Source organism: Lagenorhynchus albirostris, chromosome 9 (assembly GCF_949774975.1).
Source record: "Lagenorhynchus albirostris chromosome 9, mLagAlb1.1, whole genome shotgun sequence".
NCBI classification, from domain to species: Eukaryota; Metazoa; Chordata; class Mammalia; order Artiodactyla; family Delphinidae; genus Lagenorhynchus; species Lagenorhynchus albirostris.
Genome location: NC_083103.1, coordinates 98265952 through 98513964, shown reverse-complemented (window position 1 = coordinate 98513964; position 248013 = coordinate 98265952). Strand labels below are relative to the sequence as shown.

The following is a 248013-nucleotide window of genomic DNA, read 5'->3' as shown; positions in this document are numbered from 1 at the left end:
TCGCAGGTCACACTGGCTTTTCCAAAGTTGTAATGCAAGGAAAGACAGGGCACCGAGCGGGAGGAGATATTTGCAACACATACTGCTAGGAAACGTGAAGAACAAGTTAGGAAGGCAAATGATCCAGTTAAAGAATGGGCAAATGACTTGAACAGGAATATCCCAAAAGAAACCCAGTGGCCAATAACTGTCTGTTGTTGATTGAAAAGGTGCTTAATTCGTTAATAATCAGAAGCGGATAAATTAAGACCACCGTGGATATAGCTCCATACTCACCAGTTGGGCATGCGTTAAAATATCTGACAGCTCCCAGGGTTGGAGAGGAGGGAGAGCAAAGACACCCCCCCCCCATATACTGCAGACGGGAGTGTGAGGCCTTGCAGACACTTTGGAAAATGGCTTGACATTAGCTAGAATGTGTACACCCTATGGTTCAGCAATTTCACCTTTAGGTATTTACCCCACAGCTGTGTGTGCTTCTGGGCACCCGAACTGGAAATAACTGAAATGTCCATCAACAATAGAATAGTTAATTAAACTGTAGTATTCCGTATACTGACCTACTATACAATAGTGAAAATGAATGAAACACAGCTGTGTGCAATGATACAGAGGCAACTTAAAAATATATTGATAATATTGAGTTTAAAAAAACCAAATAATTTTGTATATAAATATTTATAAAGGCAAAATTAAACTGTATTATGTTTATGGATGCATACTTAGTAAAGAAAACTATGAAAACAAAACCAAAGTAGTGATTCTCATAAAGTTAGGATTGTGGTCAGTTCTGATGGGCAGGGCAGGGTGGGGATTTTTAGGGAAGAGTGCCTTTGAGATTGTATTTCCTGACTTTTAATGCTGGTTACATAGATATTCATTTTATAACAATTCATTAAGCTATACATTTATGTACGTGTAGAATATTACACTATTTTAAAAATCTTCAAAGAAGTGTAAAGAAAGGAAGGGTTGGGAATTATATTCATATTAACACAGCATTAAAACCACAAATAGATTTGAATAACTGACTTCAGAGAGGGAGGAATTCTTCAATATCGGTTGCCTCATTAATGATAGGAAACACAGAGAATTGGAAAAATCTTGAGTACTCAGTTTTACCATTTTTTATTCTGCTTTTTATTAGAGTTAGATTTTTTTTTGACAAGGGAATTAAAACCTTTATTATGGGGCTTCCCTGGTGGCGCAGTGGTTGAGAGTCCGCCTGCCGTTGCAGGGGACACGGGTTCGTTCCCCGGTCCAGGAAGATCTCACATGCCACGGAGCGAGCCATGGCCGCTGAGCCTGTGCGCCCGGAGCCTGTGCTCCACAGTGGGAGAGGCCACAGCAGTGAGAGGCCCGCGTACCGCAAAAGAAAAAACAAAAAAAACACAAACCTTTATTGTGGTAAAATAATTGAACCCTACAACATTGCTTGCTTTATTTGATTTGATTATGACTCAGGGATGCATGACTGATTCAAGCTACATCCTAGTTTTGTTTCATATGCTTGTGGTTGATGCTATTATTTTTAAAAATATCTTTTTGCTGTCACCTTTGACTTTTGGTTCAACATTGATTTATTAATTTACTGGTCAAATTTCATTATAAAAACTTAACGTAATTTTCTTCCACCTTCCCTTATTTTATTGAAATAAATATAGTTGGAATTGACTTAAGAGGCCTCTGACTGATTTGGAAATAACTTTTTTTATTAGTGGCATTTTTTCTTTAATTAATTAATTTTTTAATTGAAGTATATTTGATTTACAATGTTGTGTTAGTTTCAGGCGTACAGCAAAGTGATTCAGTTGTGTATATATGTATGTACCTACATACATATGTATATATATATGTATTCTTTTCCAGATTTTTTTCCCATATAGGTTATTACCAAATATTGAGTATAGTTTCCTGTGCTACACAGTAGGTCCTTGTTGTTGATCTATTTTATATATAGTAGAGTGTATATGTTACTCCTAAACTCCTAATTTATCCCTCCCCACCACCATTCCCCTTTGGTAACCATAAGTTTGTTTTCTTTTTTCTTTTTTTTTTCTTTTGGCCACACCACATGGCTTGTGGGATCTTAGTTCCCCGATCAGGCATTAAACCCCGGCCCTGGCAGTGAAAACACCAAGTCCTAACCACTGGACCCCCAGGGAATTCCCCATAAATTTGTTTTCTAAGTCTGTGAGTCTATTTCTGTTTTGTAAATAAGTTCATTAGTGTCATTTTTTTAGATTCCATGTATAAGTGATATCATATGATATTTGTCTTTCTCTGTCTGACTTACTTCACTTAGTATGATAATCTCTAGGCCCATCCATGTTGCTGCAAATGGCATTAATTCATTCTTTTTTGTGGTTGAGTAATGTTCCATTGTATATATGTACCACATATTCTTTTTTGTGTGTGTGTTTGTGTGTTACGCGGGCCTCTCACTGTTGTGGCCTCTCCCGTTGCAGAGCACAGGCTCCAGACGCGCAGGCTCAGCGGCCATGGCTCACGGGCCCAGCCGCTCCGCGGCATGTGGGATCTGCCCAGACCGGGGCACGAACCCGTGTCCCCTGCATCGGCAGGCGGACTCTCAACCACTGCGCCACCAGGGAAGCCCTACCACATCTTCTTTATCCATTTCTCTGTGATGGACATTTTGGTTGCTTCCATGTCTTGGCCATTGTAAATAGCCTTTGAGATCGTATTTCGTGACTTTTAATGCTGGTTACATAGATATTCATTTTATTATAATTCATTAAGCTATACATTTATGTATGTGTAGGATATTACACTATTAAAAAATCTTCAAAGAAGAGTAAAGGAAGGAATGGTTGGGAATTATGTTCATATTAACACAGCATTGAAACCACAAATAGATTTGAGTTACTGTATTCAAAGAGGCAAGAATTCTTCAATACCAGTTGTCTCATTAATGACAGGAAACGTGGAGCATTGGAAAATATCTTTAGTACTCAGTTTTACCATTTTTAAAACAATGAGTAACAGGTTTTTGTTTGTTCGTTTGTTGGTTTGTTTTGGCTGCGTTGGATCTTCGTTGCTGCGCGTGGGCTTTCTCTAGTTGTGGCGAGCGGGGGCTACTCTTCGTTGTGGTGTGTGGGCTTCTGACTGGGGTGGCTTCTCTTGTTGCAGAGCCGGGCTCTAGGCATGCGGGCTTCAGTAGTTGTAGCGTACGGGCTTAGTTGCTCTGCGGCATGTAGGATCTTCCCGGACCAGGGCTCAAACCCGTGTCCCCTGCATTGGCAGGCGGATTCTTAACCACTGCGCCACCAGGGAAGTCCAATTTTACCATTTTTTATTCTGCTTTTTATTAGAGTTAGATTTTTAAAAAAACTTTTTTGACGGCAGGGACCTTGTGAGTATACAACAGGACCTCAGTGTTACTTGAAGAAATGAAAGCAAGGTTGCTGAAAGCGTTGATGTTATTCTGTCCAGCATATTATACAGTTAACATCAGAGCAACTGCAAACAAACTCCACGCAGAAGGATTTACTCCTCATAGCAGCTAACAGGATATGTTATATAATCAGAGCTAAGTCATTCACACCTTTTGACTGTCTCATTACTGGTCTGTGGAAATCGTTGCTATGGTTCTTCAGACTCTTCAAGCATTTTCTGCATTATCCAGAAAAGAGTTTATTCTGCTTGTCTGAAAATGAGTGGTTCGTATGAGTCAGGAATCCACCAGTCCAGCAGCTACTTGCAGAGACTAGTCACGCACAGAGGATGGAATACCCTGAACTTGATTTTCCTCCTTCCTCTTCTGGAATGGCTGTCCTGATTATTCTTACTCAGAGTCACTAAAGGCTGGAATAATAAACACAGGTGGCAGTCAGGGTCCAATCAGGAGACAGAAGCCACAGCAGTTTTTGTTTGTTTGTTTTTGCGGTACACGGGCCTCTCACTGTTGTGGCCTCTCCCGTTGCGGAGCACAGGCTCCGGACGCGCAGGCTCAGCGGCCATGGCTCACGGGCCCAGCCGCTCCGCGGCATGTGGGATCTTCCCGGACCGGGGCGCGAACCCGTGTCCCCTGCATCGGCAGGCGGACTCTCAACCACTGCGCCACCAGGGAAGCCCAACAGTTATTTTAATGGAAATAATTTAATATGAAGATTTATTGACTGAAAAGTAGCAAAGGGAGCCCAGGTATCCTGGGAATAGTAGCTACAGGAAACAATTACCCGCCCCCCTATTTCTGGGGGAACACAGGGAAGAATTTGTAACGATCAACATTTAGAAGCTGGAAGAAAGGGGCCAGTGCTGGGACGAGGAGGAAATTCCAAGCTGATGAGTGCTGGTGTCTTTAAGAGGTGTGATGAAGCTGGTTCTGGGAGCACTGGGAAAACTGGCGCCAACTGCTGCTACTGAAACAGGCTGAGCTGCGGGGGTGAAGAAATATGTCAGGACGACTCTGAGAGGAAAAAGCAGGGGAGGAACAGTCCCTTTTCCTTTTCAAGCTGTGTAGTGTCCCTCTACCGCCCCCTACTGGCAGAGCCTAACAAGGAGTGACTGGCCAAGGAGAAATGAGGTTTGCAGAAGTTGCCCCCGTAGGACAGCAGAGTGCATGAGTGCGTTCGAAGCGGAGAGACAGTGGTTTAATAAGCAGCACAGAGATACACTGTTCTGCAGAATTCTTAAGGATTATAGGGTGCATGCATATGAACAAAATAAAGCTGTAAAGTGCATTATTATTATGGTAATAATGATGATAATTTACATATGATTAACAACTTCCCGGGGTTGCAAAGTGCTTTTGCATATGTCATCTGTTCAGAATCAAACTGGCAATCTGGTGCTGAACTAACTAAAACACAAAGAAGAATGAGAAAAACACGTCAAAAAATGATCAAAATAGTAATAGGGTAGTTCTCAACCCAGGGTGGTTCTGTCCACCAGAGAACATTTGCCAATGTCTGGAGACATTTTCTATTGTCATGACTTAGGGGAGTGCTACTGGCATCTAGTGGGTAAAGGCCAGGGACGCTGTTAAACATCCCACAATACACAGGACTGCCTCCACAACAAAAAATTATCCAGTTAAAAATGTCAGTAGTGCTGAGGTTGACAAACCCTGCGCTAGAGTAACAGCCCTTGGCCTGTGGCCACAAGGCACCCAAGTGCATGATTCTGTCTTTGTACCGACACATGCATGGCACTGACTTATCATTAGCTGTTAATGGTTCTGTCATCTCCTCACTATACTATAAGAGAGACCAAGGACTAGTTGTGCCCATGACACCTAATAGATGCTCAGTATACATTGAGGAAAAGCCACAATGCCTTACACTTCAGCACTTGAATGGAGAGTAGATAAGTATAGCCCGTCAGGTCTTTTTCTAGAGATATGCTCATATGTGGCACATAACTAGGATGATTAAATAACTTATTATTAAAATCCAGAATACATTCAAGAATTTTAAAAAAGATGCTATTAATAAATAAAATAAGACAATAGGTATGGCCTGAAATTGTCTTGGATAGCGGGAAAGTGTGGTTACTCTCTATAACTCTAACAAGTTGAAATGTCTGGTTCCTTCACTTATATGTTAAATTAGGAGCAGTAAATTAGGAATGAGGAGAGAAGGGCACTCTGAGGACAGAAAGAAAGGACAGTACCAGCAAGTAAAGGAACAGAAATAACATAAGAGATGTTCAAAAGGACCCAGAGCCACCTGGGGTCCTTTGGTGTAGGCAAGAAGCAACCACATAGCTGAAAACCCTGTGTGAGAATCACGGTATTAGAGCAAGCATGATTAATTTTCATAATGATTAATTTAAAAAAACTCATAAAATAGATCAGTTTAATAAATACTAGAAAGGTAAAAGTCAGGTAATATATTTTACAAAGATTTTTATCCAAAATATTAAAATGTTTAAAATTTCAAGGGATAAGCTCTCAATAATCCAGAAAAATGTACTTATTTAGCATAACCAATCTTGAGAATTTTAGAGGACTGAAGCTGTGTAAATGCAGTTCAACAGGGAGATGTGCAGGGCACACTAACGCTGTTCTAGGAGAACTAGTCGAGTGCTGGGCGAGCCTGGAGGGAGGGAGGGGAGTTCTGCCTGCTGGGATCAGAAGCTTTAGGAACAAGATGATCCCATATAATGGCTCTTATGAATACAAATTAACAAATAATCAACGATTGCCTTTCTTCTTCTGTTTTGATTCCTTGGTTTTCTTTTCTAAAAATAATTTTAAAACGTTTGTATTATGGCAATTTAAGAACATACAACAGTAGAGAGAAAGGTAGCCCTTGTCTAGCTTCAAAAATGATCAATCTGTGAGCAATCTTGTTTCTACACATACTGTTCTCTACTCTGACCAAATTATTTAAAAGTAAATCCCAGCTGTTATGAGGTTTCATCTGTAAGCATGTAGGGATGTCTCTTTTATTTTTTTAAAATATTTATTTATTTTGGCTGCGCCCGGTCTCAGTTGCAGCACGCGGGATCTTTGTTGCGGCACGCGGGCTTCTTAGTTGCAGCATGCGGACTCCTTAGTTGCGGCATGCATGTGGGATCTAGCTCCCTGACCAGGGATCTAACCCGGGGCCCCTGCATTGGGAGCGTGGAGTCTTACCCACTGCACCACCAGGGAAGTTCCCTAAGAGACAATTTTTAAATAATTGCAATAGCATTGTCATATCTGAAATAAAATTCACAACGACTCCTTAATATCATTTAATACTGAGTCAGTGTTCAGACTTCCCAGGCTGTCTTCTAGGTGTCTTTTTATAACTGGTGGGTTTGAATCAGGATCCAAACAAATTCTACAGTGATTTTTTAAAATAACAACTTTATTGAGATACAATTCACATACCACACAATTCACCCCTTTAAAGCGCACAATGCAGTAGTTTTTAGTATATTTATAGAGCTGTGCAATCATCACAACTAATTCCAGAACATCTCTCCCAAAGCAGTCACTCCTCATTCCCTGCCATTTTCTCAGCCCTTGGCAACTTTCTATCTCTATGGATTTGCACGTAAATGGAACCATACAATATGTGTTTATGTGTGTGTTTCTGGCTTTTTCCACATGGCATACTGTTTTCAAGGTTCATCCATGTTGTAGCATGTGTCAGTACTTCATTCCCTCTTTTTTGCTAAATAATATTTCCTGTATGAACATACTATATTTTATTTACCCATTCAACCATTGATAGCCATTTTTGTTGTTTCCACCTTTTCACTATTATGAATAATGCTGCTGTGAACATTCATGTACAGTTTTTATGTGGACAGTTCTTTCTTTTTTTCCTATTCCCTTAGGCAGTTTTTTTTTTCCTTCCAGCTTTATTGAGATATAACTGACATATACAGCAGTATAGGAGTTTAAGGTGTACAGCTTAATGATTTGACTTACATATATCATGAAATGATGACCACAGTAAGTTTAGTGAATACCCATCATCTCATATAAAGTTAAGGAAAGAGAAAAAGTTTTCTTTTCCTTGTGATGAGAACTCTTAGGACTTAATTTATTAACAACTTTCATATAGTAGTGTTAATTTTATTTATCATATTGTATATTACATCCCTAGTACTTATTTATCTTATTACTGGAAGTTTGTACCTTTTGACCACCTTCATCTAATCCTGCCTCCCTCCACCCCTTGCCTCTGATAACCACGAATCTGATCTCTTTTTCCATGAGTTTGTGTATTTGTTTTTGAAGTATAATTGACCTACAACACTGTTAGTTCCTGTTACACAACATAGTGATTTAATATTTCCATACATTTCAAAGTGATCGCCATGATAAGTCTAGTTACCATTGTGGAAGTTTGTTTTCAGTTCTCCTGGGTATATACCTAGGAGTGGAATTGCTGGAGCATACGGAAGCTCTCTGTTGAACTTTTGAGGAACTTCCAGACTGTTTTCCAAAGTGACTGAGACATTTTACATTCCTACCAGTAATCTATGGGGGTTCCAATTTCTCTATGTCCTTTCCAAAATTTACTATTGTCTGTCTTTTTTTGTGATAGCCATCCTTGTGGGTGTGAAGTTCTATCTCATTGCAGGTTTGATTTGCATTTTCCTGATGACTAATGATGTTGAGCATCTTTTCACGCACTTGTGGCTATTTTTGTTGCGCAGTGATTTTTCAAAATATTGCAAATGTATTTTAAATTTCAGATTAAAGAGTTGGTAGCTGAGCAGTCTCCAAAACTGATTTGTCTTTGAAAAATTCCTTGCTTTCTGGTATAAAATGTTTCAGGCTCATCTTATACGTTTCTTGCCCCAACCTGGATTTAGCCATTTCTTCAAGGAGCTTTGGGTAGTTTTAGTTAAATGTTATTTAGAGACCACAATCTGGGCACTGAGGATGCTTATTGCTACTGGAATGGTAATTGTCTCCAGGTCATTTCAGTGGGAAAAGCTAGAAAATACTTTTTTATTTATTTTTTCAAGAGAAAAATACATTATAAGTGCATGCTTTTGTTTTCAATTCAAATTTAAGAATACAGGGTTTTAACTTATTTGATTTTACATTTATATCTCTTTCTCTTGTGCTGAAAATCGTGGTTTCAATGATATTAACATAATTAATTATGCACTTTATCCTACACAGTATATACTATGCTTTCAAAGTGGCTGTCCTGGTGTGGTAACTAACAATATGACTACTGAAACCAGTTTAAGATTTGTTTGCAGTTCTTTTTGTCATTAGGATATATCCTGTTGGTGTACACAGTCAAATGTATATTTTAAAGTAAACTGAACTAATTCATCTCTGTGTGGCATTTTTTAAAAAAGAAATTAATTTTTACTTTTGATTTAATTTTTAAGTGATTATGTAAATCACATAGTTCCAAAGTCAAAACTATAAAGTCAGGTACATTTTGAGAAGTCTAACTTCTAACTGCATCCCCTCCACTCAGTTCCCTCTCAGCTCATATAAGCAATAATTTTTATTAGTTTTAGCTTAGCTTTCCTTTAAAAAAAAAGATATTTATTTATTGTTTATTTATTTGTAACCCACCCCTTTTCTCAGATTAAAGGAATCTGTGTACTCTCTTCTGCACTTTGCTTTTTTTTTTTTTCACTCAATAACATATCCTGGAGACCACCCTGTAGACATATGTAATGAGCTTTCTCATCACTCCTTTTCATGGTTGTATAATACCCCACCGTGTGCCCAACCAGCCCCTTATTGATAGATACTTGAATTGTTATAGATGTGCTGCAATGAATAGCTGTGACATTGTGATAAGAAATATGTATATTTATGGTCTTCATTATGGTTCCTGGCACAGAACTCCTAAAACCCTTGTAATTGCCTAAGGAATAAGAGTGATAGGAGCAGCATTTATTATAATATTTGGGTTGTGTCCTGGGTTCCCGACACAAGAGCTTATAAAACCCTTTTATAGTTTCTTGAGTGACAGGAGTCAGGGGAGCCTCTTCTGTTGTTCATTATAAGCCTCTTTCAATCATCCTTGAGTTTATGCTAATGAGGTGACTCTTGGTTGGGCCCTTAGATATCTTCAGGATATGAGGGCTGGTTACCAGAGGCACCATCCCTGTGATCAGAGGGTTGGCACTTTCAGCCCAACCCCCCCAGCCTCAGGAGAGGGTAGAGGAGCTGGGTATTGAGCTAATCACCAACACTCAATGACTTACTCAATCATGCCTCCATAGTGGAACTTCCATAAAATCCCCTAAATGATGGCGTTCACTGAGCTTCTGGGTTGGTGAACACAGCCATGTGCCAGGAGGGCGGCACAGCCCAACTCCATGGGGACTGAAGCTTCTGTGCTTGGGACTCTTCCAGACCTTGCCCTATGTGCCTCTCTATCTGGCTGTTCCTTTGCATCATTTATAGCATCCTTTATAATAAACCAGCAATAGTAAAGTGTTTCCCTGAGTTCTGTGAGCCACTCTAGCAAATTAATTGAACCTGAGGAGGGGGTCATGGGAACCTCCAATTTGCAGTTAAATCAGACACAAGTTGTGGGTAACCTAGGGACCTACTACCTGTGATTGGCATCTGAAGTGGGAGCAGTCTTGAGGGACTGAGCCCTTAAGCTGTGGAATCTATGCTAAGACCAGGTAGTTAGTGTCAGAAGTGAATTGCATTCCAGGACACCCAGTTGGTGTCTAGAGAGTTGGAGAATTGGTTGGTGTGGGGAAAAACTTCACACGTTTGTTGTCAGAAGTCTTGTGAGTAAAAAACTGTTCATAATGTCAAATTATAATTTTTCCATTTACCTTTGGGTTAGATTCCTAAAAGTGGGATTGCTGGCTTAAAAGGTAAGTACCAATGTTATTTTGTTAGATGTTGACAAATTCCCCTTCATAGAGGCTCCCACCAGCAACATAAGAGAGTGCTTGTTTCCCTACAGCCTAGCCAACAAAGTGTATTGTGAAGTGCTTGGATTTTTGCCAATATGATCGATAAGAAATAGAATTTTAGAGCAGTTTTAATTTTGCATTTCCTTGTTACATATTTCTTATGTGTTTAAGAAAAATTTGCCTTTTTTTTCCTTGCTGCTTTTTGGTGGCATAGTATTGATTTTTTTCTTCTTAGTTTTTAGAAGCTTTTTATATTTAGGAATTTTACCATTTGTGATCTTAGTTGCAAATATTTTTTTCCCAGCTTGTCATTTGTTATTTATTTATTTTTTTGCCACAAGAGGCATTTATTTTTATGCAGTCAAATTTATCAATCTTCTTCCCTCTTATTTTTGAATTTTGAGTCACGATAAGGGAAGTTTATCCCACTCCCAAGTTATAGAACAGTTAACCGATTTTTTTTCCTGGTATTTCTATGGTTTCATTTGTATATTTAAACCTTGCATCTATTTGAATTTCATTTTTGGTTTATGATGTGTTTATCAAGTTTTGCCTTTTTCGATACGGCTGCCCAATTAGTAAAATGTTGACCTTTTCCAACTGATTTGAGATACCATCTTTATCACATATAAAATTTTTATTTTATTACATCAGTATTAAAACATATGCTTCTAATTGCTACTGATTTTATTTTGAGATGAGGTGATAGAGTTCATTACAAGTCTTCAGTCTGACTGGGTCTTTCTGTGAGTCATTCTTCAGTAGCAGCCCCTTTCTGCCTTATTAGCTTTAAAGTTAAAAATCTGTTTATCCAGTTATCGGGATGTTCTCAGTAAGTAGACCCAGACTCAGGGGTCCCTATGCCATTGTCTAAAACTAGTGCAAAGAGAAAACAATGAATCTAAGGTGGAGGAGAAAAACATAAACATTTGTTAGGTACTTATCACATGTCTAATGCTGGACTAGACACTTGCCTGTATTCTCTTATCTCATTTAGTCCTCACACTAATTCTGTGTGGTGGGAATTGTTATCCTCATTATACAGATGAGGAACCTGAAGATACAGGAAGTTATTCTATGACCAATACCAGCTAAACACAATTTAGGAATAAGGAATTAGGGAAAAGCAAAAGAAAGAGAGCATCCCCTGTTTTAAAGAGTAATATTTAGGGAATTCCCTGGCGGTCCAGTCTCAATGCTGAGGACCTGGGTTCGATCCCTGGTCAGGGAATTAAGATCTCACAAGCCGCGGCACAGCCAAAATAATAAGAATAATAATAAAGAGTAATATTTAGTTATTGTCTCTAGCAAAGGGGGTAACTTAATTTGAAAATTTCATCTGGACATCTGAGACTTAGTCTCCCTCAAACCACTTTGGAAGGCACAGATTTTAGTATTTTTCTAATGGGACACAATTTTTATTTCACAAATTAGGGCCTGGTTCAAAAGAGGCATCCTGTCTTAATTAAAAATTGTGACCCATTGTTTCAGGGGATTGCAAAAGGCCTGGCAGAATTATTTTTTATGATAAATGTCACTTCAAGGTGCTCTCACAAAGTTTAGTCTCTCTACAATTAGGCAAGATCGCTTTTTAAAAAATAAACTGTGAGGGCTTCCCTGGTGGTGCAGTGGTTGAGAGTCCGCCTGCCGATGCAGGGGGACGCGGGTTCGTGCCCCGGTCCGGGAAGATCCCACATGCCGCGGAGCGGCTGGGCCCGTGAGCCATGGCCGCTGAGCCTGCGCGTCCGGAGCCTGTGCTCCACAACGAGAGAGGCCACAAGAGTGAGAGGCCCGCGTACCGCAAAAAAATTTTAAAAAATAAATAAATAAATAAACTGTGAGGCATTTGGGGAGAATATAAGAAGTTGTTGTTGCCTTAGTTTTGGTTTGTTTCTGTCTGAAAATAAGATGTAGAGCAGAAAAGGTAGGGGAAAATTAGCATATTTGAACAGGTCTAGAGTAGTGCTCTATGATGACAAATTTGCGCATTACAGGAAGGAAAAGCGCTTCTCTCTTAGAAGGTGTAACACTGTAAAAATAGAACTGCATTTCATCTAGATCAAAACCCCATTATAAATGTAGCAAATTACCATGACTTCAGCCAGGGGAAGTAACAGGAGATTATGTTGTTGGGTTACATTAGTGACCTCATGAATGATCAGCAGTTCAAACCATCCTCTTCCTCTGTGGGGAGACTCTCTACTTGATGTGTGCTTAGTCTGTTGGCTAGTATGACTTTTCTCTCTGTTCTTTTTACCTAATGAGAGATGCTTGGAGCCAGAGAATTTTGGTTTGGTTTTTCTTGAGTCATTTGAGAGGAAGTAAAATAAGTATCTTTCTGACTTCATCTCCAAAAGGTAAAACTAAGAAGGATCATTAAATAGAGATTTCTTGGTTATTCTTTAACTCCATCTTCCAATGAGCAGAAAGAAGTAAGCGTGGAACGCTCTCTTAAGTTATATGTAAGGAATGAGACAAGATCCTACTTTGGTCTCTTTAGGAGGCAGGAGCCCAGGGTTCTAATCCTGTCTCACTAATCAGCTGTGTGGACTTTGATAGCTGACAAACCCTCTCTGGGCCTCCGTTCCCTTTCTGAAATACAAAAGAATTGCTCAAAATCAGTGTTTCCCAAATTGTGTTTGTTAGAACAATAATATTCCATAAAACAACTGTGTTGTAGTTTAAAAGGTGCTCCATTTAGAAGCTAGAAATAATTTAAAACCCAATTCACCCAGCTTACATAACAACATAGGGATCTTTACCTCACTTAACAAGGAGTTCTGAAATACTCAGCAGCTTAACAAAGTCATCAAGGATTAGTTGTACTCTGTCTCTTTACTATTGCATCCTCGCCACATTAGCTACGATTCCTTGTTGGGGAGAAAATAGCTGTGGCAGTTCTAAGCATCACTTCTTGTTATGGCAACATTATAGGGGGGGCAAGATGTTTTCATTCTGAGTGTCTCTTTTTATCATTAAGAGAAATCTTTCCCAGAAGCCCTGTAGGGACTTCCCCTCCTGTCTCAATGGCCAGCATTATTATTTTTTATTAATTTTTTCAAGTATAGTTGATTTACAATGTTATGTTAATTTCTGCTGTACAGCAAAGTGAATCAGTTATACATATATATATATGCATTCTTTTTCATATTCTTTTCCATTATGGTTTATCACAGGATATTGGGTATAGTTCCCAGTGCTATACAGGAGGACCTTATTGTTTATACATTTTGTATATAGTAGTTTGCATCTGCTGATCCCAAACTCCCAATCCATCCCTCCCCCACTCCCCTCCCCCTTGGCAACCACAAGTCTGTTCTCTATGTCTGTGAGTCTGTGTCTGTTTTGTAGATAAGTTCATTTGTATCATATTTTATATTCCACATATAAGTGATATCATATGGTATTTGTCTTTCTCTTTCTGACTTGTTTCACTTAGTATGATAATCTCTAGGTCCATCCATGTAGCTGCAAATGGCATTATTTCATTTTTTATGGCTGAATAGTATTCCATTGTATATATATACCACATCTTCTTTATCTCAATGGCCAGCATTGTTTTATGTGCCTGAGCTGAAACTGACCACTGGCAAGGGGAGTGGAACCATGGCTGATTCAAACCAATCATGATTCTTCTTTATGGCTGGGGGGGAGGCCTGCCTCCCCTGAAGCACAGGACTACACAGTGGGGGGTGGATACTAGAACAAAATCACAGATCTACTAGAAAGGAGGAAGCCATTGACCAATGGTCATTGGGTGGGCAACCATCACAAATTGCTTTCTGTGGTTAAGTGAGTTTGATCTTCGCTGGGTTAAACAAAGCCAAACAGATTCCTTTATAAGAAGACTTTTCAGAGCCTTTACTGTGCTAATGTGCATCATCTCTATGAGGGAGATATAATGTTCAACCTTTTCCAAACTTATTTGACCCCAGAAAACTTTTTTTTTTTTTCACGGAGCATCCATTAACATTTCTAGGTCACCAGTGTTCCTCAAAATTTTAGGAAATGCTTGAGATGAACTCAGAGATCCCTCCTAATGATCATATTCTATGGTTATCTATAAAACTAGATTCAGATTTGTTGAGATGCAAGAAATCTATACATATAGCTACTGTATTGGTTAGGGTTTCTGCAGCAAACAGGTGATACATTCACACTGGGCAATTTGAGATTTAATAAGTGAACTCCTTCCAAAGCTTTGGGGGAACCACAGAAGACAGTACAGGATCCCTCTAGGCTTGATGAAGTGAGGGAAGCAAGTAGATTCCCTAACTAGAGACAGAGAGAATTGCCTGATGGGAGATGTGACCTCCAGTCGGGGGACCCAGTCAGTTCCTAGCCATCTTGCACACACATCCTCTGCTGGCCTTCCGGGAATCCACATTCCCCAGCTGGAAGCCAGAGAGAGGGCAAGGCAGCCTGCTGATGTTTCCGAAGTGGCAATGTTCCAGGGCACCCGGCAGGTAGGAAAGGGGGGAGAGTGAGGAGGGGCAATTGAAAGATAATGAGCACAGCTACCCAACATCTCATTTTTTCCTAAATGTCCCCCTGGAGTCACCCTAGTATAACGGTTGGAGGGGCATAGCATTGAAGCCAGACAGACCCAGATCAGCATCTGGGCTCTCTCCTTACCTGGTTAAACGCTCTCGGTAGTCTCCTAAGCCATTTTGTAGCGTTTAGAGCAGCTCTTTTGTGTCAAATGTGCATTATAATACCTACTTTGCAAGAATGTTATGTTGATTAAATTAGATTACCTATATAAAGTGGCTCCTAATAGGTCCTTTCAAATGTCGTTTTTCTTTTACCTGTCTTCCCTCTGCTATTGGCCAAATATACATTGAGAAACTACCATAGGCTGGGCACCATGAACGTTGACAATTTTTTGTCCACAGAATGCGTTTGGCCTGTGGATTGGGGTGTAGTTCTACATCAAGTAGGACTAGATGACTCATAAGGTCCTTCTACCTCCAGGAAAATATAATATTTCTAAATATTGTTTCTAATTCAGCTTTAATGATAATATTTCAACTTCAGCTATGTTTTGAAAAATTTTGATTTGTGCTACGTCAGGGCACCCAAACCTGTTGGAATCACCTAGGGAGCTTTAAAAAAAAAAATACAGATTCCAAAGCTCTGCCTTTAGGTCTGCTGAGACCAATCTTTCAGGGCAAACCTGGGAATCCCTGTTTTTGAAATCCTCTGACAATCTGACAATCAGGTAAGTTTGCTTACCTCTGTTTCACACGGTGTCAATACTATAATGTTGGCATATTCATTTGCCTCTTGAGTAAAAGGCCTTGGAACAGTGGAACCAGTTGCAGTGAACATCCTTGGGGAGGATTAACCTGCAAACAGAGATTCAGAGTAGCACAATACAGCAGTGTGGTTTGATCGACCACGGCAAGCACCATCGCTGAAGCAAAAGTGTTTTTCCTCTGGGTTGTTTTCAGTTTAATAGCTTGGTGAACGATTTGTCTGAGCTGCTACAAAACTATAAATGACATGCCTCATCTTGATGTCTTTGTACATTAAAAATCTCTTAGAAATCAGGACATCTGGCTCATTTCCCCTCTTCTAACTCCACCACTTCCCTTCTCTTCCAGAACAATTCAGTCCTGAAGTCATTAGGCGGGGTCTAACAAAGTAGGCATCCACAGGGGGGGCTGGTGGAGGAGATGTGGAAGCCCAGAGAGGGGTGTCTGAGCCCCAGCCCTATGAGGTGGCAGTGTCCCTAGAAGGGCTGCCCAGCATGAAGGGTCTGAGCCTGAGCGGGTGAGGAGGGTTACCATCCAGCACTAAGTGTGTGGCCAGTGCTTCCAGACAGTGGGGGGGTCAGAGCCCATGCTTGGTGAGTAGAGCATCCACAAGGAGAGGTGGGGGGCACAGAGTTGGGAGTCAGAACTCGAGCATGAAGAGAAGGACATCCTCAAGGAGAACAGGATAGTAGCAGAGATGGGAGATGCTCACATACAGGGGATTGAGCAAATCAGTGAATATGTTAAGGATAATGAAAGCTGGATTTCCCAGAAAAGGTAGTTACAAGTACAGAAAGGGGGAAAACTAGAATAAACACATGGTTTTCAATAGATAAATTTAAATATATCCATACATGGACATATATATATACACTTGTATGTATGCATTCTCATATATTCCCTGGCTCTGTCTACTGAGATAACTTGAAAACAATGATGCCCCCAAAGCAATGAGTACACCTATTCCCTGGATTTTGGATTCTAAATACCATTTTCCACTAAAAGGAACAAGGGATCCTTAGAGAAATGGCTGATTATAAGGCTGGGGCAGAAAAAGTTTTAGATGAACCTGGAATCTTTTGTACCAGAAAGCAAGCAAGTTCTCGAAGCTTGAGGACAAGAAGGACACAAAAGCCTGTTTCCACAGTTTGATCATCAAATTAGCAGCTGATTAATTTGACAGTAACAGAGTATAACCCAGTGACTAACATAGGATAGTAACAGATTGTAGCCTGTTTAATAACAGAGGAAACCATGAGTCCATAAAGGTATCAATCAATAAGTAACTTGAAAGTTTGATGAGGAACAGGATATTTACACAGTTTTGAAGCATCTCCCCACAAAATATTGACTTAGAAAGCAGAAAAGAGTAAGTTTACAATGGAGAAGTTTGGCAGACAGCACCTTCATCAAATGATCAAGGTGGATATCATCAATAACGGGACTGATAAAATGCAATGTGACAAACAAAACATCCCTGACGTGATAGTCCTGTCAAAGTTGCATATCCTGAATCCAACCATGAGGAACCATCAGACAAAGCCAAACTGAGGGACGGTCTACAAGATAACTAGCCTGTAATCTTCAAAAATGTCCAGCTCGTGAAAGGGAAGGCACTGTAGGCCAAACTGAATAGGATGAAAATGAGACATGTGATTCTGAACTGGATCCCCTGGGAGGTTTGGGACAATCGGAGATAGATGGATGAAGTCTGAGGTCTGCAGTACAAAAAGTCAATGTTAATTTCCTGATTTTGGGGGTTGCGCTGTGGTTATAGAAGTGGGTGTCCTTGTTTGGAGGAAATACACACTAAAGCATTTGTGGGGTGACAGGACATCATGTCAACTTACAGTGGTTTAGAGGGAAAAGTGTTTCGTTCTATCCTTATGCCTTTCAGTAATTTTGTGATTGTTAAAAAAAAATGGTATCATGAGAAAAAAATCAGCCTGGCTGGATCTGGCCCCTGTAACAAATTACAAACTCATAATTTTTATGTGTGTGGTAGAGCAATGGGGGTGGGGCAGGTGGTATTATTTTAGAATTAGTTTATTCAGGTCCAAAGAATGAGAAATGTCATAAATGTTGGGGGGGAAAAAGACATGTCGCATGTCACTTTCACACGTGAAAGTGAAGGGAGGAAGTACGACTTGGAACAACCACTAGAAACACAAATACATATTCTGCTCTTTATTAAATAATTTTTAAAAAGCATCTATTAGGTCAGTAATCGGGAAATTCAACTCACTGTTTTCTTTTGTACGTGTTTTTGTAATGAAGTGTCCTGGTAAAAACATTGTCTACCAGGTCAACTCTTGTGATTTAGCGAGACAATTAGAAGAAAATGGAAACTTTGGGTCTGCCTTGAACTAGCACTTGTGTCTTGGGGCATCAGTCTTGGGACCTTCATGCTTATCTGACTCACTCATTGTTTTGCATCACTTCTCCCAGACAGGGAATGGGCTGGTTACAGCTTCTTAAAGTGCATCTTGAAAGTAAGCTCCTAGGATTAGAGACCTTCTTTGGGTCCTTTTCATCCCGAAGTTCTTTTTTTGGAAACCAGAAAGAAAGACAAAAAAATATTTTAAAAAATAGTTCCACTAGAGCCCAGCATCTAATATCTCCTGTTCCCTTTACAGTAAGATGTTAGCTGGTCACATTGACCCTGATCCCAAAGTTTAGTAGAATTCTCCTGCTCTGAAGTAGTATCAGGCATAATAGGTTCTTTCTCTTCTTTTCTTTTTCTTTTTTTTTTTTAACTACAAAGCTTTATGTCCATGGGTTAGTCCTCGTTTGTTGCTCTGAGTCCGGGGCAGATTACACTTGGAGGACACCATCTTGCATTGCACTCACAGTACTTTTTTTTTGTTTTTCATGTGATGGTAATTATGCTCCTTCCCACCGGCTGCTCCGCTGAGGTGATGATTGAGGCTGCCCTGAAATCCTATTTCCTGTTGCAATGAGCGCTACACGATGCTCTCTGGTATATGAGTGAGCTCTCCTTTGAATTTTGAAGGTTGTGCCTTTTCCTTCGTCTTTGTTTTTGCCTCTGAGTACAGCTGTGTGATGTAGTTCATGCAGCTTTTAGAGCGGGAAGCTGAAAGAAAAACGTAGCGAACACGAACATTTAGTTTGAACAACATTGCACCCGTTTATTTGAAACACGTGGACTGCACGTGGTATTTGTAGGTCCAAATGTTAATGTGTTAAAAAAATCGAACCTGAAATTCACTGATGTGTATACATGGTCTTGAACGCCCTGTTATAGTCTAATTTTTAAAATGTCTTCTTATGTAAACTATATGCTCATAAACCTGAAATAAAATATATAGACATCTCTGCTATCAAATAACATATGTATCGCTGGACAAAAAAATACATTGCCTTTAGCATAATTTCATACTGAAAGTAAGAGGGCTTGTGGGAAAAAGAGGATTGGGGCGACCCACTGAAAGCCTATGCAACTCTGTACACGGAGTCTGGAAACAGCTCCAGAAGGTAGCTTTTAAGTGAGCAAAAACAATAGAGTTGAAATGCTGGATCTGAGGGTGCTGAGGGAAGGAGGATGGAAGTGGGGGTCAGAGCCCAGGATAAAGTGCAACTTCCCACAGCTGTGGCAAGCCAGGGAGTCGGGGTGGGGGCAGACCTTTCTGGGGAGGGAGTCCTGAGTGCAGGTGCTCCTTTTGTTTTTTTAATTGTTTTTTAAATTTTATTGAAGCATAGTTGATTTACAATGTTGTGCTCATTTCTTCTGTATAGATACTCACTTTAAACTTTCTTAAAGGTGAATTACAAGGGCTTCTTCTTGTTCAGTAGCTGAGCTGAGGGCTTTTCTTTTCCTGCTAAAGGTTATAATTCTCCCACTCTTCTGTTGCCCTTGCCTGGGAGCATCGGCGTAGGAAACAACCCCAATTACACGTTATACTGACGTCATTCTCCCCCTGCCAGTCGTGGGAGGAGATGGATGTTATAGAAACACACGTTGTGCTACGACAGCCTGTATGCAGCTGACCCACACCCAGGTCTCGCACAGACCTCTCACTTGTGCCCCTCTTCCTGCTACTACAGCTAGTCTTTCTTTCCGTTTCACACCCTGCTAGGTCAAAACCAGAAAAAAAGCCAGAGGTGTTGTAAAAGAAATGCTTCTTACAAAGCCTCTATAAAACCAATAGGAACTAGTGGCAAAGCTCACTGCATTTTCTTGCAACTTTTGGCAGGTGGAATAAGTTCATTTGCATGGAGGAAAAACAGTGGTTGGAAGGTGTAAGATTCTTGTTTTGCTATATTCCTAGCTTCTTTCTACTGGATCTTTGTCAAGAGTACACACACACACACACACACACACACACACACACACACACACACACACACGGAGTCTCCTTTTAGACTCTTCTTTTCATAGTTTGCTTGAAGAATTGCACTGAAGTCATCCAAAAGACCTGAAACATTTCTGCTTGAATTAGTTAAGCCTTATATTCATTTATTCAATACAGATTTCTCCAGTACTCCATCTGCGCCAAGCCCCAGGCTAGGATCTGGGGGTCCACATAGAGTAGATCCAGTTACTCACCACCTGGAGGTGTACTGTGGTAGCTAAATTAACACACCAAACCTGAGAGTCTGGCGTGGGAAGTGCTTCACTGTAAAGGTGTATATAGGATACTGCGGCACACAGGAGGGTTCTACCTGTGTGTGACAGCGAGAACTCAGGGATGGCTTCCCAAAGGGGCATACCTCCAGCTACCTGAACTTAACTGCTACTTTTTGTTTTTTAAGAAGTATTTCCTCAAGTTCTACAAGATGATTTATGTGATTTGCTTTTTCTTGTGCTAAAAATCAAACTTTGAATTTTATTCTCCTCATTAAAGGCAACAAGTTAACCTCATTTTTCAAATCTCAGGTCACATAGTTGACTTACTTTGGCTGTTATTCTCTTGGGATGATGTTTCTTCATTATTTGACCTCGATCTGTAACTTTCTAGAGTGTGCTCTGAAATTTCATTTTCTGCAGGAAGAGAAAATGGTTATTGAATTCTGGTGCACAGAGCATCATCTGTATTCAGAGCTGTACGTTTTGAGTAAGAGCATACCTGTTTTTATACCATAGTGGGCTTATCGCTCCCTCCCCCATACCTCATGTCCTCATTCGTTCAACAAATCATTTTTTATTCTCTACTATGATTCCTGCAGGCACTGTGCCAGGCAGTATAAGAGCTGCGGAAGTCAAATGACCACAGCTTAGAATCAAGTACTGTCTTTTGGGAAGAAACAATTCCAGTAGCCCTTAAAGAGGTATGGGGGTGAAGTATCAACGGGAGATTTCGAAACAATAGTATGGCATTTGCCTATTGTGCAGATACAGCTGGAAAGCCAGACCCTGTGTTTAGGTATATTTATGATGAAAATGTTAGTGCATCTGAATATCTCGAGACATTGATATTAAACTAGGAGAAGTGGTACTTTTAAGAGGGTCATAGCCGTTCAAAGATGTAGTATTTTGCCATGGGACATCATGATTTCTCTGTTACTAGAGGTTTTCAAGCCGTATGTGGCTAAATCAGCAGTGTCCAAGATCACCAGAATGCAAGTCACGCGTGTAATTTAAAAGTTTCTAGTGGTAAAAAAGTAAAAAGAGTAAAAAGAAGCAGGTGAAATGAATATGTTTTATTTCACTAGTAGATTCAATATAGTATTATTAGATGTATTCTTGTGTGTGTGTGTGTGTGTGTGTGTACTGAGCCTTCAAAGTTGGGTGTGTGTTTTATCCTTACAGCACCTCTCAAGAGCAACTAGCCACAGTTCATATGCTGACTAGCCATATTGTGGCTACTGTATTGAACAGCCCAGGTCTAAGTAACCACTCAGAATTAAAGAGGGAATTTAATCCTGGCACACATTTAGGGAATGAATACAGCACATGGTTATTCTGGGTAACTTCTAAGGTCCCTTCTGTTTCTGATATGCGTTGAGTCTGTATTTTAGTAGATATCTTCCATGCTAGCTAAGTAATTTTGTTTTTGTTTCCAATGAAATAAACTTTTAAATCAGAATGCTTAGGGAAAATTACTAACGTATGGTTGACGGAGGCTGAGTGCATTCTTACAGTGTAAGAATGGAACCCAAAACAGTCTATTATAGTCAACCTTTGATTGACCATTCCTAGAATAGGAGCTCCTTAAGAGCAGGGACTTGGTCTGTCTTGTTGGCAGATGTGTTCCCAGTGCCTGGAAGAGTGCCTGGTACACAGCAGGTGCTCAATGAATGCTTATTGAATGAATGAATGAATGAATGAATATGCTATTTGCTGTCTTTTTGTGAGTAGAAGCCTCCACAGTTTAATGCCAATTCCTGGAGCTACTCTGGTTTCTCTTGGTCGTGCACTCTGTAACTATAGTTCCTGGAGAATCACATCCTGTGTTTACTGCAAAACAAACGGTTGCTTATTTGAATGACAACACTCATCAAATAGATAGTACAGCATTGAATGGAAAAGCTTTAATTGACAGAATTTCCCTTTGGGCTGGCCAATTGTTTGAGCATCTTGTAGCCTCCGTCAGGTTCTCTGCCCACTCACCTTTTTTCCATATGACGTGTGCTTTCCGAATCTTCATGATGAAGAGCTGGACGATGATGAAGAGAATGAAAATGAGGAAGGAGACGAGGCTCAGTAGCAGGATGCCGCTCTTCCTCCTCGTCAGTCCCACAAACTGACGATTCGCTTCTAGAAGGAAAATGAAAGGATTTTAGACAGTTCAGCGGCTTGTTTTTTTTCTTTTTTTTTTTTTGTCACTGAGGAATATACACAGTATTTGCAAAATATAGTAGAGGCTGATACACAGCTGAGAGGAAGAGACGACAGAGAGCTTTACCCTGAAAGTAGAGAGATTCGTGTCATTTATTCTCTGAAAACAAGCAAGCAGGGATACAAACAGACAAAGCAATTGTGCGGGATGATTTGAAAAAGGTTTTTAAGTTACATAGATATCGAGCTAGTTATTTTTCATTTCTAGTGGAAACGTGAGAATATTAAATTATAGTCAGGGGATTCAAATTAGATGTAAGGAATGAGTTTTCAGCAAAGTGTAGTTAAGTAGCAAGAGAGATCGTTAAGGAGTTTGTGAAACTATGCAAACAAAATGAAATTTCATTAATCTTGGCTAGGTTAAATGCGGTCCTCCATGAAGGCATCTGGAGATAAACCAGATGAGCTCTTAAAGATCCTTCTAGAATTCTGATTCTACGGGCTCTAATTTCGCTAAATGTCATTCACGGTCCCTGTCATCTCAACCAACAAGCCATTGAGGAGTGTCAGCTACGCGTAGAACATTGTGCTTAGAGCTGCATAAGGCACAGTCCCTATGTTTTCGGGAGAGTTGTCTATATATGCAAACAAACAAGTTAATAGAAACAAACAGAATTAAGATATCTGTGCCAAATTCTAGACCCACGTGTGTTAATATAATGACGTGTTCAGGGATTCTGAGGCAGGAGTGGTGCCTGAGTTGGTCAGGAAAGTGTTCGGTGAGTATCTTGGCCTTGAAGGAGGGGTAAGGAGAGGAGTGATGCGGACTTTTCCTTTCATCAGGGCAGTTAGGGTAAACAAGGGCATGGCAATCAAAATGGGATGAAGTTTTCAGAGAAAAATGTGTATTCTGGTCAGGACCTTATAGAGACAAGACTGCAGAGGTAGGTGGTAGAGAGCACCTTATGGAGGGTTGAGGGCTCACATTCCGTGCTGTGGACTGTGAACCATAGCAGTTTTCTGAACATAGGTGTGAAGAGTGCAAAGGGATGTTTTGATAGTAGGTGCTGAAAATGCACAGCAAGGGGAGAAACTAAAGTTACAATACTTCCAGCAGGACACGATGAGGCTCTGCCTCGGGGACGCGGCAGTGATAGTGGACAAAATACCTAAAAGAGAAGACTCCAAAGTCCTTGGGAACCTATTGATTTTATGTGTGTGGGTGGGTGTCCACACACACACACACACACACACACACACACACACATGCACAAGAGTGAAGGATGTCACCAAGGTTTGGGGCCTATGTGATGCTTTGGACAAGCTGATCTTGTGGGAAAAAGTGCTGTTCAATTTTTAGACATGTTGAGTTTGAGGAGATGACCGAAAATTCAGCCAGAGATGTGTGGGAAATGGAATGAAACAGGGACTAATGCTCTGGAGAATGTTCTGGAAATGCAGGTATGGAAATCTTCTGCCTGGTGGCAACAGAAACAATCTTGGGAATGGAAAAACTCTTTAAGCATTAAGGCAATAACCAAGGATGGAGAAGTAAAATCAAATCTACATAGAAGAAGTCAGAAGAGGAAGGGACATGAGCTAACGGACATGAGGAGGAGTGGTTAGCAAAAGTAACAGGACCAGGCAGAGTATGTCAAGGAAGCCAGAGAGACAACTGAGTAAAGGGACAGGGAGTGACTGACCAATAGAAAGGTCAAAAATAATGAGGACTGAAAAAGGCTATTGGATGTATTGATTAAGAGGTTAAAACATCAAGTGTTTATGCTAAATAAATGAGTGGTGGGAACACTTACCAGTGGCCAAGTGAGAGACTTGAGTGGTTTGTTCTTCCTCTTCCTTGTCAATCTCTGAGGTACTAGAATCTTCCATTACTGCAACTAAGGTGAAAGTAAGACATGATATATACATATGACTATGTATGTGCCGTGTAGTGTGTATATATGCACAGAGTCATCCCTAAGCAGCTTTGGAAACCAAATTAAGTGATCCTCATTAAAAAAAACAACAATGAGGTCATTAGTTCATACTGACTTCTTCCAAAAATAGTTGCAAATGGTCAGGATCAGTTTGCCTTTTTTTAAGGTAAATGTTTATTGAACACTACTCTGTGCCAGGCCTTAGACTGACCATTTGGTATATATTCCTTCTCACTACAGCTCTGAGCAAACGGAGGTTTTGAAGAGTTAAGTAAATTGTCTAAAGTCCTACAGCAAATAAGTGGCAGAGCCAGTGCTGAGACTCAGAACCCCAAATTTCAGCCAGTGTTTTATGCTTCCTTCCTGAATCAGGCCTTCCAGTTGAGACAGTTTTAGGTGCTTCAGGATAGCAAGTGAACACTGAAGAATGTCATCCCAAGCCTGATGGATAGAAAACCCGTAGCCCGAAATGCACAGAGCAATGATTTTTATGTTGAAAGTCAGCTCAGTTGTCATTCAAACCTATGCTTGCTTCCCCCTTAGAAGTGGGATGTACTATGATGATTTTTGCTAGGTAAGAGAAATTATAAAAATGAGATCGTTTTTTCCGATTTTGTTGTTTATCTTCCCTTTTCTTTTTTTATTTTCCTCTGCCGTCTCCTGGTCTTTAGCCCATTGCACAGCGCCACGATGTGGACCCCAAGGGGAATGAAACCACCCCTTCTATTGAAAATGGGTATTATTAACAGTAATAAAATTGTAGAAATTGAAAGCTGAAAGGAATTTTAGAAGCCATATTTCTTAAATCTTAAATGAAAAAGAAGAGGAGAAAATTGAGTTATTCAGTAGCGGTGTAAACCAATTTAAAGACAACTAGATTCTAAACATGTTTAAAAATATTGGATTATTAAAGCAAATGAGGTGGTAGTTCCACTTCATAATATTTTCCGTTTCCATCGCCCTGCAGAAAACGTATGTATGTATGTGTGGTACATATGTACTTATCAGTGTTTAAAGAACCTAAACATTTACTTTTCAGAATTATTCACAATAAACATTTTAAAAATGTGATCTCCTACTCAGAACTATGAACATGATGGCGATATGAAAGCACTTCTCCCACCACATGGCATTTTTATAGAGACACTATTTGAAACAGAAAGGGGACATATAGGAATTTATGCCTTTCTGGATGAGGCCTGTCTTGCTCAAAGCACCATGACAACGGCATGCATGCATTCATTCATTCATCCATTCATTCATTCACACTGCATTTTGTGAGTATCTGCTATTGCCAGATGCTATGCTAGGTAAAATACAAAGATAAGTTAAATATATGATCATTGCCCAGAGCTAACCATCTAGTGCTTTACTGTCTAAAAAAGCTGGTATTATAATCCAGGTGTTCTAAATTCTCCATTTATAGTTCAATCCTGTTATCAAAAACTATCTGAGTTCTTGACAACCAAGTAAGTGGTGAGCCTTCAAGGCTGATTTTGTTATTCAATGACAAACACCAAAACTCCAGATTCTGCTTTTTGCTCTTTGTTGTTACCATGTCTTTATTTTGCGTTTGGTCTGTTCTAGATGGAAAAACAAGTCTCCTATAAATGAATTCAGCATTGCCTTTTACCACAGAGGAATTCAAATGTCACAATTGTGTGTGTGTGTGTGTGTGTGTGTGTGTGTGAGAGAGAGAGAGAGAGAGAGAGAGAGAACTTACAAGGTGTTAGTTACCCTGAAGCCCATCCCACTAACTGATAGGGTGCTTCTCCAGGTCACCATAAAGCTGGAGTTAGTTGCAAGGGGTCCTCTATGGTCTTATTACAAATTAAAAGAAAAAAATGAAAACTTAGAATTGGAAAAGTGACCTTCCCAAAGAGGCATAATTTTTTTTTTTTAAGTTTTAATGTTTTTCGATACTTACCGGTACTAGTGGACTGCTGAGGGTCTTGAGAGGATGGAGAGCTTGTCTCCAGGGCAGCTGAAACTGTCTCTTGATCGGTAACTAGAAAAGGGGAAAAACAAAATTCTGCAACTACAGAGAGCAATTTTACCCACATTGTGCTCAGTACAATAGGTTGGAGAACGTATCTGGCTGCTACCTGTTTGTGGAGGTTCTGCAGCAACCTCAGAATTGTGTGTTCTCCAGCTCTTGCTCTGGTGTTTGAATCTGTGTCCCATTGATTTCCATCTGCTAAGCTGCCTGGCTTATAAGTGCAGCGGGCTGGACCTCCATGGAGTGGTGCCTTCGGCAGTGGTGGGCAAAGACTATTCGCCACCTTTATCTGTATCCATCTGCCTATCAATCCCTCTGTCTATCTATCCAAGCACATATCTACCTGCTTATTTATTAGGTGGCTTTGCAGACAGTCTCAGACTGGGTTGAATTCCAGTGCCGCTCCTTGCCTGCTGCTGAGTGAGTCTGGACAAGGTTCCTAATCTCTCATATGCTCAGTTTTCTCTTACCTGTAAAATGGAGATACTAACACATGTACCTCTTGGAGTTTTTTGGTGAGAATAAATGATTTCATTCGAATAACATGTTTAGCACAACACCTGGCTATTTATTAAGCACAATGCATACTACATGCTATTGTATGATATAAAACAATGTTTAGGAATGTTTCCAGAGGTTCAACTTAGCATAGATTTGACCAGTCAATGAACAGGCCTGTAACCACGGAGTTTATAAAAATGGTGCCTATTAATTTACAAATATTGATACTGATATGTAATATCTTTATGGAATCTACAAGTGTTTCTCAGCCTTTTATTTAATCAAAGAATTTTCTGTGGTTTTGAAAATTATTTTCTTAATCAAACAGTAAAGTTTTTTGAAAACTATAAATATGCCTGAATCACGTGCCAAGGGCTCTGAGAAAAGAAGAACCACTTAGGAAACACTAGAGAAATAGTAAGATAGATGATAAGTAAGCTCCGTGGCCACAAGGAAGCCGGAGAAACCTGAAGAAAGAGTAGAGCTGCTGGCAATGAAGAGAAGGAAAAGCTTGAAGGCAAGTCAAACAAGTGCTGGAAGCAAATTATAAGATGAGCATAATTATAAGATGGCAACTACTGGGGACATGCAGAATAAAATTTGTCAATCATGACTAAGATCTAGAATAATGTATACTATGTGAATTCAGATAACCATATAGTTATGTACAAAACAGGTTATATATATTATATGCACTACATATATTATACACATTGTATATATTGTGTATATGCCATAGTGTATATATACAATTGTGCATATATGTACAATAGTCTGTGTATGTGTGTGTATATATATATACACACACACACATACACACACACTGGAGTTTGTATTTGATTTATCCTCTATTTAGCAAAACTGCTAAATAGATTCATTTAGACTGAATGTTGTTTTGATTAAGTGGATACTGGTACATGATGATTTATCTCCCTGGTTGGTTAGAATGTTATAGACCTCTGCTATCCAATATGGTATCCACCAGCTATACTGATTATTTAAATTTAAATTAATAACAAGTAATTTTAAAAATGTACTTCCTCAGTTGCACTAGCCACATTTCAAGTTAGAGTTTTGGAAAACCTGTATCCACCACTGTGAACTTGACAGTTTCCAAATATTTAGGCTTCTGATGAGATTAGTGATGATATTAATGGATGTGATTTTGTTACTGAAATGTGCCAACATTTGAAAGATTTGTATCAATCAATGAATCAGTATTCTCCTAATGACCAAGGCATGATGTTAGGAATAGTGCCTGGATCATTTAAATAGCAAATTTGTTCGATGGATTTTAATGTAACAAGAGTATGAAAAGTTCATTGACATGGTTCTAGAGTCCACAGAGCAGCTAACCTTAAAGAAACTACCTCTTGTCGAGTTTTAGTGTAGCGTTGAAGAAGCGTATCCACAATTATCTGAAAAGGCTATTCAAATACTTTTCCCTTTTCCAACTTGGTGTGAGGCTTAATATTTTTATATAGTTTAAGCAAAACAACATATTACAAGAGCTTGAATGCAGAAGTCATGAGAACCTATTTCTATTAAACCAGATAGTAAAAAGATTTTTAGGGCTTCCCTGGTGGCGCAGTGGTTGAGAGTCCGCCTGCCGATGCAGGGGACACAGGTTCGAGCCCTGGTCTGGGAGGATCCCACATGCCGCGGAGCAACTAGGCCCGTGAGCCATGGCCACTGAGCCTGCGCGTCCGGAGCCTGTGCTCCGCAACGGGAGAGGCCACGATAGTGAGAGGTCCGCGCACTGCGATGAAGAGTGGTCCCTGCTCGCCACAACTAGAGAAAGCCCTCGCACAGAAATGAAGACCCAACACAGCAAAAATAAATAAACTAATAAACTCCTACCCCTAACATCTTCTTTAAAAAAAAAAAAAAGATTTAAAAAATGTAAAACAGTGCCATTTTTCTATTTTTTGGCATTGCAAAATATATTTTTTCCCATAAAAATACGCCATTTCTCTTTATATGAAGTAGGTTAATTCTTTTAAAAATAAATAAGTAAACATTGTTCCTACCATGCAGAGTGTGGAGATGAGAGGGTCAGAATCCTTATTGTAAATGTGTTTCTGAGCATCCTCAGCTAGCAAACTTTTACTTGTCGGATTTCGAGCATCTGTTGGTCAATGTAGGAGATATAGTCAAAGAGAAATATTCGTAGGCAGTTGGAAGCACCAACAGGTGATCCTGGTCTTGTTCTGTGAACACTTACTGGGGATCTGGCAGTGGTGCTAAATAATTGACAATCAGATCATAAATAAAAGTCAGGTTTTAGCCTGTTATTATTAGAAATATTTTATGGCTATGATTTTTAGTTCTATAGAACTATGGCCATCAAGGAGGGGAAACTGATTTCCCCTTCAGCAGTAATTTTTGTAGATGGCTTGTACAATTGCTGACAAGTAAAAATATGCTTTTTTGATATTGTTGATTCTTTTATTTAAAATCCGAAAGTCTTTCAGAAGTATTTAGATAAATAAGCCTCATTTTCTCTTTGGCGACCCTCTCACATTCCCCACATGCTCCCTTGCACTGATGGGGGTGGAGGCTGGGGACCGGAATGAATGACAAAGAGGAAGGAGGGACTTCCCTGGTGTTCCGGTGGTTAAGACTCCGCCTTCCAATGCAGGGGGTGCAGGTTCAATCCCTGGTCTGGGAGCTAAGATCCCACATGCCTCACAGCCAAAAAACCAAAACATAAAACAGAAACAATATTGTAACAAATTCAATAAAGACTAAAAATGGTCCACAGTAAAAAAAAAAAAATTTTTTAAAAACCCCAAAAACAAAGAGGTAGGAATATTTGTGTCAGGTTACAGTACAGTCTGGTCTGTGGGTACTTGAGTCTTCTAAACCCAGCTTCCTCAAGACCTGCCTTTGGTTTGATGAGAAAGTGAACGGTGGCGAGCACAGGGTAGTGAGCGAGGAGCTGTTAGCCACAGCGCCAGCGCCCACAGGGCAGCGTGACAGTTTTCCCACAGAGAGGTTCTTGTTAACAAGTGCCTTTCCTCATTGGTTAGTTCATTTGATAAAGAGCTTTTTCAACAAATGCACTGTCACCCAACAGCTTCCTCCTTCACTGGTGTGAGTGAATTCTTATCCTCCAGGAATCTCTTTTCTCACTGAGAAGAACTTTTATAAAGTAATGAAGGTCTGGCTCTTATTAATGATAGATGTGTGATTCATGCTTCTTTTCTTTTTTTTAAAGATTTTTTTGATGTGGACCATTTTTAAAGTCTTTACTGAATTTGCTTCTGTTTTATGTTTTGGTTTTCTGGCCGTGAGGCATGTGGGATTTCAGGTCCCCGACCAGGAATCGAGCCCGCGCCCCCTGCATTGGAAGGCGAAGTCTTAACCACGGGACCGCCAGGGAAGTTCCCATGCTGCTTCTTATAGGATACTTCTTGGCTCAAAAAGTTTTATATAGTTTTTAAATTACTTCTTAAACTTTAGGTGAAGGAATCAGAGAAGAGGGATTCTGCAAATGAAGGCAACTCCTCTTCACATTTAATGTTTGATGTTTTTTTCTTTTTATTATTCTTATTTTTTGGTGCTCTGCTCAGAATATTAACATGGGTAAACTGAAATCTCCAAAACGGTTGTAACAAAATAAATCTAAAGCATAATCATGACTTAATGTGACTACGTGAGTGTTATAGTAACATAAAATGATATTGACAAGTTTAGATTTATTTCAGTTAGTATTGTCTCCTTTTGGGTTAAGTACAGAGAGGTAGTATGCTTCACATGATCTCTCCAAACACATGACTGCAATAAAACTATTTAAGGTCAAGCGATGCCAGCTGTCATGATCAAAAAGCGACCATGACAGTGTTTGCATATGGCACTCTGCTAGGCTTTCTGTACAACGGGGGTTCCCCTCAGTGTTGGAACCGTTGCAACCCTGTTGGTTGGCGGGAGACATTTCAATCATTAAAGGAATTTGCTATTAAAGAAAGCTTTGTTGACCTGAGCTCACTCTGAAGGACTTTCCCTAACCCATTTAATTTTGTTTGATAGTGTAATATAAAGGTAAATTTAAAATAATTAAAGACAGTCTTTGGTGGTTCTTACCCAAATCTTCAAACCGGTAAGGGGCTACCAGTTTTCTTCCTTGCAGGCCTTTGTGTCGGATGATGCAGCTCACTGTTGAGTTTTTGCCATATGTGTGGACTCTGAGTGTGCTGGTGCTATTACACTTCTTCCCATCAGTTTCATATTCATGGTGGGTTTCACCTATGGAGCAATTGAAAGAGGCGTGTGAGGTTGTGGCTGTTTAATGCTGTTGGACGTGTTTGCGTCTCTGAGAGACCAATGGCCTTGACATCTTGGCAAACCTGTTAGACTTCTAACCTCACTCTAACTTCCCCCAGCTGCCTGGGACGTGCTTGACCCTAGTTCCAAAGAGAAGCAGATGAACAAGAGTGGATAAGTTTCTATAAACCCTGCACTACTGGAAAAAAAAAAAATCCAAAGCTTATCATGTTTACACGGGAAAAGCCTAATGTTGTGAAACACAAAGACCCAAGACCTTCCTCAAGTTGAATGAATAAGGCAAATTAAAGGAGAGGTCCAGAATTGGCACTGGACTGAATCTATGGTTACATAAAATCGAATGGAATGTCTGTTGAAATGTAAACAAACTAGAAATAGTTCCCAAGCACCACAGTTGGTTTTCCTGCTTCAGTTAAAAGGCTCAAAGCTTAGATTCTCTGTTACCAAAATATTTTTGTCTGTCGTGGGCAGTATGACATAGTACTCCACGGTATAAGCAAGTTCATATATGTTCCAATTACATGTATTATGTTAAATGTATTTTTATTTATTTATTTTTGGCTGCGTTGGGTCTTTGTTGATGCATGCAGGCTTTCTCTAGATGCGGCGAGCGGGGGCTACTCTTGGTTACAGTGCGCTTCTCTTGCTGCAGAGCACGGGCTCTAGGGCGTGCAGGCTTCAGTAGTTGTGGCTCGCGGGCTCTAGAGCACAGCCTCAGTAGTTGTGGCGCACGGGCTTAGTTGCTCCGCGGCACGTGGGATCTTCCCAGACCAGGGCTCGAACCCATGTCCCCAGCACTGGCAGGTGGATTCTTAACCACTGCGCCACCACGGAAGTCCCTGTTAAATCGTATTTTTAGTTTTATGCCTGCTACAAAGTTTATGCTCAGAGGTAATAGCTATATTGTACCTTTTATTTTATGAAATGTTAGGACGCCATAATAACTATTCCATTTTAGGTTTCTACCTTGTTTTAAACTAAAACATGTAACCGTGTTATTTGTGTAGAGGCTTTCAAGAGTAAGGCATGGTATCGATTGGTTAGTAAGGATAATTTGTCTTGAAACAACTGATGAAATATTGAATGGTGGCCCCTTCTGCCACCAGAGGGTGCCAGAACCTTGAAGAATTCCTCAGGCACTAAACGGGGGAAAACAAAGGAGGAACGAGAGCCATTTCTTCACTTACCTTGGATCTCCATGTCATCCCCTAAGAGCCAGGTTATCCGTGGAGGGGGCTTACTTCTCACAGTGGAGCATTTCAGTAGGACATGTTCTCCATTTTGCATTCTAACGGAAACTTCCAAGGTTGGCTTGACAGGAGTTGCTAGAAGAAAATTGATGTTTCTTTTCTTAATTAGCTGGTCTGTAGATATCAGCAAAGCACAGAGCCTAATTATCTGCAGGGATCATTGCAGGGGATGGGGTCTAAATAATAGGCGTATTTTTTTACTTGACCTTTCTCAGAATATAGTTAAAGGGCTTTTAGGTACTTGGAAAGCTACTCTGGCTGTAATCAGAATGTTTGTCGCCCAGTGTGTGATTAGTCTCCAGAAATTCCCAGGCAGACTTTGTTACAACAGTAATTATTAAACGTTATATATGAATGTATTTGGCTGGTAGAACACTAAGTGAGGAATAGAGGCTTGAATTCTAGTCCTGTCTCTGTCACCAGCTATTGTAAGTGCTTGGGTAAATCCCACAACTTCTTGGTCTATCAGTTTCCTTGTCTGTGACATGACTGGTTTATGGTCTCGTTGTTTCAGGTCTAAACTTTCATGAGTCTAGGACTCACCTCAACAAACGTTACCTCTGTCCCCTCCTAACATCAAAGATGCATTTCTCTTTTAAAGGGCCCACCGGCCCTTTTTCTTTCTACTCCTGTCTTGGAAATCCTTTTCAGTTAGGCTTACTTCTTCCTCTCCCCTGGTCCAGAACTGCACTCTTTCATGTTGATTTACTCATTCATCCGCCATTGAGACATTATGAGGTCAGTTCCAAGTATGCACTAGATGCCTTAGATGCTAGCAATGCAAATAAGGAAAAGGTAAGGCCCGCCAAGGAGCTATAGGCTGGCGATGGGCTCAGCCCCTAACCTGTTAATTGAAAGGCCAAGTGCTAAGTGCAATGATAGCGGTAGGCATGGGGTGTTATGAGAGCTCAGCAGGGCACACAGTCAGTCTGAGCCCGAGTGGTATTTGGGGTGGCCAGTAAGGTGGGGAGAAGGTGATCCCTAAGCTGAGTCACATTGGTTCTCAAAACCCCTAGGGAGGGCTTCCCTGGTGGCGCAGTGGTTGGGAGTCCGCCTGCCGATGCAGGGCACGCGGGTTTGTGCCCCGGTCCGGGAGGATCCCACATGCCGCGGAGCGGCTGGGCCCGTGAGCCGTGGCCGCTGGGCCTGCGCGTCCGGAGCCTGTGCTCCGCAACGGGAGAGGCCACAACAGTGAGAGGCCCGCGTACCGCAAAAAAAACAAAAAACAAAAACAAAAAAACCCTAGGGAGCCACTCCTTCCTAGAGACTTAGTCAACATGCCTTTACTTTACGGCAGGTAACACACTAATAATTCAAGAAGAGAAGCCTAAGAAATTCTTTGTGTGACATGTAGGTTTATGTTATTTAGAGAGCAATAAAAAGCAATGTTTTTAATTGATCTGTTCTGCCGTGAAAAGCAAAAAGGTAAAGATAGTGAGACTTACGCTGAACACAGCTGACCATCTGCAGAACTGAGCAAGTTCCAGCCCATCGGGAGCTGTCCCTTCCTATCCATGCCTCCCAATCCCACACCCACCCACCCGCAGCAGAAGAGAGGAACTTGTTTTGTAGAGGATGTGAGCTGATTGTCCAGTGCAGTTACATCTGAACTCATGCCATCTTAGGATGTGCTGTCAGAAGTTTCTGCTTGATGTCTGTATGTGTTTTGTGCCTTCCTAAACTAGTGTGCAAGCTCCTTGTGGGCAGACATTGTGCCTAATTCATCTTTGATTCTCTGCAGACTAGCACAGCGTCTGACACAGAGTTGCGGCTCATCCAGTACTAGTTTTCTTTCCTTTTAGTTCCCTGCAGAGAAAATTTAGTTGATGCCAAAGACAGATTTCACAAATTCACATTTTAGTCTGGGGCTTGCCACTCAAAATGCTGTTTTCCTTTCAAAAGATGGCAAAGGCGCCCAGGAAATGCCTTGCTCTAGGCAACATTTTTTAACTAAAATATTAAGTTTTAAAATGATGTATCACGTTCCTAAGTATATTGTTCCCAGGCTGGGTTTACTGGCATTCGGACACCTACCTAACACGATCACTTTCACTTCCTTTGTTCTCACGGAGCTGCCGTAATGCAGACACTTGTACACGCCTTCATCTTGCTGTGTTACATTCAGCACGCTGATGGAGAGCTGATTGGAGGAGTAATGAAGAAGCTGGTATTTGGAATTTTTTAAACCTGTACAAGAGGGGAAAAGAGCTATTATGAGGAGAGAGATCAGATGAATGCAGACTCTCGGTGGATTGATTATTCACAGAAATAGCTTTTGATTTTCACACTTTAAAGGAACAAATGTCCCATCTTCAACTGAGCTGCTTTCCAAATTCTGGTGTTGCCAGCTGGAGGCCTTGAATAGTTCGAAGTTAGTTTAGGAAATGAAATATTTTGATTCTAGGATCTGTGAAATAAGCAATTTGCTTTATTTGTGCTTGTAGGAAATTAAGAGCCCTGTGCTGGCAAAGGGTTCAGGTTGCAGGAGGATATTAAATATTTTTTTTTTTTACGTTGCGGAAAACGCCCCACTAGGATTTATGTCTTTGAAATCTGATTCATTTGTGATTGTCTTGTCACAGTGTATGTGAAGAATGGAAAATAAATGCACTGATATTCATTGCTCCAGCTAGGTGCTTGTTATTTTTAATTTTTAAAAGTTCATTATTATTTGAAGTGTCCCAAAGATGACGACTTAGTCCTTCCAAATGTTTAAGGAATCGCCAAAACAAACAAACAAACCCCAACATAAAATCCCCCACAGCTCCAGAAAGTTCTAGCCAATAGCAAGGGTTCCTTTTGATTCTACCTTGACCTGGGATTTCCATCTCAGGTCAAAGGTCGCTTAGCAAATCAGAGGCTCCTTAAATGAATGGTTTTATTTGCTTCTTTTTTCTAATGTGAAGATTTATAATGTGAACAAGCCTAAAATAGTTAAATTGTGAATGGCTGACCAAGGAAGGTTGTTTCTCATCTGGAATAATTGTTGTGTGTCCTGGGACACGGATGTTACCTGAGCTGGAATTCAGGTGTTCTCAGTCTCAGCACTGTGGACGTTTGAGTCCATAATTCTTTGTTGGGAGGGGAGACTACACTGTGCATTATGAGATGTTTAGCAGCATCCCTACTCACTAGAGTCCAGATCCCCTTGCCTCTCCCTAGTTATAACAACCAAAGCTATCTCCAGACATTGCCAAATGTCCCCCAGAGGGCAAAAAGTACCCTTGGTTGAGAACCACCAAGCTAGGTCAAGGCATCCTGTTGCAGAAATTTGAGAACGTCCATCTTCTCCCAGTTTACCCAAAACAAAGCAACGGAAAGCATTATTTAACAGAATTCTCTCTACTTAAATTTTCCTCTCAGAACTTTTAACAGTTAATATCTACTTATTCTATCGGAATCTAGTTGATTTAGCTTAAAATAATATAGTTATTTTACATTGAACCTGTCAATATTTAATAACATTTTCAAAGCACATCAAATTTTTTTTAGAGGCTCTGCTTTTATAAAGCAGAATGAAATTTGCTGTGTTGGAGACTTTTCCAAACATTTGACAGTTAGGAGTATTAAATGGAGATATAAGATGGTCTCATAAAGGGGAGGGTTTCATAAAATCCTGCCCAAAGAGCTGAACTAAATAGACTATAATAGACTATTAAAAAAAAGTAACGACATGAGGTGACAGATCCTAGCTAAACTTATTGTGGTATCATTTTCCAATGTATACATACATCAAATCATTATGTTGTACACGTTAAACTAATACAATGTTGTATGTCGATTATATCTTACTAAAATTGGGGAAAAAAAGAGTCCTCTTCCATCTCAGGCATCTAAGACTCAATGTGTATTTCTGAGAGAGGAAGATTGCCCTCCTTTTCAAAGTAATACGTCCTGTCAATTCCTATCGCCTAGTGATCTAAAGGTTTTGTTAAGACCAACGAGAGAAGGGGAGCCATCTGGAAGGGGCTTTGAGATGTGGCTTTGGATTGCTCAGATGGAAAACAAAGCAGCTGGCTCCAGATGCGGGGTGATGTGTTTGCTGCCTGAGGACCAAGGGCCCCCAGTCTGTCAGTCTGCTACCCGTCTGTCATCATGCTGTTGGTGGTTTCCATGGTCGCTGAGAGTCAAAAAGTGACATGGGGGTGAGGTGGGTTGATGGAAACGTACACTGTCATTTGAGCCCCCTTTAACCAACCATTTTGGTGGGGTTTCCATTTCAGACTTCCTGTCAGTAAAAGCAGCCACGTGTGAAATAATAAGCTTCTGGGTGCTATTTACATGTCACAGTGGGCAGAGCCAAGCCCACCGTTTGGGTGACTCACGGCCGCTTTCTGTCCCACCAACCTGTCTGTCTGGAAAATCCCTCAGGTTGAGGCCTGGCGGTGATTTACTTTTCCTTCACTTACCGGAATGCTCACTGAAGAAAATGGTGAAGCCCGATGGGGCCAGCCACTGCAGGGAGGTGGTCTCCACCTGAGAAATGACACACTTTAGAGTGAGTGTCTGGCCTTCCTCCACGGTGACGGTTTCCATGTGGTTGGTCTGAAAGGCCTCTGCAGAGGAAGAGAATTGGGGACAGTCAGGCTGCCACGGGCCACACCACTCCCAAGCTGAGGCAGGGTTTAGACCCAGTGCAACCTCATTCATCATTCGGTCATTTACTACACATTTCTTAGAGAAACAAAACGTAAGTCAGCATCAAAAAATGCGAGGAAGGGAGGGAACGCAGTGTGCAGGGGCAGTAAAGATGTCTCTCGAAAGAGATCTGAATGAAGGGGTGCGTTTTGATGGGAAGACAGTTGAATGTCTATTAGGCATTTGCCCTGCCATATGCTGGGAATTGTGTCTTCCATGTTACCAATATTTAACATAACTTTCAAACTAACCCTCTAGAGGAAGAATTATTTTGCTCACTTGATGATGAGGGAGTAGAGGCTTAAGGTCATAGAGGTCCTGGGGCTGGCATCTGTGCCCACGTGTGCAGGCTTACAAGCCCATGCTCACGTAACTAGGTCAGACTACCTAAGTGATGAGATCCCGGAAAACACAGCCTTTCTGGACTCTGTTTATAAAACAGGCGACTTGTGTCTTCAAGTACAAATTGGGGGTCTTGGATTCTAAGAAAGAATGTTATTTCCCATCTGGCTCTTACGAATTATGGAGCTGCCCATCACGGTGAGTAGGTACGCCCCACCCGCAGAAGGGCTTCTCCACCAGAGGGAAGATGTTCTCAGATCTCTTCCGATTTAATATTCCACAGCAGCGCTTTCCCCAGGCAAACGTGAGAGTCTAATTTCCCCAAATGACAAACCCCAGAGAATGAGAAACAATTGGTTCTAAGCAGCTACAAAGTTATCCTCCCAAAAAAGAAACTGATAGAAAAATAAATTGGCTTTACTGCCGATTTGGCACATTTATTGCCATTTGTTATTTCTTCAAGTTTTAAATTTTAAAAAAATTTTTTTCCTGAGGACGAGACAATTCTTATCAGTGAAAGTACCAAACACTTCCGTAAACAGAAGAATACTGTGAGGTTATAAAATATGAACAGCAAATGCAATGAGTTTTACTGCATCATCTTAAACCTTAAAAAAAAAAGAAATAAAAAAAGAGAAGCAAGAAGGGAGTTTATTTCCTTGTGATAAATTTCAAATATTAGGAAAAGCGCTTTGGAGAGCTCTGGGAATTAACTGGTGCAGACTTTTTAGTTTGTTCCATTCCTCCGTCATTAATTTCAACCTAGCCTCTGGCAGTAAGAGCCCAGAATTACTGTATTGTATTCATATTGACTTCCATGGGAAAACAGTTTGTTTGAGTCCAAAGGGGAAACCACTCATATCGTCAGCCAATACTGTGATGAACAACAAGGAATCAATAAAAAGAGATTATTTTCAAAAAAGCATTGAGTCATAGGCCAGAATCCTGCTTAGGCAGGTCGTTTGGAAATATTCTCATCTATAAAATCAACCTATAATTGAGTAATAAGGCTAATATTGGTAGAGATGCTTTGAAATGACAGTGGAGTTTCTTCCAAGGTTAAGCGGCTTTTGAACCAAGAATTTGAATCTAGACCTAACTTGCATCGCTTTGTTCCATCATGATTTTTACTTTACTCTCTAGTTCTCGTGCACTGTCTTGCTTCCCACAAACAGACTGAAGTTTCCAGAGGGCAATAACTATGTTTTTTATTTCTCCAAAATTCATTCCTTACAGAAACTATCACAGTGTGAGCTTGGAAAGTAATGGTTTAATGCCAGCTTTCATGATGACACTATAATTGAGCAGGCAATGGATAGATATCTATGCTCTCCTATTGTTAGTAAGAATACTGAGAGGCAGGAGGGAAGTTACTATATAAATAAATGATAGAATAAAAACTAGTGTTAAGCAACATCCCCTGATTTCATCCTTCGGGCCAGAAATTGACACTGAGAAGTTTTGCCCATGTTCTTACCTTTGGTAAAATGATTGTCTAGACAGGAAGCCCACATCTGGGGAGAAGGGAGTGGCGAGAGTTGTCTGCTGCCTGTTTATGAATAAATGTTTCCCATTTTAAAGGTGTATATATCATCCTTGTCTTTTTCTTGGGATGCGTGCTTATGAATTAAATAATGTCATTTGATTCTCACAGTGTCTTAAAAATTGTCCTAAAAGGTAGTATGGCTTTTTAGCATATGCTAAAGAAGTTTATCTCCCGAGATGAGTGTTTGCTCTTGCCTTTGAGAGTTCAGGATCAGGCTACTGACCACAAGAATAGGTGCCTGAGTTCCAGATGGAAAGGGCTGTGTTTGAGGCATAGAACACTGTCGTTTCCTCTACTCTTGGCTCCTAGCCTTGCTTTTGGCTTTATAAGCCTAATTATCTTGCAGTGCTGTCATGTAGACCCCGTGTTTGATTCAGAGACAGGAAATCCTTGTAGAAAGGAAGACTAGCCCGGTGAGAAGCCACTGAGCCATATTGCTTCAGTGGTAGTGCTTAAAATATTGTCTAATGTGTCTAAGTCACGTCAAAGGGTAGAAGAGGGGCGCATGGGTACCTAAGTTTTGATGACACGTCTTCTAAGAAAAAAGTTCCCCATGACCCTTTTGTTGTCATTGAAAACTACAGTGGAACTCGTCTTTAGAATCTTTCTTCACCTAAGTTTAGAGCCAAACTTTCACCTTCTTTGTCAGAGGGATGGGGTGAGGGGTATCTTCTTTGCTCACCACTTCCTCCCCTACAGGTTCTAAAGACATGTATATCCTTATTCACCCTTAGGCTTTCTAGTGTAGACCCTGAGTGCCCTGTGCCTACTTGCTAGTTCTCCCTGTCTGGGCTTCAGACTTCTCACCCATAGACAAGCCCGACGTGACTCCCAAATGCTGGACATACAGAGCTTGAGAATGAATCGCTGTGATGTCTCTCCTGGAAGGTCACCACTCACTGCTGGTACGTCATGTTTACTGAGTGGATTATTGACTGCTGGGCTTGGTCGTTATCTCCACGACTGGGTTTATCCATCCATGCATAGCCATGTGTTACGAGGCCGCTAGTTAAGTCTGGAGCTATAGACTGTGACTGTGTGACTGGTTTATACAGGGAAAGGGAACATGTGACCTTCACCATCGTCTCCAACCCCCACCGTGTGAACCAGTTGTCCTATGAGTGGAATCGCTTCGCGCCGAAGTACGCGTGACCGACCCTTAAGCTGAAGGGCAAGCAGCAGTCACAGCTACCTACCAAAGCACCCGTAGATAAAACCTGTGCAGTTCCTAAGAGTCCTTGGTTTTTCCGAAGGTTTGGAGAGTTGCAGTGTGTCCACCCTACTCTAGGTCATCATGGCAGACTGAAGAAAGAGTGAGATATTCTTTCTTTTTCTTAGTAGCCCAATTATTGCATGCAATAACTTTTAAAACTCCAGAAGAGAGCCAGTCTGTCCTGCAGGGACCCCGAATTCAACATGTCCACTTGGAATTCATCATTTGTACTGTCCCTTGTGCTGCACACACACCAAACACAGACACACCACCTGCTCGGTTCTGGTAGTTCCCTGTACCCCTCGGTGTCATCCCAAGCCATTGCATGCCAGGTATCTGAAAGGCACCCCAGCGTCTTCCCGCTCCAAAACATTCTCTTTAATCAATTCATTCCTCTTTTTTTCACTACTCTCACTGCCTCCATTGTTTCTTTCTTGGACCATTGCAATAACCTCCTTCTAGCCTCTACTCCCTCTAATTTATCATCCTCGTCTGCTTCAGAATTACAGTTAAAATGTATAAATTTGATCGTTTGATTCCTTCATTAGAATATTTGCTACGGCTCCCACTGCCTGTAGGAATCAGGTCAAAATTCCAGATAACTTGACTCCCATCTTTTCCTCCAGTCTCATTTGCCGATATTCCCTTCCAGACGCTCCATGCAAATGGCTACTTGCTGTTTCCAGAAAGTTCCAGGCTCAAGAAGATACTTTGCCTTTGTCCATGCTGTTCTCAGCCTGGAATGCCTTTCTTAGCTCCTTCAAGGCTCAAGTCAAATGACACCACATTTGTCAAAGCTGCCCAAGCAGCCTTTAGCCTCTCCCTCCCCTCAGTAACCTCCTCTCTCCTCCAGGTCCCCAAAGGCTTCCATTAAACTTCTCTTACGGCACTTCACACATTACCTTTTTGGTTACAAGTATGTCTCTGTGGATAGACTACAGACTCCTCATACAAAAGTTGTTTGCTAGTCATTCATTTTATATTCCCAGGGCCTAACGCAAAGTAACATTTTAAGTATTTGTTCAATCAATGGCTAATCATGAGTAAATGTATATACTCAGTAATAAATATTTTAATAGGAAGCTCATTTGGTTATGTTAAATAATAAAGATGAGCTAGGTTAAAACCAGAGACACACAGTGAGTTAATTCTCAAACCAGAGCTGTATTTGCTTGGCTCTATGAGGTTAGCAGGCAAAATATGCTTCGATTCAGATCATTACAAAAAGGCATTATTATTATTCTTTAGATAGATTTGATAGAGAAAATTACGAGTGTGCCAATGAATCAGACTTGCTCAAAATCAAATGATTCCCAGTATAGCTTTAAAAAATCCATCTCAACAACATGTCAGTGAATAGATGACTCTTTCTGGGTCAAAGGAAGTATCAGGAGGACGCTACTCAACTTGCAGCTGTTCTTTGTTTCCTGCGTCCTACTCTCCACTAAACAACCGGAAGAGAGGGTGCAAATGGGTGGCTTCTCATCATCTGCAATATAGGTAAATGGGAAGAATTTGAAAAATTCTCCATTCTTACTGTGTGTCACCTACCCTAGGGGCTGCCAGTAGGAGCCTTGAAAAGAGGGCAGGCTCCAAGATTATGGGACTTTTATTTTTGCGGAGGGGGCTGTAAGTTTTTGGCACCCATAGAAGTTGTGCAGGGGAAGAAGGTATAGTGATCTTCCCATAATTCAGTTAGCTAAAAGCAGCTGGTAATTTATGTTGCCCAAACTGCTAATTTGCTGCCTTTTTGCTGATAAAAAAGCAACATGGTCAACTCCTTTCCCGTTTGGGACTCTGATGGGCATGAATGAGCTTAGGATAGAGTGGGCAGTTGGTTCCCAAATACCATTGAGCCTAGACGCCCTCTGGCTGGCCCTTTGGATGAGGGTTCAGTTTGGGATTTTTCAAGAATGAATCTTCCAAATTGTGTAAATTATAGCTTTCAAATTTTTGATCCACATTAAGAAACACATTTTCAATCACAACCCAATACACACACACACACTGAAAACTTTCATGAGATAATACTTTTACTGTGTGCTTTGCCGATATTTACACTGTCATTTACTAGCTGTGAAAACTTGGGCAGGTTGTCTAATTTCTTGTAACCTCAGTTTTATCATATGTAAATTAGGGATATGAGTACCTCCCTCAGTATTTTTGCTAGGATAAATGAAATAACAAAGTACTCAGCACTGTGCACGATACAATAAATATACTTCTCCCCTTTCTTTAGAAATAGTATTTGAATAATTTATATCCTAAAAGACTTATCTCAGGTTTACCTTAGGACATGATTATTGCAGTTTTTTATTTAAAACATTATTTCTGTGAGCTATTTTTATAAGGGAATAACTCGAGTGCTGAAAAAGTGAAGGTCAGTTAAAGGCTTTAAACTTTGGAATAATTGAAAGCATTCTAATTTTAGCCATCTAAATGTACTTTTTCTGAAGGTATTAGCTCTTCTTCAAGACACTTATTGAAGACACTATTATTTATTACAAAAATTGAATCTTTATTAAGTGCCTCAGGATGAAGGGACCAAAACAGAGGGCACTAATTGAAGTGTATAAGATAGGAAATTGAAGTACTATGTAAAAGAGGACATCTAGTTTTTAAAAATACTATTCTTCAGATGCAGTTCTGTGGTGAATGAAGATTTAGAAGGACAGCTGCTTTACTTAGAACACAACAATACATCCAATTTTGGAAACAAACATTCGAAAGCAAGCAACACTGTATATGTGTAAGTTTCTTTGCTAGAAAATGGTACAAGTTGCAATCAGAGATTCAGGGACAATACAGCCTGCCCCCACTTTTGGGTAGGAATAATTTGACCTGTGCTAAAAAGGTAACTGTGTCTTTCTTTAATGTTCAAAACACTACGTTAGAATTAAGCATCAAAAAATCACATTTGAAAATTAAAATGAAATGTAAAGTATAACTGACTCAAAAAATAAGCACAAATTTTCACGGGGATCCTTATGATCTGAACGAATTAAGAGTTATATAGCGCTTTGCCACTTTCAAAGTACTTTCACATTTGAAATTTGATCCTTATAACAATCTAGAGTTTGGTAGATCAAACATTGTTATCATCTTCATTTCAAGATGTGGAAACTGTTTCAGAGAAATTAAATTATTTGGCTAAGGCTTATACAACAAGGAAGTTTTTAAAACTCCCAAACAGATGCCCTTTCAACTGGTATACCCTTAAAAGAGCCCATAAGCTTGTTACACTTTGCCATAACACAGATTCCACAGAGACACACACTACAATGACCCTTTCTAGACCCTGTAGCCACTGAACAAGAGATTCAGTAAATCCAGTAACATCCCTCAGATATGTGATTTCGGCGTGGCGTGGAAAGTGGCAGATTTACCTGAGCTGCTTCTGCAGTTGGTCCTCCGTGAGAGCAGTTGACTGACTGGTAGATAGATGTGCCCAAACATTAGGTCAACTGAACATCAAAAAACATGAGCTCTAAGTCCTTACCTTGTAAGGGGAACCAAGCCAGCAAGCTGCAAAGCCTCCACCACATATTGTGCTATCCTGCTGTCACGCTCTGTCAACTTCCTCTGGATTCTGAAATAAATAGAGCAGACTGGTTTCTTTTGAAAGGGGGAGGCAGTGGCTCTGTGACCTCATGTGTCTCACCTCCTCCATCCGCTCTGGAAGCCCCCGTCTTAGTTAGCTGCCCCCAAAATACCTCCCGGTGGAACATTTAGGGGACCACATGTGTCACCTCGATTGTGGAGAAGGGTGAGTGATGTGTTGGTGGCACAAATCTTTCTATTGCACGTGGGTAGTCCTGGTAAGTCAACTAGTGGCAGGGCTTTTGGGGAGAGGAGGGAGTGCAAGAGATATTAAAATGTTCCTGTGTAGTGACGTCACCTTGTTTTCACTTGTCTAGTTTATTAAACAATTAAAATGAGGCAATTTTTGCTGAACCCTTGTGAATATATTTCTAACTCTGGAAACAATTTCTAATGGTTGTCAGGGGGCAAAGTTCACTAGATCACAGATTTACTCATTTAAAAAACCTGTGTATCCATCCACCCACCCATCTACCCATCTGTCATTCATCCAGCATCCATCTCTTTATTTATCTAGCCATCTAGTGTGCACCGCTCTAAGATATGATCAGATGTGAAAGATAAAGCCTTGTGTTTAAAGAGAATATGATCTTAGTGGGGGTGAGAGTATGCAAATGAACAGTTTTTTGTATTTACTTCTCATTTACTGGACAAATTGAGATAGACTTTATTTCATTTTTCTGGGGACACACAGCAAAATACAGGTAGACTTATGTTTAGAAAACAGAGGTTGGTCTGCAATGTTTAGAAAATTGTAAAGGAAATAATATTTACTGGTTCTAATTGAAATTAGCATTAGTACTCTTAAATGTGTTGATAGTTTGGGTAGGGAACATTATATCCATCAAAAATGTCTTTCAAATATTTTAGCTATTTTAACAGGTAGAAAGAGAGTAAAAAACTGAGAGAAATATTGTTTCCTTGTAGAGTTTAGCAGGATATAGTGTCCTCTTTCTCAAATTGAGGTTATAAATGCCTTGGGCCCCCAGCTAAAAAGCAGCAGATGGGTAGGATCTGCTCCAGATTGATTAAATGAGAATCTCACTGGAATGAGGAGCTACTGGTATGTCTAACAAGGTCTCCAGGTATCAGAAGGCAAATGTGAGCAGCACTGATGGTGAGGGTTTTCTGGCATTGAAACCGTGAGATGTGAGAGGTAGCCCTGTCTCTGCCACCGGCTGGTGTGGCTGTAGGGCCATAGAAGGTTCTCCATAAATGCTTCTTGAATATATCGATATGTATGGGAGCAGGGCATCAGTAGGTTGCATCGTACCATTTTTCAAAATAGAGAATTGAGGAGTTTGGTTGAGATGACACAGTGAGTGAGTGGCGGAACTGAGAATACAAACCAAGACTTCTGAGTATTTGGTCTGATTTCTCTCTTCTTCCCCATAAGATTCCCTCTAGGGACTTCAAGTTTTTATATTTAAGGCTCCAAGGCTGTCTAAGCATTTGATTTTCCTGCTAACGTCTTGTCCTTGCTTTAGAGTGACACTTGATCTGTCTGTACCCCCTTAAGAAAACCCAAGGAAAGTGCATATAAGGTGTCTCTGGGCCTCCCTTGGAAGGTGTGAACTAGCCTGTGGCTTGTTAATAGTTTCCCACGTTTGTTTTCACCTAGAAGAATACTGTTCCTTATAGAATTTTCTAATACTTCCTGTCAAAGCACATGAGGAAAAGGCTGTACTTTTCCTCTTGACACAGTGGTGTCAGATATGCCCTCATAAAGCCAGAAACATGTCTGGACTTAATTACTGGTTGATTTTTCAGATCTTGAGCTTATCATCTAGGTTGAATGTATGAGGAGGTTAAAAAAAAAATCACTTTGACAAGAAACAAAGGTAGAAGTGTCATCTTGGGAGTTTTCATTTTAAGCCAGTGGGAAAAAAATCTTGGACCCGGTCTGAACTAAATTCAGGTAGGGCCTGGAGAAGGGTCACTTTGCTTCTCTCTTTTCCAATAGTGGTTTTCTGTAATTTTCTATTTGGTAAAAATGTGGAGAAACAGGTGGAAGTAACAGAATGAATACAAGACTCAGGTGACCAGAGAATAAAACGTTCTGAGACTGACCTAAATTTACAGTGTAGTTTGTCCCAGATCTACTGAATTAATGTGGTTTTAATGCAATATCTGTGAACCAAATGGTCTTTTGAGAATGGATTTGCATGAAATTTGCCGAGTGTTCATTTCACTGTAGGCAGGTAGTCTTTCTCATTCTCTTTCAAAAACACAAATCTGATATGTTACTCTTCTGTTCAAAAACCTTTAGTGGTTCCCTTTTGCCTGAAGGTTATAGTGCAAACTCTTTAGCAGATCATTCAAGGCCAGTCACACCCTGGCCCCCATTTCAGCCTCCTTTCCCTCCATTCCCCATACTCATAGAAAATTCTTGTCCTATTTCAAGCATCCAGTACGTCTATATCGTCATGGTTCACACTGGGTTGTAGTTTGTACTGCCCTCTCTACCTAAAATAGCTTTCTCTTTCTGGGGTGATTCTGTTTGTCTTCTGAGGCCCAGATTGATTCGGCACTTCTCAGAGAGGAATAGTAACTAGGGATTAAGAATGTGGACTCTGGAAACAGTCTCTCTGGAATCAAAGCCTCGGTTTTCTCACCTGTGAAATGGGTAGAATGACAGCACCCACTCACATGGTTGATGTGGGAATTAAAGGACAAAGGATGCATAGTAAATACTATACGAGTTAGCTGTTGCTATCCTCTAGCCTCCCAGAAAAAAATTCAGTTCTCCACTTTTCTTTGCCCCCATGATAATTTCTTTGTTTTTATCATACTAGCTGTTGTTCTGATTTCTATTATATTTAGTTGAGTATCCATGTATCTCCCTTGCTAGCCTCTGAGTCCCCGAAAGAAGAGTTTGTTTCTTATTTAGTTTAGTGTTCCTGAAGGCTGGCACAGACCATTCCACAGTACAGTTTATTTTTTATTCTTCTTTTAAAAATTGAAATATGGTTGATTTACAATGTTGTGTTAGTTCCTGGTATACAGCAAAGATATATATATATATATATATGGTACACATATGTATATATGTATACCTTTTCCAGATTCTTTTCCATTATAGGTTGTTACAAGATATTGAGCAGAGTTCCCTGTGCTATACAGTAGGTCCTTGTTGATTATCTTTTTTTTTTTTTTTTTTGCGGTACGCGGGCCTCTCACTGTTGTGGCCTCTCCTGTGGCTCACGGGCCCAGCTGCTCCGCGGCATGTGGGATCTTCCCGGACCGGGGCACGAACCCGTATCCCCTACATCGGCAGGCGGACTCTCAACCACTGCGCCACCAGGGAAGCCCTCTATTTTATATATAGTAGTCTGTATCTGTTAGTCCCAAACCCCTAATTTATCCCTCCCCTCCCTTTCCCCTTTGGTAGCCATAAGCTGATTTTCTATGTCTGTGAATCTATTTGTTTTGTAAATAAGTTCATTTGTATCATTCGTTTAGATTCCATATATAAGTGACATCATGTGATATTTGTCTTTCTCTGTCTGACTTACTTCACTTCGTATGATAATCTCTAGGTTATCTGCTGCAAATGGCATTATTTCATTCTTTTTTTAATCACTGAGTAATATTCCATTGTATGGATATATCATATCTTCTTTACCCATTCATCTGTTGATGAACATTTAGGTCAATTCCAAGTCTTGGCTATTGTAAATAGTGCTGCAATGAACATTGGGTGCATGTATCTTTTTAAATTATGGTTTTCTCCGGATATATGCTCAGGAGTAGGATGGCAGGATAATGTGGTAGTTCTATTTTTAGTTTTTTAAGGAACCTCCCTACTGTTCTCCACAGTGGCTGTATCAATTTACATTCCCACCAACAGTGCAAGAGGGTTCCCTTTTCTCCACACCCTCTCCAGCATTTATTGTTTGTAGAATTTTTGATGATGGCCATTCTGACTGGTGTGAGGTTATACCTCATCATAGTTTTGATGTGAGTTTCCCTAATAATTAGCAATCTTTTTTAAATTTACTGTTTAATTTTTAATTAATTAATTAATTTTATTATTTTTTGGCTGCATTTGGGTCTTCATTGCTGTGCGTGGGTTTTCTCTAGTTGTGGCGAGTGGGGGCTACTCTTCGTTGTGGTGTGCGGGCTTCTCATTGTGGTGGCTTCTTATTGCAGAGCACGGGCTCTAGGCGTGCAGGCTTCAGTGGTTGTGGTACGTGGGCTTAGTTGCTCTGCAGCATGTGGGATCTTCCTGGACCAGGGCTTGAACCTGTGTCTCCTGCATTGGCAGGTGGCTTCGTAATCACTGTGCCACGAGGGAAGCCCCGTAATTAGTGATCTTGAGCATCTTTACATGTGCCTGTTGTCCATCTGTATGTCTTCTTTAAAGAAATGTCTATTTAGGTCTTCTGCCCACGTTTTGACTGGGTTGTTTTTTTGATATTGAACTGTATGAGCTATTTGTATATTTTGGAAAGTAATCCCTTGTCAGTTGCACTGTTTGCAAATATTTTCTCCCATTCCATAGGTTGTCTTTCTTTTGGTTTCCTTTGCTATGCAAAGGAAAAAATTAAGTTTAATTAGGTCCCACTTTTTTTTTTAATTGGGGTATAGTTGTCTTACAATGTTGTGTAAGTTTCTACTGTACAGCGAAGTGGAGTCCCTGTGCTATACAGCAGGTTCTCATTAGTTATCTGTCTTATACATATTAGTGTATATATGTGTATATGTCTATCCCAGTCTCCCAATTCATCCCCCTTGTTTATTTTTGCCTTTATTGCCATTACTCTAAGAGATGGATCCAAAAAATATAGCTGTGATTATGTCAAAGAGTGTTTTGCCTATGTTTTCCTCTAAGATTTTTATAGTATCTGGTCTTACATTTAGGTATTTAACCCATTTTGAGTTGATTTTTGTATATGGTATTAGAGAATGTTCTAGTTTCATTCTTTTACATGTGGCTGTCCAGTTTTCCCAGCACCACTTACTGAAGAGACTGCTTTTTCTCCATTGTATATTCTTGCCTTCTTTGTCATAGATTAATTGACCATAAGTGTGTAGGTTTATTTCTGGGCTTCCTATCCTGTTTCATTGATCCATGCATCTGTTTTTGTGCCAGTACCATACTGTTTTGATTACTATAGCTTTGTTGTTTAGTCTGAAGATCATAGTTATTTTAAAAAATAGCTTTATTTAGATATAATTGACATAATGAATTGTCCATATTTAACATGTACAATTTGATAAATGTTGATATATTTATACACCCATAAAATCATCATTACAATCAAAATGGTGAACTATCCATTGCCGCCTAAAGTTTCTTCCTGCCTACTGTAATCCTCTCCTTCCCTCTTTACCTTCCCTCCTCAGGCAACCACTGATCTACTTTCTGTCACTGTTCTTCCATTTGGCATGATTATTTTGAGGTTCATCTCAAAATAATTTGTCGAGGGTTTATTCCTTTCTATGGCTGGGTAGTAGCACATGATATGAATTTACCACAGTTTGTCTGCCCATTCACCTGTAGATGGACTTCTGGTTGTTTACCATAGGATAGGGTTAAATAATTGTTTATTAAATTGAATCAGCTGTAGCAAAACTTTAAATAAGGGGAACCTGGTGTGTTTCCACATCTGCTTTTTGTGATAATCTCCTAATTCAGAGAAAAAGCTCAAGGTTAGCAAGAGATGTTAAAGTAAATGCCGGTCCTTAGTTGGCACCTGGAGTGTACACTCAGGTGTGATACTCAGATCCTCCGTCCATCCCCCAGAGGCTGGGAGGCTGGGATGTGTCAGCTGGCTCCTTCTCTGAGAATTGCCTTCAGTGGGGAGAATCATTTTGCCCAAGTCACACCTCCTCCATGGGGCCCCTCCATGGGCCCCATTGAGAGGGGCTGAAAGGTCCTGTGCCCTTGCCTCCAGGTGGAGCAGCTCTAAAGGGAAATGGTCCAGCTTCAGAGCTCCCCTTGGGATCAGGATTAGCTGAGACCTTTGTTGCCACAGCACCCCATTTCAGCAACTCTCTCCGCCCCATCTTGCTTCCTTCACAAGTGTTGTCCTGAGAGTGTGGCTATAAACTCCCGCACACAAGTCTCCATCTCAGCATCTGTTTTCCAGGGAAACTGACCCACAACAGCACCTGAGATAGGTTGTCAAATGAGTGAGTGAATGAAAGAATGAATGAATTCTCCATCTGAGATAGAAACACCGCTCTTTTTCTCTGAGCCTAGAAGGATACTTGTCTTACAATTTTTTTCAGAGCATTAAAGATCTTACCTTATTATTATTATTATTATTTATTTATTTATTTTTGGCTGTGTTGGGTCTTCGTTTCTGTGCGAGGGCTTTCTCCAGTTGTGGCGAGCGGGGGCCACTCTTCATCGCGGTGCACAGGCCTCTCACTGTCACGGCCTCTCCTGTTGTGGAGCACAGGCTCCAGACGTGCAAGCTCAGTAGTTGTGGCTCACGGGCCTAGTTGCTCCGCGGCATGTGGGATCTTCCCAGACCAGGGCTCGAACCCGTGTCTCCTGCATTGGCAGGCAGACTCCCAACCACTGCGCCACCAGGGAAGCCCAGATCTTACCTTAAATTGCCCTCTGGGAGATGATGAGTATATCTTATTCACCCATGGATGTGCTATCAACTGGTTGCCAACCTTGAGAAATGTCACAGTAGTCCACTGGGCTCAGAAAGGACAAATGGTCCGTGGGGGAAATGCTGCAAGGCAGGCTCTGAGTGACATGCCCTTGTGGTTTTCATGGTCCTTCCCCCTCTCAACACCCCCACTTCAGCCTGCAGCCCACAGGGGGCTCAGCAGGGGAAGGGAGCAGTTTGTGCCTGCTTAGCAAGTGGAGGAAAAAGGTGAGGTCAGAGCATAGCGGTCAAGGAGTGACCTTCTACCTATTTTCTCATGGAAAAGTGTCTGCTGACCACATTGTATGTGGGAGGTCTCATAGCTGATAGCCCATTTGTCACTTTGATCTGGGTTTCATGAAATCCCCATGGTATGTTTTTGTACTCATAGGAGGTAGCATTTGATGGGGTCGTGGTGTTGGGACAGATTTGAGAGAAATAAACATCATCACCCTGATCAACCTAGGTTGTCAGGAAGAAAAAAAATTCTGAAAAGGAGACTTATCAAGTAGGTGAAAGATGGACTCTTTTAAGGGTCAGAAAGGATAGGGGATTTCCCCATGCAGAAAGAAGCCCCTGGGGTTTTTGTTGCAATGACAAGAGGGGCCTAAACTTTCTTCTTGACCTTTCATGGCTCCTGTGAAGAATCTGTGACCTTTCCCAAAGCCAGGGCCAGAGGTGGCCTGGCCTGCATTTCCCAGCAGATGCAGGATGCCCAGTTCACACCTTGTCGGGATTCTCTGAGCACTGTTGTCGACTTACACAGAGTGGTTGGGGAGTTTGCAAACCAGAGCAGCAGCCTCTGTAACTAGTTATTGATTGAGAAAAGGGCTTCCTAGGAGCAGCAGAGCTTAGCGGGATGAATAAGGGGTGGTGGGGCAGACATACCCGGACTTGTCCACTGGGCCCTGTCACTAGCAGACCTGTCGTCTTGAGAAGAATACTTGTCTCTTGGTATCAGTGTCCTCATCTGTAAAATGGGAAGGATAATGACAGCATAAGGTGACTGGGAGGTATGAATCAAACACATTATCCATCGTGCCCAGCACGGCGGCACATCCAAGATCCTCCGTAAATCTGCAGACCTCAGGGAGCTGGGCTGCATCTTGTCCCCACAGGAACCACAGCAGGTGAGACGTTCCTGGAAAACGAAAGGGCCAGCTCAGCTTTTGTTCTTAAGGCTTCTGCCTACAACCTAATCAAATGGATCATTCTGAAAACAGAACTCAAGTAAGAGCTGATTTCAGAAGGAAATTGTGGTTTGGGGGAAGGTACCGCAGAAAAGCGATCTCCAGCTTCACATCTTAGCTCACAGATCTCCCAGGACAAGTGACTTCCCTTGGTGTCTTCATGTGCAAATGAGGGGGTTGGATGAGAGCAATTGTTTTCCAACTGTGTTCTGAAGAACCCATGTATCCCCCAGGTGCCTCAGGGTTCTTCAGTATTTTCCTTAAAATTTCTTTCAAAAATATTTCAAACTGTTTGTCCAGGCTCTGGAACCAGGCTGACATGGCTGGGATCTTAGCTCCAACAAATCCAGCCATGTGACTTTGGGCAGGTTGTAGAATCTAAGACTCAGCTTCCTCTTTTGTAAATTGGGAATAATAATAGTATCTTTAAAATAGGGTTGTTGAGAAGATTAAAGAGGTTTACGAGATAAGCCCTCACTAAATGCTGGCTGTCATTTTGCCACCTACTGGACATTACCAGCCTCTTCATTTGTTATACAGTAGGAATGGTTTCTGTGCTGGACTCTGGGCTTAGAACAAAATCCAAATGCTTCACCGTGGTCCACAACAGAGGCCGGCAAACTTTTTTGGTAAAGCGCCAGGAAGTAAATATTTCAGGCTTTGAGGGTCTCGTGTCCTCTTGTACTCACCTCTGCCCTTGTATCCAGGAAGCAGCTATAAGCAATATGTCAATGAATGAGCATGGCCATGTGCCAATAAACTTTATTATAATTATAAAACTAAACGTAAAAAAACAAAAAAAACTTTATTATAGAGACTGGAATTTGGATTTCCTATAATTATTGAGTTGTGTCCTGACATAATATTCTTTTTTTTAAAATTGAAGTATAGCTGATTTACAGTGCTGTGACAAGCTCTGCTGTACAGCACAGTGACTCAGTTTTCCACATATAGACACATTCTTTTTTTAACACTCTTTTCCATTATGGTTTATCCCAGGAGACTGGATAGAGTTCCCTGTGCTATACAGTAGGACCTTATTGTTTATCCATTCTAAATGTAATAGTTTGCATCTACCAACCCCAAATTCCCAGTCCATCCCTCTCCCTCCCTTCCTCTCCCTTGGCAACCACAAGTCTGACCTCTATGTCTGTGAGTCTGTTTCTGTTTTGTAGATAGGTTCGTTTGTGCCGTATTTTAGATTCCATATATGTGATACCATATGGTGTTTGTCTTTCTCTTTCTGAGTGACGTCACTTAGTATGATAATCTCTAGTTGCGTCCATGTTGCTGCAAGTGGCAATATTTTGTTTATTTATGGCTGAGTAGTGTTCCATTGTATATAGATATGTACACCACATCTTCTTTATCCACTCATCTGTCGATGGACATTTAGGTTGTTTCCATGTTTTGGCTATTGTGAATAGTGCTAATATGAACATAGGGGTGCTTGTATCTTTTTGCACAATATCCTTTTGATATTTTTCGACCATTTAAAATTGTAAAAACGTCCTTAGCTTGTGGGCTGGACAAACACAGGGCTGTAGGCCAGATTCTGCAGAGCCCTGGTGTACAGGGCCCCGTGTTTCTGGGTCTGCCTTCCTCTCCTGACTCATTTCCCCCCACTTCCTGCCATGCTCATGAAGGTTTAGCCCGCTGACCCCCTTTGTTCTAACCCTTAGCTCCTTCCCACGTGGGGGCTTTTGCACTCATTCTGTCTCCCCAGGAGCCTCCTCATTTAGCTCTTCACCACAACCAGTTTCTACTCAAGCCTCCACTGCTGGCTTCATTGCCACTGCTCAGGTACACCAAAGCTGGCCATCCCACCTCAAGTAGCATCCCCCGCCCTGCATCCCTTCCAAATGTACTATCATATAACCCATTTTCCTCCAAACAACATGGATCAACACCTGTAATTATTTTGTTTACTTGTGGATTCATTGTCTATCTCCAAAATTCATGAAAGCAGGAACCTTGTTTTTTTTTTTGCGGTACGCGGGCCTCTCACCGTTTTGGCCTCCCCCGTTGCGGAGCACAGGCTCCGGACGCGCAGGTCCAGCGGCCATGGCTCACAGGCCCAGCCGCTCCACAGCATGTGGGATCTTCCCGGACCGGGGCACGAACCCGTGTCCCCTGCATCGGCAGGCGGACTCCCAACCACTGCGCCACCAGGGAAGCCCCGGGACCTTGCTTTTTGATTTGCCGCTGTACCTCCACCTGCCACCTGCTAGGAACGTAGCATTCAATCAGTGTTGTAGAATGAAGGACCACCTTAGGATCTTAGTATCTTAATTTCTCTCATACGAGTTAATAATACCTGATCTCCTTACCTTGAAAAATTGTTTTGAGGATCAAATGAGAATGTGCTTTTAAAACTATAAACAATTATACTTGGGGAAGGTCGTAAAATCATTAGGGCAGCCTCTTAGACAAATCACAGAAGTCAACAAACACCCCAACTTTTACCATTCTCCTCTTACTACAGAAGCTAAATTATGGGGCAGATAGTAAAGTGACACCAGTATGAATGAGGCTGTTTTATTCCTTGTCCCTGATATTCCCCATAGACAAGAGGAATGGCTAGGTGAGTGATTTTATCTTGGCCTTAGCAAAAGCCATTTAGTTATCAGCATGTAGTATCTTTTTATTATTAGCATGTAGTATTAGGTATTTTATATTATCCTATTTGATGCTCATAAGCATGCTATAAAAAATCATTATGCACCCATTTTTCCAGGTGAAATGAGTTTAAGGGATCTAGGAAGTAGCTGAGCCAGGATCAGAACATGGCTCTATCTGACTCTGGAATTAGGGGTTCCTCTCTGGTACAATATCAAGTTCCTCTTCAGTGATACAAAGACTTTCTGAATTGTCCCATCAATACAATGACAACCAGCAAGCCACATAAACCTTGGCATCCTTTCATGGTCAGGAGCAAGCCATCTGGGTTTTACATGTTTATTTTGGGCAAAATGACGCATTCTCTTTCTTTCGAAGGAAAACTGCTTTTTGGTCCTCAAACAACTTTTCAAAAAAAAAAAAACCAAACATTTTTGCTTATTTAAGCTTAAACAGATCCAAAGCACAATGATTCGTTTTCTTTGGATGTGCAGGCAGCCTGTACGTATATCACAAAAGGGCAAAATGAGCTTGGGAAACTGTCAAGCACAGAACAGCTGAGAACCAGCCACAAGGCTAACCACAGCTTGGTCTTTTGTCAGATCTGAGCATTAGCTGTTAAGTTTCCTCAGTAAGTAAACCCTGCAAGGGTAGTAGCCAGTTGTGCCAATGAAAATGTGTGTTCATGTTCTCGGTATACATTTGCATACACGGCTTATTTTAAAACATATTAGCTTAACATATCATTACTTCAGAAATGGGGTCTATGGCTTTTAGTAGTGTGGAACCCAGTTTGAACTGGAATTGTCCTCTCTCTGACCCAAATTCTTTCTCTATGCATCATTCGTGGTACACCTCCTCCGGGTGGGTAGTGGTGAGGGATGAAGCCTCGCACGTGGGGCAGAGGAAGCGTTTTGGAGCTCGCTCTTTCATTCCTGGGTGGGTTTTCACCTCTCCAGCCAGGATGGCTCAGAGAGATGCCCAACCAGAAGGGAGCAGAGGCCCACGGTGCTGCCGGAGCCTCCTCTCATTTCCTTGAGCAGCAAGTGCCCCTCTGAGGGAAGGATCCCACTCTTAATGGACATTTATGAAATAATAATGACCACAGCAACGTCTGAGGACATGATAGGAGTCGAGACCACTCAGTGTCATATGAGATCGCTCTGGATCGACTGAGGACACAGTTTCTCTTTATTAAATCATCTAGGAACCACTTAAATGGAGCTGCTCATGGAATGGAATGAATTACAATGCCAGAGCTGTATGGAGAAGAGCACGCAGCCAGGAAAAGCACAGATGCCACAGGTACTTTACAAGGAAGTTGGCGACACAATTAGGTGTGGTTTCCTCTTTTATAATTACAAACCCTTTTCACCAAATAAATATGCCTGAATCACATAGAAAAATGATACATAGCCTTATAAATGAGAAAGAAACCAATACACCTCCCCAAACAGGTTTAAAATGGTCTATGTGTAACCAAAATGCTTCAGGATGGTGTTCCCAATCTTGCGTGGCAATCAAAGAACGAACCAGTACATATTTCCCATTATACATACATATGTATCCTGTACAGAGTCCAAGAATAGTTGAGCAGCTGCAAAAATTCCGATTTCTGTGTGAGTAATGGCAGCTAAATGGTGCGGTGTAAAACATTTGTAAGAACTGATGGTATATTAAGTTCTGACTATTCATCATCATAATTTGAAGCTTACACACACGGAACAAAATAGTCTATGTATTTAAAATCAAGTGATTTCCTCTGCATTTAGAGGCGACTTTTCCCCCTTCCCTTGAATTTCTGTTACAGCTAGTCACTTCCCTAGGAAAATTCAATATGTTGCGGTACGAAAGCAAAGCAAATCCAAAGTGAATCCTATGTTTAAACATGAAAAGCATCTGCCGTCACCTAACAAAATATCCCCCCATCACCTTAGTAAAGTGAATATTCACCCAAAATAGATATTAAGTCGCTCTTTTCCCTTCCCTCCTCCGCCCGATCTCATCCCTCATGGCGAGGCAGCAAGACTGGCGTCTCTGAGTTCTCACACGTGTGCAGGACTACAATTTAAATGCAAATAACCCTGCGCCTCATTATCTGAGAAGTTGGTGCAGACGGGCCAGTTGTGACTGTGCCTGCGAAAGTTAAAGGAGGCTCATCTGTATTCCAACACACGCGTGACTTAGAGTAAATTCAAAAGAGCAATTCATCACTGCTTTCAAATTAGACACCGGAGCGGCAGAGTGCCTAGGTTACGAGGAATACCTCCCTTACCACCCAGGGACGCCTTTCTACAAAGGCAACGAGATAGGAACCTCTCTGCAGTTCTTCAGTCAGTCCCCAGTGACACTAGGTAATTGAAATAAGAGACTTGATTTAATACGGACACAGCTAGTTGAGTGGAAAAGATACATTTATGGTAATGCTAAGCACAACTGAATGACAATCTATAGGCATTCCAAATTCCACTGACAGGAAAATGACCACAGCAGCCTAAAATGCAAGAAAAGGGTCAACAATGATTTACCAAACTGACATCACTCCAGAAGATATTTTTTATTTTTTATTATTTTCATTTTTTGCAAAATTGTCTTTCAAATATAAGGTTACTTTAAAAGAATTCTTTGGTTAAAGTATAATTAAAATAAAAACTAGAGACTCCCCCAAGCCTTTCAATACAGGGTGAAAAATACCCCCCTCTTTCAGCCATCAGATGGCCATTTAATCAGCCATTCAGATTCTATGAATCTAAATGTAATGGAAAACACTGTATTCTGAACTCCTTGCTGGGGTGAAGCAATAAGCTCCCAGCTACCATTGCAGTGATGGAGAGGGAGCCTGGGAAAATGAAACCCCCAGCTTGTGCATTAAAATGTGCCAATTATTCTAGTCCACAAAGGAATAGACGTGGCATTTTAAAATCACTGAAACCAAAGTCTATCTGTGAATAATACTGAGCCATTAGCGGGTTGACGTGGCACACTTGTGCAGGCAGCAGACTGTTTTGGACTTTCAATCCCAGATTAAATCCTTTAGTTAATTTTATCTCAGTTTATTTCAGATAACTTTCAACATTAAAAAAAAAAATTTCCTCTCTACAGGAAACCATTTGCTTCTTCCAATCTGGCATTTCCTTCCTTTCTCCCTTGCTTCCTTCCCCCTCTCCCTCCCTTCTACTTTCCTTCTTTCTCCTAGCCCCCCAAAACATTTAACAAGCAGCAGCCTCAGTTCAAAAGAAACCAGCCCGAACTTCGAGTTGTAATAGCAATTTAGAATCTTTAAATGGATATGAAATCATGTAATACAGTTGTCTCTTCCTTTTATTACACATAGATTCAACACAGTTTCCAAAGAATTTCTCAACTGGAGTCCAAGTTTAGTTTTTTAATTAGGTAAATGTGAAAAGAGAATTTCATGAGAATTCAGATCATTCAGGCCATTTTGATCAACAATCTGGATAAAGCAGAGGAATAAACTCTTTGACTCAAGGTTTTCCACCCTAAATTATTCAGAAGATTATTTCAGATCTTTGCCTTCCTTTGCTCACACAGATGATGGCCTAAGGCTTTGTCCCTATTGGACTAAGGACACTGGACCGTAGCCCAGCTAAACCAATCTATCAGGTCATCAAAGGCTTAAGATCATGGAGAAGGAGAGAGGGATAACCTGTTCTGAACTTTGTTCTATACAAGTACAGACCCTGTCCAGAACACACTGCTACAATTTTCAAGGAAATCGAATATGAGATGTTCGCGCATTATTCTGAGCATTGAAAGTCCATGAAAATTTGTGGAGAATCTAATAAGCATTATAGATCTGATTACAGTGGATTCACCTAATTACAGATAAAAGAATGACTGGCAGTGACACTGCACTGGCCATACTGTGACGTTTCTCTTAAAACCTTTAATATGAGTATTTCCCCCAGTTTAAGATGAAAACTTTTATATTAATCAATCATGTCAGCACAGAGTTATTTCTAGACCCAGAAGCTGGATCAGTGTTTGTGCAATGCTGGAAGAAATCAAGATTTGTTTCTTAAAATATAAAATTCATGACATATTTCTCTAAGTGACTTAAAAAAAAAACTCCACAATAATCCTCTTGCAGATTAACATACATAGCCAGCATCCTTTCACTTCCTCTTCTTTTCAAGGATCATCAAATTCTAGTTTCAAATAGGAGCATAGATTTATTTTTATATCCCATATGTTTTCTCCTTTGGGTTCTGAAGCTTGTTTAATGCTACAATGTATACTGATTTGTTTTACATGAATGTTCTCTTTAAATGGCTGAGATTTCATTTTGCACATATATTCTAGAGTGAACTATACCATGCCAGACCATTGTCTGCTGCCGTCAACAGTCAGCTAGTCACACAATTAACTAGACATTGATACCTGTTTTCGTTTGACTGTCATTTGTTTTTCTTTTAAATAAACTCCCTCTAAATTCAGGAAGCAAGGGTGACGAGATACCACAGGATGTGGCTCTCCCAACTTTCCTTAAGTAGCCCTACCTACCTCTTTTAAATTACCATAGCAAAACAAACAAACAAATAAAAACGACAGCACAAGCAGCAGTGCAGTCGTGACTGTCATCATTTAAGTTAGTTCCCTGACTTCATAATACATCTCTGGATGTAACGGATGCATTTGTGGGTGTTCTGTTATGGTTGACATGTACTGTAAGCGTACAATGACCTGACCCTTGGTATGGTTTGTAACGACGTCCATATTGCACAAGAATGAGCTTCTTGCTGACTCCAAGAATGTATTTCACATACATCTGAAAATGTCAACATCCTTAACCAGTTAACATGGTCTAGACTCTCGGGGCGAAGACGAGCGAATCACCGTGATTCAGAAGTCCTGTGGCTCGTTAGGCTGTGACACGAGGAACTCCTTTGATATATTTGGCAAGTTCGTTGCTCCTACAATTGAATACTTCACACGTTTATCTTATCTTCCTCCTGACTATCCAAAAGTGCTTTTGGAGAGTAAAAATGCTGTCTCCCCATTTCACAGATAGATAGAAGCAAGGGGGGTAGGACAGTAGCACAAAGCTGTAGTCAGCTTTTCTCTAGAGAAAATGTGATGTGGTGGTACCAAGGTGAAGGTTAGAGTCGTCCGGCAGATGGCCTGAGCCAGCAGCACTAGTGTGTGTGTGGGTCATACTGAGGGTAGAAATTGATGGGAGGCCGCATGTTTTCTAATCACCTTAAAAGAATTCTGCAGCTTGGTTTTAACTGGAACATGGAGTTAAAAAGAAAAGAAAAGCCCATCACTGGACTGGCAGCTTGGTGTCCCTCCAGCTGGATTCTCCTGCATCTTTCCTCAGAGTGGGCTGGCAGCTCTCTTTGGGAGGACCCAGGCTCCTTAGCACAGATGGAAGGGAAGAAACATCCTCTGCTGTAGCAGGTGCCCCTGTATAGGAAGACAATTCTTGAAAGCCTTGTTAGCGAGGCAAGAGTCCAGGGAGAATGAATTTTTTTTCCCTGAATCAAGTCTTTCTCTCCTTGACATGGTCTCATCCTAAGAACATTAAAGCCTGAAAGGAAATATGCTAAATTATTCTGAGCTGTCCACTTAGGATGTGGTGCAGCCTTTCCCACTGTTACTAAGTACACAAAAAGACACTCTCCCAAAGCCTTCCTCACGTCTTCTTGTCCGCTCGTGCGGTTATTCTTGCAGCAGGGTCTCTCTCCAGTTGAAGCCCCCAGTTGGTCCATGGGTAAGAGGGAGGATTGGTGGGTCTGTCAGTTGCCAGATTCCAGTTTCTCCTAATTCTTCACAGGAACAAAACCCCAAGTAGGGGATCTGAAGTAAGATAGTAAAGAAAGGGAAAACAGAAAACAGGTTGAGTGCTCTAACGTTTACCTAGACGAAGGAAAATTCAAAGGAATGAATAAGGGCTTTGTAGGCAAGCATCCCCTCCAAAATATTGAAAATGAAATGGATAGAACTGATAAATTAGAAGGAAGAGTATTTACAACACAAGAGGATTCTTCGGAAGGATTCATTACATGGTGAGCGCTTCTAGTGCAATTCTTTATACATAGTTTCTATATAGCACGGGAGGAAAAAAAGGAACTCATGTATAAAGCTAAGGTGCTAGGATTTCATTCCTGATTACAAGTCAAGCTGAAAACGCAGCTCAAACGTTTCTGAAATTATACTTGGACAATGGGAAAGATGAATCAAGTTTTAAGAATTTGTTTTATCCTGCTTTTTCTTGCATTTTTTGGCATGTGTGTCTAACACATTCAGAGCTGAAGCTGTGTGCCCTTCCTAACTTCAGTAGGCATGGCATTTCAAAACGTATTTGTGTGTGTGTCCAGAGTTGCATTTATGAACAAGACAAAAATCTCTGCCCTCAAGCAGCTTACAGACTAATGGGAAGGACAGACACGAAAGTAAGTTTTTAAAAAAATGAGAAGAGAGTTGCCCTCAAGTTTGAACTGGGTTCTCTGGGGATAGTTACGGGAAGCATATAACTCAGCCTGGAGGGAAGCGTATATGGGAGGGTGGCTGATGGGAAGACCTCGTCCACAGGCATGAGAAGGAAGAATCCAGATGTGTTGGTCAGCTTGGTGGGTTTTCTGTCTCGCTGCCTTGTTCCTGGGTTTGCCTTTCAGCCTCATCATTTTGAATCACTGCTTCCTTTGGCCTATCCGCCAGGACCTCTCTTCCAGCTGAGCTATCAGATGCTGTGTTTTGGCCCACAAACCTCCTCCGTATCCGTTCCATGGTCCCACAGGGAAATCCAGACAATTTGCTTATGATTCTTAGCTACTTCTTAAGTTTTAGCTCTTAGAAGCTAGAAGTAGCTCAAACACATCTTTTTTTCTTACCCAAGGCCTGATAAAGCGCCTTAAACAGAGCCCCATTCAATACATCTTGGTTGAATAAACCAATAAATGTACCTTCCCAGCTCCAAAGAACTTCGCTATCAGCCAGCACTGAACCATTCTGAAGCTCCGAGGCCCCACAGGCCCCTGAAATGCAAGCAGGAATTACCTTTCGGACCATTTGTACAAAGTCCTTGGAGTTCTGAGGTGACAGGCCCTGAAGCTGGCAGGTACACGCTTCAAGGGAAGATGCGTGGGCCACAATCAGGATGTTATTTCCTGGGGGCAAAAAAGCAAGGACTGAAAAGACTGTTTCTATAAAGACATATGTAAACCTTGTAATAAGTACTGAAGCCAAGTGTTCCAGGCAGAGGCAAACATTTTCGAGAAGGAGACAATCTGGCCAAAAGCAAGATTTTGAAAATGCTTTGTATTGTTAAGGCAGCCTAATGTCATTAAAAACAAACAAACAAAAACAACAGAAAAACCCAACAACAAACCTACTTTTAATCTTAAAGTAATTAGATTCACAGGAGGTAACAAATACATATTTTACATATTAAATATACGTGTGTATATTTTACATATACTATATACACATATTATATAATATGTATATACATTACACATATACATACATATATATACAATATGTATCTTGCATATATACTATACACACACACACTAGGTAGGTCCCATGCACCCTTCACACAGCCTCTCTGATAGGAACATCTTGCCTAAGGTATACTATCAAAACTAGGAAATGAACACTGGTATAATCCACACAGCCTATTCGGATTTCACCAGCTTTAGCCAAGTCTATCACATGTGGAGCTTTGGGGAACCATCACCTCCAATCAAGGTACAAAACTGTTCTATGTCTACAGGCCTCTCTGCTATTCTAATATATTATAGTTTTTGATGTTGCCATTGTAGAGCTGTGAGCACTTGAGACTTTCTGGTTGATAGAACAAGCTGAGTTTCTTTGCAGTGGGGATGGGTGGTACCACAGGGGTGGTCATGAAGTGAGTGGCTTACAAGGGATAACTGAAAGGCGGGAACCATCCACAATACTGTTGACCAGGGCTGCCCACTGTTAACTTTCTGGTGTATGTAAATCCAGCCTTTGCTCTATGAAGATAAATATTTTAACTTTTAGTGGGGGATGGGAACGTGCAGACTCTCTTATAATCTGCCCTTTTTACTACAAATATTACAGTCCTACACATCATTAAATATTTGAGTTCAATGATTATAAAATTCAGTGGCAGACTTGAGTCGTATAGCACACTGCTCTTGGTTGGTGGTAGTAGTGATGGTAGGTGTATTTGTGTCAGTGTGTTTGTGTGTAGGTGTCCATGCTCCTGGATCAAATTAGAGGCAAAACAGTGTTATGGTAAAGAATTTCTGGAAACTGTAATAGGGAACCTCCTTCAGAGAGTGGAAGATAAATAGCTGAAATGCAGAATTCTGTTATTTCATAGAGTAACTAAGTCTGATGTATTTCCACGGAATATCTACCATTTGAGGTACTCAAGAGAATAGTACAAATTTAACATGAAAGTATAAGAGAGTCTGGAAATATTTTTCTTTCCTACTAAGCAAGTTTGTCAAAGCACGCTGAACCATCTTGAATAGCCAATTAACCATGGTGGAAAAATGATCACAGATTTAACTATGGAGTCCAAAATAATACCTACCTTTACTTTTACATTCACTTATTATTTCCTTTGTTACTTGGAAACTTCTACTGATATAGGTGTCATAGGATTCTGAAATCACTAATTTGCTGACTGGAATGTGAGGTCTGCAATAGAAAAATGAACAAAGGCATCGAAAACATTTTGATCCCAAGACAAAGCAACTGACATTACTCTAAGTTTTAGTTCAAGACCTTTCTAAAGTTCCCATATTTCTGTTTATCCATTTCCCTAGAAAGGATGGAGGCACAGGGAAGAGTATTTCAACTACGTAGAAGTGGGGTCCTGATATGCAGAATGTACAGAAATAAAGGCCATGTGTGCATGGTGTCAAAGTGACCAGCTGAAAAATGAAACTTTCAGTTCAGGCTTCCCTTGCAGGATATCTCATAGCAGTTTGACTAATTTTACTGACAGTCAGTCCCAGGTCACATGAATAAGAGGAAGCCAAGCAGAGGTTAGATCTCTTTATCTATTTAAATCACCAGAGATTTCCCAAGCCTCTAGTAGGCTTGCACACGATAAGCAGCAAGGGTAAGTTTTACTTAATCTTTTTCCAGTTTTATTGGGATTTCATTGATGTATAACATGGTGTAAGTTTAAGGGTATACAAGGTATTGATTTGATACATTTATACATTGCAAAATGATGACCACCATAGTCTTAGCTAACACCTCCATTATGTCACATTTTCTTTTTGGTGGTGCGAACATTGAAGCTTTACTCTCTCATCAACTTTCAAGAATATAATACAGTATTGTTAACTATAATCACGATGCTGTACATTAGATCCCCAGAATGTATTCAGCTTTTAACTGTAAGTTTGTAGCCCTTTGACCAGTCTCTCCCTATTTCCGCCTCCCCACGGTCCCATGGGTGTCCATGCTACTCTACTGTCTGTTTCTCTGAGCTTGGCTTTTTTAGATTCCACATGTAAGTGATATTATGTGGAGATATCTCTCTGAGATCTTGTTTTCATTTCCTTTGGATATACCCCAGAAGTGGGATTGCTGGATCATACGGTAGTTTTATTTTTAATTTTTTGTGGACCCTCCATAGTGTTTCCGTAGTGGTTGTACCCATTTACATTCCCATCAACAGTGCACAAGGATCCCTTTTCTCAACAGAACTACCACATGACCCAGCAATCCCACTACTGGGCCTATAGCCTGAGAAAACCATAATTCAAAAGGAGACATGCGGGCTTCCCTGGTGGTGCAGTGGTTAAGAATCCGCCTGCCAATGCAGGGGACATGGGTTCGAGCCCTGGTCCAGGAAGATCCCACATGCCACGGAGCAACTAAGCCCACGCGCCACAACTACTGAGCCTGTGCTCTAGAGCTTGTGAGCTACAACTACTGAGCCTGCATGCTGCAACTACTGAGCCCGCATCTTGCAACTACTGAAGCCTGTATGCCTAGAGCCCATGCTCTGCAACAAGAGAAGCCACCGCAATGAGAAGCACGTGCACCGTAACCAAGAGTAGCCCCCGCCCGCCGCAACTAGAGAAAGCCTGCACGCAGCAACGAAGACCCAACACAGCCAAGAATAATAAAATAAATTTAAAAAAAGATCCTGCTGTGATTTACGTCAAAGAGTGTTCTGCCGATGTTCTTCTCTAAGAGTTTTATAGTGTCCGGCCTTACATTTAGGTCCTTGATCCATTTTGAGTTTTTGCGCACAATTGACTTCTGTATGTTGATTTTGTATCCTGCAACTTTGCTGAATTTGTTGATTAGTTTTGACAGTTCTAAGATTTTCTGAGTCTTTAAGATTTCCTATATATAAGATCATGTCATCTGCAAACAAAGAGAGTTTCACTTCTTCTCTTCCAATTTGGATGCCTTTTATTTATTTATCTTGCCTAATTGCTCTGGCTAGAACTTCCAGAACTATGTTGAATAGCAGTGGTGAGAGTGGCCGTGCTTGTCTTGTTCCTGATCTTAGAGGAAAAGCTTTCAACCTTTCACCATTGAGTATGATGTGAGCTGTGGGCTTGCCATAAATTGCCTTTATTATGTTTAGATATGTTCCTTCTATACCCAATCTGTTGAACAATTTTTATCATGAAGAGGATGGTGTATATTGTCAAATGCTTTTTCTGCATCTACTGAGATGATCATATAATTTTTATCATCTTTTTTCTAAATAAATACACCACAATAAATGTGGTGTATCACATTTATTTATTTTTTCTAAATAAATACACCACAATAAATGTGGTGTATCACATTTATTGATTTTTGTTATCTTGCACCATCCTTGCAACCCAGGGATGAATCCCACTTGATCATGGTGTATGATCCTTTTGATGTGCTGTGGAATTTGGTTTGCTAATATTTTGTTGAGAATATTGGCCTGTAGTTCTCTTTTCTTGTAGTATTCTTATCTGGCTTTGGTATCAGGGTAATGCTGGTCTCATAAAATGAAATAGGGAGTTGTAAGGATAGGTTTTTAAAGGAGATATTAGGTCCATTGGACTTGTGAGCTAATAACGCTTCACCGGCCTTTCCTTTTCTTTCTTAGTTTGAACACAGACCACATACCTGGCAGTTGGAGAAGTCCAGGGAACGTAAAGATGAAGAAGACCCAATTTCTATGTTTGAGGAGCTCTCTGTGTGTGGTTGGGGTGAGTAAGCTATTGATGTAAATGATAATTATGACACGATGTACAAACGCATATAAGACAATGGTCAAAGCAGGGCCCTCCGATCCTGGTGACCCTGAATGTCTTCAATCCCAGTCACTTCTGTCTTCCACCTTCCCTTGCTATTTAGTTTTCTGGTCTATGAGGTGTTTACCTTGTTTTTTTGAGTACAACTGTGTCATATTTTCTTATTTTGTCTTTCACTGTTGGTATTTAGTGCATGGAGGTGCTAGTGAGTTCTCAAAGTGAATTCTCATGGCATCTGCATCAGAATACATTGCTGCTGCTGCTGCTGCTACTAAGATTTACTGAGAGGTTCCCGTGTGTCAGGCTCTGCGCAAAGCGCCCTACTTGCGTTCTTTGAACATAGCCCACCTAGCAACACTTTTGCAAATTCTGAGTTTATGGATGACAAAACTAAGGCTTAGAAAGGCTACAGCTGACTTGCCTTTGCTTACATCATTAGCAACTCTTAGAGCCCAGATTTGAACCTGTGTCTGAGATTAATACCTAGAAAGTTATCCTTCACCCTGGATGGCTTCTGATAGTGCCCTCCTCAAAGCTGCCCTTCTGTGCACTCGGGTTTACTGTCTGGAGAGGAAGGATGCTGTTCCTTTTGAAGGTAACTTGCCTTCATCTAAATAACATTATCTCTGCAAGCATACTATTTCTCCTAGAAAACCACCTTCTGAATCCTACAACACCCTGGGTGACAGGGAGAAACATGAATCCCCACTCGTTAGGGATGTGCCTCCTTGTTCTGGAGCAAACCCTTTCTTCCCATCCCTACTTCTCATCCAGTTCCATTACCATTTACATCACCTGGCTTCCCAGGACCCCTCCCCCAACACACACACATACACACTGTGACAAAAGGCCTCTTTGGTTCAGGGAGTCACGGCAGGGGTGAAACCACACTGTAATGTACAAGATTTGGGGAAGTGAAGAGTCGGTAGATGCCAGAATCCAGTTCCTCCTGATCAGTTCTTGCCTTGAAGTTGAACCTATGAATGGCTTCCACGTCTGAACGAGCCCCGACGGGGACGGGACAGTCAAAGCTTTCCCACTCTTGTCAGCAGCATCCTGCTTCTGACAGGACCCCTGTACTATTCTGGGACTCAGGTGGGCCTCCAACCACCAACTAGACCTGGCCCCCAGAGCTCTGGGTACACAGGTAGTACCCCTGGGATAGTATTCTCCCGTGTATACTCTCCTCTCCCCAGCCTACTTTGGTCCAGACTATAGAGCAGGCTTCCGCCCTGAGTCCCACACCAAAGTTTGATTTGTTGTCTCTCTCATACTCCAGATCCATGGCTCCCCCATCCCCTTTGCCCTGCCGCCCCCAGTCAGGGTCCTGTTCTGAAGCCTCATGCAGCCGGTGTGTATTTTGTTTTTTCTGTCTTGCTCCTTCCTGCCTAGCTCCACTGGGGCTGCTTTCTACACCCAGCCCCCAGGATGGGTCTTGTTGCCCGTGGCGGACGCTTGGGTATTGGTCACCAGCCTAAATCCACCTTCCAGCCGCTCCTCCCTCCTGTTCAAGGCGACAGGGAGGGATCTATGAGCAGTGCTTGCTTGGCTTATAATACCCTGCCTGTCGGTTCTTGCCCCTCTGCACATCACCACGTTTCTTCAATCATTTGGGCACCACTACCTGCTTCAGAAGCCCTGCTCACTTGATGGAATTAATTTCAGAGTGAATTTGACTCTAGGGGCTGTGCCTCTCACATGCTTGATGGGTGAATTTCACGACTGAGTTATAGAATTAGAGGCTTAATCTCACCACCACCCCAAGCCCCAACACAAAATGGTTGAATAGAACTTTGATTTTTCGTAGAGGAAAAGGAAATCTGGAATATGAACCGTGTCCTGACCCCCAGGTTCCCGGCATTCATCCTTCTGTTCGTACTGCTGGTGGGGTATGTGTCTGTGTGTGGAATGATTCTGGGGACCTTTGTAAATAGCTTGGGAAGAATTGCAGGCTGCACTTAAAGGGGAATCTGAAGGCTAGCTGGCCTGGGTGGGGCTGGGTGGTAGGTGAGGAAAGTCATTTTACCGACGTTGGCAGTAACTTGTTCTCTTTCCAGGGCAGAGGGATGATGGCTGTTGGCATGGGGACAGTCATTTATTGCTGCTTCCCAAGGAACAGAAAAACAGTGGCCATAGAGTAGATAGGACAAAATGTGAATTATTTCAGTAGAGGATCTGATTGATTGATTTAATCTTATTTTTGAGGAATGCTCATTCCTTTAAGGCAAGAAGTAGCACACAGTAATTAACTAATGGGGTTATCTGAGGTCTTATTTGCAGAGCCAAAAATTAGTATGGAAGAAAAGATATTCTCTCCTGCCTTAGCCAGAAACTCACATTGCTTCATCTGAGGTTTGGGTAGGTATTTGAAATGAAAGGTCAAGGGATAGCACAAGGAAGAAAGTTTTGCTTATATTGGTCACTTGTTCCAAACTCTGTTTTAAGAAATGCATTTAATTCCCCACCGTAATGGTTGTGAATATCTGTCCTTCTTCAAAGACATTTTACAAATGTCTGGGTGGATTTTTTTTTTTTTTAGCGCTCAACCTAAAACTTTATTGCACACTGACAAGATAATCAGATATATTTTAAACGCTTAATAGGAACAACTAACAAAAATATTGAAACCAAATACAGGGGTTAGAGAGAAAAATATCATTGCTTACTAAAAATATTTAAAATAAATACTGCTATAAAGAACACAAAAAGCATTTTTTTTTATCATGTCACTAAGAAGCCCGAGTGGATTTTTGATGGTTAATGTAAGTATGTTACAATCTACAAACACTTCTTTCTAATAATAGTCTAATGGAAAAAGCAAAGGACTACTATAAAGCAGATTACACAGTGTTTGGCACACAGAAAATGATCAATAAAGGTTAGTTATTATTATTGTCAGATATGTCCACTACATGTATAACTTTCGGCAGCCCACAGAACTCTCTCACATATGAAAGTGGCTTGCCTCCATCCTGGGGTTATAGCAATAATGAATGAAGATAATTAAAAATGCTTTGAAAACTCGAAAGCGACAATCCAAGGCAAGACACCGTCATTTCCCTTATTTCCCAACAGGCTTCTGAACTGCTTTATCATTAGCTGGTGTGTGCTCCTGGCATGCGAAGTGGTTTTATTATTCACTGAAATCAATGTAGTAAAGTCAGAAAACCCTAGTGCATGTGATGGGAGACATACTCCACACCAATGCCCAATACAAGGGAATGCTGGCTTTCTCCATTTTTTTTTTTTTTTTTAAATCATAGCGTGACTTCCACCAATATGGACAACTGGCTGTGGGCTACATCTGGTCCTTCATCTGCTTAATTAGCCTGGCCTGGTGGAGAAGAGTACTTCCACATTGGCCTCAGGAAACAGCGCTTTCAAAGGGTTACCTGTAGGTTGTATCAACACTCAGGTTGGCTGCAGCTAACTCTGATGGAGGTATCCACGCAGGTAGTGTGTTCCCAGCAACCCATTTTGTCCACTCAAATAAACCAGGCTCTACGCGGATCTTCAAGTGATTTTCTTGTTGTAAACCTTAGAGGGAAAATAAAATGAAGATGAAGGAAGTATTACTATGTTCTCAGTGGAAAAGTAAATTAGAGGCCAAATTGTTACAAAAATGCTCATAAACCTTCTATTCTCTTTCCTAGCAGATGCTATATATAGCTTAAGGAAGTAAAGTAGGCAGGTTTGGACAAGAGTTTTAAATTTCTGTGTTATAAGCACATGAGTTTATTCTGGTCACATCACCAGGATGTATGCTGGCTTTAAATGGTATCTGATTAAAGAAAAAGTCATTATCCATATAATTTATTACAGTTCTGTGACTACTGTAATTCCTCTTTCTAAAGTAAGTTCCAAGATGTTCTTACCAAGAAACTTCAGAAATTCTTAGCATCCACTGTTTTACAATAGCTTACATTATATTTGCGTATCATAGAGATAGTTCATTTTCTCTACTAGAAAATCCAGTGTTGAATATTTACCAATGCCAGTGCACAAGTCCTGTGTTTTGTGATTGTGTAATTGTCCTCAGAGTGGGAACTGTCCCTGTTTAACTCTTTGTATTGCATTTAGCCAACAGTTTTTCCTTGCAAATGTGATAGAGAATGCGTTTGAATACACAGATGCATTCTGGCTTACTTAAGGTTAACGAACAGAAGTCTCAAACGTAGTGTACTTTCCTTGTTGACTCAGCTTTTTCTGGCTTGTCTGTTTGGCATAAGTAAACAGTCAACCCTGTTTCTTCTAGTTTTCCTTCCAGTGAAATGAGAATGGAGATTCCTGTAACACAAGCTTCCACGGATTTTAGGGTAAGAGCTGAATATCTTTATAACAATGGTACGTTTGAACTTCTTCCAATGAACTAAAGAAACAAGGGTGATTAAGATTTACAGACACCTAGGAGCACCGTTCCCTGTTGTAAAGAGGCAAACAGAGCAGAGTGGGAGGAAACAAAGAAAAAAACAAAACAAAAAAGGATCACGCTCTGTAGGCTCTAAATTACTGCCAGAGAACAATATTTTACAAGCCTCTAATTCATCGAAGAGAGCGTTACATTTTCAAGAAAAACATGATTTGTGTATTCTCTTGATCTCACTTCCGCTGCCAGAGTATGATTTGGGGACTTTTGCAAAGTCATCTTCCAAAAGAAAGAATCACTGCTCAACATTTCAAATTCAAAGCTTTCAACCGGCTAATGTCCCCTGAGTAGGATAATTTGTGTCAGGTTGCCTGGAGACGGAGGGATGGGCTAGCTGACCTTTATCCAGTCTCACCTTTCAAGATGTTGTACGCAGTCTGCACACAGCGCAGGGACGGGGAGCAGTAGACGTGGTCAATGATGGTGTTACTCTCTAATAAGGCTTCACCTGCGAAGGAAACCAGAGAAGAATCCATCCGATGATTTACGAAGCCTCAACTTGACTCTCAGTGTCGGAGAGGGTGCCAGACAGACCCTGCAAACCTCTGTTTCCAGGTGGGCGCTCACATAGGGCCAGCAGTTTCAGTCTCATTTTCAACAACTCTCCTGACCAGTGTTTCTGTGAAAGACCAAGGGATACACCCTTCTTGTCTATTTTCTTTCTGTCTCTCTGGTCCTAACAAGCAGTAAAATGCCCGTTTTTCTCTCATGGATAAAGTCTAAATGCCTTAACATGGCGGTCAAAGTCTTCCATGAACTTGTCTGTCTCCATCCCGCCAGCCTTGTCTCCCGCCCTGGTCACAGCTGATGCTCTAGAAACAAGAGGCTTGTTTCCTCTGCACTGTGGACGCTGCTTCTCATGTCTATGACTTGATGTTGATCCTCCCACTGAGATGCTGTCCCACCTTCCTACTAACTTCTACTCTAGTCTCCTCTCATGTCTTCTTTTGTGCTCCCATGATACTTTGTACATAGTTCTATTCTTGAGTAACAAGAATACTCTATATTATTTATCCACTTACAAGCTTCGCCAAGGGTGGGGACTCACGCTTAGGTCCCCAGTACCTAGCATGGTGCCTTGCACAAGGTAAGTGATCAATTGACGTGTGTTAAATGATTGAACGGGACAAGGCTGCTGCTGGCTCTGTGTGGCAGGTATGGACCTAGATCTGCAAAGAACTGAGCATCTTGGAGACTGGTGGGCCTCTCTATTTTCAGCCACTCCTGGGTTGCCTTCTCATCCTTGCGCTAGAAGCTGACCTGTCTGCCGCACCAAGCCTGACCTTGCCCCATCACTGGACCGTCTGCCCCTTGATAGGGATCACACCTTGTTCACTTTGGCAAACCAACGCAGTGCCCTGGACCTAATGGTTACATAATAAATCCCTTTTGAATTGAGGAAATATAGTACTTGTAGGAAAGCCCCAGGCAGCATTCTGGCATTCCCACTGGAGCCAGCCTTTGGAAGAAGTCGCCAGGAAAGGCTGTGTGATCACTCCAGGACACTTACCCACGAGTCTGGCTTGCATACATCCGAACACGGTGATTGGAGCATCTTTCTCGTAATCTCGGAAACCGCCACTCCGCTGAGGTAAGCTATGAGGCATGTTCAGGTTAGTGCGTACGTAGCGACCTGGAAAGAAAAGTCAGGCCAAGGCGATGTGAGTTTCCTATCTCCTTAGGGCTTCCACTGCTGGTCCTGCCAGCCCCTCCACTTCCATTCCTTTTTGGCCACAGAGACTGAACTGAGCTCTCTAGAAAATATTGAAGCTGACCTCCTCCTTTAGTACTGTGTCCTGGAATCCACGCTTCCATTCCGCTGACGGAAGTGACAAGAGATAGTTTTTAAGGGAAAGTAACAACCAGACACTCTAAAGCAGGTAGGATTCTCTGAGGTGCAAGCCTCCCTATCTTAAACATGCCACCCAAATGAAAATGGAACCAAAATGAGCCAGGGTGACTTACTAGAGGGAGGTCTGGTCATGGAATCAAGACACCTGTCTCTGCCTCTAACTTTGCCATGCGGCTGTGGGGCAAGACATCTGCCTTTTTTGGTCCATGGTGTCCCAGTTTATAGAATGGGGGTAAGAACACTTCTCTCTCCCCTAACACTCCAATCTGGAAGGACTTATAATGTAACAGATGACAGGCATTTCATAAGTGACTCCATCTAGATAAAAGTAGCTTGACTCTGCCCCCTAGAGGCCATGATAGGTATGCCAATGCTGAACAGGCCCACCAATTACTGACCTTTGGCGTCGAAGCACTGGGATAGCCAGTACTTCCCAAAAACAACATCCATCCTCTCACCGTGCCGACACACAAAGAGGCATCTCTTCTGAGGGCCAGGCTGGCCGCTGATCCTCAGAGGCTGCAGAGAAAGAAAGGCTATAAGTGGGGACACACACATAGACACGTCTCAGAGCTAGCTGGGTGTCAGGTGAGCTGCGCTCTAGAACGAGTTTCACTAATGTTCGAGCGGGATAAGCCCCTTAACTGCCTCGGATTTCTATAAGATGGGGGTGGTAAGCCTCATGTACTGACCTCGCAAGTTATTTTGAGGCTCAGATGAGAGGCACTGCAGGTGCTTTGCAAAATAAGAAGGGCTATGAAAATGGTTTTATTGTTACTGCTGTGCTGTTGGTAGGATTAGTATCTGGCCAGTACTGAAACACGAAGACCACCTGAGTTACAGCTCAGGGGCAAAACTAGCCAGGATGGAGAGACGGCCATGTAGCGGGACAGCTTCTTCCCCTAACGAGATGCTCCATCAACTTCTTCAGGGAGCGAGGACTTTTATTACCACAAATACATCTGCCACATCTCCACCGTGTGGTGGTCCGAAGGCTACTCCGGCCAGGAGGTCCCGCTTTGCCCATTCTAATCGCAGGTTAGGCTCTGTGGTCTCGCTGCACGCAAGACGGTGTTCCCAGAAGTGGCTCGGGGAGGGCAGTTGCTACCTCTGGGTGATGAAATCGGCAAGTCTAGTCAAAGGCTTGTCCAAACGGCTCTGGTTTCTAGAACTACTGCGTGGATCCTTACAGATGTTTCTATGTTCCTTCTTTCTGATGGAGTCAGCTGTTCCCAGCTTCCTCAGGGCTGCCAGCTCCTACTGGCTTCACATTTGCCAATACAGTACATACACTTTACAAACTCCTCCATTCTGTACCCTTTCTGGCATATATCGGACATACACTGAGCGTTCACTAGGTGCCAGGAACTGTGCTAAGAACCGTATCCTTATTTCCTTTCATCTTCACAATGGCCTGTAAAATAGATTAGATACAGTTGACCCTTGAACAACTTGGGTTTGAACCATGCAGGTCCAACTAATACACAGATTTTTTTCCCCAAAAGTAAATACTACGATAAAATCTGCAGTGTGTTGAATCTGAGGATGCAGACCCGTGGATCCGTAGGAAGCAAACTGGGTAGGTGGAGGGCCAGCTGTAAGTTGCAGGTGGATGTTCCACTGTACGGAGCATCGAGGGTCGGCATTCCTAACCCCCGCGTTGTTCAAGGCTCAACCGCGTCACTACTTTACAGATAACATATCATCCTCTCTGCAGAGCAGCCTTCCTTACCAGCCTAGACCCAGATGCTGGGAGTCACTGTCAGCACCACCCATCTGACTCTTCCTAAGCCTTAAATTTTTATATATCTTTTAGGCTCTTGTGCCCTGAGAGATAGGTAACCCTTTGGGGGCAGCAAGGGCAAGGCCTCATCCTTAGTAAAAAGGTGCTCAGTGAATCCTGAGCAGAGTTGAGGAGGCGGCCCTGCCAGTCAACCTTACCTGGGTGGGCTGGCAGATGACGGTCAGGGGCGTCGTATCCCCCAGGCCCTGGTCCTCATACTGCCGCCTCTCCAGGATGCCATCCCCAAATGAGAGCGCATTGGAAGATGATGTATTTAAGATCGAGTAAGAACTGCAGAGGGAAGACAAGGAAGACGTTTACTGCTTTGGCCAGAAGTCATCAGCACTTCACCCCTGGGCTCAACGGGACTGTGGGAATGAGTAGGAGACACTCCCTGGGGCGGTGCAATGGCTGGGAAAGCTGAGCAGGGGGCATCCCATGCCTGCAGAGGAACATCTTTTTAAAAAATTGCTTATTGAAGTATAATTAACTAACAATATCATATTAGTTTCAAGTGTACGACATAGCGATTTGGTATTTTTATAAGGAACATCCTGTTTTATACTGAAGTCTTGCAGTTAATAAATTAGTGGTAGATGGATTTCTGTACTTGGAACAGATGCGTTCATCCCTGTGGGCAGGGATGGGGCCTGTGATTCTGTGCTTATTAGGATGCCACAGGCGTGGCTGGCACCCAAAGCATGCTGCAGAATAATGAGGTATCAATTTTGTACCATTGTCTCCAGCTCTTTTTCTGGCTCCAAGAAATAAACAATTCCTGTTGCCTTTAATCTTTTCCATGGTGATTTCCATCTGAACTGACAAATAAGAGGGAGGATTTTGACCGTCTCTACCACTTTGCCTGTGGCTCCTAATGGTCAAGGAAACCTTTGCCCATTACCCCCTACTCTACCTCCTTCAGTTTCCAAACCCCTCCCCCATCTCAATCATACCTCCAACAAGATGATTAAATACAGCATTTTTCCAGAGGAGACCATTCTCACCAGATGTGTAGAGCTTTGAGCCAAGAGCTCTCATTTCTGGATGTAACACTGTAACTACAGAAGCCCCAAAAGAGGTCTTGCTGAAAGACAGGCAGCAAATCATGCTGTGTTTAAATTATTTTGATTAGTAAGGCCTCCAAAAAGCTTTATCTAATAAACACTGCAATTCAAATATGGTTGTTAGGCAAATCCAACAGACATCACTGGGCAGCGTCAAGGGAGAGCATTTAAATTTTAGATTTCTTGCTTCTTTACAAATAGGGTAAAGTTCCATATGTATAAAAGAGCACTGAATCTAAAATAGCCATTAGCTTTATGGTTATTTAATTTTTTAATATTTTGGGGTTATTTCTAAGGAAATCTTGTACCATTCACACAGTCTAATAGGCTGGTTGTTTTCCTTTATTTTAAACCGAGACCCTCCCAAACATCACACCGTTAAAGAAAATTCATTTTCACTGTCTGATTCATCACAGCTTCAGCGCCCGAGATGTCTGGATATATGGAATCATCCTGACATCTTACTTGTACATGTTCCCTAATTTCTTTACTTTATTACAGCTGTGAAGACACTGCTAGAATCCCTCCTCTCTCTCCTTCAGCTCAGCCGGCAGCGAGACTGCCAGCCTCCTTCTCTTCTCAACTGTCACTGTCATCAAAGCCCCCGACTCACTGAGGCAGTTTGGGGCTGTCAGTTCCAGTAAGACAATAGTCAGATGCTTCATGTTGAGCGCAGAGTAGGCAGAAAGCTGCACCTGACGCCCGGAACATCTTCTCAAGCATCGGAGAGACACTGGCACCTCCCTAGGACACATCAGGGCTGCGTGTCAGCCGAGAAGGACCGGCCAGCCTACCCCAATTTAGAGGACACGGCAGGACTTTCACCAATTGGTACATATCTGGAGGTACTCAGAACCCGGCAGGGTGCTCTAATAAGGGTGGTAGGAAAATATTTCCTTAGGAGGGACTCGGAAAACTGAGGACAGGGGAGGAAGAGTTGTGAAGGGCTGCTGACCCCAAGTCCCCACTTGTTGGTTGCTTGAATCCCCTCTGCAACTTCCCATCAAGTCGGCCACGTCATGCTTGAGGACCTGTGGCTCTCCCTCCCCCAGGCTACCTGTCATTAGGGGCGAAACAAGGCTGTCTTACAGCAGCTGGGCTCTGCCTCGCTGAGTCATTTCCACTTCTGGGGTTAATTAGGAAAGTACAGTTCTTCTATAGGATCGCTTTTGTGGAAGAGACATTTGATTTGACAAGCATGTAAGAGAGGACTAGAAAAGACAAGTTAGAAAAAGAAAATAACCGTAAAGCTAATTGCTCTTGTAGACTCAGTGCTGTTTTATACACGGCCCTGATCCACATAAAGCTAAGTCCTTTACAGCAGTGTTCACACACGCCTCTACGGGAAAGGCAATTATCATCTCCATCTCATAGATTAGCAAACTGAGGCTCAGAGACGTCATGTTAGTTGGCCAAGGTCACACAGCTGGTGAGTGGGAGAGTCAGGATTTGAATCTAAGACTACTGGAGTAAAAACTCAAATTCTTAATTACAGTGTCCTAACAAACACCTAGTATATTAGTATTTCCCCCACTCTCAGCTGGGTTGGCTGTAGCAGCTGATAGTGAAATTTCAGACATGGTTCCCAGGGAAATAACATCACTAGTAATCTCTCCAAATAAAGGGAGATGACACACAGACCTCCCTGGGATCCATGGACTGAGGTCACTGAGGATCCCCCCCCAATTTCAGCGGAGCTCTAACTTGGGCAAGAGTGGGTTTAGATGCAGAGATCTGAACCGGGTCAGCAGAACTTCTCCCACATACTCTTCCCACAGGGAGCCCTACTTTTAAGAATGTGATCTGGGAGCTGTATATCATCAAATAATCTTTTGATTCTCTGTTTCTTCACATATATTATGCTTTTTTTTTTTTTTTTTTTTTTTACAGGGATAAAACGGTGACTTTGGAAACCCAACTTAGAAACATTTCTGAAAAAGCAAAGGTCTGGGGGGACTTTCCTGGTGGTCCAGTGGCTGAGACTCTGTGCTCCCAATGCAGGGGGGCCCGGGTTCAATCCCCGGTCAGGGAGCTAGATCCCACGTGTCATAACTAAGACCTGGCACAGCCAAATAAATACATAAATATTAAAAAAAAAAAAGTAAAGGTCTCGGGAACACAAGGCAGCTTTGACCTTCCAATTTGTGCCCCCAAATGCTGGATGTTCCTTGGGTGGGGATGGGGAAGGAAGAGGAAGGGTCGCTGGGGAGGCGGTTATGAAGGAAGAAGATATTCCTTCCCATCCCTGGGTTTGTGGTTTACCGGCTTGCTGCTAACCAGGGTAGGGGACCGTCTTTTCTTTTCTTCCTCCAGGCAAAACACTCACTGAAATTGCCTGTCTCTGTTATTACTGTCATAAAAGAGAAGCAGTGTTACACACCATGCAGCTGGTGCTCAGAGCTTCCGGCTCTCAGCCACGTTGGCACATGGCAAGAACAAGAGGGAGGAAAAACAAACCAGCACACACACCCTGGCCAGATGCCCGCGTGCACCAGGGAAGGGCTGGCTTTGAACTCCTCCGATTAAGAAACATAAAAGAGGAACAAAAGGCACCTCTCTCTCAGGACAAAGCTGGTCATGCAGCCCAGGTCACTCTCAACGTGGGACCAGGTTGGTTTGGGGGCAAAGCAGGAGTGAGGGATGGGTGGAACGCTATCACTCTCCAGAAAACTTGGGTGGGGGAGGGGCCGCTTGTCTTTCTAAGGCTCTGGCGGTTGCCCATTGCCACAGAAATGGTCTCTGTCATCTAGGCATTCACATGCCAAGTCTCAGGACTTGCTCGGGGTCACCTCACGGTGAGGGGCGGTTCGGTTTCCTGACCCTTGCAAATCCTTTCACTACTGGTCTGGCTGGCATAGTGGGAACCTGTCCTGCTTCTCTGGGGAGTCAGACCCCTCCGTGCAATGACCCAAGAAAGAGTGGACAGAAGCCCCAAAGCCATAAAGACTCAGTGCTGGGATGACCCACACTGAGGCCAGAAGAGATGGTCCCCCAAGCAGCCTCAGTTTAGTCTCCAGTCAGGAACTCAGACAGATGTTACATCCAATGGGGGCAGGCAGAGCAAAGCAGGGCAAGCCATCTCCCATTCTTCTCATGCCCCAGCTCAGCCCTTCCCTGAAAGTCTGGAACCAATAGGGCTTTCTTCCCCCTCGGACTTCATTTACTGGCACTGCTGCCCTGCCCGTCCAGGATCAAGTCCGTTTCCCTGCCACCTCCTCAAACTCCACAATGTTCTTTGAAAAGCAGCAAAGAACTTAGCATCTGCTCACCCATGAAATATCCAGGTGCTGCACTCGTCAGCCTTGGTGATGTAGTTCTCAGGCAGGAGTCCGGAGCAGCCTGTGGTTAGGGACGTGCCGTAGATCCAGCCCTCGCTGGTGCTGGTCTGCTCCATGGGCGACATGAAGATGAAGTCCCCAGGGACCAGCTCCAGCTCATCGTCGTTCTGCGGGGTGTAGGGGTAGATCACCTGTAACGTCTGAAAAAGGAGGAGAGGGATGCGTGAGGCCCACATCTGACCCATTCTTCTGAGCGCCTCCAGGGCCGGTCTGTGTGCTCTGCTCTAACAGGGCACACGTCCAGAAGCTGACATTGACAGGTGCCCCTGGGGTCTGCAGGCTCTGAGGAGATCTGGATTCAGATCAGAAGGCGTTTCTTCTCTTTTCAGGGTACTGTGAGTATGTGCTGGCGCTCCTGGCTGTCTCCAGACTTTCCTTCAGGCATGTCTTTGCTTCAAAAGATACGGTTTTTAGAAATTCATCTGAAAACCTGTAGGTTCTCCAGTAAACTTCTATACAAACGGGGTTGGACCTAGTTTTCTCTGCTCCGTCTGCCGGGGTAGGTGCCATAATAGACCCTGGAAATGCAACTCACGGGAAGGGAGTCTTCCATGCAGATGTCACCGATGCCCAGATGGAGACTCCCCTAGGAAGGCTTTGGAAATGAAGTGTTCTCCCTTCCATGTAACTCAGCGGCTTAAACAAGACATGGTCCCTGCCTTCAAGAAGCTTTCTTTAGGGCTTCCCTGGTGGTGCAGTGGTTAAGAATCCTCCTGCCAATGCAGGGGGCACGGGTTCGAGCCCTGGTCCAGGAAGATCCCACATGCCGCGGAGCAACTAAGCCCGTGCGCCACAACTACTGAGCCCACGTGCCACAACTACTGAAGCCTGTGCGCCTAGAGCCCCTGTTCTGCAAGAGAAGCCACTGCAGTGAGAAGCCCGCGCACTGCAACGAAGACCCAATGCAGCCAAAAATAAAATAAATAAAATAATTTAAAAAAAAAAGCTTTCTTTAAACCTCCATTTTTAACAAAGGCCTAGAAAGAAAAATATCTTTCGCAGCCATCAGTGTGTCATGTCTGTAACCAGCTTTTGTCAGTGAACAGATGGAGACCACGTGTTCCTTCTTTGGGCTCAGAAAAAGCCCCCAGGGCCAACCTCAGGCTATGCCACTTGGCTGATTTATTCCACTTTTTGCCTCCTTTTCTGGTATATAGAAACATCACAGGCATAGGCATGAAGATACTTTGGAAAACATTTACTCCATTTTTGTTAACAGCAGGAGACCTCAATAGTAAGGAAAATATTTTCTGTGTTTCACGAGGGCTAAGAGGGGCTGTTCTATCCGCTCTTCCTTTGATCTTGAAGCTACCAGTGGCAGGCAAAATATTCTGGTTCCCACGCACAGGTTTTTAACTTTGGCCTCTGTTTTCTCATCTGTCAAATGATACCCGGACTATAAAAGTTAAATGAGACAACCTAAGAGAACTCCTGAGGCCTCTGGTACACAGAAGGAGCATAATTATTTCTATGACCCATGATGGCTGGCTTTCAAGGGGTTACCTTTCCGTCTAGCTGATGCTGACCCCTGAATCCTGTGCTGGGTAGGCTTGTGAGCTCATCAGCTCACTGGGGTCAAGGTGATACATCAGAGTATGTCAATAAAGAATTTCTTTCTGGCAGTTGCTAATGAGAGGAGCCAGTAAAAATATGATTTTCCCCCCAGAGAATGAACACGATAATGTACAGAACTTGGCTACCTGCTCCAGTGGATTTCTGATGTCCCCTTCAGCCCTAGATCTTCTTGCATCCCATCGCCTTCCCACTCCTCTGCCACAGACTCACTCAAACCACGTTTCCACACTAACCAGGAAGGTTTTTTTTTGCTGGGTTGTTAAAAGAGCTTAAAGAAAAAAAATCTTAAATCTATAGGCTAGGTATGTGCTGAGACACCAAAAGGAACATTCCTTTTCCGGGAACAGGGTGGAGAGGGGCACCAAGTCACGGGGAACAAGTCTAAACTCAACTCGGGTTCCTCAGACCCTCAAGTGCAGCATAGTCCTGGCTAACGATGCCTTTGACTTGGCAGAAGTGTCTCTTCTTTGAGAACCTCAAAAATGACTTGGGAGAAGAACTCATTCCTCCTTTCACTTGGGGGCGCTGGGCTAAGTGTTCTAGCTCTAGGCGATCTCCAGGGAGATCGAGGCACAGAAAGGTGCAGAGGGGACATCGTGTCCTGGGCAGAGGGTAGCTGGACAATAAGGAGCTTTGATTTATCGAATAATCAATAAGAAAACCACCAAGGTATTGCGGCAAATCTCAAATTATAACCGGTGCCCAGGTCCCCATAGCCCTTTCCCACTTACCAAAAGCGTGTGCAAAAGTCAGCCCAAGTTTGGGGGATCTCAGCTCACGTGCCTAGTTTTGTCCTATGTGATACTCTTTCATGTTTAGCATCTACTTGTAAGCACTCTTGAGTCTGTCTCAAGTATGTTTTCCCTCCCTTCCTACTTGGGGACTAAGCTCAAAGTTTGCTGACTGACATCTTGGGAAGGGCAGATACAGCCCCAGGTGATGACAGGAACTGACCCTCTTTGCCTCTGAAGCCCTTTTTACTCTCAGTAACAATAACAGCTGTGGCAATTTTGTCGTTGTCGCTATGCCCACTCTGTGCTGGCTCTTACGGTAGGACCTTTCCATATGTCCTCTAGTTCATGCGACAGTCCAGCAAAGTATTGTCGGCATTCTGCACACGAGAGAACTAAGGACTGGATTATTTTCTAGAAGTTGTAAAAGCGAATCTAACCACCGCTAAAGTGAGGGGGCCAGGATTTGAAGCCGTGTGTGCCCAACTCCAGAATTTATGCTTTTTCTGTAACTCTGTCCTTCCTCTAGATTTCTAGTGCTTGACACATAAAACTGGCGTGGCACACTGGGATCGCTAACGTGGAAGAGACGGTGTGAAGTACAAGCAAGCATTTGCAAGCCCACATCAAGTGAGCATCTGAACAGCAGAGGGGTGAGACCCCAGAGGGTTCCAAAGCATCACTTGCTGAGTGTCCTTGCCTAAACCACTGGCCTTCTCCGGACATCCGTCACCTCACTGGACCAGTTAATCAATCCTGCCTCCTGGGCACAGGAGGAGGAGAAAGGCAAGTAGAGGTTTACATATGCAGGAGGGCACAGCTAAAGCCAAATGACCTCGGACGGAGAACTTTATCAGGAGGAACAGTAATAAATGAGCTTTTACAAATAAGAGATAAAAGAGGCCATGTTATTTTTAGAAAATAATTCATGTGGGCGCTAGCTGCCTCTTTCCCTCCATGCCAGATGAGCAGAATGTGGGTCAGGCAGAAAAGCAATTACCCTCTGAGTTAACTGGAGGGCAGTGTTGATTAGAAGATATTCCTCGGAAAATTCCATCGCCACCTTCCTTCTCTTAGAAAGGTGACTTCTCACCGTCCATTGGCATGCCACCCTTGACTTTTTTTTCTCTGCCCTCGGAAGGAATCCAGCCAGCCACACCTCTCTTGTTCTATTTAGCGCTCGTGCTAAGCAAGTCCAGGAGATTTCAGAATTCTGAAGTAAGATTAAGCCCAGTCTCCTTGCTGTGTCTTTACAGAAACTTGCATCAAATGACTTGGAAGGAGGACATGACATTCCCATCAGCAGAGCCAGACAAACCTGTACGTCCCTGATACTCTCGGGCCCCGCGCACAGTCCTGGACCTTTGTCGTGGGTTGGCTCTTCCAAACACTTCCAAAACAACGATGAGGTCGCCTGGCCTAGACCCTGAATTTCTAACTCTTTCTCATATTTAAAAAACACATCTAAAACAGATGTTAAAAGGCTACGTAAACTAACAAAATATCAGTTCTTTTGCTGCTGAAAAACTAGGAAACGATTTATATGTATGTTTCGTAAATGTAGTTAAACTGGATGACAATTGTTGCAAACTCTGTGGTCTTTTTTTAGATGGGCTGCCCGTCTTCATTGGTCAGAACCCCTGGCTTCTGGCTTCAGTTCTGGTCCTAAATTGCTCTTTAGCTTTGGACCAGCCACTGAATCCCTATGTCTCAGCTTCTCCTTCAGGAAAAAAAGGACAATAAGACTCTTCAGAGATGGCACGTGCTTGTCCTGGAAAGCAATGTCAATTCCTTCAAAAGAAGGATGCCAGGACCGTGCCAATCTTTCTGCCTGTCCTGGAATCAGTTGTCCCTCTCAGGTCTCCCACGTGATACACACAAACTCTCACAATATTTGGTCTGTGCTTTCATTTCATATGGACCACATTTTAAAATTCCCTGGTGGTGCAGTGATTAAGAATCTGCCTGCCAATGCAGGGGACATGGGTTCGAGCCCTGCTCCGGGAAGATCCCACATGCTGCAGAGCAACTAAGCCTGTGCGCCACAACTACTGAGCCTGTGCTCTACAGCCCGCAAGCCACAACTACTGAGCCCACACACCACAACTACTGAAGCCCGCGCGCTCTAGGGCCCGTGTGCCGCAACTACTGAGCCCGTACTGCAACTACTGAAGCCTGCGTGCTGCAACGAGAAGCCACTGCAATGAGAAGCCCGCGCACCGCAACGAAGAGTAGACCCTGCTCGCCGCAACTAGAGAAGGTCCACGTGCAGCAACGAAGACCCAACAAAGCCAAAAATAAAATTAAAAAAATAAAATTTTAGTATGTTCCATGGTAACTTGCATGCCACAGATACTCAGCAAATATCCGTTAGCTACGTGTTCAGGGTTTGTTTGGGGTCTTTTTTGTATTGAGGTGTTCTCCTCACCTAAGATCAGGATGGTGTCTTCTACCTGTTAATACTGTGAACTGATAGAATATTTAAAAATGTATCAACATGCTTTTCTATCTATTCTCCCATTTCATTTCTATATCATTCCAGTAAGGTTGGCAGGGCAGACAGAACAATGGGGATATTACACAGCTCAGCCACTTGGGACCCAGAGACAAGAGATGCAAGCTCAAAGCTTCCCAGTGAACCGGCCAGTGCTTGGATGAAATTCCAGGCCAGATGACTCCTGGGCATTACTTCCCTTTGGTGTCCATCTCCCCACAGCAGCAAGTGCTACTGGTGTTGATGGCACCCCGGCACCCCTGGCAGAGTCAGGAGCCCCAGGGAGACATTACCTCGTGGTTAGCAAATCGGATATCCCGGGAGAATATGGTCGCCACCCAGTCGCACCCGAGTTTGACATCAATGTTCTGGGCGAGTTTCTCTAGGGTGGGCAGCTGGCTGGCTTGGAAGTGGTAAGCCAGGGTCACGTGCAGCTGCTTCTTATGAGGCTCCACGTGCACTTCTGGAAGAAGGAAGGAAAGAGGCAGCTGTTGCATCTCGATGGTGAAGACAAGGAAAAACACAGAACGGTGCCCTGATAAATCTGTTTCCCAAATAGCAGAGGACAGAGTCCCTCGGTCAGACAAAACCTGTGTCTCTCCTTCACAGCAGCGGAATAAGAGTGGGGCAGGGGATGAAAACCCACAGTCCGAGAGAGAAAGAGCCACATGTCTGGCTTTTCTGGACCAGCTGAGAGACAATCATTTTGACTGGCGGCTTCTCACAGCAAATCCAGATGAGTGTCACTGGCCCCACCATTCAGATGAGGAAACCGAGACCTAAAGGGATGAGCTAATTTATGTGGAAATAAGGAGCAAATTTTGTCATCATGGGACTCCCCAGGGTATCTTGCCTTCGTTTTGAAATCAAGCCTCTTAGCTTCTGGGTGGTTCTGATGGAGAAATGAGGGGAAAAGATGGATTATTTTCAAAGTTTAAAACAGGGTCTCTCAACATCATTTTGGACCAGATAATTCTTTGTTATGGGGGCTGTCCTGTGCATTACTGGGTGTTTAACTGCAACCCTGGCCCCTACCCACTAGATGCCAGCAGCACCCCCCAAGTTGTAACAACAGAAACCGACTCCAGACCTTGCCAAAGGACCTCTGGGGAGAGAGGGAGCAAAAATCACTCCGATTGAAAACCACAGGTTTAAAGTAGGCAGACTGTTATTCTAAGACACCCTAAAAAGCAAACCAAAAGACACCAGCCTACCTACACAAGGCAAGAGATTTTGTCTTTTGTCCGTCTTTCAGTGAGGGAGATTCACCTACTGTCCAAGCTCAAACACCAAAGAAGATGCAACTAGAGGGAATTTAGGGAATTCCAGAAATTAAGGGGCTTGCTCAAGTCGCACAGAGGTAGAAGAATTGCAGAAGTTGGGGCTGTGGTTTTGAGTACTTTTCTGTTATACCACATGCGTTTCTTTGGTGTAAGCCCCCCAAGGCGAGGGCTCTGTGTCCTGTTCATGGATTATAACCCCCCTATCCCCCAACCCGTGCTCAGCACCCCACGGGCTTTCAGTATTTGTTAAATGAATGAAGACACACGAATGAATCTCCTTAAACCATCAAGGATGGAGGATGACACTTCATCTACTCGCTGACGGAATCTGGGTCTGCCACACGTCTGAATACCATGACACAAGTTCTAGGGCAAAGACCTGATGGCCCGCTTCCCACACCGGGCCACCCAGTTCTCCGAGTCGCCAGCAGGGGGCCGAACCAGGGCCCAGAAGCCAGCCAAGCCCACCGGTTCTTGCAGAGAGGACTCAGATGTCTGGGGAGGAGCTGGCTCGCCCCCTTCCTGGCAGGAAAGCCTGCAAGGGCCCGCCTGCCTTTTGCTCAATATGTACTTTATGAACTGGCCGCGTCCTGGCTGAGACCTGCTTTACTCACTTGCGAATGATTTGGGTTTTGTGGCTACAACATTAGATTTGGTTCTTGTGGGAGTTTTAGTGGTTTTGACAATAGCTACTGTGGGATGAAAAGAGCCATTTCCCTGAGGTGGAGGGATGGGAACAGGAAATAATCTGCCTATGAGGCCATTTCTCTGAAATTTTATGCTCCTGTGAAGGGGGCAGGTTCCACCGAAGTCAGAGAGCAGAGACGAGTCCCTGGGGACGAAGGGGTGGAGGTGGGGCATCTAAGGAGAGCAGGCTCCCAATGCACAGAGGTGACCTAAGGGCCCGGGTTCCTCTGAGAGTAGAGACCTCACTGTGATCCTGTTCAGTGATGCTGGGCCCTCACCACACTCTTCCTAGAGTCCTGAGCCCTATTTGGGGATTTTCTGGTAGAAAAGGCCACTGAGAAATAGGCCCCGAGCTGGGCATGAAAAGAGCAGAGTGGGACACAGGCAGGTGAGGTGGAGGCCAAAGGTCAGGAGCCCAGGGAGCAAAGGGTGGGGCTGGCCAGCTGGGGCCTCTGCCAGCACTGCGTTCAACACTCAGGACCCGGGTGGGCAGCTCACGCCCTCCACTCTGATCAGGGCGATGGCCCACCGGCCCCAGCACCGTGCTCCCTCCTGCCTGCGCTCATGCCACCTGCCCTCCTGCAGGGCCCTATTCCCATCCGACGGATCAGCGTCTTCCCGGGGTGACTGTCCATTCTTCTCTGAAGGGGGCCCCACTCCATCATCCCATGGCGGGATGATGGCCTCTCTTCTCACAGCTCTTATGACACGGTGCCTGGAGAAACCACCTCTTCTTCCCTGTTGTGTTCCTCATGGATAAACACACAGTAGGTGCCCAATAAATACCTGCTGATCGTGATTTCATTCTAAAGGGACCAAAAAGACTCCCCGCCCCCCACCGTCTGTCTGTCTCACGGCAGGCGAGGCCCTTGCGGAGCTGTCTGCACCTGCAGTCACACAGGAAGGCTTTGCAAACTTCTGCCTCCTGTCCCGCCTCGCCGCCGCCCGCCTTTAAGTCAGCACACATCCTGAGCGTCCCTCCAAACTGATTCCTTTGACGGTAAACCTCAGTTGTTAGCTTGAACTGAGACCTCCCATGCAAAGAGCAGGTGACATTGTAAGGGGTGGATAAGGGCCCTTTTGAGGCTTAGGGGCCTGTCTACTGGGCTTCAGCAAGTCGAAAGGTGTTGGCTCAGTGGATTTGATGATTACTGGATGCTAAGTGGTTCCACTCTACTCTCTGTGCTGTATGACCCCCTGAGCAAAGACCTCAGTCCACACGGAGGGGACGGGGAGACCCAGATTAACACCTGCCTGGGATGGGGGTTTGGAGGAGGAAAAGAAGGTTCCTTGGGAATTCCCTGGCGGTCCAGTGGTTAGGACTCCACGCTTTCACTGCCGAGGGCCCGGGATTCGATCCCTGGTCGGGGAACTAAGATCCTGCAAGCAGGGCAGCATGGCCAGAAAAAAAAAAAAACCACACACAGAAAAGTTCCTTATTTCTGAACAGGGAAGAGATGGTGGGGCTGCAAAGGAACACATTTATAGTTCAATGGGAACAGTCATTTATGTACCTTCAACGTGGGTGTCAGGGAGTAGACACTGGACCTGCTCTCAAGGAGGTTAGCAGAACTGTAATTTTTTTTTTTTTTTTTTTTTTGCGGTGTGCGGGCCTCTCACTGTTGTGGCCACTCCCGTTGCGGAGCACAGGCTCCGGACGCGCAGGCTCAGCGGCCATGGCTCACGGGCCCAGCCGCTCTGCGGCATGTGGGATCTTCCCAGACCGGGGCACGAACCCGTGTGCCCTGCATTGGCAGGCAGACTCTCAACCACTGCGCCACCAGGGAAGCCCTGAATATTTTTTAAAGGGGCAAGAGGTGTGGGGTCCTGCAGGAAACGGCTGTGTTCTTGGGCACGTTCTGCCCATTCCTGCAGGACCCTCTACCTCCCGACTCCACCCTCCTCCTCCACAATAATTTCCTGTCCCTTTCCTTCCCGACTTTCCAATTCCCAGGGCCCAGGGCAGGCCTGGCAGCTGGAAGCTCACCGGTTTTGGAGGCAGCCTCCGCAGCAAAGTCGGCGGCAAACTTCTTGAGGACCTCTGCGCTGTCTTCCTTCACGAAGAGGCCGATGAAGTTGGAGGAGGTATAGAGCTCCAGGGGCAGCGGGGCTGAGAACTTACATTTCCAGCGACTGACGGTGGTCTGCAGGGCTTCCCCCAAGGCGTCCACCTTGCTGTCCTCACACTGGCAGGGAAACAAGAGGCTTCGCTCAGAGACAAGGGGAGACGTCTGCCGCTACTCACCTTTGGCATCCTCTGCCCAGAGCTGGAGGCTGCTAACTGAACCGTCATTCCTGTCTGTGAGCAGGGAGAAGACCTGCAGCCTCCCAATTATCTGGAAATGGATTATCCGACCAGTCAATTAAACTGGGGCGACGGACAACCTCTCCCCTCCCTCTCTCCCTGCTCCGATGTGCTCCTCTGAGCCCCGCCAGAATGCAGTAGGGCCGGTCCAGCAGAAAGCAAGCATGAGGGATGTGCCAAGAGAGTGTACAGCACCCCCCGATAAGTCGTTGTGTGTTTTCTACAGTTTTGCATCGTTTGTGCCTCTTCTATTCCACTTACATGATCCAAAGTTGACTCTACCTCCACCCCCATGATACTTGGGAAGAATGAGACTCCAAGAGCTGCAATATCCTCATCCTCCCCCCGCCTCCCCCGGGCACTAGAAGAAACAATGAGAGTGTCTGAAACTCTGAATGCTTTTGAGAAAGAGCCTGGATGACTAAGAGGAAATGATCATCATTTTAATTTTCAGCATGAATGGTAAAAGAGAAGGTGTTAGGAACATATTTTCACCTATAAAAGGTGGAGATGGGGGAGAATATGAATGAGATTCTGGAAAAACAACCCCCAATATTAGAAAAACATATTGTCTTAAAATGCTACCATTCTGCTTCATTGTGACTATAGCTGGACACGTCAATTCTTCTCCATCTCTGCAGAGAACCAAAGTAGATGCAATATGTTTACATTTATTGGAATGAGAGGGATTTGATTCAGTCTCTGCATAAGCTTCATGACGGCGAGAATTCTGGGCTAGGTAACTATGGCAGGGGAAATGCATCCTAGCCATCTCTAGAAAGATCCAGCACGGCACAACCTGTGGATGGTGTGCAGGAGGCTAAGTCTCTCCCCCATCTGTAGACTACGTTTTTCACCCCCAGCTCTCTAATGTCTGCTCTTTCCTCGTGAGAGGGGAGGGAGATGACAGACGGGAGAAGCTAGGTTAGAGAATCCATTCCCCTTGTGGCTACCAGACAAGTGTGTCTCCCAGTGGGTCAGGCTTGTCCCCTGGGTCCTGAGGAGCACACGGTCATCACGATGCCACACCAGACCCAGGGTGCACCTAGGTCTCGGCAGGTGTTAGAAAGAGGACCAGGGTGAGCAGCCGTGGACCTCACTGATTCCTCAAAGGCTCACCCAACTCTGGAGCCCGTGACTGTTTCTACCAACATCCTGAGAGGCTCCCAGCTTTTTTTTTTTTTTTTTTGCGGTTTGCGGGCCTCTCACTGCTGTGGCCTCTCCCGTTGCGGAGCACAGGCTCCGGACGCGCAGGCTCAGCAGCCATGGCTCATGGGCCCAGCCGCTCTGCGGCATGTGGGATCTTCCCGGACCGGGGCACGAACCCGTGTCCCCTGCATCGGCAGGCGGACTCTCAACCACTGCGCCACCCAGGAAGCCCAGCTCCCAGCTTTGACTCCAGTCCCCCGGGGTTGGAGGGATGCAGGTGCCCCGGGGTGGGGGGCTGCGGCTCACCATGAAGAACTGGCAGAGGGTGATGTGAGGGAAGATGTTGTGCGCCTTGTTCTTGCCGCAGATCTGTTTCGACTGCTGCCAGAAGTCGGAAAGCTTCTGCGCTAAGGGGCCGGTGGGGCGGAGGTAGAGGACGTACTCCCGGGGCAGGGGGTCATCCAGGAAGGGGTCACCGACGTGGGAGAACAACCTGCCAGAGAGAGGGGGGCCGAGCACGCCTCACTTGAGAACAATGGAAGCAAAGGGAGAACTGACATCAAGGTCCATCCTGGGCAGCCTCCACCCCACCAAGCACCGCCAGCGGGAGGGTTTTCAGTTTTGTACTTTAAAAATCTACCCCTCGAAGCTCACACTTTGTAACCAACTCTCAGATGCACCAACTTCTCTACTCCTGCCTGTCCTATCGCATGGGCATCCCACGACTCCCTCCTAAGGCCGCTCTCCAGGAAGTGTTTTGGATCAACCCCAAATCCTTTCCCAGGCCATCAGTACTGTTCCAGCCTGGCCTGTCCCTCCAGCTCCGTCTAGGATTAAACGCATGTGCCTCCAAAGATGAGGGAAGCTTGGAGGGTCACCTTGTGGGGTCAGCCCTGGGTAGCGATATCCTGGAAGGTAAGTAAGTAGGATATTTCTAAATCCATTTGCCCGATATCTAGGATGAATCTTTGAGTGGAGGAGGGGGCGGAAAGCATGACAGAGGCTCTGTCTTGGAAATGCTCTGAATTTCTTTGACAGCTCTGAGGAGAGCACACTCTGGGGCCAGGATGGGGGAGGCGAATGGCTCGATGCACAGGCTGGTCACATGGTCTTTGGGATCCTTCCCCTCCCCCCACCACCCCCAAAGGGCCCGTTAGACACAGGCTGCACATCCCTGCTCATCCACATACACTTAGAGTTAATTACATGCTATTTTCTCAATTTATTTATTTCATACCAACCAGTCACATGCTGCCTGAACACTTCTTCCTCCTGTGGATGCCAAGGCTTTTTGTCTGGAAGAAGAAATCAGATTTCTATTGTTAGTATTTTTAGCCTCCTATCAGCTTTTCCCACTGCAGTGGCAAGAGTTGGGTGTGAAGCAGGCACTGTTAAGCCTCCTCAAGGGTGTAGGGGAGACACCTGCAGCAGGGCACCCCCCCCAGGGGTCACAGCAAGGCACAGGGAGGTTAGGACTTGTGATTAATTTCCATGTAATTAGCATTGGATTTGCACGCAGCCTAACAGCCCATGCCATCTATTTTTAGCCATTTCCACATTAGACTTTTATTTTTGCTTCCCTAAAGGTTGTCATGTCTTGCTTTTCCCTCCTTCCCTTTCACCCACTCACTCTTCCTGACCCAGATCCCCTACAGAACATTTTCTCATTCGCAGCCTCCTGGCAAAGTGTGCTAGAAAATGGTGCTTTTTAAAAATTTTTTTAAATTATTTATTTTTTATACAGCAGGCTCTTATTAATCTATTTTATACATATTAGTGTATATATATCAATCCCAATCTCCCAGTTCATCCCACCCCCACCCCCACCCCCCACCACTTTCTATTAAGGCCATTGAGACTTGAGGTTAAATGCCCAGAAGGACAATTGGTCTGCTTTAAATCCAGTGCCTCCTCCCACTTTCCTCCAACTACCACCAGCAGCCTCAGACTGGATCTATCGTCTCCAACAATTTTACAGACATCTTTGGGGACGAGTAGCACTTGGTAAAAGGGGCTGGCTGGAGAAGGGCGGCTATCACTCCCACCGTGGGAGAAACACTCAAAAGTTCTGTGCATGGTGGGGCAGGATCACAGGGTGGCGCTGGCAGCGAGTCACTGCCCTGCTCACGAGCGTACGAGGAGAGCGCTTCTGAAACGTCAGACAGGTCTCCAAAAGCCAAATAGTTCTGGGTTTGTATCCAGCTTTGCTACTTGTCCGTCCGTTCAGGCATTCAAGTTTATGTTTGCTCAGTACATACCTACTGAATTGCTATGACTTTGTCAGCACTGTGCTAGGCTCCAGGAATACACTGAAACACAAGACTTATATGGTCCCTGCCCTCAGGGAGTTTTCAGTTGAGCAGGCGTGAAAATGTCAACTGCACAAATAATTATTACATGGGTGGTCAGTGCAATGAGGGGAGAGCACAGAGAACCTTAAGCACAGAGGATTGGGACACCTGATCTGGGCTGAGCCAAGGGGGAGGGTGGGGTGGGCTGGGTGTGAGGGGCTGTGGTGATGGAATTCACTGAGCACTTCTCCTCTACAGTGAGGAGCCTTGAACAGTGCCTGACTCACTGGAGGTGATCAATAATTGGTTATTCCTATCCCTTTATACTACCCCAATTCAGGGTCCTTGGGAGAGAGAAGAGAGGGCAGGAATTTCTAGTTTAAACTGATGCTCTTCCCAAGCACCCTTTTCCTGACTGTCTGCTGAACCCAACTCCTCCTGCCTTTTCCCGGTACCTCTCTGGAGCAATAAGAACCCATGATGCTGTGACAGTCACAGAGGGTCAGATTGGAAGGGACCTAAGACATCAACTGGGGCCCCAATTTCTTCACTTGACACAGGGGGAAATTCAGGTAAAGGACGACAAGTCACGTGCTTAGGGCAGCCTGGCTGCGGTGAGTGCTGAGTGAAGGGCAGATTCCAGCCTGATTCAAGGCCAGCCTCAGTTGCTCTTTTCCACAGTCCAAAGAGAATCCCTTCTTTTCCCCCACGAAACTCTGAGCACAAATACCAAATGATCAGAATAGAAAAATCTGCACAGCTAAGTAGAACTGCATTCTAGAAGACAAGCCTACTTACAGTAAGATGAGGTTATGAAGAAGGAAGACCTCAGAACCCCTTGGAAGAGAAGCCGGTGCCGAAAAAGCTGGAAACACAGGAAACTCCTTCCCACACCTGCATAAGGTGCTTAATTGTTGCCAAGATGCAAGCCCTGTTTCCTTTACCACTTACTAGATAATCAGAGGTCACCTGTTGTGCTTTTTCCAAATCCTCAAGCCCTGTACCCACAAAAGAACACAAAACATGGTCTTTTAGAGGTTAGAATCTTTGAGGGATTAAGTTCACCCAAAAAAAGACCCATTGTTTCAAAAACAATTGGGAAAAGGAAAGCTCGCTTGCAGTGCGATGTGCTATTTATATAAAGGATCCAATTTTTTTTTTCCTAGGCTCTTCCCCCAAAGAAATATATTTTATCTGAAGTTTAATTTATTTTTCCTTCAGCACTAGGAATGTCCTCTGGAAATGAAAGATCTCATTAAGTTATGGTCCCTGTAACTCAAAAGCCAAGTGTTGGAGAGGATTCAAAGATACAACTGAGAAAGATAATGAAAGGTTTGTGTGACAAGGCCGTGGTGAAAGGCTAAGGAAACACCAGTTCTTTTTTCTGAAGAAGACAAGTCTGAGAGGTCCTCAGGGTTATGGAAGGTTATCATATCTGTTGTAGCTTTCCTAGCGAGGGTCAGCCAAAGTAAAAGAAGCTTTGGCAATAGCACAAGGGGCTCACGTTAGATTCCGGAAAGAACGTCCTGGCAGTAATGTGCTTTAAAGTGGCTTTTTGGTTTTGTTTTGTTTTGGAGAAGTTTCTAGAAAGTAGTTACCGATCTGAAACAGGTGTGTGATTCTCTAGGCAGGAGGCTGTAGGAGGAGTGACAGCACTGCTTCCCTCGGGTCCTGAGCCAGAGGCTGAGCTCTGCTACTCCTTCACCCACCGCCAGGCTGATGGTGGTTTGTGCTGTGTCTGTTCCCAGAACTCTGCCCACAAAACAGACTGAACACAGGCAGTGGCAGAACATCTCGCCGCTCCATCCCACTGAGGAAAGCCTGTTGCCATAGAGTTGCCACCTCCATGGTCCACCGATGGGGTAAATGCCAAGAACAGTGGGGTGTGTGGGGTAGACCCCAAACACCAGGCTGAGCTTGAACAGCTGCTACCCTCAGAGTGACTCAGAAGTCGGCAGAGCCCGCTGGGCAGATAAAGGGGAAATATCCCTTTAAACTCCAAGGAGAGATTCCTGGATCATAGCAGCCATTGAGTTGGGACTTTCATGGTAAGAATCAGAGGGACGTGTGAACTACTGAGATTCTGCTATTACACGAGAGCACAAATTTGACTTCGGACCCTGGTCCTAACCTTCCCAATTATGTCTAGGGTTCATTCTTAGCAGAGTGTGGGGAAAAAAAAAAAAGTGATGCAAACTCTAATGCCTAAGGATGGGGAGGAAGAGCACAAAGCAGATAAAAGCAACGGCTCATCAAAAAACTCAGGCACGCAGCCGTGAGGAAATTAGCCAGATGGGGAGGAACGAGTAGCGCACACTGATAGCCTTGCTTTACTGCGGCTGCGGGGGCTGGGATTCCTGCCACTGTCTGCCCGCAGCTCGGTTGAATTTTGGGTCCGTGGTGGCTCTGGCCCCAGAACTATGGCTCTACCCAACCACGAGGGTCACAGTTTGTGGGAGGCAAAGCAGCATCCTTCCTTCCTCCCTTCCACCCTCCTTCCCTCCTACTTTCTTCCTACCTTTCTCTTTATTTCCTTCTCCTCTCAAGGAACTCCTACCGGGAAACCAAATGGACCAATACACCAAAAATAAAACCAAGAGTTTATTGGGTGTCGCTGTCTCAGCTGAAGTTTGACTGGCTGGAGCCCTTTCAGAGACCATGGTCTCTGGTACCCTCGGCTGGATTCGGGCCTGATGAGTGGATTTGGGCTGGTCCCATGTCCGGGTCCAGCAGGATCCTCACTCCCTCTTCAAAACACACATTCTGAGCCAGACTGGAATTTCCTGCTTAAGTGTCACCCCGGCTGACTTCCTCTGCAGCCACCCTGGTGCTCTGGGTTCCACGGGGGTCTCTGACACTCTCGGTAGTTCAGGTCTTCTCAGCCGAGAACCAGCTGTGTGCTAGGCACTGTGTTATCACCAGCAAGCAAAGAAGAGGGAAGGACGATCCTGGACCTCAAAGAGTTCAGAACGTAGATATACAAGCAGCTTCTTACAAGGCGATACGTTAATGGCCATAAGAGATGGGCCGAGTGTGCTAGGGCTGCTCTGAATAGGGATGCTAACTCAGTAGTGGGGCATTTAGCGGGGCTGAGGTTCTCAAATTGTCCACAAAGCTACCCTAGGTCAGGATACCACAGCAAACTCAGAGGTGCCATGGGACATTGCTAATTTTGGAAGGAAACAAAGCCACCTTCATCATCTGTTGGGCATCCCGTAAGCTACTAGTTCGAGGTAGTTACAATTTCTTTTTTAAAAACTTTTTATATTATATTGGAGTATAGTTGATCAACAATGTTGGGATAGTTTCAGGTGTACAGCAAGGTGATTCAGTTATACATACACACGTGTCATTAGTAAGTAGTTGCAATTCTTTAAGAATGAAATAAAAATATTTTTCTTTCAATTTTGTGTATTATTTTTTCACACGGTCCTTAAATTGTTAGCAGCGACTTATTGAGTTGTTTGGATCTAGCTACTAAATACACAGAACCATTAGGTATTTATGTTGGTCTACAAGCTCTATGTAAAAATTACTCAGACTCTAAGGGTGCTATGAACTGAGAAGGTTGGGAGTCCGTCCGGGAAGAAACAATGATTGATCTGGATCTTCAAAGCAGAGTCAGAGCTGGCTAGAGAAATCCACAGGGAGAGAAGGGCATCTGAAGCGAAGACCACATCAAGAGCTAATATAGGAAGGTGAGAGACAGCACTGTATGGGCGGGGAAGTGAGAATTTGGTGATACTAGAGCAAAAACGGCAAGGCTTGAAGAAGGTAAAAATGAAGCTGGAAAGGGGACAGCTCACAAAGGTCCTTGTGCTATTTTAGGGCTTGGACCTGACTGTTTTATGCAGCGGGGAACAATGAAGGCACGATCAGATTTGCATGTGAGGGTCAGATTCAAGGGAGATAAACTGTATGCTGGAGACTATTTAAAAGACCTTGACAATCGATCAGAAGAGGGACACTGAGTCTTGAACTATAATGAGGGTGGGGATGTTGCCTAAGATGTTTGGGTTGTTGACTGAATGAAGCTTGGAGACGGGTTAGCAATTGTAGCTTGAAGGCCTATGTGGATGGTGCAGACACCCCTGAGTGAGAATGCAGAAACAAGTTTGGGCTGGGGTGGCAATGGGTGATGAGTTCAGTTACTGTCCCCTGGAGAATCTGGGGGTCTGGACTAACGACATCTACACCAAGTATCATTAACAGACTCTGGGTCTGGTTTAGGGTACCATATCCCAAAAGCTTTCTCTGTTAGCTTGACTATGATTCCTTGTCTCTGTTTGGAAGCCAGACACTTCTTTTAGGCTCCCCACTGAATTCCTATTTCCTGTCTAAGGAATACCTTCAGCTCCAAACTTGTTCAATACTGAGGTCAGTAAATACTCAAGCCATCCATGGCTTAAGCAGACAGGTTACCCAGACCCCTAGGTTCTCCACGCTGACTCATCTCTCACTCATAGAGGGGAGTGAATCCCTTACTTTATTGCACTTGACAAAACTCAAATATCTGACACCTGTAGTGAAAAACAACAGGCATTTACATTATATAGTAATGTAAATAGTAATATATTTCCTCAAAATAGTAAGACCTTGATTCAATTAAGTAGAAAACGAATTTGTTGAACTTTCCAGTTACTTGAAGTTGTTCGGTCCTTGGCTTTGGTAGATGCATGCTCGTGGCCTTGGCATCCCATCTGCTCTGTGCATTGGTTCTCTATGACTAAGGACTTATTTGTGCAGGAAAAGAGACAAGGGGTCAAGTAGGTAATCCTCCAAGTGGGTAACGCTCCCTGTGCAACCAAAGTTAAATGGTATCATTCTTTTGTGTAGCTAAGACAATCTCAACTTTTAGAAACATTTGAAGCTAATATAGGATTTTTTAAAAACGTTCACAGCATCCAGGATACCAATTGATAAATTTGCAACATCTAATACTGTGAATTCAATTAAAAGATGACCCAATTAATCAGATATCTCATTCCTTTTCCAGGATCTGCACTAGACCGGGGCCAACAGATAGAATCCGACTACTTCTATTTTTCTTGGTTGGAGAGTCTAGTCCTATAAAGAGGCCACTGGCGCCACGAAGCCAAATTGAGGAATTCTTCTAGAGTGTATCTGCAAAGCAGACGGTGCTTTGTAATGTGGTTTTAGGTGGAAATACAGAGGCTTTTATTGTGCTCCATGAAGAGTTACCTGCTCAGTGCCAGCTTTTTTTTTTTATTAATTAATTTATTTTTGCTGCTGTGCGCGGGCTATCTCTAGTTGCGGTGAGCGGGGGCTACTCATCGCAGCGCGCGGGCTTCTCATTGCAGTGGCTTCTCTTTTGCGGAGCAGGGGCTCTAGGCACGCGGGCTTCAGTAGTTGTGGCACACCACGGGCTCTAGAGCGCAGGCTCAGTAGTTGTGGCGCACGGGCTTAGTTGCTCCGCAGCATGTGGGACCTTCCTGGACCAGGGCTCAAACCGTGTCCCCTGCATTGGCAGGTGGATTCTTAACCACTGCGCCACCAGGGAAGCCCCAGTGCCAGTTTCTTTATGGATGATTTGAGGCCGCTTGAGCCTGCCTGCAGCTGACAGCTATCCTGAGAACAAAGTGCAAACAGGTAACTCTGCATCTCTGTTCTCTAGTAGGAAAAAAATAAGGATAAGGAAGTCCACAATTGAAGGCCTTCTATGTATCAGGCACTTAGACGTTAAGCCTCATGACAAATGGTGAAGCCGGTATTGTGAGGAGCCTCCCTGGATCTGGGTGGCTCTACCCTGACAGGTCAGCTGTCCAGTCACCTCTGTGGTGGTCCCAATCCAGGGGCTGGTTCTGGAGGCAGTGACCAAAGTCTGCATCAGTCAAAGGAGTATATTGAGTAGTCAAAGCATGAGCCTAGGGCTTCCCTGGTGGCGCAGTGGTTGAGAGTCCGCCTGCCGATGCAGGGGACACGGGTTCGTGCCCCGGTCCGGGAAGATCCCACATGCCTCGGAGCGGCTGGGCCCGCGAGCCATGGCCGCTGAGCCTGCGCGTCCGGAGCCTGTGCTCCGCAACGGGAGAGGCCACAGCAGTGAGAGGCCCGCGTACCGCAAAAAAAACCAAAACCAAAGCATGAGCCTAGAACCCTGGGCAGTATCTCAGCCAATGGTCTCCAAACTCCATCCTCTCTGGAAACCCAGGGAGAAGTGGCCCCTAAACCTCTCACTGGGTGTGATCCTGGAGATCTGGGGTGCCTTCCAGGTTGTAATGGGACTTCATGGCAAGAGAGAGTATCCCCCATGAGCAGAGCCCCCATCAGGAGCAGGAGGGTATGAGGATGGGGTGGATGAACACAAAATACAGAGCAGACAGGAGTCCAGGCTCCCCAGTGGCCAGCGATGGGAGATGCTTCTAGAGTAACCAGCGTAACCCCCTGAATTCACATCCTGCAGCCCCCTCACCCATTACTGCCTATTAATCGAGACTTCAGTTTCTGATATGGTTACCCTCTTGGCTACCAGTGGCCAATAAGATCCTTACAGATTTAATCCCACTTTTAATTGATGATCAGAGGCCAAATGAATGTGGGGGAGCGTTTGCGGAGCAGCTAAGAGCTACGCAAGCCAAGGAGGGGGCAGTGGTGCTATTTTAGTAAAAGTTAAATAAAACTAAAGGACAGGCCGAATACTGTTATCCCAGTGGATCCCTGCAGCTAGAACACGGGCGCTGGTTTGCAGCTGCCATTTCCCCGAAGGAAGTCATTTCCCAATTTGGAGGTTTCGTTTTTTCATCTCCAAAGAGGAGGTGATGAAACTGCACACAAGCAGGTTGAGAAAGAGAGATGGGACATTTATAAAGTGTTTTGAGGTCCTCAGAAGTAACTAGAAGTGATAAACTGTGTCTGTGTTGACAAAGGATCTTGAGACCATCCTGTCCGTTCCTCCTTAGGACCAGACAAGGTTGTACTTTCTTCAAGGTTGTATCTTTGAAAGAATCTTTCCTGTTCTTACAGACCTTAAGAAAAGGGGATTCAACAATGTTTCTGTTTTGCTTAATAGCCCTTGTGCTCGGAAAGTCCTTCCAGCTGTGCCCAAACTTATGCCATGTTTTCTGTACCTGGTGGAGTTGGTCACTCTTTCCTATATAACAAAATCATTTATTCTGTCACTTTCACACATGGGATTCTGGCTACTCTTGGTCACCAAGGCCAGTAAGACAGGCTTGCAAAGAGCCTGGGCAGTTCAGTCTAGCAAGTACGTCTCCAAAGTCTTTGCTGGCTCTGGTCTCCTCCCTGTGAAGCTGAAGTGGGGGCAGTGAGAGGCCCATCAATACACAGAAACCCTAATGGCCCGACCCATTTCCTTCGGAGGAAATGAACCTAATGGAGGACGACATATTGATCATAAAGACCCAGTTTCACAATCAGTCTCCTGGCGGTGAACCCTTTCAGTTGGCCGGGGCTAATGGCCTGAGAGCCATGCATCTAACAATCAATGGGATAGAGTAGGCCTGCCAGGGGGCTGGGGATGCTACCACCAAAAGGCCGATCAACGGGAAGAAAAAGCTGTGGGCTTTTATATGAAGCTAATCAGAGATGGAAAAAAAAAAAAAATGCTGAGCTATCTGGGGGCTTAAGAAGGCTTTCCAGTGGAAGAACTTCAACCTGCGGTGAAGCCCTTCTTTCTCTCCTATCACCAAGGCTCTACTTCCCAACCCATAAAGAGCCTATTAGGCCACTCTCCACAGGGGGTGCTTAGCAGGGAAAATGCTGCTTAGGTCCCCTGGTGTTTTTATGTGGTGGGCCCATCGGCCGTGCGGAGAGGCCTTGTTTTGTTCCTGCTAAGAAGGGGCTGGGGCTCTGGCCTCTGCTGTTAAGGAGGAAGCCGTTTGTAATGGGGAAACCAGCCATTAGACCATGGGTGGTGACATAAGAAAATACATTTCTCTTTGCCTCTAAGTCTCCCTGGGATCTAGACAAGTCCTTTCCTCCCCCTAAGACCAATGAGTTTCTGCATGGAGGCACAAGGGAGTGTTTGCCGTGTAAAAGGAGCACATTCTTGGGAGCCCACCTCTTACTAATCGTGGGACTGCGGACAAGTTAATTAATCTGAGGATTCGCTTTCCCAGCCTCTGCCATGGGGCCAACGATACCTACCCTGTAGGATACAATGATGACTAATATCAATAACAGATCAGGTATCTGAAGAGCTCGGCACAGCATCTGGCACATACTAGGTACTTAAAAATAACATCTGGGGCTTCCCTGGTGGCGCAGTGGTTGAGAGTCCGCCTGCCGATGCAGGGGACACAGGTTCGTGCCCCGGTCTGGGGGGATCCCACATGCCGCGGAGCGGCTAGGCCCGTGAGCCATGGCCGCCGAGCCTGCGTGTCCGGAGCCTGTGCTCCGCGACGGGAGAGGCTGCAACAGTGAGAGGCCCGCGTACCGCAAAAAAAAAAAAAAAAAAAACATCTGTACAGATGCCTATGCATATTACCTAACAATCTTTGCAATTTTCCCAGAATAAATGTCTGCAAGTTCCATGCTAATAGGAATATTTCAAGACTGGGCACCAGCTCCCCTCTCTGCTAAAACAATCTCCAACCATCTGGGAAGGTCTTGAGGAGTACATGAGATTTGGGGGAAGAAAGAAAAGCTTTCCAGATAAGGCAGTAACACAAGAAAAGGCACAAAGGGAAAACCAGCCAGTGATGTGTGGCTGTCTGGAGAGCTTCCACTGAGGGGGGACACAGCCCAGATTGTCGGGAGGCAGGCAGGGGAGTTCAGATTCCATCAGGAAGGAAGCTGGGAGTCACTGAGAGGCCCTAAGCAAGGGAGGGACAGAGTTTCCGCTCACTGCAGGAATCCAAGGGGAGGAGGGAGAGCCAGCCCCGATCTGGGTGTCTATGGTTATCAGGCACTGGCGAGACTGGCCAGGGTTCCCTTCCTCCTCTGAGATCCTGTTACTAGTGCTCCCTATGGGGCTCTTTATTCCCCACGCCGCTGCGGAGAAATAATAGCTGAACCACCTCCCAAGGGAATAGGATACAAGTGTTAAACGTTCAATCCATGGGCTTCCCTGGTGGCGCAATGGTTGAGAGTCCGCCTGCTGATGCAGGGGACACGGGTTCGTGCCCCCGTCCGGGAAGATCCCACATGCCGCGGAGCGGCTGGGCTCGTGAGCCATGGCCGCTGAGCCTGCACGTATGGAGCCTGTGCTCCGCAACGGGAGAGGCCACAGCCGTGAGAGGCCCGCGTACCAAAAAAAAAAAAAAAAGTTCAATCCACTGTACATGCTGAACTATTATTATTCCCTGAGAAACAGAGGATCAGAAGCTGCCTGTTTTGCCCGAGGACACACAGCAAATGGGGGACTCAAGGATCCCAGAATCAGACGAAAGGAAATCACGAATGTGGTAGTGCCACTTAGTCCAGTCCCCTGCCTATAAATCTTGCCCAGTAAAAATGGCCAAGATTTATATTTTGATGATTATCTCCTCTCTCCTCTCTGGGACTTTACCATTTCTGCGTACTTTCATACACTTTTCCTCCTCTACGAGAGACCTGAGGATGGAACGCAGGTCTGGGCTCTAACTAGCCGCTCGGTTCAGTTTCACATTAAGGCTTCGGTCTCTGACTCTCTGTCAGTCCAGAAGTTTCTAGGTTATGGGTTCTATAGAAAACCATGGAAATCAGGCACCCCTGGAAGGGCATTGTCTGTTGTGCAGAGTCTCTGCATCCTTGCAGAGGAAAGTCCAGCCGGTTTGGGGGCAAAGGTGTCCACTGCATAAAAGAGCGGCACTGTGGAGGGCGGGAAGGTTAATACAGAGCCACAGGGAGCCCCCAGACGCCTTTCAGGCCAGTGGCCCAATGCGGAAGTGCTCCGAGGTGTGTGGAAGGCAGGAAAGCTCCTGCAGGAAGACACAGGAAGCCGAGAAGTGACTGTGCTCAGGGAGGTAGGACGTGCCGGGGAGAAGGAGGATGGGGCTCAACCGATAAACACGACAGGAGGGCTGAAACTTTGCTCAAGACTTTGATATGATCACTCCTGGGTCCTCCTAACAGCCCCGAGAGGTAGGCAGAGTACCCTTGTTACTGTCATGTCACAGATGAGGAGGAGGGAACAGAGAGGTTCAAATTCTAGTGCAGCTCACACAGCAGCGTGCGGCAGAGGGGTGACCCGGACTCTGACCCGCTTTTTCTTGCCCAGAGCTCTGAGGTACGACTGGGCCCATGAGGTTAATTTTGGCCGCAATGATTGGCAGGTGGGATTTAACGCGCATGGCGGGAACAGCCCCACCCACACCCCACCATAAAGGATCTGGGAGAAACAGATGAAAAGGAGGAATCATTCCAGGTTGCAGAGATTAATTTTTTTCCTTCTCCCATTTCCACCTCCTCCCTCTCCAAGCCACTAGAATCAGCTAAAAATACTTAAACAGGGATGGTTTTTAGTCCTTCAGAAATAGTTTCAGCCCAAATCTTCATAAGAGGCTCTGACTCCCAGCATCTGTGTGTCAGAGAAAAGTACAGACCAAACAGAGCCATTGTCGCCATACACCGTCACCACATACCTCATCAAACAAGTGATTTCTTAGCTAAGAGGTAGTGAATGTTTACTAAAAGCCGGGCAATGTACTAACATTTTAAATAGAAATGATCTCATTCAATCCCTAGCTCTTTTGGGGTAGGTGCCATTGTTTCCCTCACCGAACAGGTAGGAAAAGTGAGGCTTAGAGAGGCTGCAGAATGTGGCCGGGAAGAGGAAGGTGTGGCATTCAAGTGTGTGCTCAGCCGCCAGGCCACACGTCCTCAGAGCAGATGGACGCCAGGACCAGCGCGGCCACTGTTTCTGGATCACAGTGAGGCGAAGTGCAGTGACAATCTTCCATGGGAACTTGCTACAAAACACGACGGCACTGCTTTCTCAATCTGACTCATGACAGTTCATTTGTTTGTTCATTCACTCAAATATTCCTTCACCAGCACGTGTCGTGTCCAGATCTGTTGCCGGACACTATGCTGAGGGCTGTGAATATAAAGATGTTTGGAAACCATGGCTCCTGCCCTTAAGGGAAGTCACCCCATGACCACTTCAACAAGCACATATCAGAAAGAGGAGGAAGCCAACCTTAATGGCACACCTGGTATGTACTGTGCATTTCCAGGTATCAGCTTATGTGATCCTTAAGCCAATTTGGTGGAGTGGGTATTACTGCCTGCATCTTAATACACGATGAAACTGGTGTAGAAAGATTAAGAACACTGTTCAAGACAGTCCTGGGATCAAAACGGGTCTTATTTTCAAACTCATTTCAAACTCATGTTCTTGGCCGGCATCCCTCTTTCCCACCCCACCCCCATGCCTCTCCCTCCACTGAAGGATGGAGGTCAGTTTCCAAAGGAATACATGGATAAACAAAAATAAGCCCTGGATTTGAAGAATTAAGCTGAGGGTCTTCTACCAGGAGGATGGGTTATTATCATGGGATTCTTGGGTGGACCTCTGAAGGAGGATGTGAGGCAGAGGGACACCACTGAGTCTTATGTGTGGCCCAAACTCTACCAGAGCCAATCCCATTCTGCTGCCACTTATTGCAAGAGGTATTTGTGGCTGGAGAGGGTGTGGAATATAGGAAACTCTCCTACACTGTTGGTGGGAATGTAAGTTGGTGCAGCCACTGTGGAAAACAGTAACGGAGGCTCCTCAGAAAACTAAAAATATGATCCAGCAATCCCACTCCTGGGCGTATATCCAGACAAAACTGTAATCCAAAAAGATACATGCACCCCTGTGTTCATGGCAGCACTATTCACAATAGCCAAGATATGGAAACAACTTAAATGTCCATCAACAGATGAATGGATAAAGAAGCTGTGGTACATATACACAATGGAATACTACTCAGCCATAAAAAAGAATGAAATAATGCCATTTGCAGTGACATGGATGCAGCTAGAGATTATCATACTGACTGAAGTAAGTCAGAAAGAGAAAGACAAATACCATATGATATCACTTATATGTGGAATCTAAAATATGACACAAATGAACCTATCTATGAAACAGAAACAGAATCACGGACATAGAGAACAGACTGGTGGTTGCCAAGGGGGAGGGGGCTGGGGGAGGGATGGAGTGGGAAGGTGGGATTAGCAGATGTAAGCTTTCATGTCCAGAATGGATAAACAACAAGGTCCTACTGTATAGCACAGAGAACTCTATCCAATATCCTATGATAAACCATAATGGAAAAGAATGTAAAAAAAAAAAGTATATATATGTATAACTGAATCACGGCTGTACACCAGTAATTAACACAACATTGTAAATCAACTGTACTTTAATAAGAAAAATAAGAATAGGAGATTTAAAAAAAGACACTGAAGTTGTATTAGGGTGATGGATTACGAGTAATCTTTTCTTTTCTAGCAGTTTTTCTTTATTGTTACATTGTTGGTTTAATTTAAAAAGTTAAAGCATAGAATATGAGAAATGCATATATAATCAATTTTATTTTCTCAAAAAAAAAAAAAAGGAGTAATTTACACTAGGGAAAAAAAAGAGGTATTTGTGGAGACCAAAATCCAAGCTGGCAAAAGAACTGGACAGTCTTGGAGTCCACTGTGTGAATGACAACCAGTGTAGTTGAACCCGTGATAGGAAGGGGCAAAAAGAGGCGTCAGTAAGGGCCGCAGGGATTCAGAGCAAAGCGGGGTAGCTAGTTTAGACACCTGCTGCCACTCAGGGCTCAATATAAAGCTTGCCCATCCTATTATTACAGACCATCACCTCCAAGAACACGTACAACCTCCTTACCGTGTACCCTGCACCTTCCGTGGCCTCAGTCCTGTCTGCTCTTCAGCTTCACCCTCAAGCATGCTGTTCCCTGGATCCTGTCTCACACTCCAAACCTTCCTCCTGTGTGTTCCTGTTTCTGCAAGGTCAACCCTACCCTTGGTTACCTGGATGCTTCCTACCTGCACATGGAAGTGGAGTGTTCGTCTCCTCTGGAAGCTATCCCTGACTGGTCTGGGCACCCGGAACATCCCGTACGTGGCTGCACCCCAGCGCCTCCTGCATTATATTTAAATGATCTGTCTTGTGCAATAGACTGTGACCTATATGAAGCTGAGACCATTTCTGACATTCTTCGCAGTCCTAATAAATGATATAGTATTTGGCACAGAGTAGGTGTTAAATAATTTTTTTAAAAAGTGAACTTTATGAAGATGTTAAAGGTCTAGATATGTGGCAGAGTCTACGGTGACACCCTAGTAATCTCTGCCTGCTGGCATTCACTCTGCTGTATAATCCTCTCCCATAGAGTGTAGGTGAGACCCACCAGAATATGAGTCTGGCCAGCCCTATTGCTTCTGTCCAATAGAATATGGCGAAGGTGACGGATGTCACTTCTGTGCTTCCACTGTGATACACATAAGACTCTAAGGGACTCACTGCCCTCCTGGCCTTGAAGAAGCAGCATGTTGTGAACTGGCTATGGGGAGAGTCACATGTCAGGGACATGTCAGTGGCCTCTAAGACCAGACAGTGGCTCCGAGCCAACATCCAGCAGAAAACTGGGGCCCTCAGTCCTACACCAAAAGGAAAGGAATTCTGCCAGCAACCTGAATGAGGTTGGAGGTGGATCCTAGTTGAGCCGCCAGATAACAACACAGCCCGGTCAACAGCTTAATTGCAACCAGACTCTGAACAAAGAACCCAGCTAAGCCCGGACTCCTGGCCTACAGAGACTGGGAGATAATAAATGCGTGTGTTTTAAGTCACTAAGTTTCTAGTGTGGTGTAATAGAAAACGAATGGATGTCCAGCTTTTCAGGAAAGGGAAAAGAGGTAGGAAAGTAACACCAGTGGAGCATTGGCTGGTATAAGCTAGTGAGCCCAACCTCAGCATTAAGCAGGCACCTCAGTATTTGATGCAGGAGATGGGAGGCCTCCATCCCAGAACCAACCGAACCTGGCTAGTCTGAGTCCTTCGCCATGAATACATCCCATCTCATTCCTGCCGCCATTTAAATCTGATTTAGGCTGTTACTTGGCCAAGAGTCATAGGTTGGTACTTAAGGGAGGAGGTAAATGGAGCGGCCAGAACACAGAATCAGAGTCGGACAGAGCGGGGCTGGAACCTGCGGCTGCTCCCGTCAAGATGCGAGACCCTGGGTAAATGGCCTAACCTCCCTGAGCTCAGTCCCCTGGGTAACCGAGGCTGATTTCAGGGCTCTGTTACAGTTATGTGAAATGGCAAGAAGTGGCAAGTTCAAGGTCTACGCTCCCTTCCCAACCCCACCACCCGCTGCCCTCCCTCACTTTCCCTGGCTCTAAGGTTAAGGCCGCTATGGGATTCTCCTGGACCGAACAGGTCTTGGCCGATGCCTGGGAGGTTTACGCTGCAGCTGAAATCCCAGGAAATTCTACCCTGCCTGTTCCAACGCCGTGAGGCTGCTGAGAGATCAGGCCAATTTCCTGAAATGACTTACTGCTTCCCCTTTCACGGGCACTTTCTATATCATAAATGGGACTTGACCAAACACGTTGGGAAGCGAGAGCTGTCCTAACTCCCGTCCCCCAGACCATCACCCCTTTGCCACATCATCCAGTCCCCTGGGCCTTTGCCCCCAGAGCTCAGGGAATCAGGCGACATCCCCTCAGATGGGTAGAAAGCACACTGCCACCCTGGGTGGCCTGGGGGCCCTGAGGAAGCATCAAAGGAGAGCCTGTTTTTTGTTTTTAAATAAATAAGCTCTTGTTTTCCCATTAGACTTCTGAGAGCTTTAAGCCCTTCTACCTCACAAGCCCTCCTCCCTCAATGCCTTAGGAGGGAAGGAAACAGGAAACAGAATGCAATCACTAACTTTATTTTATGGATAGAGAAATACAGCCCATTTGTCCAGTATCCCACAGCCTGGAAAATCTAGATTTATCAGATGTCTACTAATACCCAGGACCATGTCGGGCACCCCTGAGCGTGACAGTGTGTGTGTGTGTGTGTGTGTGTGTGTGTGTGTGTGTGTGTGTGTGTGTGTGTGTGTGTGTGTGTGTGTGTGTGTGTGTGTGTGTGTGTGTGATTTCAGATTCTGCTAACAGTGTACGTATTAAGGTATGATGTTGAGGATGCTCATGGAATCTCACGCCTCTGAGATCAATCCTCTCGTGTTACAGATGAAGAACTAAGACCCGCCCAGGCAAAGGACAAGCACAGGAAGCCAGGTTTCCTAAGTCTCTGGCTCTGCCTTTTTTGCTTAGACCGTGCTGCTCGATTTCCTTTTGATCTAGCCCCACTTCTTTAGCCCCTGGGCAGGTGCTACTTTGCTCAGAGGCCCTGGGACCCCCTTCTTAGGGAGCAGCGCCAGAGGGGACCCCTTGGTTTGCCTCAGGCCTTTCAGCTGCCATCTTGGCAGGGCAGCCCTCCCGCCCAGGGTCCTGCTTCCTTCTTTGACCTCCTCCCCCCACCCCCCGCTGCCCCCGGTCCTACTCCAGCCCTCCACACTGGGGCACTACAGCCTTCGAGAAGAGCTAGAACCGCCCTTGGTGTGAAGGGAGCAGAGTCTGGAGAGCCAGCCGTGCGCCCTTCCCCGAGATGTGGGAACTGGATGCTGGCAATGAGCGGGGTGCCGCGGGGAGAGGGAAAGGAGGAAGCGTCACGGAACAAGCTTATTTAATCCTCAGGGCACGTCTCTGAGGTGTTTTACAAGATGAGGAAGCTGAGGCTTAGAGAGGGAGGCAGCTAGGCTTAGGCTTAAAAACGTGCGAGCGTAAGAATCCAATCCAGTCGCTGGCTCCAGCGAGACGTGGTCCCACATTTCCGAGGCACCAAGAGGACCTGACTCAGCTCCAGGTGGCTCTGCGTGACTTTCAAGGCCAAAAGCGCTTAAGAATCTTCCAAGCAGTTTATTCTTACTGCCTCATTCAAACGTCACCCCCAACTGCAGTGGGCCTCGCTCGACGCCTCTCAGGCCACCGCAAGGTAATCGTGGGCGGAAATGCAGGGCTTCATTCCTTCCGTCCTAATTAACTGACCCTCTTCCTTAACCAGCCCCCCGAGTTGCCCAGCAACACCTGTGCCGTGTGTAACCGGGACAGGGGCGCTGCAGTGTTTTTGGATACAAACGATTTCTCAAATTAGCTCCGAACCCCAGGAAACAAGACAAATTAATCAGTAAGAAAACCAAAGCAGATTATAATTAATTACCTACGTGTGGACCAGGTTTCTCTTTAGCCACGAGGTTTACATAAGTGCATTCTGCTCTGTTCTCTTTTTTCTAAATATAAATCCAGTTTTAGAATCCTAGGGCCTCGAGCCTCAGTTGACAAAGGCTAAGTTGACTCCGTCCCCAGCTCAAAAGAGGATCCTGAGTGAGTCACTTCCCCCTGCCTGCTTCCCCCTGGGTCGATAAGCCTCCCTCTGGGGTGGGAGGGAGAGATAAGAGCTGAGGGCATTATTCTGGAGCAGAGAGCATGCCCTGCTCTGCAGAACCATTTTCATTGACATGGGAGGCTTTCCTGAAGCTGGCTGGGCAAAGTCCCTCCGATGGGGGCAGACCATCACTCCGAGTGGCCACATTCCCTAGCCCGAGCTACCTCCCCGACCCACAACCTGATCCTCACTTTCCCTTAAAAAAAAAAAAGGTATAAAATGTTCAGGCCCTTTCCACAGAAGGCTACAAGTCAAAAGGTCAACTGCTACCTGAGTCTCTTCTATGGATGAGGTGGGAAATTGAAAAGCTGAGTGGGGCAAGGGGCTGCATGTTCCTTGGGCTTGTGTATTAAATTGCATTCGCGGTGCTCTGCAGCATGAGGTGACAGGGGGTAGTAACTTCATTAAATGTGCTTCAGAGCTCTGGGGCTTCACTGAAACTCCTATTCACCATTGGACTGTGAAGGTGGAGGCTAACTTCTCCATTTCATAGAGCAGGGAACTGAGGCTTAGAGAAGAAAAACAACTTCCCTAAGGTCACAGTGAGTGGGTGCAGAGCCAACTTGGAAGCCAGGACTCACAAATCCTTGTCATGTACCCAATCCAGTGCTCCAACCCATGTCTTCTTTCCGCCCCTTTGACTGTCCGTTGTGCATCCCTGGGAAAAGGACTGAGCTGGTGGGACAGCCAGTTCTGGTCCTGGCTCTGTCACTGCGTGACCCTGGGCACGTCCCTAACCTTCCTGGGATCGTAGAAAATGGAAAGGGCTTAGATGGATCTCAAAGTCCCCTTCCAGTTCTGATAGCCTGTGAGTTATATGTCCTGTGGATTCTCTTCCCTTTCATACACCGGGGGAGGGGGGGGAGGAAGTTGGGCTGTTTCTTTCCCCTTAGATGACAATGATGGGTAAAACAGAAGAGCCAGGTGTGGGCTGATCATGAAGAGTGGCCTGCAGGGGAGGGAGGGAGGGAGGGAAGGGTCATGGAGAATCCTCAGTGGGAAACGACAACAGATACCGAAGCAGGAGTCATGCTTACAAAGACCAAAAGAAACGGAAAGTGGCCATTTCAAACTGCAGCCCTCTCTCCAGGTGACAGCCTCAGGCCTCACTGTGCTCCATCCCAGCGGGAAAGGACCGTATTCCCTCTCTCTAAGCCATTCATGCTCTGTCTACCCGCTTCAGCTGCTCTCCCAGATGCCATACAAGTGGGGTTCCTCCAACTATTGTTCTGTGTTCAGTAGATAAGACACAAAGAGAATGATGCTTCAGCAAAATGAGATGCCATTTTTAGCTTGTCAGGAAGACAATTTCCTTGAGGGGAAGAGAGAAGGCTGAAAGGCCCGTCTCCATTTCTGGAGTGGCAGCCACATGCTAGAAGACTAGCCTCCATTATCCCGAGGAAAAGACTTACTTCGTCCTGTAGTTTGCCTTTCTTAGCAATTGGGTGCCAATTTGGAATTCCCCTTCACCATTGTCCATAAAAATATTCCATCCGAACTGTGCTGCCCAATACGCTAGCCGCCAGCCACGTGTAAAATAAAACTAAAAATTCAGTTCCTCCTCACACTGGCCGTATTGAAGGTGCTGGTGGCTACCATGTCGGCCGCACAGATCTGAACATTCTCATCGCCACAGAGTATTCGAGTGCACAGTGAGATGCACTAGAACATAAACTCCCCAAGAGCAGGGACGCGGCCTTGTTCATTCCCAGATCTCAAGTACCCAGTGAAATACCTGACACATACTTGGCACTGCATTTATTGAATGAATTTATTGAATTCGTGGCTAGGCAAGTTAGATAGGGCAGAGAATATGGTAGTACCAGTACAAGGATGCTAGTAATTCAAAATTACACCAAGAAACTCTGATTTCCTCTACTGTTCGTTCTCTAAGAGGCGTCTGAGCCCCCATTGGTGCTTCCCTAGCCTGGGTACTAAGAGGGATATGAAAAACAACAAGGGAATTCTCTGGTGGTCCAGTGGTTAGGATTTCGGGTTTTCACTGCCAGGGGCCCAGGTTTGATCCCTGGTCAGGGAACTAAGATCCTGCAAGCCATACGGTGTGGCCGGAAAAAAACAAAAACAAACAAACAAACAAACACCACCACCACCAAGAGTAGGTCGGTAAATGTATTGGAAGGAGCAGAGCAGAGGACTGGGAAAGAGAAGACCCAGGCTCCAGTCCATATTTCAATCACAGGGGCAAGTGGAGCCCCTTTGAATCTCCCTTGTAACCTGTAAAATGAGAGTAATACTCCTCTCCCCAAGGAGGTGTTTCTATGAACAAAGTGGGAGAACATAACAGAATACTTCGGAAGCTCTAAGGAGTTTGCCTCATTGCCTCGCCCTCAAGTTGCTTTTGAGTCCCGCTGCCATGATCCTTAAGAATATTTTGCCTTATCCAAAGGCTCTCCCTGCCTTGAGATCATAATACTTCAGTCCATCGTGTACACGTCCAAGGAAAGATTTCTGCTGAAATACCACTATTATCATGTCCTGGTGCTCCAAAGACTAAAATGGCTCCCGACTGCCTGTGAGATCAAGACCAATCTCCATCGTCTAATACCTGGTAGGATCACATGCCCCATTTGCTTAGGAAGCTCCTATTTCATGATCGGCAGATAGGCCGTTCCTGAGGTGAGAACCCTTATTCCTGTTACACATGTGCCCCTGCCCCACCTGTGCCTTTGCTTCTCCCACCTCTTCACACTGCATCTGCTCCCTTAGTTCACCCTGTCTGTAACTCCAGCCCCCAAACCCAGGCGCTCTTAGTGCCTCTCCTGTCTTGTACATGATAAGTTCTCCCGCGTGGGCTTGTTCTGATGGTTTCCTGTGTCTCTGCTCCTCCACCACACGGGTCCACACTCAAAGAAGGGAAGTGTTCTTAGGCAGTACTTGGCTCCTTAGGGGAACCTAGGGACGGGGATGGCGTGGTTGGCCCTGTAGGCCTGGGTTCCAATAGGGTCAGATAGATAGGGAACAGGGTAAGCCAAGAAGCTTAGCCTTGAAAAGACAGTCCGACCAGCTTTGTACAGGCAGACTATGCTTTTCCTTCAATGGACTCCATGTTTTAGCGAACACATTGCAAATACCTTATGTTTAGTATGTAATGATAATAAAAATTTCATTTCCCCATGTTGTTATACTTTAGGTTGGTATCATTTCAGCCCAAAGGAACAGAATTTTAGTTAAATGAAGCTTTCCTCCAGAGAGCTGACTCCTTTGGGTTTCAGTAAATGGTCTCACCCTGGATCCAAACCTCTATGACTCCCACTACTCATCTAGAGGCCTCTCACACGGTACAGCAATGACGGATGTGACGTGCAGCCCAGTGACTTTAAGTGGCATTCTAGGGGGAAGCAGAGCCCTGGGATTAGCCAAGATCATCCCGGAAGGTGAGCCCAGGCTCCCAACCCACTGCAGAAGGCCAGGATGCGTGCGGCCCCAGACTGCGTCCTCCTTATAGTAAACACCATCTTCCCTGGGGAGAACAGGGTTACAGCCAAGCAGATATTGCTTGTGTGAGGCCTAAGCCAGCGCCAACAGTTGTGGCTGAGTATAAACAGAATGCCCAATTAAAACACCTAATTATAGGGCAGACTAGAACCAGGAGGGGGGCTCTGTTGGTGGCCCCGAAGCCAGCTGCCAGCCAGGCTGCCGGCTTCTCCCAAATCAGCCACAACCGGTCTCAGACTGGAGTGAACCTCCAAGTGGACACATGCACTGGAGGGCTGGGAGGGCAGAGGGGGGCCCTCCAAGAGGGGAGAAGGCACGCCTTGTTGCTTCTAAGCTCCTAGGGCTGTGGGAGCGTTCTCCCAAGGAGCACCCAGGCAGCTTTCTGGAAGACTATAGGGGGAGATGCCCCTTAGCAGAGGAGAGTTGGGATTTCACTTTTTGGGGACCCAGTTACCTCATCTAAGGAAAGGGATACCTCATTCACAGGATAACTATGAAATAAATGTAGCCAAGGGTAATTTAAAAGCCCTTTGCTCTTGGCGGAGCACTGCAATAGACCATGCGCTTTCCCAAAAAGCCGGAGGCAGGGACATGCTCTGAACAGCAGTGGCCCAAAACCTGGGCGCAAAACAGAGTTCTTCCTGCTGACCTGCGGGCGTTCATCCCTCTTGCCAGGCACCGAAATACTGATGGTCACCCAAATCTACCTCAATCATCACACTGTCAGTGCTTAATATACCGTTTTCAGCGATACTGATGATAAAATAAGTTTCTACGATGTCTTTCCTCCTAGGATTTCAAAGCATGGTTCACAGGTGTCTATGACTCCAACCTTCCTAAGAGGTTGATAACAGGGGTGAACATTTGAATCTTACTGGTGGAGCACGAGGGCTCTGTGTTCCAGTAACTTGCCCCCAGTTCCCCTAGGATGACAGAGGAAGAGCTTGGACTAGGACCTCGAAATGCAAGCATCAAGGTCATCATCTTGAAGCCCGCTAGGTTAAGCCTTCAAAGCACTGCTAGAAGTGGACACTACCAAGTGGAACTGAGGCAGAGTCTAGGTTTCAGCTTTTCTGGGGTCATTTCCCTAGCCTCCTTTGGGGAGAAGCCTTCTTCTGTTTCTTTTACATAATAAAAGGATGGGATGTGGCCCCTCACCTCAGGGAGGGTGATATTGTTAGTCAAGTGTTCTTAGCTCACATAGCACTGGCTGAGAGGAGGTCTCTGTAGCTTTGGGGGTTTAGGTCAAAAGCACACCACCACATTATGTGGGTGTAACTAAGGGTATATTGTGTCCTCAAGGGGAGAAAACACCTCCCTCCTCCCAACCAGCCTGAGCAATATGCCAGAACAGGGGTCCTGCTACTGAACCCCATCAGCAGTGGGCATCGGTGTCAGTAAGCCTGTTCCCTTGGTAGCCCAGACGTTCTTTGACAGAGGGATGGGAGTTGCGCTAACAAACACTGAATACGGGGTCACAGGATCTGGCTTCGAGCTGGGCTCTGCTATCTATTAACTGCGATTCAGGGAAGACTCCTCTGGGCATTGGCATCTCATCTGTAAAACTGGAATGATAACCATTAACGTCACAAAGCTATTGTTAGAGGTAAAGGACAGTGGTCAAACCCATGGCCTCCAGAGACAGAGCTGGATGCGGATCCTGTTGCACCACCCACTAGTTATAGGACTCTTGGGTAACATACTGAATATAGCGAACCCCTAGTTTTCTCATCTGACACTAGAGAAGGGCAATCGTACTTAGAGTGTTGTTTGGAGGTTTTCATTGACATGGTGCCTGGTGCAGTGAGCTCTCAATAAACTCTGCGAGTTAGTATTACAGATAAAAGATGTAACGCACAATGCGACTGCAATCGATTATTTTCTAGGCTTTGGGCAAGTGTTGTCAGTATATGCAGTGCTTTGCATATAGTAACACATAATAAGTATCCGCTCCGTGTAATTATGGCATCCGTATAGCAGCAGCTTCACTCTGGAATTCAGCTCAGAGATTAGTATCATTTGCAATAACGACCTTCCAGGCTGCCAACCCTACAAAGTGGACCAACTAAAGATAGGCAGTGTGATTCAGCTGCCTCTCAGGGGAGGGTTTCTGGTGACAGCGAAAGCCACAAGAGATTCGACCTGAGTAATTTCTGTGTGTCAGCAGAAGGCTCTTCCTCTCCCAGGGAAGATAAACCTAGTGCCATGTGTAGTTTGGGGCACGCACTGTGCAGGGATCACTCTGGGACCTGGAGACCGCAAAGCTGTCCCGGCAGCAAAGACTTTCTCCGTGTAAGAGCAGCCAAAGCTGAGGGCTCTCCCCACCCGCTTCCTCCCACGTGCTCCGTCCCTCACTGACAGCCAAGACACTTGTGAGGTGGCAAATCAGTATTAAGCGCTGGTGTGCGCAAGTGACCCAGGGAATACGACAGGGTGCGGGGCTGCTGTTCCCCGCCTCACTGCCCTCAACCTCCAACATGCAGGGTGGGAGCCCAGAGTTGCCCACGCAGTTTTTTCAGTCTGATGAATTCCATCACTTTCCATCCACTGTGGGAGAGCCCTCTACCTTTCCTTAGTTGCGACAACTTGTTTCTTCAAGCACAAGGGAGGTATTCTTCTGCCCTGCAGGATCCGGGGAATAACTGCACAGACACCCGTTTCCCAGTTCCTGTTAATGGCTAACAGTCCGTGCTTATCACGTGCCACTCCCTGTACTAAGCTCTTTACCTGCATCGGGTCATTCAATCCTCCCAACAGCTAGGTCATCATTATGCCATCTAATCACAGCAATCAGCTCAGGATCACCATCCCCCAGTTAGATAATCGAGGAAACTAAGGCTTAAAGATGCTAAGGAGGTTGCCCAAGGCCCTAGGAGGATCTCCAATTGTAGAGTCAGGAATTTTTTTTCCCTGGCCACGCCGCAAGGCATGCGGGATCCTGATTCCCCAACCAGGGATCCAACGCTTGCCCCCCCCCCCCCCCCCCCCCCGCAGTGAAAGCACGGGGTCTCAACCACTGGACGGCCAGGGAAGTCCCTAGAGTCAGGATTTGCACACAGGCAGTCTGCCTGCCTCCCTCTCCACTCCTGGGCTATAAAGCCCAAGCTTTGGCAGACTCCCTTCATTCTTTCCAGATTGAGTAGCTCTAATATTTTCATTGCGTCTCTATAAAGAAAACCTTCCAACCCCTTAATCACCCCAGTGCCCATCTCTGGAGCTTCTCCAGCCATTAAGAGGTTTTTACCTCTTAACGTGCAAGAGCCAGAACTACCCAACATCACTCCAGGTGCTGACCCTGTAGTTTACAAATAACTTAACAATGTTATCTCATTTTATTCTCGCAGCAGTCCCAGTGGGGACATCGGCAGGTCAGACAATTGTCCAAGGTCACGGAGCCATGGCTCAGCCCAGGACCCACGCCTCCCGTGCTCTTTCCCCCCTCCTGTCTAGCGTTGCTTCTGGGTGTTGGTCTCAGCCTTGTTCCCACAGGACACCCTGTATGTTTGGCGAGAGTATGACATTTCCCAAGTCTTATTGGCTGATGTCACCAGGCCAGCCCCACTCCCTAGGTCATTGTGGGTCCATTCATTCATAATGGACTCCACGCATAAGCTCCTGTTGGGTGATTTCAGAGGTTCTCTTGGCTCCTGGTTTCGCCTTCCCTTCTCCTCCCCAGTTCCCAGTCCATCCTCCACTGAGGCCAGAATAATCTTCCTAAAATACTAACCTGGATCACGCCACTGTCTTACTTAAGATCCTTCAGGGCCATATCCCTGGCCACAGCCCGTGGTGGCTCCCGTCATCCTGGCTGCCTCTCCTGCAGTTACCCTCCCCCCACCATGTTGTCCCTCCCTGTACCCCGCCCCCCACCCTACCCCAAGAAGCCTTGGCTTCAGCCACAGGAGCCCTGCAGTTGCCCCCAACACCCTGAAGCTCTCTCTGCTGAAGCCTTGCCCACTCTGCTCTTTCCAGCGGGATTACCTACACCTCCTCTCTTTTCTGTCTAACGAACTCAGAGGATGACTGTAAGTCTAAGGCAAGATTTCGTATCTCTCGAGTGGAATCCTACTAGAACTTCCTTTCTGAATCACACATCTCCCCTCACGGCCCCTCCCACACTTCACTTCTCCATATCCGCCACTGGACTGGAAACTCCTCGAAACGAGGCTCCCTATCTAACTTTGTGCCTTCCGGATATGGCGCACAGTGAATCCTTGGAATGTGCATTGAATAAGGGAGGAATGAATGAATGAATCCTCTCTTGCCCACCCCGACCCCAGCAGGGCGGCTGTCTTCTGAGGTCTCTCAGCACTTTAGAATATCTTTCTATGAGCACTGCTAGCCTCTATTTCTGTTTCCTTGTATGTCTGTCTCTATTTCCTTCCATGTCTGTTTTCACCACTACATTGGAAATATATTCTTCTTCCTCAGACTCTGAGATATTTCAAGGGTAGGAGGTGCATTTCTGAGCACAAAGCCCAGCACGTAGTAGGAGCTGAATTAATTGAGTGAACCGAGTGACTCCCAGGTCCTCGCTCTTTCCTGCCAACGCTAACCACGGAGGAGCACCGTCTCATACCTCAGGTAACTTCTACCTAAACGCAGTGGCTTGCTTTGCTCACGCCCAAGCCAGGTCTACTTGTCTGCCAGCTGACATCTTGGGGCACGGCTCCTCGCTACCCAAACAGCTCTGTGTCCTCCACAGATGTTTGAGTTTTACTCTGAACTTCCTTTTCTGGATCATTTATAAAAATGTGAAAGAAGCCCAGAATCAGCAAGAGCCATGGTTAAAACTCCATCTCTCTCTCTTTTTTTTTTTTTTTGTGGTACGCGGGCCTCTCACTGTTGTGACCTCTCCCGTTGCGGAGCACAGGCTCCGGACCCGCAGGCCCAGCGGCCATGGCTCACGGGCCCAGCCGCTCCGCGGCATGTGGGATCCTCCCGGACCGGGGCACGAACCCGCGTCCCCTGCATCGGCAGGCGGACTCTCAACCATTGCGCCACCAGGGAAGCCCCAAAGCTCCATCTCTTGCATGAGCCTTGGGTCTTGGTTTGCACTCCTCATCCTGGGCTGACATCTCTTTAGTGTCTATTTTTCATTACATAAAGGTTGGTGAGAAAATATTCATCTAACCACCTGTCTGCCCACCCACCCATCCATGCATCCATCCCACTTGTGTTGAACATCTGAGAAGGACCAGGCCTTGTGCCAGCCTCTGGGAAATTCACTGATAGACAAAACAGAGCTCCTGGCCTCAAGGAGCTCAGTTGGGGCAGAAGACAAACAGGGAACAAATAAGCATAATGCCCTGTGATACACATGCTCCTGAGGTCATTTAAAGCATGCAGGTGGGGGGACTTCCCTGGTGGCGCAGTGGTTAAGAATCCACCTGCCAATGCAGGGCACATTGGTTCGAGCCCTGGTCCGGGAACATCCCACATGCCACGGAGCATCTAAGCCCGTGCGCCACAACTACTGAGCCTATGCTCTAGAGCCCGTGAGCCACAACTACTAACCCCGCGCGCCACAACTACTGAAGCCCGCGCACCTAGAGCCCATGCTCCGCAACAAGAGAAGCCACCGCAATGAGAAACGCACGCACCGCAACGAAGAGTAGCCCCTGCTCGCCGCAGCTAGAGAAAGCCCGCGTGCAGCAACGAAGACCCAACGTAGCCAAAAATAAATAAAATTAAAGCATTTCACCAAGACGGTGAGATTAACTCTGCTGACAGTGGGCAGGATTTGAGCAGAGTCTTGATGGATGGGAGGACTTTTGCCATCCAGACGAGAGAGAAGGAACAGCAGGTGTGATATGGGAAGGAGGGAAGGTACTAGAAGCTCTAAGGAGGGCAACAATGGGGTGGAGGAGGGGCATGGCAGGAAAGAGAAACCTTGTCTGTTTATCTTTTCTCACTAGGGGAGAAGTTTTGTTTCCAAAAGACCGTGGGTCAATTATATTATCTTAGTAAATGAAGAAAAGCATGCCGATTCTGGCCTTTGCTCTGCAGAACTCGGCAAGCCACAGCCTCCTCTAAAAAGCCAAGGAAAGAGCTTTAAAATGAATCCATTCTTTCATCCAACACTACCAGCACCTACCATATTTAATATTTGTATTTGTGGGATGGCAATCGTCTCCCCCCAATGTCTATAAGCTACCTGAGAGCAGAGATTTTGTTATGATCTGCGTGGAATCCCAAGAGCCTCCAGCAATCCCTGGTACATAGTAAACACCTCATAAATATTTGCTTAATGAATTCACTGGACTCCTGCTACCTGCCAGGAACTGAATTAGGTCCTGGAGATAAAGGCATGGACTAGACACATTGCCTGCCCTTTAAGCAAGGTCAATTACATGAGCTAGCTCCTTAGAAAGCCATTTTGGGGTTGGTAAGAAATCATTTCTGTTTTAAAGCTTGAAAAATAAAAAAGACCTTTCTACAAGCTGTGAGATGACCTTTTGGGAGTTCACAGGAAGGGTCTCGGCCACCTGCCCCTGCATGCTTGCAGACACTAATTTTACAGTGCCCCTCCCTTCTGTCGCTGGGGCAGACAGGTGTGCTGGGAGCGCAACAGCGCCTAGTAGACCCCTCCCCACAGGTGTCCGGGCACTGGCAAGCCCTGGGCCTCAGCTGCCTTTTCTAGGCCGTGTGGTACACTCGTGCTCACAAACACACATGCTCACGCTCACAACTCATGCTCATACAGCCACACAATCACACGGTCACATACGATCACACTCTCACACAACACATGCTCCAACAGACACAGGATCACATACAACGCACACTCACACACTTGCCCACACACACATACACCCACTCACACAACACAGCTCCCATATTCACACAGCACACAGTCACACACCCAGTTCTCTTACATGTACACACACACACACACACACACACACACACACACACACACACACACACACACACACACACACAGCCTGAGCCGACAGCACTCACATTTTCCATCTCTTGGTGGTTTCAAAACAGGAAGCCTGAGCGCGGAGGGGAGGTGTGGGTGAGGCGAGCGCTGTGTGAAGGACCCAGGTGCGCGGGCTGGATTCAAAAGGGACGCCTTGCGGGTGCCCGTCCCCTTCAGAGGCACGAGGCCGGGGCTTAGCCAAGACCCTGAGCAGCACCAGGCCTGGCGCCCGGCTGTGGACCGTTCGGCCGGCCAGGGCGGCGACGATGCAGTCACGCAGATCACATGGCATCTCCCCCTCGGCCAGGGGTTTTCTGTGAGGAAGAAGGGAACACCCTCTGCCTTCCTGCCTGCAGACATGGAGCACCCTGTCTTTTGGAAGCCACCTCTTCCCGGAGTCCTCTGGGACTAATTCCTGTGAGCCGTTCTACCTCACCCCTTAGGTCCTCTGCTACCTACTCGGCCGGGCTCCTTTACAAGGGAAATATTCAGTTTTGTGACCTGTCCCCGCCCCTCCCCTCTCCCCCACTCCAAGATGAAACAGACCAGGGACCTGTTTTCTAAGATGAACTCCTTGCAGCACCTTGTATTTCACAGTTTTTCGTTCTCTCTTTTTTTTTGGCCGTTTTATGAGCACACGCAGGATCTTAGTTCCCTGACCAGGGATCGAACCTGTGCCCCCTGCAGTGGAAGCAGGGAGTCTTAACCACTGGACCGCCAGGGAAATCCCTACAGTTTTTCATAACCAGCATCTCCTTCAGTCTTCAAGATGGCTTCATGAAGTGGTGAATACTATACCCATTTTACAGATGAGGAAGCTGAGAGCAAAGAGATAAGTCACTTGTCCCGGGGGCCCAGAAGCAGCCTTTCTGATCTCAATGCTCCATTTTCAGGAATGACTACTCCACCTGTCACCCTGGCTCTGAACGCAGGTGTGTCTGAGATGGACAGTGTGTTAGGACAGCCAGAGCAATGCCTGATGTGAGCAGGGAGAGAAGACGAAGGAGAGGAGTGAAGCTCTGTCACAGGCTGGCGAACATCATGCCCCACCTTTGGCCCTGAAGGCACTCCCTCCCCCCCCCCTTTTTCATACACATAACAAACCACACGCATAGAAATAGATTCTAGCTGGCCTGGTGCCAGGAGCTTGGATAGGTCCATGTATAGACTTCAATTGCCTGAGGCAGTTGGGACTGATTTCCACAATTTACAGAGCAAGATGGAGGGGAAGCCTTAGCGAGATGACATTTCTGGGGATGAATGACACTTCTGGAACTTCGCTTTCTCTCTTTCTCTCTCTGAGAGAAGTGATTAAAAACCGTTTTTCCTTCAGCAATGACCTTGCAAAGGAAATTGGCTTCAGTGCTTTGAAGCTTAGAGGGAGGCCGCACACACAGCCCTTTGTGCTATATTCCTGCCAAAGGATGCTCCGGAGGGTAGAGCAGGATGCCAGCAGCAGGCTGTCCTCCCAAACCAGCCTAAGAGACTCAGATCGAGTGATGATAGCATGTGTGTGGCTGGAAGGAGACAAGAGGGGACGAAAAACGAGACCCGGCTGGATTTTTCCACCAGGCTAGCAGTTCTGTCAGACTGTGCCCTCTGTTTCACAGTCCCTTGCATTGTAGGTTTCATATATTTAACAGCCGGGGCCTATAAAACGGGACATCAGATGTCACAGGAAAAGGATGGGTCAGGCTCAGGGGAAGCCCTGGAATTTCCTTTCCTGGAGATCTCCAGGACTGAAATGAGAGACGCCCATGCTGGGAGAATGTATTGCTCTTCCCTCCTGTCTGGACCACTGTCCAAACCTCTCTCGCTTTCTCCAAGTCCCACCCTTTTCTTAAAAGCCTCTCCTGACCCTTCCAGGCATTCATGCTCCCTGGGGTCAGAGACTCTGACCAACGGAGTCTCACGGACTGACGAGTGAGAAAGCGGATGATGCCTGAGATGACCTTGGATGGTACCCAACACCGGCGCCTGCTGTCCCTGGGTTGTTTTGTGGGGAGTGGGGAGGGGTTTCGCAGGGCTGTACTCCACTGTCAGACCGCAGAGGCTAAATTCCAGCTTGTGTGGGTGGTGGATGCAGCCCGGGTTCCAGGAGAGACCTGGTAGGAGGAGAGGAGGGTCATCCGGGGAGCTGGACTTTGCTCAAGGCTGGTTTCGTTGGTCAGCAGAAGGATCTGGGATGCAGAAGCCACGGGAGGGAAACGGGGCTGCTCGCTCCCAGAGAGGCTCTGACGCAGCCTGGCCACCCAAGTCCAGCAAGTTCATGTTCGTGGGGCCCGGAAGTCATGAGGGCCTCGCGGGAAGGAAGGGGAGTGGCTGGGCTCCTTGCTAGGGGTTTGTGTTCTCCAAGCAGAGACCCTCGGGCCTCAGGATCCAAAGAGGTCAGCACTCCTCCCCGGAGACCGGCAAAGACTGTAAATCTGGAATACTGGATTCCTAATGCAGCTCCTGCCAAGCGGGAAGCTGAGTAGCCACTACACGGACTGACTTAGACCTTAAAGTGAGGGACCTGAAATGAAGCAAATAGGATCTGGAGTTGTGCTCCTTCGGCTGAATTCTGTCACGAGCCCAGATGTTCATTTATTTACTCATTTATTTACAACCAACACAAGTGCGCTATTTCTGTGGTTGATTCATATTTTTACTTGTTTGGGTTTAGTTTTGCTTTTTGAAACACTTCGTGAATATACTGGTAGTAGGTTCAAATCGATAATTCTTAATATTCACTGTTGGGGGTGGGAGGAAACCCAGAACATGAAAGTGTTCTATGAACTGAAAGTAAATTGAACAGATATTTTTTTCTGGGCAAGTTCCTATAGAAATCTGAATCGCATTACAATGTTAGTGCTTACGAGAGCTGGAGGTTAAAGCCAATCTACATTCCTTAATTTTTCACGGAAAATAAATTTCATCATTTTTCAAGTGAAAAGAGTGAGTAACTTAGAAGTACTTTTACATTGTTGGGGTTTACTTTGATGACTGAAAGTGAATCTATGTATCAGTAAGCGTTTTTCAAGTAAGTAAGAATCAAAATCCCTAAGAACAGTTGGTTTTTGTTAGATTTCCTACACTAATCCTCTTGTCTCATTTATACAATTATTATCTCCCACTAAAGCAGGACTTCTGCTAAAAAAAAAGTATCAGGCTTCCCTGGTGGCGGAGTGGTTAAGAATCCGCCTGCCAATGCAGGGGACACGGGTTCGAGCCCTGCTCTGGGAAGACCCCACATGCTGCAGAGCAACTAAGCCCGTGTGCCACAACTACTAAGCCTGCACTCTAGAGCCTGAGAGCCACAACTACTGAGCCCACATGCCACAACTACTGAAGCCCGCGTGCCTAGAGCCCATGCTCCACAACAAGAGAAGCCACCACAATGAGAAGCCCACGCACTGCAATGAAGAGTAGCCCCCGCTCACCACAACTAGAGAGAAAGCCCGCGCGCAGCAACGAAGACCCAATGCAGCCACGAATAAATATTTAAAATTAAAAAATATATATTTATTGAATGAATAAAACCAAATGGAATCAAATGGCATCTGTGCGGATGCCAGGATTTATGGGGCATATGGCTTTAGAGAAATATAATCCATATTCTATCTTTTCAAGAAACCAGTTATTTCTGTGTGGAAACGAATTTTACCAAATCGGATGTCACAGAGGGTGGGATAAAAGGAGAAATTAGAGGAGAACTTAAGGGAACAACTTCAGGGTTTTGCCATCTGTCAAGGAAGGATGTGTTATCCATCTTGTAGGTAAGTGCCTTAAAAGCTTAATGAAAAAGCAATACTCTTGAGCCACTGCCCAGCCCCAAACACAGAAACTCTTGCGTCCAGACAGTCTGGTGCAATGCAAACAACTTACGTCGACTTGCCAAATCAGGGAGTGAGCAGTAGCAGTAGTGACAAAGTAGTCCCACTCTTGAAAGGAACCTTTTTGGAAGATAAGATTGTTGTTTTATTTTAGTACGGCCCAGAAAGGTGGGAAGCAAAGATACTTCCCCTGAGAATCAGGCGCCAGTAAGACATTCAGATAGCTGCCAAAAGGGGGGGGGGGAGGCGGAGCATGGGGAGTGCAAGGATATTCACTGTTCACTGGATGCCAGGCAACATCCTAGGTCCTTGACATGAAACATGATGCTCAAAAGAACCTCAGAGAGAAACACTATCATCCCCATTTTATTGATGGGGAAGTGGAGTCTAGATGAGGTTAAGTGAGCAAGTCAAGATCAAACGCTCACAGGCGGCCTTTTGCTCTGTATTAAAATTCCACCACCAGCAACCGCAGCGTGGAACCATCTTTCTCCACTATAATCTATCCTTCTCACTACTGTTAGAGTAATTTTCCTAAAGCTAGTTGAGTTAAACTTTCCACTCCTTTAAAACTGTCAATGGTTCTCTTACATTCACAAAATCAAAATTCAAATGCTCAAACTCATGAATGTCACATTCTTGACAGGTTCAGTTCCCACCCATCGGTCTTCCATTTCCCATCCTCCATCCTCCCGACCATCATACCGGACTGCGCTCCTTTATCATACCATGTATTGAGATAATAGCACACCTCAGGCCCCTGGCTCATGCCTCTCCTTCTCGGCTGTTTTGCTGTATACTCACTGAAAGCCAATTCATCCTTTTCCTGGATCTTCTGCTTCTCCTTCCCTGTGGTCTCCTCCTCTACGTTTCAACAATCCCTTCCAAATCTTCAACCTCACTTTTCCCTCTGGTTCAAAGCTACTCTGATCAGGCACCTCCCCCACAAGCCCCCTGGAGTCCTCCACGTCAAAAATCATGTGAGAAATAATGGCTAATATTGACCGAAACTTCAGATGCTGAATATTGTACCGTCACTCCAGTTTATAGATGGGGGCTCAGTGTGAAATTAAGTCGCTTGTCTCAGGTCACTCGGGAAGCGGCAGTAAGAATCAGAACCACCACAGTCCGTTCAGTGGGCTTTTTGAATTTCAGTCTCTCGTGGCCTCTCAACAGCATTTCACGTTACTGATGCTCCCTTTGCTCTCTACTTTATACCTCGCTGACACTATACCCTTTGGGTTTTCTGCTGTTTTCTCTAGCTGTTCCTTCTCAGCTTTGTTATCTCTGACTCTTCTGCAGGCCTTCTAATTGTTGGTATTCCTCAGGCATGTGTCCAGTCTTTCTTTCCCTATTCTGTTCACTCTCTCTAGGAGATCCCAGCCACTCCCATGGCCGCGACTCCCACCTGTACACACTGATGCTCTGTGTACCACCCATTTCTCCCTCTTTTTTTTAAATTTTTTTTTTTTTTTTGCGGTACGCGGGCCTCTCACTGCTGTGGCCTCTCCCGCTGCGGAGCACAGGCTCCGGATGCACAGGCTCAGCGGCCATGGCTCACGGGCCCAGCCACTCCGCTGCATGTGGGATCTTCCTGGACCGGGGCACGAACCCGTGTCCCCAGCATCGGCAGGCAGACTCTCAACCACTGCGCCACCAGGGAAGCTCCATTTCTCCCTCTTAACCTTTGTGCTTCCATAACACGTTCCTTCCTGTTAATCTCTGCTTGAATATCTTGCTTGTACTAAACCTCACGTGTTCAAACACCAAACTCACCTTTTCCCCCTGCAAACCTGTTTCTCTCCAGATTCTCTCAGTTAATAACACACCATCTGTCCCACTTCCCAAATGAGAAGCTTAAGATCAACTCCTAACTTCTTCCTCTCTTTCCTTTCTTGCCCAGGTCTGCTCCTGAATTTATTCCACCCCTGGTCTCTTCAATCTGTCATCTCCTCTCTCTAAGCCACCACTGCCGCTCACTCTGACTACCGCAGCAGCTTCCAGTTTTGCCGTTTCCAATTTATTCTCCAAATATGCAGCCATCACACCACTCTTCTGCTTAAAACCTCCATAGCTCCCTACTTCCTTTAGGATAAAGTTCCAGGACCTCACCATGGCTAACAAGCCTGTCTGACAGATTTTCTGGCCCCTCCTAGCCTTTCTTAAGGCCACTCCCCCTTCTCTATATGCTCTTGTCACATTAGATTTCTTTCCATTCTTTGAACACATCTTCTCACAACGGAGCAAGGGAACACGTACTTCTCTCTCCCTCTCCTATACCAATATCTCGGCTCATTTCTCACATCCCAGGTTACATCTTCTGGGTTGCTTTCACTGATTCCTTAGACTAAGCTCTCACTTACTTACCCTCATGACATCCTGCATTTCTCTCGCCCAGTATTCACTGTGCTTGTAACGACTTACGTAGTATTTTCTTCCTCCTTACTGTGTGTATATATATATATATATATTTGACTGTTATTCTCAGTGCTGAGGGAAGTACGGGGCATGTGGTAGATACCCAGCAAACACGAACAGCCTGGCCCCAACACCACCTGGTATAGGAAACCCTCTTGCATCCTCCTAGGCTTCTCTCTGTGCTCCCACAGCCCTTAGGTTTTCATTCTGCCTTGGTTAATACTTAATGTTGTACCTGTCTTTCTCCTCCATAAGCTTACGAGCTTATGGAGGAAAAGGACCAGGTCTTCACTCGACATGCCTTACATTCTAGCATGATGCCAAAGGTGTTTATTAAATTAAAGAGGAAAAAGCTAAAAGCCTGAGCCTTGTATGTTACCAGTCCTCTGCATTCCTCAGAGTCAGGTATGCAGAATGAGGCTGTGTCCCCCTCAAAATTCTAGGGGTGAGTTACCCATTTCTGAAAGGAGCTGGAGAAACACCGAGAGGCAGCAGGGGCTGTACTTTAGCAGTAGACGTTTTTAACCTGTGCATTTCGAAAATGGGTCATGGCATTGAAATAAGGAGAAATTATGAACCGTTCTCAACTTGCCCATCTTCCTCATTTCCCCTTCTCTATCGGCTACCAAAGCATGCTAACTGTGGTGGCTGTACCGCCTGTGTTCCATCTACAGCTCTTCTGTCCTGGGCCGGGACAGCTTCATCTCTCACCTGGCAAGTCTGCTCTGGTGTCCCCTAGTCCTTTCTCCTCTTTTATACACTGTCTGCATTGCTGTCAGAGTTATTATTCTAGAATTGAGACTGGACCATATTACCTCTGCTTAAGTCTTTAGAGAGTTGCTGTTACCTACAGAACAAAATCTTTTCCATTTGGCATGCAAGGTGCTTCATGATGGTGCCCAAATCTACTTTTCTATGCTCAACCCTGCCATTTCCCTCCCACACATCTCAACAACCCTGAACTCTCTCTCCTTCAATACATTGTTTCCTTCCTTGTCTTTGTACATGCTCGGGCCCTCTGCCCGGAACCCTGTTCCCGTTTCCACACATACCTGCCTTCCACGTACTTTTCTGTATTTGTAACAGGGAAGCGCCAAATCCACTACACGTTGGATCTGTTTCTTTTACTTTAACCTTTGCTCTCCGCTGCTTTTGTTCACTAAAAGGATACTGCCTATACATAATGGCCTGCCTCGGGGAACCCTGCCCCCCTGCCTGAATGTTAAACCAAAGTGCCTTTGTTCAGGCAAACATCCGGACCCCGTCCACCTGTGGATGGCTGCAAGAAAGAAGAAATTAACACATCCCCTCCCCGAGGCTGGGCATTCCAGGGGATATTTGCAAAACTTATGGCCTTTTTACCTTTCTTCCTCATCTCCTCCCCCTCTCTGTGCTATAAAAGAAACTGGCATCCAAGCCCCGATAAGATGATTATTTTGAGACTTCAGTCTGCCATCTTCTCTGTCTACCAGCTTTCTGAATTAAGTCGTCTTCCTTGCCTCAACACCTTGTCTCTAATTCATTGGCCTGTCCTGTGGCGACCAGAGTGAGCTTGGAGTCACACTCTGGACAGTACAGTGGAGTTAACTGTTCCTACCAGGGACTCGTCTGTTTGGCTTCTGTCAAGCTGTGTTTGCCTTTACTGACCCAAAGAAGATAGAGAAATGTCTTTCGCTTCTTTAAATCTCTGGCATCTGGGACTTCCCTGGTGGTCCAGTGGGTAAGACTGCACGCTCCCAATGCAGGGGGTCTGCGTTTGATCCCAGGGACCTAGATCCCACATGCATGCCGCAACTAAGAGTTTGCATGCCACAACTAAGACGTCCGTGTGCCACAACTAAGAAGTCCGCATGCCGCAACGAAGACCCGGTGCATCCAAAATAAATAAAAATTTTTAAAAAATGCTTTAAAAATCAATCAATCGATCAATCTCTGGCATCTATCATATACTAGGTGCTCAGTAAATGCTGAATAAATAAAGCAATGAAGCTTAGGTCTTTGTGAGTCAGGCTGGTGTCTGTCTAGGCTTTTGTTTCTTTCCTTAACTAGAAGATTATCTGGCCTCTCCTTATGATTCCTGGTAGAGAAAAGTTACATTACTCCAGCTTTCTGTTACCCACATGCCAATGGGTTGGTTCTGCACTGTAAATTTTGTTGCCCATCTACTCTATGCATAAGAATTGCAGATGAAGCAGTTTAGTGTGTTAAACACAAGATCTTAAGTACATTCCAAGGGCAAATAAACACATGGGGAGAACCTGTCACTGGGTATCATCTATGTCATGCTCTAATGTCATTCTGCTGGTAATTTATGCAGCTCCCCTTTTCTACTCAAATCCTTAAGTGCAAATAATTGAAGATTGTCAAAACATTTGAAACAAGCATGACCTTCGAGTGTACAGTGAATAAGAAGTTGCTGAAAAAGTACTGGCCTGCAAAAAAAGGGGAAAAGTTCACTCCTGAATGGCTTAAGACAAAATGAGTTTATACAAAGCTCGATAGGAAACAGGAAGTTAAAAAAAAAAAGAAAAAAAGAACTGTGATAAGGAAAGCCTTAAAGAGAAATGCTGACCCAGAAAAGACGGATCTGAAAACACAGAGGGAAACTTTTTAACACAGATGCAGGATCATTTCTCTGAGGGCTTTTTTTTTTTTTTTTTTTAAGATGGGACTAAAAAAAGTGAGAATTGAACTCATCATAATTCTGTAAGACAAGCATGTCTGATGAAGGGGGGGAAATGATTATTCACTCTACTGGAATTGCTTTAATGGAAGCTTCTCGATGAAAGCTGCATCTTAAAATACTCATCCCGTGATGAGTTATTTCAAGATGGGAATCAAGGCAGTGGCTGCAGTGAGGTTTGTATGTGAAGCACATGCCAAGTCTTTAGATGAGCAGAGCTGACAACTATCCCCACTGGCCTCTCGGGGCTGCTGGTTCCCACCCACTGGCATACTGGAGGCATCAACAACTAGTAAGTCTATGACTGATGCCCAAGCAAAGGGGTGGGGCCAGCCCCTGAGCCCCTTCCTTTCTCCTTGGTAAGTCCCCTGTGCCCAGGCAGAGTCCTTCCCTCTGGCTCAGCATCCGAAGCTCTTTTCCATTCTCTCTCTCCTCACGGCAGCTGTAGATAAGGCCCCCAGTGGATCATCAGGCCTCCAGCCCTCTCCGTGCTCATGAAAACCAAAAGCTTTTGGAGTGTTAAGTCTCAAGAGAGGAGAATGTAAATTTCAATGGCCCTATTCAGCCATCCCTGTTCTTGTGCATCATTGAAGGTCCACATCAGGTGTCCCCTCGTCTGATACCTCATCCAGTTCCTCCAGACAAGACACTACTTCTCCTGCATTCATACATTTCTGTACATACCTCTATTATCACACGCTCTTCTCATCACTATGATAATTTGCTCATACAGCTTGGCTGCCTTTAAGGCAAGGCCTGCACTGTGATCAGTCTCCCTTCCCTCCCAAGCCTCACGCAGGGCTCCTCAATACACGTTTGGGGAATAAAGGTTATGAATGAATGCACTTCCGAATGAAGGAGTGTAGATTTGTCTGTCGACACCCATTTAGAGACAAGAGCCAAACACGTCGAATGGCAGCCATTGCCAATGTGAAGCTTGGATTTGGGCCGAGCTCGGGTGCAAGGCGCCCAAGCCACATAAACAAGCAAACTGGATGGTTGGGACTTGTTTCCAGGGACTGATCAGCGACATACTCGAGCATGTTCAGACATACTTGAGGATGTTAAGACTCCTCTTTCCAAAGTCAATACCTGCATCCAGTCCCTGCCAGACATCTTTCCCTGAAGCATGTATTAAATTGGGCACCTGGGAGCTCCATGAAGTAATGGAGCTTGAAGAAAACACTTTGCATTTGTGATGATTTGGATTAAACTTTAATTGGGGTTTGAGATGCAGTGAGGGGGCGGAAGTCAAGGTTTGCAGGGGTGTAGGGTAGGGGGAGCACTTCTTTTGTCGATGTGAAGCCTCCTACTTGCTTCCTTGACCTCAATACTCCCTCCCCAAATCCACAGTCCTTTCTTATTTATTTTAATTTAATTTTTTAATTGAAGTTTAGTTGATTTACAATGTTGTGACAATCTCTGCTGTCAGCAAAGAGACTCAGTTTTACACATATAGACATTGTGTTTTTTTCGTATTCTTATTTGCTATTTAACATGAGGGCTTAATGTCTCTAAAGAGAGAGACAGGCCAACTACACAGCCAATATGGGTGGGAGACGTTTGCTCTGACATTCCCAAAGGCCTTCAAAACCTTTCTGTTTGATATTACGTAGGTATAGTTGAGACAAGCTGGAACCTGGGAGCTGGGGCCCTTGGCTGCAATGCTTGTACCTGGATAAACGTCTCCTTGAGTAACAAAATACAAAGAAATTGTAAGGGACTAAAAATAGCTGCATGCATGCGCAGTTGGGGCAAATTATGGACAAGATACAAAAAGCCCAAAAGAACCCAAGCCCGACTTCTGAAGATCCGGGAGCAAAAGCAGGGTACTACGCATGCCCCTGCACACAGCACCACGAAAGGGGTGGGCAGACCACCTAAGCCACCCCTCTGGCCCGACTCCTGGACACACCCCTACCCTCACTCCATATAAGGAACCAGCCTGCACTCCCTCAGGTAGCAAGCAAGGGAACCAGTTACTTGTTTTTGCTCCCTCCTGCTACAGCAGGAGACCCAATAAAGCCTTGCCTAAAATCCTTGTCTGGCCTCTTATCAATTTCTATTGATTAAGGAGGCCATGAACCCTGATCGGTAACATAGTGATGAGTGTACCATAAGAGGTCAGGCATTTCAATAGAACTCACTGATTGCTATACACCTGAAACTAACATGACACCGTAAATCAACTATACTCCAATAAAAGTTAAAAAAAAAAAAAACCTCATTGAGAGAGATGAAAATGTTTTATTGGAGGGAGAAAGGGAGGGCAGGTGGAATTCCAGCACCTATTTGAAGAGAAGGAGCCACTTTGGGAAACTATAATTTAAAAAATAGCTCAACTTTTTAGGTCTTACGGCTAATGCCCATTGAAGGGAGGCCAGAACCCTGCCAGTCCCTTTGAACGAGCATAGGAAATTACAGGGGAAGACTTTTACGATAAAGTTGTTGGCACACATAAGTGACCCCCACTTTAAGGTTATTTTAGATTAGCTTGTTAGCTTATGTAACTCAGGCTTTCTTGTTTGGGAATGGGAAGCAGGGTGGTGGAAAGGCAAACCATGATTTCACCTCCATTATAAACACAGGAAGTAACTGGTGCTACAACAGGACTTCACAAGTTGTATTTTACAAGCTGCAGGAAATACTGTGGGAGAACATAAGCTTATCTTGAGATGAGATGAAGTCCAGCCACGAGCAAAATTCCCGTGTCTCAATTAGGACACAGATACCTAAAACGTGCAGAGCCTGGGCAAGAATGTCAAGGGAGACCCACCTACCCAATGTCTAATGCTTAGCAGTTATAAATCAAGCAAACAAACTGGCAAATAAAATACGTCCTATCCTCCTACTTGACACATCGGCCTTCATCAAGGCCTGGTTAGATTTCCCAGACTCCTTGGCATTTTGTGCCAAAACACGGCTGTCCCTGATCCCTTTAAGTGTGCTCTGCCCCCACCCGCTTTTATGCCCTCCCCCCGGCTCCTTCGGGTACCAGGAGAGTCCTCACATGCACGTGTACGGACACCTCAGGAGCATGTCAAAACTCTGTTCACACCACAAACAGCTGCTCCTTGGTCATGCTCAGGGCTAGGGGTGTCTGTCCTCAAGCGGCTGGACACAGGGAAGAAACTCAGGAAGCAGCCTGCTAGTCCTCTGGGTCCTTAACACCCAGAGTGTGTGATGTGTGTTTGTTGGGGGCAGGGACACAGGCTCCAGGTAAGCGCGTCCCTGTGGACCTAGGGAATCTGCACTCTGTCCTAAAGGGCACAGTCGTAGAAGACCAGAAGGGAACCCTCTGGTCTAAGATCAAGATTGGGTACAAAAAGTTCATGTATGAGTAAGACAAGAGAGAAAAAAGTGAAACCAACGAATACTAGTGAAATCTCTACATTGTAAAGGCTGTGGGTGACTGCAGATCCTTCTGCAGACCACCAGCAGGGAGATATAATGATGGTCCCTCTATCAGGGAGGGAGCGGAAATGGACAGACATGGACTGAGGGTGAATAAGGATTCAGATAGCTGCATCGCAGGGTGTTGAGAGAGAAACCCTGTCACGCCCCGATGTGCAGCGTTGGCGATGCGTTGTGTCACCTGCTCGGCAGAGTCTGCCTTAGGTGGGCCTCTCTGGGTGAGTCTGACGGGGCTGGCCTGATGGGCAGATGCACTTGGCAGGGAATGGTAAACACCAAGGATGGCACTGAGCTCCCCGGGCTGAGGAGGAGACACAACAGGGATGAGATGGGGCTGTTGGCTGACATGGTACAAGGGGCTTCAAAGGAGGGTCCAGCCCTTCAGGGCACCTCTAAATTAGCCAGGGGCCCGGCCAACTACCACGGGGCCCCTGCAGCAGCCTCCTCGTGCGGTCTGTCATCGCAGTGCCAACCTCCACCCTGACTGGAAGGGCTTCAGCGGTGGGCATGGAGGGCAAGGAGAGAGATCTGGGCCCTATTTCTCTAACTTTTTATTCTGGACTTTTCCAAACACATACAGAAGTAGAGAGACTAGTATGACAAACTGCCTTGCATTTATCACCCAGCTTCAGTAATTACAATGACCAATGTTTGGCCAAATTTTTCATCTATTCCCCAACTTTTTTTTCCCCTGTAATTTTTTTTTTTTTTTTTTTTTGGTACACAGGCCTCTCACTGCTGTGGCCTCTCCCGTTGCGGAGCACAGGCTCCGGACGCGCAGGCTCAGCGGCCATGGCTCACGGGCCCAGCCGCTGCGCGGCACGTGGGATCTTCCCGGACTGGGGCATGAACCCGTGTCCCCTGCACTGGCAGGCGGACTCTCAACCACTGCGCCACCAGGGAAGCCCCTCCCCTGGAATATTTTAAAGCAAATCTCATACATATCACCTTACCCCAAAACTCTTATGAAGACTTACTTTTTTCCCTAGAGTATTCCAAAACAACCTACTATGCCTCTCTAAGTGATGACTGTTTTTCCTGTAACACAGTCACTGTGCCATGATCATCTCTACCATTTGTGAGCATTTCTTAGTATCATCAAATATCAAATCCACATTCTTTTCTCCCTGATTATCTCAACATCTTTTTACAGTTACTTTGTTTGAATCAGGGTCAAACAAGGTCCCGGCCTTATTTTAGCAGGATGGAAAGCCCTTCTATGTGGTTTACGAACCAGAACCTCTCACACATCTTATCCTGAACACCATTCGGCACCCCAGCTCAAAGAGCCACAAGGTCAAACTGATGACTCTCCAGCTTGGGAGCTCTGGCCTCCCAAGAGTGACATCTCAGTGGGAACTGCAGGCAGCTGGGCCCCTGCTGCCTCTGAGTAACTCACTCTGCAGCCCACGTCTGAGAACCAGCGTCCGGAGTTTCCAAGTACTTACAGGATTCAGGTCACCGAGAAGCGGCGGGCGTGCAGTGCGAGCGGGTTCCTACGCTTTTTGGTACTGCCTTTACTTTTCAGAATTGGACCTTTCTCGTTAAGCGCCAAAAGCAAGCTGAGAGGGGTGCTACAAAGAGCCAAAAGCGAGGACCATGGACCGAGTTCTCTCTCTGCCTCTGTCTGGGTGGCCTTGAATGCAAGTCCCTCGCCAATCAGTGTCTTCATTTCTGAAGTGAGAGGGAGGGACGCTGCGATCCCGAAGACCCTCCAGTTCCGTCATTCTGTAACTTCAAGCTCAAAAGCCATCAGGTGACCCCCATGTGTCTGGCAATGCGCCAGATGTTGGGAGTACCCCGGTGCCTCTCCTTCTAGATTATAAACTCTTTATGGGCGGGGCCTCTACCTTACTTTGGCACTGCCAGATTCTAGCACAACACCAAGCACATGGTAGGTGCTCAAGCAATGTTGTTGAATGAAGTACCCAACCCAACAACCAATGACTGAGTGTTCACAGTAAGCCAGACACTGTGCTGGGCTAGGGGTCACCAGTGTCTCCCTGGAGAGGCTAATGTTTAAATAGGGAGCTGTTCAATGGAGCAGGAAAGTTCTCTAATTATAACAGAAGTGCTTGTGGGTCTTATCAGCTCAGACCTAGGACCTAGACACTGGGCTGGTGGCCCCAATCCATGGGGTTTCCTGCTCAAGTTGAACCCCACCTGCTCCAACAGAAATACCATAGAGAGTGGTCCTGGCGAGAAGAAAGTGCAGAAAGCTGTCTGTGCCAATTTACAATGGGGAACATCTCCCCAGCAGCACCCATGAGCCCTTTCAAACGTCCGTCTTCCTGAAGGGAGGACCACGGGAACAATGCAGATAGACGGCGAAACCTTCCATAAGGGAGCTCAGTGATTCTCGAATCCTCCTAAGGATTGTACACATCCACCCGGGACAACGGCACAGCTCATCTTCAACATGGGCTAAGACTACAGAGTGGAAGACGGTCCCTAACCTGTGAAGTTCCTATAGGTGAGGACCGAGCGGAAGATGGTCCCTAATGTGTGAATTTCCTATAGGTGAGGGCCGTTAGCCCTCAGGATAGAGAATATGCCCCTGGCTGCTGCCCTGCCTGGCTGGGCAGGGAGGGTGAAGGGACTGTTCAAAATCCCTCTGGTTCCTTGGGCGGGACCTGAATTTCTCAAATTCTCAAAGCTGGCACCAGCAAGGCTTTGAACCACGGCCCAGAATTAAGCTCCCCATGACCAAGTCCACATCTGAGAGACAACGGCCTTATGCTCTACCTAAGACCTAACATAAGCTCTCTGCCTCAAGAAAAGACTTCCAGAAGCTTGCCAGTAAAACAAAACCAAATCCCTTTCAAAACATTCACCAGGTTCTGTGCTTTCCGGACGATAGCATCACTGTCCGTGTTCTCCTGGTGCGTATCTTGGAGGTCTCCACTCCCGGCATCCGCTAAACCTACGGTGCGTCATGGTTACCTCCTGATGTTGGGACAGGCAGCCCCGGAAGGTGTCATTAAAGTGTACCCTGAGAACTGCAGAGACCTTAGAGAGTGAGCCCCTCCCCCCTTTCACAGACAACTTCCTTCCTCTGAGGCCTCTCCAGAGAACCTAGAGAACGCAGGAAATTCTCCACAGTGAACGAAAAGGCGAAGATACGATGTCTTTCTGACCAGGAGGAATGTGCAATTCTAGCTAATTACAGCCAGCACTGGCTTACTGCTGTGCTGTGCTGTGAAGTCTTGAAGCTTCTGTGCGGCTCAGCACATGTGGTAGAAAAAAAGAAAGGACTTTGCACCAGACGCCGGGAGAAGCGGTGGGAGCCACATGCGTGCAGGCAGGAGTCTCTGGCAGGATGCGGCTTAAAATCAGACCCACATGGCCCTGGCGGAGACACGGGCTGCCCATTAAGACTCAGTGGTTTTAAGAGGAAAAGCTGGAGGGGAGGAAAAAACCTCAACAATTAGCAGTCTAAATTAAAAAAAAAGGAAAAAATCCTGGAACCAGTGAACAAAGCAGGAATATTTCACTGAGGAATCATCAGACAGTCCCACTGTGAGACTCCCTTCCACCAGAAGTCTCGAAGTAATTTATGAGTGTGAAATGACTTATAACTTTCCCCCATGGGAGTCAGGGTAGACAGAAGGTTGTCCCTATTTTACAGAGCAGGGAGACAATGTCACAGCAAAGCTCTCCTTTATTCCATTTTGTAAGAAATAACTGGACTACTCAGAAAGCCCTTGACAAGCACAACTTTTATTTTTCAAAGAGCTTGTTGATATACGGCCTGAAGAAGAAAACGATGCATGTTCTAGAAGTGTCTGGACTTATATAAGACACGGGGTACAGTAAGCATCTCAATTTGTATTCACTATAATTTGCATAAGTTTATGCATAATTGTGCATAATTATGCATAAATGCTAGAAGGACACCCAAGGAACTAGTAAGGGTGGCTTCTTGTGGAGGGAATGGGGGCACAAGAGGGTGGGTGGGTAGGAGCAAGGCTTGCAATGGGTAACTTTTTCTATCACGTTGCTTTTTGCATCATGAGAATGCTCCCTATTAAATAATAAAATTAAGTGCAAATACACTCTATAGAAAGATAGAACAAGCGCTGGACCCCCAGTTTTCCTTCTGAGGGGGCTACATTTTGCGGGAATAGAGTACAGCACCCTGCTCCTATGAGGTAGGGAGACTGCGTATGCAATCCCCATTGAACTACAGAGCAACTGGGAGCCCAGACACTTGAAGGGCCCTTCTCAAGGTCACCTTGAAAGTCACAGGCAGGATCGGCACCAAGTTCTCCATGCCCTGTCTGTTGGCCACAGTTGGAGTCGGGTGTTCTCTGAATGGGGGGAGATGACCTACACTCACCTTTAAGGAGGGTGAGAGACTCAAGTCAGCTGGTTAGTTTGTTTCCTTTTTTATTGTTCTCCACTTCTCCCAACAATCCGACTGATTTCATGAAAATACAAACTTGAGCACATTTCTCCAATGGCCCCAGTGACCCTCAAGTGCATTTCCTTCGGGTGAAGTCCAAATCCCTCGGCATTTATGGTCCCTGCGCTCACTGACCCTCTGCCTCACCTCCCACCTCCTTTGGATGCATCACATTCTCCACCTGACATAATTTCCTGCACATGTTAGAGTTTACGTGCCTCTGTGGCCCTACTCATGCTGCTGCCTCTGTCTGGAATGCTGGTCCCTCTTTCTCCATCAGGCGGACTTCTACTGACCGTTTAAGATCAAATGTACCATCTCCGCTAGGAAGCCGCCTCCAGTTCAGGCCCAGGCCCAGCCCCAGCCCCTCACGGCCGGCCCCTTGTCTGTGCCCCCGTGACACTCTGAACGTTCCTCTATTACAGGACTTCCCATTTGATGTCGCGGTGATCTGCTGCTCTGTCTGTCTCCCAGTAAACTGTGAACTCCTGCAAGGTGGGGTCCATGGCTGTTCTCCTATATGCCACGGGGGTGGGGCATGGAGCTGGATGTTTGGCAAGCAGTAGGTAGCACCTCCTGTGTACCTGCCACACGTTGTCTAATCCTCACCACAACCCTAGGAAGTGGGTACTAGTGTCACCATCTTACGGATGAGGAAACAGGCTCCGCAACATAATTACAAGGCTAGTATGTGGCATAGCCAGATTGGGCCCATGCTTTTAACCATGATATAATGATGCCTATACTACAGGAATAAATGCAAGAACTAGAAATCAAGTGCCCATTCCTAAAGCAAAGTCCCTCCAGGTTCTAACCTCTGAAACCCCAAGGACAGCGGGCACACTGGGAGTCGGGGCCGAGGAGGGCACCCTCCAAAGTCAACGCAAGACTTTCAGCCGCAGGACGGTGTGCCCGATGGTATGGGGCGGCTGGAACAAAGGAGCCCTGCCCTCCCGTGACCCTTACACGTTGGCATCTCCCCATCCACAGACACCAGAAGATCTATTCAAAGTTTCCCATGCTCACCCCCAGCGCCACCCTGCATTCTTCCCATTACAATGAAACCTGAGATTCTGAGGTTTCTCCATCATGAGCTAGCTCCAAACACAACGCACATGGAAAGAGGAAAGATTTACTTTACCACCAACTCTCCATGCCAGCGGTCAGTGGTTTCAGCCTGTGCTCTCCAGAATTCTTTCTTGGAACTGGGCTGAAAGTTCTATTTGGTCATGAAAGCTGGTCTGGGGCCCCTGCAACACTCAACTCGTGGTGGCTGCATGTCCTCCAGGATGGGGCTGGGCCTGGCCGCCACTGTTGCCTGATATTCCCGGGGACCTGACATGGAAGGATGGCCGGAAAAGCTTCCCCCAGGGCCTGGATTCCTACTGTCTTCCCCAAACCTGCTCAGAGCTGCTCTCAGGAGAGAACAGTTGGACCTGGTGAGTGAGACTGTTGGCTCGCAATCAGGGTATGAGGGAAAACCAATACCCCAGGGCAACCGAGAGAAGGAAGGAGTCTCTTAAGGGAGAACGGAGTGGAAAGAGAACCAGGTTTGGAGACAAAGACCTGAGGCTGGAGGCTTGGCTCTGCCATTCCCCAACTTAGGAATTTGGAATAAGTCATTTACCATATTTGAGCCCCATCTGCAAAAGAGGTTAACAGCTTCCTCGTGTGCTGTAAGGAACAAATGAAGTATTATAAACAAAAGGGCCTTGTAATCTAAACAGTGATTTCAGAGCCAGGTTAATTGCCAAGGAATTCCTTTTTTTTTTTTAATTACAGATTTCTGGATCCTTCTTAAACCTACTTAATTAGAATGCCCAGGGGAGGAGTCCAGGAACCTGTATTTTAAAAGACTCTCTGGGTGCTTCTGAAGCATGGTCGTAACGCTTAAAGCACTATACAAAGGTGGCCATTGCTGTAATTCTGTGGTCAAAGAAATACCAGTCTGAGTATTATGCTTCAAGGTTACCCCCTAGGGCTGCCTGACTTACAAGTGGAAGATTTCTAAAGGATGTGACTTCCCAATGGATGTCCAGAGAGGAAGCCCAACTCTAGACCAGGTTGGAGCTTGGGTACCCATGAACACGGGAAGGGCAGCCAGCCATGGATCCTACGGTTCATTCATGACGGTTCCTTCTTCCACTGAGCATCCTTCTAGGGAAAGAACAGTCCCCAGACACAGACATTCCCGAGCCCGCCCCCTCAGAACCTGGCAGAACCAACAGTAGGATGCTGTAAGCTAGAAATGGACTCCCACAGGAAAAGGCAATCATCAAGCATTTGAGACAGGGACTTGAGCTCCAGGAGTGCAGGGGAGAACCAGAGGGACACCTATCAATATTGGGGGGAGGCCAAGCACTGAAGGCCAGGGAGTGGGAGCACCAAAGACCTGAGATGGACTGGGCCGTCCGTCAATCAAGGGCGGTCCTAAGTGAGTCACTAGGACCCAACAATGCTCCTGTTTTCATCTGTAAAATTGGATACAACTTGTCTATTACAGGAAGCTTCATGACCGTCAAATGAAATAACAGATGTGAAGGGCTGCAGAGCATGATGGAAAACCACGCAAATACAACGCAATGTTTTTATTCTTTAAAAGTATTAGGACTAATGTGCTGTACCACGAATATGGAACATTCTCCAAGGAATTAAAAGTCTGTGCAATTGGTTCATTCAATAAAAAGTATCTTCTATGAATATCATTCTCTGCCTCTCCAAGGAAAAGAAGTCTCACTCTCCCAAGAGACATCCCAAAAGAAGGGAGTGGCGTGTTTCTCAATTTCACCCACTAAGAGTTGGAGGTGCAGATGAAATGCACGAACAGATCTGCTGATGAGCTATGAAGTCTAAGAGGTTATGTTAGGTGACGGTAGAGAAGGGTTAAGAGCGAGCAAATTCTTTGGGGTAATAAGGAAAGAGATCCTGGAAGGCTTTTGAAACCACTAAGTAACAAAAGTAGCTCACACCTCCTGCCCCCGCACCACTGGAAATACTTTAAATAATGCCTCCGAGAATGTAACAGGCAGTCTGGATTCAGGACTTTTAAACAGGTGGTGTTCCACAAGGACCTTTTCAGGGAAACCATCTTGAGAATCACTGAATTCTCAGTCCAGTTCTTCCTGACAGACATCCTCAGGCAAGTCTGGAGCCGGAGCTGAAATCTTGGGATGGTAAATACCATCAGATGGAAAAAGAATTTATAGCAGAAAAGGTCTAGTGGCCCTCCCAACCACCATGCCCCGACTCCTACCCTCAATAGTGTGGAAGATTTACGCACTCTGAGTGAACAGAATTCCACAGAGAGCTGGGCTGGTCATTCGGAATCTGTTGTAGAAACTGACCTAGAGTCATTTATTCTCTTAGTAAATATTAATGGGACATCTACCACGTCTACCACGTGCCAGCCATTCATTGTTCTGGCCCTGGGGATACAGCAGTGAGTGAAACATACAAAAATCTTCACCCTCATGCAGTTTATATTCTCAGGGAGAGGACAGATATTATAACGAATAAATAAATACATGCATCTTATGATAAGTGTTTTGGAAAAGAATAAAGCAAGGAAGGATGGGAAGGGATTTCTATTTTATACAGGGTGGTCCAATAAGATCATAAATGAACCAGTGAGGGAGGCAACCATGTGGCCATCTATGTGAAGAGCATTCCTGGCAGAGGGACCAGCAAGTACAAAAGGCCTGAGGCAGGAGCACGGTTCGTGTATTCAAGGAACAGTAAGTAGATCAATCAGTGGCTTCGGTTCAAAGAGCAAGGAGGGTGAAAGGAGATAAAACTCAGAGAGGTGACAAGGAAACACACCAGATAGGGACTTGAAGCCTTTAGATTTTACTTTGACTGTGATGGGGAAAACACTATGGTGTTTTGAGTGATATAATCCATCCTACATTGTAAAAGGATCTCTGGATATGCTGATGAGCAGAAACTGTAGGAGAGCAAATGTGAAAACAGAGAGATCCGTTTGGAGGCAATTGCAATAATACAGATGAGAGATGAAAGCGATCTGGTGAGTATGAAGCAGTGACACCGACAGATTTGCTGATCAGTTGAACGTGAGAAAAAGTGAGGCATTGAGGATGACTCCAAGGTGCTGGGCTTGAACGTCTGAAAGAATGAAGTTACCATACCTGAAGAAGGGAAAACTCTGTAGGAGGAGGCATGGTTGAGATGCCCATCTGACATCCTAAGGAGATGGTGACTATGGAGTTGGAAAACAGGAGGGGAGGCTGGGCTGGGAATATAAGTATACAGGTTGTCAGCATATGGATGGAATTTAAAGCCAGGAGTCTGATGAGACAGAGAAGTAAAGTGGTCGGTGTTTCAGTCTGGGGGGCTTCAACATTCAGAGGTAAGGGGATTAGGAGTCAGAGCAGAAGCAGCTATTGAGGTAGGAGGACCAAGAGAAGAGACTCCTGGCATCCAGGTGTTATCAAGGAAGGAAGAAGGGGTCACCTGGATCAAATGCCACTGATGGATGGACACAAGGAGGATGGAGAATTGACCAAATGTGGTGATGCTGAGGCCATTGCTGACCTCGACAAGAGCAGTTTGGGCAGGAGGTGGGACCAAAAGCCTGGGTGAAATCAGTTTATGAGCGAAGAGGAGGAAAGGAAGTAGAAACAGCCAGTGCAGATGACTCTTCGAGAAGTTTTATTCTTAAAGAATCTGTTTTTTAATGCTTTAGGCTTTGCAAGAAGAGAAACAGCTGCAATGATCTCTCAAGATGCTAAGCTGGACTGTTACAACCTCTGATCAGAGGCTTTTTTTTTTCTTTCAGTTTTATTGAGATATAAAATAAGCAGCACTGTATAAGTTTAAGGTATGCAGCATAATGATTTGACTTACGTACATCATGAAATGATGACCACAATAGGTTTAGTGAACATCCATCACCTCATATAGACACAATATTAAAGAAATAGGAAAATATATATATAATTTATATACTTACATACCTTGTGATGAGAACTCATAGTATTGGCTTTCTTAACAATCTCAAATATACTCCTTGACTTATAGGATAGGAGCTTGGTTCTCATGAGCTAATGAAGTATATATACCACAGAGACTCATTTTAAGGAAGAGGAAGAGCAAAGACAAGAAAAGAGAAGTGAAAAAGGAGGCAAGTGAATATGTAATACTTTTAAAGAGTTTCAGGTCATTGAAAGCTTCCTAAATGGTTTCTTTTTCCATCACTAAACATCACTAAAGTAACTCTAAAATGTCCACATACTCCAGAAAGTTCCCCAGGTAAATTCAGGATAGACAGAGAATTTTGGACGTTATGAATCTCTAAACTGCCCCCTCCCCAGGAGAAAAATGAAGCTCAGAGAGGGAATTGACTCTCTGGCTCTTCCACTTCTTAGTTGTATGGTCTTGGGCAGTTACTTTTAACCTCAGTGCATCAGCTAATCCATCTGTAAAATGGACAATTATAATACCCACCACCTTGGGTTGTAATGAGGATTAAGACAATCATTACATGTGAGATTCTTAGAACAATGGTACATGGTAAATGCTCAAAAAGTATTATTTTTAACTGCAATCGTGCAAGTCCGTCAGAGGATTTTGTATCATATTGGAGGAGCAAGATGCAGTTGAAGTATCCTCTTTCTACTCCAAATTGACTCAAATTCTAACACAGAACATTATCCTTCTCTCCACAAAAGACACACACTCCATGAGCTAGCTTGTAATCTCTGCCCCTCTTTATCTCTTTATCAGCTCCAATCACAAAGATTCTTTAATCTGTGCTATTAATATAAAAACTACCATTATTCAGTGTCTGAGGAATGCTCTGTTATTTGCTTTTATATATATCATACTTAATCCTCACACAATCCTATGAGGCAAGTCACTAGCCCATTTTACAGGCCAGGAAGCTGGTACTCAAAGGTTAAATAACTTGCCCAAGGTCATATGGCTGAAGGCAGCAGAGCTGAGGTTCAAACCCAAGGCCATCAGACTTCATACGCTCGTTCCTTCCACAAGCCCGCCCAGCTCTAAACGTTGATGCCATGTACTAATGTCTCGGGGATCTGCCAGGAACCCAAGGCTCTAGGGCTTTCGGATAGGTCATTTTAGAACAGGAAAAGCAGTTCTACCTGACATGTATTTTACACATCTGGCTAGGTACGTGTGCATCTGCTTTCCTGGAGTTGTTTAAAACTTGGGTGAGAAATCCACTTAGAGTTGAATTCATTCTCACCAAGCGAGCGCTGGCCCGGTGTCATGGGGGCTGGGCCATCGTGGGGTAGCAGGGGAAGGGAACAGGAAATCATTTGCTGGTGGTTGACCAGACCCCCTGGGACTTTTCAGAGTTACAAAACTACCGCCGACAGGCACGGCAGTTCCTGGAGAATGAGAAGCTTGGGGCCAGCCAGAAGGCACCTGTGGTGACATCACGGGGTACAGCAGTGGAAAATATACACTCTCCAAGGGCTTGTTTCCCCCTCTGTGCACACAGAGTGCTAGAGAAGCTAATTATAGCCACCATGCCCCGGCCCCCAAAGAGGGCCATGGACATTCACAAGCGCCTTTGCTGTTTGTCATGCTTCTGCCTCTACTGATCTGCAGCCATAGCCACACCTAATGCATGCGGTGGAGCCCACAGGATCCAGGTGGCCTGGGGTGGGCGGGGCGAGGATACCCCACGCTCACCCCAGCTCAGCTCCTGCCAGAACACGACTCCCTCTGTGATCCACAAGGTAGGAGGCTGAGGCTTCCACTGGGAGGAAAGGCGAAGATTTTCCTTTGATTCCCCCCTTCCCCAACCATTCTAGGACACCCCTCTTCAGCCTGGTCTGACAGCCAAGATTTGGAAATCTGGACTTCAGACAAGAATCTTATCTCATCGGCCCATATGCCGGTTGCGTTATCTGCCCGGTGGAGAGATTACGTGTCTATAGCCCAGACCTCTCTAAGGAGCAGCCACGACTGGAAGGTAAGAGCTCCCAGGCAAAGGCCGCAGAAGATGAAAGGGGAGCTTACTGGCCCAGGCCTCAGAGCGGAGATTCCTTGTGTGGTTCAGCCCGGCTCCTACTCATGCCTCGAGTCCCCTTCCTCTTGAGGTTCTCGTCAGCCCCAGCTTGCTACTGCCACCACACAGCTTTTCTGCCCCTACAGAGGGGCAGTGGGACGTGACCAGAAAATTCCATATCCGAATCCTCTCCGTGGTCCCCAGTGCCTCTAAACCCAACGCAGAAGGTGAGCAATAGAGCGGCAAGAAGAGGGAAGAAGGGCTTCCCTGGTGGCGCAGTGGCTGAGAGTCCGCCCGCCGATGCAGGGGGCACGGGTTCGTGCCCCGGTCCGGGAAGATCCCACATGCCGCGGAGCGGCTGGGCCCGTGAGCCATGGCCGCTGAGCCTGCGCGTCCGGAGCCTGTGCTCCGCAACGGGAGAGGCCACAGCAGTGAGAGGCCCGCGTACGGAAAAAAAAAAAAAAAGAGGGAAAAGCATTTGAATGCCCGCCATTCTTGGAACGTTTTCAAACGAGAGGAAGATAGAATTATGACTAAAAGTCAAGGGGTTGAACTCCAGGACCCCTCGTCTTCGAGGGAGGGGTGCCGACTCTGTGGCAAATGGTCCCAAAGCTGGCGGGGCCGTGGTGGAGGCCGAAGACTTCTCTCTCTTTGCGGTTTGCAGAATCTGGCAATGACTGGGAAGCCATATGTTGTGTTCTAAGACTCAAGCATAAACTTCTGCTGGATGTTTGGATTTGGGTTTTTTAATTATTCCCTGTTTTGAAAGAGAGAGAGGAAAAAAGGGTGTGTGTCTCTGTGTGTGCTTTGAAGGGAGCGGGGGACAGAAGCAGATGGGGTGGGAGGAGTAGGAAGAGGAGAGGAGCAGTTTTCATTCTGGACTCTGATCAGTGTTTCTCCAGCAAGATCTGCTGCGTCTCCTCTGGCGACAGATGGGGTCAATGGCCCTCAGTGACAGGAGCTCAGCTGAAGCCCCACCAGTCACAGGCATCTACTGACTCAGAAGCTTCCAGGATGATCTCTGCCAAAACTTAATAAACCAGCACGTGCCCTGTCTCCTGCCACACGGACACTGACAGCAGGGCTACGACTCTCCTGAAAGAGGCAGCCACCTCCCCCAATGGCAGTGACGAAAAGTCCTTCTGGATCAAGGAGTCACACCCCCAACCGCCAATCAATAAGAACAAGAAATAACACTTCTTGAATGTTATTTATGTACCAAGCACCACGTAAGCCTTTTGACATTTACCTCACTTAATCTCTAGGACAACTCTATGGTGTCGCTACTATTATTATGCCCATTTTACAGATGAGCGAAGGAGAAGATAAATCATTTGTACAAGGTTATGCAGATAGTGAGTGGGACCTGGGCTCAGACTCAGGTGTTCCTGGCACCTCTGCTCTTAACCACCATCCTACCCTGCCTTCCTGTCGTCAGCTGGCATTGCTTCACTGAGAGCAAGGCTAGAAGGAATAAGCACATTGGTAAAGTGTGTGAGCTTAATCCCTGCCATCATCAGTATCTCCAGTCTTCTGCTGAAGAAACTAATTTGGCCCAAGTCTCACTGCTAAGAAGCAGCATAGCTCGGATTCAGAGCCAGGACCGAGATCAGTCGTGTGCTTTCTCCTTTTTATCATGCTGTCTCTGGACCAAATTCCTGGAGGAAGGGGTCTGCCTCTCAATTGCTCCAGATTTTAAAGTAAAAGTAGAAGAGGAAGCTCAGAAGTTTTTCTTAAATGTCCCAGAGGTTTAGCTGGGATTTGGGAAAAGACTTGAACCTGAGGGCCAATGCGTAGCCATTTCAGGGAGGTGGATTTGTGAAGAACTTCCTAATCATGGAATATGCCCAGAGAGAGAATGGATAGCCTTGTAAGGTGGAGAGCTCCATGACCACGGGGGGCCCAGCATAGTCTTGATGAACTCTTGGTGGCATTCCTTTGACAGAGGGAATTTGTAGGGAGCACTGTTACCTTGGCCATCCAGTATCCAAACACCCTTCTTATTTAGGGGGCATCCCAATGGGGGGAGCGGGAGCCCCCTAAGGAAGCCTATGGGGCAGATGTTCTCTCTTTCAACTTTCTGCCGGATGATATCCAGACATATGACCTGGACTTAGCCAATCAACTGGAGTTGGACCCTTAAAGGAGTGACTCAAAGTGTAGAGGTGATGGCAGCAGTGTCCTTGGTTCCTGTGTCAGAACCTGGTCATCCAGGTTCCAGCCAGTTCTGTGAGCTACATAAAATCTGTTTCGTTAGCCATAGATGGTTTCTGACATGGAAGGCTGCATTAGAGCAGGTCACTGTGCTGGCCACACATCTGGGTTACCGGTACAGCTCAGTCAAAATATACCTTCCAGGTGCCCAGGTCCACCAAGACCTAGTGCATCAGAATCTTCAGAGAAGAACTCCGAACATCACTATTTTTAAAAACTCCCCAGATGATTGTGACATGTAGCCAGATTTGACTAGAATAAGTAAACTCTAAGTCCCCAGAATAAAATACTCTGATTCTCTGAAACCCTCTTACCAAGAATCTGGGCATGGCTATCAGAAAAATGCAAGCTGTCTATAGTTCAGTTACATTTGCTAACAAGAAGCTTATCTCCTTGAACAAGTAACATACGCTCCCCAGAGGCTAACGCTATGATTTTCCTTCTATTCTATTTCCATGCGATATTCCTCCCCAAGGGCTTTCCCATCTACAGATCTTTTTTTTTTTTTTGGCCGAGCCGCGCAGCTTCTGGGATCTTAGTTCCCCGACCAGGGATTGAACCCGGGCCTCAACAGTGAAACGGCCGAATCCTAACCACTGCACCGCCAGGGAGTTCCCTTCCCAACTGCAGATCTTGACCTTCGCCCTTACAACTCCATGCCTTCCTCAAGTGGCTAAGGTCTATGTTTCTATACACATTCCTCTGATTCTACAATGTCGGCCGAGCACAAGGCTTTTTACTTCCCAAACCAAGGCCTCCCTTCATCACACAGTGTTGCACTGAGGATTTACTGCATGCCTTCTGTGCACCTGAGGGAAAGCCTCCTCCCCGTTCTAAGCCCCAACTTCCCCGCCTGAAATGGGGAACGCCGATACCAAGCTCCTCTGTCAAGTCTCACGTCACAAGAAGGCTGAGACACTGGGGCATCACAATCTCCCAATTCTCGTTATTCAGGCTCAGAAAGTACGCATTTAGCTAAGAAAGATGACTATCCAGTTAACTTTCTGGAGCTCAGCTCAGAAGCGTACATCCCTGTACCATCATCACTCACCCGTCCTGCCTGGAACAAAATCCCCAATTCTCCCGCCAACAACTGTTTTTTTTTTTATTATTTTTTTATTTTTGGCTGCGTTGGGTCTTCCTTGCTGCACGCATTTCTCTAGTTGCGGTGCGCAGGCTTCTCATTGTGGTGGCTTCTCTTGTTGCAGAGCATGGGCTCTAGGCGCGTGGGCTCAGTAGTTGTGGCTCACGGGCTCTAGAGCGCAGGCTCAGTAGTTGTGGCGCATGGGCTTAGTTGCTCCACGGCATGTGGGATCTTCCTGGACCAGGGTTTGAACCCGTGTCCCCTGCACTGGCAGGTGGATTCTTAACCACTGCGCCACCAAGGAAGCCCCCCCACAACTGTCTTTAAGAAGCTGGGCTATTGGAGCTTTACACGGTTCCAGGTTTTGTGTGTGCGCATGTGAGTGTATGTGTGTGCGTGTCTCTAACCTCGCGGGTTAGAAGGGACCTGCCAAGCCCGTTGACTCCTCCCCTTGCCTCAAGCACTTAAACTCTTCCAGTCGGGCACTTTGTGGGGCAAGGTATTCCAGAGCCTCCCTTGGTAGCCCTCCTGGTTCGCCACAAGCCTGGAGAGTGCAAGATACTAGAACCTACTGGATCCTGGCTATGCCAAACCATCACTCAGCGGGGAGCAGGATGGAAGGAGGCATGAGCACCTCCGGGTCCATTTCGGCTGCTGAGAAAGCCTTTCTCGTGTGACAACGCCCTGGAGGAAGCTTCCAAGTCCACCCTGGGCACGTGTTCACCAAGGCAGCTCCTTAGGAGAGTTTAGTGACCTCCTCACCCTAGAGCTTCAGATCGGCCACTGCTCACGAGAGGACCTCGGGGACAGATGGCCATCTGGTTTCTGTACAGTCTGCATCCGTACAGCGCACAGAAATTTATCTTCCAGCGCCTTCAAAATGTACACAGCTGAATCCTACTGCTGACTTTGGCAGTTACTCCTAGTATCTGAGAAGAACAGATTCAATTAAAAAGGAAGTAACAGATGCTGCAAATCACTCCCTCATTTTGAGAGAAGTCTTTTTTTTTCCGAGTGGCCTGAATTACTTGATGATGCACAGCCATGCAGCAAAAAAAAAAAAAAAAAAAAAAAAAAAAAGCTGGCATGACAACTTCTAACTTGGCTCCCACCCAAGGGGAAGCTGTGGGCTCTTCTTCAGCGGTGGTCTCGATGCCCTGGCACATTCCTCTGTCTGCTGCGGGTGCTGTTATGGAGAGGACTTGGCTGGAGGTGGAGGAAGGGCAAAATGAATCCCGGGGTGAGTTTTAGCTTTGAGATTCTTTGCTTTGACTCACTTGTCCTCAAAGCATCCCTGGGAGAAGGGTGTGTGGACCTCAGGGATGAGATAGATCAGTATCCCCATTTTAGAGGTGGAGGAAGAAAGGTTCAGGGCAAGCAGGGGATTTGCCTAAACACAGGACATCAGTTCTGTCGGGAAACCTAGGCTCTTTACCCACATGTGTCTGTACCCAGCGCAGAGTGAGGTAGTAAAGAGGCCAAGGCCAGGCTGACATTCCCAGGGAACGCGCTCCAGAGAGTCCCAGGTGGATGTATTCCTAAGACGTGGCCCCGAAGGCACTAGAGGGTGGCCAGCGCCCAGCCTTCCTTGCCCACCACTCGGACCTGCTCCCCACTTCCCGGTCCTGGCCTGAGCTTGGCTTCTCCCTGCCTGTGTCCTGTGAGCCTGCCTAGGACAGCCTGCCTAGGACAACATAGTTATGTTGTCACTGACGACTTGGGAGGGGACCCACCTCCCTGGAGAGTGAGGCAAGGAAAAAGGAAGGAAGGAGATGGATTTTTGAATGCGATCCGGTTGCTCTCCTCTCTCTTCCCTAGGCACTAAAGCACTAAAAATATGAAGAATTCCAGGGCTTGGACTGAAGATGGGGTCCCCCCACAAAAAAATATATCTGCTGCAGAGATTTTTGGAGCCTGGAATTGCAAAGCTAAGAAGCTTCCTTGCCAGAGATTTTTAAAGAGGAAGGCCGGGGGCTTCCTTTGGGAAAATTGGCTGAGGGGATCCTGCCTGGACACAGAGGCCCCGAGTCAGGAGTGCTCAGAATTCTCTTTCCACGAATCTGGCTTCCAGCAGTCCTCAAGCTACTGCCACCCCTCCCCCTGCCACTTCCTAACCCTGTGACTTCAGTGGGGGCCTTATTTTCTGAAACAATTGTCAATATCAATGGTTTGTCTATGGCCTGCCAATGAAAGGCATGATTTACAAGTGAAGATTGTCCCAGAAAACCCAAGAGGTACGCTTAGCTGTTCCCACGTCCCCTCCACCACCTCCCCCCACGACCCCCTCCCCCAAGCCTCCACCTGGGCTTCCCGTCCCCACGGAATGAGAGCACAAGAGCTCTAGGGAAGTGGTGTGCAGCACGAGCTCTCTGTGTTCCCGGAGCCCGCCAGTTCTACCTCCCAGCTCTCCCCAGGATGCCCTTCTGGGGCCACCTCCACCCCCCGCTACCGCTTCTGCTTTGGTACCTTTATTGTCCCACTTCGGGCTGTGCCAGGGTCAGCTACCATTTAACTGCAGCTCGAGTCACAGGCTTCTGGAAGCGGAGGTTGGGGACACTACAACCAGCGGGATGAAGATTTCATTTCTAGCTCTACCACTTTTCAGGTGGGGAACGTCAGCTATGGGGCTAAACATCTGAGCCTGTTCTTCACAAAACAGGAGGAGGCTGGACCTGCCCAGCAGAGTGGTGGGGATGCAGAGGGAGAAAATATATGCAAAGGACAGCACTGTACCTGGCATGTAATCAGCTTGCAAACAATGGTGGGCCCACCCTCTCCCCAGCTCCCAGCACACTCCCCGGCTTGTTTTTCCTCCTGTTCCTGGATGCCTTTCCCAAACTGCATTTACCTATACCTTCCAACTTTACTTCTATCAGTCTCATCTTCCCCTTGTTGTGGAGACCTGGAAGGCCAGGCCATGTCATTTATTATCCATCATCTTAAATCCGTGAGTGAGAATGCTCTTTCAATCCCAGGCAACTGAACGAATGAATGAACGCAAATAAAAATTGGCCTAGAGCTCTAGCTTCTGAGACCTTGTGATAACCTCTTCCAGGTCTCTAGGAGAAAGAGCTGGGTGGGGACTTAAATTCCCCATTGACAAAAGCGGTGGACTAGAGAATTCCACTGACGATGCCAGCAGTGCTTGATGACTGATCGTCACAGGCCCACACCTGGAGAGAGTTAACCATCAGCTGAAGTTATTTTCACCATATTTAACCAGGGATTGAAACAGCAGGACACACACGCACTGAATCTCTAATCCCTCCCACACCCACACCTGTTCCCCTTCTCATTCTGATTTACTGAAGTTAAAGCTCACGTATCAGGCAGCACACTTGGCTGGCTTCTACTGGGGCTGACCTGTAAGTGATGAAATTCCTACTCCTCCCTGAAACCTTCACTCCTGAAATTCTATCATTCCTCAAAATCTTCTTCTGGGATAGATGTTGGTATTGCCCTGTGTCTGAAGCCTCTCTTACAAACAGCCTATTTTTTTACAAAGTAGGCATAAAGGTAGAGATGGGGAAAGAAGGTGAAGAGTTTCAAGTATGAGTGAGTTTCTCCTGTTTAAGTTGGCTGGGTCTTGGGCTGCCATGAGAAGGCTCCCTGCATTCAGGAGAGGGGAAATGACCAAGTGCTGAACATGTGTACTCCAGGCACCACGCTGGATGCTTACATACATTTTCCCATTTCGTTTTCTCAACAGCTACGACAGAGGGATTATTATACACACTCTGCTCGTGAGAAAACCTGAAGCCCAGATGGGGACTTGTCCCATGTTACACATCTCCTAGAACATGGAGCCAGAACTCAGAGCAATATCCAACTTAGAAATGCTCTGATTCCAAAACCTATTGGGCCTTTTGAGACATGTAAGTGAATGGTACTATTTGGCCGTAGGTTTCGTTGCGTGAATGAATGAACAAATAGGTTACCCAAAATCAAACTAAAGTTCAAATGACTGAGTGAAACTTTCTGGAGAAGAGTCATGCGTCTCACATCTGAAGGCCCCTCCCTCCCATCCGCTCTCCTGTAGGATGCTGAGGATAATGAGAACCCTCGAGACAATGGCTTTCAGCCCCCTTCCTTTACAGATAGAACACAGGGCTTCCCTGGTGGCGCAGTGGTTGAGAGTCCGCCTGCCGATGCAGGGGACGCGGGTTCGTGCCCCGGTCCGGAAGGATCCCGCATGCCGCGGAGCGCCTGGCCCCGTGAGCCACGGCCGCTGAGCCTGCGCGTCCGGAGCCTGTGCCCCGCAACGGGAGAGGCCACAACAGTGAGAGGCCCGCATACCGCAAAAACAAAAACAAAATACAGATAGAACACAGAGTCTCCAAAGAGTGACTTGTGACAGTCAGAGCTAGAACCCAGGTGTGCAGATTCCTGGCCCAGCGCCTCTCTACTAATATGATGATGATGTCAGGAGAAGAGATGGAAAGCGGGCATCCATCACAGGACCCATGAATCATAAGGACCATTGCATACGAGGTTAGCTGTTCATTTCTACTGAGGGAGACAAAGGAGACAATGGACTTGAACGGTAACCTGATATTTAGGATGCTTATTCGTTCATTTATCAGGCATTGTGTTTAGTAATGACAAAAAAAAAGACGAAAAGATAAGCTGCCACGGACCTCACAGCCTAATGAGAAAGAGGCTCATTCAAATAATTATCTTTTGTCATGGTGAATAAGGGCTCGAACAAAGTATGAATGAGATGCTTGGCCAGCCCAGAGGAGGAAGAGGCCGGTTAGCTCTCTTGCCAGGGGCTCCACTGAGAAGATAAGGAGGGAGGGCATCAAGCAGAGAGGGCACAGGCTAGAAAAGCCTCCAACTTTCTGTCCAGGAGGAAAGTACAGCTGACCCTTGAACAACATCTTTGAACTGACCAGTCCACTTACATGCGTATTTTTGCCATAGTAAATACTAGTTATTTGTTGAATCAGAGGACATGAAGGGCCAACTACAAGTTATATCAATACATGGAGGGTCAGCTCCCCAACCCCCGTGTTGGTCAAGGGCCAACTGTATGGGAAAAGCCTGCAGAATAGGTTTGTAGAGCCTTCTTTTAAGACAGGGAGCAGGAAAGTCTCATCTGCCCGGTGGCTTATAAGAAGATGGGTAGATCAGATGATCCTACATATTTGCACTTTATGGACCAATGCATTTTGAAAACAGAGACCAGTGGGGAGGGGGTGGATCTCACAGAGTTGTTAACTTTTCATTTTCTCAATTAAGAATCTTATTCTAGGGCTTCCCTGGTGGCGCAGTGATTGAGAGTCCGCCTGCCGATGCAGGGGACACGGGTTCGTGCCCCCGTCCGGGAAGATCCCACATGCCGCGGAGCGGCTGGGCCCGTGAGCCATGGCCGCTGAGCCTGCGTGTCCGGAGCCTGTGCTCCGCAACAGGAGAGGCCACAACAGTGAGAGGCCCCCGTACCGGAAAAAAAAAAAAAAAAAGAATCTTATTCTAAAGTCCCCACTACCAATTATTGCCATTCATTCGTAATAAGAAGGATGTTTTAATTCCAAAAAAGTAGGAAGGGCACAATCTCAGAATGACTGGCACCTCGTCCTCAGGAAGACGATCTGGAAACTTTCCACCGGTATTTGTTCACTTATGTTGCTTTGGTCTAATGACAACACTGACAGGATTTGGGACCAAAGGCACGGTGGAAGAATACAGCCCATCAGCCCTGCTAGATTTAGATAGAGTTAGTTAAAGGCAAACCATTTTCTTCTACCTGGAATGGTAAAATCTTCCGCTTGGCACACATAAAATAATCTCTGTAGATTAATCTCTGTACAGCTGAAATTCCCCATCTTACAGTGTCTTTTCAGAATATGAACCAAGCTGTAAGTTATTATTTTTCTGTACCCATATGATTTCTTGATATTCCTTCTAGCCAAGAGTTTCAGACCCATCCATCTACCCAGGGCTTCTGGAATACTTCCACTCCTTTTTAGATTCCAACATCAGAAGAACAGCAAACCTAAAACGCATTATTCTGAAGGCTGTCCCCAAACCAGCCCCTTCCCTACAGCAGATTCCCCAAGGGAATCTTGTATCCGGGGTTCCGGAGTAAAATGCAAAATGTACACTGCCGCTTAACACCCCAAGTTGTCGGCAACAAAGCCCCAGACCTTTATGGGAGGAGCTTCCCCACAGCCGGCCAGATGTGCAAACAAGACCTCTGAATGCCTCTGAGCTCTCAGATTATAGAAGCCACCAAAAGGGTACAGCCGAGAAGAGGGGTCTCAAACCTACTTTTTAAGTTTTCTTCAGAAGGGGATAGATAGATTCTTCTAAATAACCCACCCGTTCTCAAGTCCCATGCCTTAGATCTGAATCTGGGGGGCTCATTAAAAACTAGAGTTTTGGCAAATAAGAGAATGTCTTTATCTTCTTTCTTCATCATGAACATTTTTTTTTGACTCCCCAGGAATAGCTGTTAGGGCATCTGGTGGCCTGAGGTCCAGACCCAGTCAGCCAGTGTGTGTACCGGGGCCTCAGGGTGACTTGTGGAGATGGACGCCATACCTAGGATCACAGAATTCCAGCTGGTCAGCTGCTTCCCTCACAGCCTCGGAGGTGTGAATTAGGCAGAGCAAGGGTAGCCCAGAGTCCTGTGATAAAACGTGGCTGGTGAGGATGGGAACATTAGAAAGAATCCATGGGCAGGTTTTTTTCTTTCTTTCTTTTTCCACTCCCCTGCTCACAAGGCTTCCCAGCTTCCCTATTAACTGACCACATGTGGTAGTTGGTGGTGGGGATGCCCCACTGGGTTGGTGAGATTCAAGGTCATTGGCAAAGAAGCCTCTGGGCTGCACAAGGGCGTCTGGCATGGTAGCTCCTTGGGAAATAGTCTCTCTTCTTTAGGACTCGGAAAGCAGGCCTCGCTTCTCCAGTTTCTACAAGAAATTGTCATGGTGTATAAAGGAGGGGGGGGGTCACTGGCCTTCAGACAGTGGACTGTGGGCTCCTGGGTTGCTTGTCAGTAGTGGAAAGGATTTTAGGCTGAGCCAGCTTCAACCTCAAAGCCACTTCCCTTTGGGACTCGTGAATTTGGCTGGCAGCTGGGAGGGCAGCCTGGGTCCAGGGAGGTTTCTCTCTGTGCAGGGCTGGGTGGGGGGCTGGGATGGGGCCAAACATGTCATCTCGGCCAGGTTAGCACCTGCTTCTTCCCTCCGCTGAAGTAACTAGATTTGGGGCTCTAACGTAAATCCTTCTTTAACCATAGGTCTTTTCATCTGGGTGACTTTATTTTCCTTTCTTCTATCCCCCAAAATAAAGAAAACATAAGAGGGTGTGGCCTGTTTCACCCACTGCCACCCCTAGAAAGTGTAGCCCTTAAAGAAACCCTGGGATAAAGTTCTTTATTAAAAAAAAAAATTAAACAATTGTTTCCAGAGACATCTGTCCACAATCCCTCTGGAGAAAGTGCCTTCTCTAATACTCCACCAGCCTTAGAATAGGGCAATGCTCTCACACCTGCCACAACTGAAGTCTCTTAAGACCCCTGTGCTCAGGTCCCCATGGAAACTGTTCTCATCCCCGCCGGCCTGACCTTTCACAAGACAATTGTCAATCAAAGTAAAGAGCAGCAGGTGTTTTCAAAGCCAAACCTTCTTACCACCACCTTCTCAGAGGAAGACCCTGGGAAGTGGTGATTCAGATGCTCCACATTTGGCCAAAGTAGACCGTTCCACTGGCAGGTTTCAGGTTCCCCAAGCCACGGACTTAGCCCCTACGTAACACATCAACCAGCTCTGCTTCCTCTGAGCTCACACACAGCCTACAGAGCACTTGCTGCTGTTGGCAAAACTTCGCTTCGGTCTCTACGGGGCGTGTAAGCCACAGACTGCTTGAGCAAGTCAGGCTAGTTTCCAAGTCTAAGTGAGTCATTCTTGAGGCCATGACTGTTAGCCTGTAGGGGACACTGGCCCCCGAGCCAAAAGATCCTCTTGTCCACGAAGACAGGGAAGAACAACCACTGTGAAGCCAGTAGGACACTTCCCAAGGATGCCAGGTCCCTGGAGTACACCCCCAGCGCCCATGCCATTGCTTCTCTCTCATCTACCCTAGAAACACATGCTTTTCCATCAACCCAAAACCAGTTAACAGGCTTCCAAGTCGTCTTTCTCTTAACTCCTCAGTCCTTTCCTGTACCCTGGGAGGCAGGATGCTTGCCCTCACAAAACGAGGGGCTCAAATGAACAATAAACAATACTTTATACTCATGCCAAGAGTCCTGGAGTCTCAGATGGCCCCATTATGCTCAAGGTCTAAAAGTTTCTATTCAATAACACACAAAGAAGCAGACTCACAGATATAGAGAACAAACTAGTGGTTACCAGTGGGAGGTACAAACTACTGGGTATAAGATAGGCTCAAGGATGTACTGTATAACACGGGGAATATAGCCAATGTTTTCTAATAACTATAAATGGAGTGTAACCTTTAAAAAATGTATTTTAAAAGTTTCTACTTAGATACGATTTAAACTTTTTTGAAATCAATAAACTGTCCAAGTTTCAAAACTTAGTCCATGACTCCCAATCAGGCAGACTTCCCCATGAAAGAGGATAAGACTTATTTACTTGATTTTTGTTATTGTTTTAATAAATGTATTTATTTAGTTGGCTGCCTTGGGTCTTCGTTGCTGCGCGCGGGCTTTCTCTAGTTGCGGCAAGCAGGGGTTACTCTTCACTGCAGCGCGCGGGCTTCTCATTGCGGTGGCTTCTCTCGTTGCGGAGCACGGGCTCTAGGTGCGCGGGCTTCAGTAGTTGCAGCACGTGGGCTTAGTAGTTGTGGCTCGCAGGCTCTAGAGCCCAGGCTCAGTACTTGTGGTGCACGGGCTTAGTTGCTCCACGGCATGTGGGATCTTCCCAGACCAGGGCTTGAACCCGTGTGCCCTGCATTGGCTGGCGGATTCTTAATCACTGCACCACCAGGGAAGTCCCTTGATATTTGTTTTGAAAAGTAAAAAGAAAACGATATTTCAAAGAAGTATGTGGCATGTCTACAACCAAACCAATTTAACAGCCATGTTCTAAGAACTTGCTGTGGTCCAAGCTTGTGAGAATGGGGGGGGAAGAGGACATTCCAAAAATGAACCAGACATGGCAGCTCTCCTCTGGGAGCGTGTGAGGTGTCCAAAGAATGGGTGAATAAGTGAACACGTGAGTGATGAATGAATGCAAAATCAGGATTAGTAGTAAGTTTGAGAGCAATTCCACTCCTTCATTTAATTGCATTAATATGGGCCACAGAGTTAGGAGAATATACACTTTTCCTGAGTTAATATCTTATGGTTCTTCTTGCTGCTTAATGTTTTTTTACCTGTTCCCCCAAACACATTTTTGGTTTCTAGAATCTTTTGCAATTTGCAAATTTTGCAATTTCTATGAAGTCTCCAATCTGATCTCGAATGATGAAGGAAAGGAGTCTTCAGACCTGGGGATGGAATCTTATATATTTTATTTTATGGAGTGATATTCTCTGCCCTCCTTTCACACTTTCGCCAGATCTTTAGTTTAGACTCTTACATCTCTCTCCATGCAGATGTCATTAGTGTTTTGGATGAAATGTTTCTATGGACTTGGATTCATTTTCTAAAGCAAATCATTTTGTGTTTTTTTCTTTAATTCTTATTGGAGTATAGTCGCTTTACAATGTTGTGTTAGTTCCTGCTGTACAGCAAAGTGAACCAGCTATACATATACAAATATCCCCTCTTTTTTGGATTTCCTTCCCATTTATGTCACCACAGAGCACTGAGTAGAGTTCCCTGTGCTATACAGTAGGTTCTCGTTAGTTATCTATTTTATACGTAGTACTGTATATATGTCAACCCCAATCTCTCAATTCATCTCACCCCCCTTTCCCCCCTTGGTATCCATAAGTTTGTTCTCTACATCTGTGTCTTTATTTCTGCTTTGCAAATAAGTTCATCTGTAGCATTTCGTGTTTTTAAGGAACAAACGCCACTTCTCCCCAAGGGGTGTTGGCTAATCTCTTTGTGGAGTATACACGATAGTATTCGCAAGCCACACGTGAGGACTACGGGGCAAGGCCGCTGCTGCCCTTGTGGATACTGCAGTCTCCACGGGGCAAAAGGCAGTACGGTTGTCTTGAGAGAGGAGGCCAACACAGGCCCTAGGAATTCACGGGAGGGACATGGCTTGATGTGGGCAACAGCTGTCAGGGCAGGTTCTGAGATGGAAGAGGGACATCTCCCGTGGAAAGTCAAAAGGAAAGAACTGGTCCAATTTTCAGCCCTCCATCCCTCCCACCCTGAACACCCTTCGTTCCTCATGAGAAGCAGTGGGCTGGTGAGTGGGTGCTTCGGTGGTGAGTGTAGACACAACCCCGTGACTTTGGGGAAACTTCTGCGCCTTTGGGCGGCTCGGGGCCTTGAGGTGCGTGTCAGAAGGAAGGACACCTCCTTGGGAAACCGTGCTATCCAAAAAGCAGCTTGAAAAGGCTCCCATCCCATCGGGTGACCAGCAGAACTTGCCACTGCAAGGGCCTCGCTCTTGTTCATAAGACTTCATTTTATTATTTCCGGACTCTGTAATTTCTCCCACCCACTTTTAGACTGGAACAGTTAAGTTTCTGCACTTGTGTTAATTACCCTGGGGGCCTCCAGGCTACAGTGCATAACAAAAAGACTAGCTAGTTTCCCACTGTCTTTTTGTTTCTTTATACTCCAAAACCAATCAATCATGTCCTTAGCCCCTCCCAAGAAACAAGTAGGTTTGTTAATGCCCTCCGACAAAGAGGCGAAGAAATTCAATGCAGGTGGAGCTGAATCACACAACCATGCATATTAGTACGGGCCTGGGGTCTGCACAGGATTAATACGCTGGGAGCTGGGAATTTTTAATATAAAACAGAAAACGTCACCCATGGCACTAATGTTCCTTTTGTGATGAGACAGAGATGATTCTGGTTAAATGTAGAGCAGAGTGTCTCTTTCTGGAACTCTGAGCTAACACGGACTGAGTCCTGAATCTCCCAGGGCTTGCCCCCATGGCACGAAGTTCCATGTCTGGGGCAGTTTACCGTTTACTCCAAGGTGAAGCTTTCCCTCACCTGTCAGCAAGACGCTTCCAAACCACTTCCCAAATGCTAACCTCAAAACCAGAAGTAAATTACGAGAGCAAATAAGATAAACACATGAAAATTTAAATAGAAAAAATTAAACGCAATGAAATGCTCAAGTTATCCACTAAATTACAAAGTTTAACAAATAATCCCAAACTTACAGAATGATTTAAAAGCAAACAAAAAAAAGCACTCACCACCGGTAACCCTGGTCAGGGTCCAAACCAAGGAGGCAAAGCTCTGCAAGTTAACCCGTCCGCTGAGCACTGGGGCCTCTGCACTTACTGCCAGGACTTGAGGAATCAGATCTCAAACCAAATCTGCAGAGAATCAGTTCTGGGTCTCCAGCTCATCACCAGGGTCTGACTTCTCACTCACAAGGCAGGGCTGCTCCAAGAGGCATCATGGCCGCTACCGCTTCTCCCAGCCTCCCAGGCCCACGGGGGCTGGGCATCCCTTAATAGCCACGCCTGATTCCTCACACCACACACCTGCCCACCAGGCCAGTCCAGGTGAGTAGAGTTCCTGATTAGGGAACCACTGACAGCCATTCTCCCTCTGGCTTCACCGCTAGGCCTGTGAGTACCACTGTCAGTTCCTTGATTGATTTTCAAAATTAAATAATATCATTTACATACAGCTTAACAGACATCAGAAAAATCTGTCATCTGATGTGTTTCTCAGAGTAATTCTAGAAGGTAGATAACTATCGTTTAGAGATTTCAGAGAAGAGGCGACAGACAGCACAGAGGGAACACACGGCTAGGAGGCTGCTAGGCCAGGATTCAAACCCAATTCTGTGACTCCACTGCCACGCATGTGCATCCTTTGAGATCAGAGGTCGTACTGTCCCCTCCCTGCAAGATGTTGAAGGTAGGTTCTGTGATACAGCTGATACACGGTAAAGAGGAAAGGGTGTGGGTTCTGGAGAAAAAGCTGGATTCTGATCCTGGGTCGCTCGCTCGCTACCTGGGAAACCGTGAGTAAATTCCCTTCCTGCTGTGAGCCTCCCAATCTTCTCTGGAAAATGGGACGAACACCCACCTCCTTCGTGTTGTGAATATTAAATGCAGTAACTAGGTAGAGCAGGCACCTGGTAGTCAGTCCTTCCTTCCATGCCCCTGAGGCCTTACCCTCTAAAGAGATTTAGAACTAATCTCTGGGTAGGGTTTGCGTCCGTGATACGCTTATACGCACAGCTGCAGGTTAAAATGAACATCAGTGACAGCACTGAAGCCAATGGATTTCCAAAGAGGCTGGAGGGCAGGGTGTAAGGAGCAGAGGATGGAAGTTGTGGGGACACTGGGGTTGGGGACAACTGTAGGGTCTGGCCTTTGTAGCGACACAGGGAGCCTCCACAACTGGCACCTAGGATGACCCAGGGCCCTGTTTCTAGTATCCTCGAAGCTGGTGCCTACTTACCACTTACCCCGGGCTCTTACACATTGTGGGTGCTGTTTCCACAGGGTGATACATCCAGCTTCTCTACTTTAGCATTATGCCACCCTAGTTTTCTATAGTCTTATAAGCCATTTCCTCCTGTCATGTTGCAAGGTAGGGAGAAAATGTACAAATCAAGTAGCCTGGAAGAGCAGCATGGTGGATTCTGGAAGAGAACCAGGAGGTAGAAAGCAGTGGCTGGTGTGAATGGCAACCAAAAGTTCTCATGACTGCAGAGGCATGGGTGGGGCGAGGGGAGGTAATCCGCAATGCTGACAACTTTTCATCTGATGGGACAGAGGAGAATTCCAGCCCCAAGAGATGAGGTCTGCCAGGAGTGCTGGGAAGAGGCCTGCGATTAGGCTGATGAGACCCAGCTCTGCCACATCCTCCATGAGATCATAACAGACATTCCACCACTCTGGCTTCCTCATCCATGGAATGTGGGAGTGGGACCGGGCTGGCTCTGGAATCAGACAAACCTAGGTTCAGGCTCTACCGCTTACTCGTTACGCAACTTGGGGCAAGTTTCTTTGTATCTCCACAAGCTCCAGTACTCTCAACCGTCAGGTGGGATGAGAGACCTCACCTCAAGAAGCTGCTGGAGAATTAAGGGAGGAGGTATGTAAGTATCTACCCTCTTGCGCAGTGACAGGTCCATAAGGCTCCCGGCACAGCTGCTGCTTTCTCAGTTAATACTGGTCTCTTTTCTTAATTCTAGCTCTAAATTGCTGTGAACGTATGAATCCACGGTGCAATGCAACGAGTCGATCCTCAGTGATCTTACATGGCCACACTACCCTCCCTAAACCTCAACTATCAAGCACTGAGGTGCCGTTCACTGAAGCAGCAAATGGACAAATCAACATGGACAAGAAGGTGGAAATAAACAAGAGGCAGGATGGTGAAGGCAAAAGGACCCAGAACTGGGGAGCAGTGGATCTGGGGTTGATCTCTAACTCCCTCAGTCACTAGCCATAAAACACATGACTTTGGTCCAAATTTTCTTAATGTTTCTGAGTTTCAGTTTTCTCATCTGTAATATGGGAATAATCATATATGTGTAAAAGTGCTCTGCGGATTAGAAAGTGCAATTGGAATGTTAGTGGTCAGTTGCCTGCCATGATTCCTGGCAAGCGATTTGAAAATTTGTCCAAATATACAAGTTTGAAAATGTAGTTTAAATGTTTTGAGAGCTAAGCAATGACCTTAGCAGTCAAACAAAACTTCAAACTTGCCCCAAATCCTCACTTTCGAATTCGAGTGACTATCGTGTGGATTGTTGAGGTATCTCCCCCCCAAACAGCTGGGCTTGTTTTCCTTCGCAATCAGCTAATCCCTCCAGTGACCCACTGGCCCCCCAACTACTGGTGGCCTGATATTAACTTGAAAAACAACGTGATAAACCACCCTCTTATTTTAACAGCTAGCTAGGGCAGGGCAGGAGGAATCCCCACCCACACTTGCTCTGAACAGACATGGTGTTGCAACCGATGTGAAAACAAGATAAGGAGAAACATCTGTCAACAGACTCAGGCCTCCCCCAGAGCCGGGCTGCTTTCTGTGTATTCTGCACAGATGGGAAGCCGGAGGCCACGCAGTCACCTGCAATGCTGCTCTGCTGTGGCCGCGGTGCGGAACACGGTCTAAAGAATGCTGGGCAGCAGCTCAGAGACACATGCACCTCACTCACTTGAGCCTTTAGCTGTCTTTTAAAATATATATTTAGTGACATAATGCCTTGTAGGAATCACCATTAAGGTTCAAATCCTACCTGCTTAAAACTATTATATTTAGGATGGATAAACAAGGTCCTACTGTATAGCACAGGGAACAATATTCAATATCCTGTGATAAACCATAATGGAAAAGAATATGAAAAAGAATGTGTATATATATATATATATATATATATAAAACTTTGCTGTACAGTAGACATTAATACAACATTGTACATCAACTATACTTCAATAAAATAAACTTTTACAAAAAATCCTATCTGCTTAGAACTGAGGAATTAAAAATCATTTGGTCATCAGACCAGGGGCCCTAAGCTCAATGTGTCTGTTCAGTAACTTCCCAACAGCTCTAGAATGAGGGTAGCTCTAAATGATGTAGTTGAAAACTTCATTTTAAACCCCCTTTGTTATGGTTGGGTTGCAGGAATGGATGAAGTGATGCAAGGTGCTGCAAGGCAGTTCTTTCCTCTGTCTTACCTGATCATCAGACCTCCAGAAAGAGAGGCACAGTGTAAATGAGGGTCCAAACAACATATCCAAGGTGTTAAAAGGATCATGATACATAAAACATGACATGCATAAATGCTTACGAGTAGTGAAAAGAGAACATTTTTTTTAAAGGAGTAAGAAAGAAACCACAAAGTCTCTTAGAACTACCGAACCAGTGCTGGTATTAGATGCTTACCAGCATCTCTGGGTGTCGTCTCTCTGTGAATAACGGAGGGACTACCATAGGATCCCAGGAGACAGTCCCAGGAGGGGTAGCGTTATCATCATAACACAAAGTCTGGACAACTCAACACGTTTGCAGGGGGAGACCCAGGCGCATACGCTCTCCAGCCCGCTGGCCCGAGTACGGGAACTCCTATCCATCCACAGGCTCCTGTCATTTAATGCCAGAGTTTCCAGCGCCTTCCAAGCATCTATGCAACTGAGTGATGACAGGTGTGGATGGACTAGAAGGACTAAATGCAAGTTTTAGATTTTAAAGCAGATTAGTTGTGAATGGCATGCCCCAAATTAAGCGCAAGCTAAGTGCCAAACTTTATGCTAGGAGCTGGAACCTCAAAACCAATATGGCACGCTTGGGAATTCTATGGTGGTCCAGTGATTAGGACTCCAGGCTTTCACTCCTGAGGGCATGGGTCCAATCCTTGGTCGGGGAACTAAGATCCTGAAAGCCGCACGTCTGTGACCAGGGGAAAAAAAAAAAAAAGATTTGGCACCCAGGAAACCCCCAGTCCAAACACATCTCTTAGCTGCTCTCCCTTCCCAGAACTTACAACGCCTTCCCATCAGCAACGGCAGTGCTTCCTAGGCCTTAACCCTTTCTAGATCAACTCGTTAGTTTTGCTATATCTGCACCTGTACTCTACTGGATTTAAGGATTGTTCTTTAAAGTAACTCATTTACTTTAACTCAAACACATCTTAGAGAAAATTTGATATGACATCTATAAATGGAAAACTAGTCCTACTTGCCATAAACAGAAAATATCTAATAATTAAAAAAAAAATACAAGGGACTTCCCTGGTGGAGCAGTGGTTAAGAATCTACCTGCCAATGTAGGGGACACGGGTTTGAGCCCTGGTCCTGGAAGATCCCACATGCCGCAGAGCAGCTAAGCCGTGCGCCACAACTACTAAGCCTGCACTCTACAGCCCGAGAGCCACAACTACTGAGCCCATGCGCCACAACTAAGGAAGCCCGCGTGCCTGGAACCCGAGCTCTGCAACAAGAGAAGCCACCACAATAAGAAGCCTGCACACGACAACGAAAAGTAGCCCCCGCTCGCCGCAACTACAGAAAGCCTGCACGCAGCAACAAAGACAGAACGCACCCAAAATAAATTAATTTAAAAAAATACAAAACAGCCTTACTAAGTTCTAGTTACATACTCTTCCCTGTAAGTGTTCTGAGCCTAAGGCCTATAGCTCTCTGTTAAAAAGAGAGATTAATAAGTACTAGAGAGGTGTTAAAGATCAACTAACTCTGAGCTGAGACCCTCCCCTATAATCAGAATTGGAAAAGGATTCATTGATCACCACATGACTCTGCCTCTTTGGGTCACATCTGCATATCACCCAAATCAAACACCCATGGTCCACTAAACACCATCTGTGCTCCCTAGCCCACTTCATGATTGGTCCTCTACCCAGAGCCTAGAACATTCCACAGGAATACGGGGGGAACTCAACACATATATGTTGAATGCGCTCATGGGTGCATATCTTAGCCTCATCCTTCTTTATTCCAGCCATGCCTATAGGCTTACTTCTCCTCAGTGGACCCATGCCTTCTCATAAGCCTCCACGCCCTGTGCCACCTGTATCCTTTATGGAATATTTTTCCTCCTCCCCCTAGTTTCCTCCAACTTGTCTGCTCTCAGATCTTCAAGTCTTAGGTTGTGTCATCTTCCCTTCATGGTTTTCCCTCAGCACTTCAGGCTGAGACTAGCCATCCTTTTCAGTATGCCCGCTACATGGGTACCCTGGTCATCGAGATTATCACATGATAATCACTAATCTGCTTGTCTTTCTCTGCCCACCAGTCTCTAAACACCTTGAGGGTTGAAGGTGTGCCTCCTATCTCCGGTGTTGAATGAAAGCATCTCTGCCTATTTCCCCATATGCTCGTGTTGTACCATACAGACCCTGCCTTTCCCTCCCGAGTCTGTGTAGACTGTGTCTCTGCCTGGAATGCCTTTGACAATCTGAAAACTCCCTTCCACGTTCCTGCTCTGAGAAGGCTTTCAGGGCCCATTCCCCAAGCCAGCTGTGACAGTCCTTCCTCCCTGTTTCCACGATACCCCCAGTATACCACTTTACTGTAGGGTTTATCCCACCTCGGTGCAATTCTTTGTTTCTACTGTGCCACGATTCCGTAGACTATGAGCGTCTCGTTTTCACACCCCCAAGGTCTAGACAGTGTCTGGTGCATATCATTAAATATTTTCTGAAGAAAGGAATTAATGACTAGCAAGAAAACAGTTTTCTATTCACCTCTCCTCTTATCAATTCCAAAGGACCTAGAGTCACCGTCAGTAAAAGCAAGAGAATATTCAATTGATTGCTAACATATATAGAGCGCTTACTATCTGCTAAGTACTTTATAAGCATTCTCTCTTTTAATTATCCCACAACCTTGTGATGGTAGGGACTTGTGCTGATGCCAGTTTGCAGGCGAGGAAATATGGGCTTAGGGAGATTAAGTCACTTGTCCAAGTAACCTCGGCAGACCCAAGAAATGGACCCAGGCCTGATAAACTCCGATGTTCTTAACTACCACTCTAGCCTGATGTGACCTTCCTCTCCCTGACCGACTGCCCTCCTCCGTAATCAGAAGCCCAATCCTGAGCAGATGGACCTGGGCCTGCCGTGGGCAGCTTTGACTGTGGCCTTTGAGAGCACAATCAAGCCACCAGGCAGCCCCTGCCCAAAGCACAAGGCCCCCACAGAACGGCCACCTGGCCTCTCGCTTGAGCTGTGGGACTGGCCAAAATCACCAGTTCCTCACTTACCCAAGGCAGCCCTTCACTGATTCCAGAAGTGTCTCCTTCATTTGCAAAATAATCAACAGTTTGACATCTAGGGATTTTCTTGCCAGTGGTGGGTGGCTACTACAATAACAGAGGATGCACTGGTGTCTTTGAAAGCTCAATGAAAACACTTCTTAAATAAAGATTTTAAATTCTAAATTGACTGAGGAGCGAGGTGAGAATCCAGCCACACCCCAGGGAGGGAAAGCATCTTGGTGCAGTTTTCCTAACTTCATCCTCTGCACCAGAGATGACACCGCGGCTGCTCTTTCTTCACTCAAAGTTCTGTGCTGAAAGCATCTGAGGTAACAAAGGCCAGTTTCCTCGAATTTGCACGCAAGGAAGTGAGACAAAATGCTGCTTGGCTGCAGTAGTTTTGGTCCAGAAAACAGCAACTTTCTCCTACAGAAAGCAGCTTCAAATATTTGTATTAAAGTTAGGAGGGGAGAGAAGAAATAAGAGCCACCTTATAAAAGTTCCTTCCTGCTTCTTGATGATGTTAACAGAATTCTCTGCAGGAAAGGTTCAGCACAGGCCTAGGGCAGAACACACAGCCATGCGGTTTCGTTTTTCCAGTGATGAACCCCTCAGGAGAAAACACTCCATTTTGGAAAGAAAGGACAACAAGTTAACTGTGGCCTCGAATCCTGGGTTTCTTTTCATTTGTTGGAAATAAGCTTGGTCCAGGGAGGAAAATCCTGGAAGGGGGAGGGATCCGGAAGACCTGGGATCTGGTTCTGGCTTTGCCACTTACTTGTTTTATGACGTTGAAAGAATCATTTAAATGCTCTAGGCCTCAGCTTTTCATAAAAGTCTGGGGATCAGCCCCAGCTGTGACTAAGTTTCCTTTCAGCTCTGAAATTCTATGATATTTGGTAACGTATTATACAGAGCAAGATGACACATCTGACACATCTTAGGGCGTCACGTCCTACGGCAAATCCTCTTCCCGTAGCAGCGATGATTACATGGTGCCTACCCTCGGCCACTATGTCTTACAAATTAAGGCACAAAAATGCGAAATAGTGGGCAAGGATGAGTTTCAGAGGGAGGAACAAATTTACTTGGCTCTCATTGGCTCTTGTGAGCATGTATTTAAATTTGAGTGGCTTTGGGGTCACTCAATATGTCTGCACATCAGAAGACCAGGTCTTGGCCAGGGATGCGCAGGACAGAGGCAGTCTGGGGACAGCAGGACCCCAATCTGTGGGTCGGTGGCTGCCTTACCTGATCAGCTTATGCGCTGGCTGAGCTGACACGCCACAGTGGCTTCTTGTACCACCTTCTTTCCACTGACCTTCAGATAGGCTGACACAGTTAAACCACACAGGCCTCAAAAACCCTGAGAATGTCATTCTAGTTTTTGGCAGTTAACTTAAGAAAATAATCAGACGTGAAGTAAGCTAATAATAAGGTGCTGTTTACGGAGAGCTCGCTGTGTGCCGGGTGATGTGCTAAGTACTTTATATATACTATTCTATATAATCCTCACGGCAGGGCTTTGAAGTGGGTACTATTATCCCCATTTTACAAAACATAAAACCAAGGCTTTTAATCTCGCTCTGCTATTCAGGACACAGACATTTTTGTGTAAGAATGTTCATCGCAACAAAATGACCCAGATTTCCAAAAATAGGGAATCGATTAAATGGTATATTCATCTAATGGCATTCTAGAAATGCATGAGATACTATGTGAGAATAATTAATGACATAAGAAAATGTTTGCAGCAGATGACTAAGTAATAATCCCAACTTTGTTTAATTTACATATAACTATCTATACTATGGTATTTGTTCCTACTTGTTTCTTCTGTATTTTCCAAAGTTTACATAGTAAGCATATATCACTTTTTAAACTGTGGGGCTATTTAAAGGCCCATCACAAATAATCAAAAGCCCATCCCCATCCATGTTGGTGTCTGGATTCTAGAGAAGCACCCTAACAGATTCAGTTTCTACACAGCAGACATCTCCCCAGTCAGAAGCAAGCGGTCCCCTCAGCTGCTCCCCTTATTCCTCAGGCACGCCGTACATGAATGTGGGATTGAGTAGAATTTCAAGGCAGATGAACAGTTCTTTCTTTAAGATTGTGGCCCCTGTGATGCCATTTGGCCCAGGTCACTATGCCCTAAAGAAGTCAGGCAGTGAACCCAAAATGAAATGACCAACTAAAACAAAACAGAATGCATGAACACTCTCCACTCAATTACTATTATTGTTGTTATCATTATTTCTAGCAGTAGTAGTTATTTAAATGAGGCATTTGTGTCAGGATAGGGAGAAGAGCTACTACAGAGTTGGCTTCATGACTTGGAAAATTCTCTCAGCTTGGAGACCTGGGAGTGCCCGGAAGATGGCCGTGGAGAAGTGGCAAGACTCTGAGGGGTGGGAGAAAGAACGTGGGCTCTGACTTCAGGGAGGCTCAGGTTAGAATCCTGATCCCAGGGTATTCCCTGGCAGTCCAGTAGTCAGGACTCTGTGCTTTCGCTGCAGGGAGCTCAGGTTTGATCCCTGGTCAGGGAATTAAAAGCCCACAAGCCACGCAGCATGGCCAAAAAAAAAAAAAAAAAAAGAATCCTGATCCCATTTACTAACTGAGTGACACTGGCCAAATCCTTAACTTTCTCATCTGTAAAATGGGTGCGAAGGGACTCTTGAAAGCATAGTAGGAAACATGCAGAAGGTGTTTAATATCTTTCTCCCAGCCCCTCCTCGCCCATCCTCTCTCCAGCCCAACACACCTGTTCTCCATCATCCTCAAGTTCCAAAATCTACCCCCTGCAGGAGTGGAGCAAAAATCTCCCTTGGAAAACCAGTGTTGTGAAGGACCATCTCAAATGGAAGGTTTGAATCAAAGTGCCAAGCCATTTAATCAGTCCTCGTGGGCACCTGAAATGCAGGCAGGATCCCAAACAGATGGTCAACTGCCATGCTACGCACACCCGGAGATGCCACGACCTTATCGTGTTTATTAGACGCTCCTCAGGCAACAAAGGTGATGGTATAAAAACCACCTACCATTTGTGTGGCTTGGGATAAACTCGCAATTGCACCTCGCCTCAGTGGAGGCATAAAAAATTGGAAAGAGCTTCATGTTACTTAAGAAAAATAGCTCACTCATAGAGCTTGGTCAGCACACGGGAAGAGGAGGTGGGGGAAGAAGGGCCTTAAGGGAAAGGAGGAAGCCAGTGCCTGGACTAGCTATTCCAATGAGGCATTGGTGGCAGGAAAGGGAGAGGACACAGAATATTCTAGTCTCTACTCTCCCCTCAATATCCACTAACCCCAGCTCTATTCGTGTGCCCGGATGGCCTTTCCTCCAAGGCCACGTGCTCTTTCCCCATACATCAGGGCCAAGCCTTGCTCACCCTGCATACATCCAGCCTCGAAATGTTTTGTCATTGTTTTCTGAACATTTAAGACCACCTTAGCACCATTTCAACCTCTGTTGCACATCGCCCACTGCAGTCACGGTGCCTCTGCGTTCCCGAGAGGGAACCAGTGTTCCTGGCTCCAAGCCCTGAAGTCAGGCAGGGCACCACGCATCCTCAGAGTGGACACGTGTCTTGCTGCTTCTACCCTAGGTCATGTGTCGGCCGGTTTTCTTACCGACTCTTCCTTCGTGGGCATTTAGCGTCTCTAATTTGACTTGACTCAGCTCGTTAGAGAGAAAGTCTGCTTCTCTGGGATTCCCCTTAGGGTTTGTCTGGCTGGCTTTCCACTGGGCACGTAAACAGCCCCCAATATTGTGTGTCTCCTAAGGACCCCAGCCACATCAGGTTGAAGCTGGGGTGAGACTTCCCCAGAGGTCTTGCCAAATGGCCTGGGATGAACCCTTCTCCTTGTTGGTTTTGTTTTCCATGAGCAGAGACAAGAGAGGGGCCTGGTGGCCTGCAGCGGGTTGCACCAGGGGGCGCTGGTTTAAGGCCCAGGGAGGCCTGGGGTCAGTGCCTCCTTGCTCCACCCTGGGACCCTGTACAACTCACTCAGCTCTCGGAGCCCCAGTTTCCTCATCGAGAAACGGTGGTAACAGTACCTGTTCTGCCTTCGCCTTAACAGGGTTGCAGTGAAGCTCAAGGAAGAGAATACAAACAGAAATGCTTTGCAAACTGTAGCGCGCTGTAAGGATGAGAGGTTCCATCGTTATCACAAGGATGCATCTGGTCATAAGACATTACATGTTAATAAGCCCGTTCCTGCATATAACCTGGACCACTCACGGGAGGAAACGTTCAGAGGGAAACACTACCCCAAATAAGAAGAATAGGGGGGCTTCCCTGGCGGCGCAGTGGTTGAGAGTCCGCCTGCCGATGCAGGGGACGCGGGTTCGTGCCCCGGTCCGGCAAGATCCCACATGCCGCGGAGCAGCTGGGCCCGTGAGCCATGGCCGCTGAGCCTGCGCGTCCGGAGCCTGTGCTCTGCGACGGGAGAGGCCACAACAGTGAGAGGCCCGCGTACCGCAAAAAAAAAAAAAAAGAAGAAGAATAGGGAGTGGACAAAGATGAATACACTAAGTAATTCTCGAATATTTCTGGAGCACATGCCCTGGCAAACTCTTGTAGACAGTAGGATCAGGGTGATGATGGAGACAGTCAAGGTCCTTGCTCTCAGTCCCAGTCAGCAGAGAATAAGCAGGCAAGCAAGCAAGCAGAAAACGAGGTCAGTTGTCCTGCCACTGTGGGCACAAGTGGGCTCTCACCTTCCCCATTTTCCCGTTCTGAGACTGCAGGAAGGTTGGCTGCAAACTCAGTGTTAATCCAAGGAGAACACCCAGAATTGGTGAAAGAAAAAAGTTACCTTCCCCAACAGGATAAGATACACAATTTCAGCCACATGAAGATGTGTTGGTTCTTTATATTGTTGGTAAAGTGACAGCACAATGAAATGCTGATGAGCCAGAGATGTTAAAACATGAGAGATCGGGACAAGCGATTTTCCAGGTATAGGAGGGTTTCTAGCATCAGCTGGGAATCCTTGTTGAAATCTTAAAAAAGTAAAATCAGCCTGTATCACTTTGAGTTCCTCTCCATTTTTCCAAATGCAGAATATTGAACCAAATAATTTTCAGTTTTAAAACTGTTCATACCTCATCGTTCATAATATACCACTTCCTCCAAGAAGCCTCCCAACACCCAGCAAAATTAATACCCCCTTCTCTGCAGCTCTATCATCTGTGAGTAACTCCACAAAGCACTTTCACAATATACCATCACCCTGAATTATCGGTTTGTCCCTCACTAGAGGAAAAGCACCCCCAGCCGGGGCTGCACTTGATTTGACTGTGAATCCCTGACACCTCATTATCACGGAGGACACACGGCAGGTACTTGATACATGCTCACTCACGAGGTCACTTCTCACTGGCCCACTGTGTATCTACAGCCAATGTACGTGAACGTGAACACAGTCGCTAGGACACACTCTGCAAGTTGGTTTAACAAGACAAACGTCCCATCTTCACTTGGTCTTCAGTGATTCTCCCACAAGGACTTGTGCTTTATCTGGTGTCTCACCAAGAGTTCCTGGTCAGGTGAGGTTTTGATCCAAATAAAATCTACATTAAAGGGACTTCCCTGGTGGCGCAGTGTTTAAGAATCTGCCTGCCAATGCAGAGGACACAGGTTCAAGCCCTGGTCCGGGAAGATCCCACACGCTGCGGAGCAACTAAGCCCGTGTGCCACAACTACTGAAGCCAGCGCGCCTAGAGCCTGTGCTCTGCAACAAGAGAAGCCACCGCAATGAGAAGCCCGTGCACCGCAACGAAGAATAGCCCATGCTTGCTGCAACTAGAGAAAGCCCACGTGCAGCAACAAAGACCCAATGCAACCAAAAATAAATAAATTAATTTTTTTTTAAAAATCTACGTTAAAAATGGATAGTTTCCTCTTTTTTTTTTTTTGCAGTACGCGGGCCTCTCACTGTTGTGGCCTCTCCCGTTGAAGAGCACAGGCTCCGGACGCACAGGCTCAGCGGCCATGGCTCACAGGCCCAGCCACTCCGCAGCATGTGGGATGTTCCCGGACCGGGGCATGAACCCGCGTCCCCTGCATCGGCAGGCAGACTCTCACCCACTGCGCTGATAGTTTCCTCTTGATCTAACTATCAATTTATAAGAACTATCAGAAAAAGATGTCCCATGACATCCTGGGGCTACCTACAGCATGATCCATACTACGGGAAACTACAGACACACAACCTAGTTTCACTGACCAAAAAACTACAAATAAAAATAAGAGAAGGGCGGGAAGGGAGGGTAGCCACACGAAGAGGCATATCTGTCAATTCATGTAGGAACCTTATCTGAATCCTGGTTCACACAAAAAAATACTTTTAAAAAACATTATAAGGAAATAGAGGATATGTGATCACTGACTGGATATTTGATATTACATAATTATTTGTTTTTTAGGTGTGATCATGATCCTGCAGTTACATTTTAAGGAGAGTTGTAATCTCTTAGTGGCACATACGGAAATATTTACAGATGAAATGATACGTCTAGGATTTAATTCAAAACAATCTGGAGGAGGGTGGAGAAATGTGTGGTATAGATGAAAAAAAATCAGGCAGGAATGGCTAGATACATTGTTTCATTAATACCACTCTTGCTACCTTTAGGTAAGTTTGAAAATTACTATTAAATTTTTTAAAAATCAGTACTTTATTAAGTTTCTGATCTGGTGAATTCTATAGAGCAGGATTCTCCATGATGGTGCTGTGCTGGGTACTGGCCCCTCTTGGCAGGGCAGGGCAGGCTGCAGACAGCCCAGGACTGGGTTACTCCTCTTGCCCTGCAGAGAGAGCAGATCCCCGGGTCCTGACTCCTGTCTTCCTCAGAGAAGCTACTGGTTAGAGAGAAATGTGTATCTCAGGCTCTGGGAACCCAAAGAAAGGAAAAGAAGCATTTCTCCACTTCTCCTATGAAAAAATAAAAGCCCAGGAAAGGCAGACTGGAAAGAATTTGGGATTTGGAGTCAGAAGTTTTGGATTCCCTCCTTGCCACCCATCTAGGACCAGTGAACTTCTCAGTGCCTCAATGTCCTCATCTCTAAAATGGGAATATGACGACCCTCCATGTCAAAGAACTGTGCTGAGGATTAGAGGAGATCTCGCCTGGGAAGATGAGAGGTAGGGTGGCGCGGTGGGTCAGAGACTTGGGTCTGAACGGTGGCTCCATTGTACCAGCCACACGGTCAAGTTCTAAATAAGTGAAAACTATTAAAATTAATTATTTAAGAAAAAGCAATTTGTTCAAGGCCTCCAAGTGAGTCAGCAGGGCACTACTCAGCAGGAGAATTTGCGCTCAGCCGTCCTCCCCACTCACCCTCTGAGCTTCCCTTGTGGCTGTATCTGGGCGGCTGATTCACCACCTGTCACTTTTTGGACAGAGCAGGGAGGATGGAGAGGAGGAGCTGGGGAATCGTGTTCTGACAGCTGGGCCACCCCAGCGGGGGCAGTGATGAATCAGTCTTGCCGCTGCCATGCTCAGTACACGAGGTTTCCTGAGCCGAGGCCAGGCATCCAAGATGCTCTGACCAAGCCTTGTTGTGTGATGGCCATAGATGGCCATCCTTTGTGCCTTCTCCCCTGTAACTTCACAGGCTTCTCCCAGCCTCCGAGTAGAAACACATTTTTGCCAGCCCTGCCGGGATCAAGCTAACAAGAGGGACGTGTATGCGTGTGCACGTGCGTATATGCATGTATAAGAGTATGCATATGAACCCACGCCTGTTACCTCAGTGGGGCAGTGCGCCGTCTCAGTGCCATAGTGGAAGAACAGGGAACAGGACACCCAAACAATGATGGCCAGACCCCACTTGCCCAGGCCCTGCTTTATTTAGAGGTGAGCTCAGCTATGATCTCAGAGGACCTCCCTGCAGTGTGATTTCCAGGTGGAGTATTCAGTCTGGCTGATCGCAGACCTATATTCTGAATCTCATCATCGTCTTTCTGTGTCCAAAGACAAAGCACTAGAGGTACAAGGAGGCAAAAACGCCATTTCCTTTGTGAGTGACTGTTTCTGTTTGACTAAGGAAACAAGAAAAAGGACCACAGATAGGGATATGTATTTATGGAGAATGTGGAATTTATTGGTAGATTTTTTTTTTTCTTCTCATTTACAGTGTCTTGGATTTTGCTCTAAGAATCCCTTAGGCTTCCTCCAGTTTAGGATAAGAAAACAAGTGGAGCACTGGATTCGTTCTATTATACTTTTAAACAACTATTATAATGAATGACATTAATTACTAGGAACAGGCAAGATTTAAATAAAAACAAATAAGGGGACTTCCCCGGTGGTCCAGTGGTAAAGAATCTGCCTTCCAATGCAGGGGACATAGGTTCAATCCCCGGTGGAGGAACTAAGATCCCACATGCCTTGCCTGAACGCCACAACTACTGACCTTGCACCCCTCAACAAGAGAGCCTGCGTGCCACTAACTACAGAGCCCACGCGCCCTGGAGCCCATGCGCCACAACTAGAGAGAGAAAACCTGTATGCTGCAACTAGAGAAAAGCCCGAGCGGAGCACCGCAATGAAGAGCCCACACACCGCAACGAAAAAGACCTCACATGCCTCAACGAAGAGCCCATGTGCTGCAACTAAGACCCGATGCAGCCAAAAATAAAAAAGAAAATTTAAAATAAAAAAATTTATAAAATAAAATCATACTTACATAAATAAATAAAAACAAATACGTACACATGAAATGATGTCTAGGCAAACTTCATTTGCTATCAAGCAGCACCTAATCTAACTTTAATTTTTCTAAATAAAAAAAGAGCTGTGATATCTTATTTCAGGTGTTGAAAAGTCTAGGGTTTTGCTCTGCATAATACATTTTCCCAGCACAAGCCGCTCAAGAGTATTTGGCTTTGTGGAAGTAGCTTTGACATTAAAAAGCCCTTAACTAATTATAACTTATCAGAAAGACAAAGTCAATTTGCCTTTTAAGCATTCCTTATTCTGCTGCAGTTGTGGAGAAAAAACAGGGCTCTAGTTCTTTCAGACTGCTTATACATGGAACAGGGGATGAGTGTTTTCGTGGAAATAAGCAAGCCTGTGTTTGAGTCCTAACCAGTCCTAACCAGCTGTGTTTCTTTGAGCAGGTCAGTGTCTCTCTCTGGGCCTGCATTTCTTCATCTGAAAAATAAAGGTTTGGCTTGGATGTCATTCCCAGCTTATTGGATTTTCACAATAAAGCATAAAGATCAGGAGGTATTACTTGAAGGCGGAGGATCAGAATCCTGTAGATCAAGGGTCAGCAAACTACAGCCCATGGTCAAATCCAGCCTGCTTGCCTGCTTTTATACAACCTGCCAGCTAACAATGGTATTTACATTTTTAAATGGATGAAAAAAAATCAAAAGAAGAAGAATATTTTGTGATAGGTGAAAATGACATGAAATTCAAATTTCAGTGCCCATAAATAAATTTTTGTCAGAACACAGCCACCTCATTTGTTTACATATTGTCTGTCTGCTTTTGCACTACAAAGGCAAGGCTAAATAGTTGTCACAGAGACGGTGTGGCTGGCAAAACCTAAAATATTTACTCTCTTTACAAAGTTTGCTGACCCTTACTATATACATCAGTATGGCTCCAACTTTAAGGTACATCCCGATCACCTAGGGATTTTATTAACAGTAGATTCTGATTTAGTGGGTTTGGGGTGGAACTCAGATTCTGCATTTCTAACTAGCTCCTGGGTGGTGCAGAAGCCACTGGTCTGGGGACCACATTTTGTATGACGAGGCTGGGCTCTATTAGACAAACCTGGTTATGCCGTGTACTTGCTCAACATCCTTTGGTGCCGTTCCAGAGCCTTCATGTTAACTCAGACCCTTACTACAGTGTGATTCTTGCCCATGTGTCCAGCTTCACTGGCCACAGGGCATCTCGCACACATACCAGGAAATGCACACCACGTGTGCACACCCATGCCCTCCACTCCCTGATGCTCACCTTTCTCATCCACACACCTGTGCACACACTGATCTCTTTGCCTCTAACATCCTCTCCTCTCCCCATCCCTCCACCCTCAACATGTCCAATTGTCCTTCTTGCCCTTTGGCTGAGTGGCACCTCCTTGAAAGGCGCCTTCCCAGATTCGCTGAGGCTAAGTGGTCTTTTGGTGCGGTCCCTATTTATACGTCACACTCCTCTTTGCAGCCTGAATCACATGGCGTATGTCACTGTCGTCCTTAAAGCAGAAGTCGTCTTGTTTATTCCTAGATGCCCACTGACCAAGCACAGTTCTCAGTATAGGGCAGGCGTATCATGCACAGTATTTGAAATCGGACAAATGAATTGCCCAGGATCACCCAGGAAATCAAGTGAAAAGCTGGGACGGGAGCCCAGACCTTCAGAATCCTGGTGTGTGTCTTCTTTTCCCTGACCTGCACCTCAGAAACGAATGGGGGAATTTGTTCCATGGCATTTCAAACAGAGGGAAATTCAGCCTGTCCTCTGAGACACTTGGAGGGTTTGGGAATAGCAGCCCCTTCCCATGGCTGCCACTTTGTGGAGAACAGGGAACTTCTGAGCCCAGGGAGCAGCTCCCGAAGACACAGCTTTTGGCCCCTGTACGGCAGGTCCCCACAAGCAGTGCTGGCAGACTCAGCGCCCACAGCAGTGAGTCAGTCATCCTGGGACTGCCTCATACAAAGCACTGAGAAGTGGTGAGTGAAAAGGCCTGGGAAAGAGATACAGCCGTCACCACCTTCTCTCTCTCAGGCTGCGGGCCTTTCCCTTTCTCATTTCTTATGGCTTCTATCTCCTTATTAAGGCCACCTGGACCCGGAGGATGACAGGTCAGACAGTCAGATGTAGGCTGAGTGCAGCCACAAGGGAAAGAGGGGTAGCAAGCGCGATCCCCTGTCAGCCCAGGCTGGGGCAGGATGGAGGGGACAGTGTGTGGAAGGAGCCATAAACTACCCTGAAATGTGCCCCTACCTACTCTATATGGCACCTTCCCCACCCCTCCTCCTAAAATCCCTATCATTAAATTCACAGGTATTCTCTCCAGAAGGTCACTGACAGTTGCAATGGACTGGATTGAATCACGGTCCCCACCCCGTCCCCACCCCGGTCCCCACCCCGACCCTGCAAATTCATATGTTGAATCCCTAGCCTCCAGGGTGATGGTATTTGGAGATAGGGCCTTTGGGAGGGAATTAGGGTCAGATAAGGTCATGAGGTGGAGCACAGATCTGATAGGATTAGGGTCCTTATAAGAAGAGATAACCAGACCTACTAGAGAACGGACTTGAGGATATGGGGAGGGGGAAGGGTAAGCTGTGACAAAGCGAGAGAGAGGCATGGGAAGCAGCCGCATAGCACAGGGAGATCAGCTCGGTGCTTTGTGACAGCCTGGAGGGGTGGGATAGGGAGGGTGGGAGGGAGGGAGACGCAAGAGAAAAGAGATATGGGAACATATGTATAGGTATAACTGATATAAAAAAAAAAAAAAAAGAAGAGATAACCAGAAAGCTCACTCTCTCTCTTTCCCCACAAGCACCCCACCCAGCAAAGGCCACGTGAAGACACAGGGAGAAGGTGGCCCTCTGCAAGCCAGGAAGAAGGACCTCACCAGAACCCTAAACCTGTTAGACCTTGATCTTGGAATTCTAGCCTCCAAACTGTTAGAAAATAACTGTGTGTAGTTTAAGGCCCCCAGTCTGTGGTACTTTCTCTTTTTTAAAAAATAATTAATTTTTATTGGAGTATAGTTGATTTACAATGTTGTGTTAGTTTCTGTATAGCAAAGTGAATCAGTTATACATATACATATATCCACTCTTTTTAGATTCTTTTCCCATATAGGTCATTACAAGAGTATTGAGTAGAGTTCCCTGTGCTACACAGTAGGTTCTTATGAGTTATCTATTTTATACATAGTAGTGTGTATATGTCAATTCAAGTCTCTCAATTTATCCCTCCCCCTGTGGTACTTTCTCTTTTTTTTTTTTTTAATAACTGAAGTCTTTTTTTTTTTTTTGGCTGCGTCGGGTCTTCGTTGCTGCGCGTGGAATTTCTCTTGTTGCGGTGAGCGGGGGCTACTCTTCGTTGAGGTGCGCGGGCTTCTCATTGCAATGGCTTCTCTTGTTGCGGTGCATGGGCTCTAGATGCGCAGGTTTCATTAGTTGTGGCACGTGGGCTCAGTAGTTGTGACTCGTGGGCTCTAAAGTGCAGACTCAGCAGTTGCGGCACACGGGCTTAGTTGCTCCGCAGCATGTGGGATCTTCCCGGACCAGGGCTCAAACCCATGTCCCCTGCACTGGCAGGTGGATTCTTAACCACTGCGCCACCAGGGAAGCCCCTGTGGTACTTTCTTAAGGCAGCCTGAGCAGACTAAGACAGCAGCCTTCTTTCACAGGTAAACTGATCAATTTCAGTTTCCTCCAAGGAAGCTTTATTAAGCTCAGGAAGGCAGGGACAAGTCCAGTTTTGTTTGCCATTGTTTCCCTAGCACCCAGCACAGGGCACATGAATAATGAATGTTAATAAAGAAATGAACGAATGAACTGAGTGCCTGCTATGTACTAGGCACCATGCAAAGTGCTAGGGAAATAGGAAAACCAGGCCACTATCACCCCAAGGAGACATGGTCTAGTCTGGGAGGCTGATGTAAACTAACCATGATGATGTGATAGGAAAAGTGCTCCAACAGAGGTGTGGGTTGGGGCACATCTAATGTGCTGGGGCAGCATACACACGCAGCATACACACGCACACACACACGCGCACGCGCACACACACGCGTGCACACACACACATATCCTGCTTTGAGATGGGAGTAGAGAGGAAGGTGGAGGAATGAGAAACAGGTAATACAATCTGAGAAAGTTTTTCAAAGCAGAGTATATTTGTAAAAAATGTACACCATTGCACCTAAGAGAAAAATGTACCCAGGAAGAAGACGTTTGTTGATTTGTCGATTCCTTACCGAATCTGAGCAAGACCCCCGCAGTGTTGAAAATGCAGGAACTTGAGTGGTCAAGGGGGCAGCGGGAGAGAAGAAGCTAGAAAGACAGGCAGCAACAAAGAGGCCATTATCACCTCCTGATTGACAGTGATATCCCGAAACACACTGATGCGAAAGAAACAGAAGTCATTTCAATAGCGGAGGAATGCTGGACTGCTGGTATCTCGAAACTTCAAAACGAAATCTTCAAAGGGCTGTTAGGTGAGGTAGAAAAGCGTAAGGCTCTGAAGCCAGACTAATTCCGGGATGTTGCCGCAGTCACTTACAAGTTGGATAAATTTTTAAATTGATCCGTCTCACTTTTCTCATTTGTAAAATGGAAATACTACCTGCAAATCCCCTCAGGATTAAGAAAAGAGTCAAACAACACATAGCAGATTCACAACAAATGTAAGATCTCACCAGCTGTCTGTCTCCATCTAATTAAGAAGCTCCAAACAGCCTGCAGTACAAGATGATCCTTTGAAAGCTTGGAGGAAGCATGGCTGCAGCACGATGTACCTCTTTGTTTGGTGATTATCTGCTGCTTCCGTATCTCCCCCCTTCCTAAACTCAGGGATTCAGAAGGTCAGGAATGCATCCTGCGTCTCTGGGGCTCATGGGTCTACACAGTGCTTGGTTTATCAGAGGGCCTTGAAACGTCAGAGAACTAAATTGCACAGATGGGCAAAGCGGACGCAGACCATCTTCACCAAAGTCACAAGACAGATGGACAGTGGAGTTCGTTCTAGCACTCTGACCTCGCAGTCCATTGATTTCTTGAGACCACATGGTGTCAGACCAAACAGAACAAAGGCTCTGATCTCATCCAGTGGCGTATGCATTCCTTTCCAAATCCCCACCACATGGGAACTGCCACCCAGCACGGAGCACCCCATGTCACCATCCTCCCTCTCGGGAGCGGCATCCACACGTTCGCATGGAGAAGCAGACACAACACTCGAAACAGCTCTTAAAACACTTTCCTGCTATGTGGTCTATAAACACAGGAAACGGCAGCTGGCTGGATTGCCGGGAACATTTATTTGCCAGTCAGGGTGCTAGAGCTCTGTGTGTGAGTTAAAAGCTGTGATCCAGGAATGAAAATAAACCAGTAAAGCAGAAACTGAGGTGACCTGACTGTAGCTCTAATGAAAAGGCCCTTGGAGTAGGAAAAACTAGGGTTGGCAACCCAGCTCTGCCACTTAAATGCATGTTAAATAACTTTCTGAGCTCCCATTTGCTCATCTGTCAGTGGGTCTGTTAATAATACTGCATAGGTTTTCAGTAAAGAGTGATTTAGTGTTTGTAAGGAGCTGAGGCTACTGAATGGCACATAAAATAGGATTAAAAACGGTATCTACCACCATGCTCCCTGGTATTTATCCAAAGCAGTTGAAAACTTACGCCCTCACAGAAACCTGCACACAGATTTTTACAGCAGCGTTAGGCATAATTGCCCAACTCTGGAAGCAACCAAGATGTCCTTCGTTAGGTGAATGGATAAATAAACTGTGGTACATCCAGACAATGGAATATTATTCAGTGCTAAAGAGAATTGAGCTATCAAGCCATGAAGACATGGAGGAACATTAAATACATATTACTAAGTAAAAGAAGCCATCTGAAAAGGCTATGATTCATAGCCTTATCATACACTCATACTGAATGATTCCAACCGGATGACATTTGGGAAAAGGCAAAACTATGGAGACGGTAAAAATGAGTGGTTTCCAGGGGTTGCTGAGGAGGGAGGGATGCGTAGGCAGCAGGTGGAGCACAGAGGATTTTTAGGGCAGTGAAAATACTCCGTAGGATACTACAACGATGGATACCTGTCATTACACATTTCTGCAAACCCATAAAATGTTCAACACCAAGAGTGAACCCTAAGGTAAACTACAGGCTTCGGGCAATCATGATGCGTCAGTGTAGGTGCATCAGTTTTAACAAATGTCCCACTCCAGTGAGTGATGCTGATCACGGCAGAGGCTATGCATTGTGGGGGGCAGGGGGTATATGGGAACATTCCTCTCAATTTTACTACGAACCTAAAACTGCTCTAAACAAATGAAGACCTTTAAGAAAATGGTATTTACCTCTAATACCTTTGAGGACCTAATATAAATTCACTTGACAATATCCAGATCTTTGGAAGAACTAAGGACCCCCAAGTAGAGCTTTCCCCTCGCTCCTGTGTGATTCCAAAGCACCATTTACATCTCTCTATTTCTGGGCATGTGGCCCTTGGATTCCATATCCTTCCCTGCAGAGCTCAGATCCTAGGTGGGCCCAGCCTCACCCCACCCCAGGGACTTCAGATAAGTTCTTGACTCCAACCTAGAAATGCTTAAGTCCTTCTGAGGAGACTGATAAGGAAGCTTGTTCACAATCAACCACAACCAGAGAGAGAAGACACTGCCTCGGAAGGCGGGGCATCCTGGGCTCAGGTCCCTGGTTTCCCTGTTTTCCTGGTGAACTTAAATCAGCTCCCACAGCCACACTAAGCACCCAGTGAAGTCCCTAAAATAAGCATCCTCTTTTCACATGACAGCCCTCCGGATATCAGAGGAGAGATACCTCCCCCTCCTTTGCTATCTTATCACGTTATATCAAAGTCATCTGCTTGAGTCAGACTTCCCCAAGAGCTTGGGAGCTCCTTGTGGCCAGGGCTGGGTCATACTCAACTTTGTAGCCCCAGCACTCAGCACAAGTCCTGGGTGCCCAGCACAAAGGCATTGCTCAGTGAATTTTCGTTGAATTAATAGAACCTGCTTTCTGCCCTGCCTCAGCATCTTCCTTATCCCTTCAAGTCTTCTTCAGACTAAGCACATTTAGCCCCACACTACCTGTTTCCCAGGCGAACTCAGAAAAGCAGTGGCAACAATTACATATAGAACGGAAGAACAACAAGGTCCTACTGTATAGATACAGCACAGGGAACTATACTCAATATCCTGGGATAAACCGTAATGGAAGAGAATATAGAAAAGAATGTATATATGTGTATAACTGAGTCACTTTGCTATACAGCAGAAATTAACACAACCTGGTAAATCAACTGTACTTCAAAAAAAAATAAATTAAAAAAAAAACGAGAAAAAAGAAAAGCCATGGCTAGTTCCTTAGCCTGCAGTAGAGGGAAAGAAGAAATAAATAAGGAATTAACTGAGATTTCTCTCCTTATCCTCCACATCTTTCTGAGCCCGCTGCCTAGCAAATAGCAACCTTCCTTCTTTACTCAACATCCCCCAAGAGTCATTCTGTTCAAAAGCCTTCATGGATTACACACGATACAGGCCATCTTGCTAAAGTGGCTTGACTGGTGCCCAGCCGCTCTTCCTCTGTCCCATGTCCCCACTCGAGCGGCCAGCAGGGCGCGTAGCTGCAGCCCTCATGAGACAACCACACCTGCCGCCTTTCTGCCAAGGCTTGATGGATGAAGTGACATCCCGAGATCTACGGCACCCGAAGCAGCCAGACAGCAAAGGGGTACAGCTGTCTGTTCAGCCATCTGGTTGTGAGCCTGGGATCTCACATTTAGAGGGAGATAAGAACTTCAAACTCTCCCCTCAATCCTGACGCACAGGGTTGCCACAGGTCTGCGTGAGGTCTGAGGTTCCTCCGAGGCTCCTCGTGATGGATCAGTTGATTTTCCAGGCCTACCTACAAGCTGACTCCCACGGGGCCCCCTGCCATCCTCCCCACGCTGCTGGCGTGTCAGGGATTCTTCTCGATAAGGAGGGCAGCCCCTCCCCAGAGCCTTACCCAATGGAATGAACCTAGACACAGGTCGTAAAGATGTTCTGAGTGAACTTCCCCTTGGGACTTCCCTGGTGGTGCGGTGGTTAGGAATCCGCCTGCCATTGCAGGGGACACAAGTTCGAGCCCTGGTCCGGGAAGATCCCACATGCCACGTAGCAACTAAGCCCGTGTGCCACAACTACAGAGCCTGCGCTCTAGAGCCCGTGAGCCACAACTACTGAGCCTAAGTGCCACAACTACTGAAGCCCGCCTGCCTAGAGCTCGTACTCCGCAACAAGAGAAGCCACTGCAACGAGAAGCCCGTGCACCAGAACAAAGAGGAGCCCCCGCTCACCGCAACTAGAGAAAGCCTGTGCGCAGCAACAAAGACCCAATGCAGCCTAAAATAAATAAATTAAAATTAATTAATTTTAAAAAAAGATTTAGACCACCTTATTGACTTATACCTGGAGTCTCCTCGTGTGCCACACACAACAGTGTGATTCCAGAGCTGCTGATCTTAACCACCGTAGCTACCATTTACTGTGCACTCTTTTCTATGTATTATCTCATTTAATCATTATAACAATCCCTTGAGGCAGATCTCATTATCCTCATTTAACAGATGAGAAAACTGAGGCTTAGAAGGGTTCAGTAACTTGCTCCAAGTGCGGTAGGAATTTGAACACATGTTGCTTTGACCACTGTGCACTCTACCCGAGGAGCCCTCATCGGGGCCACAGGAATAGGAGCTTCCTGCTTCTACTGTGGAGGCTCAATCTGCAGCAGCCGGTGGAGGCTGGGAGAGGTGGCCGGCAGGGAGTCTACTAACTCCTGAGAACAATCCTGTCTTCTCATAGTGTGGAGCCGAGATGAGTACTATGTACACACACACACACACACACACACATACACGCTTTCAGAAAGGACGATAACATCATTGCAACTCCAGATCACACTTCTACACAGCCAACCACATTGCTGTTACTTGGGGCCCAATAACAGACCAAACCAACGGGCAAGGCGGGCGGCCCTTGTGACCCCAGTTCTGTGTAATCTAGGGACATCACATTGTTTCCTTGGACCTCAAGTTTCCTTCTGCAATTCATCAAACTTTACTAAACACCAGCTATGTGCCAATACTGTGGGTGCTGGGCTTCCCCGGTGGCGCAGTGGTTGGGAGTCCGCCTGCCGATGCAGGGGAAACGGGTTCGTGCCCCGGTCCAGGAGGATCCCACATGCCACGGAGCGGCTGGGCCCGTGAGCCATGGCCGCTGAGCCTGCACGTCCAGAGCCTGTGCTCCGCAACGGGAGAGGCCACAACAGTGAGAGGCCCACGTACCGCAAAAAAAAAAAAAAAAAAAAAACTCACACCGAGTCAGACTGCCCGGAGTCTTCATCTTTGGTTCTACCACTTACTAGTTGCGTGATCCTGGGCAACTTAAAAAAAAAAACCTCTGTGCCTCAGTTTTCTCATCTGTAAAATTGGGATCATAATAGTTCCCATCTCATAGGGCTGTTATGAGGAATAAACAAAATAATCCACAGGTAATGTGTTTAAAATGTTGTCTGTACACAGTAGGCACTCAGCAAAAGTTAGCTATGGATATTTGGTGCTTGGGTTGGGAATGGTGAAGGTGATGAGACAACAAATGAGTGAACAATCAGAAATGCAGTTGAGAAGAGCCTAGCAGACCTCTCTTCTGTGAGAAATATCGTGAACTAAGGAGACAGGCCAAGTGCTTACACATGCACATGCCACGGTAGACAGAAGAATGGCCCCCAAAGATGCCCATGTCCTAATCCCCAGAACCTATGAATGGCAAAAAGGACTTCAGAGATGTGATTAAGCCAAGCATCTTGAGTGGGAGAGATGTAGTCATAAGGGTCTTGGTAAGGGAAAGAGGGAGGGAGGAGAAGCAGACGGATGGGAGATGTGATGACTGAAGCAGGAGTTGGAGTGATGCATTTGGAAGATGCAGGAAGGGGCCACCAGCCAAGGAATGCGGGAGGATTCGGGAAGCTGGAGACGTCAGGGAACAGGTTCTCTCCTAGAGCCTCCAGAAAGAACCCATCTCTATGGACATCTTGATTTTAGCCCATACTGCCCATTTTGGACTTCTGATCTCCAAACTTTCAGAGAATCAATTTGTGTTGTTTTAAGCCACTGAACTTGTTAAAGCAGCAATGGGAAACTACTATGCATGCCTCTGGTCACATGTGCTGTATTTCACAAAAGCCACTTTCTAAGTCCTTATGACTCAAGTCCCTACTTCCCAAAAAAGGTGAAGTGAAAACTTAAGCTTCCAGAAGGAAGCATTCACTTTGAGGGAACGGGCCTCTCCAAGGGCTCCTTGTGTTCCCCACGGTGACAGAATTAGCTTCTCTGGAAGAACGGAGCTTGGTTAGGGAAGGTTAGAACAACCTGCCGAAAGTCACACAAAACCAACAGGTCACAGACTTTCTGGAAAAGCCTCAAAGTATCAGAACCCAATCACTGATGACAAATAGTAGTATCACTTTACATGTGCCTGACTTTTTGTGGGTTTTATTACATTTATAGACATTGCCTTGTTTTGATTCATCCAACCGATAAAAACCTGTTCAAAAACTACACCTGCAGAAAGTGACAGATCCAGAATTTGAACCAGGTCTTTTGTCTCTAAAACCAAGTTTCTTTACCCCCTAAGAAGAAGACCCCTCATGGGTGGGTCACTGAGACAACGATGGATCCCCTCCAACAACTACTCTACTCCTGGTGTGATACTTCCTCACCGCCCCCCCAACCACTTCTCAGAAGTAACCATTCCAACGGGCCTATCCACAAATTACCTTCATCTTCTATGGGTTGCGATGCAAACAATGGCAGGCAGAAGGAGGGAAGCAAAAAGGAAAGAAAAAAACCAAGACAATATAAGAAAGAGCTAATCCAGACAACAGACCAGTCCATTCTTCCAGAAAACAGAGCTGAAACTTTGTTAGAAATCTATTTCTTGGAGGCGGAGTCTGGACTCAGGGAAGGAGTCTGATATAGAAAAAGGGAATGTGGTTGGGACTGACAGCCAGGGGGCCTCAAACTCTGCTTCTGTCGCAGGCTAGTTGTTGGTCTTGAAAAAGTCACTTCACTTGCTCATCTCACTTGACATTCTGTAAAAAGTGGGAGTTGGACTAGATAAGCTCTACTAGCAATTTCCACTAAGACACTTCTGAGATTCTACCTCTGCAGGTTTTTTCCAAGTAGGAATACTCTGTTTCAGAAGAGGTACTTGAGTCATTTTCAACCTAGGGCCGGAACTTTTTTTGAGCTTCTTTACTCTGAAGCAAAACGTACCTGCTGTCACACATGACTCTCAAGGCAGGAACAAGTGATTGTTATTATGCAACTAAATACTAGGAACCGCCTAGGTTATGAATAATGACTAACATTTCTCGAGCACCTGTGTCTATCTACATCTTTCACAAAGGACATTGTTCTTCTTCACATCCTTTGGCAACTCATGAAGAATTGTCACTCACCAAAATCACCTAAATTTAAAACTATATATTCTGTGTTTGCATTTCAAGGTCTACCGACTCTTAGAAATTCAATCCCCGCAAACATACAACCTACCATGTAAAATACAACTTCCCTTTTGGGGGGGGTAAATGTACTTTCTCCACCCTTGATTCAGGTACACACCCCATGCCCCATTCAAGGTCTTCTGCTTGTTTCCTCCTCCATCTTCTTTCCTCTATCTTTTCCTTCCAAATCACCCATCATCCACTCAGATTCCACACCTCCCCACTCCAGGTTGTTAGTGAGTACAGACAGACCCAAGTGTGCAGAACAACTTGCAAGGACTTGGAAGACTGGAGAAAACCTTCCCTCAGGGCCACAGAGGATGGTCCAGCCCCTGACCACCAGTCACCTCTTGAATCTATGTCTTATAGACAGAGCATAGATCCCCGACATTCCTTGAGATGAGCTATTCCTGATGGAGGTGGTGGTAGTGGCAGGGGCTTACCAGAGAGAGGAAATGATAGGAAATGAGCTTAGCACATGGCACGCTGCGATTTCAGCTTCCTGAGATATAAAAGAGGAGGAACTGAGATGGTCTCTCAATGCGTTCTTGGTTTTGTTTTTGTTTTTTTGCTGTACGCGGGCCTCTCACTGTTGTGGCCTCTCCCGTTGCGGAGCACAGGCTCCGGACACGCAGGCTCAGCGGCCATGGCTCACGGGTCCAGCCGCTCCGCGGCATGTGGGATCTTCCCGGACCGGGGCACGAACCCGTGCCCCCTGCATCGGCGGGCGGACTCTCAACCACTGCGCCACCAGGGAAGCCCCCTCAATGCTTTTTATCCACAGCACTTAATGCATTGACTGGCACACAGCAAGGATGGGGAAAGATTTGCTGAATAAAAAAATGAATGAAGGGTCACACCAGCAAGGATAATCAGGGGACCTCAGCCTGGTTTCCAATGAGAACAAGTTCAGGTGTGATATGGATGGGGCTGGGGGTCGGTAGTGAGGTAGGGATGGAAGGGGGAAGGTGAAATCTCCAAGTGGAACTTAGCGCTGGGGGAATTCTAAAGAGCAGGTGTTTCTTACATCAGATTCCTGATCATCTGTCTATTCAGTCAGATCTGTCAGCAGTCTCAGTTTCAGAGAGCAGATTCCAGCTCTGTGTGGAAAGAGCTGGCAAGGAGCTAGGCAGGATCTCAGGGTCCTGGTCCTCTGGAGTCTGAGGAAGCTGAAGGGAACTACCAGAAACCCTAAAGAGAAGCTTTGGAATCATCCTCTGAGAACATCCCATTCACAGCCAACTACAGTCACCTCCAACGATTTTACTGACTTTGGAAACGCAAAGGGAAAGAAACATCTTGTTGACCTGCATCTTTGATGTGAAATTCTCTTCTTCCCTGTCTTCTTCTAGGACATCTCTCATTTTGTTTTTTCCTCTCTCTCAAACCATTTATCTTAGCCTCCTTCACCTGTTCTTTTTCCTCTACCCACCAGCTGGTTCCCCAGAATTCTACCCTTGGGAGTTGGCTTCTTTCCTTTTCTTTACACTCTGCGTGGTTTGTGACACCTACTCCCAAGCCTTCTACTACCATAAATACCCAAATTGATATTTCTAGCCCTAACCACTCTGAGCTCCAGAGCCCCATTTGCAACCGCATCTGTACCTTTGTGTCTATAGCACCTAAAACATGTCTCAAACCAGATTTGTTGCCTCACCCTCTAAATCACCCTATCTTCGTATGTCCTATCTCAGTTCATAATGTCTCCACCATTCTAGTTTCCCAAGCTGGAAATCCTGGGCTACCTTTATGGTCCCCTACCCTTCACACCCCACAGATTATAAATCCTGTCAATTCAATTTCCAAAACCTCTCTAGTATCTGGCTCTCGGGTATTTTAACCCAAGCCCGATTTATCTTTCATCTGGACTATTACAACCACCTTCTAACTGGCTTCCAGGCCTAGTTTTTCTCTGCTCCATTCCCCTTTATACTGACTTCTCTGCCTTATGTTATTTCCCATAACCTCTAGGAAACAGTCTGGCCCTAATTTCCACACTCTCATCTCTCACTGCGCCTTTTCTGTCTCCTTTCCACCAGTCTCCAGCCCTCCTGTGCCTTAGGATCTGAATTTCATGCTGTTCTCTCTGACTTAGAATGCTCTTCCCTCTTCTACACCTAGAGAATCTTTATTCATTCTTTAAGTTCTGCCTTAATTGTCACCTCCTCTGCTTTCCTCAACCTTCTTAAGTTACAGTAATTGTTTTCTTGGTGGTCCCACAGAGCTTTTTTTCAAACCTCTACTATGGCACTAATTGCATTATTAAATCATGTTTATGGTTTATATGCCTTTCTCTCTTGAGGAAGGCTGAGCTCCTGGAGAAGAAAGACAATTTTCTTTGCATCCCGAACACGTTCCTGGCCTATAGTAGGCAACTCAGTAAATGCCCACTGGAAGAATGAATAAAATAATGTCAGATCTAAAGTTAGGCCCAACTATGGGCCAACTGTTTCCTTTGGTAGACAAAATATTTCCTTTTCTTTCTAAGCTAGATAGCATCAAGTTACTCATTTAGTTGGGGGGAGGGGTGGTGGTGAGATGATTCAAGAAACCCAAATTGAAATTAAAATCTGCCTCCATCTTCATTTGCAGTGTGATATTAAATCATTTGAACTGTCTACTGGTCTCCCTACCTCTCAAACTGTAGAAGAGTATTGCGCCCTTCTTATTTGCCCTTTAAATTTAATTCAGGTCCCCTCTGTCTGGTTATATCACCTCCTCCTCTTCACACTTAGATATTGCATCTATCTCTTGCATCACACTTAATCATAACATGACATTTAGTCATAACTTTCTATCTTCCACACTAGATTGTCAGTCCCCTGAGGGCAAGGATTACATCTAATTACCTTTGTACTCCCAACTCCTCTTATAATAGGTCATAATAGTTGCCCATAAGTACGCCGGGAAATGTCTGTGTGTTTTTCTGAAAAAATGGCATTACCCAGGGAAATTTTCATGGAGATAAAACATATACAATTTTTTTTTTCTGGTCTTGTTTCTCAAAGATTTCAATTGTCAAGATGCGTTATAAGAGGCCCCAAAGAGATAGGTAACTGTGCAGAACTGGCTGAAGACCTTGGACAAAGCACTTCATAGGTAGGGGATGGAGGGAAGAGCCTCTCTACCTTGCTTACTTCACAAAGTGAAGCTTGAGGGAGAAGAGATGGAAGAGAGAGGATAATAGAGAGAAAGGGAGCGGGGAGGGGAAGGAGAAGAAAGCAAAGAGAAGGGAGGCCAGCTGTACTGCGGTCCAACTAGTTCTCCAGGGCGGGTAAAATCTGATGAGGCAAAAAGAGGAGAAAGGAAAGGCATGTAGGCAATTCAAGGACAGGTTGATTAAGAAAGGAGACAGCGGATGCTGCGGTTTCGGAAATCCAGCAACCCTGTGTGGTTCTACGTGTGGTCGCCTGTGTTTAAAGAGACTGTACACAAAAGCAGCCATTCAAGGCAGGTTTCTTTCCTTCTCTCTCCCTGCTTCCTGCCCAAGATAAGAGAATAAACAGAGAGCCAATGCGCACAGTAAATATTTCTGAATGGGGCACCGTCAACACGGAAGTAGGATTCTAAACAATCGTGCTACCTGATTCATACAGAAGGTTTATCCCGCAAAACCTGAAAAGAAATCTGAAACCTTTGGCCGCCTCTGGCCATCTGTGCTGTCAGCTTCCTCTCCGCGTGCTCCGGACTGCTGTGAGCTGCGATGGTGGTGTTTCTCTCAGCTTCCCACTGTGTGTGGCAATAGCTGGTCCTGGTGGAGTTCACTGCCACCGTTGCTTTATGTACAGGAATGTTTATTCTTCCACTGGGGCAACTGAACACAATGGGAGTTGTTACACAAACAGCTGGTGATTCTGTAGAAGGGGAGATGTCCCTTCAATTAAAAAGGTACCAAGGAGCAATTTCTCTCCCCCAGGGGCTGGGCTCAGGGCACTAACTTCCTTTCTCATTTAACCAGCATTGTGGTTGTATTTTGCAGCAAAGCACATCATACCAATTTGAAAATTATACTAATAATGCATACTCGTTAGACGACTCCCCACCGTTGTAATTGCCCTGTATTGTTCTTCTTTTCCGTTCATTTATTCTTTAGAATATCAATAGTCCTGAAGAGTTTTTTTAAAGGGAGAAGAATTTGACCATAGAGCACTGGGGAAAGCAAAACAAAACAAAACCAGAGAAGCCAAACATTCCGGAACAGAAAAGCACACGAGGCAGTGAAAGCATCCTTGCGTTGAACAAAAACGCTGTCCATGTCACCCCCGAGTCACCAGAACTGGGATCGGAGAGGTGGTTGACGTCAACCCCTTTTACAGGTGGGAACACTGAGGCCCAGGGAAGGAAAAGGATGTATAGGAGTCCAGACAGCCAACCAGTGAGAGCAGAGTGAAAGCCCAAGGCGGGGTTCTGAAAGAAAGGTACACGGAGTTTGCTTTCATCGTGCATTACCCCTGGGCCACCTGTGGGGTGAGGGCCAAACCTAGAGCCTGTCAACTATCTGTAGAGAATTATTCACCCAGGCCGAGAAAAGGCACACCGGCTCCTCAGAAAGTCACTGTGGAGGATGTGCAGCCAGCTAGAGCCAGTGGCTGACTTCAGAGTGCCAGGTGGCAGAACTTGACATTCATCTATTCCTGCACAGAATTTAACAGGGTGCTGCGCACACAGTAGGAGCTCAGACAATTTCTGGATGTTCACCTGAGGCACTTCACCATAAGCCTCATCCTCTTAAGCAGCAGGTGGCAAAAAGAACATGACAGCAAAGTCACCAGCAAAACGGGATGTTAGCCAGAGGACCAACAAGGACGGACATCACCTACATAGCCTGAGCTCTTGACAGAAGGTCCAGAGGACACAGGCTGCTGCTACATCTATCCCTCCATCTTCCAGGGAAGAGAAAACTCAGAGATTCTCCCATAAGTCTCTGGGAAAACCCCCAGTGGAACCTGGAGAACTTCCCAATGAAGAAGACAAGGACTTTCAGCCCTGAGGGGGCCACGGCCATCTCATTCTCCCAACAGCAACTCTGTCCTGCCTGGGACCCTGCCCATCACGTGCAGGAGCCGTTCTTCAGTGCACTTTATTTTTTTCTCTCCAGGGCTGGAGTCTGATTCCATTTGAGACGAATCAGAAGACAACCATATGGTACCCCTTCAAATCTCCAGCCTGGTCATTTATTACAGTCAGCAGTTTGGATGGCCCTGCTCTGCTCCGGGGGCCCGCTTCCACTCGGCCGGCAACGCCGGGGCAGTTTGCGGGGACAAGATGCTGAGGAAGGAGGCTATCAGCCTCTACTCCACGGCCACAGCTCAGTGAGGAGCAGAGATATAAAAGTGGGGGACAACCGGGAACCCCGAGACAAAGGGAGTCACGTGGAATGAAATCACCGTTGGAGTAGCAGTCACGCCTCCCTCCTCACTGAGGGATTACGGGCGTTCCCCAACTGTTTTCTGCACCCTTAACCCTCACAAGGATCTACGGAGCTACATACTATTATTGTTGTGGACGAAGAATGTCACCTGCCATTTCAATAAACAAACGATGTCGCAACCATCAAGCCAGCAGCCACTGCAGCCATCCCCAACTGTGCACCCTGAGGGGATTCGGGATGGAGAAAAGCAGGATCCTGGCCCCAGACAGCTGAGGTGCATTTCCAAGGAATGATTTCAGTGAGCCCAGACTCTTGGCATTTTCCCATACATAGAAAAGTGCTAAACCCACTAACTTGAGATGTCTGGTTTTCTTTAATTTATAGTAATCTTTTGATGTTCTGACCACCTGGTTTTTACTGCAAAACTCCTGTATACCCTGGGTCCTCCCTCACCTCTTGAGAGCCGTCCCCCAGAGCTATCTGAGAGGCTGCCTCTCGGGCTTGAGTCCTCAGCAAGTCCCCCGAACAAAACAAAATCCTCAACTTCTAGGTTGGGCATTTTTTTCAGTCAGCATTATCAACAGTGTACAGACAGGTGAACTGAAGCTCAGGGCGTTCAGCAACGTGCCCAAGGTCACCAGCTGGGAAGAGGCAGAGCTGGGATTCAAACCCAGGCTGTGCCGACAGCTGCCACGGTGAGACGTCTGTGTATCAGGCAGAGGGTGACTGGGTCTCTTCAGTTCCTGCCTGCCCTAGAAGAGGGTCACACCCTCACATACATGCACACCAGATGCCCGCCCGGACGAGGGGGGCGCTGAGCTCCGCCTCCACTGTCAGCCGGAGCAGAGCTGGTGGGAGACACAGGGTTCCCTCGGTTTGTTGCCTCTCTGAAAAGCAAAGCCCTTAGCGCTGAGCACTCTTGTCCACTCAGTGAAAAGCAGTTAGAGTTTGAGGCCGCCAAGGGCGGGGTAGTGACAAAAACCGCAGGATAGAGTCATGAGGCAGGATGCTCTTCAATCTCTGGGGCACTTAATTTGAACCTGTTTTCTCATGAAATTATCAATGTCTGAAACTTAACAGTGATTAGGTACATGAATCCACTTTGTCATCTCTAAAGTGATCTAAAAATCTAAGGTAGTATTAGGGCATAACGGGAAATTTTCACAGACGCTGTGTGCAAGGGGTTATAATTACCTTATTAGCCCATCCAAATACATTAAGCTCTACTCAGCAATAAAAGGAGACAAACTACCGCTACATGCAACGCGGATGGGTCTCATAAATATCAGGAGAGAAGCCAGGCAGGCACAGGAGTAGGCATTGTATGATTCCGCTCGTATGCAGATGGAGAAAATGTGAACTCATCTCCGGTGACACGAAGTGGGTCGCTGCTTGCCCAGGGATAGGGGTGGAGAAGGAATTGACTGCAAGGGGGCAAAAGGAAACTTACAGGAGCGAAGGACATGTGCTATCTTGCAGAGGTGATGCCACAGGTATATTTATTTGTCAAAACTCATCAATCTTGAAATAGGTTTAGCTTATTGTACATCAATTATACCTCAGGAAAGTGAAAAATGAATGTATGCCAAGGTCTTTCCGTTGGAGCCAGGTCCTCTGGGTAGCCTGGGAAGTTCACTGGACTTGCAGTTCTAGACCAACGCTGTCATGGCAACATGGCCTCACAAAGGGCATGCCCCGGAAGTCCTCTGAGACTTAAGTCACCTAATCTTTAAAACGAGGCTTTTCTTAGGGCTTCCCAGGACTTTTTCAGGTCCAGTGGTTAAGAATCCACCTCCAATGCAGGGGACATGGGTTGGGGAATCAAGATCCCACATGCCGCAGAGCAACTAAGCCCGCATGTCACAACTACTGAGCTCGTGCACCTCAACTACAGAGCCCGCGTGCCGCAACTAAGACCCGACACAGCCAAAAACAAATTAAATAAATAAATATTTTAAAAATAAATAAAGCGAGGCTTTTCTCAAGATCAAGAAGGATATTTAGGGCACGTGAGAGCAACTTTTCACCCACAAAATCACACACACGTGTAAGGGGGGAGTGCTGTGTGGGTGAACGGCCATGACGGGTGGAGTAGAGACTTGCTTGCCCCATCCCCCTCTAAGATCCCTTCACTCCACGTGGGCTTTGGTTGGTCTCCTCTTTCTGCCCAAGGCCCCTGGGAACACAGCTGCAGCACCCGCCCAGAATCAGCCACGATTCGGAGATGCTGAGCTGACCAGGTACTTTCAGGGGATCCAATGTCCACCAGCAGGTAAGCTGGAGAAACCGGATGCTTGAATTCACGGGCTCTGCAAGATGCCTCTCAGTTCCTTGTGTTGCCAGCTCCGAGCTGCTTTTATCTTTGGGCAGTGATGCATAGCTAATGCTGACTGTCCAAAGCAAAGTCAAAGGCACTTAGTCCAGCTCCTTCCTTCCGCCACTGTCCTGCTCTTTCGCTGGGCATTGTTCAGATATCAACAACCTAAGAGCACATGTAAATCCCTGCTGGAGATTTACCACCACGATCTCACCTCCTTCCTTTTCTTTTCATCCAACACCATAATACCGTAATCCTACCTACCTTGGGTCCAGATTATATTTTTAACTTAGTTCTAAGTCCCTTCCTGCCCCTCAGCTCATTCGGTCTTCACAAAGCCTCGTGAGTTACACAGCACAGAAGCTGAACAGGATATTGAGGGAAGGGGTTCAACAGAAGACCTAAATGCTTCAAGTGTCGGTCAGAAGCTGGGCTGGGACTCAGGGCATCAGACCCCGGCCAGAGGGTCCTTTTGTAAAATTCTACTTCTCAATCATTAGAGAACATTCGAGAGCCATGCGCTGTAGACAAAGTATTAGCCATAGGCAGTCTCGAACGAATGGAACCAAAACAAAAGGCCAGAGTTGTGTCAGTGGGGCCTCATCAAATTCAGTTGCTGGGTGGCTGCTCTCAGAGTTCCAGTGGCAGAGAAGCCTCCGCTGCCCCCCAAAACCACAGAGGCAAGTAAGAAAAGCAAGTAGGGAACACAAAGCAACACGCCAAGGGGGTAAGGTTGGGGGGGATAAATTGGGAGACTGGGACTGACATATACACGCTACTATATATAAACCGGATAACTAACAGAGGCCTGCTGTGTGGCACAGGAAACTCTGCTCGGTGCTCTGTGCTGGCCGCTGTGGGAGGGGAACCTGCAAGGGGGGGTGGACGTATCAATACATGTATTATGGCTGATTCACTTTGCTGTACACCTCAGGCTGGCACAACGTGGTAAATCACCTGTACTCCAATAAAAATGTAAAAAAAAAAAGATAAAAAGACAACAACAAAAAAGGCAACACTCGGTCAGAATTCACCCTGCCTTCCTGGGTGATCCATTCGGGCCCTTCCTGGGTGATCCATTCGGGCCCTTCCTGGCCCCAGGCCTTTCCCAGCACACACACTCTTCCTTTTCCTTCCGACCTACCTCACTCCAGTCTTGACAAAGCTGGGCCTTTATTTTTAGAACTTTGGGGAAAAGGAAGAGCTAAGGGCATAGAAAGAAAAAGGAAGGGACAGGCCATTTTGGCCCCTTGAAAGCTTCCTTCCTGAGGCCTCCCTAACACCTCCCTGCCTTGTGCTTGCGTGTGTGCGTGCATGCACACACACACGCACACGCGCACACACACACACACACGATATAAACGGCCAGTTCTCGAACCTTCTCCACATGGCTGCTGTTCTTCTACAGCAGCGTCTAAGTTGGACCAAAGGTCATACGGTTGGGTGGAAAAACCCTAGCACGGCTCCAGGGGCATAACGAGCTAGAGGAACATACCCGACTCCTCTCAGTAGCCGTCAAGCACTTAATAAGCATGCGCTAATTAATCCTGCTCCCCTCAGAGGGAGCCGGCCAGGCCCTGAGGGCTTGAGTGACTTATCCAAGGCCAGAGCACAGCACAGGCTGCATGGGACCTGGGCCTTGCTGGCATCGGTGCTCTCTACGGTCCACCCAGAGCCCAGTGGAAGGGCCCTTCTTGCTGCTGCACAAGATCAGACGCAGTTACACCCAGAAGGGAAACCAGAGCTGCCAGCCCTGGTTACCACCATCCCCTCCAAAGGGCTGTGTTCCAGACCTCGGTCTCATTCCTTCTTGAAACATCACAGCCTGGTCTTCCTGAATCCAGGAAACCATCACTGCTCTCTCCCACCTTCCATTTCATCACGCTGCTTCCTCCAGGCTTAAAGCCTAAGAAAGAGGCTTCTCAGAAGTGGAGCCCGGTGCCTTTGCTCTCTTTCTTCACAACTCTCCAGAATGAAGTTAAAAGTCTGCTCTCTGCACAGATGTAGAGCACAAACGTACCGATACCAAGGAGGGAAAGCAGCGGTGTGTGTGTGTGTGTGTGTGTGTGTGTGTGTGTGTGTGTGTGTGATGAACTGGGAGATTGGGATTGACATGTATACACTAATGTGTATAAAATGGATGACTAATAAGAACCTGCTGTATAAAAAATAAATAAAATAAATTCAAAAAAAAAAGCCTGCTCTCTGGAATCTCAGATGGCCCTGGGGAGAAGTCCCTCTTCTTACTGACCTGATTAAGTTATTAAGAGGAAGGCTGACCACATCAGCCTCTCTTGGCTGAAGTAGAAGAGATGCCAGCCCAGGTAGGGAGTAGACTAGATCAGATGACCGCCAAGGGCTCTGACGCTCCGAGACAGAGAATTTGAGAAGACAGAAGAGCAAGCCTACCCCCCTCCCCAGGATGTTTCCTCATGACCCACTCTGTCACGTTTCCAGTAAAGAGAGGCAGTGCTAGTAATAATAGTAGCTGTGATAGGCTGAAAGGGGCTCCTCCCAAAATATTCATGCCCTAATTCCTGGAACCTGTGAACATTATTACCTTATGGCTAAAAAGAGGGTTTTGTGAATGAGAGTAAGTTAAAGACCTTGAGATGGGGAGATTATCCTGAATTATCTGGGGAGGCCCTAAATGCAATCACAGTGTCTTCATAGGAAAGAGGCAGAGGGAGATTTGACACAGAAAGAAAAGAAGGCAAGGCAACCACAGAAGCAGAGATTGGAGGGATGCTGCCACAAGCCAAAGAATGCCAGCAGACGCCAGGAGCTGGAAGAGGCAAGGAATAGATTCTCCCTTAGAACCTCCGGAGGGGGCAAAGCCCTGCCAACACCTTGATTTCAGCCCAGGTATGCTGATTTAGGGCTTCTGGCCTTCAGAACTGTGAGAGAATAAATTTCTGTGTTTTTAAACAACCCGGAATGGGGTAATTTGTTAAAACAGAAACTAATACAGTAGCTAACACTTAAAGATCACCCACTGTGTGCCAGGCACTGCTCTAAGTGTTTTACCCACATTAACTCATTACATCCTGGTTCTGGATGTGAGGCCTGAGCTGAGCCGACACATGCCTGAGTTTGAATCCCAGGTTCACTGCTCACTGTTGTGACCCTGAGCAAGTTATGCAACCTCTCTAAACCTCTGTTCCCCAGTTCATAAAATGGGCATATAATTACCTTTCTCACTGGGCTGCTGGGAGGATAAAATGGATAATAAATGTGAAGTGCTTAGAACAGTACATAGTAAGTACTCACTAAATGCTAGTTATTATGAGATCTCAGGGATAGAACAAGCCAAAATGAAACCATCATCCTAATGTTTCAGCACGTGGCCAAGGCCTCTTGGACCCAGTGCAGGAAAGATGTCCTGTTAAAGCCACCTCAAAGAGCAAACACCACGGTCTGAAGAATTCAGTTAAGTATTTCTTCCCTTCATTAAGCAATTTAGGTCCTTAACGCTGGCCTCATTTTAGAAAAGGCGAATGCCAGGGGCTGTGCTAATTCTGCAGCCTTGCCCCACAGACTGCCGGCCCCTACCTGCCCCTTCTTAAGGACAGCTATGCACATCCATCATACGAAGGACCTGACTTGCAGCTTCCACACCTGGCACACCCCTGCAGAGCCCACCACATCTTCTCCCTGTAACTCTGGCGTCAGCAACTGGAAGTTAGTAGGAGGCAGAAATGTCAGTCCATTTTATGGCCTTCCAAGGCCACTCCGACCTGTCCCAGCAGGCTGGGTGGAATGATAAAATCAGGGATCAGCTTTGATCAAGATATTACAGCCAAGTTACTAGTAAAGAATAAAGGTTTGCCCAGAGGCCAAGTAAGGGAGACCTAGCACTATCACCTGAAAAAAGGGAGAAGAAGACAAACTTTCCTCAAGTTGGCCCTTTCTGATAAAGTTTGCCCAGCTCCCTGTTCAGGTGATGTCATTCAAAGAAGCAGCGCCCTACAAGGATCCCAGGCCTTGTGTCCCAGCCTAAGAAATCTGCATGTGAGGAATTCACCGAGGGAGAAGGGCCTGGCCACCCGGCCTAGGCAGCGTTCCAGCCCCACGGCCTTGGGCGGCCAGCCTCCGAAGACTCCTGCTGCCGCTGCTGCCTGGTGCCGGCGACCAGGCCTCTTCCCAGCAAGCTGCTGGGGCAGCCACCTGCGCGCTCTCTGCCCTTCCCTACCCCGCCCTCCCGGAGGAAGAAGGATGAGGGAGGACTGCTCCCCTCCTCACTCTCAGGCACCCACAGATTCCTGCGCTGCCGTCACCGTTGACGAGAACCCAGGGCCCCTGGGGGAAGTGCTTCCCCTTCTCATTCCATCCTCCCCATCAATGAACACGAGGCAATCCCAACGCTCCCGCCCCTCCTACTCCGAGGGAGGCAGAACCCGAGAGCGACATCCGGAGCTGGAAGCCGCAGCAGTGGGAGGGCCGGCCTCCCTGCCCCGCCGTGCCTTGCCCTTTCCCAGCCATCAGAGGATCCCAAGCCAGCCCGGCGTTCCGGATCAAGAGGGTGCCCGAATCCTCGGTGGGGCCCCGCCTCCCCGGGGGCTCAGCGCTGGAGACCTCGGGGAGCCCGGGAGAGACTCGCTTAGCCCCACCCTCTGAGGCCGGGCGCGGGCCACCGTACCCGGGACTCGAACCCTGTGCCCTAGCCCTTAGGCATCCCGCACCCTTAGGCACGCCTCACCGTAGGCATCGCCAGCAAGCCCCCAGCCCAGCGCTCGGGCGCGGAGCCCTCCCCTGGACCCCCGCCAGGAGGAACCGAGTCCCGGGCCGCCCGCGCGCCCAGCCTACCCCCAACAGGTCGTGGGCAGCGGGGAACGCGCCGCCCGCCGGGCAGGCGCCAGGAGGCGAGCCGGAGCGAAGCCGAGGGCCGGTCGCTTGGGGCGGGAGGGGTCGCCCGGGCGGCGAGCCCGGCCACTTACGCGCGGGCTCTGGGGAACCCCATGGACAGGAGCACGTCCAGCGCCGATCCATGCTTGATGGTGCCGGGGCGCTGCTGGCGGTTCCTCCGCGGGGTGACTTTGCTGTACAGCTCCTCTCTCGCAGCCATGCCGAGCGGGCTGGGGTGGCCGTACTGAGCCATGCTCAGCGGCCAGCCATCGCCCGGGAAGGCGCCCAAGCCGGAGGGTCCCGGAGGGCGGAGGACTGGCCCGGAGCCGGGGCGGGGGCTCGGGGACCCGGTGCCGGGAGGGAGGCGGCGGCGGCGCTCGGAGCTTCCCCGGTGTCGAGACTGACGCTTCCTGGTGAGGCCACCGGAGCCAGAACGGCCCGCCGCAAGCGGCTTCTCCCCGACCGGCCGTCAGCCCCTCGGGGCCCGGGTGCCCCCTGCACGGCGCCCGCAGCAGCCCTCTCTCCTCCGCCCCTCTCCTTCTCCGCTCCCAGCAGTCCGGGAATTTGCACTGAGTAATTTTTGAATGGATCAAAAAGGAAAAGGAGCCTTGTGGGCCGGCCCTGCCTGGCCTGTACCCGGGCCCCGCCCCTCTCTTAAAGCGGCAGCGCAGCCCGCGGCTGCTCCCGCAAGCTGTGGAGTCCAGGTGCTCTGGGCGGAGGATTCGAACCAGCGAGGGCTGCCTGTGTACACTGGTTCCAGTTGGTTCCGGAGAGTCACTCCCAGCGCTCCAGCTTCTCCATGGCTGCCATCAAGGGACAGCTGGGCCTCAAGACACAAGATCAACCCATTTCAAGTTTCCTGTGGTTCTAGACGGGGTTTTATTAATGGAAATTGGGCGAACTGATGGATGACATTAATGCACCAGAAGGCCAAGCCATGAGGCCCAGATAAAACGTTTTGATTCCCAAAGACCCTGCAAAACCCAGAGGATTGGGTTACGGCTCCTGGAGACCAAGTTCCCATCAGCTGGCTAAGGGCTACACTGAAGACCTTCTGTGTTCTCCGTGACCTCCGTGGCCTAGACGGTGACTTCAGGGCAAAGGGTGGAACCTGGGGCTCTCGGCCTAGGAGGGGAGAGGAAGGGAGGGAAAGGACAGGGCAGAAAGAAGAGGGAAGGGAAGATGCCAGGAAGAAGGAGGCGGAGAGGAAGGAAGTGGGAAGTGGAGGAGGGTGGAGGGAGCCGGAACAGAGAAAGAACACTTTCTAATTGTAAAAGGTGTGCAACGTGGAATGGGTTGATTTTCAACAGCAAATGAGTACCCCGTCAATAAAAGCATTCAAAGTAAAGACTGGAGCATCGCTGCTCAGCAGTGACGAATAAGTAAATTGCATCATAGTTTGGCTCAAATTACTCCCACCTCAAAGAAGGTGGAAGTCCTAGACATCCCTACTCCCCAGTGCCCCACACCATGAACTTGGCTTGGGGATGTTAAAGCTCTTCCATTCGGAGACAAACTTACGGTCCTCAGTCAGGGACAAGGACCCTGCCTGGTGTAATGCAAAAGGCAGAGAGTAAACCCCGGCTGCTCTTTTTCAGGCAATAATAATAATTATAACACCACCTAACATTTATTGGGCTCTTGTATGTGTCAATCATTGTGTTCAGGATAATAAATGAATTAACTCATTGAATTTTTATGACCCTATGGGGTGTGTATGATTATTATCCCAGTTTGCAGAAGAGAAAACTCAGCTTAGAGAGGTTGAGGAAGATTGTAGGGCTGGTAAGTCAGAGCCAGAGCTTTTGGTGTCTTGGATGAGTTGTTTCTGCTCTCTACAGCCCCGTGTCCTTATCTGTATGCATCGTAGTAACTAACCTTACACACTCTGGGTTCTCCAAAAATGTCAGCTCCTCCCCTTGCCTGGAGCATGGGGGAGGGATGATGACCGGCTCCCAAGGAGCAACTTTTTGATGTTGCTTTATAAAGCATCCAAGGGTTTTACCAGGGGAAATGACACAGCTTAATTCTCTTAGCCCAGAATTTGTTTTCTAAAAAATATCCAGTGGTGTTTGGAAGTGGGGAGATAAGGACTACTGGGGCCTAAGTAACCATGTGCATAATTCTGTCTCCTGCTGTGTAGGGGATGAGGAAAAGTTCCTGGGTGGGGGCTTCTGCCTGAGCACAGCAAGTGCCCTGAAGCGATGCAGAGGGCTTCTCCTGGGCATGGAGCAAAGAGACAAACCATACCTAGTAGACTAGCCTCCCTGGGACGTGTTCGGTAAACGACACTGGACCTTACCCGATATTCTGAATTTCTTCCAAATGCCTGGGCTGGGAGTCAAACAATCTGGAACCTAGTCAAGCGTTAATGTCTGTAGAAGCACTTTGTAAACCATGAGTACCACACAAATAACAACTGAAATTTACTGAGAACTGATGCTGTTCTTAGCATCTTCCACATATAACTCATTAGTCCCTTGACAAGACAATGACGTAGGTACCACCATATTACCATTGGCCATTTTACAAATGAAGATCTTGAAGGAGACAGAGATAAGCATCTTCTCCAAGATCACATGGCCAGTAAGTGGTTTGAACCCTTAAAATTTTTCCGAACAACCACTTACAGCCATTACTATGATGATGAAGAGATGCCATGTTATTAAAATAACATGGTCAAATAATAACCTTTTTGACTCCTCCTGTTACCGCACTGAATTGGGGTCCACTCACTCAAAGTGTAGCAAAGCCAGTTTACTGATGCCAGATTGTGGTGAAGGAAAGTAGAGTGTTTATTTCAGGGCACCAAGCAAGGAAGTGGGAGACAAGCCTCAGATCCATCCCAATTTGATCCCTGAGTTAGGGTTTTTTTGGTTTCTCTTTCTCTTTTTTCCACACGGCTTGTGGGATCTTAGTTCCTTGACCAGGGATTGAACCCGGGCCACAGCAGTGAAAGTGCTGAGTCCTAATCACTGGACCGCCAGTGAATTCCCTGGTGTTTTTTGGTTTTGTTTTTTTCTAAAGAAGAACAAAGAGGCTGCGATTAATCCTCATCCTGTGATATTTCTGTGACATTTCTCGGAGTCAGGATGTCTCTGGTTTACAATCCTCTGGCCGCGTGGTCCATGGCTCGGGGGCCTGTTAGCTCCTCTTGCCCTGGAGAAACCTGAGTTTGTTCGTTAATGATGATATCTAATGATACAACAGCAATTTTATCAACAACAGCAATTTCAGTACGTTAACGATGTTATCAACCACAGCAATTTTAGTCATCTGACTCTGGTGGATTAGTGTTCAGTTCGCACGGGATTGAAGTCAGAGGGGACAAGAAAGGAAAGTTTCGGATAGAGAGATTAGTCATAAACTTGGTAACGGAACTCAGTTTTACGGGGACTCAGTTTCACTCCTATCCCCCTTGACACAGAATTGCTGGATCTCTCTTTCTCTAGAAAAATTTAATTGTCTTTCTCCCTCCTCTAGGCAAACTGTGAGAGGAAATGATGGGTATAAAAATAGTTTTAGGTAGCCTGGAAAAAGCACTATGGAAAAACCAGACACCTTAGACTCAAACTGTTCTGTCTGAGGCACTTCTACAGGAATCCCATCCCGGCTTCCTTAAGACTGCAGCTGTTTTGCTCTGCATGAGTAAGGTGCTGGCAACTAAATGCATTGTGCTTTAATTGTACTGACTTTGAAAAGCTAGGGGAAGCTTTATAAAAGTCTATATTGTTATATGACAAAGAGAAGAGGAATGACTATTCATTGGACAGGATATCTGACAGCAGTGGGGAGGAGAGAGGGGGCCTCACACAGTGAGGAAGCTGACACATCAGCGTCACGCTGCTCTCTCAGAAGGGAAGCAAGTTGTCATGTCCGAATCCACCCTGGACCACAGCCTCTTTTATTTCCTTTGGCAGCACCACTCGGCTTGTGGGATCTTAGTTCCCCGACCAGGGATTGAACCTAGGCCCTCAGCAGCAAAAGCGTGGAGTCCTAATAAGTGGACCAGGGAATTCCCCACAAACCTCCTTCTGTTCATGTGAGCACTGTTTAACTGCACGCCCGCTGCCCCAGCCACTTTCTTGGTGTGGCAGCCCTTCTGACAAGGCCATCGGGATGCCCAGGCGGGCCCAGTTAATTGCACTCATAATTTCTGAAAGTGTGTCCTGTGCCTTTCCCTTCTGCTTCTCTCTGTCCTCGAGAAAAGGTCAAGAGATCCCATTAAGCACAGGCACTAAAGTCTGCAGAATGTCTCCAGTCCCAAGGGTTGGGATATTGCTTTGTCAAAGGCACTTTTCAAACCACTGGGATGCCATTAGCCCCTAGACTTCCTGGGGATTTCTCATGGCCAGAAGGTTTTGAAACTATGCGATAAGGAAAGAAAGGAAGCGGCATGGGAAGGTTCCAGAGCGGGGAATTGGGACGCCTAGGTGTTGGCTGTGACTTAGATGTTCTCTCTCCTTCTCTAGGCTAAATGAGAGGGATAGAGAACTTACCTGCTTCCTCATCTGCCAAATGAGGGGGTGGCTTAAGCTGGGGACTCCTAGGACTTTGCCTGGGGACCCTTGGGGACTCTTGTGGGCAGGGGTTGGTGCTGTCAGCTGAAAGTTGGAGTGGGCAAAGCATGGCATCCTCTCTTCCTCTTGGGGATTTTATATAAGGTTTTCTATGGGAAGATGGTTTAGAAGATTAAAAAAACATTTTGAAAAACACTGAACTAGATGATCTTTAACGCCTAGTTTTGTTCTGAGAGACCATAATTTAACAAGAGGGAAAGTAAAAGGGGAATGAAGTCCGATTGGTGAGTAGGGGCCAAGGTTGCTGGGAATGGAGGGACAGGTGAGGAGTGGGGTGGGGGGAGGGGAGAAGGGTCCACACAGGTCGAATGTTAGGGTAAAACAAACTTTAAAAAGTCCTGTTGTTATGTCATATTATATCGCTTATGTGTGGAATCTAAAAAAATGATACACATGAACTTATTTACAAAACAGAAAGAGACATAGAAAACAGACTTCTGGTTACCAAAGAGGAAATGGGGTGGGGGGAGGGATGAATTGGGAGGTTGGGATTAACAGATACACACTACTATATATAAAATAGATAACCAACAAGGACCTACTGTAGAGCACAGGGAACTATAGTCAACATTTTGTAATAACCTATAAGGGAAAAGATTCTGAAAAAGAAGATATGTGTGTGTGTGTGTGTGTGTGTGTGTGTGTGTATGTGTATATATATAAATATAACTGAATCACTGTTCTGTACACCTGAAACTAACATGATATTGTAAATCAACAATACTTCTATAAAAAAGAAAAAAAAAGTCACATTGTTTCCACCACTAGAGGAAATGATAGTTATATGACTTGACAAAATGCTACAGTGGAAATCATACTGCAATATAAATGCATCAACTCAATATGTTGTACACCTTAAATTTACACAATATTATATGTTAATTATACCTCAATTAAAAAAATTAAATTTAAAAAGAGTCATATCTTTTCTACCCTGTCCTGAGGCACAGTTATAACATGTCTAAGGATCTGGAGATTGGTGACTATTTCACAGTCTTGAATTTGTCTGTAGGACTTAGCCCAGTGCTGGGCACGCAGGAAGCCTATACTTGTACAATTACTGCTGGGTTGTTGAATCTGTGAAGCCTCGTATACGGTAGGAAAAGGTAAGGCTGAAACAACGTTAGGAGCATCAATCCAAACCACTAAAAAAACTTATGTTTTTTCCTCATACATTGAAAAAATTAAGATCTCTCCCTCAATTGCAAAAGGAAGAAAGAGAGAGTGGGGGAGTCTATTTTCACTTCTCTTTTGTCCGTCTCTGAACAAAACTCCCAGCGGGTCTATTTTGGAATCCTCGTAGGAGACACTCCATTGTGTATGCTTCCTCCTTGGAAAAGCCTCATCCTAAATGTCACTGCCGAAGGGTCTGTGTCCCTGACTTGCCACAAGACAATAGAAGTGTTGGGAAATAAACAGTACAAGCTTAATCAAAGGTTAATGCCACTTCTCACATAACTTCCTTTTTGTATACAAAAGGAAATGTACAGGAAACTTAAGGGGAAATTTTATTTCCAAGAAACAATATAAAATTAAGTAGCTGTAAAAACCTGAGGGATCCAGACAAAACTGTAATTCGAAAAGATACATACACCCCAATGTTCCTAGCAGCACTATTTACAATAGCCAAGACATGGAAACAACCTAAATGGCCATGGACAGAAGAATGGATAAAGAAGATGTGGTATATATATATATATATATATATATACATACACACAGAGTGGAATATTATTCAGTCATAAAAAAGAGTGAAATGATGCCATTTGCAGCAACATGGATGGACCTAGAGATTATCATACTAAACCAAGTAAATCAGAAAGAGAAGGACAAATACCATATATCACTTTTATATGTGGAGTCTAAAATAAGACACAAATGAACTTATCTACGAAACAGAAAAACACTCACAGACATAAAGAACAGACTTGTGGTTGCCAAGGGGGAGGGGAGTGGGGGAGGGATGGATTGGGAGTTTGGGATTAGCAGATGCAAACTATTATACATAGAATGGATAAACAAGGTCTTACTGTATAGCACAGGATTCAATACCCTGTGATAAACCACAATGGAAAAGAATATGAAAAAGAATGTATATATATATGTATAACTGTACTATAACTTTTGCTGTACTGCTAAAATCAACAACATTGTAAATCAACTATACTTTAATAAAAATAAAATTTAAAAATAACCTGAGGGAAAAGAAAAACAAAAAACAAAGCCTCCCCCCCAAACTCCAAAAACCTTGATTTAAAAGAGTGGAGGGGGCTTCCCTGGTGGTGCAGTGGTTGGGAGTCCGCCTGCCGATGCAGGGGACACGGGTTCGTGCCCCGGTCCGGGAAGATCCCACACGCCGCGGAGCGTCTGGGCCCATGAGCCATGGCCGCTGAGCCTGCGCGTCTGGAGCCAGTGCTCCGCAGCGGGAGAGGCCATAACAGTGAGAGGCCCGCGTACCGCAAAAAAAAAAAAAAAAAAAAAAAAGTGGAGGGCTTCCCTGGTGGCGCAGTGGTTAAGAATCCGCCTGCCAATGCAGGGACATGGGTTCGAGCCCTGGTCCGGGAAGATCCCACATGCCGTGGAGCAACTACGCCCGTGAGCCACAACTTCTGAGCCCCTGTGCCACAACTACTGAAGCCTGCACGCCTAGAGCCCAGTGCTCTGCAACAAGAGAAGCCACCGCAATGAGACGCCCACGTGCTTCAACAATGAGTAGCCCCCGCTCACCGCAACTAGAGAAAACCCGTGCCCAGCAACGAAGACCCAATGAAGCCAAAAATAAATAAATAATTCTTTTTAAAAAAGAGTGGAAACAACAGCCATGAACCAAAATACTTGGAAAAATATTTTTACCATTTAAAAATTCAGAGTGGTTTCAGGGATTGCAAGATAAAATATTTTAATAAGTTTTTAAAAATGTAAGTTTACTTTAAAATTCCATAACATGCATTTTAATGAATCTTTGTGGGTCTGTGTACTTTGTCGTTACACTTCCAAATCATGCATAATACATAAAGCAAACATAAATAACTTATGACCTATACAAATAGGGAATTTTTTGTAATGCCGAGCCATTGGTAGAATAATGCTCTGGCCAGGTCACTATTTCTTCCATCTTCATTCTGGAAATGGAAATATTAAAAGTGCCAGATGCTGCCTCCCCTACCCAGTTGCCTGCCCCATCATCTCCCCAAGCCACCCTAGAAAGTGTTTAGCTACATTTTAGGATAAGTCCCCTTCTACGATTGGGTTATAGGTTTGGGAAAGTAAGCAAGATAATTTACCTCAGTTTTCTCATGTTTAAAATGGGAACAACAATACGTACTTCATAGGGTTTTTGTGATATTAAGTGAATCACTAATATGGAAGTACCAAGCAAGGTGGCACACGCTTGCTGAGGGCTTAATGGAACAGTTTTTCCCTGTGCAGTACTCACCTTCCCATTCCTATGACATTTGTGCAGTTTCTTTGTTTAATTAGACCTTAGGACTATAGAATTAATCGTAATCAATGGTCCATATATGGCTCAATTTTAGCCATCTAGCTACTTGTTTACTCAACTCATTTTTAATAATACAATAAGCACCCATAAACCCTTCACCTGAAACAAAAGTTAGGACCTTGGCAGTAACCAGTATCTTACCAAATGACCACTCCCTGCTCCAACAAGCCCATCCCCTGCCTCCCCATACACCCCAGGTAGCTTCCTCCTGTACCCCATGTTCATCATTCTCCTGATTTCCTTTTCATATAATTTTTTTTTTTTTTTTTTTTTTTTTTTTGTGGTACGCGGGCCTCTCGCTGTTGTGGCCTCTCCCGTTGCGGAGCACAGGCTCCGGACGCGCAGGCTCGGCGGCCATGGCTCACGGGCCCAGCCGCTCCGTGTCATGTGAGATCTTCCCGGACCGGGGCACGAACCCGTGTCCCCTGCATCGGCAGGCAGACTCTCAACCACTGCGTCACCAGGGAAGCCCCCTTTTCATATAATTTTATTGAACCTGTGAGTAGTCTTAAAAAGTATTCTTAGAGATTTTTAAGCTGTTTTAATATAGTAGGGTATAATGTTGTTTGTAATCTTTTGAGATTTACTTTTTTGCTCAATAGTATATAGCTAAGGCATATCCACACTGTTGAATATTGTGTAGTTCATTGGTTTGGTTGCTGTATAATAGTCCATCTCTGGGAATTCCCTGGCAGTTCAGTGGTTAGGACTCCGCGCTTTCCCTTCCATGGCCCAGGTTCAATCCCTGGTTAGGGAACTAAGATCCCGCAAGCCACACAGCAGGGCCAAAAAAGACAAACAAAAAAAAGGAAAAATAGCCTATCTCCTGTTAATTCATATTTGGATTCTTTCCAAGTTTTTGCTTTTATGATTCTGCTGCTATGACCACTCTTTATATGTTTCCAACTGTATGTGTGCAAGAATTACCCTTGGGTAATTCTAGGAGTAGAATTGCTGGGTCATCTTCAACTTAGAAGGTAATACAAGGGACTTCCCCAGTGGCGCAGTGGTTAAGAATCCGCCTGCGCATGCAGGGCACATGTGTTCGAGCCCTGGTCCAGGAAGATCACATATGCTGCGGAGCAACTAGGCCCGTGCGCCACAACTACTGAGCCCGCGTGCGACAACTACTAAAGCCTGTGCGCCTAGAGTCCATGCTCTGCAACAAGAGCAGCCACCGCAATGAGAAGCCTGCGCACCACGATGAAGAGTAACCCCCACTCGCAGCAACTAGAGAAAGCCCACGCGCAGCAACAAAGACCCAATGTAGCCTAGAAAAGGTAATAGAAAACTGTTTTCCAAACTAGTTACACCAATTTATATTCCCACCACCAGCACGTTAGAGATTTCTTCGCTTGTGGTTGCCTGTGGCTACATAATTATTCTGTAGTCCAGATTATTCTACAAGCTACCTGAGGTTAACTTGAGGTAATGTAGTCAGAGAGTTCAAGAGTATAGGCCCCATGTTTGAGTTCCACTTTCTTCCTTATGAGCCATGTGATCTTGAACAAATTCATTCATTTGACAATTATTCACTGAGCACCTACTATGTGCTGAGGATAAAGTCCCTCTTCCCAAGGATCCTACATTCTAGTAGGAAGAGACAGATAATAAATGAGTAAATGTAAATTCCATGCAATGGTAAGTGCTATAAAGAAGGAAAACAGAATGATGTGATTAAATGTAACTGAGAGCAGGAAGCTCCTTTAGCGAAATGGGTTGGGAAGATCACATGTGTGGAGGTGACCTCAGAGCTAAGATCTGAATAATCAGAAGGAAACAGCCAAATGAAGAGGTTGAGGGGGAGCGTTTTAGGCAGAGGGCGCAGCACATGCAAACCCTCGAAGGTGAAAATACTCAAAGGCACATAAAGGAGGCCAGTGATATTGAAGCATAGTGAGGGAGGGGAGAATGAAGACCGGCAGTGGGTGCGCAGAGCCAACTCAAGCTCCGTGTTCACAACCCATTCTTAAATTTTCAGGAGTACCTGGAGCCACCGTTAAAACATTAGTAGCTGGCAATCAGCCACAGTGGGAATATTTACACCGTGGAAATTGGCAAATGCTTCCCCAGGGCTTCTTCCTCCTGACCCTGAGAGTGGGTAGGGGGAATGGGGGAAGGGGGAAATACTACTGAACAGATGCAGTTAAAAAGTGAGATGGGCTGGGCTTCCCTGGTGGCGAAGTGGTTAAGAATCTGCCTGCCAATGCAGGGGATACAGGTTTGAGCCCTGGCCCGGGAAGATCCTACATGCTGCAGAGCAGCTAAGCCCGCGAGCCACAACTACTGAGCCCGCGTGCCACAACTACTGAAGCCTGTGCGCCTACAGCCTGTGCTCTGTAGTAAGAGAAGCCACCACAATGAGAAGCCTGCGCACCGCAGCAAAGAGTAGCCCCCGCTCGCCGCAACTAGAGAAAGCCCACGCGCAGCAATGATGACCCAACGCAGCCAAAAATAAATAAATAAATTTTAAAAAAAGAAAAAAAAAGTGAGATGAGTTGCTTCACCTCTCAGAACCCAATCTCAAAAGGCTGCCATGAGAATGAAATGAGTTGGTTCACAGAAAGCACAGGGCAGCGGAAGAGAGCTCAGTGACTACAGTGTTTGCCGGCTCCTGCCAATTTTCCTGCTCCTTCTCCAGGTTCCCTACCCTCCAACAATCTGTTCACGATGCTCCTTGAAGGAAAAAGAACAAACATATGTTGAGTGGTCACTCTAGGCTAGGACTCTCACACGTCGTTATTTCATACCATCAGCAACACTGTCAGGCAGATATCTGTATGGGAAATTTATTGATAAACCTATTGAGGTTCAGGGATGTTGTGTAACTTGCCCAGGGTCACACAGCTGCTAAGTGGTGAGCTGGCATTGAAAACTAAGACATCAGAATCTAGCTTCAGGGCACATCACAGTGAACCTTAATTCATTAATATCAATTAAAATATATGAATAGGCAACTCATTCAGGGATAATTATTTTGGATGTGTTATTAAATGAACCACAGGCTTGCTTGAGACTATTTGAAGATACATGAGTAGAAGGGGTTGAAGCAAATTTGGCATTGAAATAATCTTTACTAAACTCATCATCAGGTGACTAACAAGTAAAAGACAAAATTCTTCCCTCCTGTAGTTCTTCCCTTCTACAGTAATCGGATACCTACTATATCTGGGCAATGGGCTCGAGGATAGGGGTGGATTCAAGGTTTGCAAAGTCTAGTGGGAGACAGGCATGATCAGACCATGACAACACAGGATGATTGAGAGACAGAGGTTTGCCTAAGTTGCTATAAGGGGCCAAATGGTGGGAGGGTGGTTGGTAAAGCTTCCCAGAGAACATGATGTCTGAGCTGGACATTGGAAGGTGAATGGAGGTTAAGTAGACACGGAGACTAGGGGTGGGATGAGGCTGGGTAGAAAGAGAAAGAAAGAAAGGATGTTCCAGCCTGAGAAGATTCTAAGTGCAAAGGCCAGAGATGGGAGAGGTCAGGTCATCTTAGATAACTTGCATGGCAGAAGCACAGGATTTGGGGGAAATGGAGGAGATTCAGATATTAGAGCAGGGTTGGAGAATCTGGGTTACTGCAGAACCAGACTTCTTTATAGGTAATATTTCCCTAGCTGATGTCTGCCCAGCTTTGATACCCTATTAGGAAATCCATCACCACCCAATGATTGGGTTCATAATCCAAAACCACTTAGACTCCATGGTGCTATAGTCCGAATTTTTGTGTTCCCCCAAAATTAATATGTTGAAATCCTAACCCCGGAGGTGATGGGATTAGGAGATGGGAAGGTGATTAGGTCATGAGAGTGGATTCCTTATGAATTATTAGTGTCCTTATAACAAAGATCCCAGAGAGCTCCCTTGAACTTCCATCCCCCAGAACTGTAAGAAATCAATTTCTGTTGTTTATAAACCACCCAGCCTATGGTATTTTGTTATAGCAGCCCAAACGAACTAAGACACAAGGGAAAATGAGAGTGACATCTCAAAATACTGCTCATTCTTCAAGCTCAACTAAAGTCTTGAAATTTCCAAGAGGTCTTCCCAGGCCCCCAGCTACTGAAACTCAGAGCACTTTTCAAATCCTAAAACCTCATGGATAATTAACAATATGCTGCCTTTAATTTTTCCTTCACTTTTTCACTCTCTCTCGTTTAAATGTAAATGCTTTATAAAATATAGAAGCAATACAGCAAGGTATTTTTTTATCACAAAATTAATGTCAAAAAGATAAAGAAGGAAAAACAAATCATTTTAGGCAGAAGTGATCAACTAACATTTTAGTCCATTTTCGTGCACTGTTTAGTAAGATTGATGATCAATGCTTGGTCCTAGTCAAATTAATTCTAAATTACCTGAGCATGGGGGTTGTGCACTATCATCACTGTATCCTTTTTACCTCCCATATGGACCTCTTCAATACTTGGCACTGATGGAGACAACACTCAATGGATTATGAGCTCCCAGCTAGTTGGGACCATGGCATAAGCCTGTGTTAATGTAGATTCGCTTGAAAATTTGTGCCTTGAGTGAGGAGCACTGTAAAAAAGCCCAGAAGAGAAGATGACATAATCAGCCTTGTCATCTTCAAAAATCCAGGAAAGGTCTTTCCACAAATGTGGCTCTTCAGAGTGGAGACCACCAGTGCTGGCTAGTTTCCTGGGGGCATGCTGCATCCATCTCTGGGGGTGAGTGACCAGACTATCATCTGAAAAATAAAAGCAAAATGAATACAGCAAAGAACAGACCACCCTCTTCCCGTCTCCTTCTTCCTTAACGAAGTCCCCTGGGCGAAATAGACGCTTGATCTTTGGACTAATCTGAATGTTGTTAATTTCTGTGGCTGCTGTAACAAATGGTCACAATCTGGGTGGCTTAAAACAACAGAAATGTATTCTCCCACAGCTCTGGAGACCTGAAGCCCTCAATCAGAGTCCCTGGGTTGAAATCAAGGTGTCAGCAGGGCTGTACACCCTCCGGGAGGTTCTAGGGGAAAATGCATTCCTTGCCTCTTCCAGCTTCTGGTGGCTATTAGCAGTTTTGGGCTTGTGGCTGCATCACTCGAGTCTTTAAGGCAGCATCTTCAAATCTCTCTCTGCTTTGTCTTGCACGTTACCTTCTCCTCGTGTGTGTCTGTCTGAGATCTCCCTTTGCCTCTGCCTTATAAGGACCCTTGTGATTCAGTGCCCACCCAGATAATCCAGGACGTTCTCTCCATCTCAGAATCCTTAATTTCATGACCTCTGCAAACCCCCTATTTTCCTTACAATGAAACATTTACAGGTTCTAGAGATGAGGACCTGATAACTTTGGGTGGCCGTTATTCAACCTCCTTCACTACCAGTCCTAGAGCAACTAATGTTGAGGCTGGAGGAGCTTCAAGGTTCAAGAGAAGCTTTTTCAACCTCATGATCTGGGCTAATGGGAGGAGACAGATTATGGGGAGGGGCAGGAAATGAGTAAGTAAATCATACTTTCCCAGTCCTATTGGAAAAGGCCACTGTCCTCAATTTATGCTGTTCCCTCTGCCTGGAGCTCTTTCTTCCCCCGACCTCTTCTAAGGGGACTTACCTGAGATCACCTGCCTTTCTCGCGCATACTGCATAGATGAAAACTGCCACCCACCTTGTCCTCTGTGTCCCCTTTATCATAGCACTAAGCACAGTGAAGGTTATGTCATATACTTAATGCTTACCTCCAGGGGAGAATGTGAGCTCCATAAGGCTCCATGTGTCTTTCCCAGAGCTGTGCCCTCAGCGGGCACTTAATAAATGCTCTTGAATTGCATTCCAGCTGAGATGTGAGACTCCTTGACAGCACATATGCAGTTGCATTTCCTCGCTTCCCTGATTTTGAGACTGAGGCTAAGAAACTCTCTCTCCCACCCCACTGGGTGGATGGGCTCAGAGTCCTGGTCAGAATCTCCCCTCTCCCTCCTTCAGTTTCCTTGGTGATGAGACAGATCTTCATGCCCAGTTCACGCCTCCAGTTCATGGTGCTGTGAGTTACCCCAAAGCAAGTCTCCTTAAAGACATCCTTTTGGAAAGATCTAAGGGCCACACACCAGAAGTGGAGCACCTGTGACTGGAGGCTTGTAGGGGTTTTAGAGGGAAAATGACCTCACCGCTACAGTCATTCATTAAGAGTGTGGGACATTCACATGGGTGGCCTGAACCAGCAAGAGAGGTGATATTTACGCAAACCTCCAACATTCAGTGGAAGGGCTGTTTGGGAAACACGTGTCTCTATTTTATTTTATTTATTTGGTTGCATTGGGTCTTGCTGCACGCAGGCTTTCTCTAGTTGCATCGAGCGGGGGCTACTCTTCGTTGCCATGCACAGGCTTCTCATTGCAGTGGTTTCTCTTGTGGAGCTCGGGCTTTAGGCGCGTGGGCTTCAGTAGTTGCAGCACATGGGCTGAGTAGTTGTGGCTCGCGGGCTCTAGGGCGAAGGCTCCGTAGTTGTGGCGCATGGGCTTAGTTGCTCCACGGCTTGTGGGATCTTCCCGGACCAGGGCTCGAACCCGTGTCCCCTGCATTGGCAGGCGGATTCTTAACCACTGCGCCACCAGGGAAGGCCTGAAACACGTGTCTTTAAATGGCAAGTGACTCTATTCTTTCAGGCCCTGACTTTGCCTTTAGTTATTGCCCCCCCATCCGGCTACTTGTGGGCGCTCCTGGGGCTAAGTGTCCAGCATGAGTGTGGATGGAGCCTCCAGACCACTCCTAGAAGCTTCCTCATGGCCTGTTCTCCGCTCATTAGTTAGAAGCTCCTGTAAAGAGAAGCCAAGAGGAGAAATGCAAGTGCAAGCTGCTCCTTAGTTAGAGACTTTAATTAAAGAAGTAGAGCCTGGGATTGCTCTTGAATTTGAATTATCTATGCTGCTTCCACCCACCTAAAATGTTACCCTCTTATTCCCATTTAGTAATAGTGTTCACATAGCTCTGTACAATTTTTAAGCACTTTCAGGCATAATACCTTGTTTAATTATCACCCCCCAAGAAAACAAAACAATATAAAGAAGCTACATTAAATACATTTTTCTTAAAGACAGAAAAAAAAGACTGAGGCTCAGAAAAACTGTGCAATGTAACCATGATAATACAGTGATGCAGGAGAGTAAATCAGTGCTTAACCCAGGCTTTTCAGAAATGAGAGCCATTCTAGTAATGTTCTTCTTTCTTTCTTGGGCTGGGGCTAAAAATGTCTTAAGACTTGCTACTCTTAAGTGTAGGGCAAGTTCCTTAGAGCAGTGGTAGATAAATCTCTCAGGTGAGACCAAGTGAAGGTTCGGATCACCCCTCAGCCTCAGAAGGGCATCCAAGACAGAGATTCTTTTTAGGAGGAAGGTCCTCTGGAGTCATGCCGTATTACTATTGGCTGTCATAATGTCTCGGTAATCCCAGGCCTGGGTAGCAGAGATCTAGAAATTTATTGCTTTAAAATTGCATTTTAAAATTGCAGTTGGACGCACACCTAGCACATAGATTTTTATTTCTAAGCACCATTTCCTCAACTAAAAAGAGTCAGGGCTCCATGGAGAGATGCTGATTCCAGGTCAGAGGCAGGGAAAGCACAAGGTTGGCCTGGAACATCTTACATCACAAAGTGTTGAATTGCCCCAGGATTAATGGGATTATATGAAAAGGATATAGGAGACAGCCTGAAGGAGCTCCCACAGCCAAATCCAATTTGAACACCCCCCCCTTCTCTACCCTCAAATGATGATATTGGATTATAGCAGGCTAAACAAGCAAATAAAACCCCATAAATCCATAGTGATACTTTAAAAAATAAAGAGAGGGGAAAAGGGGGAGAGAAAAGGGAAAACTTTTCACAAAACAATGCTGACAAATGAATGTGGAAACAATGCCGGAATTAGAGAAATCACCATTTTTCAACCCTCAGTGTAATAACGGCAGATTCTATTAAGAATCACTAATAGATGTTAAAGCCATTGGGTAAAAGGGCTGTTGGGGAGTAGGATATTCATAGTGTTTCAGAGTGTCACCCCATAGCTTATTTATTAAATACAAAGGGAGAATGGAGAGACCTGGTGGTCTCTACCTTAACCAAGAGCTTGACCTTGGCATTGCCAATCATGGGGTGCCTCTGACTTGTGACTCCTGAGATGAGATGCAGTGGGTGGTACACATCACAGCTTATGCGATGCTCTTGTCAGAAATGTCACCTGAATCTAATCCCAAGGAGGAAACAGTCATTCATTAAGCGTGTGGGACATTCTTCAGGACAAGTAGCCTAGGCTCATTAAAGGGCCCAGCACCATGAAGATCAGAATGAGACAGTGGAGTGCTCTACCTGGGAGAAAAGTAGAGACAGAACAGCCATGTGCAACGCTCAGAACTTGACTGGATCCTGGATCCAAAAAACCTGCTATAAAAGGACATTTTTGAGACAATTCGGGAAATATGAATATGGACTTACTGTTGGCTGCGGTTATTGTATTACTGTTGATTTTCATAAGCGCGATAACGGTCTTATGATTACATGGGAGAATGTTCTTGTCCTTGGGAGATGCAAGCTGAAGATTTTAAGGGTGAGATGTCATTATATGGGAAGCATACTTTTGGGTGATAGGGCTAAAGGGAAGGGTGTGTATAAATATATAGAGCCGTACTTAAGGAATTGCAGTTAAGCCTTTCACATCACAAAGGACTTTGGGTTTCTGTCCAGTGGTAGTGATGCATTTGCAAGAAAGTTGGCAAATTTGAGCAGGGGATGGTCTCTGGCCTTGGAGCAGAGCTAGCACAGCTAGAGATGAAAGGGGAGATGTAAGTCTTCTTCCGACAAAGAATCTCTAGCACGGGCAGCAAGAGACCCAAGGCTCATACACTCACACATCTAGCTAGTAATTACTCTTGAAGAGCATCTGCGTCGTTGGCCTTTGAAATCTAAGTATCCATAGCTCAGGGTGCTCACAGTCAAAGCAAAGTTTTTTGTAAGTGAGGGCTCTTGAGACCTTCTCCGGGGGACTGCTGTTCCCTGAAATGGGGTTGCCTCACTCCCACATCAGTCTTGTTACACACCAGCCTCATTAAAACGAGTGTTGTTGAACCTTTCTCTCAAGAAAGAAATGCTCTAGATATTTGTAATACTATTTCTGGTCCCCTCTGTTTTCACGAATGTCACCATCCCTCGCCTTCTGTGACTAATACACACTGTCCCTCAGAGCCAGTCCACTTCCCCATTTAGAAACTGGCTACTGGTAAAATTGCTAACAAGTGCTTCTCTGAGCACATCTGGAAAAAGTTCAGGGAAGCGGAGTGATACTTGACCAGAGAGCTGAATGGCCACTCCAGAAAATGTTGTAGTGTTGTGGCTTGTTCCTTATCTGTTGGTCTGAAAATAATCATTCATTCACTTGTTCAGGATGAGTAAGAGTCTGAGATGGATGAATAACAAGTTGTTGATTTCATTTCCTGTGAATGTCTTCTGCACGGAGGGCTGACTGGTAGAGAGAAGCATTCCAAAAATGTTTTGAGCCAACACAGCATAGTTAGGCCAAGTGGGTAGCTTCCCAAGACGTACTGCGATGTTTGCATTCCAGTCTCTTTACTTGCGATATCGACCTTATTCTTTATTTTATAATCACGACTCATACACAGACTAGTAAATCATTATGAACCAGGGATAGTGGAAGGAGACTAAAGTTTACTTATCACTAGCAGCACACCAGGCAGTTTATATGAATTGTTTCACTGAATCCTTATAACATTCCTGAAAATAAGGTTTTATTTTCCTCATTTTACAGATGAGAAAAGCAAGACTCAGACAGCTAAGAGACTTACCCCAAACACGCTGTTATAAGTTCCAGAAGCTGAAATCCATGCTCTGTTTACTATTTCCAATCATTTAGAGTCAACTGTAGTATTTGCTTGGTAAGTGATAGCCAGCAGGTTTTAAACTGTTAATTTCCTTTTGCCCCCAAATACACATCTGGGCCATCTCTCCCTCATAACCAGCCAACATATGCTCTTGGTGAAATGATCTTTGGTAAAATCTGTAGAGAAGAATAAGAACATGCATTTTCAAGCCAGATATCAACGAGGCCTACACTGCTGCTTGTCTCCAAGAGTGAAAAAAACACTGGAATAATTCCATTATTGTACACGTCTATTATATCATTTATTTCGGTAACACTCAATCCTCCTGAAGTCAGTAGATACTAGGATGTCACCAATTTTCTTAAGAGATGTTGTAGAAGTTATACGTTAATTCTGAAAACAACAATAACAATGACAAAAACACCCTTATCCTGGGCTTCCCTGGTGGCACAGTGGTTGAGAGTCCGCCTGCCGATGCAGGGGACACGGGTTCGTGCCCCGGTCTGGGAAGATCCCACATGCCGCGGAGTGGCTGGGCCTGTGAGCCATGGCCGCTGAGCCTGCACGTCTGCAGCCTGTGCTCCACAACGGTAGAGGCCACAACAGTGAGAGGCCCGCGTAACAGAATTGAAAAGCGTGACCATTGCAGTCAGATACCAAATATCTGAACACTTCTACTTAGAGTCACTTTGTCACTATTGTTTAAACTTCGAAAGTAACCTAAACTCTCTAAATTTCAGTTTTTGCGTACATAAAATAGAGATAAAACTGATACTAAATTCATAAGGCTGTTGTGATAGTTTTATTAAAGAACAAAGGTCTAATTTAGCACATAGAACAGCTTACAGACTTAAAAGCAACAAATAAGATGATGTCCAATAGCGGAAGTGATATATGAGGTAAAGGAAATAAAACAGGTGAATTGGAAAGAGAGTGAAGGGGAGGCGGCCACCTTGGCTGGATAGGATAGAGAGGTGAGGTTGAAGCTGAGACCTGCATTCCAGAGGGAAATGGCACTGGTGGCGGGCTTAGAGGGAGAAGACCTGAGTTCAAGTTCCCATTCTGCTACTTCTCACCTAGTTCACTGTAGGTGAAATGGGTCTCACATTCCTGGTGTGCAAAAAGAAAAAAAGATAAACTAAAAAGCTACTTAAAGGAATGTGAAGATTTTAAAACGTTAGTGCATACATGTGCGTTGCAGCATATCAAATCCCACAAAAGGTGAGTTGACATATCACTCCTCTTACACTGACAATAAGCCATTATTTATTCATTCACTCTTTCTTACATTATTTCCTCATTCATTGTGCAGGGTTGATGAAGTCCTGCTAAGAGCCTGCAACTGGGTGGGTGTCAGAATAGCCCTCCTCTATGCGGTGATCTACAGTTATCACATGAATTGTCTCACAGTAGTCTGGGAACTTTGCAGTATTGTTGCCATTTGACAGATGAGAAAGTTGGGCATCACCTTTAATGACATCCCACAGTGACAGTGCTCACATATGAGGCAGTTACCTGTCACCACTGTGAGGAGGACCCCCTGAGGGCAAGGATCTTATGCATAAGGGCTTAGACTGTGGATGTCCGTTTAGGCATCTGTCATCTTCTTAGCCTCTCCTCATGCTCTAGTCCCTCCAAACTCTCAGGCGGTGGTCAGCACACACTACCAAAAATGAAGACAAATGGACACAGCCGGCTTTCTTCCCCAAGAAACACAGGGTGGGAAACAAGCCTTGCCAGGCCCCCAGGGGAAGGTAGAAACCAGGTAACCATGTTTTCTGAACCCAACATCAGCTCACAGGACCTGCCAAGAAGACAATATTTAAATTCAGGGGACATCCCTGGTGGCTCAGTGGTTAAGCATCCACCTGCCAATGCAGGGGACACGGGTTCAATCCCTGGTCCGGGAAGATCCCACGTGCCGCGGAGCAACTAAGCCCGTGCGCCACAACTATTGAGCCTGCCCTCTAGAGCCCACGAGCCACAACTACTGAGCCCATGTGCTGCAACTACTGAAGCCCGCGCGCCTAGATCCCGTGCTCTGCAACAAGAGAAGCCACGGCAATAAGTCCGTGCACCTCAAGGAAGAGTAGCCCCCGCTCGCCGCAACCAGAGAAAGCCCGCACGCAGCAACGAAGACCCAATGCAGCCAAAAAAAAAAGTCAGACTGCCCCTAACAGGCATATCATCAGCCTATGACCGCTGTAGAGAGGAGTTGTTCTTCGCAGTGGGCTTGGGCCTAGCCAACTTGCTGACTACGTGTAATACTGGGATTAGAATGGGAAGGAGGACAGGAAAAGAGAAAACAAAACGGGGACAGGTAGAAACAGAGTCCAGCCCATCACCTCCAATTTCTGAGTGTGTTCCGGCTCTTACTCACGAAAGCCTGGAGAGGAAGGCTCTTTGTTGTGTTATTAATCTCCCCAGGGGAACAACCACAAAATGAGAGCTGGTGCTGGTTTTGCAGGAATGATTTGTAAGGAATGAAAATAAGTAAATTTCTTAAAATGCTTGGCAATGTCAAATCTCCTGGGCCCATCAGAGGGACAGAAGCCAGTTCCAGACGGCCCCCCGATGATCGTCCCTTGCTGTTAGTCGGAAGGGGTTTAAAAGCCTTGTTGTGTTTGGAAGGCAGGGGCGGAGGAGGAGTCTGGGGAGAGAAGGTGAGAGAGGGGAGGGAGAGAGGAATGAGCCCTTTAACTGCTTCCTTTTGTTGTGGTGCCTTTTGTACTAGGTCTGGGGCAGGATGTGAAGTGGGAAGTGTTTTGCAGTCAGAAGAACTGCAGCTGGTTGGGGATGGCGTGGGCGATGGATGCTCTGGGGAGAGATAGCAGAGGACAGGAGGAGGGAGGGAAAGACATATGGGGGTGGTGGATGAATAAGACCATTTTCCCCTCCCATCAGGCCTTCTTCCCCACTTGCAAGTCCAAGCGTTTCAGCTCAGTGTGTAGAGTGGTGTCCTGCTATGATCACTGGGTTTAGTCGTTGGATTTCACGGTTGGTTTGGGTTCTATGGCTTTCATGCAGTGTGCCCTTGGGCAAGTCACTTGACCACCGGGCCTCAGATTCTTCACCTGTCAAGTGGATACTACTACCTAGAACATAAAGCTGTTGAAAATAAATGAAATGCCTTCCAAACTGAAACACACACATCGAAGCTTATTCTTAGGGTTTTGTAGAAATGGCTGGAAGGCAGGATGGCAGGAGAGGACTCCAGAAGGGCAGCGTTCCTGTGCAACAAACCCAGTAAGTCCACATCAACCACGCCCTCCGCAGCTCACCTGCCTTTCCGGCCCTTTCCCACTTTACGGACATCGGGTCTCCATTGGGGTGTCCACAATGCCAGTCATGCCCCTGCTGGTCCCCCAGAGCCTATTCTTCCCAGCCTCTGCTCACCTGACTGCAAAGGCCCTGGGAAGAAGGCTCGAGGTGTCTACTCTTTGATCATTTTCTTCAAGTGCGACCACATGGGACAGAAGGAGGGAGGTGGGGTGGAGGGGGGAGGAAGGAAGGAACACAGGAAGGAGGGCTGGTTTTCTTCTGACTTACCCTGGCTGCAGCCTCTGCTCTGCTCGTCCCAGTATCTTTCCCTGACACATTCTCTGATCATGAACTGCCCCGGGTCTCCATTTTCCACTCCTCTCCTGCCACCTCAGTCGCATTTGAGCTGTTCAAACGGAGAGAAGAAAAAATAAATAAATAATGGCAGCTTCAGGAGCATCAGAACATCGCGTTGCCATTTACAGTCGTTCCGTATCTGTGATCCCGTGTGACACCCCAGAAGGGCTACTACTATTGTTACCCCCATTTTACAAATTTGACAGGTGGGAGACTGCAGTTCATTGAGGGACTGGATTGTCCTCCAGTCACAGGGCTTGCAAGCGCAAGATCTGGGGCTCCGCCCTAGGGATTCAGATTCCAGACCTCCCTCTCTTCTGTGTCTGTCTCAGCATAAAAGTGCTGAGTGTGTGCGTGCCGGGGCAGGAGGGGCGGAGAGTGGCGGGGGGTGGGGGGGGACACAATTTGCACCTTAATAGAACTGGAATAAGAATGATAAAAAATTGGGGGAGAATTCCTATCCGATAATCCTGCCCAACCTAAACATTGCCTGTAGTTTCCAGAGGGTTCAGAATCACACTTATGGAAAAATCCTAAGCGTTCTTCAGTGCTTTGGGCATCTAAGGAGGTGCTTAAAAATGATTTGGGAAGTGAGTGGAGCTATCTGGCTTTCTGACTTGACTCCATCCAGAGCGTGAGGTGTGCAGAGGCCCACGGGCCCCGACTGTGGTATTGTCTTCTCTTCTCTCAGACAGAAGAACAGAATTGGAAAATGTCACCATGTAACTTAGAATCTGATTGGACAAACATGGGCTCTACTATCCACAAATGAATCCACCTAAAACAGGTTTTTTACACCTGTTCTGAGACAATCAGAATATGACCCCAAACCAAGCAATAGCCTAGAGCACTATTAATGTTCAAAGGGCTGTTATGTTATCAGTTGAACAATGAATAGATTTGCAGATAATAGTGTATTAATACAAGGTGGTCTTCTGAGAGTATATAAAAGAAAAAGGGAGCCAAAACAGTAAAAATTAGCATCACCTGAACTCTGTCTGGAGGACAGGACACCCAGATCTTTAGGACAAGTACTCTGAGATCAAATCTTACCTTCCTAGATTGCTGTCTTAGACTGTTTCGGCTGCTATAACAGAATACCATAGACTGGGTGGCTTATAATCAACAAACATTTGTTTCTTGCAGATCTGTAGGCTGGAAAGTTCAAGATCAAGGCCCTGGCAGATTTAATGTCTGATGAGAGCTCACTTCTTTGTTCATAGATGGCTGTTTTCTCTCTGTGTCCTCACATGGCAGAAGGGGTGAGGGAGCTCACTGGGGTCCCTTTTATAAGGGTGCTAATCTCACTCATGAGGGCTCCACTCTCATGACCTAATCACCCCAAAGACCCCACTCCCAAATACCATCCCATTGGGGATTAGGTTCTAACATATGAATTTGAGGAGGACACAAACACTCAATCTTTAGCAACCTCCAAACCTATCCTTGAGATAACATTTATATTATTTTCTGGGGACTTCTCTGGTGGTCCAGCGGTGAAGATTCCATGCTTCTGTTGCAGGCAGTGCAGTTCAGTCCCTGGTCAGGGAACTAAGATCCTGCGTGACATGCAGTGCAGCCAAAAAAATAAATAATTTTTTGTTCCCTGAGAAATGCCCCATTTTTTCCTCCCTAGGCCTTTGCCTAGCTCTAATGTTACTTATGCCGTGAAACCTTCCCAATTCCTCTTCTCCCCTTGCTAGAAAAAAAAAAATCTCTTCTCTGAAACTGAAAATCACCTTGATTTTCCCTCTTTCCTCACAGCATACTTGTGTGAAGGTTAGAACCAAAAGTGTCTCACCCCAGGTCTCACGCTGGCTGTAGCTGAAATGAACATTAACTTCAGTTTCCTGACTCCAGGCGATGCCCTTTGCATTGCACGTCCTTATCTGGAAGGACTGATGTATGGCCCCTGTGAGCACATCAGCAGATTGGCTCTGTAACTGCTGTCACAAAACAGGACCCTAAGACCCAGGACCGGTCAGCTCTGGCAAGGGGTAGGGAGTCAGGAGAGACCTGGAATGTAGATGCCCCGAGAGCAGGGCAAGCTGGCAAGAGTGCTTAAAGCTGGGATCAGGGAGGAACTAGTCTTGGCTGGCGTTTGTCCTTTACACTGTAGGTAAAATACTCTTTCTAAAATCTGATCAGGAAATGTACTCATGCCTTTCCCAAGCTAAAGACCCTTTTATTTATTTATTTGTTTGTTTTTTTTGTTGTTTTTTTTTTGCAGTACGCGGGCCTCTCACTGCTGTGGCCTCTCCCGTTGTGGAGCACGGGCTCCGGACGTGCAGGCTCAGCGGCCATGGCTCACGGACCCAGCCGCTCCGCAGCATGTGGGATCTTCCCGGACCGGGGCACGAACCCGCGTCCCCTACATTGGCAGGCGGACTCTCAACCACTGCGCCACCAGGGAAGCCCTAAAGACCCTTTTAAAGGGTCTTCCATTGCTCCGTTATCTTCAGGATAAAGCCAAATTCCCCGATGTGGTCTGCAAGGCCCTCTTCACTGTGGCCTCTGTTTTCCTCTATAACTTCACATCATGTAACCACTGGCCCCCATCACCACCGGGAACACGTGTAATCTACACTCCAATTCAGTACAGTGGTGAGTGACACTATGACCCCACCTTCCAGACGTTCGCTGGTGCTCTTGACGGCAGACCAGGACACTGGCAGTAATGGTGCAGACAGATCAGTACTGTGATTGTGATGTGCTGGGTTTCATGGGAATTCACAGGAAGGACACCTGGGCCAGATTTAGGAGATCAGGGAGTGATACCTAAGCTAAAAGCTAGATGATGGTAATCGATGAAGAGGGTTAGGAGTGTTTCAGGCAAACAGTATGGAGTAAGTGCAGGAGGCAGACAAGGACACGGGGTTCAGGAACCAAAGGAGTAAGAGGTGGTTGGCAGGATGGGAGGAAGCGAGGCTGGGGTAGGTAGGTCCGGTCGTGCTGAGGCCTCTAAGCCCCACCAAGGCATCTAGACCGTGCCTCCAAGGCTATGGGCAACAGTGAAGGGCTTTAAGCTTAAACTGAGGTGCATAAGGAACTGAGGAGTGAGAAGGGGACGGTTTGAGCGAAAAGAGGTCACTAGCTTCTGCTAGCTTTGCTCAATCCATAACCATTTGTTGAAAACAACCACACAAAGCTCTAACCCAAACCTGGTAGGGAAGATGCAGAAAAAAATACCCAGAGCTTTCCCTTAAAAAATCTCATGGAGGGCTTCCCTGGTGGCGCAGTGGTTGAGAGTCCGCCTGCCGATGCAGGGGACACCGGTTCGTGCCCCGGTCTGGGAAGATCCCACATGCCACGGAGCGGCTGGGCCCGTGAGCCATGGCCGCTGAGCCTGCGCGTCCGGAGCCTGTGCTCCACAACGGGAGAGGCCACAACAGTGAGAGGCCCGCGTACCGCAAAAAAAAAAAAAAAAAAAAAAAAAAAATCTCATGGTCTAGGAAGAGGGTTAAGACAGACAAAACAAAAACATATATACAGTGGACTAATCACTCAGCCATAAAAAAGAAGGAAATGATGCCATTTGCAGCAACATGAATGAGATGATCATACCATGCGAAGTAAGTCAGACAGAGAAAGACAAATATATGATATCACTTATATGTGAAAACTAAAATATGACACAAATAAACATATTTACAAAACAGAAACAGACTCACAGATATAGAGAACAAACTTAAGGTCATCAAAGAGGAAAGGTTGGGGTGGGGGATGAATTAGGAGTTTGAGATTAGAAGGTACAGACTATTGTGTATAAAGTTGATGAACAACAAGGTTCTACTGTATAGCACAGGGAACTATATTCAGTATCTTGTAATAAACTATAATGGAAAAGAATCTGAAAAAAAAATATATATAACTGAATCACTTTGCTGCACACCTGAAACTAACACAACATTGTAAATCAACTATACTTCAATAAAACAAACAAACACAACCCAAAACCCGAAACCAGGCAGAATATTAAAACTGTGATAATAGAGGTACAATCAAATGTTAGCTGAATTCAAGAAAGAGAGCAATTCAGTTCAGTTGGAGCATCACCAAAGGTCTCATGAGGAAGATGCTCTTTGAGACTGTCTGAAGAACAGGAAGGGTTTCAATCAGCAGTGATGGTGAAGCAAGGAGGGGAGGGGCCAGGAAGGTCAGGACCGGGGAGGAGAAAGCAGGAGAGCAGGGAAGAGCCTCCTTAGACTCGCGGAACAGGATGGGGGAGGAGGATGGTGAGAGATAAGCTGGGCAGGTTGAAGTCAGAGTCCCAAGGGCCCCAAATGCCCAGCCAAGAAATCTGGATTTAACTCTGCAAGTAACAGGAAGCACCAGAGGTTTTTAAGATCAGAAGAGCCAGGATAAGAACTTGAAGATTAATTGGCAGGGGTATCTATACACCAGTGTTACTCAGCTGGGATTTGTGGATGTATTTTCAGTGCTCTGAGAATTCTACAGTAATTTTAAAATTATGTGTTTTTATTCTAATGAAAATCTTAAAATATTATAATATTCTGGAGTATTTGAACGACTGCAGAATTCTGCCACTCAAGTTCAATGTCCATTCTTTCACTCAAAATATTTTTTTTTTTTTTGCGGTACGCAGGCCTCTCACTGTTGTGGCCTCTCCCACTGCGGAGCATAGGCTCTGGATGCACAGGCTCAGCGGCCATGGCTCACGGGCCCAGCCGCTCCACGGCATGCGGGATCTTCCCGGACCGGGGCACGAACCCGTGTCCCCTGCATCGGTAGGCGGACTCTCAACCACTGCGCCACCAGGGAAGCCCCACTCAAAATATTAATTGAGCGCTTACTATGTGCCAGGCGTTGTTCTAAGCGCTGGGCATACAGCAGTAGACACAACAGATAAAAGTCTCCCTCTGTAAATTTGAACATTAACTGGATATTTATCAATATTAAGAACATTTTTTTAGGCATAATCACAGTGTATGTTTATGTTTTAAAAGGAGTTCTTATCTTTCAGGGATATATATACTGAAACGTTTATGCATGGATTTACATGGTATCTAAGATTTGCTTCACAGTTGTCCAGTGGGGTGGAAAAAAGTGGGTGAGAATATAGATGAAATGAGATTGTCCAGGAGTTGATGGTTGTACTTGGACAAAGGGTATGAAAAGATGCATTGTAATATTCTCTTTACTTCTGTGTATGCTTAATGTTTTTCACAAAAAAGAAAAAAAAAGACAGAGAAAGAAAGAAAGAAAAAAAGAAAGAAAAAAGAAAGAAAAAAAAGAAAGGAAAGAAAGAACGGAAGGAATCCCTGCCCTTATGGCGTTTACTTTCTAGTGTTTGAATTGGTGCTAATGAGGCATCAACACCAAGTGAAGGCAATATGATGTCACAGTGCCAGAAAAGAAGTTGCAAAGCAGGTTGTACAAAGATGAGCGAGGAAATCGAGGCCTTACCCGGCACATGGAAGTGCAGGCATCCTGGATTCCAAAGAACCAGTTTGATACATGAAGCCTCTTGGATGTGCATGTTTCCTGAGTATCCTGTCTCTGTACATTTTTACTTGGAACTGTTCGTTAGCAAGTAAACAAGAAAGCATTAAAAATTGTGTTAGAATTATGGGGTACACTATCAAAAACTCGTTCAGTGACAGTTTCAAGGGTGTTTGTTAAATAAACAATGTGACAGGACTCAAAAAGTGGCCCACCACACTCAAAACTAAAAGAATTTAGCTAACAGCAAGTGAAACACAAAATGAACAAATTCACCTTTCTAACACTAGCTTCAGCAGAACAATATACTGTCACTTTAAATCAATGTATTTTAGTTTCATTAGTTTTACATGTCTATTTGTTAATGTAAAATGTTTTAGTTACAGTTGTCCCTGGGTATCTGCAGGGGATTGGGTCCAGGACCCCCACAGATACCAACATCTGTGGGTGCTCAAGTCCCTTATATAAAATGGTATAGTATTTCCATATAGCCTACACGCGTCCTCCTGTATACCCTAAACTATCTCTAGATTACTAATTATACCTAATACAATGCAAATACCATGTAAATAGTTGTAAATACAATGTAAAGGCTTTGTGGACAGTTGCCCGTGTGTGACAAATTCAAGTGTTGCTTTTTGGAATTTTCTGGAACTTTTGGGAATATTTTTGATCCGCGTTCAGTTGAATCTGTGGATGTGCAATTTGCAGATGCGAAACTCATGGACATGGAACCTGCAGATATGGAAGATTGAATGTCTGTAGTATAAGAACTACAGGTAAAAAGTTAATAGTTTTATGCCTGCACATATTTAAATTAAATGTATTACATCAACACTGAAGGACCATAGGATTATTCTCTCTCTGGTATAAAGTCAGTACGGTTTTCAGGAATACAGAGAGACTGATTATGATCTTACAAAAACCAAGGTGAGAAAACTGCTTAAATAGAATGTCCGCAGTGCAGCTAAAAGTAAAAATTAGATTCAAGAGATATTTTGGAAGTAAATCTACCCCTTCTAGAGGATTGAAAATGATTTGGATATGGGAGGTGAATGAAAAATATTTGAATCTAGAGGACTAAAGAAATTCCATTCTCAAAAATCTGCAAAATTAATTTTGGACGCATTGCATTTGAAGAGCCAGCGTGGTAGCAAAATGGAAAGATGAAGCTGGAACTTGGAAAAACCAGAAGACACATTACCCATCCCACTACATTTGGGACCCATGGCCCCTTCACTCATTACAATGTGGATCAAGCTGACTATGGAAACCACACCCAGAGCCCAAAGCAAGGCCAGTTCCCCAGGACCAGAGATTCCCAAGCCCTAAACTGGAAGATGCCATGGCCAGGAGAACCCTGTGGCCAGGACCACGTGTGGGGTGGGGCAAAGGGCTCCAGGGCTCCCCATTCCCCTGCTCCAAGCCAGAGGGAGTTGCTGGCTTGACTTCCAGCCACTAGTTTTGTGAGTTGTCACTTGAAGGCACTTCTGTCTGCCTCCTGTTTTTAGTTCAGATTACAAATGGTAAACAACCAAAAAAAGCTTCCGGTTTGGAAATTAGAGACCATCTGTTTCTCATTCTATTTCCCCTCTCTTCTCTGATTTCTTTTATTCTCTTCTCGCCCTCTCCCCCACCCTAAGAACACACAGCTCAGCTGGGAGCATAGTGACCTCATTTGACTACCTTCACTTTAATGAAAATGTCGGGTTTGTTACTGGGATTATACTAGGGAATTCCTTGTTCCCACTCAGACTAAGGTGTCTTGGATTGTTTCATCAAAAAAAAAAATTATTTTTCACGAAGATGAAGTTTCTCCATTCTAACTTACAAATAAATCTAAATAAAATAATAAATAAAATCATGTCTGATTAAGCCGTATGCAGTTTTGTTGAAGGCAGTGCACAAACTCTATTTTAATGTCTTGTTAACAGACTCCTTAAACTTTAACCAAAGGATAATGGTTAACTTTTAAATCAAAGATAAAAATGAAACATTGAACTGGCTACATTGGAGGCAGCTGTGCTGCCAGGACTGCTTCTCTCCTGGAATTCAGAAGTGGGCAGGCTTGCTCTAGAATGTGGCTCTATTTCCCTGTAGTCTGGTGTTACAGGTCCCTCTTGTGTTGACTGTTAACACTGTCTTGCTACTGGCCCTAGAACATGATGATTCTACATTTGAGTTCATTAGCTTATTGCAACCAATATCCTCCTCATCATCACCATCATTATCTCCACCTACACCATCATCCTCCTCATCACCATCAGCATAATGGAAAAACAGTGCAGGTAGTTCAAAACCACATGCTTTGGAACCAGACAGATATGAACTTGAACTCTCTCCTCTTCACTGTGCTACCTTGGGTGAGTTACTCACACCTTTGTATGCTAGTTTCTGCACTGATTAAGTGAAAGTGATTATGACACTCACATAACAGTTTTCAGGAGAAACTAGAATGAAATATTGTTGGGCTGTGCCCTGCAGGCCTGCAAGCCTTGTAGCTGTCCAACCTGAAGCCAAAGAAAGAGCCCGGGGACAGTGAGAGACATCAATGGTTTATTGGACAGGGGGATCTTACACATCTGAAGCAGGTTCCTGGAGCAACACCCCCGTCGCGTGTGGCAGACCTCAAGCAGGACATGACAGCAACCTTCGCCACTTCGGGAGGAAGGAGGCTGCAATTTATAGGGGCAATGGATGTCAGGTTGGCTCATCAATTACTATGGAAACCAGCAGCTGGGGCAAGGAGCAAGCACATAGGCAGTTACTAATTAAGCCCCATAATTAAGAGGATTGAAGCAGGGATTGGTCAAGTAGGGGATGTACAGAGAACAGGAGAATAGCCATCTTGAATGGCCCGACCATACAAGTATGTAAAGTATCTGATGTCAAGGCTCAGAAAATATGACCCCCTTTCCCATTCATTTCTTCTTTCTCTAAGGAAGACAGAAATTCTGGGAAAGAAACAGTTAACGATGTAATGGAAGCAAATTGGATATGTCGGGAACTTATCAAAGGTTTGAGTAATCTTTAAGCTACCTACATAGTAACAAAGCAACCAAATTTAAAAAAAAATTAAAAATGAGTCAGTGGTACTGTTTTGGCTCATCAATATGACCAGCAGGGTACCCTTTGCTCACTTCCTGTTTTCCCAGCTCCCTGCCTTTATTGTCACTACTCCGGAAGGCGAAGGACCTATCTTTTCTTCTGCTTGTTGACATCTGGCAAGTGTCTATTTCTTCCGTCCTATAACCCTGTTCATAGCAAGTTCTCAAATCAAAATACAGACACATTTTCTTGAGATTAGTCAGGAGAATTGTGTGTACAAAGTGTTCACCAAGGTCTTATACATAATTATGCTCCTGTTCACAATAAAGGATTTGTCCTTCCTCTGAATTCATGTAGAACTTATGCAAAAAACTCAGCCCTTAGCGTATAGCATTTTGCTCTAACGTAGGCTTCTCCAGGATCCTTGGGGCTGTCTCAATTCCTCTTTGACTTTCTACCAACAAGCACAGGGTTTCACCACAAAGTCAGCTCTAATAAATATTTATTGAATTAGATTGAATTGTGTATCTTGTTTGTTTCTGTTTCAAAACCAGAAACTTTATTCTCTACTTCTTCGTACCTTCTTTTCTCTCCTCTTACTCCACGATGGTGCTCAAGAAATGATCAGTAAATACCTGATAATATTTACAGTAAGGAATAGAACGGAGCAGACCCAGAATTCCAGTGCTGCAAGGCATCTTCATCGGCATCCACTCCAGGCCTGAATTCTGTGACAACGGTCCAGCCAAAGACCCTTCTCGCTTTGCCGGTGCAAGTCTCATCCCCGGGGTTGTAATGTTATCAAGGTAGAGATTTCAGAAAGAAAGCTCTTCTTTATATTGAGCTATAATTTGTTTCCCTTTCCCTTTCACCTTCCATCTAAAAACCTATCCATTGGAGGAATACAAAACAGTTTTTAAAAAAATTTATTTTATTGAAGTATAGTTGATTTACAATGTTGTGTTAATTTCTGCTGTACAGCAAAGTGATTCAGTTATACATACAAACATACACACATATATACATACATTCCTTTTCATATTCTTTTCCATTATGGTTTATCACACATTATTAAATATAGTTATATATATATACTATATATATAGTTATATATAGTAGGACCTTGTTGTTTATCTGTTCTATATATAATAGTTTGCATCTGCTAATTCCAAACTCCCACTCCATCCCTCCCCCAGCCCCCTTCCCCCTTGGCAGCCACAAGTCTGTTCTCCATGTCTGTGAGTCTGTTTCTGTTTTGTAGATAAGTTCATTAGGAATATAAAACATTTTTTAAACTGTCCACATGACAGCCCATCCTATACTCAAAGATAGCTCTTGAATCTATTTTTTTCCATGATAAAAACTTCAGTTCATTACATGACACAGTGTTAATTTCTTTGTCATCCAGGTCTCTCTGATTCTTCACTTGGAAGTGGCTATAACTATCATTATTTTTAATTGAGAATTTACTCTGAACCAGGCATTGTAGTGAATTGGTTACAAATGTTGTCTCTTTAATTCTCCTAAACTCCTAAGGCAGGTATTTCTATCACAGCTGAGGGCACTGAGGCTTCGTGGGGATAAGTAACTTTGCCTAAACAGTAAAGAGCCCAGCTGGGACCAGGATCCAGAAATGTCGGATCCCCAGGCCCAACCCATACCTACTATACTTCACTGCCTCCCCGAATGAAATTGGATCAGTCTGCTCGGAACTCAGTTCATTTTTCATCTGGACTGGATTCTTTTTGCCTGTTTTCCCCCAAATTCTGTTTCACTTCTCGTGTTTGTAGTTAAAGAAATCTACTTGCCTCCTAATGCTGATTAATTTTTTTCCCTCTAGATCTTCCAGTTACCCTGGCAACATGGCCAAAGAAATAAAGGAAGTGAGAAGGTGCCTGCAAGTTAAGGGGAATCCACTGGGACACAACTCATGGGCTCCTTGGCAGGTTCCAGGTCATGGTGGCCAAATGTCAGGGGGTGGGGGGACTACATTGTGGTTAAAGAGACAAAAACCAAACCAAACCAAACCGAACCAAAGCAATATGTGATGCCAAGTGTTATTATCCAAAGGTGAGGTGAGAAAATGAAGCTTAAGGTCTGAAAGTTGGGAATGGAGTATACAGTGGGTCAGGGTACACTGAGAAAGAGAGACTGTAAGCAAAGAAAGGGCAACATTATCTCCGATTTCTAGGGCAGAGGTGAGGGCTCAGAGTCATACCTGATAATCTAAGGACCCTGGGCAAATCCGAATAGAAATATGGGAAGCAGTGCTTTTTTTCTTTTTTTTTTTTGACCTGGTTTTAGTCACAGATTTTTTTTTCTCCCTGCAGAGCTTTCCTGAAATGCCTACTCAAATTATTAACATTTTCAACCAACTGATTCTTTTGGCCGAAACAGAACATCCATGTGCCAATGTGTAGACTGAACTCTGTGACCTCTCTAGTGGGAAGTGTAGCTGTTGAAAAGTTTATCATTGAGTTGCAAACACTGGGAGGTAGTGAGCTTTACTTTTTCTTGCTTTTTAAAATAGTGACCTTTGACCTACATCTAGCATTTGAGGTGACATATATGTGCCAAACACTTAGATTTAATGGAGAGTTTGAGATGAGGTATATGGGAAAACAGCAGAGAGAGAGGGAGGAGAAGGGAGGGAGACAGAAATTCATAAAATTATCAAATACATACTGTATTTTTTATTGTGGTAGAATATAACCTGAAATATACATAGCAAAAAACTCATGACATTTTGGACCTTTTTTTTTTTTTTGGCCACGACACACAGCATGCAGGATCTTAATTACCTGATCAGGGATGGAACCTGCGCCCCCTGCAGTGGAAGTGCAGAGTCTTAACCACTGGACCTCGGTCCCTGGAACATTTTAAAGTGTACAGTTCAATGATACTAAAATAGTAACTTTGTTCTGCAAACATCAGCACCACCTTCACCTCCAGAGTGTTTTCATCTTCTCAGACTGAACCTCTGTACCCACTAATCTTAAACAATAACTCCCCACTCCCCCACCCCAGCCCCTGGCAACCACCACTCTCCTTTCTGTCTGTGAATTTGACATTCTCAGTACCTCATATAAGTGAAGTCACACAGGATTTGTCTGACTTATTCCACTTGGCATAATGTCTTCAAGACTCATCCATGTTGTAGCCTGTGTTAGAATTTCCTTCCTTTTAAAGGTTGACTAGTATTCCACTGTATGTAGGTATCAGTTTTTCTTTGCACCTTCATCCACAGAACCACATTTTTTGAGGCAGAAAAATACTGACCTAAGTGTTAACAGCTGGCGTTCCCTTAAGCAAGCAGAATCACTATGAGTGATGTGGAATAAGAGATCTATTGTAGGTGCTGGGACTTACACAGTAGATGAGGATGTCTGTGGAAAGTTCTGCCACTGGTGGGTGGGCTCCAAGCTGCTGAAGGTCAATAGGACCAGCAGTTGAGAAGCAAAGCTGGGTGGGAAATGGGGTAAAGTGAGGACTAACAGGAACGCATAGGAATAAACTGGAACCTATGAGGACAAAGTGTAGCCTACTCACAAGGACAAAGGAGAACCCATGTTCATCCTCCCCGCATCTAACTCCAGTAGCGTAGGAAGAAGATGGTAGCTTTTCCCTGGAACTGCAGACATGCCTGGCAGGGGACGCAAAAGAGCTGGAGGGGGCGAGCCAGTGAGACTCAGAGGCTCTGTGGCTCCATTACTGCCCCACGGCGATGACAAGCCAGCAGATTAACAACACGTGCAAATGGTGCATCACCAACCTTCCTAGTATAATCACTGCTGCTTCCCTTCCACCTTCCACATTTCATGCAAATTTCCCTGAGGCCAACCTAACCCAGAAGCATACAGGGAAGGGGATTCTGGGAAATGTGGCTCCACTTTACTGAGGTTGACACAGTGCAAAACCACCACGATATCTTTAGAACTACTTAGAGATGACTATTTCCATATGTCAAATTCCAAGTGCTTCTGAGGCTCTCAATAATTCATTGTTTGAAAAAGTCTGGAGTAGATCTGATGTCCTTCTGTTTTTGTTGCAGGACAGTTGGGTATCAGGACATCTAAGTGATGGCATCAGATTCTCAATTATTATGACTAAGTCGTGATAAAACAAACCCTCGATCAGGGTTTCATCAAAAGGATGAAAGGGGAAAGATTCAGCATCATCTGGCAAGTTCCAAAGCCCTGGATGCCTGGGGTTGCAACTGAACCTTTGTCTCTATTTCCATGTCCAGTGAGTGGGAACCATCACCATTGAGATCACTGCTCTTCACTGGTCTGTTTCAAAGAGTGTGGCTGTCAGTGCAGGTAAAGGTGTCCAGACTAAGAGATAGTGGTTTTTGGGTGTGTATGTGTGTGTTGGGGGATGTGAGGAAAGGATTCAGAGAAAGTGTCATTCCCCTGGGGACTGGCTCACACCAGGAAGTGAGCGGAAGACCTTTCCACTTGCCGGTCCCCCTGGGGAGGTATGTTCTAATGACACAAACTGGGCCACTGTCAGTGATGATTCTCACAGTTCTTGGCTGTGATCCAGTTATTACCTTTGCCTGCCCACAGCCAGCCTGGCCTCAGCTCCAGGGGCTGACTGCCCGATGTCTGTGTGGCCCCACACACCTTGACAGCTGCATCTTGACGGTTTCCCAGCTGGTTAGCAGCGTCCCTGGAGGGAGGATGACAGAGGTGACAGAAACGCAAGTCTTTGTTGATTAGGAGCTCCAGGCAGATTCCTGAGGTGTGGAGAATGACACTGTCGACTTGGATTGGCCATGGATTTTGACTGTTTTGCATTGTGTCGTTGCTTTACAAAGTTAGAGTTTTGTAAGATTGTTCTATCAAGGGGGTGTCTGTGCTCTGAACTATATCTCACTTTCCATTTCTTGTTTTTTTAATACATTTATTTATTCATTTATTTTTGGCTGCTTTGGGTCTTCATTGCTGTGTGCGGGCCCCCTCCGGCTGCTGCGAGCGGGGGCTACTCTTCATTGCAGTGAGTGGGCTTCTCATTGCGGTGGCTTCTTGTTGCGGAGCACGGGCTCTAGGCGCATGGGCTTCATTAGTTGTGGCACGTGGGCACAGTAGTTGTGGCTTGCGGGCTCTAGAGCACAGGCTCAGTAGTTGTGGCTCACGGGCCCAGTTGCTCCGCGGCATGTGGGATCTTCCCGGACCAGGGCTCGAACCCGCATCCACTGCATTGGCAGACTGATTCTTAACCACTACGCCACCAGGGAAGCCCACTTTCCATTTCTTTATGCATTGAGTTACTACTTCAATAAACATTTAAGGCATGGGGAGGGACAAATATGAATGTAACATGCTTCTTGTCCTTGAGTCAAGTGTTGGGGGGTAGACATGCACACAGTACATGAATCTCAGTCATTCTAATTACAGAGTATTCAGAGTCGTGACAGCGATGCACCCGATATTAGAATATTATAAAGAAGGAGCACTGGCGTCTGGAGAGATGGAAGGAGGCTTCTTGGATGGGGTAATATCTGAGTTCAGCCGACCTTCGTGCTATTACTCTGTCAACTGAAAAAAATTCACAACCTAGAAGTTGAGGATTATGTTTTATTTGGGAGACTTGCTGAGGACTCAAGCCCGAGAGGCAGCCTCTCAGATAGCTCTGGGGGACGGCTCTCAAGAGGTGAGGGAGGACCCAGGATATATAGGAGTTTTGCAGTAAAAACCAGGTGGTCAGAACATCAAAAGATTGCTATTAATTAAAGAAAACCAGACATCTCAAGTTAATGAATTTGGCACTTTCCTATGTACGGGAAGATGCAAGAGCCTGGGCTTACTGAAGTCATTTCTCTGAAATGCACCTCAATTACCTAGTGCCAGTATCGAGTTCTTTTCCACCCTGAATCCCCTCAGGATGCACCGTTGGGGGCGGCTGCAGGGACTGAACGGCCTGATGGCAGGCGGCTTGTTTGTCTCCATCCTGAGTGGCCTCAGGGCTCACAGACACGGTGTCTGTAGTGGCTGATGGCTGAAACATCCTTTGTTTGCTGGTATGGCAGGCAGCATTCTTGGTCCACAGCTGTGAATGTGACTGCCATTGTGTTGGGGCAGGTGGAAAGGGGGATGTCCTGTTATCTACTGCTAGGTAATAAATCGCTCCAAAAACTCAGTGGGTAGAAACGAAGACTATTTATCTGCTCCTGATTCTGCAATTTGGGCAGCTTGGCAGGGATGGCTTGTCTCTGCTCCTGTGGTACTTGCTGGAAGGTCCAGGGTGGCCTCACTCACGTGTCTGGTGCCTTAGCTGGCAAGGCTGAAATGGCTGAGGGCTGGCTGGGTCTCTTTCGCTTTCATCCCCCAGGTCTCCACTCTCTCCATATGGCCTCTTTCTCCAGCAAGGTAATCAGACTTCTTTACATGGTGGCTGGCTTCCAAGAGGGTGAAAGTAGAAGCCACCGGTCTTCAGAAGGTCTAGGCCTAGGATTGGCACGGTGTCACTTCCACCACCGTCTACTGGCCACAGCAATCGAAGCCAGCCCAGATTCAACGGGATGGGAATTAGGCTCCACCTCTGGATGGGCCGGTAGGAATTGTCGGTGGCCACTCTACAACAAGGGAAGAGAATGTGAATAAGACCTAGTTTCTTTCCTGAAGGAGTTCATGGTCTCACCTACCTGAGGAATAAGATGGACACACGCTTTGAACAGAGTGTGAAAAATCCCTGAGCTCTGTGTCAGCTCCCTTGGGAAACAACATGCAAGACTTGATCCCTATGAGGTCCTGTGTCCAGCTATTGGTTTAGGAAGATTTCTGGTTTCCTGATATTGCCTCTTAGGGTAACAGAATCCTTCCCTTGGAATGCTGTGCCTGACTTGCGGAACGTTTGGAGCACTCAAAGAACACAGAGCTGGGATTTATTGTGTTTACCAAACAAGTTATATGAACAGTGCTCTTTCAGTTTGCTCCTGTTTGTTTAATAATTTCTCGTATGTATTTGGTTTGAGGTTTATTTTCACTTTAATCGGGTATCGAGGGTGTAGGAGAGCAGCTAGTTTTTGCCTTTAAAATTCCTGGGTGGCTATGATTTATTCCAAAAGGACCTCGGAGTTGCGTGTGGCTGAATTGGCTCAGCCAGTTCACAACAAGTAGTCTCTCCTTTCCACACCTCGGGCCACAATCTCCAGCTACCTTCTCCTCCGCTACTGGTGGTGTTTTAAAGTGGGTTGCACCTGTGTGCAAAAGTGACCCCTTGTGGTTTGCCCTGGGCCCTGCATCCCTAGGGGCTGGCGTCCCTGGAGGAGCCTGCACAGGATGCCACCAGGCTGTTGGAGCCATACATCGAAAAGAACAGTCTGTTTCCCAAGGAAATGTGTGCAGAAGCATATAGCTCAGCGCGACTGCTGCACCGAGAGGGAAACACAGCATCTGCCAGCCCACGAAGCCTGCTCACAGCTCTTCCCCGTACCCCCCGTCCCTCCCGAGAACAGTCTGTTTGCCAAGGAAATGCGTGCAGAAGCATATAGCTCAGCGCAACTGCTGCACCGAGAAGGAAACACAGCATCTGCCAGCCCACGAAGCCTGCTCACAGCTCTTCCCCGTACCCTTGCCCCTCCCGAGGAGAGCTGCTACGGTTATCCCAATCACAGTTGAACGATTATTTTGGAAAAGAAGAGCACAGGTCTGCAACAGCCATCTGATCTAAGAGCCAATTTATACTTGAGCAAAAGATGAAAATTACTGGCACGATTGGCCTCAGGGAGTTGAAAGCTGAGGGGTGACATTTTAACGATGTTTACATCTTCAAAGAGTTTTTATCCAGGACTTTTAACTGAGGAAATCTGCTATATGTACAAATGCAGATAAATGAATGTTCAATGGTAGTGAAAACCATTTAATGAAATTCACAGCAGATACTGATTGCATACCTGTTAAATTCAAAACACTGTGCAGCATGACCTAGGAAAGTGAGAGATAATTTTACTAGGGCCTGATTTTTCTTTTTGGCCCCTACTGAGTTTAGAAATCAAAATATTCATGTTTCTTATGGATCCTGGGCTGTGATCTGCTAGTAGGCTTAGGAGTAGAACCGATTGATGTGTATGGGAGTTTATTTATTAAAAATGTATTTATTTGCTTGTTTGTTTTCATTCATCAAACATGTTTTTCATTGTAGTAAGAATTTTTAAAAAATATTTATTCATTTGGTTGTGCTGGGTCTTAGCTGCGGCAGGTAGGCTCCTTAGTTGAGGCATGCAAACTCTTAGTTGCAGCATGCATGTGGGATCTAGTTCCCTGACCAGGGATCAAACCCAGGCCCCCTGCATTGGGAGCACGGAGTCTTAACCACTGGACCACCAGGGAAGTCCCTGTGGTAAGAATATTTAACATGAAATCTACCCTCTTAACAAATGTGTGAGTGTGCAAGAGTATGGTTAACTGTAGGTACAATGTTGCACAGTAGATCTCTAGAACTTACTCATCTTGCATAATTGAAGCTTTATACCAACTTGCCAACTAAAGAATGTCACTTGCCACCCGATTCTACAAGAATTAAGTTATTGGCTACCGCAGTTACTGACCTTCAACACACTCTGAAAGGAACTCCAGGTGGAATGAGGCACTCTGTGCTCTGGGAAAACTGGCAGAACAGGACTGCAGATAGATATTTGCAGGAGAGATTCTTCAGGAACCTGGATTCCTGCACCTTCCCACACTTAGAAAAGCACTGAAACTGAAACCATGCAACCCAGAGCGGGACTTGAACCCACTGTCTTTTATTTAGAATCACTCACCTGGTGTCAGGACTTGATGAAGCTCAGGTTCTTTGTGTCTCAGCACAGAAAGAATTCAGTGAGAGACAAAGTGATAAGACAAATGTAAGAAGTCAGTTTATTTAGAGAGATACACATCCTGTAGATAGAATGCGGTCCGTCTCAAAAGGCGAGAGCTGTGCTGAAATACGGGGTGGTTTGTGTTTATGGGCTGGGTAATTTCTTAGGCTAATAAGTGGGAGAATTATTCCAACTATTTTGGAGAAGGGGCGGGGATTTCCAGGATTTGGGCCACCACCCACTTTTTGACCTTTTATGGTCAGCCCCTGAACTGTCATGGCAACTGTGGGTGTGTTGTTTAGCATATGCTAATGTATTACAATGAGCATATAATGAGGCTCAAGGTCTACTTGAAGTCAAATCTTTTGCCATCTTGGGCCTAATCTGTTCTCGCCAGTTTTTGCTGTATCCACAACAGCTCTGTCATTCTTTTAAAGGTTGTGCTCTGCCCCTTCCCCTCCTGTTTCAAAACCATTAACTAAGATCTCTGTTCTTCATGATGAGCAGCAACCTTCTACAGAGAAGTGTGCTTGATTGCATTCTCTCTCTCTCTCCCTCCCTCCCTCCCTCCTTTTCTGAAGCAATAAAAGCACATAATGAAAGACCTAGGTGAGTCTTCTCTCACTGACTCCTGACCCACGACTTCCTAGAGTCAACCACTAACATTTTTTTCTTCTTCCAGATGTATCTGCACTTTTTTTTTTTTTTACATAAATGGTAGCACAGTCTTTTTCTCTGTTTGGTTTCTTAATATTATATTTTCAAAATCTTTCCATGGACATACTATAGCACCATCTTACTATGTTAAAGAGCTATATAGTATTATTTATTTATTTATTTGTGGCTGCATTTGGTCTTTGTTGCTGTGCACGGCCTTTCTCTAGTTGCAGCGAGCATGGGCTACTCTTTGTTGCATTGTGTGGGCTTCTCATCATCGTGGCTTCTCTTGTTGCGGAGCACGGGCTCTAGGTGCGTGGTCTTCAGTAGTTGTGGCATGTGGGTTCAGTAGGTGTGGCTCGCGGGCTCTAGAGCACAGGCTCAGTAGTTGTGGCACATAGGCTTGGTTGTTCCACAGCATGTGGGATCTTCCCGGACCAGGGCTCGAACCCATGTGCCCTGCATTGGCAGGCAGATTCATAACCACTGCGTCACCAGGGAAGCCCTATAGTATTTTATTATATTGCTGTATCATGGTGTATATAACTGTTTCCAGTCACTTATACTACTAAAGATGCTACAATAAATACTCTTGTATACACATATTTGGGAACATATATAGCTAAGGGATCAACCCTAGAATTGAAATTGCTGCATAAAAGGAATATATACCTTTTCACTCTTGATAGATCTTGTTAAATTTCTTTCCAAAAGAAGTTGTATCAAATTACCCTCTCAACAACAAAGTATAGAAATGCTCATGCATTTCATTATCCATTGTTTTTAATCTTTGCCAATCTAAATTTAAAGTGATGTCTAATAGTTTTAATTTGCATTTATTTTATTTGGAAAGGTAATAATAACAATAAAGGTAAAAATTAGTAGTTAGGTAAAAATTTTCTAAATACTTTGTATATATTTAAACATCTTTTTAAATACTTAAAAGTCATTTGTAATTATTCTGTAATTTCATTCTTGTCCTTTGTCCATTTTCTATTAAAGAGATTAGCGTTGGAAACGCCCCATAGAGTAACTGTGTGGTTTCCTTTACTCATAGAATTACCTGTTAGATCTGTGGGAAAGAACTACAAGACAGAGCTGCCAAGTAGTCTATGAAAAACCTAACAGTCAAACTTTTTTTATCTTAGGTATTGGCATATCCCAACGATCTGTAGTGTTCTAGGGTGTGATGGCTTAGGAGTGAATATGATACGAACCTAATACATTTTTAGAGGGTGTCAAATTCAGAACCAGGCAGATCCAACCCCTGACCCTAAACATGGTCCTAGAGTAAATTGCTTGAGGAAATTGGATCCCACAGATTACAGGTGGGGAATTTTGATGTGTGTCTGTATTCCACTGGAGATCAAAGAAGCCCAACTAAAAGAACTGTGGGCTGACTCACATGACAACTTCTTTTTGAAAGGGCTATCTTATCTTGAAGATTATGAGTTTGGAGGAACTAAGGTGATTGGCAGGGGAAAGAATCAGAACATGTGAAATTCCTTAAAAATTTATTGGCTTAGGGACTCCCCTGGTGGCGCAGTGGTTAAGAATCTGCCTGCCAATGCAGGGGACACAGGCTCCATCCCTGGTTCGGGAAGATCCCACGCGCCGCGGAGCAGCTGAGCCCGTGCGCCACAACTACTGAGCCTACGCTCTAGAGCCCACGTGCCACAACTACTGAAGCCCGCGCGCCTAGAGCCCGTGCTCCGCAACAAGAGAAGCCACCGCAATGAGAAGCCCGCGCACCGCAACAAAGAGTAACCCCCGCTCGCTGCAACTAGAGAAAGCCTGCGCGCAGCAACGAAGACCCAACGCAGCCAAAAATAAATAAATTTACTAAAAAATTTTTTATTGACTTAAATAATTTTGCCTATGTTACACATAATAGAAAAAAAATTCTTTACACATTGTGTAGAAAGTCAGCATAAAAAAAATAGATTAGACTTTGTGTATAATGTGAAGTGAAAATATTTTTCCCTAAGCTGTAATCTGGTTTTCAACTTTATGCCCCTTTTAAAATGCAAATTTTAAAAAATGTGGTACGATTTAGTATTTAAAAAAAAGTTAAGGACTTCTGCTTTCAGCTTCCACATGTAGGGAGCTTGGAAGTTGCCACTTCATCCTAGCAACAAGTAAAAACCTGAACAGACTGAAAAATCAACAACTTTTCTAGGATCTGAAAATGAGATGAGGACACAGGGCAAACTGCACTCCCCAAGCTTCAGAGACAGTCAAATGAATACCGGAAGTCCTGGCTTCCAAGAACGGAGACTCAGGAGTGGAAACCTCCCGAAGGCCAGCTGGGATAGGAAAACCAGCACTGTAATTGACGAATTGCTGGATGCTCGGTGTGTACCAGTCTGAGAATTAAAAACTCTAGGGAAACCCAGTAACAGGGAGACCTCCACAATATTGTGAGACTTACCCCCAGGAGCTTGACCATGTTCCCACAGTAAATTTTGGACAACAATCCCCCAGTGTTTCCGGTAGGGGAAGGGAATGGGAACCATTTTTAAATAAGCCAGAGCATTCTACTGTAAGGCGTGCCCTCAGAGGAAACTAGTTAACAAGAGCTTAACCTGCTAGGGTATTCTCAGAGCCTAAGTGACCTGAGGGAGGGAAATGCCCAAGACTAGCTCACCCCAGCCATCCTCTCCCACTCAAGGGGGGAAAAGAAAAATCTGAGAAAGTCTTGTGAAGTTCACAGTCCAGAGGCACGGGCTCACTAAAAGCCTGAGACTTTATCCCAGGACTTAGAACGTATCCCCTCAACCCATTCCTCACCACCACATTACTAAAGGCCTTTTACCCAGTACAGTATGTCCAGCTTTCAAGAAGAACTGACAAGATGTCGACTGAAAAAAAAAAAGGCACAGCCTAAAAGTTGAGAATTATGTTTTATTTGGCAGAGAAAACTGAGGGCTCTGTAGTTTCCTTTTCCAGAATATCATGTAGTTGGAATCATATGGTATGTAGCCTTTCAGACTGGCTCTTTCACTTAGCTATTTGCATTTAAGTTTTCTCCCTGTCTTTTCATAGATTTGATAGCTCATTTCTAGCACTGAATAATATTGCATTTCATTATCCATTCACCTATTGAAGGACATCTTGGTTGCTTCCAATTTTTGGCAATTATAAATAAGTTGCTATGAACATTTGTGTGCAGGTTGCTATGAACATTTGTGTGCAGGTTTTTGTGTGAACGTAAGTTTTCAACTCACTGGGTAAATATTTAGGAGTGAGATTGTTGGGTCACATGGCAAGACTATGTTTAGCTTTCTAAGAAGACACTAACTGTCTTCCAAGTGGCTGTACCATTTTGCATTGCCACCAGCAATTAATGAGAGTCCTGTTGCTCTACCTGTTTGTATTTTAATTGGAATAGCATTAAATTTATAGATTAATTTAGGTGTGCTTGACCTTTTCATTATATTTAGTGATTATTCAAGAATAAAATAGATCTTTCAATTTGTAATCTTCATTTATATCCTCAAATAGCATTTTAAAGTTTTCTTTGCATATGTTGGGAGACACTTCTCCAGGGGTTGCTCATGTTTCTCTATGAGTTGCGTTTCTCCCTTTGTTCCAAACTAACTTTTCAAGGATGTTTGTATAGCAAACAGCCTTAAAAGGTAGAGATTATGTCTTCCCCTTGAGCAAAGGGCAGGCATGATTAATGTCTTATATAAAAGATTCAGGTCCCCCAGGTCCAGGATTCTTCTGGTAATATAACCTACTGAATATGCAGGTGTCACCTGGCCCTCTCTTGTGTTGCCCTGTTGGAACTAGAGCTCAGGGAATTGGCCCAAGAAAATGCTAACAATCTGACTACTGTAATTACTGTGAGTAATAAAATTCTTTGTCTCTGACCCAGGAGTCTCCCTTCTCCTGCTAGCATCCATGAAACTGTGGCAGACTAAATTGTTAGTTTGCCAGTAAGATAAAATATGATTGTTATTTAACAGGGGAAAATACGTTGTTTTGTGTAAGAAAGCTATCATTACTAATAAAAATCTATTTTTCAGACTTTTATTATCAAAAGTCTTATTTTTGTTGCATCGTCACCTTATTGAATTCTCTTATTGCTTGTAATAGTTCTATAGTTAATTGTGTATAATTATGCCACCTGCAAAAAAATAATTTTGCTTCTTTCTAACATATATACAATATATATTATATGTATACCTGCATACATATAATAATAATAAATAGTAAACGAGTAATAATAATAAACGACCTTGTCTAGTTTCTGACTTTACAGAATTGCTTACATCATTTCTCTATTAAGCTTGACACTAGCCTTAAAGTTTCTTGTCTTAAGAGTTCATAAAGCTATATAAAGGTAGATATAGATACAGATAGGCATGGAAATATGCAATTGTATTAAGGAAGAATTATGTAAAAATCAAGAACAGACGTTAAATTTTATCAGATGATTTTATAGCATCTCTGGATAAACATTTCTTTTACTCTGATATAATAATAGGCTAAGTTAGTGAATTATGTAAATAGAATTCTTAATATTCACCCATTCTTTCCATGTATAAACTCTATTTAGTCCTGGTATTTTAGTTTTTAACAAGTTGTTGAATTATATTTCTTCTACTTTTTATTTTATTTCTTTCTTTTTTTTTTAATTTTTATTTTTGGCTGCGCTGGGTCTTTGTGGCTGCGTGCGGGCTTTCTCTAGTTGCAGTGAGCAGGGGCTACTCTTCGTTGTGGTGCGTGGGCTTCTCATTGCGGTGGCTTCTCTTGTTGTGGAGCACGGGCTCTAGGCACACGGATTTCAGTAGTTGTGGTATGTGGGCTTAGTAGCTGCGGCTCGTGGGCTCTAGAGCACAGGCTCAGTAGTTGTGGTGCACGGGCTTAGTTGCTCCACAGCATGTGGGATCTTCCCAGACCAGGGCTCGAACCCATGTCCCCTGCATTGGCAGGCAGATTCTTAACCACTGCACCACAAGGGAAGTCCCTATTTCTTGATTTATTTTTATTTTTATTTTTTTGCCACACACACTTGTGGGATCCTAGTTCCCCAATCCGGGGTCGAACCCGGGCCCTCAGTAGGGAGAGCATGGAGTCCTTACCACTGGACCGCCAGGGCATTCCCTCTTCTACTTTTTATTTAGGTCTTTTCGAATTCATATTCATAAGCTAGTCTTTAAGTTTTGATATTCTTGTGATTTATTAAAGGAGGCATCAGTATATGATTACGCCATCAAAAGAATTGGGAAATATTTTTAATTTTCTGGATTAGTTTGAGGAATATAAAATTTCTTAAACCTTTGTAGAATTAAGTTGTTTGGATCTGGTGCCTTTTTTTTTTTGTTTTTTAAATTTTTGGCCACACTGCATGGCATGTGGGATCTTAGTTTCCTGACCAGGGATCAAACCCACACCCCCTGCATTGGACGCACAGAGTCTTAACCACTGGACCACCAGGGAAGTTCCAGTTCTAGTCCTTTTTAAATGGGAAGCTCTTTGATAAAATTTTCGATTTTCTGTATTATCTTTTAAGGCACTTATACCCTGTGCCGTTTTCATTGGTGCTTGGTTATATTATCCTGTACTAGTCTAAATGTTTTATACATGGCACTCTAGTTCTCTAGTTAGACTATAATGACCCCACTGCCTCCCAGTATTGGACACATTCTACTTTGCTTAGTACTGTCTTATAAGTTGATTGAACTCGCTCCTTGAATATACCTAACAAACCAGTACTTTCAATATATCAACGTGATGAGCCTGAGATCCATAAAGTTTAATGGGTGTTTTGTGAGGACTGGGTTTGATGATCAACTATATTTTATAAACTAGGGCTTAAACAAGGGACCGGGTTTCTTCACTGCAGGATATCTGAGAAGCTAGGCCACACAGAGAGTCTCTGAGACAAGGATGCCCTCTGCACACAGTGTTTTTCACATTTATTTGGCCATGCAATTTCCCCCTGGTTTCTGCCAAGAGTGACTCAGATGTTCTGTAGCAGTAATACTCAGAGCGTACTTTGGAAGTTTTTTTAGAAATTTCATTTTTCCAGTAGTTCACCTTTATTGTATGTTACAAAACCATCGGTATATCTAAGTGGGAGATTGAAAAGAAATTGTCATTTACCAGTGTTTGAGGAACACTGCTCTATAGCACACTTCCTGATATGCTACTCGTGTACAGCACACATCTTTGGCATCTTTTCTGAGTCCTTTACTGCAACCTCAATTCCTTTATTGCAACTTAAAATTGTGGGAGAGTTAACTCTACATGGAGTGAACTTGCAACCAATGGGAAACCAGAGGTTGGCAGGAGAGGGTCAGGTTGTCTCCCCCTCCCCCATCTTCTCTACATAGCCTTTCCGGAGACATCCCACATGCCAAATGGACACATCTGCAAAGATCTGCTATGTCTCTTCGTAGCTTGTCATGAACGGTAGCCAGAATGCTAACATTGCCTTGAATCTCTCCTTGTCTCAGTTTTTCTGCCCTAGATTTATATCTCACAAAGTATCAAGCTTTGTTTTCTACATAACTCTAACTAAACACTGCTAAAGTGATAATACAGTGTCTAAACAGATTTTTAAAAATTAATTAATTTATTTTTTGGCTTTGTTGGGTCTTTGTTGCTGCACGTGGCTTTCTCTAGTTGCGGTGGGCGGGGGCTACTCTTCGTTGTGGTGCGCAGGCTTCTCATTGCAGTGGCTTCTCTTGTTGTGGAGCACGGGCTCTAGGCGCGTGGGCTTCAGTAGTTGTGGTGCACGGGCTCAGTAGTTGTGGCACACGGGCTTAGTTGCTCCGTGGCGCATGGGATCTTCCCGGACCAGGGATTGAACCTGTGTCCCCTGCATTGGCAGGCGAAATCTTAACCACTGTACCACAGGGAAGTCCCTCTAAGCAGCTTTCACACACTGATTTTTCCATATGTAAGGATAACCATACAGATATAAGAATATATATCTATATCTATTTATATCTATCATCTACTTATCTATTATCTATCTATCTTTAGAATATATAAATCTAAATTCCAGGCACCATAGCAGAATTTTTGAAGACCCTTGGCCCTCATTCATTCACTGATCATGTTTTGAGGGCCTACAATATGCTGGGTTTTTTTTTTTTTCAAGTTTGACATGTCATTTATTAACCAACGTAATGAGTCTTTTTTTTGGAGTATAATTGCTTTACAATGTTGTGTTAGTTTCTGCTTTATAACAAAGTGAATCAGTTATACATATACATATGTTCCCATATCTCTTCCCTCTTGCGTCTCCCTCCCTCCCACCCTCCCTATCCCACCCCTTCAGGCGGTCACAAAGCACCGAGCTGATCTCCCTGTGCTATGCGGCTGCTTCCCACTAGCTATCTACCTTACGTTTGGTAGTGTATATATGTCCATGCCACTCTCTCCCTTTGTCACAATTATGCTGGGTTTGATAGGAGCTGGGAGATGATGAGCAAAATCTGATGCATGAGCCCGAGGAGACCGCCGTGGAGAGGAGGACACAGGCAGGCACAAGGCAGAAAGACTGCAGTGAAGCGAGGGGGTAGAAGTGCACACAGATATGATGGGCCACCTGAGGCTGGCGCCAGACCCACAGGATGGGACAGCGATCAGAGGAAGCCTCTGCAGAGCTGCGTCATGAATGATTTCAAGTAGCTGCATGGGGTTAGGGCTGCAATGGGGGATGGGAGCATGTCAGGCAGAAGGGGCACCCAGAAAACATGAAAGTGGGCCAGGTCCTGACACATTCACTCAGGGACCCCAGAGTTGTTTGGTGTGACTGGAGCTTAGGTATGAGGAGGTAAGGAGAAGGTGCATGAATTGGTGAGGCTGAAAGCCAGACAGCCTGACAGCGCCCAGATCAGGAAGGGCCCCAGGAGCCTGCTAAGGGGGCTGACATTTCATCCTGAAGGCAATGGGGGACAAAGGATGGATGTTAAGAGGAGGGATGGTGTCATAATCTTAAAATACGTCTGCAAAGTCTGTGGCGCTGTTGTGACTTCGGAAAATTAACACTTTGTTCAGTAGAGCCCTGGGATGTCGGTCAGTGAGCTGAGGTTCCAGAAAAGACCACAAAGGAAATGAAGCAGAGAAGCTTATTGCTCCCAGGTCCTGGAGCCCTCTTGGAGGGGCTACGCAGGGAGGTCAAAGCGGGGTGCAGGCAGAGAGAGCGGCAGGGCCTCGGGTGTGCAGAGGGAGGACTTTGGGGTTCCTGAGCTAAGGCTGGATTGGACAAGTCAAACCAAAACGTGTGAGATTTTGGTAAGCTCCAGGGGGCACACGAGGGGCAGGCCCTGGGAGGTGGAGGAGACTGTGGCTCACAAGGCCTGCTTGGGAAGTCATATTAGGAACTTACTTTGCATATAACCCTGTGGGCTGTTTTCTAGGGCAGTTCTCTAGGGCATGAGCTTGCACGAGGGGCTAATGTTCGTTGAACGTCCCACAGGACGCTTGGCCAAATAAAACAGATGCCGAGGCAGCAATGGCAGAGAACAGTTCTCTAAACTCTAGACAGATGCTCTTCCTTTCCAAAGAGAAAGTCTAATTCAACTCCTCCTGTACGTGAGTCAGACTTAGTGACTCACATCTATTGAATAAGAAGTGGTGGAAATGACACTGAATGATTTCCAAGGCCATAAAGCTTCCAACGGGCTCTCCCTCAGGACTCTTTTTTCTCCCCGCTCAGGGCTCTTGGCCTCGGAGCGCTGGGCCAGCACGCGAGAAGTATGGCTACCTTGCAGCTGCTACACTGGGGGCCGCAAGTAGAGACCATATAAAAATAGAGAGGGCTGCTCAGGGGGCCCCCAGCCTTTTCAGTCCTCCCAGGCCAGGTTCCGGTCATGGGAGTGTGCAAGCCCTCAGGTTACCCCAGCCCCAGCTACTGTCTGACAGCCACCATGGAGAAGTTCTGAGTGAGAGCTATTGCAGCTGAGCCCAGTCAGACTCCAGGACCAGAGAAATAATAATCATAGATCATTGCTATTGTTTTCAGCCACTCTTTTAGGTTGTTTATCCCATGGGAATACATAACTAAGGCAGTTGGCGTGCTGGGACTTGCAGTTTAGAAATGCACTCTGGTTGCAGGGTGAAGATTGCAGACAGAGAGAAAAGAGCCATGTGGGGAAGAAATGCTGAGCTCTGAAGCCAAAAGACTCCAGAAACTACCTGGACAACCTGTCGGCCCTTCCTGATTTGGGAGTTCCCCAGGTATTGCAGGAGCTGTCTGATCAGCACTCTATCTATGGGGTTACTGAAAACCTATTTTAACCCAAGAGAAACCAACCAGTGGAGGCCTCTGGGGCCAAATCAGCTTGGCAAGTTGGGAGGCTTGGTCCATATTGGGGTCTGTTTGGCTCAGGCTGGTCACTTGCTGGAACAATGTAGCCTGTAGCTGAGGACGGAGGCTCTCACACACAGTCACACAGGGAGAACAGGGGACCCAGAGTATGGCCAGACCACAACAATCCGTTGTGTAGCACTGGCTTTGTACCAGGCCTGGTTCTGAATGCTGTACATACACGGAGATGACCAGTAGAGGTCAGTAGAGTCGGTCAGCATCTTAGTCTTTCTGAGCTGCTGTAACAAAAATACTACAGACTGGGTGGCTTCAACAAAAAGCACTCATTTCTCACAGTTCTGGAGGCTAGGAAATCCAAGATCAAGGCACCAGTAGATTAGGTGTCTTGTGAGGGCCTGCTTCCTGGTTCATAGCCAGGCTGTCTTCTTACTGTGTCCTCACATGGCAGAAGGGGCAAGAGAAATCTCTGGGGTCTCCTATATAAGGGCACTAATCTCATTCATGAGGGCTCCACCCTCATGACCTAATCACCTCCCAAAAGCCTTACCTCCTAACACCATCACACTAAGGATTAGGTTTCAACACAGGAATATTGGAGGGAACACAAGCATTCAGAGAAGTCAGGATGGAGTGAGAGAAACTCCCTTCCAGGCAGTGAGGGGCCTGGAATTAATGCAACAAGGTCCAACATGGGCGAGCAGGCCTGAGTCAGTCTTTGCCAAGATCTTGGCTTCACATCCTGTACCAGCTTATCCCTTCATATTAAGGCAGATGATTCTTTCAAGAGCTTTCATCTAACAGAAAAGACTGAGGGAAATTTTCAGCATTTTCTCTTGTGAGGGCTCCTGAAATGGGCTCTTCATGGGTCTGCACTCTAGCCCCTCCTCTATATATGGTCCACATAGGGGGACTATCAAAACAGATGGCATATCTCCCCTCCATTAAGATCTGCCAAAGCATTCCATGTCTGGAGAATAACTTTAAACTTTTTAAGACCAAATTCAGGATCTCCTGTGAGTTTCTCATTCTCCACTTTCTTTAGCCCCCTCTGCCTCTATCTCCTTCTATTCATCCGATGTTGCAGCCTCATAGGATTAGTGTTGTGGACACATCCTAGGGTCCCATTCATGCTTATTCCATGCCTTGTCCCTCCATTTGCTGTAAATCAAAATCTTTCTCATCCTTCAGGATCAAGCTTCATTGCTACCTCCTCTGTGAGACTTTTCTGATCCCTTATTAAAAATTAAATGTTCCTCAATCGCACTTCTGGGCATATATCCAAAAGAAATCAGGATTTTGAAGTGATATCTGCACTCCCACATTTATTGAAGCATTATTAATTTTTGTTTTTGGCTGTGCCACGCAGCTTGTGGGATCTTAGTTCCCTGACAGGGACTGAACCCGGGCCCTCGGCAGTGAAAGCATGGAGTCCTAACCACTGGACAGCCAGGGAATTCCCAATTGGAGCATTATTCAAATAGCCAAAATGTGGAAACAACAAAAGTGACAAAAGATAAACAGATAAAGAAAATGTGGTATATTTACAAAATGGAATATTATACAGCCTTAAAAATATAAATCTTGCCATTTCTGACAACGTGGATGAACCTGAAGGACATTATTGCTAAATGAAATAAGCCAGACAAAGAAGGACAAACACTGCATGATTCCACTTATATGAGGTATAAGACATAGCCAAACTCATGGAAGCGGAGAATACAACAGTGGTAGCCAGGGACTGGGTGGTGGGGGAATGGGGAGTCATTGTTTAATGGGTATAAAGATTTAGTTATGTTAGATGAGTGAGTTCTAGAGATCTGCTGTACAGTATAGTGTCTGTAGTGAACAAATATGGTGTTGTGACTTCAAAATTTATTAGGAAGGTAGATTGCATGTTAAGTGTTCCTACCACAGAAAACTAAGGGACACAAGGAAACTCTGGGACGTGTTGGGTATGTCTATTACCTTGATGGTGGTGACGGTATCACGAGTGTTTGCATACGTCCAAACTCATCAAATGGCACACATTAAAGACATGCTGTTCTTTATCAATTACATCTCAGTAAAGCTGTTAAAAAATTAGTTGTTCCCTTTGTGCTTCCAAAGCAGGTTGCTTCATCTCTCTCATTGCTCTTACTCTGCCTCGTTCTGTAGTTATCTGTTTACTTCTCTGTATTCCCTTACTCAGCTGGGAGCTCCTTGAAAGAAGGGTTTTTCCCCCCTTACTCATCATTGTATTCCTCCAGTGCCTAGTAAAGTTACTGGCACAAAGTAAGCTGTCAGTAAATTGAACTGGCAGGGGGAAGGACCAGATGTGAGAGAAGGGGGGTGGGGTGGGTTTAAGTTTTCAGTTCTCCTTGACTCCATGGATGGATGAAACGACTCTGCCTGGCTACTTAGCACCTGCTTGGCACCACCTGTATACACCTAGGGATCCTCTGGGGTCAGCATAATGGCCCCTACCTCTCTTCTAGATACCAATCTGCCTACCTGTGCTGGGTAGTCCACAGTGGAGCTTTGGCTGTGATTTGAGGGAGTTTGTTCAAGAGATCATCTTCTACAGCGTTGACTGTATCTCCTTTGCCAACCCTAGGAGAGGATGAAGCATCTTCAGTTTTGGCCAGAGATTCACACTTAGATCCTCACGTTGCACTAATATTTCACTCATCCAGTTTTGACTTCTAGAGTTCTCGAGTGTTTGTAGGGTAGCTGTGAACCTAGAAGGAAGCAATGTAAAATGGCTAGAAAATAGATTTCACACAGCTTGTATCCTTCACTTTCTGTTTCCGCATTGAATGGAACCACCTTCAGGTCTGTTTCCAACGTTTTTTTGTAGCCTAAGGGAGTTGATTTGATTCTCTGATGTCTCGTGATGGAGTACCGACAGCAGAGATGGAAGTGAGGAATTGCCTACGGTGACATCCTCAGAAATGGCCAGAGGGAATTCCCTAGAGGTCCAGTGGTTAAGACTCAGCGCTTCCATTGCAGGGGTTTTGGGTTCGATCCCTGGTTGGGGAACTAAGATCCCACACAAGCCTTGTGACTTGGCCAGAAAAAAACCCCCAAAAAAACAAAAGCCAGAGACAGAAAGAACAGGGTGACATACCCAAGAGCAAGAGGCGTTATCTTGTTTAGGGGGAAACCCATCTAATTTAACCCCAAGTCATGAAGAGAAGTTAAATTATTGCTTGTTCTGCTCAAGAAAGTAGGAACATATGTGATATATTTTAGAAATATTTCCAAATTAATTTAAAAATAAATAAATTAAGGTTATATGCATATAATGTCATAACTGTTGTTGTCCAAACTCAGGAAAGCTCTGTGATTAAAAAGATACACCACAGCAACTAAAATAGTTCTAAAATCATAGCATTTCACTCGCATGTCTCATGTACAAGAGGGTGAATGTGTAGATTGCAGCAAAACTTCTAACCCCTTATAACTTGCCTCAAAATAAGGGTTTTCACCCTTTTCTTACTCTACCCCTCCCCTCCTCCTCTGCCCCCCAGCTCTGGCTCCTACTGGATTCTCATTCTTTTCCTCTTGGCTACTGTATTTTTCCATAAGATGTTACGGAAAAACCCAAACGATCGTTTTTGGCCAACCTAATACTTCATCCTGCTTTGGCATCACAATGTCCCAGGTGTAATTCTCCAAGAAAGATGGGACTACAGCTGAGCTGAGCCCAAATCCTTAGCAAGTAAGGAGGGGCAAGTCCCAGGAAACACAGGAGTCCATCTTTTTTCCTCTACCACAAAGGGATGGGCATCATGTATGTTTTTGTTTCGTAATTTCTTTTTATTGTAAAGAAATGTTATTCTATTATCTTTCTGAGGCTTTATGTGCACTTATTTAAAAATCATGTTGAGATTGTCCTAGTATTTATTAGGAATTTATTAGGAATGATTTTCTTGGTTCCTTTTCCTCATGTGCTTTGAAAAACAGCCAACAAAATCCACATTTGCAAGCTGAATTCACTTTCAGTAAAGTGTAAATAATGGAACAATCTTGGAATGACTTGAAGAGGCAGGTTTCTAAAGGAGAGCTTCCCCTCCTTTCTGCAGCCAGTCTTTCCTCAACTGTAGTTTTGTGATTGGCTGCACTTGTTTTCCTGGAACCTCCAGTTTAGATATTAGGTCTTATCCTGATAGCTCGGGGCTCCTCCCCATTGGTGATAATGGAGAATTATCCCAGATCCAGCAGATGCTTTGGCCCGGGTTCTGTGTGTGCGTCTCTCCCAGCCTGTCTCTTTTTCCTCCGACCACAGGTACTTTTCTACAAGCCATTGCCCCAGGTAGTGGTCACAGCCTTCCCAGCACCTATTTCCTGACAGTAAGCCTGGCTCTGGCCCCTCCCCTCCTTGTTACCCTGCAGGGCCTGGATTTCTTCTGCCTGTTTCCAGATCAGGGGTCAGATGCCCGTTGCTTCAGCCTACTTACTGTCCTACTTCTGTATGTGTACATAGTAGCTCTCAACAAGTATTTATTAAATGAATG

The 248013-nt window shown here is 45.4% G+C and overlaps 2 protein-coding genes and 1 pseudogene across 3 annotated transcripts; 1 reads left to right on the top strand and 2 right to left on the bottom strand.

Moving 5' to 3' along the window:
* Positions 1-18356: 18356 nt before the first annotated feature.
* CRTAM (cytotoxic and regulatory T cell molecule) lies at positions 18357-43621 on the bottom strand. Its single transcript, XM_060157985.1, has 10 exons — positions 43530-43621; positions 36701-36847; positions 34326-34478; positions 32229-32366; positions 30841-31002; positions 26182-26262; positions 24132-24215; positions 22150-22296; positions 20494-20580; positions 18357-18672 (listed from the first exon to the last, which is right to left on the bottom strand). The coding sequence occupies exons 1-10, from the start codon at positions 43573-43575 to the stop codon at positions 18542-18544; spliced, it is 1176 nt and encodes a 391-aa protein (XP_060013968.1). The 5' UTR covers positions 43576-43621; the 3' UTR covers positions 18357-18541.
* Positions 43622-56601: 12980 nt separating this feature from the next.
* Positions 56602-195318, bottom strand: UBASH3B (ubiquitin associated and SH3 domain containing B). 2 transcript variants are annotated; one of them, XM_060160634.1, is made up of 14 exons: positions 194796-195318; positions 89204-89257; positions 88269-88455; positions 86496-86694; positions 82832-83001; positions 77670-77878; positions 73495-73627; positions 71952-72072; positions 71212-71334; positions 70057-70149; positions 68668-68812; positions 62602-62708; positions 61071-61180; positions 56602-59870 (listed from the first exon to the last, which is right to left on the bottom strand). In XM_060160634.1, the coding sequence occupies exons 1-14, from the start codon at positions 194954-194956 to the stop codon at positions 59733-59735; spliced, it is 1950 nt and encodes a 649-aa protein (XP_060016617.1). In that variant the 5' UTR covers positions 194957-195318; the 3' UTR covers positions 56602-59732. The 2 variants fall into 2 exon arrangements, with proteins under 2 accessions (XP_060016617.1, XP_060016618.1); XM_060160635.1 differs by having other exon boundaries at positions 89200-89257; positions 194796-194973.
* A 39881-nt stretch (positions 195319-235199) lies between these two features.
* On the top strand, positions 235200-235323 carry LOC132526612 (small nucleolar RNA SNORA18; annotated as a pseudogene).
* The last annotated feature ends 12690 nt before the right edge of the window (positions 235324-248013 follow it).

Excerpts from the sequence above, each read along its gene's own strand:
- CRTAM (XM_060157985.1), bottom strand. The coding sequence starts at position 43,575 with ATGTGGTGGAGGCTTTGCAGCTTGCTGGCTTGGTTCCCCTTACAAG. Across the intron at positions 31,003-32,228 it reads GGATGACATGGAGATCCAAG|GTGAAACCCACCATGAATAT; the intron begins GTAAGTGAAGAA and ends ATTGCTCCATAG. Across the intron at positions 24,216-26,181 it reads TCAGCAGTCCACTAGTACCG|TTGCAGTAATGGAAGATTCT; the intron begins GTAAGTATCGAA and ends CTTTCACCTTAG.
- UBASH3B (XM_060160634.1), bottom strand. The coding sequence starts at position 194,956 with ATGGCTCAGTACGGCCACCCCAGCCCGCTCGGCATGGCTGCGAGAGAG. Across the intron at positions 89,258-194,795 it reads GGGTTCCCCAGAGCCCGCGC|ACAAAAAGCCTTGGCATCCA; the intron begins GTAAGTGGCCGG and ends TTCTTCTTCCAG. Across the intron at positions 88,456-89,203 it reads GTTCAGGCAGCATGTGACTG|GTTGTTCTCCCACGTCGGTG; the intron begins GTTGGTATGAAA and ends TCTCTCTGGCAG.